Here is a 288,358-nt window from a genome sequence, read left to right on the forward strand (position 1 = left end):
GACCTCCCAAAATATGACATTATTCAAGGTCAGGGGTCTTCAACCTTTTCTTGCCCAGGGACCCCCCTTCCAGGAAAACCGGTAACTAAACATACTGAAATATCCGCGCTTATAAACCCAGGGTCGTTACAATACCTTAGCAAAAATGTTTTCCACATGCCTTATCTTATCATCAGGTGAATGATAATCGCAAGAAGTAATCAACATTTTAAAATTAATAGATTTGGTAGATCGTTTTTCCATTACCTCCCCACACTATAATTGGAAGAAGTGTAAACTATAACATAGACTATTAGCTAGAAAGGTAACTCTAAACACATTGTCGATAACAGCAGCTGTTTAAAGTTGACATCATTAGAAATAACATATTATCCTATTTTGTACAGTAGGTATGTAATTCAAATTGCGTGTATTGTTTTTGCTAGCGATGTTTATAAAAACAACTACTTATTTCAGGGGGGGTTGGCGATACTGTATATTTTTTTGCGGACAAAATAAACATAGCTATATGGATAATATTGAATGAATACTGAACAATATTTGCTATATGTTTAACTTTTTATAAAATAAGAAAAATCTCCTTTTGCCGTGCGGTGATGTTGAACTGAAAGGGGCGTGGTTAGGCCGGTGTTGTAGATCAGTGGGACCGCTGAGCTTCAGCTCCGGTGTGTTTTCGGGCTGGCTGTTCTTTGTCCTCCATTACAGCTCGGATTCCCAGGCCCATCGTACGGCGCAGGCCCGAAGTAGCGCAGCCGCTCTGAGGTTAGTGCCCTACCGCGCAATCTCCAGCTATTTCAGCCCCGGCGCAGCCGCACCAACAAACCCGGCAGCATAGGGGCGAAAAGATGCAGATTGTTTTAGATACCGATGAGAAAACAAAAAAAACGAGTATTTGGCATTTTTGACGACAATACACTTTGCGCACACTGAGAATAAGTCGAGATAATGCAGCAATAGCGTTGGTGTAGGCCGCTAGGCCTGTTATGTATTGTGTTACAGTTGTAGCTCGAGATGGCGGGTTCGCTGCTACAGTAGTCGCGTTATTTTAGCTTACCAGTACACAGCACATGTAATCGCATGCGATGCTTGGTTAGCATGCAATATTTTGGATTCTGATTCCAATAATTGTTCTAGTTTTTACACAATTGTCCAGTATGTCGCTAAATACAGCTGCTTGGCCAGCTAATTCTCTAGCGAAATGTGTTTTGGACATTTGCTAGCCAACTGCGTTTTTATGGTTGACTTGCTAGCTAACGTTAATAAGAGGTTTATTTAGGTTCTTGTCATATTTAAAAGCATAATCGGAGCTAACTAACAGTAACTTAGCTAACTATATGGCTAGTAAAATAACCATAACATTTGATCAGAAATGCTGTTAAACAGTGTTAGCGAAACACATTTGCTAACTTAACTTAGCCACTAACCAGCTAACTTGTTGTGGTCTATCCACCGCCATTGAATGGCAGGTTGGGTAGCGTTAGCTAGCTAGTAGCTATGGTCTGTTATCAATATAGCTCGCATACGTATCATCTTTCGGGAGTATTTAATAGCAGAGACAGAGAATGCTTATCAGTGCAACCTCATTTTGAGTTACTGTTACCTAGACAATCTCGATGTCAATTGATAATTTGTCAAGACTAACTGGTTGGCTAGCCAGCCCATTCCTGCCCCTGTCTGTCTCACCATCTATGTACAGCCTCTCCCCCTCACATAATTCACAGTAGGGCTATATAACAGTTTATAAAGATGCATCATGCAAGCCATTCGACATTCAATCTTTGCATTTCCTGTCTCCCCCCACCCCCAAATCTATTCTGAAATATCATTAATTGGTCACCCAGGGCAATACTCAATTATCCTTTTGAGTAGTAAAGTAATACATGCCTTTTGAATGAATATAATCAACCTCAGCCATTATACATGCTATTTACATTTATTGAACATAAGTACAGAGGCACTGCATCAATGTGTCTACACTGACAATATTACTACTGGAAGATCCATATGCATCATCATTAGCTATGTCATGTATCACAAATGTAGCTAGTACACATGTTCATATATAGCCCCTAGACATAACAAGCTTTATTTCATTAAGCCCTGTTAACATACTTCTGGGATAGTATCACAGTAGAAGTGGGCGGGGGCCTATACACACCCCTGAATGACGTGTGTGTGTCCAGGTTGCTTGCATCAATATCCCATGTACTAACTATTGCTGTAAAGCACATAAACCCCAACTCTGCTCCAGGAGGCAGGAGCACTTCTCTATGGCTGTCCCAGCCTGTTACATACTGAGACAGCAAAAATATGAATTATTCCATGCAAATAGAATAAGTTATTTTCAATTCTCTTCAGTTAGTGTTTGAGGCTAGCACCACGCCATGGAGGACCACAACGTTCACCAGACCGAGCACATGACCACCATCGAGGAGCACGCCGTGCAGCAGGTACATGTGGCCACGTACACAGATCACAGCATGCTGAGCGCCGACGAGGACTCGCCCTCATCCCCTGACGACGACGCCTATGATGACTCAGACATCCTTCACTCGGCCGGCAATGACGAGATGACCGCGCACCTGGCAGCCGCAGGTGAGCCCCGGCCAATGAGAGGAGGGGGTCTTTGGCATGATGGCGGACAGTCTATTATTCATAGTAGCAGAGTGAAATGAGCGCTTTGGTCTCTGTCTTGAAGAGGTTACTGTATTCAGGATCTGCTCTGCCAAAGCTAGGTCATGGGACCCTTGTATCAGGGTCACGCATTAGGAAAATGACAGAATGCTGTGTTTAACAGAAAGACATGGTTGTCTGTCATGTAGAGTAGGCGATCATAACCAGCTCTGTACATAACATGTCTATCTACACCAGGGGTACTCAACTCTGACCCGATGAGGTCCGGGGCCTGCTGGTTTTCTCTTCTACCTGATCATTAATTGCACACACACCTGGTATCCCAGGTCTAAATCAGTCCCTGATTAGAGGGGAATTACACACCTGGTCTAAATCAGTCCCTGATTAGAGGGGAACAGTGAAAGAAAATGCAGTGGGACCTGGAATCCAGAGTTGAGTTTGACGGATCTACACTCTTATGAATCTTTTCCCCAACTACTTATTTCAGACATGACATTGACAAGTCTTTGAACTGATCCCCTCACCTAAAAGAGTCATTGTCGTTCCTATCCATAGATGTTTTTTCATATGCATGTTGTAATGTACATAACTGACCAGCAGATGGTGCTGTCAGACCACTAATGCGAACTGCTCCATTTCAACTGTTTTGTTTCTATTCACAGGCCCAGTAGGCATGGCTGCAGCTGCTGCCGTAGCAACGGGCAAGAAACGCAAGAGGCCCCACATCTTCGAGTCCAACCCGTCCATCCGCAAGAGACAGCAGACACGCCTGCTGAGGTGAACGTCCCAAAACTGTCTATGACCCCAAAATCTTCTAGAACTCACCTAGGAAACTGTTTTCCTGCTCTTTTTCTCTTGTCATTCTGAACAGAATCCTACTTTATTTAGTTTTATTTGTAATTAGTTTTTTCTGAAAGGGGGTATTTTATTTTAATTGAAGTATGGAATGACAGTCATTTGTCACGGCTATTTGTTTTTATCGTCCCCGTGACTAGGAAGAGCACGTTTGAGTGATTTTCGTGGTGTTTGTGTCTGTAGGAAACTGCGAGCCACCCTGGATGAGTACACCACCAGAGTTGGCCAACAGGCCATAGTTCTGTGCATCTCTCCCTCCAAGCCCAACGCTTTGTTCAAGGTGTTTGGTGCTGCGCCGCTGGAGAATGTGGTGAGTGCAAGCATGTCTGCCACACGTCAGCCACACAGACGGATGATGTGTTGCCGCCTCATAATGTGTGGCTGAATCTGTAACACAGAAGAAAAAGGAGTTAGTGTTTCATATAAGGAGTGTGTTCACTGTTCCTGCCTTACATTGGGGTTAAAACAATGGCCCAGTTCAACTTTTCTCAGTGCATCCGCTCTTCTGTCCTTCATTGGTTGAAGTAAACGCTGATCTGTGATTGGTGAAAGCAGTAGACTGAAACATCGTCTTCGCTCGACGAGGGCTTTTCCTTTCCTTACCTCAAGGAAAAGACGGATGCATTTTGAAAATATCAGTGTCGACAAATAGTTACCCTAAACGTTTTTCCTTCCTAGTGGTTAAGGTTACTATTTAAGGGGTTGTATTCTGATCTGAGATTTGTGCCTAAAGTCTTTTATCCAGAACATCCATTGCATTGGCCATTCAAGTCGCAGTGTCAACATCCTACCAACAGTAGTCTCAATGCATACTGACTCTATGCCCTGCAGTAGGGCTGGGCGATAGGACGATCTATATCGTGTGACGATAGAAAAACGTCTATCGTTTCATATTATGCTCTTATAGTTTATTTCTTTGTGTCGCAAATCACACTCTTTACGTCAATATTTTTCATCAATTGGACGATGCTATGCGGAAGGAAATTTGCAACACAAACAAACATGGAGGAGCGTGAACGTGACCCAGAGCACAGAGACAAGGAGCTCGTACCTAAAAGAGGGGCTGCTTCTGTCAGATGGACGTGGTTTGGGTATGAAAAGTCTGACACGGACCAGAAAACTGGCCTCTGCAAAATATGCCGCAGGCCGGTCCCAACAACAGGCTCAAACACCACTAACCTCTTTTACCACCTACGCAAAAATCATGTAAAACAGTACGGAGAGAGTCTACGGATGAGACCCCAGAAAGTACAGTCGGGTGCTCAAAACAAACCCCCGACTCAGACGTTGCAAGAGGCTTTTGCCCGCGGCACCATATGGCAAAGAATCACGAAGATGGAAGGAGAGAACAGCTGCCGTTACAACTTCCATCTGCAAAGACATGGCCCCAATTTACACGGTCAAGAAACAGGGGTTTCGTGAGTTTGTGCTAAAATTCGACCCAAGGCACCAAATTTTTATTTTATTTTGTACCTTTTATTTAACTAGGCAAGTCAGTCAAGAACAAATTCTTATTTTCAATGACGGCCTACTGGGGAACAGTGGATTAACTGCCTTGTTCAGGGGCAGAACGACAGATCTTTGCCTTGTCAGCTCGGGGATTTGATCTTGCAACCTTTCGGTTACTAGTCCAACGCTCTGGCCACTAGGCTACCTGCCACCCCATATGTGACACGTATTGGGGGGGCTGCACAGGCAAGCCCCCACCCACCCCCACCAAAAATATATATTTTCGGCCTATTTTTATTTAGTTTGCAACTATAGTTGAGGTGTTTTCTATTTACCTTTTTTAGATTTTATACATTCATATTTTATATTTTGTTACATGCTTAATAGAAAATTTGCACAAAGGTTCTAAATAAAATAAAAAATAATCAAATATGAGTAAGTACCTTTTTTGAGTAGAATTCAAAATGTATTAAGTAATAGGCCTTTACATGTGGTCATTTTATATAAACTATTTATTCATTGAATTGACAGAAAATGTGCTATATCGTGATAGGTCATTTCATATCACGATAATGATACATATGTCAGGATATGAGGTTTTGGCCATATCTACCCAGCCCTAGCCTGCAGAGTACCTCACTATGTCACAATGTTTGGTTCTCAGACTGCTTTTACAAGGTTAGGGATAACCTTCCCTTGACCTTTGCCCCCTACTCTGGGTCGTCCACTAACCCATGCTTTTCCTACCCCTCCTCCTTCTCCCTGCAGGTGAGGAAGTACAAGGGCATGATCCTGGAGGACCTGGAGAATGCCCTGGCCGAGCACGCCCCCCCCGGGGGGGAACTAACTTCCGAGCTGCCCCCCCTCACCATTGACGGCATCCCCGTCTCTGTGGACAAGATGACACAGGTGAGATGATACACTGACACACAGCTATATTTATTCATGTTTATGGGTGAGATGATACACTGACACACACAGCTATATTTATTCATGTTTATGGGTGAGATGATACACTGACACACACAGCTATATTTATTCATGTTTATGGGTGAGATGATACACTGACACACACAGCTATATTTATTCATGTTTATGGGTGAGATGATACACTGACACACACAGCTATATTTATTCATGTTTATGGGTGAGATGAGAACCCTCGTCTGGCCAGCAGATGGCGCCAGTTGGTTATAAATCCCTCACTGCTCAGACCATGGTTTCATGCGTTGGCTACGCTAGAAAATGACATGCTTCAAGGTCAAATGCCCCTTTTTAGGTCAATTTGTCAAGGTTGTCACCTGTTCTCATGATGATAGTTGCCACTAGTTTCTCCAGCATGAGTTGCTCGTTAGAACTATAGATCCTATTGGATTCTAGTTTGTAATCTAATATCTTCATGAGACAGATTTGGAATCCATAATGAGCCAGGCTTTCCGATATGCCCGTATCGTTTTAAGAGGCAGATATCCTTCATTTGGCTGTCAGGGTGTGGTGCCAGTCAGTATGAGAGGAAGAGAAAGTAGTGAACGCTGTGCCCTGGTCCACACTAGAGTCCTGTTCTGTAGGCATGAAGCGGACTGAAACGGGGAGGAGCTATCTGAACTTATCCAAAAAGTAAGAGGCACTCATTTTTGTTTTTCCATTCCAAAGTGTTTTGCTTCGCTGTGCCCTAATGAACACAGCCCAGAGATGGCTCACAGAGTAGTCTTCATCCCAAGTGGCGCTAGCTTGTTTACTTCACTGCTGACACAGTCATTGGATCGTCATCATCAGAGACTTGGTACCATGGCTCGCCCTCAGAGACACTACCCCAGGGAGAGGGGACAGAGGCAGCCAATCACTGAGCCCACAGGGATAGAAACAGTCAATCACAGGGAGAGGAGCGGCCAATCCTGTCTCTGGGGCAGGCGTGATAGAACCAGGAAGAATCTCGACGGTTATATATTTTTTTATATGAGTTGAGAGGACGATCTGTTGCCTTACTTCACTCTGCCAAAGCTGGTTGGCAATGGGGTGACGGAAGGTGTTTTTATTTTACCTTTATTTGACCAGGTAGGCCAGTTGAGAACACGTTATCATTTACAACTGCGACCTGGCCAAGATAAAGCAAAGCAGTGCGACACAAACAACACAGAGTTTCACATGGAATAAACAAACGTACAGTCAATAACACAATAGAGAAAAGGGGGGGGGGGAGAGAAAGTATACTGCTCAAAAAAATAAAGGGAACACTTAAACAACACATCCTAGATCTGAATGAAATAAATAATCTTATTAAATACTTTTTTCTTTACATAGTTGAATGTGCTGACAACAAAATCACACAAAAATAATCAATGGAAATCCAATTTATCAACCCATGGAGGTCTGGAATTGGAGTCACACTCAAAATTAAAGTGGAAAACCACACTACAGGCTGATCCAACTTTGATGTAATGTCCTTAAAACAAGTCAAAATGAGGCTCAGTAGTGTGTGTGGCCTCCACGTGCCTGTATAACCTCCCTACAACGCCTGGGCATGCTCCTGATGAGGTGGCGGATGGTCTCCTGAGGGATCTCCTCACAGACCTGGACTAAAGCATCCGCCAACTCCTGGACAGTCTGTGGTGCAACGTGGCATTGGTGGATGGAGCGAGACATGATGTCCCAGATTTGCTCAATTGGATTCAGGTCTGGGGAACAAGCGGGCCAGTCCATAGCATCAATGCCTTCCTCTTGCAGGAACTGCTGACACACTCCAGCCACATGAGGTCTAGCATTGTCTTGCATTAGGAGGAACCCAGGGCCAACCCCACCAGCATATGGTCTCACAAGGGGTCTGAGGATCTCATCTCGGTACCTAATGGCAGTCAGGCTACCTCTGGCGAGCACATGGAGGGCTGTGCGGCCCCCCAAAGAAATGCCACCCCACACCATGACTGACCCACCGCCAAACCGGTCATGCTGGAGGATGTTGCAGGCAGCAGAACGTTCTCCACGGCGTCTCCAGACTCTGTCACATGCTCAGTGTGAACCTGCTTTCATCTGTGACGAGCACAGGGCGCCAGTGGCGAATTTGCCAATCTTGGTGTTCTCTGGCAAATGCCAAACGTCCTGCACGGTGTTGGGCTGTAAGCACAACCCCCACCTGTGGACGTCGGGCCCTCATACCACCCTCATGGAGTCTGTTTCTGACCGTTTGAGCAGACACATGCACATTTGTGGCCTGCTGGAGGTCATTTTGCAGGGCTCTGGCAGTGCTTCTCCTGCTCCTCCTTGCACAAAGGCGGAGGTAGCGGTCCTGCTGCTGGGTTGTTGCCCTCCTACGGCCTCCTCCACATCTCCTGATGTACTGGCTTGTCTCCTGGTAGCGCCTCCATGCTCTGGACACTACGCTGACAGACACAGCAAACCTTCTTGCCACAGCCCGCATTTGATGTGCCATCCTGGATGAGCTGCACTACCTGAGCCACTTGTGTGGGTTGTAGACTCCGTCTCATGCTACCACTAGAGTGAAAGCACCGCCAGCATTCAAAAGTGACCAAAACATCAGCCAGGAAGCATAGGAACTGAGAAGTGGTCTGTGGTCCCCACCTGCAGAACCACTCCTTTATTGGGGGTGTCTTGCTAATTGCCTATAATTTCCACATGTTGTCTATTCCATTTGCACAACAGCATGTGAAATTTATTGTCAATCAGTGTTGCTTCCTAAGTGGACAGTTTGATTTCACAGAAGTGTGATTGACTTGGAGTTACATTGTGTTGTTTAAGTGTTCCCTTTATTTTTTTGAGCAGTGTATATACAGTGTGTGCAAATGGCGTGAGGAGGTAAGGCAATAAATAGGCCATAGTAGCGAAGTAATTACAATTTAGCAAATTAACACGAGTGATAGATGTGCAGATGATGATGTGCAAGTAGAAATACTGGTGTGCAAAAGAGCAGAAAAATAAATAAAAACAATATGGGGATGAGGTAGGTAGATTGCATGGGCTATGTACAGCTGCAGCGATTGGTTAGCTGATGTTTAAAGTTAGTGAGGGAAATATCAGTCTCCAATTTTTTTGATTCGTTCCAGTCATTGGCAGCAGAGAACTGGAAGGAAAGGTCGGCCAAAGAAGGAGTTGGCTTTGGGGATGACCAGTGAGATATACCTGCTGGAACGCGTGCTACGAGTGGGTGTTGTTATCGTGACCAGTGAGCTGAGATAAGGCGGAGCTTTACCTAGCAAAGGCCTATAGATGACCTGGAGCAAGTGGGTCTGTCGACTACTATGTAGCGAGGGCCAGCCGACGAGAGCGTACAGGTCGCAGTGGTGGGTGGTATATGGGGCTTTGGTGACAAAACAGATGGCACTGTGATAGACTGCATCCAGTTTGCTGAGTAGAGTGTTGGAGGCTATTTTGTAAATGACATCGCCAAAGTCAAGGATCGGTAGGATAGTCAGATTTACGAGGGTATGTTTGGGGGGCGTGAGTGAAGGAGGCTTTGTTGTGAAATAGAAAGCCGATTCTAGATTTAATTTTGGATTGGCGATGTTTAATGAGTCTGGGAGGAAAGTTTACAGTCTAACCAGACACCTAGGAATTTGTAGAGTTCCACATATTCTAAGTCCGAACCGTCCAGAGTAGTGATGCTAGTCGGGCGGGTGGGTGCGGGCAGCGAACGGTTGAAAAGCATGCATTTAGTTTTACTAGCGTTTAAGAGCAGTTGGAGGCCACAGAAGGAGTGTTGTATGGCATTGAAGCTCGTCTGGAGGTTTGTTAACAGTGTCCAAAGAAGGGCCAGATTTTTCAGAATGGTGTTGTCTGCGTAGAGGTGGATCAGGGAATCACCCGCAGCAAGAGCGACATAATTGATATATACAGAGAAAAGAGTCGGCCTGAGAATTGAACCCTGTGGTACCCCCATAGCGACTGCCAGGCGAGGCATTCATTTGAGAAACCAAGGCTGTTGAGTCTACCGATAAGAATACGGTGATTGACAGAGTCGAAAGCCTTGGCCAGGTCGATGAAGACGGCTGCACAGTACTGTCTTTTATCGATGGTGGATATGATATCGTTTAGTACCTTGGAAACCAGATTGCACAGCGGAGAAGGTACGGTGGGATTCGAAATGGTCAGTGATCTGTTTAACTTGGCTTTTGAAGACTTCAGAAAGGCAGGGCAGGATAGATATAGGTCTATAACAGTTTGGGTCTAGAGTGTCACCCCCTTTGAGGAGGGGGATGACCGCTGCAGCTTTCCAATCTTTAGGGATCTCAGATGATATGAAAGAGAGGTTGAACAGACTGGTAATAGGGGTTGCAACAATGGCGGCGGATAATTTTAGAAAGAGAGGGTCCAGATTATCTAGCCCAGCTGATTTGTATGTGTCCAGGTTTTGCAACGAGGGGGGGTGGTTCTGGAGAGCCAGGTCAACGCAGTATCCCAGGACACTCACCTGGCTGGGGCCAGAGTGACGGGAGAGTATGGGCTTTGTGGAGATGTAATCTCTCGACTGCTACTATGCTGAATAGGTGTCTCTTTCAAAAGAGATGCTCTCAATGAGACAAACCTGTATACATATAAAGGTTAAATATAGTAGTGGATTGGAAGACATGGTTGTGCCAGGAGAAAGGCTCAAATAAGAGGTTGTAAGATGGATAGGGATTGAGTGACAACCAGGGGAGGGGAGTCAGTCTGACTATCCCTGGAGATGCTCATCTGGCTGGGTTTGGGGAGTTCACGAGAGGGCCCTGGTGGCTGGTGGTATGGAGAGCCTAGGAGCAGCAGGTGAGTCAAGAGACCAGCCAGGGTGAGCCAGCCCATAATTACAGCTCTTTGGGTTTGGAGTGGCTGGCTGCTGATTGGCTGATAGCCTGCCGGATTAGACCAAAGGGAGGGGGGTTAACGCCACACACAGTCACTGTAATTAGGCCATCTGTCCCCCAATCCCCCCCTCACCAGCTACAGGTGGAGAAACAGAGGCACTGAGGAGCTTACTATAGCTGTTGCTACCTGCTACATTAGTAAACTAGTCTTTGTCGGTCACCATTTTATAAACTCTGACAAATGTGTGTTTCTGTTGTTTTTGAGAGGGTTTCTCCAAACGCTAATTCACTGGCTGCAACTACAGCAGGACTGAGACGAAGACGGGTCAGAATGGCTTTCTCAAACAATTTCTAGTATGATATGTTATTATCAGAGGTTACCCATCCATGTTTCAGACTGTCCAGAGCCAGTCAAGGCACCGCCATTTTGTCTACTCTCTCAGAACACAGAGCAAACTGGATAGCTTTGTGGCGTTTCTATTTCTAGCCAAATTTACTCAGTGATGTCAATGTGGGTAGATGCTGCAGTGGCCCCATCCCTACCCCGGCCCCAGTATTACCAGGGACACTGAGGACAGCTGGGGCCGGGGACACTGAGGACAGCTGGGGCCGGGGACACTGAGGAGACACACACACACACAGGGCTACACGCACGGGGGACTGGTCGGCACGGCGGGGGACTGGTCGGCGCGGCGGGTGACTGGTAAGGCGCGCCGGGGGACTGGTAAGGCGCGCCGGGGGACTGGTAAGGCGCGCGGAGGTGTGTGTGTTCCACCCCCTTCGTCTCCCAGGAAGAGGGGGCAAATCAGAATAAATAAATGAGGCCTCTTATGCAATAGGTTGGATGAGTCCAAGCAATCAGGCTTCATTGTGGTTAGTCGTCAATCCTAACTGTTCAGAGTACAGTTCACAGAGTACAGCACACCACTTAAACAGTAGGGAGAATGAATGAAACATCATCCACCTACTACTGGTTTAAAACTACTACTGAATCTCCTCTGGTCACTACAGCAGTCTGTTAACATGTTATTGAACTGTGGTTAATCTCACTGAATCCCCTCTGGTCACTACAGCAGTCTGTTAACATGTTATTGAACTGTAGTGAATCTCCTCTGGTCACTACAGCAGTCTGTTAACATGTTATTGAACTGTAGTGAATCTCCTCTGGTCACTACAGCAGTCTGTTAACATGTTATTGAACTGTAGTGAATCTCCTCTGGTCACTACAGCAGTCTGTTAACATGTTATTGAACTGTAGTGAATCTCCTCTGGTCACTACAGCAGTCTGTTAACATGTTATTGAACTGTGGTTAATCTGGCCAGTGAAAATGGGTGTGTTTATCTGGATGTAGTTGTTTGTTACAGTACAACTGATGGAGACTAGAGTGTCAGCTATTGAGGCGGTTCAGGTTTTCTGCCCAGAACAGGGTTTTGTTCATTTGGGCAGGCAACAGTGAAAAGTTGTAAAATGTTTTTCAGCGGAAAAGGAAAGAGCGCAGTCCAGGTAGTCCCTCTAGGTTTCAGTCTGTTTTCTTCCATTCAGTGCCACCCAAGTTCAGAGCCATTAGGCCAAGATTGTGTTAGTTCATCAGTCAGGGAGGCAGACTGGAGCCTCAGTCATAGACTGGCCTGTAGATAGACCTCAGTGCAGTGTGGTCTCCTTTTTAGAAATCCTATTTCTGGGCCCAGTCCACCTCAGCAAGCTGCAGGTAAGTACCTTAATTTCCGGACTATTAAGCGCACCTGAATATAAGCCGCACCCACTGAATTAAAAAATATATATATTATTTTGAACATAAATATGCCGCACATGTCTATAAGCCGCAGGTGCCTACCGGTACATTGAAACAAATTAACTTTACACAGGCTTTAACGAAACACGGCTTGTAACAAAAATAAATAGGCTTTAACGAAACACGGCTTGTAAAAAAAAAAAAAAAGAGCAGTAAGCTTTAGTTGTCTTTTTGCAGAGTCAATTCCTCACGCTGCTGTTTCCAACGTCTTATCATCGACTCATTAAGACCAAGCTCCCGTGCAGCAGCTCTATTTCCTTTTCCAACAGCCAGATCAATCGCCTTCAACTTGAAAGCTGCATCATATGCATTTCTCCGTGTCTTTGCCATGATGAGGGTGACAAAATGACTACCGTAATCAGAATGATGGGAAGTTTGAGAGCGCTCGATTTTTTATTTTTATTATTTTTTATTTTTGTAATTTTTTGTTGTTTTTTTTTCACCTTTATTTAACCAGGTAGGCAAGTTGAGAACAAGTTCTCATTTACAATTGCGACCTGGCCAAGATAAAGCAAAGCAGTTCGACAACATACAAAAACACAGAGTTACACATGGAGTAAAACATCATACAATCAATGATGCAGTAGAAAAAAATAAAAAATAAGACTATATACAATGTGAGCAAATGATGTGAGATAAGGGAGGTAAAGGCAAAAAAATGCCATGGTGGCAAAGTAAATAAAGTATAGCAAGAAAAACACTGGAATGGTAGATTTGTAGTTTGAAGAAAGTTCAAAGATAAAATATAAATAATATGGTGCAAAGGAGCAAAATAAATAAATACAGTAGGGGAAGAGGTAGTAGTTTGGGCTAAATTATAGATGGGCTATGTACAGGTGCAGTGATCTGTGAGCTGCTCTGACAGCTGGTGCTTAAAGCTAGTGAGGGAGATAAGTGTTTCCAGTTTCAGAGATTTTTGTAGTTCGTTCCAGTCATTGGCAGCAGAGAACTGGAAGGAGAGACGACCAAAGGAGGAGTTGGCTTTAGGGATGACCAGAGAGATATACCTGCTGGAGCGCGTGCTACAGGTGGGTGCTGCTATGGTGACCAGTGAGCGGAGATAAGGGGGGACTTTACCTAGCAGAGTCTTGTAGATGACCTGGAGCCAATGTGTTTGGCGACGATTATGAAGCGAAGGCCAGCCAACGAGAGCGTACAGGTCGCAGTGGTGGGTAGTAAATGGGGCTTTGGTGACAAAACGGATGGCACTGTGATAGACTGCATCCAGCTTGTTGAGTAGGGTATTGGAAGCTATTTTGTAAATGACATCGCCGAAGTCGAGGATTGGTAGGATGGTCAGTTTTACGAGGGTATGTTTGGCAGCATGAGTGAAGGATGCTTTGTTGCGAAATAGGAAGCCAATTCGAGATTTCACTTTGGATTGGAGATGATTGATGTGAGTCTGGAAGGAGAGTTTACAGTCTAACCAGACACCTAGGTATTTGTAGTTGTCCACAAATTCTAAGTTAGAACCGTCCAGAGAAGTGATGCTGGACAGGCGGGCAGGTGCAGGCAGCGATCGGTTGAAGAGCATGCATTTAGTTTTACTTGTGTTTAGGAGCAGTTGGAGACCACGGAAGGAGAGTTGAATGGCATTGAAGCTCGTCTGGAGGGTTGTTAACAGTGTCCAAAGAAGGGCCAGAAGTGTACAGAATGGTGTCGTCTGCGTAGAGGTGGATCAGAGATTCACCAGCAGCAAGAGCGACATCATTTATGTATACAGAGAAAAGAGTTGGCCCAAGAATTGAACCCTGTGGTACCCCCATAGAGACTGCCAGAGGTCCAGACAGTAGGCCCTCCGATTTGACACACTGAACTCTGTCAGAGAAGTAGTTGGTGAACCAGGCGACGCAATCGTTTGAGAAACCAAGGCTACTGAGTCTGCCGATGAGGATGTGGTGATTAACCTCTCTAGGCTAGGCGGGACGAATTCGTCCCACCTACGTAACAGCCACTGCCAGGCTGTGGCGCGATTTTCAAAACCTTAAAAATCCAATTACTTCAATTTCTCAAACATATGACTATTTTACAGCCATTTAAAGACAAGACTCTCGTTAATCTAACCACACTGTCCGATTTCAAAAAGGCTTTACAACGAAAGCAAAACATTAGATTATGTCAGCAGAGTACCAAGCCAGAAATAATCAGACACCCATTTTTCAAGCCAGCATATAATGTCACCAAAACCCAGAAGACAGCTAAATGCAGCACTCACCTTTGATGATCTTCATCAGATGACAACCCTAGGACATTATGTTATACAATACATGCATGTTTTGTTCAATCAAGTTCATATTTATATCAAAAACCAGCTTTTTACATTAGCATGTGACGTTCAGAACTAGCATACCCCCGCAAACTTCCGGGGAATTCGCTAACATTTTACTAAATTACTCACGATAAACGTTCACAAAAAGCATAACAATTATTTTAAGAATTATAGATACAGACCTCCTCTATGCACTCGATATGTCCGATTTTAAAATAGCTTTTGGTGAAAGCACATTTTGCAATATTCTAAGTACATAGCCCAGGCATCACGGGCTCGCTATTTAGACAGCCGGCAAGTTTAGCACTCACCATAATCATATTTACTATTATAAAAGTTTGATTACCTTTTGTTGTCTTCGTCAGAATACACACCCAGGACTGCTACTTCAATAACAAATGTTGGTTTGGTCCAAAATAATCCATCGTTATATCCGAATAGCGCCGTTTTGTTCGTGCGTTCCAGACACTATCCGAAATAGTAAAGAAGTGTCACGCGCATGGCGCAATTCGTGACAATAAAATTCTAAGTATTCCATTACCGTACTTCGAAGCATGTCAACCGCTGTTTAAAATCAATTTTTACGACATTTTTCTCGTAGAAAAGCGATAATATTCCGACAGGGAATCTCCTTTTCGGCAAACAGAGGAAAAAATCCCAAAGGCGGGGGCGGTCGGGGTCACGAGCATAAGGCCAGTGTCCCTTGATCGGCCACTTGAGAAAGGCGATAATGTGTTTCAGCCTGGGGCTGGAATGACGACATTCTGTTTTTTCCCGGGCTCTGAGCGCCTATGGACGACGTGGGAAGTGTCACGTTAGAGCAGAGATCCTTAGTAAATGATAGAGATGGAAAAGAAGTTCAAGAAATGGTCAGACAGGCCACTTCCTGTAAAGGAATCTCTCAGGTTTTGACCTGCCATTTGAGTTCTGTTATACTCACAGACACCATTCAAACAGTTTTAGAAAATTTAGGGTGTTTTCTATCCATATGTAATAAGTATATGCATATTCTAGTTACTGGGTAGGAGTGGTAACCAGATTAAATCGGGTATGTTTTTTATCCAGCCGTGTCAATACTGCCCCCTATCCTAAACAGGTTAACAGAGTCAAAAGCTTTGGCCAGGTCAATGAATACGGCAGCACAGTATTGTTTCTTATCGATGGCGGTTACGATGTCGTTTAGGACCTTGAGCGTGGCTGAGGTGCACCCATGACCAGCTCTGAAACCAGATTGCATAGCGGAGAGGGTGCGGTGGGATTCGAAATGGTCGGTAATCTGTTTGTTGACTTGGCTTTCGAAGACCTTAGAAAGGCAGGGTAGGATGGATATAGGTCTGTAGCAATTAGGGTCAAGAGTGTCACCTCCTTTGAAGAGGGGGATGACAGCAGCTGCTTTCCAATCTATGGGAATCTCAGACGACACGAGAGGTTGAACAGGCTAGTAATAGGGGTTGCAATAATTTCGGCAGATAATTTTAGAAAGAAAGGGTCCAGATTGTCAAGCCCAGCTGATTTGTAGGGGTCCAGATTTTGCAGCTCTTTCAGAACATCAGCTGAATGGATTTGGGAGAAGGAGAAATGGGGGAGGCTTGGGCGAGTAGCTGTGGGGGTGCAGTGCTGTTGAATGCAGTAGGGGTAGTTAGGTGGAAAGCATGGCCAGCCGTAGAAAAATGCTTATTGAAATTCTCAATTATAGTGGGCTTATCGGTGGTGACAGAGTTTCCTATCCTCAGTGCAGTGGGCAGTTGGGAGGAGGTGTTCTTATTCTCCATGGACTTTACAATGTCCCAGAACTTTTTAGAGTTGGAGTTGCACGAAGCGAATTTCTGTTTGAAAAAGCTAGCCTTGGCGTTTCTAACTGCCTGTGTGTATTGGTTTCTAACTTCCCTAAAAAGTTGCATATCGCGGGGGCAGTTCGATGCTAATGCAGAACGCCACAGGATATTTTTGTGTTGGTTAAGGGCAGTCAGGTCTGGGGAGAACCAAGGGCTATATCTGTTCCTGGTTCTAAATTTCTTGAAAGGGGCATGCTTATTTAAGATGGAGAGGAAGGCATTTTAAAAAAAATAACCAGGCATCCTCTACTGACGGGATGAGGTCAATATCCTTCCAGGATACCAGGGCCAGGTCGATTAGAAAGGCTTGCTCGTTGAAATGTTTCAGGGAGCGTTTGACAGTGATGAGTGGAGGTCGTTTGACCGCTGACCCATTACGGGTGCAGGCAATGAGGCAGTGATCGCTGAGATCTTGGTTGAAAACAGCAGAGGTGTATTTAGAGGGCACGTTGGTTAGGATGATATCTATGAGGGTGCCAATGTTTGCGGCTTTGGGGTTGTACCTGGTGGGTTCATTAATAATTTGTGTGAGATTGAGGGCATCAAGCTTGGATTGTAGGATGGCTGGGGTGTTAAGCATGTCCCAGTTTAGGTCACCTAGTAGCACGAGCTCTGAAGATAGATGGGGGGCAATCAGTTCACATATGGTGTCCAGAGCACAACTAGGGGCCGAGGGGGGTCTATAGCAGGCGGCAACGGTGAGAGACTTGTTTTTGGAGAGGTGGATTTTTAAAAGTAGAAGTTCAAATTGTTTGGGTACAGACCTGGATAGCAGGACAGAACTCTGCAGGCTATCTCTGCAATAGATTGCAACACCGCCCCCTTTGGTCGTCCTATCTTGTCTGAAAACGTTGTAGTTAGGGATGAAGATTTCAGAGTTTTTGGTGGACTTCCTAAGCCAAGATTCAGACACAGCTAGGACATCCGGGTTGGCGGAGTGTGCTAAAGCAGTGAATAAAACAAACTTAGGGAGGAGGCTTCTAATGTTAACATGCATAAAACCAAGGTTATTACGGTTACAGAAGTCATCAAAAGAGAGCGCCTGGGGAGTAGGAGTGGAGCCAGGCATTGCAGGGCCTGGATTCACCTCTACATCCCCAGAGGAGCAGAGAAGAATAAGTATGAGGGTACGGCTAAAAGCTATAAGAATTGGTCGTCTGTGACGTCCAGAATAGAGAGAAAAAGGAGCAGGTTTCTGGGGGCGATAAAATAGCTTCAAGGTATAATGTACAGACAAAGGTATGGTGGGATGTGAGTACAGAGGAGGTAAACCTAGGCATTTAGTGATAGTGAGAGAGAGATTGGCTCTAGAAACATAATTGAAACCAGAAGATGTCATAGCATGTGTGGGTGGAGGAACTGAGAGGTTGGATAAGGTATAATGAGCAGGGCTAGAGGCTCTACAGTGAAATAAGCCAATAAACACTAACCAGAACAGCAATGGAGAAGGCATATTGACATTAAGGAGAGGCATGCTTAGCCGAGTGATCAAAGGGTCCAGTGAGATTCAGACAGCTAGCCGGGCCATAGGTAGCAAGCTGGTGGAAGATGGGAGGGAGGTCTGTTTTTAGCCAGCTCGTGCGTTTCCGTCTGTGGGTTAGTGGGGTTCCGTGTGGAAGGGGGGACCAGTCCAAGTTGGCAAAATAGTTAGTTATAGTGGCCCAAGAAAAGTGTCCGATAGACCTATTCAGATCGCAGCCGAAAAGACAGCTAACGATTAGCGGGCCGCAGATGGGCGATCAGGTTACATCGCGACGGAGGGGCCAGTTGGATAACTCCCTCGGGCAGATAACGTCGGTGGTCCAGTCGTGAAGACCTGATGGGGCTCCGGATCGGCAGTAAAACGGGTCAGGATAGGTGAGTTGTAGCCCAGGAGACACTTCAGCTGGCTAGCTCAGGAATAGCCCAGGAGTGGCTGACGGAACTCTTCAGCTGGCTAGCTGGCTAGCTCCGTAATAATGTGTGTTAATTCCGTGACCGACGTTGCCAATAGTCACTCAGGTAGCAGCTAGTTAGCTGCAAGATCCAGGTGTAAATGTCCAGAGCCTGCGGTAGAAATCGGGGAAAGGAGAGAGAATAGGTCCGGTATGCTCTGGTCTGAGTCGCGCTGTACAAAAACTGGCGATAGCTTTTCGAGCTAATGGATAGCTGAGGACAGCTAACCGTGGCTAGCTGAACTTCAACGTTAGCCAGTGAAAATGGCTAACCTCTTGCTAGCTTCTGTTGTGGAATTCAGATGAGGTAAATAATACTTTCTTTTTTTAAATTGGTGAGGTGGGTTGCAGGAGAGTGCTTTGAGGTTGAGTTTTTAGAATTAAAAAAGAATATATATATATATATATAAATTTAATTTAATAAAGATTTAATCTAAACAGTAAACAAAAAAGTTGTTTGACCTTAACCCGTTCGGCAATTTCATTGGTCTAATGAAAGCTTCATGCCGCCAAAACACTGAGCACGTCACAGAATGTGTTTTTTTGGGGGGGGGGGAATTGAAAGCGGGAAAAATCCATATATTAGCCGCGTCATTGTTTAAGCCGCGATGTTCAAAGCGTGGGAAAAAAGTTGCGGCTTATAGTCCGGAATTTACGGTAATACCGCTCCCCCCCCCCCCAGTCAAGGGTGTGCGCGTGTGTGTGTGTGTGTGTGTGTGTGTGTGTGTGTACACCACTCATCCCCTTGTATCTTGTTTCCTCTGGTCAGGCCCAGCTGCGAGCGTTCATCCCAGAGATGCTGAAGTATTCGACGGGCAGGGGCAAGCCTGGCTGGGGCAAGGAGAGCTGCAAGCCCATCTGGTGGCCAGAGGACATCCCCTGGGCCAACGTGCGCAGTGACGTGCGCACTGAGGAACAGAAACAGAGGGTGAGGATGAAAACAAACTTTCCCTGTGAATTGCCTCCCTGGTATCATTACAATGTTGAATATGGTAGAGAGGTAAGACGTTGTGGAGGTCAAAGGGTCTTTGAGTGGAGACGGTTAGAGAATAATAACCTGGTGGGATAGAGTTCTACCAGGGACAATCCAACACTAATAACCTGGTGGGATAGAGTTCTACCAGGGACAATCTAACACTAATAACTTGGTGGGATAGAGTTCTACCAGGGACAATCCAACACTAATAACCTGGTGGGATAGAGTTCTACCAGGGACAATCCAACACTAATAACTTGGTGGGATAGAGTTCTACCAGGGACAATCCAACACCAATAACTTGGTGGGACAGAGTTCTACCAGGGACAATCCAACACTAATAACTTGGTGGGACAGAGTTCTACCAGGGACAATCCAACACCAATAACTTGGTGGGACAGAGTTCTACCAGGGACAATCCAACACCAATAACTTGGTGGGACAGAGTTCTTTACTGTTTAAAATATGTTTAGTTATGAAGCATAGGTATCAATGAATACAAATGTACATTTTGTTTCGTGAGTTACTTTTTTACATAAAAGACAATATACAAAAAACCGTGTACCATCAGAATATCATTGCAATGAAATGACTTATTCAAATGACTTCTGTATTGCAACTAAAGCCCAGACTTAATTCAGCTCCGTTTCACTCCACTATATCAATTAGTAAAGTTAAACTACAGTGAAACGTAGAGTAATTCTGTCTGTTTGTGTTGTTTCCTGTATAACATCTCCTCTTGCTGTGGCGCCCCTTGCTAGGTGTCGTGGACGCAGGCGCTGCGGACCATCGTGAAGAACTGCTACAAGCAGCATGGGCGCGAGGACCTGCTGTACGCCTTTGAGGACCAGGTGCCACAGCACACGGCCATGACCACGGCCACCCACAGCATCACCCACCTGGTGCCCTCACAGACCGTGGTGCAGACCATCAGCAACCCCGACGGCACCGTCTCCCTCATACAGGTCAGGTGTCCCATAGGTACAGATCTAGGATCTCCCTTAACCAATATTTGGTCAAGCTCCGGGGTAAAGTTTCCCCTAGGAACAGATCTAAGATCAGCTTATTTTTTTAGTGGGGTAATGCTAAACGGACCCAAGATCAGCATCTAGGGGCAACTTAACCCTACTCCACAGATCAGAGGTCACCTAAACGCAGAGTCAAGATTAGGGTCCCAACATTCCGGGAACGTTCGCAAAGTTCCCAGGTTTTTCAGAAATCCCGATTGGAAAATTCCCGGAATCAGAAGGGAATAAGCTGGGAGGGACTTATCAAACTGGGATTTTGGAAAGACCTGGGAACTTGGTGTTTTTCTGTAATTTTGCAACCCTACTAAGGATCCAGATGGCGCAGGCCTCCCCCTCTCTAGGCGGCCGGCAGGCCTCCCCCTCTCTAGGTGGTGATTAAAAGATGCCCTGGATGATGATTTGGAGGGATATAATCCATGGGAAGGATTTGGCTGTTTTGTACTCAAGCCAGGCTGCCCATTGTAATCTCTCTTTCTCTCTCTTTCTTTCCCTCTCTCTCTTTCTTTCCCTCTCTCTCTGCCCCTCAGGTGGGCACAGGGCAGACGGTGGCCACTCTGGCCGATGCCTCGGAGCTGCCAGGCACAGTGACCGTGGCCCAGGTCAACTACACTGTGAACGACGGAGAGGTACAGACACCACACACATCAGTCTCTCAGAACACACACACACTTCCAAATACACACACTTGTAGAGACATCTGATGACTGTAAGCGGTTGTAATGACAGTCCCTCCTGTGTGTAAGGTGTGTTACTACTATTCTGTGAGGAGTGTTAATGTTACTGTTAAGTCTCCAGAGTAGTGAACATAGCGTGTAGCTGAAATGTTTTTCTGACTGGCTCCATTACACACTTTTAGGCAATATGCCCCTTTACACCTTATCACTTATAATAAATAAATACAAAACGATTTTGATGGCGTTTTAAGCCTGAAGATCGTTTTTCTGCAGTGTGCGGACAGCGTTTCCTCTTTTTGAGATGCTAATGTTAACCATCTCCTGATTCCTAATTGGCTTATATCATTCCTCACCTCTCCTCGGCAATAGTTGATGTGTGGTGAGCTTTCTGGCGCAAAGGGGCAGTCCAGACCACACCCAGGTGGGTTCTACACATTGGTCATGGATGAGGTGATTTCCCCCTTACTATTTAAAGCGCTGACAGGGATTTTTCTGCCATTGAAATCCTTGGGCGGGCCGCCTAAACGGTTTATCGGGTTACCTAAGTCCACACAGTGAGGGAGAAACGTTTTTATTTTTGATAGATTTTCGGGATGGAAAAACACTTTTCAGTGTAAACTTAAACGACAGATATAACGGATGTAGAAAAGACAATATATATATATATATATATATATATATATATATATATATATATATATATATATACTGCTCAAAAAAATAAAGGGAACACTAAAATAACACATCCTAGATCTGAATGAATGAAATAATCTTATTAACTACTTTTTTCTTTACATAGTTGAATGTGCTGACAACAAAATCACACAAAAATAATCAATGGAAATCCAATTTATCAACCCATGGAGGTCTGGATTTGGAGTCCCACTCAAAATTAAAGTGGAAAACCACACTACAGGCTGATCCAACTTTGATGTAATGTCCTTAAAACAAGTCAAAATGAGGCTCAGTAGTGTGTGTGGCCTCCACGTGCCTGTATGACCTCCCTACAACGCCTGGGCATGCTCCTGATGAGGTGGCGGATGGTCTCCTGAGGGATCTCCTCACAGACCTGGACTAAAGCATCCGCCAACTCCTGGACAGTCTGTGGTGCAACGTGGCGTTGGTGGATGGAGCGAGACATGATGTCCCAGATGTGCTCAATTGGATTCAGGTCTGGGGAACAAGCGGGCCAGTCCATAGCATCAATGCCTTCCTCTTGCAGGAACTGCTGACACACTCCAGCCACATGAGGTCTAGCATTGTCTTGCATTAGGAGGAACCCAGGGCCAACCGCACCAGCATATGGTCTCACAAGGGCTCTGAGGATCTCATCTCGGTACCTAATAGCAGTCAGGCTACCTCTGGCGAGCACATGGAGGGCTGTGCGGCCCCCCCAAAGAAATGCCACCCCACACCATGACTGACCCACCGCCAAACCGGTCATGCTGGAGGATGTTGCAGGCAGCAGAACGTTCTCCACGGCGTCTCAAGACTCTGTCACGTCTGTCACATGTGCTCAGTGTGAACCTGCTTTCATCTGTGAAGAGCACAGGGCGCCAGTGGCGAATTTGCCAATCTTGGTGTTCTCTGGCAAATGCCAAACGTCCTGCACGGTGTTGGGCTGTAAGCACAACCCCCACCTGTGGACGTCGGGCCCTCATCCCACCCTCATGGAGTCTGTTTCTGACCGTTTGAGCAGACACATGCACATTTGTGGCCTGCTGGAGGTCATTTTGCAGGGCTCTGGCAGTGCTCCTCCTGCTCCTCCTTGCACAAAGGCGGAGGTAGCGGTCCTGCTGCTGGGTTGTTGCCCTCCTACGGCCTCCTCCACGTCTCCTGATGTACTGGCCTGTCTCCTGGTAGCGCCTCCATGCTCTGGACACTACGCTGACAGACACAGCAAACCTTCTTGCCACAGCTCGCATTTGATGTGCCATCCTGGATGAGCTGCACTACCTGAGCCACTTGTGTGGGTTGTAGACTCCGTCTCATGCTACCACTAGAGTGAAAGCACCGCCAGCATTCAAAAGTGACCAAAACATCAGCCAGGAAGCATAGGAACTGAGAAGTGGTCTGTGGTCACCACCTGCGGAACCACTCCTTTATTGGGGGTGTCTTGCTAATTGCCTATAATTTCCACCTGTTGTCTATTCCATTTGCACAACAGCATGTGAAATTTATTGTCAATCAGTGTTGCTTCCTAAGTGGACAGTTTGATTTCACAGAAGTGCGATTGACTTGGAGTTACATTGCGTTGTTTAAGTGTTCCTTTTATTTTTTTGAGCAGTGTATTAGAATATGATCTTTGAGAACTAACAATCACCAAAGTAAAAACAATACATTTAGCAGTATTGATTTTGTTATTATGCTTGAGCAAAATATCTCCGCATTAGCCATGGCAGAACTGCAGGAAATTTGCTTTAAAACTGCAATATCTTCTCTCAGCTCCATGGAGAAATATGTAGAACTGCAGAAAATTTGCTTTTAAAACCCCCCGAAAAAATGATCTCTGCTCCATGGAGAAATGTGAGCCCTGCAGGAAATGAACTTTAAAACCTCCTGAAAATGATCTCCGCTCCATGGAGAAATGTGTAGAACTGAGGGAAATTGGCTTAAAATGCAAATAATCCTGTACACCATCAAGATGAGGGCCTCTTAAATTCATCTGCGCCTACGGGCTGACTGCGCCCGTTGCCATGCCTACCAACTAAGCCCTTTTTTGATCCAGAAAAAACCCTGCGCTGATATAAAAAGCGCCATAGAAATCAGTCTTGTTTTTGTTTCATTATGTTAAGTGTTGTAGAACATGCAGCACTGTAGTGTACCTTACATTCTGGGATCCAGCGATACTGCTAGTGTGGTGTACCTTACATTCTGGGATCCAGCGATACTGCTAGTGTGGTGTACCTTACATTCTGGGATCCAGCGATACTGCTAGTGTGGTGTACCTTACATTCTGGGATCCAGCGATACTGCTAGTGTGGTGTACCTTACACTCTGGGATCCGGCGATACTGCTCGTGTGGTGTACCTTACACTCTGGGATCCGGCAATACTGCTAGTGTGGTGTACCTTACACTCTGGGATCCGGCAATACTGCTAGTGTGGTGTACCTTACACTCTGGGATCCGGCGATACTGCTCGTGTGGTGTACCTTACACTCTGGGATCCGGCGATACTGCTCGTGTGGTGTACCTTACACTCTGGGATCCGGCGATACTGCTCGTGTGGTGTACCTTACACTCTGGGATCCGGCGATACTGCTCGTGTGGTGTACCTTACACTCTGGGATCCGGCGATACTGCTAGTGTGGTGTACCTTACACTCTGGGATCCGGCGATACTGCTAGTGTGGTGTACCTTACACTCTGGGATCCGGCGATACTGCTCGTGTGGTGTACCTTACACTCTGGGATCCGGCGATACTGCTAGTGTGGTGTACCTTACACTCTGGGATCCGGCGATACTGCTAGTGTGGTGTACCTTACACTCTGGGATCCGGCGATACTGCTAGTGTGGTGTACCTTACACTCTGGGATCCGGCGATACTGCTAGTGTGGTGTACCTTACACTCTGGGATCCGGCGATACTGCTAGTGTGGTGTACCTTACACTCTGGGAACCCGGCGATACTGCTCGTGTGGTGTACCTTACATTCTGGGAACCCGGCGATACTGCTCGTGTGGTGTACCTTACACTCTGGGATCCGGCGATACTGCTAGTGTGGTGTACCTTACATTCTGGGATCCGGCGATACTGCTCGTGTGGTGTACCTTACACTCTGGGATCCGGCGATACTGCTCGTGTGGTGTACCTTACACTCTGGGATCCGGCGATACTGCTAGTGTGGTGTACCTTACACTCTGGGATCCGGCGATACTGCTAGTGTGGTGTACCTTACACTCTGGGATCCGGCGATACTGCTAGTGTGGTGTACCTTACACTCTGGGATCCGGCGATACTGCTAGTGTGGTGTACCTTACACTCTGGGATCCGGCGATACTGCTAGTGTGGTGTACCTTACATTCTGGGAACCCGGCGATACTGCTCGTGTGGTGTACCTTACATTCTGGGAACCCGGCGATACTGCTCGTGTGGTGTACCTTACACTCTGGGATCCGGCGATACTGCTCGTGTGGTGTACCTTACATTCTGGGATCCGGCGATACTGCTAGTGTGGTGTACCTTACATTCTGGGATCCGGCGATACTGCTCGTGTGGTGTACCTTACATTCTGGGATCCGGCGATACTGCTCGTGTGGTGTACCTTACATTCTGGGATCCGGCGATACTGCTCGTGTGGTGTACCTTACATTCTGGGATCCGGCGATACTGCTAGTGTGGTGTACCTTACACTCTGGGATCCGGCGATACTGCTAGCCAAAGATGTGCATGCATGGATAAATAATCCTGTTGGTTTATAGTCCTATTTCATTTTCAAGAGATGATCAATACAAGGCTTTGGTTTTAAACAGAATTTTATATTACTCAAAACTTTAATGTGTTCCGGCCTCCCGAGTGCACAGCGGTCTAAAACACTGCATCTCAGTGCTAGAGGCGTCCCTACAGACCCGGGTTCGTACCCGGGCTGTGTCGCAGCCGGCCGCGACCAGGAGACCCATGAGGCGGCGCACAATTGGCCCAGCGTTGTCCGGGTTAAGGGAGGGTTTGGCCGGCCGGGATGTCCTTGTCCCATAGCGCACTAGCGAGTCCTTGTGGCGGGCCGGGCGCATGCGTGCTGACTTCGGTCGCCAACTGTACGGCGTTTCCTCCGACACATTTGGTGCTTCTGGGTTAAGCGAGCAATGTGTCAAGTAGCAGTGCGGCTTGGCGGGGTCGTGTTTCGGAGGACGCATGGCTCTCGACCTTCGCCTCTCCCGGGTCCATAGGGGAGTTGCAGCGATGGGACAAGATTAACTACCAATTGGATATCATGAAATTGGGGAGGAAAAAATGCATTTAATCAACAACAACAAAAGCTTTTATGCGTTGTCTGAATATGTTAGCCAACAAAACATTTTTATTGTAATTTGCATGATATGGTATTTGTAGGATTGTCATAAATCACTATGGCTTCATCTCTTGTTGAGGAACATGTCATTTACTGTTCTGTAACCCTGCAATGCAACTTCATACTCTGTTTCAATATCATTGCTGAATACCAAGTTCTCTACTCTTCACCAGAATATGTCGGTGTGTCGCACGTTACCGATGGAGGTGTCGCCACAGTTTATTGTAAGCGGCAGATCTACGTCACATTTTATGTTAATTGACTACAACAAATGTTTGTCGAAGGATCACAATCATACTCGTTTTTGTTTGTCGTAGTGTAGAAACACCCTAACTCTGCCTCTCTCTGTCACTTTCCCCCTCTCTTACTCTCTCCCTCTCTCTTACGACTTCCTCTCTCCATCTCTCACCTCCCCCTCCTCTCCACCTCTTACCATCTTTTTTCTCTCCCTCTCTTACCCTCTTCCTTCTATCCTATTTCCCCCCCCCTCAATCCCTCCCTCACCCCTCCCTCCTTCCTCCATCCCTCTCTCCCCCTCCCCCCTCCATCCCTCCTTACTGGCCAGGTTGAGCAGAACTGGGCGACTCTACAGGGTGGGGAGATGACCATACAGACCACACAGGCGTCCGAGGCCAATCAGGCGGTCGCGTCCCTCGCCGAGGCTGCTGTCGCCGCCTCCCAGGAGATGCAGCAGGGAGCCACCGTCACCATGGCACTTAACGGGTAGGGCGTGTTCATTAGGGCACACCGTCACCATGGCACTTAACGGGTAGGGCGTGTTCATTAGGGCACACCGTCACCATGGCACTTAACGGGTAGGGCGTGTTCATTAGGGCACACCGTCACCATGGCACTTAACGGGTAGGGCGTGTTCATTAGGGCACACCATCACCATGGCACTTAACGGGTAGGGCGTGTTCATTAGGGCACACCGTCACCATGGCACTTAATTGGGTAGGGCGTGTTCATTAGGGCACACCGTCACCATGGCACTTAACGGGTAGGGCGTGTTCAGGGGGGTTGGGGGGGGTTGGTGTGAAGGGACAAGCAGGGTCGTCCAGCCAGGCGAAGAAAATGTACAACTCAACAGCATTGTGGACAATCAGGCCATATGCTCTATCTGCACTGACTCTGGGAGTAGGTGACTATTGAGAGTATTTAGTCTGGGGGACCAGTCTTCATAATGACAACACACAGATACCACAGCCATTGGATGACCCATCCATGTTTACTTAAAGGCCTAGTGCAGTCAAATGTGACCAACCGGGCCTGGCTGCATGACGTAATGCACAACCTCATACGGACCTTCTGATAGGACGAGGCAGAGCTCTGTTGGTCAGGTGACCTGCGGGCTGTGCCTCTGGCGCTTTTATAAACCATCCCAATTCCCCCAGGCTCCACAGCGGACTGCTATTGGTTCGACTACTGTAGGCTAGTTGGTGAGTGATGACCTGTGGACCCATTAGCAGAATACTGAGAGTAAAGATACTCACTGGCAAGGACTGCAGGACAGCGGCCTTCCTTTGTCAATACATGTGTTTTACCCAAGATTTACACCCAGTCATCAGTGTATCTTTTTAGCTACTGACAGTCATCAGTGACTGCTGCCATCTCTAACAGGTTTCTCTTGTGAAATAGATTTGATGTCAGTGAGACTAAACTGTATATTTAAATGTTAAATCAAATAAAAACTGTAACCATGGTATAATGTTGTTACAGAATGTCATTACGTAACACACCGTGTCAATCTAAAAACATCCAAACTGAATGAAACCTGCAGAAACATTTTGAGATTGGGAGAAATCTAATTCTGTAAACAACGTGCACAATGCACACATCTCCTGCTGCGCTGCTTGGGGGTGGGGCTCTCTGTGGGCTTAATGCAGGATGCTGGTACAAGGGTGTGGAGTCAGAATCCTGCTGTCCCACAATGCCGCAGTGGGATTGAGGTATGGTCACCGCCCAGATGCTCTCTCCTCTCTGTTTATAATGGAGTAGGATGAAGTTGCCCATAGACGCTGATTTTGGGTCAGTTTAGCATGTCCCCCACTGATGGTTAAAGGCCCAGCCCAGTGCAGTCAAATGGGTGATTTTCCAGTGTTTTATGTATTTCCACACTGAGGTTGGAATAATACTGTGAAATTGTGAAAATGATGATAATGCCATTTTAGTGTTAGAGCTGTTTGAAAAGACCGGCTGATTTCACCATGCAGTAAATTAGTTAATAGACCAATAAGAAAGAGGTTTCCAAACATCTGCCAAAAACAGCTGAAGTAACATTTTCCCCTCCCCACTCAGACCACTCTGACAGTTCTTGTTTGAGAAATTGTCCTTAATTAAGAAGCTATTTTAGTTGAAACCGTTTTAATTGAAAACAATCATGTAAGGTCCTTAATTGTTACCTAGAAATGATTTGATATTGAGATAAAAACAGCTGCATTGGGCCTTTAAGGACAGTGCTTGCATTGGCAATGGGGCATCTTATAGCGTGAACAAAGTGCATCTAGGTGTATTCATATCAGCAAGTGCTGACACGAGACCCTGGGGTCTGAGCCGTAACAAGGGAGGGGCAGGCAACTAGGCTGAATAGTGTTATTCTCATAGTCTCTAATTGCATAGGTAGTTCTATAACACCTGTGATGTCAGAAAGCGGGGACGGTTGGAGCAGGAAACTAAGGGTCCCATAGGGACATGGGGTCAGCTGCTTTTTCCTCCCGTTTCAGTGTTTAATTTTAGTTAATTAATTAGCCATTACCTTTGTACTCAACTGCCTCGCCTGGTTTCTGGGGTGTTAAGTGGTTGCTAACCAACCAATCAGCCGCTACATTTATTCCTCACAAAACCACTGCTGAATGAGTTTGCGCTTTTCACAAAAGTGTGGTAACGGGTGTTTGAACTAAACAGTAAAACTGCTAAAACTGGTTTAAAGTCATTTGCTTTTTTGGAACCTATTGTGTGTACTAAGTGTAAAGATGCTGGCGGTGCACTTGTTAACACTACGGTAGATGCTGGCGGTGCACTCGTCGACACTACGGTAGTTTGGAGTCATTTCCTCCAGTGTCTTGGAGTTCCCATTGGGGCTTGTTACAGGAGTCCTCTTCCCTCCTGGTTACCTCATGTGAGCAGCGCGGCACTCTGCACTTTGCCAGAACCTTCCGTCCCTGTTTCCCAACCCCCAGTGCCCACTGAGGAGGGAAAATGCTTTTTTTCTCTCTCTCTCAAAAAGAGCTTATTTTTACCCTAGTGGATGTTCTCATTATGACAGAATGGTTGAAAATGGGATATGTCAATTCTTGTCAGTGTGATCTTTAGTTTGTTCTATAAATGTGAGCTGTAAACAGTCATTCTATGAATCGTTGTGGATGAAACTCTTGGGTGTTGATTATATTTCCTATGTCGTTTGGCTGGAAGAGGAGAACTAGGAGTTAGTATCCCTGTTGAGGAATATGTGTCAGATTCCCAAAGTAAGGTGATTTACCCAATAAATTACTGGGAGTTTATATATGGAGTGTTTGACTCTTTATTTTTATAGTTTATTCGCCGTTAGTCAGCACCTCCACACAATCTTTTTTCTGGGTGTGTGCCAGCTCATGTCTTTTAGATTCCCAAAGTTGACCATGGCAGAAAAGATGCTTTATAATGACCCCCGTGTTCTAATGACCCCATCCCCCGTGTTCTAATGACCCCATCCCCCGTGTTCTAATGACCCCATCCCCCCGTGTTCTAATGACCCCATCCCCCCCGTGTTCTAATGACCCCATCCCCCCCGTGTTCTAATGACCCCATCCCCCCGTGTTCTAATGACCCCATCTCCCCCCGTGTTCTAATGACCCCATCTCCCCCGTGTTCTAATGACCCCATCTCCCCCGTGTTCTAATGACCCCATCTCCCCCGTGTTCTAATGACCCCATCTCCCCCGTGTTCTAATGACCCCATCTCCCCCCGTGTTCTAATGACCCCATCTCCCCCCGTGTTCTAATGACCCCATCTCCCCCGTGTTCTAATGACCCCATCTCCCCCCGTGTTCTAATGACCCCATCTCCCCCGTGTTCTAATGACCCCATCTCCCCCCGTGTTCTAATGACCCCATCTCCCCCCGTGTTCTAATGACCCCATCTCCCCCCGTGTTCTAATGACCCCATCTCCCCCCGTGTTCTAATGACCCCATCTCCCCCCGTTTTCTAATGACCCCATCTCCCCCGTGTTCTAATGACCCCATCCCCCCGTGTTCTAATGACCCCATCTCCCCCGTGTTCTAATGACCCCATCTCCCCCGTGTTCTAATGACCCCATCCCCCCGTGTTCTAATGACCCCATCCCCCCCGTGTTCTAATGACCCCATCCCCCCGTGTTCTAATGACCCCATCCCCCCGTGTTCTAATGACCCCATCCCCCCCCGTGTTCTAATGACCCCATCCCCCCCGTGTTCTAATGACCCCCGTGTTCTAATGACCCCCGTGTTCTAATGACCCCATCTCCCCCCGTGTTCTAATGACCCCGTGTTCTAATGACCCCCGTGTTCTAATGACCCCGTGTTCTAATGACCCCATCCCCCCGTGTTCTAATGACCCCATCCCCCCGTGTTCTAATGACCCCATCCCCCCGTGTTCTAATGACCCCATCTCCCCCCGTGTTCTAATGACCCCATCTCCCCCGTGTTCTAATGACCCCATCTCCCCCCGTGTTCTAATGACCCCATCTCCCCCGTGTTCTAATGACCCCATCTCCCCCCGTGTTCTAATGACCCCATCTCCCCCGTGTTCTAATGACCCCATCTCCCCCGTGTTCTAATGACCCCATCTCCCCCCGTGTTCTAATGACCCCATCCCCCCGTGTTCTAATGACCCCCGTGTTCTAATGACCCCCGTGTTCTAATGACCCCATCTCCCCCCGTGTTCTAATGACCCCATCTCCCCCGTGTTCTAATGACCCCATCTCCCCCCGTGTTCTAATGACCCCATCTCCCCCGTGTTCTAATGACCCCATCTCCCCCGTGTTCTAATGACCCCATCTCCCCCGTGTTCTAATGACCCCATCTCCCCCCGTGTTCTAATGACCCCATCCCCCCCGTGTTCTAATGACCCCATCTCCCCCCGTGTTCTAATGACCCCATCTCCCCCCGTGTTCTAATGACCCCATTCCTTGTCAGCAGTCCAGGGGCACTGGGGTCAGTTTGGGGGTGGTGGGAGGATGGGTGTATTGTTTTAAAGAGTGTCCCAATGCAGAGCCAAATATGTGCAATGGTGCGCTGCCTACTCACCTTCAGATGTGGGGAGTTGAAGTGGGTGTTTGGGTGAGAGTGTTGGGCCTCTGGCACCACCATACTGTCAGGGTTGGGGCTTGGGTTGTTGTCCCCTCTCCTTATAATTGTGAATGTCCACCAGTCTGTCAACGTTGTTTGGATGCGTAGGGTGGACAAATAGCCACACATCACCTCCTTTCCATCTCTAAGCTGTGTGTGATTGTGTTGCAGTGAGGCTGCGGCCCATGCAGTGGCGACGCTGGCTGAGGCCACCCTACAGGGAGGAGGTCAAATCGTTCTGGCCGGGGAAACGGCGGCTGCTGTAGGAGCACTGACTGGAGTGCAAGATGGCAGCGGTACGTACCACACAACCTCTCAACAACTATTGTCAGGTAATTGACTCACCTGTATAAATCAATGTGAAATAGTCCACTGACACTCCTCATACCATTACAACACCCCCCCTACAACATTACAACACCCCCCCTACCATTACAACACCCCCCCTCTAACATTACAACACCCCCCCTCTAACATTACAACACCCCCCCTACCATTACAACACCCCCCCTACCATTACAACACCCCCCCTCTAACATTACAACACCCCCCCTCTAACATTACAACACCCCCCCTCTAACATTACAACACCCCCCTAACATTACAACACCCCCCCCAACATAAAATAATAATAATGCCTTTTGTGAACTAACACTGGCACCCCCCCTTTCTAGCTCTGACTTTGCTGATAGCTACTTCATTGATGGAAAATGTACTTACTGTGATATGTGGTTGTCTCACCTAGCTAACAGTAAGTTGCACTGGATAAGAGTCTGCTAAAATGTCAATTCAAACAACAGCCCTAGCGTTTGAACCCACGCAGCCCTAGCGTTTGAACCCACGCAGCCCTAGCGTTTGAACCCACGCAGCCCTAGCGTTTGAACCCACACGTTGTTTCATATACACCATGCATACAAAACGACTAAATCACTCAGTTGAACATAATCCTCCCATATCATGATGACCTGTCTGGGGTGTCAGCTACAGGTAACACAGCACATACAAACCTGTCCCCTGCTCTCGCTAGGATAACCCAGGTTCCCCAGCTGTGCTGTTTGTGTGTGTGTGTGTGGCTCATACTAGATACTCTGTACAGACCAACAAAAGGGCTTAACAAGAAAAACTTCCAAAAGGACTAATTGGGGGGAGAATGATTTTACTGTAGCGCAGAGGCCTGCCTGAACTTGACTCTGCCCATGTGTTTCATTAAGTGACCACAACTGTCCAGTTTCCTTGTTTGAATGTTAACTGAATGTTAATGATACTCAGTTTACACTAGATGTATATCATTCATTACATTCAGAGCAAGTCAAGCTCCTTTCATATTCAACTCATTCAAATTGTCTGGAACGGTGGCAAATGAAAATCACTAAAAGGCGGGAGGTTTTGAACAAGGGGCGGGAGGTTTTGAACAAGGGGCGGGAGGTTTTGAACAAGGGGCGGGAGGTGTTTTGAACAAGGCGGTTTCAATGTGCATTTAACAAGGGAGTTGGTATGACTGGATATATATTTGGTCCTGTACTTTAGTTGTGGAGTTTGTTGTGTACTTTCTGATTTTACCCCAGAAGGTGAGGTCCACATAAAAGGACTGTTGATGAGTATGGTTCTTGGGTGGTAGCAACACCGGGACACATTAGTGAAGCTGGTTTTCCTCCATTGAGTCTAGTCTTCCCAGTTACACAGTAGTGTCTGTATCACAGCTGGGTTCCAGTACTATTTACTGTATTTGAATTACTTTCAAATACATTTCAAAACAAGAAAATAAGTATTTCAAATACTTAAATAGACATGTATTTAAACCCAGGTCTGGTCAGTATGTGAGGGAATAGGACAGGATATGCCAGGTCTGGTCAGTGTGTGAGGGAATAGGACAGGAACAGCCAGGTCTGGACAGTGTGTGAGGGAATAGGACAGGACCTGCCAGGTCTGGTCAGTATGTGAGGGAATAGGACAGGATATGCCAGGTCTGGTCAGTGTGTGAGGGAATAGGACAGGAACAGCCAGGTCTGGACAGTGTGTGAGGGAATAGGACAGGACCTGCCAGGTCTGGTCAGTATGTGAGGGAATAGGACAGGACCTGCCAGGTCTGGTCAGTATGTGAGGGAATAGGACAGGATATTGCCAGGTCTGGTCAGTATGTGAGGGAATAGGACAGGAGCTGCCAGGTCTGGTCAGTATGTGAGGGAATAGGACAGGAGATGCCAGGTCTGGTCAGTATGTGAGGGAATAGGACAGGAGCTGCCAGGTCTGGTCAGTATGTGAGGGAATAGGACAGGAGAGGCCAGGTCGTATGATACCAGCTCTCATCAGCTGATGGTTACATCATGATCTCAGTAGCAGCTTTTATCCACGTAACACTCCACCACCATCATTCCAGAAACTCCATACTCTCTGCCTTCAGGGCTAGTTTCCTGTCTCTTCACGTCACACCCCTGTCCTACAATGGGCCATGCCCCTGCTGGTGACCCTTCCCCCTCAGGCACGGGGGCGTTGTCATCTCCCTGAAGTGCTCTTGCTAAAGAGGCTTTGATCCACTCCATTATCAGTCTATAGTCTAATCACTGGGCCAGCTGTCAGCGCCCTGGGACCGGACAGCAACCGGCCTCATGGTGACTCACACTGTCCCCTCCTCTACCACTGCCCACAGGCTGCAGTAGGAAGAAGGCCACTAGCAAAGGTGTGTCTTTAAACACCCAAAGCTGATTAGCAAGCACTACAACTACATTTAAAGAAATGGACATCAGGAAGCCTTCTTTCCCCCCCACAATGTGCCTGCCCATCATTTTACAGTCGCTGCATTGCATTGCAGTGAGAATCTAATGCTTTTCTCCTAAGTGAAGTTAAAGCTGTCCCTATTGGGTGTGGTATGTTTCACAGGAGTGACAGACGGTATGACCGACGAAAAACATGTTCCGATTTGGACATGAATCATACGGTCATTTGCAAAATAGCTACCCTTTTTAAGACGCCCATCTGTTGGGTCGTCACTAGTTAACACAGCCACAACGTCATAATTATGGCTAAACCCCACCCCTTTCTACAATTTATCTTCTTAAAATCTGATTTTAAACCTAACTTTAACCACACTACTAACCCTAACTTTAAGACCAAAAAGACCATTTTGACTTTGTGGCTGTGTTATCTAGTGAAAACCCATCTGTTGTGGCTTTTTGTGAGCCGTCAAAAACTCAGCCACTCTGTTTAGTGAATGGACAGGGAGGGAGGCAGCAGAACCGAGGAGCCTGAGGCTAGGAAAAGGCATTGTGGGATAGCTGGAGCCCCTTCCGTGCCCCATCATTCTACAAGGGGGTTATTTTAGCCAGTTGGTAGAAGCCACAGCGCTAAACCTCCCTCCCTTGTAGCTTCTGCTGTTAGGCTGCATCCCAAATGGCACCCTATCCCCTATATAGTTCACTACTTTTGTCCAAAGCAGTCACAAGTAGTGCACTGTATAGGGAATAGAATGCCATTTGGAACACATCCTTAGTATGTTAGCTAGCAGCAGGCCCCACTCAGCTAACAACCAGCCCTTCACCTGTTGGCCCAGTGCTGCTCCTCTCCTGAGCCTGTTGACCTTTACCTAATCACCGTAATGGAGGAGTGGAGGGGCCACTGTTTGAAGTGCTGCCTGATTGGCTAGCTTTGTCCCTAGCACACATACATACACACACACTCATCGACCATGGCCCTCAATGTCATAGTAAGTGAAGGTGAGCGGCTTGGCCTGGTACTTGACTCAGTAAGCACCGGTCTCTCTCTCTCTCTCTCTCTCTCTCTCTCTCTCTCTCTCTCTCTCTCTCTCTCTCTCTCTCTCTCTCTCTCTCTCTCTCTCTCTCTCTCTCTCTCTGTCTCTGTGTGTGTGTGAATGCCAGGCTAAAACTATATTTAGTCTCCAAATGTTTATTGAAAACATATTTGCACAATGAGCGCTTGTCTCTCAAATACATTGTTACAGTTGTTGGTCAGCTAGCTAGCAAATTGTGCCATATTAGCATTGACTTGAAATCAGTCAAGACATGGTGAACTTACTATGCCAGACTGACCCCCCCCCCACCGTATTGTAAGCCCTGCTACTATACAATCATCACAGCCAGTCAATCAACACAACTTGATTCTGTCACGTAGCTGGACCAAGTGGACTTATTAGACTACTACAGAGGGGGACCTGGGGCCTCATTTAGAGAAGGCATGTACGCGCAGATTGACCATACGAGTCGACCAAATGGATTTACTTGGCATTACATTTAGTGATTTTATAATTGAGACTTTATTAACGTCTGTAGACAGACATTGTTTAAATTGAATTTCTCACGTTACATTTTAACACTAAAATGTGGTGTTTAAACTAATCACATTTTCTAAAGGAGGGGTCTGGATCCTTTACCTAGTGGATAAGGTAAAGAGGTGTGGGTTATCATATTGTTGATCACATTTATGCATCATTTTCAAAATGCCCGCATTAGTTATCATTATGCCAGTGTATCACTGAAATGTGGAATGACCACGAGCATCTGCCCGCCACCATGCCCAGCTATGACCTCCTTCCCCTAGCCTATGACACTGTGACAGCTTGTGGGGCTGGACAGAGACCCACGTGACTGCAGTAGTAATCCCCAGGCAGAGTCTCTCTCTCTCTCTCTCTCACACACACACACACACACACACAGCTGGGCAGGGAGGAGAGGCAGTCCGGTTCAATTGGACCATTGTTCTGCAATGTAGCCTCTCTAAAATGGCTGCCTAAAGCGGTTTGACTCAAGCATGGCTCTCTCTCAGGCCCTAACCCCACCTTAAAGACCCTCATGGACCAAGGCACTATACAGCAGAACTAAAATGGCCAATTGTCATTTGTCCATTTCATCAGTCCCTTTGTCAATACTGCATTGTATGTGTTGCCAAAATATAGAATAGCATAGAAAAATGGATTGTCCTCTCATTCTGGGAAAATAATATTTCACTTCACAATTATGGAATATAAATGTTTATTAGGATCCCCATTAGCTGACGCCATGATGTCAGCTAGTCTTCCTGGGGTCTGACACATAACTAAAAATAAATGTTCAAACAATTACAATTAACGACATTAAACATTGTAGAGGTGCTGGGCTAGTATGGTTACTACACGTGGTCTGCACTTGTGAGGCTGGTTGAGCGTACTGCATTAAATAACCTCTCTTTCGTATCGTCTGAGATCCCTAAAGATTGGGAAGCTGCCGCGGTCATCCCCCTCTTCAAAGGGGGAGACACTCTAGACCCAAACTGCTACAGACCTATATCTATCCTACCCTGTCTTTCTAAAGTCTTCGAAAGCCAAGTTAACAAACAGATCACCGACCACTTCGGATCCCACCGTACATTCTCCGCTGTGCAATCTGGTTTCTGAGCTGGTCATGGGTGCACCTCAGCTACGCTCAAGGTCCTAAACAATATCATAACCGCCATCGATGAGAGACACTACTGTGCAGCCATCTTCATCGACCTGGCCAAGGCATTCGACTCTGTCAATCACCACATTCTTATCGGCAGACTCAACAGCCTTGGTTTCTCAAATGATTGCCTCGCCTGGTTCACCAACTACTTCTCTGATAGAGTTCAGTGTGTCAAATCGGAGGGCCTGTTGTCCGGACCTCTGGCAGTCTCTATGGGGGTGCCACAGGGTTCAATTCTTGGGCCGACTCTCTTCTCTGTATACATCAATGATGTCGCTCTTGCTGCTGGTGATTCTCTGATCCACCTCCAGACAACACCATTCTGTATACTTCTGGCCCTTCTTTGGACACTGTTAACTAACCTCCAGGCGAGCTTCAATGCCATACAACACTCCTTCCATGGCCTCCAACTGCTCTTAAATACAAGTAAAACTAAATGCATGCTCTTCAACCGATCGCTGCCCGCACCCGCCTACCCGTCTAGCATCACTACTCTGGACGGTTCTGACTTAGAATACATGGACAACTACAAATACCTAGGTGTCTGGTTAGACTGTAAACTCTCCTTCCAGACTCATATTAAGCATCTCCAATCCAAAATTAGATCTAGAATCGGCTTCCTATTTCGCAACAAAGCATCCTTCACTTATGCTGCCAAACATACCCTTGTAAAACTGACCATCCTACCGATCCTCGACTTCGGCGATGTTATTTACAAAATGGCCTTCAACACTCTACTCAGCAAACTGGATGCAGTCTATCACAGTGCCATCCATTTTGTCACCAAAGCCCCATATACTACCCACCACTGACCTGTATGCTCTCGTTGGCTGGCCCTCGTTTCATATTTGTCACCAAACCCACTGGCTCCAGGTCATCTAAGTCTTTGCTAGGTAAAGCCCCGCCTTATCTCAGCTCACTGGTCACCATAGCAGCACCCACCCGTAGCACGCGCTCCAGCAGGTATATTTCACTGGTCATCCCTAAAGCCAACTCCTACTTTGGCCACCTTTCCTTCCAGTTCTCTGCTGCCAATGACTGGAACGAACTGCAAAAATCACTGATGCTGAAGACACATATCTCCCTCACTAGCTTTAATCACCAGCTGTCAGAGCAGCTCACAGATCACTGCACCTGTACATAGCCCATCTGTAAATAGCCCACCCAACTACCTCATTCCCATATTGTCATTTATCTTTTGCTCCTTTGCACCCCAGTATCTCTACTTGCACATTCATCTTCTGCACATCTATCACTCCAGTGGTTAATTGCTAAATTGTAATTATTTTGCCGATATGGCCTATTTATTGCCTTACCTCCCTAATCTTACTACATTTGCACACACTGTATATAGACTTTTCTGTAGTCTTATTTACTGTATGTTTGTTTATCCCATGTGTAACTCTGTGTTTGTGTCGCACTGCTTTGCTTTATCTTGGCCAGGTCACAGTTGTAAATGAGAACATGTTCTCAACTGGCCTACCTGGTTAAATAAAGGTGAAATAAATAAAATAAAAAGACATTTAGGTCGATGGAGAACAGAAGAAAAGGCTACTTTATACTATTTAAACATGTCTAAGCCTGTATCCCCCCCCCCCTCTGTCTCTCTCCAGGCCTGGTGCAGATCCCAGTCAGCATGTACCAGACGGTGGTTACCAGCCTAGCCCAGGGGAACCGGCCCGTACAAGTGGCCATGGCGCCCGTGGCCACACGCATCGACAACACGGTCACACTGGACGGCCAGGCGGTAGAGGTAGTGACTCTGGAGCAGTGACAATGAATCCTCCCATGGCAGGTGTGTTCCACTGGAACAAAGTCCCAAAATGGCCGCCGCCGGGAGCTGAGGGAGGGATAGTCCGTTTTCACCATAGAGATAGATGGAGGGCTCATCTTTGTATCAGTGCCATTGAGGCCATCTCCATTTTGAATTAGTCAATTTTTCTCTTCACGATTGACTGATCCCTCCTGATAACCTGGTTTGACATTACTCAGTCAGTGGAGGATCAGCCAATGAAGTTGGAAGTCCCCCCCAGTTGACTACATTAAAATGGTGGAAGCCCTAAATGGCGCTGCCCATGCTAATACAGCCTTTTGGCCAGTAGAGGCCTCTATCATTCTCTATGGTTTCCACATGCTGCGCTCTGTACAATGTAAAAAAATATATTTTTTATGTACATCTGCAGGGGAATAAAGAAGTGACGGATTTATCAATGCATTGTTTACTGTGTGTGTGTGTGTGTGTGTGTGTGTGTGTGTGTGTGTGTGTGTGTGTGTGTGTGTGTGTGTGTGTGTGTGTGTATATATAGTAGAAGATTTTTGTTTGAATGTCCTTTTTTAGCTTTGATGTTGAGCATTGTGTGACATGGGTTAGAGAGTATTTAGTATTTATTTCTGCACACCTTAACATTTACTTAAAGAATAACCAAAAAGCCAAGGGGGACGCCACCACCACCAATTCACCTTTCATTCTGAACCTATATCACAGTCCCATTAATGACGTTTTGGTACTATGTCTATGTGAGTGTTATTCCATGTTTGTTATAGAATGCGGTTACTAAATCACAATCACTCTCTGCTCTGTTGTCATGGACTTCATATGCAATCAGGTTGTGCCGAAACCCAGGAACCTTTCCACTAATTCCACCCCCTGCTATATTAGTCAATGTTCCTCTTGTACCCTGGATGTCTATGAAGCATCCCAATTATCAACTGTAAGACACTTCACTGCCTAGAATGATTCCAATGAAACATTATTTCTGAAATATGTTACCTGTTGTTGTGTGGTTTATTGTACTGTAGTCCACTCCACACACATGCTGGGATTTGTGAAGACTCAGGATTTATTAGTAAGGTATTTTTATTGTGCTGGATATTTGACGACCTGGCTAGGCAGCCATTTTGACTCCAGAGAATATCACAATTGATTTCTCAAATGCATGAGTAGCTGTCCCTTTTTGAGTATTTCAAAAAAAACAAGACGCTCCTTTTGATGTCAGTGGTAGGAACTTATTCTAAATCATTTTATACATTGAGGGAGGCCGTACTGTGTACTACAGAGCATTCAATGACTTTTGTATTTGTACAGAATACGTGTGCATTCTTTGGATTGATATGACGGTATGAATAAATTCAGCTCACTACAGAGAATCCTTCGTAGAATGAATGATTTAGGAAATACATTAGGTGACTGAATTACACCAAGCATGCAGTCCATGTGATCGCCCAATAAAGTGACTACTGTTCACCGGTCACACTAGCCAGTGTCATCATTGAACTCTGAAGGTGAAATACTTCCTTTCCAAAACCCTACTATTATTCTTCACATCATACCAGGTCGTTGTTGGACTTGTTGGTCCATGCCCCTCTTTTTCTACATGGTATACCGCATATCGATGAAGTTACCCTGCCATGAAAACTCCATGACCTCTATACACTCCACTGTCATCCCCCTACCCGCCACACACACTCAGAGCCTGTCGTGACGGACGGTCAGAGTCCTGGTTACATCATAAGCTGTATTGCACTGTGCAGCCCTCCCTGTGGTTAAAGCCTGGGATTTGCTAGCTGGGTCCTTCTGTTGCGGAGTGGAAGAGAGACGTTGGTTCGGGCCCTAATCCGTCAGGCGTCAACACACACCCCATTCTGCCTCCCAGATTACAGCACAGGAAGCAGGTTACAACCTCATGGATGGAAAGATACACCAAGTCCTGTTGTTTCCTGCTTTGCTATCTTCTCTGTATTGAAGCGCTTGTTTATGAGACATTTTAAGGAGACAATTTTGAGAGGATGTCTAAATGGTGTGTGTGTTGATGTGGTAGGGGGATGTTGGGGGTTAGAGAGCAGCTGGCCACTGGGGGGGTAGGAGCGTGACACGTGTGCATCACCCTGTAGCACCAGAGTAAAAAAGCCTTATTAGAATGCTTTCTGGGAAACAGGCCTTGCCTTCTCTCTCGAAAATATCCACCTATACAGGGAATTTAAAGCCACATTCGTTCTTACCTCGTCTCTCATGACAGACTGCTAAATAAATGAATGGACTCTAATGGAGTAGCCGGCCAGCGCAGACACCAGATTTGGTTCTGTGTGTCGAGATTGATTCTTACCATCCCTGTCTGTTGTTTTGTCCATCCAAACATATTCTTGGGATTTATAGAATGAAGTATCCACTACAAAATAGGAATTAACAAAGTAGCAGGAAGTAACCACTAAGTGCACATCGTACCTCAACATGAGCAGCGGTGTACGCGCTCTGACATACACCTAACACCTCTCAGCACCCTGCGTCCCAAACAGCACCTTATTCCCTATAGTGGATGTGCCCTGGTCAAAAGTAATGCACTATAATAGGGAGCCATTTAGGACGCAGACTTCATGTTAACTGTTTCATCTCCAGTGTCTGATGAAGGCAGGCTCACTGATGAAAGGTGCTGTGGTAAGCCGGTCAGTCAGTGAGGTGGGTGGTGGTGATGTAATCAGCTAATGGTGGCAGCAGATGGATCTATGCGGATGCCTGTTGGGGGGCTCGGTGATGCGGTGAGGTGTGTGACCTGACCTGTAAAGGATGAAGACCAGGGGGCATCTGGTGACAAATCACCTGTCCACCAATCCTGACTGCTCTACATGCCCCCGGAAACCAAGGTATTTTTCATAAGGACACACCGTAATAAAGTGATTTGCAACGGAAAGCAAAAACTTGTATTTCTTATTGGATTCAGATAGTACCTCCCTGTTTTACTCTGTTTCTGACTGTTTCTTTGCCTTTTCGTGACAACTGAACACGACCCAGTTATGTTTCAGCACTAAGCTACTCTGTCCAAGGGAATACCACTCAGGACAATACACTGCAGTCAAGCCTCGTAATATCAATAGCATATCATTTTATTACATATGACATCAATGGCTGTGTGTGCTGGTACTCAGTTGTACACAGTACCTACACAGTACCTCCACACACAGTAGTAGGAGGCGTATTGATATTGATTCTCTCTGGCTGAGCCAGCTCCATTCTTGTTGCCTGGAGTCGTGCAGACTCTGGGGCAGGCCTTTAATCTCCACTAATCGTTTCTTAATACTCCAGCACAAGGGATAATCTCCACTCCCTCCCCTCGTCCCAGCACCAGCCTTAGGAGATGAGGGGGTGGGGCTGATAGGGGAGGGGGAAGAAGGGGTGGGGCTGATAGGAGATAGGGGAGAAGGGGTGGGGCTGATAGGAGATGGGGGAGAAGGGGTGGGGCTGATAGGAGAGGGGGAGAGGGGTGGGGCTGATAGGAGATGGGGGAGAAGGGGTGGGGCTGATAGGAGATGGGGGAGAAGGGGTGGGGCTGATAGGAGAGGGGGAGAGGGGTGGGGCTGATAGGAGATGGGGGAGAAGGGGTGGGGCTGATAGGGGAGGGGGAGAAGGGGTGGGGCTGATAGGAGATGGGGGAGAAGGGGTGGGGCTGATAGGAGAGGGGGAGAAGGGGTGGCGCTGATAGGAGATGGGGGAGAAGGGGTGGGGCTGATAGGAGAGGGGGAGAAGGGGTGGCGCTGATAGGAGATGGGGGAGAAGGGGTGGGGCTGATAGGAGAGGGGGAGAAGGGGTGGGGCTGATAGGAGATGGGGGAGAAGGGGTGGGGCTGATAGGAGATGGGGGAGAAGGGGTGGGGCTGAATGGAGAGGGGGAGAGGGGTGGGGCTGATAGGAGATGGGGGAGAAGGGGTGGGGCTGATAGGAGATGGGGGAGAAGGGGTGGGGCTGATAGGAGAGGGGGAGAGGGGGTGGGGCTCATAGGAGATGGGGGAGAGGGGGTGGGGCTGATAGGAGAGGGGGAGAGGGGTGGGGCTGATAGGGGAGGGGGAGAGGGGGTGGGGCTGATAGGAGATGGGGTAGAAGGGGTGGGGCTGATAGGAGAGGGGGAGAGGGGTGGGGCTGATAGGAGAGGGGGAGAGGGGTGGGGCTGATAGGAGATGGGGTAGAAGGGGTGGGGCTGATAGGGGAGGGGGAAGAAGGGGTGGGGCTGATAGGGGAGGGGGAAGAAAGGGTGGGGCTGATAGGAGAGGGGGAGAGGGGGTGGGGCTGACAGGGGAGGGAGAGAGGGGTGAGGCTGATAGGAGAGGGGGAGAGAGGGTGGGGCTGATAGGAGAGGGAGAGAGGGGTGGGGCTGATTGGAGATGGGGGAGAAGGGGTGGGGCTGATAGGAGAGAGGGGGTGGGGCTGATAGGAGAGGGGGAGAAGGGGTGAGGCTGATAGGAGAGGGGGAGAGAGGGTGGGGCTGATAGGAGAGGGAGAGAGGGGTGGGGCTGATTGGAGATGGGGGAGAAGGGGTGGGGCTGATAGGAGAGAGGGGTGGGGCTGATAGGAGAGGGGGAGAGGGGGTGGGGCTGATAGGAGATGGGGGAGAAGGGGTGGGGCTGATAGGAGATGGTGGGAGAAGGGGAGGGGCTGAACAAGACTCCACTGTCCACACTTCTACACACACACAATGTGTTGGCTGAACCAGGGGATAATTCTGAATTATAGCAACATTTACTATCAGTATACTAAGTGCTCTACTCTGTCACACAGTGGGTTATAACTAATAATGGCCTCCACACCTTCCCCAGCAACACTACTAACGAACATCACCTCTGTTACCCTCCCTCCGGCCCAGACAGACACTGGCGTAAGAACGATGGGTCCTAATCTCATTTCACTAATGCCCCTGGGTGCATTAGAGGAGTACAGGCACGGCTGTCTCTGCCCTCAGCCCAACTCTCCCAACCTAACCCTGAGCACCACTCATCACGCCTCTGAGGGAGAGAGACAGAGAAATAGAGCAACAGAGCGAGAGAGACACAGAGAGAGAGACAGACAGAGAGAGACACAGAGACAGACAGACAGACAGATAGAGAGAGAGAGAGAGAGAGAGAGAGAGAGAGAGAGAGAGAGAGAGAGAGAGAGAGAGAGAAAGACAGAGAAACAGAGAGAGAGAGAGTGAGAGAGAAGGGGGGCTGAAAATGTGGTGTAACCTGAGAGGTGCAGCCCATCTGGAGAAGGCCCCTGCATTGACGATGGCTTTCCCACAATGCACTATACTACAGCAGAGAAGATCGTTACAGGAGTCTGAGACAATGGGCTAGTCTTTTGAATAAGTTTATTATTTGCATGAGAGAGACTGTGATTTTCTATGGAGGAAAAATGTAAAAGCTAGAATGTCAACAGGTGCACTTACATTACAAAGTCAGGACTGGGTTTCACAAGTCACATAATCATCACATTATCAAGAGATAAAAATGCATTTTCCTTAATAATGTACATGTCGCCCATGCATGTTAAGTTTGGCAATGTGGGACTAGAATAGAGTCAAGTGAATCTGAATCTGTTTGTCAAGCAGAAAACAGGTTACACCACTCACCAGAGATGTGTCTATCGAGGCATACTGGCTGTCTATCGAGGCATACTGGCTGTCTATCGAGGCATACTGGCTGTCTATCGAGGCATACTGGCTGTCTATCAAGGCTTACTGGCTGTCTATCAAGGCATACTGGCTGTCTATCAAGGCTTACTGGCTGTCTATCAAGGCTTACTGGCTGTCTATCGAGGCATACTGGCTGTCTATCAAGGCTTACTGGCTGTCTATCAAGGTTTACTGGCTGTCTATCGAGGCTTACTGGCTGTCTATCGAAGCATACTGGCTGTCTATCGAGGCTTACTGGCTGTCTATCGAGGCTTACTGGCTGTCTATCGAAGCATACTGGCTGTCTATCGAGGCTTATCAACTGTCTATCGAGGCGTACTGGCTGTCTATCGAAGCATTCTGGCTGTATATTAAGGCGTACTGGCTGTATTGAAGCATACTGGCTGTCTACCGAGGCATACTGGCTGTCTATCGAGGCATACTGGCTGTCTATCGAGGCATACTGGCTGTCTATTGAGGCATACTGGCTGTCTATCGAGGCGTACTGGCTGTCTATCGAAGCATTCTGGCTGTATATTAAGGCATACTGGCTGTATTGAAGCATACTGGCTGTCTACCGAGGCATACTGGCTGTCTATCGAGGCATACTGGCTGTCTATCGAGGCATACTGGCTGTCTATTGAGGCATACTGGCTGTCTATCGAGGCGTACTGGCTGTCTATCGAGGCATACTGGCTGTCTATCGAGGCATACTGGCTGTCTATTGAGGCATACTGGCTGTCTATCGAGGCTTACTGGCTGTCTATCGAGGCTTACTGGCTGTCTATCGAAGCATACTGGCTGTCTATCGAGGCTTACTGGCTGTCTATCGAGGCATACTGGCTGTCTATCGAAGCATACTGGCTGTCTATCGAGGCTTACTGGCTGTCTATCGAGGCTTACTGGCTGTCTATCGAAGCATACTGGCTGTCTATCGAGGCTTATCAACTGTCTATCGAGGCGTACTGGCTGTCTATCGAAGTATTCTGGCTGTATATTAAGGCGTACTGGCTGTATTGAAGCATACTGGCTGTCTACCGAGGCATACTGGCTGTCTATCGAGGCATACTGGCTGTCTATCGAGGCATACTGGCTGTCTATTGAGGCATACTGGCTGTCTATCGAGGCGTACTGGCTGTCTATCGAAGCATTCTGGCTGTATATTAAGGCATACTGGCTGTATTGAAGCATACTGGCTGTCTACCGAGGCATACTGGCTGTCTATCGAGGCATACTGGCTGTCTATTGAGGCATACTGGCTGTCTATCGAGGCGTACTGGCTGTCTATCGAAGCATTCTGGCTGTATATTAAGGCATACTGGCTGTATTGAAGCATACTGGCTGTCTATCGAGGCATACTGGCTGTCTATCGAGGCATACTGGCTGTCTATCGAGGCATACTGGCTGTCTACCGAGGCATACTGGCTGTCTATCGAGGCATACTGGCTGTCTATCGAGGCATACTGGCTGTCTATTGAGGCATACTGGCTGTCTATCGAGGCTTACTGGCTGTCTATTGAGGCATACTGGCTGTCTATCGAGGCTTACTGGCTGTCTATCGAGGCTTACTGGCTGTCTATCGAGGCTTACTGGCTGTCTATCGAGGCTTACTGGCTGTCTACCGAGGCTTACTGGTTGTCTACCGAGGCATACTGGCTGTCTATCAAGGCTTACTGGCTGTCTATCGAGGCATACTGGCTGTCTATCGAGGCATACTGGCTGTCTATCGAGGCATACTGGCTGTCTATCGAGGCTTACTGGCTGTCTATCGAGGCTTACTGGCTGTCTATCGAGGCATACTGGCTGTCTATCGAGGCATACTGGCTGTCTATCGAGGCATACTCGCTGTCTATCGAGGAATACTGGTTGTCTATCGAGGCATACTGGCTGTCTATCGAGGCATACTGGCTGTCTATCGAGGCATACTGGCTGTCTATCGAGGAATACTGGTTGTCTATCGAGGCATACTGGCTATCTATCGAGGCATACTGGCTGTCTATCGAGTCATACTGGCTGTCTATCGAGGAATACTGGTTGTCTATTGAGGCATACTGGCTGTCTATCGAGGCATACTGGCTGTCTATCGAGGAATACTGGTTGTCTATCGAGGCATACTGGCTGTCTATCGAGGCTTACTGGCTGTCTATCGAGGCATACTGGCTGTCTATCGAGGAATACTGGTTGTCCATCGAGGCATACTGGCTGTCTATCGAGGCTTACTGGCTGTCTATCGAGGAATACTGGCTGTCTATCGAGGAATACTGGCTGTCTATCGAGGCTTACTGGCTGTCTATCGAGGAATACTGGTTGTCTATCGAGGAATACTGGCTGTCTATCGAGGCTTACTGGCTGTCTATCGAGGAATACTGGCTGTCTATCGAGGCTTACTGGCTGTCTATCGAGGAATACTGGCTGTCTATCGAGGCTTACTGGCTGTCTATCGAGGCATACTGGCTGTCTATCGAGGAATACTGGCTGTCTATCGAGGCTTACTGGCTGTCTATCGAGGAATACTGGCTGTCTATCGAGGCTTACTGGCTGTCTATCGAGGCTTACTGGCTATCTATCAAGGCTTACTGGCTGTCTATCAAGGCTTACTGGCTGTCTCTCGACCACAATCTTACCACTTCCCTTCTTTTTAAATTTGAATGGCTTTCCAACACAAAAGCTAAAAGCACCGCTGTGCAGGTCAAATGACAGCGTGCGCACAGAACAGACATAGCCCCCGGCTGAATGAGTGACGATACAAATCATATAAGCCGACGCTGAAGCGTATAGCAAGGATTTATGCAAAAGCAGATGAAGGGTTTTAACCCCCCCTCCAATCCCCCTGTCACCTACACTAGCAGATACCCTGACCCTGATCTACTGAGCAGAGCACTGCAGTAGCTTCCTGGCTACGGGCTTCTCTAACAACCAAAGTCATTCTCTCTCTGAAAATACAGACTCCTACTCTGTCACTCTTTTCTCAAGCAGGCTGGGACGGGAGGGAAAAAGAGGTGCATTGAAAGAGGAGGGTAAGACGACACCACACAGTTTGCTAATTCTGTCTGGGACTCCAGAGAGGGAGGCATGGCCCCCTGTTGGCTGGCCATGGGCAGAACAGACAGGGGGCTCATTATACAGACTTGGGAACTGGACTCCAATTCTATTCAACTCTGATGGAGCTATAGCCTGGCACTAGATCTGTTTGTGCTGTCTTGCCGTCTTATGGTTGTTTGGCATGACAAGGGCCATTAGGGTTGGCAAAACAGCACAAGCTGATATGGGACCAGGCTAGTGAAGAAAGGTTGAATGCAACAGCAAGAAAACAGTACTTGCTCATTCTAAACACACAGCGATATACAAATACACAGACTTCACAGTGAAATACCAGCAGGCATGACAAATAACATTCAAAAGCTATGTTTTACTAGCATAACTTCTCAAGAAAAGTCTGGGTATATTACATATACAGTCAGGTCCAATGGAAGAGAGACCAGATCTTGTCACATTTCCTGACTGATATTCCTGTAGTTGGAACACAAACCCTCTTTTCCTCTGAGACTGTTGCCTGTATGGTTGGTTCAATGGAGCTCTGAGACTGTCGCCTGTAAGGTTGGTTCAATGGAGCTCTGAGACTGTTGTCTGTATGGTTGGTTCAATGGAGCTCTGAGACTGTTGCCTGTATGGTTGGTTCAATGGAGCTCTGAGACTGTTGCCTGTATGGTTGGTTCAATGGAGCTCTGAGACTGTTGCCTGTATGGTTGGTTCAATGGAGCTCTGAGACTGTTGTCTGTATGGTTGGTTCAATGGAGCTCTGAGACTGTTGCCTGTACGGTTGGTTCAATGGAGCTCTGAGACTGTTACCTGTATGGTTGGTTCAATGGAACTCTGAAACTGTTGCCTGCATGGTTGGTTCAATGGAGCTCTGAGACTGTTGTCTGTAGGGTTGTTTCAATGGAGCTCTGAGACTGTTACCTGTACGGTTGGTTCAATGGAGCTCTGAGACTGTCGCCTGTATGGTTGGTTCAATGGAGCTCTGAGACTGTCGCCTGTAAGGTTGGTTCAATGGAGCTCTGAGACTGTCGCCTGTAAGGTTGGTTCAATGGAGCTCTGAGACTGTTGTCTGTATGGTTGGTTCAATGGAGCTCTGAGACTTGCCTGTAAGGTTGGTTCAATGGAGCTGTGAGACTGGGGTGTGGAGGGGAGGAATACAGAAGACTCACCCCACCCTTCACCACCAACAGCCACTCACTCAGGGAGGAAGCTATCCCTATCCTAGCCATCCAGAAGGTGTCTTCATTTGGAGAATGTTGAGATACGTTATAGGAACATTGAAGAGTTACACTGTAGAGAGTGCCTTGATGTCTTCACTGGTCTCGATGGGCTGAGCTAAAGCTCTGGAGCAGTAGTTGGCAAGTCTAGAACCACCGGATCCAGCTACCTCACCAGTGTGAGTTCTACCATTGCCAAACACCGCCAGAGAGCTGCCTGGCTGATCCAGGCCTGTCCGTCTGAATAGCGAACCAGTACCTCTGATGGATGGGACATGGATGGTTTAAGGTTGCGTCTAGCATTGTCTCTAAAACCACGGCTATGACAGGGGGAAGAAGGTACAGGCAATGAATCAATCTGCTCCTATCTGCTTTCATGCAACATTCCACTCTGCTATTATATTCAATACATCTTTCTGAGTTTAGGCAATAAAAACCCTTGACTTTCATCTTCATCATTGTCAATGCTAAAAGGAATGGTTTCAGAGGGGATGGCATGCGAGACTCCCACACACTTGCAGTCAGCAGAATATATTTTAAAAGTGGTCCATTGGTCTATTGAATTTTCTGTTGATCCATTCAGATAATGAGGCTCAGATTCCATTGTACTGAGAATAGAAAATGATCTACACAGGACTGGAGAGCAAGAAGACAGAGGATCAATCAAGTCAAAGTCCTACAACTGTCAATGCAGGAGACAAGACAAGGTAGTATTAGTACACAATGAATGTTGAATTCCCCCCAAAAAACGACGTCAATCTATCTTGTCCTATATTGGCACTACACATGATTGCTCAAAGCATATATACAGAAGCAAAAATGTGCTAGTGCCAAAATGGGCGAAGAAGAAAAGCAGAGGCGGAGACGTCCTAATGCAAGTCGATGCGGTTGTCGTGAGGGACACACCAAAGCTCGATCGACCCACAAAGATCCCAAAGGCCCAAAGGTACCCGATCAAAGATCCATAGCATTACTCATACCACCCGAAACAGAGACATCACATTCACCCCAAGCAGAAGAAGACAAGGGAGGGTTTAGTTAGCTCTAGGAATGGACGGGCGTCATCCAGTGGTTCTTTCTCTGCTCTGTTTATGGCCCTATGGTAATTCACTGATAGTGTGCTTTCACAGTGAATTCTACCAGTGCCATACACAGAACAGGAGTCATCATCACCCCAACACGTATAAGAGAACCAGCCAGACAGTCAGCCAGTCAGTCAGCCAGACAGTCAGCCAGACAGTCAGCCCTGTAAAGCCAAACTCTGCAAGAAACGAGAGACCACAGGAGAGGGAGAGAGGGAAGAAGAAGAACACTGAAGAGAGACAGAGAAAATGTGAGGAGGGAGGGAGGGAGACAGGTGAGAGTAGACTGTAGAAAGAGAGATGTAAACAGAGTGAGAGAAAGGTGGCAACATTCCAAAACTCTCTGTTTTCCCACCTGAATGGAGTGACGCAGCTTAGCCAAAGAGGCACTGCTGCAGTGGATGGAATGGCGTTCGAGGAAATAAATCGATGGTCAGCATGCCTTGGAGATGTGAGACTGACCGTAAGTCCACTTCCTCGGATAGTAGACCGCCACGACTAATTCCTCCCCGCTAATCGCCCTGAGCTGCCATCTTTGGATTTCTGGGAAAGGCTGTGTAATATTGGTAATTGTGGCAATTGTGTGCAAGCAATAGAGCAATTGATCACACAGGGCAGTGAAGAGGTAAATGTGTAATAATGTGTAATCCATTCATAACATAAATCTCACTGTTTCCAAGATGTTACTGCACACTTCATTCACTTGAGTTGTAAGTTTGAAAACAGGGCATTTCTTGTGCCAATCATTTGTTACAAAACCGGCATCTTTAGTTTGAATATTTTCAATTTAGCTGGAAGATATGCAGTACTTTTACACAACGTATGAAGAGGACTACGAGATTACCCCAACCCTTTGGTTGAGATGCCAGATGGTCCTTGGCCAAAGCTAGTCATCTTGTAAATGTTGTAAAAGGCTGTTCAACATCAGTATTCACCCATCTTTATTAGATGTCTGGGATTTGTTTTGGGATCTTAATATCCTTAGCATTAAAAAAATGTAAATAAATATTACGCTGTTATAACACATTGATATAACAAGGCCTCATTATACAACCACCGGATACAGAAACACAAAACCCACTGGGCAAAAACTGGTTGAATCAACATTGTTTCCACGTCATTTCAACCACAAAATGTAATGTGATGAAGTTGAATCAACATGGAAAACTGATTGGTCTTCAAAGTAAGGGAATTTGGTCATTTTTTAACCCAACTTTTAACCTAAATCCAATGACATGGTAAATGTTTATGTTGACTTCACGTTGAATTCACGTTAGTTGACATCTCAACCAAATGTAAATCAAAACTAGACACTGAACTGATGACATCTGTGCCCAGTGGGAACGACCTTCAGAATTGCTTATTTCACCATCTTCACCTAATAACACCTCAAATGAAAAAGATGGCACAACATAAAACTATTAATAAGGACACAGAATATGCCAGTCATCCTCTCACACTAACCACCATTCTAACCTTCCAAAGGGTGTCAATGGCCCAGCATTCGGTTATCCAAATAGCATTGCAGTAGCACCAAACCCTGAAGTAACCTGAAGTCTTCCGCCCGGATCTAGACGATTACCGTCTGCATGGAGACTCGTTGAGAAAGAGCCCGTCTTAGAAGCATCCAACATTTACCCATAAGCCTTTTTTCCTCAAGTTTAAGGGTGGGTCATGCTCATTAAGCACAAAATGGTAGAAAATGTACTGAAAAAGGGAGGGACTACCTAGCACCACGTGCCCTAATGAACACGACCCTGGTTGTGATAGCAGTGGTCCTGAGGACCCTTGGTTGCTAGGTGATCTCTTTACACCTACCTCTGTTCCCCTACTCTCTTCTGTCAGAGAAATGCTGATATTGTCCAGTATGACGCCCTCGAATTGACATCATAATTGGCTATACTGGCCTGGCAAACTGATTACCCATTGATACATTGGGGTCTTTGCACAGGCAGACCAGAGAGAAGGCAAATGTACCATCCATAGAGGCTTACAGGCCTCTTTTAGGAACTGACTGTTCTGCCCAGCAGCTAAAATATTTCCATCATTTAATCTTCACAGATTAAACCAAAATTCAAAATAGAACAATATTGTGGATGACATCCACGGGAGCTATTGTGCCCTGCCAAATTGCAACTGTTTTCATCAAGGTTGTTGTTGCACCAGCTTTTACACTAGAGACACGACTGCAATGGAAAGATCCAGAAAACAGACGTTGTCCCTGACTCCCTAACATCCTGCGTTGCTGGATCGAATCCCCGAGCTGACAAGGTAGAAATCTGTCGTTCTGCCCCTGAACAAGGCAGTTAACCCATTGTTCCCCGGGCGCCGAAGACGTGGATGTCGATTATGGCAGCCCCCCGCACCTCTCTGATTCAGAGGGGTTGGGTTAAATGCAGAAGACACATTTCAGTTGAATGCATTCAGTTGTACAACTGACTAGGTATCCCCCTTTCCCTTTCCATTGTGCCAAAGAGGCCCTTATTTCTAAATAGCCTACTGTTCTATGATACCAGCACACTTAACACATTTCCCTTGACTATAAAGCACAGACAAACAACATACATATTGCAGCGGTAATCTATTTATAAAGAGAAAACCTCCAGCATAATGTTATCATGCATAGATTCCTTTATGAGTCAATGAGCATAGTCCTTTATGGTGAGTGTGCCGCCAAGCTCAGGATGCTGCAGTGCCCTCTGTCCACAACAGAGACAATGGTCTGTGTGTGTTGACAGCCAGTCAATGGGTCTCACGGTCACCCATGGGTTTCTGGGCTATGCAACACAGTCCCTGTTCGAAACAGAAAATGGCCGCCAGCCTGCCTTTGCACTAGGCGTTGCAGGGAAAGTGCAGCAGTTTGACATCATAACTGCAGTGTCCTCTATCCAATCCAAAGGCTATAGGCTATACACTCTTAGAAAAAACGGTTCCAAACAGGTTCTTCAGCTGCCCCCATAGGAGAACCTTTTTGGTTCCAAGTAGAACCCATGCATAAAATAACCCCCATCAAACAAACCTATATTCCTCCATAGGACATAAACCAAGTTCTCCCTTACGAGTCATCTAGCCTGTCTATTTCTCGTTTACAGCTTAATATTTCCCTACATCTGTCTGTGAATGTGATGTTCCATCCTAAACTCTGCCCTGCTCTGCTTTGCTCCACCCCGATGGGCCCCACACTCAGCCATTAGCTCCCTCACCCTGGGCCCTGCAGTGGAGAGCCCACATTGATTCCCGCTCTCAACCCATGTTCTAAGTGATTTCTCAGACACCCAAATGGCTCCCAGAGCAGGACTCCTGTTGCCATTTCCTGGAGAAATCAATAGCACTAAAAAGCCCAAGTTGAAAAAGCCCTGCATCCAGTCAGATTGACCTGTCTTCAGTTTTTTCATCTGATTAAAGAGCCTAATTTCTGTGTACATATGGTATTTCTTCCCTCCCCTATTGCTTATCTAAAAGCCGTTTGAAATTCTATATTCATCCAATGGATGAAAATAATTAAAAAACGAATATAAAATGCAGAAGATTCTATGAAAAAACAGAGATTTGAAATGAAATATAGTATGGTAAACAAGTCATTCACAAAGTGTTTTATGTGAATGAAGATGAGGTTTCAAACACTTTAATAAGATTAGTTCAAATTTTGACACAGAAAATAAATGACATTTTGGTTAGAGATTGAGTTTTCATTGATTTGAGAGATTTTTAAACAATTAACAATTGAATGAGTAAACTGATCCACATGTATTATGTAGCCTAGGCCTATCTATGAATGAAGCTATTTTGAGTACAGAGACAAAACAATCCTTAGCCTACTCAGTACTCAATGCCAACTAAAGGTGCTGTGTATTGCGTGCCCGTCTCTACCATGGTGTATTCTGGACACCCATCGTTCATTTAACCCCAATGACAGTTGCAAAGCCTTTTCGTCTAATCGCATTTGTCTGATTACGGAGTCTGCAAGTCCTCCAACTTCGGTTATTTTAGGAGAGATTTGGCGCGATGTTGATATGGTCTCTCTCTGAGGGCACGATAGGGTTGACGAATTAGTTGACAAGTGTGATTACCAGTTGATGAAAAAACAAGACTGTAAAAATGGGAAATAAAATCTGAATTAATAATATATATAGAAATGTGCAGCATTATATGGCACATAAATAAAACAAACGAAAATGTAAATAATTTAATTTTAAGATCATCATATTGTAGCCTAGGCTATATGGGGGATTTCGTTAAATTTTTCCATATACAAATGATTGTAGCCGAAATACAATTCCAGAAATATTCCACACTACAGTTAGACTAAATGAAATACAGACATATGAAACTAGTTGTTGCAGTTAAGGTCCATACCATATACAAAACGTGTAAACTACCCTATAAACAGGTGTAATGGCTCAAAATACACTAATTAGCCTACACCTGCTCTAATTTCACCCCCAGCATGTGGCAGGATGCAAATCATTTCCCTAAGACATTTTAATGAACGATATTGCTCATTACGATGTAATAGCTAGGCCACAACCTTCCAGGAAAATATTGTTCGAAATGTTTTATTGTAACTAAATAAGAAAATTAAATGTTAGGCTACACATGGTTTATATATTTTACTGAATGTATTTTCTAGTCTAGCCTAATTTATAGGCTAATAATTGTTCTAGTTTGCTGAAGCATGTCCGAATTGCTTTATCTTGGAATAGGCTAACGGATCACAGAAATGTAATGTTGCCAGATGAAATGTCTCTCCAACAAAATAAAGACATTTTTAAGGTTTTTGAGGACCGATGGTCTACCAAATCGAATTATTATCCTATATAAAACTATTCTCAAAAAAGAATCAGCCTACCTGTTCTCGATGCGCGACGAAATGTGCATTAGCAAATCGAATAAAACATTTACCTAACCTAAGACTAGACTTATTCTGAAAGCTGGGGGGAAAAATAAACACTTAATTCAGGTCCCCTTTACTTTTTTTCAGAGCTCACCACTTTTAGCAGAACATATTCAAATCAACATTTGACTAGCCAACGCTTTTTAAAACATGAAGCTATTTTCGACAAAATAAAACGTCGTTCGAAGCTCCCTAGACCTCAGCAAAACTGTAGAATTACAATGAAACAAAGAAATCCAAGCGGCGTCGTTAACTTCCTGAGTATCAAATGTCAATTCCAAGCCCGTTCCCCCCATTCGATTCGCCTGTTTTTCCCAACCTTTCTTTACCTGCGAGAGAGGCTCAACCCGCGGCGTTTTGTCGACTCCAGGTGCGCGATTCTCCTGTTGCCTCGTTTCCTGCCTTCTATCCTGCCTTCTATCCTGCCCCATGCTGCAAAGGCTCTACTTCTGCCCACAAGCCGTTGCTCCTTGTTTGGGCTGTGAGAGCAAGGATTTGCCAATGGAAAAGATAATTAGTTTGTAAGCATCTTACTATCGTACCAAAGGAATAATCCAAACCCGCCTCTGTCTCTCGTATTCTGCGATGTCACTGGCTCAAGTGCTTTTTTTTCTTTTAAGGTGGAGCTCGCGGGAGGCAAGGCAACATTAAAAGTGCTTCGATTTTGGCTGGAGGACTATTGCAGTCTGAGCAGATGAGGATTGGTTGCTCCCTGGATTAAATTATTTAATGGAGAATAATTTGGTCCAGCCCCTCTTTAGGCTATTGCTTGATTTAACAAGAGGCTCTCTATGATTCTGTATCTATGGTGCTCTGATGGTTTTGGGACTACATTGGAGAGAGACCTACGTTTTAACCATTAGGAATAATACTTTTCTATTTTAATGCCTTTTAATTGCTATTTCTAGCAAGTCTTTTGACCTCATATACACATATTACAATTTAAATAGAAGTTATCAGAAATTCGTTCAGCAAAATCCTGCTGTGGGTCATTTGACCATTGTTTTATGGAGGACAATGATACAACATGATACATGTTATATAACATCTAAACATAATAGTAAGTTATTTTTGCAACGGACATGTACGCAAGACAGTCCTGGTTGTGTCTGTCTGGATAAAGTTAGACAGGTGTTTACCTGCGGTGCCCAGCAGACAAAAGAGGCTCTGTCTAGGGTGGAAAGGAAAGGGAGAGGGGGAGGGAGGGAGTATAACGGATCGACGGACTGTACTGTATTGTATTTATTTTTTTAACATTTAGAAAGGGCTGTTTGATATTACCTCTGATGATTATAATTAGTTATTTATGGATGTAGGGCAGTCAAAGCCTATCCAATTGCCATTGCGCATTTCACGCAGCCTTTTTTATCTGTTTTACCGACAATCTCTACATATGGTACAATACATAAACTAAATTAATATAAATAGTTAGTGCACTACTTTTTAGCTACCCACAACATCAGGCATTGCATATTAGAGTTTTTATTTTAATTGAATCATATGATTTTTCTAACTGTAGAATCGGTCTAGCTATGCTGCATTTTCTGATATTAAGCCATAGGCCTGTGATACAGAGAAAATGGCTGCATCTTCCCAGCCCCCACTCAAGGATTAGGTTTAGTCGGCTGGAATACTGTTGAGCCTGCAGTTCTTGGGTTAAATTGATGTAGGAGGATCAAATGACCGCGTCCAGATGGCCAATAATTATCAAGAAGAACTAAAAAGCAGCATTTCATATGAACAAGCTGTCACAATGCGGTATACGTCTGTCCCTATTACCCATCATGTTAAGGATGACAGTAGGTTTACACTACTTCAGTCTACCAATATGTGTATTGTAATTTACCAAACAGTTGAGATAATTGCCAAATAAATCATCATGTGCTTGTTGGATGCATGTAAGACTAAAGTGAATGAAATGTTGCCAATTGTCTGCCGACGACATCCCCTTTCTGCTATACTATTATTTCAGCACAATCATGATCTTATACAACCTGAAGAGTGAGGACCATGACGTGCAGAGAGTCCAAGCAGTTGACAGTCAACTCTCCGGCGAAGACGTCGCTCGATTCGTTCATAACGCATCGTCCATAACGCACAAACCGGTGAACCGACAGCGAGGCGGTGCGGTTTTACGCAGCTGAGCGCCTCACCACTAGGCCAAGGTCGCTCTACTAGGCTAAACTAGGTTTGGCATTCTTGAGCTTTGGATGTCTAATATATGCAGGTGAATTCTACCCATACTCCTCTCTGAGAGCTAACCAGAGTCCATTTACCTGCTGTTGATAATTGGACAGATATCGCAGTGGGAAAAAACGACCTAATATTTTGAAGTAATCCAAACGGCTTCAGTAGCACTATATGGGCGATCTGGTTACCTCCCTTTCAAAAAGAATAGCGACAGTGAAATCTATCCTTGGTTACACATTGTCGTAGTAGTCAGCGGTGAACCTGAGCGCGGCCTAAACCTCTCCAAGTCGCATACTTGGTTTCCACCTGGAAAAGTGGAAATTCGAGCTGCGAATCATCTGTGCACGAAGCACAGTATAGAAGAAAGAGTAGCGCAATAAATATTTAAAATTCTAATTTCGCTCTGCCCCACTGTGCCATGCCATTCCAGATTACGTTTTGGGTTCAGCCTACTCTCCCACCTGCCAGGAAAGGTATCGGATGTACCGCCGCTCGTGTGGCATGGCGTCTCCTTTTCAGGGTTTAGGCTATGCGATAGCGGCCAACTGAATAAATAATGCGGGCCCTCAACATGTACACTTGTTAATGATGGACATCAGTTTTTTGATGATCATTCGAGATCTGAAGTTGATTCCTCGAGCAAATTGGTGTTACAGTCTGCACTTTGTTCATCTCCCATTCACCTTTAGGGACAAGTGATGTGAAATATGCATACATTTTCGATCACATATTCTCCTTGATAGACCTTCAGTAATAAGAATAATCAAATAAATAACATTAACTTGTAGAATATTAGGCTTAAAGGAATTTTGCAAAGTCAAGGCAACCCACTGGGCACAGACTTCAATTCAAAGTCTATTCCACTGGCCCAACGTTGTAACCACTAGGCTACCTGCCGCCTATAAGCCTAGGATGCCACTTTTCCAACAAGTAATTTAGTCAAATTTCTGCCCTGCTAGAATTTCCCCGTCAACTGTAAGTGTTGTTATTGTGAAGTGGAAAGTCTAGGAGCATTATTGGCTCAGCCACAAAGTGGTAGGCTACACAAGTTCACAGAACAGGACCTCGGTGTGCTGAAGCGTGTAGCGTGTAAAACTAGTCTGTCCTCGGTTGCAACACTCACTAGTGAGTTCCAAACTGCCTCTGGAAGCAACATCAGCACAACTGTTCATCGGGAGCTTCATGAAATGGGTTTCCATGGCCGAGCAGCCACACACAAGCCTAAGATCACCGTGTGCAATGCCAAGCATCAACTGGAGTGGTGAAAAGGTCGTCACCATTGGACTCTGGAGCAGTGGAAACGTGTTCTCTGGAGGGATGAATCATGCTTCACCATCTGGAAGTATGATAGACAAATCTGTGTTTGGCGATGCCAGGAGAACGCTACCTGCCTGAATGCATAGTGCCAACTGTAAAGTTTGGTGGAGGATAAATAATGGTCTTGGGCTGTTTTTCATGGTTTGGGCTAGGCCCCTTAGTTCCAGTGAAGGGAAATCTTAATGTGACAGCATACAATGACATTCTATATGATTCTGTGCTTTGTGGCAACAGTTTGGGAAAGGCCCAAAGCAAGGTCCATACAGAAATGGTTTGTCGAGATCGGTGTGGAAGAACTTGACTGGCCTGCACAGAGCCCTGACCTCAACCCCATCGAAAATGTTTGAGATGAATTGGAACGCTGACTGAGAGCCAGGTCTTATCGCCCAACATCAGTGCCCAACCTTACTAATGCTCTTGTGGCTGAATGGAAATGTCCCCGCAGCAATATTCCTACATCTAGTGGAATGCTTTTAGTCATGTAGTGTACGTGAAATTGCACATTGATAGAAATATCACTATCCTAGATGATAAAAATAAATTGTCAGATTTATTATGTTGTTCCTCTACATTCTGATTCGCTATCATTTAATTTGTTTTATCTGATCACACTATTCATTGAATTTTCCCGAGCCTATCATACAACATTGATATAGCCTATAGACTAAAGGCATAATATCATGCGCAGTATGACGCATAATCATTTGGAAAATCCAATGAATTTGTTAGGGGTAGGATACATATTTTCTTTATCTCACAGTGCATATTTTGTTTCATATTGATATGATACAATGCCAGAATGTGTGCATAAATACATGGCCAGAATATTTGAATACTTTTCTTAAATGAAAACGTATACATCCTCGACCTGAATTATATATTCTTAACAAATGTAAGAATATGCTTATTGGATAAAATATGTTTGTTCCAAAAAATTCATTTGCTAGATATTTCTGCCTGATTTCGAACGCAAATCTGGTGCTGCTAATCCACCCTTGTGTAGCGGATTACGACGCATTAATCTTTCTGGGATGGAAAGGACACCACACAACACCATTTACCCTAGAAATATCAGCCAGTAGGCAAAGATGTCCATACATTGGTTTTAGGTTAGATAGTCTATAATATATTGATATGTTTAGAAGGCTGGATATTTGGTGCAGGCTATGGCTACATGCAATTGTTAATAAATACAATGAAATAGGCTACACCAAATTCATTACATTATATACAATTTAAATATTCATTTAAAATGATAGCCCGTATTTAATATGATAGGCTACTCTTTAGGGTCCATTTCTCACACGATGCAATTATTGAAATAATATCAGATTAGAAGAACGGAGTCTCCATATACAACTACGGGGGAATCATTGTCAATATACATTTTGAATATATATAGGCAATATATATACATATTAGCAACATATATATAGATATATTTTCCAATGTAAAGGACGTCACGCTGCTTGCTTACAGAGTACCACTTCCTTCTGACCATACTAGTGGGTATAATGTTTTGTATTTTTTGCCTGAATCGAAAATGATGGTGATGATGCAATGTTGCTGCAGAATATTGCACTACCATTGGGCATCAGCGGCATTGTTATCCATAAACGCTCCCTCTTGAGAGTCTCTGATCATTTGAATAACATACAGCACACTTGAAGGAAAACTCGACATCAAAGCATGAGGACTTCAACACCAATAGTGTTTTAGATATTATTTCAATTTTCCATCCAAGTAGTATTTAGTAAAAAAAACAATATATAGCTTGAGGTTGTAAGTTGTGTGTGTGTGTGTGTGTGTGTGTGTGTGTGTGTATACCTGTATATGTGGACTGGGAGGCCTTTTTAATCAGTAGGTCATCCATTAATAAAGACCTGGGATCAATGTTCAGTAGGCCCCCACTGTGCCCCTGAAACTGAGCTGGAAACCTGAGAGAGTCTGCTGCCTGCCTGCCTGCCACCCAGCCCCAGCCAGAGAAACCCTGCCATTTTGCATGGTGTTACATTCACCCATGGGGATGTCATTTAATCCACCTGGGACCAGCACCCAGTCTCCTGACTGGCAGGCTCAGATGAGAGAGGGAAAAGCCGTCTTGTAGTTGTACTTTCATCGCTAGTAGGCCTCGGCTTAGAGTTAACTCGTTTCTAGCCTCAATAGCCTGGGGAAGAGGTTCTACTTAAACATACATGTATTTGAAGCCAGGTCTGGTATGAAATGCTGTTTGGGTAAATACCATTTCAATTATATGAAATGGAAATGGACATCGAGGGAGTAGCGTGAACTGAACTGTTGTTTTCAATTAAAATCGTCAAAAAGGAACAAAAATAGCTTCTTAGTAAATAGCAATTTCTCAAGCAAGAATTTTGCTAGGACTGTCTGGAAGTGGTCTGAGTTGGGAGCAGAAAATCTAAATTTAGCTGTTATTGGCAGATGTTTGGAACTCTCTTTCTTATTGGTCTATTAACTAATTTACCGCATGGTGATGTCACCATGGAAGGCCAAAATTCCATCCCATCAAAACTGGCTGAAATTTCAAGTAGTCTTTTCAAACAGCTCTAACACTAAAATGGCATTATCATCATTTTCACAATTTCACAGTATTATTCCAACCTCAGTGTGGAAATACATAAAACACTGGAAAATCACCCATTTGACTGCACTGGGCTGGGCCTTTAACCATCAGTGGGGGACATGCTAAACTGACCCAAAATCAGCGTCTATGGGCAACTTCATCCTACTCCATTATAAACAGAGAGGAGAGAGCATCTGGGCGGTGACCATACCTCAATCCCACTGCGGCATTGTGGGACAGCAGGATTCTGACTCCACACCCTTGTACCAGCATCCTGCATTAAGCCCACAGAGAGCCCCACCCCCAAGCAGCGCAGCAGGAGATGTGTGCATTGTGCACGTTGTTTACAGAATTAGATTTCTCCCAATCTCAAAATGTTTCTGCAGGTTTCATTCAGTTTGGATGTTTTTAGATTGACACAGTGTGTTACGTAATGACATTCTGTAACAACATTATACCATGGTTACAGTTTTTATTTGATTTAACATTTAAATATACAGTTTAGTCTCACTGACATCAAATCTATTTCACAAGAGAAACCTGTTAGAGATGGCAGCAGTCACTGATGACTGTCAGTAGCTAAAAAGATACACTGATGACTGGGTGTAAATCTTGGGTAAAACACATGTATTGACAAAGGAAGGCCGCTGTCCTGCAGTCCTTGCCAGTGAGTATCTTTACTCTCAGTATTCTGCTAATGGGTCCACAGGTCATCACTCACCAACTAGCCTACAGTAGTCGAACCAATAGCAGTCCGCTGTGGAGCCTGGGGGAATTGGGATGGTTTATAAAAGCGCCAGAGGCACAGCCCGCAGGTCACCTGACCAACAGAGCTCTGCCTCGTCCTATCAGAAGGTCAGTATGAGGTTGTGCATTACGTCATGCAGCCAGGCCCGGGTGGCGCAGCTCTTTTGACCAACGCACTGCGGATAAAGCAGCAGCTCTAAATATTTCATTGAGGAGCTCGGGTTTCTGGACTCTTGGAGGTCAGGCCTGTGGAAAAAAGCCTCTTCCTCCGCCCATCCTCCATGGCTACAGGGAGAAGGCAGGAGGGTGGGGTGGAGTGGTGTGGAGGCTGGTGTTCTTCCTCTCTGTGTAGGCTGTGGCCCGGTACTGCGTGTTTCAAATCCCACCTCTGAAGACCAAAGTGCTTGTGACTTTGAGCGACGACCAGAGGCATATCATGCTCATTTGTCTTTTTAAAAAGTTCCTCCTCAAGAATATTAGGTTCACGGCTCCCGTTTGCAACAATTAAATCAACCGACAACTGATGTCGACAGTATAAGTGGTGGTCCTGTATAACTCATGTCTGTGTTGGGGCCTATTGGCAGTAACATGTCCATCACTGACATTCCTACCAGTGTTCATGTCCCTTTAGGGGAGAGCCCTGGACAGGCTGGGGCTTGTCCCTTTAGGGGAGAGCCCTGGACAGGCTGGGGCTTGTCCCTTTAGGGGAGAGCCCTGGACAGGCTGGGGCTTGTCCCTTTAGGGGAGAGCTCTGGACAGGCTGGGGCTTGTCCCTTTAGGGGAGAGCTCTGGACAGGCTGGGGCTTGTCCCTTTAGGGGAGAGCTCTGGACAGGCTGGGGCTTGTCCCTTTAGGGGAGAGCCCTGGACAGGCTGGGGCTTGTCCCTTTAGGGGAGAGCCCTGGACAGGCTGGGGCTTGTCCCTTTAGGGGAGAGCCCTGGACAGGCTGGGGCTTGTCCCTTTAGGGGGAGAGCTCTGGACAGGCTGGGGCTTGTCCCTTTAGGGGAGAGCTCTGGACAGGCTGGGGCTTGTCCCTTTAGGGGAGAGCTCTGGACAGGCTGGGGCTTGTCCCTTTAGGGGAGAGCCCTGGACAGGCTGGGGCTTGTCCCTTTAGGGGAGAGCCCTGGACAGGCTGGGGCTTGTCCCTTTAGGGGAGAGCCCTGGACAGGCTGGGGCTTGTCCCTTTAGGGGAGAGCTCTGGACAGGCTGGGGCTTGTCCCTTTAGGGGAGAGCCCTGGACAGGCTGGGGCTTGTCCCTTTAGGGGAGAGCTCTGGACAGGCTGGGGCTTGTCCCTTTAGGGGAGAGCTCTGGATAGGCTGGGGCTTGTCCCTTTAGGGGAGAGCCCTGGACAGGCTGGGGCTTGTCCCTTTAGGGGAGAGCCCTGGACAGGCTGGGGCTTGTCCCTTTAGGGGAGAGCTCTGGACAGGCTGGGGCTTGTCCCTTTGTGGGAGAGCTCTGGACAGGCTGGGGCTTGTCCCTTTAGGGGAGAGCCCTGGACAGGCAATGGGCTTGTGGGCTAGGAAAGACTGGGGCTTGTGGGCTACGACAGACTGTGGCTTGTGGGCTACGACAGGCTGGGGCTTGTGGGCTACGACAGGCTGGGGCTTGTGGGCTACGACAGGCTGGGGCTTGTGGGCTACGACAGGCTGGGGCTTGTGGGCTAGGACAGGCTGGGGTTGTGGGCTAGGACAGGGGGCATGTTCACAGAGGGAGAACAATGGCGGGGGGTGAGGGAATTAGAGGTTTAGAGAGGGAGGCAACAATAGAGAAGAGAGAAAAATAGGGGGAGAGAGAGTGAGGGAGTGAAACTGAGGTAGAGAGAGAGAGGGAGTGAAACAGCGAGGTATAGAGAGAGTCAGTGAGTGAAACGGAGGTAGCGAGAGAGCGAAACAGCAAGGTAGAGAGAGAGTGAAACAGGGAGGTAGCGAGAGGGGTAGAGCAAGTGAGGGAGTAAAACAGCAAGTTAGCGAGAGAGTTTTGTTTTCCCTGTTGTACTTTAACTACTTGCACATCATTACAACACTGCATATAGACATATGAACCTTTGTAAGTGTAATGTTTACTGTTCATTTGTTATTGTTAATTTCACTTTCGTTTATGTTTCACTTGCTTTGGCAATGTAAACATACATTTCCCATGCCAATAAAGCCCTTAAATTGAATTGAAATTGAATTGAGAGAGAGGGACGGAGTGAAGGAGGAAGTGAAGGAGACACAGAGAGAAAGATAGGGAGATCTACTTTCAGGTCCCTGTGAGTTCTAGGGGCTCCATCCTCCCTAAAAAAAAAAAACTAAACAGTGAGACGGAAACGACATATGACACATTTTAATTCTGCTCCTCAGGATTCCCGTGTTCACATGAAAGCAGACAGAGATAGAAATCTGTAATCTATGTGAGTTTATATTTTTGGGTGGAGGAGATTAATAATGCTTTATAACGTAGAGTGTAGGTACAGCAGTGATAAGGAAAGCAAATGAGTGTAGCAGCGCCATCATCTGGGCTAATGTGGAACTGCAGAAGCTTTGGGGCTCAAGTGGCATCATGGCAGCTACAAACTACCCATCCCTTCACAGTAATGTACCTACCCTAACCATAGTGTGGTGGCTCAGATAGTCATTTTCACAACGGTGGCTGTGTAACCAGTTCACCACAGTACAGCTTGGCTCAGTACTGGTATATCAAGGTTCACCCAACTCCCATGCCCAGCATGAACTCTTTGTTAGCCCCTAGCAGAGACACTATGCGATGGTTGCTTGATCGTTCTGAAAGGATCTAGTTTCTGTAAGCACTAAAAGGCTGAAACTCCCTAGCCCTCATGAGAGTTTCTGCCATGTTGCTTACACTGATCCAGTTCTTTCATATCCATCTTCGAAGGTCCACCAATAGCTGTCTGGTTATCCACACTCCAAGCTGGTACATATTCAATAATGATAAGCTTAAGCTTTCTGCTCATTTATTCAACTTGTGAAATACAAATATATTTGGTTGCAGTCATTAACAGGTTTCAGCCACCTAGACCTGGCATACTAGCCTGAATCTCAGGATTCGCTGCACCCTGGCTGTTCATGTGGAAGTTAGAACAGTGGTCCACATTGTTCGGAGAGTTTGACACAAGTGCGTAGTGAGAGAGTGGACTGTAGTGAGAGAGTGGACTGTAGTGAGAGAGTGGACTGTAGTGAGAGAGTGGACTGTAGTGAGAGAGTGGACTGTAGTGATTGAGTGGACTGTAGTGAGAGGCTGCCATCTAGCGGTAGTAAACAGTATGACAACCATTAAAGGTGTAAGGCAGGGCTCTAACTCTGGTTCATTACAGTTATCTAAAAACTGTACTTTGAGTCAAGGCAGATCAACTCAATAACCGTTCTTAAAGGACTAATAATTCTCTAAATTGAACTTTAAGCTGAAACCAACTGGTGTAGATAGGGTTAATGTGCATACATGTACACAGTTCACTACACCATGAGGGGGGAAAACTACTACTATACCCAAAAACATGTACTCTGGGAAGTGTTATAAATACTGGGCTAGATGAGGAAAATCCCCAAACTGAAAGACACTGACAGTTTATACACAGTTAATGTTTTATTAAAAAAAAGAACTTACAGTTTATTTATACACAACTATTTATGAGGTTATAATCCTGTAGACAGAGAGCAGTGGAGGCTGCCGGGAGGAGATATAGGAGGATGGGCTCATTGTAATGGCTGGAATGTTAGAAATGGAACAGAGTTGTGGTTTCCATGTTTTCGATACCGTTCCATTGATTCCATTCCAGCCATTACAATGAGCCCATCCTCCTATAGCTCCTCCCAGCAGCCTCCTCTGATAGAGAGCGTCTGTCTTGTGACAAGCATGCCCACTTCACAATGCAGAGTAAACGGAGAGGAGAAAATGTAGAAGAGAGAGAGGGGATGAGGGACGAGGGAAGAGGACTGAAATTCACGTAAGACCAAGGACAGATAAAAATAAAACACCCCTGACTTAAGTAGTAGACAGGTACCAAATAGAGTTCCTATAATGTTTTTTTGTTAAGCAATTTTCCATGTCGTGTGCCCAATGTCCCCTGTAGTGAAAGCAGTAGGACTGTGTGAGTGTGGTGCGTTCCACTCTGGAGAAGCACAAAGACAGAACGTGAGGTGCACATGATGAGTCGAGCCCCTCCACACCAGATGCATGCAAGACAAGTGCATGGGAGAGGTACTGTACAGTCAATACAGGGGTCAGGGGTGACGTCACGAAACAGGACTGGGGGGGGGGGATGGTGCAGATGGAAGCCAGGCCTCTACTTTCCCCTCTAATGTAATAGTCTGGACAGAAGCCACCAGCTGAGTCCCTCAGTACTGACTTCACTATGCACAAAGTGTGGTTGGGTGTGGGTGTGTGTGTGTGTGTAAGAGATTGGGTGTGTGTGCGTGGGGCTATGTACCACTATCTCTTAGTAACACTAACCTTTACTACAGTAATTGGTTTGGCCCCCTCCCACCTCGATATTACTTGGAACAGGTTGACTTGGGTCAGTGTTGATAGTGTGTTGGGGGAAATTAGATCTCACATTGGTACACCTATGGTCTAATGTATTTAAGAGAGCGAGGGGCTAAAAATCTAGTAGTGAAACTTTTTCACAATCTTTTCAAAAATAATTTCAAATCAAAGTTGCAACAGAAGCACACATGTTTATTGGAGATTTTTGGATTGTAAGAGTCATTGAGTCCTCGACTTGGGAATTAAAAACAAACAGAAAAACAAAGGTTAGAAATAGTCCTCTCATCATTGAATTAGTTTGGGGGGAATAAAAAGGAGTGAAAGAAAACAAAATGTTTACCATAGCAACAGACCACAGCTGAGTACATGTCGTCTTTGGATCGCCCCGTTTGTGGGAACATCGACACTTCTGCTTGAAAACCAAAACCATAGTTATAACAAGGACAACACAAGAGCACTCTCTTTAAAAATACCGAAATATCACATTTGCTCCCCTATGCAAGTGTCCAAAACACAAAATGGCCTCCATTGCCTTTCTCCACTTATTCTGATGGGACTTATTTTTCTTTCTTTTTCACTTTGGTACAATACTGCATAAATGTGAAAAAGGGAGAAAAAAACATCATTAAATCCAAACTGAATACTTAAAATAGAAAGAAAATTCAAGTTCTAATTCTCTTCAGCATGACACAATTTGGCTGAAGCCTAAGTACATACACCTTTGTTTTAACAGCGGTGCCCGTAAATGATTTGATTAAAAACGAGAAAGAAAAGCGAAGGTTTCAATATAGAGTGAATAAATATAGGCAGCTCAGGAAACGGCAGAAGCCAATTGCAAGGTACTCTGCTGCGTATCCTTGTGACATCATTCAGTTTTTGCAGGCTCCATTTGGCCTGTTAGGAAACATGGGAACCCCAAACCCACTTTCCTGTCTTATACCAGGCAATAGATTGGAACCCAATCCATATTTGACCATCTTTATCCAGGAGCCTTGAACAGTCAAGCTTTTAGGGAACACTGAAATTAAAAACAAAGAAAAACGTGGTCTCCCATCCAAACTCTATCCCAATGTGGCCTTGATCACACTGCGCAGTGTCTGATACTTTCAACAGGCCCAATGCTTTTGTTTTGCACAGACTATCATACATTCAGTCTAGTTTCTCCACCAGTCAATTCATTGCAATTGTCTGGAATCACTCTCACGTTGATCTGTACATCTCTGAAGGGGACCAGCAGGTATAGATCCATGGAATATCTGATGTAAACCCTACAATGGACATTACCTTCAAACTTAAAAATCAGCTATTGTTGTTTTACTTATCAGACAATTGCCTGAAACAAGCTAACTCTGAAATATACCCATATCTTTAGTTGAAGACACCGCCCAGTAAACTAACAATCGCTACATCAAGTCAAAAACACATATCATAGTTTAGCGCGAGCAATAGGCAAAGTTGGTCATTTCAACAATGTTAGCAAAAAAAGACCTGCAGATATCCCCCCTGCATTTTCCCCCATCTAAGAGTGAAGGGTAACCCAGGTAAATCACTAAGCCTTGTACACAACGCAACTCAATACTTCAGACAGTAGCCACACAAGCAGTACTACTTTAGTTGAGCCCTACACTAGCCTAGCGCAATACAGACCAACACAACGTCACTTCTGGATCATGCCCAAACTGTACAGAATGATGTCCCCCCCACCCAAAAAAATCCTGTCTTTGCCACCAAAATAAACAAGGTCCAAATCATCTAGGAGGGAGGAGTTTGTAGGAAATAAAACCTTGTGCTTTTCTTTTTTTACAAAAATGCTTCTTGCAATTTTTTTCTACACTCCTGTAACTTTTTTACAAAAACAGAGCGGAGGAGAATTTGTTAGGTGTCTGTGCTGTGGCCGGTGAGGTAAGGTCGGCCACTTCTACCTCACTTTCCAACACATCAGCGTTTAATCCCTCATTCTGGGCATTATTCACCCCTAACAAACTTCAGTGGATACACAATACCTATGGCGTTCCAGGAAGTGATGTACTTTTCTAAAGGGGTACAGGTAGTCTGACAGCCACACCAGCTCGGACAGGCTCAGAGAGATGTAAGCGCTTTGATTGACGCGCTGGCTCGGTTCATAAGGCTCTAATGAGAAAGGTGAAGTATCACTGTACAAGCTAGGTGCTGCACACACACACACACACACAATAGGCAGCTCCTAACCCCAGCCAAATGAAAAGCACAAATGAACACTAGAAAAACAACATTGGTGAAAGAAAATAGATATTGAAGCTGCAATTCCCCTCTTTCATATTACTTTAAAATACCCAATCACCTGTCTAGCAGGACAAGTCGACAGCCAACGCCGGCAGGGTGATGTATCCAATTCAAATCCAACTTTACCATTCAAACAAAAATCAAATCCAGACAGGTACGAATTCGGCTGAAGACCTGGACCATAATTGCCATGACGATGAATATGAGCTAACTCTCTAGTTCCTCTTCAACACATTCATGAGATAAAGAGAAGGGAAATCCCCTGGTGCCCACCTCCCACTCAGCCCAGCCTATAGAGCTAGTCTCCATTTTGTCCGGTAGTTGGTGCAGTGAGGGTAAGGCCGAAGGTCACCGGGTCAAAGGGGACATTCCAACTACCGGTGGAATGTGGGGACTGCTACCGCTAAGTCCAACGCACCTTTACAGGGATTGAAGGAGGAGAAAGCGACTGGGACATGGCAAAAACACAAAGCGGGTGGTGTGTGATATACGCCGAGGCTTGATATCCACAAAAATCCTTGTTTTAGCAATAATAATAATAATAATAATACAATTTAAAAAAATCAACTTATATGAATATGATGTCTGCTTTCTCATGGTTAGGAAATCATACAGTCTGTGGTTTTAAAGGGGAGTTGTCTCCCATCACTACAACTCCATATCCTGGGCTTCGTCTTCAGAGAAATCCGACATGGAGCTTTCCGATGAGGAGTCGCCCTGGCCCTCCTCCTGCTCCTTGAGAGCCTCCTCTGTTGCATATTTCTGGATGTACTCTGTGGAGAGCAAGGCAGCAGGGTCAGTAAGACTCAAACTCGTTGGCTAAGAGCTCCGAGCCAGGGAGCAAACAGGCGTTTTAAACAGGGAACAAAGCATCAGCCAGGAGTGACAGACAAGACACACTTTACTATATCAAATCTGAACAAAAGGGTAGACTATGGCTTAAGGCAGGGGTATCTACTTCACATGATCAAATAGTAATAATAAAAATAATGCACAAACATAACAAAAATGTAGCTGCTGTATGTCAAAGTATATTATTGACCAACAGTATTAATTTCATTAGTGAGCCTCCTGATTCTACATGGACCCATTACGCGACGTTTGAAATGAACATCTGCACTTTGAATTCCCTTGAGACAGACAACACTGAGAAAGCAAGGCGTAGGGAGAGAAGCGTACCTTTGATTTTCTGTTTGTACTCCTCTGGTCGGTGGAGGTACATGGCGGCTGCGTCTCCGTTCAGCGGGTCGATGGGGTTGGGGTATGCCAGCAGCTGAGGCAGGAACGACTCAAAGATATTGGTGAGATCTGTGGGAGTGGACGAGAGAGGCAGTGAGAGACAGAACAGAATGTTATCGATAAAACAGGGCACAATGAACATACATATGACTTGCTAAATACAATTAAAGCATTCTTTAAAAAAATAATTTCTGACATAACTGGATAGGTGATGGTTATGTAATAGAACCCTTGCTTACACCTACCCAATCATTTTAGCATTGGGCTTCTATGTAGAAATAAAATAAAAATCATCCTGCCAGAGGAAGGACCTTCCACTAGACATGCAGAGACAAAGCAAGGCCTGCAACTGTAAGAAAATTAGCACTCAACGGAAAATGGGCAATGCTGCAGATGTCTACTGGGTGCAATGATTTATATATACACACTAGATGACCCTTAGGGGGTACTGTTTCGAAGCCGCCACACCTCCATCTTGGAACTCCCCCACCATTGGAAGATATAGAAATGCATTTATTAATGTCTACATTTGTTTTTACCACATTTACTCTATTACAGACTTAATTATATTATGTGAGCTAAACATAATAAAAATATATATTTTTTCCTTTAAAGCATATATATTTTTTTGACTATTAATATTATTGTCCCCACGACAACAACAAAATACATGTAATCTTGTCCTTGAAACATTTAATATAAATACTGTAGAATTCCACTCATTCTTACGGAGGACTGCTCCTACTGGGGAGTGCCAATATGGCTGACCGGTGGCTTCAAAGCCTCTCAATGGCCAATACACAGCATCAGCAATCCAGGGTTTATATACATTGACTGGGTGTAAAAGTACAAATATAACGAGAAAATACATTACTGGGTAAAACTGTAGACTGACTGTAACCCAGTGTATGTTCCCTACCCACAATCAGGACCTAGGCCTAGAGTAGACAACGCTTCATTGATTGGCTTGTTTTTGTCCCAAGCCCTCCACTACAGTTCTGGAAATCTAATTTGTTAGAGCTCTCAAAGTCCATTACACTGCTGGAAGTCCACACAAAGCCCACAATAGCCAAATCAAACATATTAGCTCATCAACTTGAGTGACTCATCTCGAACAACAAAGCCGCGGTCCAAAACACACAGAACGAACCCTGCGTGGAATGAACCAGGAGGCTTCAGAACTTCAATAATCTTCTGATAACAAATCCATTCCATATTGATTAGTCTCTAAAAACCTTCAGTTTCTATTTATTTATTTATTTTATTTCACCTTTATTTAACCAGGTAGGCAAGTTGAGAACAAGTTCTCATTTACAATTGCGACCTGGCCAAGATAAAGCAAAGCAGTTTGACACATACAACAACACAGAGTTACACATGGAGTAAAACAAACATGCAGTCAACAATACAGTAGAAAAATAAGTCTATATACAATGTGAGCAAATGAGGTGAGATAAGGGAGGTAAAGGCAAAAAAGGCCATGGTGGCAAAGTAAATACAATATAGCAAGTAAAACACTGGAATGGTAGATTTGTTATTTGAAGAAAGTTCAAATTTAAAATATAAATAATATGGTGCAAAGGAGCAAAATAAATAAATAAAATAAATAAATACAGTAGGGGGAAGAGGTAGTAGTTTGGGCTAAATTATAGATGGGCTATGTACAGGTGCAGTAATCTGTGAGCTGCTCTGACAGCTGGTGCTTAAAGCTAGTGAGGGAGATAAGTGTTTCCAGTTTCAGAGATTTTTGTAGTTCGTTCCAGTCATTGGCAGCAGAGAACTGGAAGGAGAGACGACCAAAGGAGGAGTTGGCTTTAGGGGTGACCAGCAGTGTCGGCTGGTTTTTGGTTTCTCCTTTCAGTTAAGACCTAGACAACCAGGTGAGGGGAGTTCCTTACTAATTAGTGACCTTAAATCATCAATCAAGTACAAAGATGGGGTGAAAAAACCTGCAGACTGAGAAACTGGTCATTATTACTGAGGAATTCATTGCGATATGAAGGGGGGACAGACAGACAACCAGTGCGGTTTTGTTCTCTCAGCTGAAGAGTTGTTTATTATTAGTGTCAGGAGAAGCAGCTAGGCTGTCTGTTTTCTGACTTTGCTGGCTCAGGGTATTACCTTGTTAGCCTTCTAGCACCAGTAAGAGGATTACAGGAGAACTGACCGCGTGCGCTCCTACATGAAGCCACAACCAACACTTTTTACACTTGTTTCTCCAGTGACGCCAGCGGTCATGGTTTTGTTTTGTTTTACACTGGACAGGGGAGCCGTGGCCCATGTGCCCGTGTCTCACATACGCATAGACAAACACACACACACACCTCCAAAACATCCAAGCTCTGAGCCACCCCACTCACCGTAAAGGGCTGTCCACGTCTGGTTGATGACATCTAAACACACTGTTCCTGACCTGGAGATGAGAGGAGAAGAGAGGGGGTTAAGGAGGAGGCTCTCTTAGACACTTCCTCTCTACACAACATGAGGAGCGCCCCAAAGTGACGTTGGTGGCAGAGGGGAATACATTCCTTAAAAATGACCCACTGAAATGCTCGAGGCAGTGTTTTCATCATGACTGTTTTGATGTTTTGTATTCACGTCAGATTATTATGGTCAGTTAACGTAGAGGATCAGACTGTTGTTCTGTGCTTTAGATCCTCCAATGACCCCTCTCACCATTTGGGAGACAAGCCAAACAACCCACTGATGTCCTTGAATGGAAATTCAATGAAATTGAATTATATTACGCTACAGGTCCTTAGAGATGGGTATGCAGGTGGGGTCATCACTAGACGCTTGCGCAAGCTCATTAGCTATTCATCCTTATTTACGGGTTAGGGTCAAAAGGTCAGGGCCAGGGTTAAGGTCAGAGTTAAGGTCAGGGCCAGGGTTAAGGTCAGGGCCAGGGTTAAGGTCAGGGCCAGGGTTAAGGTCAGGGCCAGGGTTAAGGTCAGGGCCAGGGTTAAGGTCAGGGCCAGGGTTAAGGTCAGAGCTGGTGGTTTAAGATGGATGTGGTTAGAAAAGCTCCCTGCTGCCATTGGTTCCAGCAACACAAGACAAGGTGATGAGTCTCATGAGAGAGCACCCTCTACTATTTCAGTGTTCCTTTGAAATCAGAAGTCGTGATCAACTTACGCTTCATCGATGTTGGGATGGAAGATTTTATTCATGAATCCTGCAAGCGAAAGAGAAAAACAATACGTAAGTCAAGTATAGATGTTACGGGTTACTTCTAGTAAGAGGGAGCCGTACTACAATGGCTGACCCTGTAAAACTGCACCTATCCCGTGTTTGTGACAATAACAACACATATCTATATATTTTTTGTGTGTGTGTCAACTGAGAAATGAACCCCCACCGGCTCAATGCCTTCCCCCTACCTATTGATGGGGATTTGAAAGGGTATTTGTCCGGTAGATCTACTCGCACCTTCCATACGCCCCCCTCATACGCTGCTGGATGGGAGGAGACACAGAGAGAGAAGGGAGATAACAGACATGCTACAAGAAAAGATCACATATGCACATCCAGTGTCTTTGAGCAGCTACTGGACATCAAAACGGTAAAAAGTAGAATTAGAGACTCCGCAGGTCGCAATCTAGACCTACGAGACTCCGCAGGTCGCAATCTAGACCTACGAGACTCCGCAGGTCGCAATCTAGACCTACGAGACTCCGCAGGTCGCAATCTAGACCTACGAGACTCCGCAGGTCGCAATCTAGACCTACGAGACTCCGCAGGTCGCAATCTAGACCTACGAGACTCCGCAGGTCGCAATCTAGACCTACGAGACTCCGCAGGTCGCAATCTAGACCTACGAGACTCCGCAGGTCGCAATCTAGACCTACGAGACTCCGCAGGTCGCAATCTAGACCTACGAGACTCCGCAGGTCGCAATCTAGACCTACGAGACTCTGCAGGTCGCAATCTAGACCTACGAGACTCTATGCTGCCATGTGGTTGATTGGTGACCAACATTTTCACCAATAAACCACATTAGGAACATAGATTGCGATGTGCGGTGCCTTTTCTCCATGCATGTACATAGACATGTAGGATTCAGTCCTAGGTTCACAGTATCTGGTATTTAAATTTTTTTTTTTTTAAACTTGGTGTATTTGAGTATTTTCAAATGCACAGCCCAAAACAAGTACTTTTGAGTATTTGAATGGTTATTTGTAAAAAACAAACATAGTTGACAGCATTTTCAAATACATGTGAGTGTATTTGAGTATATCAACTACTTTCCAAGTGTATTTCCAAATACATTAAAATATTCAACAACAATAAGATATGTGAATACTTTGAATGCATGTGAAAGTAAGATCTGAAATAGTACCTCAACCCAGGTTTGGTAGGCTTATATACTAATGACATCACTGAGGGAGATACTTAATATGAGTACAGGGATTACAGCAGAGAGACTGAACCATAGAAACCCTATGGACTTGACACTGCAAGGCTGTAGCCCTTCACAATGGTCAGAGGAGCAGTCTTCTCTCTCCACACCACTGACGACAACAGTCTTCTCTCTCCACACCACTGACGACAACAGTCTTCTCTCTCCACACCACTGACAACAGTCTTCTCTCTCCACACCACTGACAACAGTCTTCTCTCTCCACACCACTGACAACAGTCTTCTCTCTCCACACCACTGACAACAGTCTTCTCTCTCCACACCACTGACAACAGTCTTCTCTCTCCACACCACTGACATCAACAGTCAGAGGAACAGTCTTCTCCACACCACTGACATAAACAGGCAGCGTGGAGGTAAAATGAGCGAGCGTTGATTTTCCTTTGAGTCTACACAGTAATGTATTTTAGCCATAGGCAGCGAAGAGCTCTTTACTTCCAGATCAATCTCCATAATATAAAGATATCCCATGACTGGGTCCCAATGGAGAGGGCTTGTGTGTGTGTCATGAACTACCAGAATACCTGGTGGGGAACCAGAGGGTCGTGCCGAACTGGAACGGGACAGCACATGCATACACACACAGAAAACACACTAGTGTACACACCCCAAAGAGTCATTTCCCAGATTGCTGTTGTCTGCATCATAACCACACACACAAACTTCCTCTATTGCTGTGCAATCAGGGGAGGGTTTGGTGCTACAGACGTTGTGAAAAACATGGTGAGAAGCATCTCCACCTACACCTTCTGTACAGGCCACGTTCCAATCCATTTTACACACTGCCCTCGAACTTCACTCAGCATTCAGACCAGGAGGCGGACATTCCTGTGGTAGCTGACCTGAGGGCTTCAGTCCAACAGGACCATCATAACTGAATCTCTGTTGTGGTACTCTTATGAGTAAACTTCAGACATGATAGTGATTCATGACATGAACAAATACTTGAAACCTGTGATAGTTAGTGGTTTTTCACTTCAAAGTCAACGTTTGTCAGACGCTTTCAGACCACAAAGTGGTTAAAGTCCGCGATTAATGTTAATGAACTAGGCGATCACTTTAACGATGGAGAATGTCTGAAGTTATTTGATTAGGGGCGGGACTTCAAAATGGCATCTTGACCAAAAGGCAGTTAATAGGTAAATAGGACAGAAACATTTCCATAATATAAGACACTTACTTCCTTGTTGTCCATAAAACTTCACTACAAATTCATTGAGTCCGCTGAGGATCGTGACTTCGTGCTTGCTCTCAATGCTGTGTTGGAGGAGGTTAAGGATAAATGGACACTGGATTTGAATGACAAAACAACCTGAAATGCTAGCGGAGGTGGCTGCAGCTAAATAAATAATACAATCTGTCATTTCTCTTTGTTTTGGGTCACACAAATGTTCCAACTCATTAATATGATAATGCACCTGCTGATGGGGAAACGCCTTCTCTGTGGAATGTCACCACAAGCTTCCTCACAAGGGAGTTGAGGAGAAAACACTATAAACGGGTTGGTCGTTTAGCAACAAAACTGACACGTGCACAACTATGGGCCAAAACTGACACGTGCGCAACTATGGGCCAAAACTGACACGTGCGCAACTATGGGCCAAAACTGAGGGGTTGCTGACAACATATTTGGGGCGGCAGGTAGCCTAGTGGTTAGAGCGTTGGACTAGTAACCGAAAGGTTGCTGGATCGAATCCCTGAGCTGACAAGGTAAACATCTGTCGTTCTGCCCCTGAACAAGGCAGTTAACCCACTGTTCCCCGGTAGGCCGTCATCGTAAATAAGAATTTGTTCTTAACTGACTTGCATGGTTAAATAAAATAAATATTTAGTCTCCATTGTTTATTGAAAACAAATACATCTGCAAAATGAGCACTTTTTGTCTCTCCAACACTTTGTTACAGTTGGTTTGCTAACTAGAGAATTTTAGCCATATTAGCGTAAAGGTGACATACAAGACATGATATCAAGAACAACATGGAACGAGCTGAAACGAGCCACCTACGATTCTCTGCTCAGCAATTTCTTGTCATTGTAGCTAGCTATTTGACCATCCAAAACCATACCACAGCCCCCCCCCCCATTTAAGCGTGTGCATCATTGTCAGCTAACCAGACCTCTCTCTCCTCCGTCTCTCCCGCCTTTCCTCGACTACCCTCTGATCTGTCAGTACGTCTATGAAATCAACGTCAACAATTAGCTGGATTATTACGCTTCCTTCATATCCACACACGTGCGTGCCATGCCACCCACACACCTCTGCTGATCCAGACGTGTTGCCCATCCACTCAAACAGATAATAGCACCCCCACCCCCTCTTATTATCTCTAGTGTCACCATTCTCCAGGAAAGGGAGCCCAAACACCAGGGCCATCAGATCAGACTCCAGTTTTCAAAACACACACACCCCCTCACTAGTCAACATGATACAGTACAGACAGGAAAAGACAGTAAGACCCAGAGACAACTGGTTTTACCACACTGCTACTGTTGTCAACCTGGCCTTTTACCACACTGCTACTGTTGTCAACCTGGCCTTTTACCACACTGCTACTGTTGTCAACCTGGCCTTTTACCACACTGCTACTGTTGTCAACCTGGCCTTTTACCACACTGCTACTGTTGTCAACCTGGCCTTTTACCACACTGCTACTGTTGTCAACCTGGCCTTTTACCACACTGCTACTGTTGTCAACCTGGCCTTTTACCACACTGCTACTGTTGTCAACCTGGCCTTTTACCACACTGCTACTGTTGTCAACCTGGCCTTTTACCACACTGCTACTGTTGTCAACCTGGCCTTTTACCACACTGCTACTGTTGTCAACCTGGCCTTTTACCACACTGCTACTGTTGTCAACCTGGCCTTTTACCACACTGCTACTGTTGTCAACCTGGCCTTTTACCACACTGCTACTGTTGTCAACCTGGCCTTTTACCACACTGCTACTGTTGTCAACCTTGCCTTTTACCACACTGCTACTGTTGTCAACCTGGCCTTTTACCACACTGCTACTGTTGTCAACCTGGCCTTTTACCACACTGCTACTGTTGTCAACCTGGCCTTTTACCACACTGCTACTGTTGTCAACCTGGCCTTTTACCACACTGCTACTGTTGTCAACCTGGCCTTTTACCACACTGCTACTGTTGTCAACCTGGCCTTTTACCACACTGCTACTGTTGTCAACCTGGCCTTTTACCACACTGCTACTGTTGTCAACCTGGCCTTTTACCACACTGCTACTGTTCTCATCTGGGGGCTGGGAGCAGTATACAGCACACACACACTTTTTTAAAACCTTTATTTAACTAGGCAAGTCAGTTAAGAACAAATTGTTATTGACAATGACAGCCTAGGAACAGAACGACAGATTTTTACCTTGTCAGCTCAGGGATTCGATCTAGCAACCTTTCGTTTACTGGCCCAACACTAACCACTAGGCTGCATGCCGCCCCATAAGTCAAGCTCTGCAGATCTACAACACGTTTCAATAGAGTGAGAATCAAATGCTTTCAACAATTGGTGTTCTGTTGCTTTGTGTGGCGTTGTCTTTTACCTGTTATGTAAAGGGGTTGTGAGATTGGCCAATCTCTAGCCTGGTCCATAATCTGTATCTTTAGCCAACAGTCCTGGTGCTATTGTTGTCCTGCCATACATGACATGTTGAACAACACTCCTGGTGCTATTGTTGTCCTGCCATACATGACATGTTGAACAACACTCCTGGTGCTATTGTTGTCCTGCCATACATGACATGTTGAACAACACTCCTGGTGCTATTGTTGTCCTGCCATACATGACATGTTGAACAACAGTCCTGGTGCTATTGTTGTCCTGCCATACATGACATGTTGAACAACAGTCCTGGTGCTATTGTTGTCCTGCCATACATGACATGTTGAACAACAGTCCTGGTGCTATTGTTGTCCTGCCATACATGACATGTTGAACAACAGTCCTGGTGCTATTGTTGTCCTGCCATACATGACATGTTGAACAACACTCCTGGTGCTATTGTTGTCCTGCCATACATGACATGTTGAACAACAGTCCTGGTGCTATTGTTGTCCTGCCATACATGACATGTTGAACAACAGTCCTGGTGCTATTGTTGTCCTGCCATACATGACATGTTGAACAACAGTCCTGGTGCTATTGTTGCCCTGCCATACATGACATGTTGAACAACAGTCCTGGTGCTATTGTTGTCCTGCCATACATGACATGTTGAACAACAGTCCTGGTGCTATTGTTGTCCTGCCATACATGACATGTTGAACAACAGTCAGAGCCGGTGGCTGAATCAAGAGTGGCACATACAGATCTGGGACTAGGTTTGTGTTTCTCATGTGTTTGACTCCCTCATCTGGAGTGTGACGCCCATTTAAATCCTATACCAAAGAGACGTTGGATAATCTGCCAGTCTTCAGGTGGATCTCTCCTCTTCTGGCCATTTAATGCCCACGACTCCAGATACACCAAGTTAATTACAGTAATCACTGAGGATTTCATCCCAAATGGCACCCTATTCCATATATAGTGCACCACTTGGTCAAAAGTAGTGTATTACTTGGTCAAAAGTAGTGTACTACTTGGTCAAAAGTAGTGTACTACTTGGTCAAAAGTAGTGTACCATGTAGGGGATATGGTTCCCCCTACCCCTTAGCACAACCGGTTAAGAAAAGGATATCCCCCATCTCAGGTTACCACTCAGTACAGCATGGGGTCATGTTATCCCCCATCTCCCGTTACCACTCAGTACAGCATGGGGTCATGTTATCCCCCATCTCTCGTTACCACTCAGTACAGCATGGGGTCATGTTATCCCCCATCTCCCGTTACCACTCAGTACAGCATGGGGTCATGTTATCCCCCCATCTCCCGTTACCACTCAGTACAGCATGGGGTCATGTTATCCCCCCATCTCCCGTTACCACTCAGTACAGCATGGGGTCATGTTATCCCCCCATCTCTCGTTACCACTCAGTACAGCATGGGGTCATGTTATCCCCCCATCTCTCGTTACCACTCAGTACAGCATGGGGTCATGTTATCCCCCCCATCTCCCGTTACCACTCAGTACAGCATGGGGTCATGTTATCCCCCATCTCCCGTTACCACTCAGTACAGCATGGGGTCATGTTATCCCCCCATCTCCCGTTACCACTCAGTACAGCATGGGGTCATGTTATCCCCCCATCTCTCGTTACCACTCAGTACAGCATGGGGTCATGTTATCCCCCATCTCTCGTTACCACTCAGTACAGCATGGGGTCATGTTATCCCCCCATCTCCCGTTACCACTCAGTACAGCATGGGGTCATGTTATCCCCCCATCTCCCGTTACCACTCAGTACAGCATGGGGTCATGTTATCCCCATCTCCCGTTACCACTCAGTACAGCATGGGGTCATGTTATCCCCCCCCATCTCCCGTTACCACTCAGTACAGCATGGGGTCATGTTATCCTCCCCCCCCATCTCCCGTTACCACTCAGTACAGCATGGGGTCATGTTATCCCCCCATCTCCCGTTACCACTCAGTACAGCATGGGGTCATGTTATCCCCCATCTCTCGTTACCACTCAGTACAGCATGGGGTCATGTTATCCCCCATCTCCCGTTACCACTCAGTACAGCATGGGGTCATGTTATCCCCCATCTCCCGTTACCACTCAGTACAGCATGGGGTCATGTTATCCCCCATCTCTCGTTACCACTCAGTACAGCATGGGGTCATGTTATCCCCCCATCTCCCGTTACCACTCAGTACAGCATGGGGTCATGTTATCCCCCCCATCTCCCGTTACCACTCAGTACAGCATGGGGTCATGTTATCCCCCATCTCTCGTTACCACTCAGTACAGCATGGGGTCATGTTATCCCCCCCATCTCCCGTTACCACTCAGTACAGCATGGGGTCATGTTATCCCCCCATCTCCCGTTACCACTCAGTACAGCATGGGGTCATGTTATCCCCCATCTCCCGTTACCACTCAGTACAGCATGGGGTCATGTTATCCCCCCCCATCTCCCGTTACCACTCAGTACAGCATGGGGTCATGTTATCCCCCCATCTCCCGTTACCACTCAGTACAGCATGGGGTCATGGTATCCCCCATCTCCCGTTACCACTCAGTACAGCATGGGGTCATGTTATCCCCCCATCTCTCGTTACCACTCAGTACAGCATGGGGTCATGTTATCCCCCCATCTCTCGTTACCACTCAGTACAGCATGGGGTCATGTTATCCCCCCCATCTCCCGTTACCACTCAGTACAGCATGGGGTCATGTTATCCTCCCCCCCCCCATCTCCCGTTACCACTCAGTACAGCATGGGGTCATGTTATCCCCCATCTCTCGTTACCACTCAGTACAGCATGGGGTCATGTTATCCCCCCATCTCCCGTTACCACTCAGTACAGCATGGGGTCATGTTATCCCCCATCTCCCGTTACCACTCAGTACAGCATGGGGTCATGTTATCCCCCATCTCCCGTTACCACTCAGTACAGCATGGGGTCATGTTATCCCCCCCATCTCCCGTTACCACTCAGTACAGCATGGGGTCATGTTATCCCCCCCCATCTCCCGTTACCACTCAGTACAGCATGGGGTCATGTTATCCTCCCCCCCCCCATCTCTCGTTACCACTCAGTACAGCATGGGGTCATGTTATCCTCCCCCCCCCATCTCTCGTTACCACTCAGTACAGCATGGGGTCATGGTATCCTCCCCCCCCCATCTCTCGTTACCACTCAGTACAGCATGGGGTCATGTTATCCCCCATCTCTCGTTACCACTCAGTACAGCATGGGGTCATGTTATCCCCCCCCATCTCCCGTTACCACTCAGTACAGCATGGGGTCATGTTATCCCCCCCCCCCCCATCTCCCGTTACCACTCAGTACAGCATGGGGTCATGTTATCCCCCATCTCCCGTTACCACTCAGTACAGCATGGGGTCATGTTATCCCCCCCATCTCCCGTTACCACTCAGTACAGCATGGGGTCATGTTATCCCCCATCTCCCGTTACCACTCAGTACAGCATGGGGTCATGTTATCCCCCATCTCCCGTTACCACTCAGTACAGCATGGGGTCATGTTATCCCCCCATCTCCCGTTACCACTCAGTACAGCATGGGGTCATGTTATCCCCCATCTCCCGTTACCACTCAGTACAGCATGGGGTCATGTTATCCCCCCCCATCTCCCGTTACCACTCAGTACAGCATGGGGTCATGTTATCCCCCCCATCTCCCGTTACCACTCAGTACAGCATGGGGTCATGTTATCCCCCATCTCCCGTTACCACTCAGTACAGCATGGGGTCATGTTATCCCCCCATCTCCCGTTACCACTCAGTACAGCATGGGGTCATGTTATCCCCCATCTCCCGTTACCACTCAGTACAGCATGGGGTCATGTTATCCCCCCCATCTCCCGTTACCACTCAGTACAGCATGGGGTCATGTTATCCCCCATCTCCCGTTACCACTCAGTACAGCATGGGGTCATGTTATCCCCCATCTCCCGTTACCACTCAGTACAGCATGGGGTCATGTTATCCCCCCCCCCCATCTCCCGTTACCACTCAGTACAGCATGGGGTCATGTTATCCCCCCCCCATCTCCTGTTAACACTCAGTACAGCATGGGGTCATGTTATCCCCCCATCTCCCGTTACCACTCAGTACAGCATGGGGTCATGTTATCCTCCCCCCCCATCTCCCGTTACCACTCAGTACAGCATGGGGTCATGTTATCCCCCATCTCCCGTTACCACTCAGTACAGCATGGGGTCATGTTATCCCCCATCTCTCGTTACCACTCAGTACAGCATGGGGTCATGTTATCCCCCCCCCCATCTCCCGTTACCACTCAGTACAGCATGGGGTCATGTTATCCCCCATCTCCCGTTACCACTCAGTACAGCATGGGGTCATGTTATCCCCCATCTCCCGTTACCACTCAGTACAGCATGGGGTCATGTTATCCCCCATCTCCCGTTACCACTCAGTACAGCATGGGGTCATGTTATCCCCCCCATCTCCCGTTACCACTCAGTACAGCATGGGGTCATGTTATCCTCCCCCCCCCATCTCTCGTTACCACTCAGTACAGCATGGGGTCATGTTATCCCCCATCTCCCGTTACCACTCAGTACAGCATGGGGTCATGTTATCCCCCCCCATCTCCCGTTACCACTCAGTACAGCATGGGGTCATGTTATCCCCCATCTCCCGTTACCACTCAGTACAGCATGGGGTCATGTTATCCCCCCATCTCCCGTTACCACTCAGTACAGCATGGGGTCATGTTATCCCCCATCTCCCGTTACCACTCAGTACAGCATGGGGTCATGTTATCCCCCATCTCCCGTTACCACTCAGTACAGCATGGGGTCATGTTATCCCCCCCCATCTCCCGTTAACACTCAGTACAGCATGGGGTCATGTTATCCCCCATCTCCCGTTACCACTCAGTACAGCATGGGGTCATGTTATCCTCCCCCCCCCCCCATCTCCCGTTAACACTCAGTACAGCATGGGGTCATGGTATCCCCCATCTCTCGTTACCACTCAGTACAGCATGGGGTCATGTTATCCCCCCCCATCTCCCGTTACCACTCAGTACAGCATGGGGTCATGTTATCCCCCATCTCTCGTTACCACTCAGTACAGCATGGGGTCATGTTATCCCATCTCACATCATCCAGAGATTTTAGTCTACATCCCACTCTAGTACATTAGAGCTAGATTCATCACAGAGAGATTACCCACTGCTGGCTGAGGGGGGGAGAATGCTAGAGAAGTGAGAGCGAGGGGGCTAGAGAAGTGAGAGCGAGGGGGCTAGAGTAGTGAGAGCGAGGGGGCTAGAGTAGTGAGAGCGAGGGGGCTAGAGTAGTGAGAGCGAGGGGGCTAGAGAAGTGAGAGCGAGGGGGCTAGAGAAGTGAGAGCGAGGGGGCTAGAGAAGTGAGAGCGAGGGGGCTAGAGAAGTGAGAGCGAGGGGGCTAGAGAAGTGAGAGCGGGGGCTAGAGAAGAGAAAAGCAGCAAAAGAGAAAGGAAGAGGGAGAAAAAGAGAGAGAGTGATTCAAACAGAGAGAGCCATCATGTTCTGACACACAGCAGCAGCTGGCTGTGGATCCTGACAGAGTAGGCTGGGATCCCATTAGTGGAGTAGTGACCCACCCCCAAAGGGTTAAAGCAAACTCAAGGTTATTTTAAGCTCTGCAGAACATGCAAGGGCAGATTGAGTGAGTCCCCAGCATATCACAAGAAGTGTTGCTCTCAGAAAGGAAGTATTGTGTTGGGTAGCAACCGATAGCCATTTTGGATCACAATTTCAAAACAAGGCTTTGACAGAGTCTAATACAACACAGACATCAGTTGATTTGATGAAGTTAAAGGAAACCGCAGCCAGTCAGCAGACCACGTCGCTCACGTCACAAAATACATCTACACATACATGTTACTCAATCATTGCAGCCACACTGCTCATGCGTGTCTGCGTAGCCAGGCGCTAAAATAGAACTTGCTTTTGTTTGTCCCGCCTCTCCCATCTCCTCGTAGTTTTTTTGAGCAGCATATACCCACGTGCCATCTCATTGGTTTTTAGGAGCACATACCCACGTGGGTGTTTGAAAGAATTAGAAGAAATATCTAAATATATATTTATTTTACCCCTTTATCTCCCCAATTTCGTGGTATCAGTCTAGTTACAGTCTTGTCTCATCAACTCCCGTACGGACACGGGAGAGGTGAAGGTCTAGAGCCGTGCGTCCTCCGAAACACAACACAACCAAGCTGCACTGCTTCTTGACACAATGCCCACTTAACCCGGAAGCCAGCCTCTCTAATGGCACAGCTAGCACTGTGATGCAGTGCCTTAGACCACTGCACCACTCGAGAGGCTGGGTGATTGAAAGATGAGCTGAAGTTCATACTCCAGTCGGTAGTGGTAATGCACCTTAAAGTTGGTTGCCAACAGTCATATAAAGTCCAAAGAAGAAGCTTGAAGGACGAGAGATTACTAGAAAGGACTCGGTTGACCCTTTTATCTGTGACTTAATTGTCAGAGTAGAGGACCTTTTCAGGTAAAATAACAGCCCAATGTTTATATCCCAGGACAAATTAGCTAGCAACAGCAAGCTAGCTAGCTAGCTAAATTACTATACATTTTTAATGCTTTTGGACTTGTCCCCAAATTAATATCGTTGATTCAGAGTTTTTGATATGTCAACATGCGTGTCCTGATCGCGTGTGGTGTGGGTGGACAAAATCAACATGTGAGCGATGGTGCATGTGCGGTCTGAACAGCATGTCAGCCTAGTACTTATCCCTTAACGAGGACACAATGTACACACTTATGAGTACACACTATTGACAAAACAAACCCTTCATGTGCTGTACCTGTCTATAGGAGTCTGTCTGAACACAGTTCAAGACAAGGGATCAAAATGGTTGTTTTATCAAAAAGCTTGGGCCTACTCTTTGGCTTTATCTCTATGTTTATCCAGCCTTCATGTCAGGGGAATCTATCAGTAGGGAATTACTAGTGTGTTTACTAGGAGAGGATGGGAAAGGGATGTGTTGGAGGGTAGGGAGGAGAAGGGGAGTCAGCAGTAGGGAATTACTAGTGTGTTTACTAGGAGAGGATGGGAAAGGGATGTGTTGGAGGGTAGGGAGGAGAAGGGGAGTCAGCAGTAGGGAATTACTAGTGTGTTTACTAGGAGAGGATGGGAAAGGGATGTGTTGGAGGGTAGGGAGGAGAAGGGGAGTCAGCAGTAGGGAATTACTAGTGTGTTTACTAGGAGAGGATGGGAAAGGGATGTGTTGGAGGGTAGGGAGGAGAAGGGGAGTCAGCAGTAGTGACCAGCAGTCACCTCACAGACTAACTGACACTGGGCATATTGAGCACTGCCACTAAACAGGTGATAGAGCTACATCTCCTACAGAGCAGAGCCAGCCTGCCATCACTAGCCCTGCCATCACTAGACCTGCCATCACTAGACCTGCCATCACTAGCCCTGCCTGGCCCAATGACACGTGGCAGAGAACCTACTGTCCTTGTCACACACACACACACACACACACACACACACACACACATGACAGCAAGACATGAACACAAAACACACACACGAAACCAGCATGCACACAAACAAAAAAATACATTCACACAGCAAGAAACACACACTCTCTCTCTGCCTCCATACCCGGTGGCCTGTGAACGAACCCGTCCGCCGATGGATTCATGTCAATGGTCTCACCGTCCATCATGATTTAGTGACAGTTTTACGATCATATCCCACTGTTTTTTTTTTATTGAGACAGCCCAGGAAGCTGTGTAGCAGTTTATTCCTTCTTCCTGCCCAGAAAATAAAACCATGTCATTGTCAACTCCACACACAGTGATGTGAGGGCAGCTCAGGTGTTATGAGGGTGTTGGGCTACTAACCTGCCTAAACTCCAGCTGTTACACTGACTGACGGACGATGTGAGAAGATGCAGCAGAAGACAGTTGGCTGTCCAGCCTGACAGCTACTAAAACAGAGGGAGATGGGATAAGCAGGTTTACCTTGCCTCTCAAACCCTACCGCAATGTGCTAACAATTCCATACCAACTTCCACTAACTCCAGTTTGACATATGTCATTATGATGACACAGGAGAAGCAGTCGCTAACTCACCCTCTCCTTCCTTTCATCCCTCCTGTTTCCTCCCATCTCGTCACTAAGCACCCCTCCATCCCCCCACCTGGGATATGTATAGATTTAGTCATAATCTGTGGAGGGTCATTAGTCAATATCCCGTTACGCAAACACATAATCTAATACCTCAGGGGCCCAATCAATCGGCTTCCCTGTGAGACAACAGACATGTTTTTTAATGGATTCTGTTTGGACACTCACCAACACTGGTTTGGTTTGGTCTGGTCTAGACATCACGTCTTGCCTAAGGGCCTAGCCCCTCAGGCCATTCTGACCAATACTACCGTCCCTCTCTGACCCACCCAGAGTAAAAATATCCCCGGAGTAAAAAGACTGAAAACAAACACGATAATTATCATAAATGGCTATGTGCTGTAACGTGGTGTAACCACTCAAACGTTTCCCACTTTAGAAAGAAAAGTAATGGGGAAGTTATTCAGAGACCTGACACGACATTGGCTGAACACTGAGGTGAAGTCAGCTCTCGTCAAGAGGAATGCAGACCAGACAAGAACATCTCCTGATCCAACTCCCACCAACATAAACAGACAACAGAAAGATGGCTGTCCCATTCTGTTTCTATCTGTGGAGCATATCAGGCCCACTTCCAAATTCTTGCTGCCAAGATATTTAAAAGAGAGAGAGAGATGGCGCGCTCAGCCTGGTGAATGCTGACCTAGCCTCACGGCAGATCTGGTGATCATAACAAATCCAAATGACATCACAGCACACTGCAGGGCCGATGGCTACAGTGATGTCACTGTGTGTGAGTGAGAAGAGGATGATGAACCATAAAGGTGCTGAGAGAGCAGAGGCCAAGGGCTGGCAGGCAGCATACTCCTCCATCCATTAATGCCAGGGCTCCAAAGGGCTCTGGTGAAAGGTAGCACACTATGTAGGGAATAGGGCTCCAAAGGGCTCTGGTGAAAGGTAGCACACTATGTAGGGAATAGGGCTCCAGTAGAGCTCTGGTGAAAAGTAGTGCACTATGTAGGGAATAGGGCTCCAGTAGAGCTCTGGTGAAAAGTAGTGCACTATGTAGGGAATAGGGCTCCAGTAGAGCTCTGGTGAAAAGTAGTGCACTATGTAGGGAATAGGGTGCCATTTGGAACACGGAACCACTTTACACCGGCCTTATGCGGCAGGACAAATATTTACCAACTACCCATGCCATGGTCAGCTCATTAATTACCCCCTGATTACCTGCCTACATGGATTACCTACATTCTTTGTGCTTGATTCAGCTTGTCTGGCTTAAAGGACCAAGAGAATAGACCCAAAACAGAAAAACCTTCCCATCTTGCACTCCAGGCAGGATAGAGCAAATGACTATTTGAAAGGGTGAACTCAGATGCCCTTCTCAGATGTGCACCGCCACCTTTCACCAACGTTCACTGGTGAATAGTGCTTCTGAACACAGGCACGTACACACCCACTCTCTCTCTGGGCCCCATGTGCAATCAAAGGCCTTGAAAGGCAGGAAAAAAAGTAGTTAAGGGTGAGGAGGAAGACAGAGAGAAAGAACTAGAGAAAAACGCAAGATCAAAAAAGCACCGCCACTATAAGGACAGAGTGCTGAACTCCACAAAAATAAGCCAACAACAATGCTGTCCTTTCTCACATGACGGGTCCACTCTCTGACATAGGGCATTATAGAGAGAGCGAGACAGACAGAGAAAGTTTTGCCATGTGCCAATGCCAAGCAGGATTACTGTGAGTGACCTCACTACACTGAGTCTAGGAACACAAAACAGGCTGCCAGAGTAGCATGGCAACAGTCCTCGACCGAGGCCACGGCAACATGAGGAAAAGTAGGGCCGCTCCGAGCGTGATTAAATCTGCTCGCCGCCAAACTAAAACTCCCCATAGTACACTGCCAGGAAACTCCAGTGACCTGCTCCTCTCTCTCCCCCCACCCTTATCTATCACTTCATCCCCCTTATTGCTCATTAACTCCTTATGAAAGCACGGACACGACTGCAGCTGTTAACCAGAGAGTTAGCCAAGCATTAGCCTGCACTGACAGAGCTGGGTTCACAGAGCTAGCAGCCTCTGGAGTATATAGCATATAGCTAGCAGCCTTTGGGGTATATAGCATATAGCTAGCAGCCTCTGGGGTATATAGCATATAGCTAGCAGCCTCTGGGGTATATAGCATATAGCTAGCAGCCTCTGGGGTATATAGCATATAGCTAGCAGCCTCTGGGGTATATAGCATATAGCTAGCAGCCTCTGGGGTATATAGCATATAGCTAGCAGCCTCTGGGGTATATAGCATATAGCTAGCAGCCTCTGGAGTATATAGCATATAGCTAGCAGCCTCTGGAGTATATAGCATATAGCTAGCAGCCTCTGGAGTATATAGGCCTTGTGCCTTCACAGGCTTCAAGGGTGGTAGCATAGCCAAACTCCTGAGGAGCCACCAAGTCAGCCATTTTACTTTCATCAACACTTAGAGACCCACTGGCTCCAGGTTATCTACAAGTCTCTGCTAGATAAAGCCCCACCTTAGCTCACTGATCACCATAGCCACACCCACCCGTAGCACGCGCTCCAGCAGGAATATCTCACTGGTCATCCCCAAAGCCAATTCTTCCTTTGGCCGCCTTTCCTTCCAGTTTTCTGCTGTCAATGACTGGAATGAACTGCAAAAATCACTTAAGCTGGAGACTCATATCTCCCTCACTAGCTTTAAGCACCAGCTGTCAGAGCAGCTCACAGATCACTGCACCTGTGCATAGCCCATCCAACCACCTCATCCCCATACTGTATTTTTTTAACCATCTTGCTACTTTGCACCACAGTATCTCTACTTGCACATTCATCTTCTGCACTACTTGCACATTCATCTTCTGCACATCTACCATTCCAGTGTTCAATTGCTATATTGTAATTACTTCGCCACCATGGCCTATGTATTGCCTTAACTCCCTTATCCTACCTCATTTGCACATACTGTATATACTTTTCTACTGTATTATTGACTATAAGTTTGTTTATTCCATGTGTAACTCTGTTGTTGTTGTTGTTGTTGTATGTGTTGAACTGCTTTGCTTTATCTTGGCCAGGTCGTAGTTACAAGTGAGAACTTGTTCAACTAGCCTACCTGGTTAAATAAAGGTGGAATAAAAGAAAAGGACAGGATGTCTTGAATGAATCACAAAAAACATGAAAGTTAAAGACCAGTTATTGAGACTTTTGCTTTAAGAACAGCAAAGTAATTAGCCTAAGCAATGTCAATGTAGCAAACTTGGAAATCAGGCTGTGAAAAGGCCATATCATTGAAGTGCTAGGTGTTGTCGTCGTCCTCCCTCCTCCACTCCCTGGTCTACAGTGATAAGTGAATGCAGGTGGGGTGCCACGGTAGGAGGGAGTGGGACTGCTGCAGCCTTCCACCAGCTGTTCCCACTTCCCTTTCCGGCCCTCGCCTCAGGGAACGGTTTCGTGTCGACTTTTACTCACTGTCCCAACACTCCTCCAATACTGCTCTGGGGCTTCTCAACAGGAGCCCTGTTGTACAGGACAACGCCAGTCTCTTAGCCTAGGGCTGCATCCCATGGGGCTCGTGTTACAAGTAGTGCACTATGTAGGGAATACAGTGAGATTTGGGACACAGCCTAGGGCTTCCCACCACCCATTCAGTAACCCCAAGCCTAAATTGGAACTTGGATGATCGTATAGCTTTTGGCCCAGAATAAACCAAGTTGCCACTTAGTTGTTCTCCATTTCCTCCTAATTCAGTATTGAAAAGGAGCAGCAACATCTAATCCAAAAGAAAACCGTCTAAAACCAACACCGGAGTCAAATAAAATGGGAAAGACTGAGGAGAAACATGTCTATTCATCTGAAGGACAGGGTATGACAGCATCTCTCCACAGATACTATTTTCTACAGTACAGGGGGTTTTACATGACCAGATGGTCAGGCACACTTTGATTTCTCTTGTACAAATCCCAAATAGACACTACTGTTCAAAAGTTTGGGGTCATTTAGAAATGTCCTTGTTTTTGAAAAGCAAATGTTTTGTCCATTAAAATCACATCAAATTGATCAGAAATACAATATAGACATTGTTAATGGTGTAAATGACTATTGTAGCTGGAAACGGCTGACTTTTTTATGGAATATCTACATAGGCGTACAGAGGACCATTATCAGCAACCATCACTCCTGTGTTCCAATGGCACGTTGTGTTAGCTAATCCAAGTTTATCATTTTTAAAGGCTAATTGAACATTAGAAAACATAATTGCAAAAGGGTTAGCACAGCTGAAAACTGTTGTTCTGATTAAAGAAGAAATAATACTGGCCATCTTCAGACTAGTTGAGTATCTGGAGCTTCAGCATTTGTGGGTTCAATTACAGGCTCAAAATGGCCAGAAACAAAGAACTTTCTTCTGAAACTCGTCAGTCTATTCTTGTTTTGGGAAATGAAGGCTATTCCATGCAAGAAATTGCCAAGAAACGGAAGATCTGGTACAACGCTGTGTACTACTCCCTTCACAGAGCAGCGCAAACTGTCTCTAACCAGAATAGAAAGGACTGGGAGGCCCCGGTGCACAACTGAGAAAGAGAACAAGTACATTTAGTGTCTCGTTTGAGAAACAGGCACCTCACAAGTCCTCAACTGGCAGCTTCATTAAATAGTACCCGCAAAACACCAGCCTCAACGTCAAGAGTGAAGAGGCGACTCCGGGATGCGCTGTTCTGTGAAGGGAGTAGTACACAGCATTGTACGATATCTTCAGTTTTAACAACATTACCAATGTCTACACTGTATTTCTGATCAATTTGATGTTATTTTAAATGGACAAAAAAAATTGCTTTTCTTTCAAGAACAATGACATTTCTAAGTGACCCAACTTTTGAACGCTAGTGTATACCTGGATACGTTTTCATCCAAGGCTGGCAGTGAACTTCCTTAGTTTTGATGTGAATTGAATATGGCGACCTACAGTAACGTATAGGCCCATTCATCTTTCTCTAGCAACAGCGACCTATAGAAGTCAACAAGTTAAGCTCAACAACATTTAAGGGACTGATTTCCCTACTTCCACTGGTCCTTGCATCTCACAGAGCTCATCTTCAAAACACTGGGACAGAGACACATAATATGGTCTATTTAATTCTGTGCCCTGAGACTAACTGTACAATACACAGCAATCTTACTAACTTGTCATCTAGCCTCAGGCATTCCAATTCTATTTAAATCTCATCTATAACCAACTGCATTTCCCCACTGAGGCATGGGGAGTGAGGGAGTACAAGCAGTAGAATGCTGCTATGGTACGTGCTGGAGATGTACTGGTCACAGACTCTACTATGGTACGTGCTGGAGATGTACTGGTCACAGACTCTACTATGGTACGTGCTGGAGATGTACTGGTCACAGACTCTACTATGGTACGTGCTGGAGATGTACTGGTCACAGACTCTACTATGGTACGTGCTGGAGATGTACTGGTCACAGACTCTACTATGGTACGTGCTGGAGATGTACTGGTCACAGACTCTACTATGGTACGTGCTGGAGATGTACTGGTCACAGACTACTATGGTACGTGCTGGAGATGTACTGGTCAGACTCTACTATGCTACATGGTCACAGACTGTACTTTGGACGGGTCACACGTCTGGATATGGTTAAAAACAACATGGAGTAATTAAGGAGAAGTGGACCCCCCTACTTTTGCTCCAGAGGCCCAATTGGCAACATGTTTTCAGCAATATACATACATTTGTAATCAAATATCTCATGGTTCTCTCTTGAACCTCTGCAGCAGACACAGCCTACTATGGTAAGCAATGTGTTTGGAACATCAAATCACTAAATTGCAGTATTGAATCGTAATATAGAATCGTGATACATCACATTTTATTGGATGAAATTACATAGCGTATATGATTTGAGACTGCTAGACCAATTGTACCAGCCTTTCCCAGGTGCTCTCTAGCAGCCAGGCCTAGAAAGACACACCCAGCCTGGTGATAGAGGCCTTGTTAGTACCTCCCTGTCCCTGGTGCCACCATCTACCCCTTGGGGTGGGGCTGCCTGTGACAGAACTACATTACAAAACCACTAAAGGCTAAACCTGTGAGACCCAGAAACAACACTGACTAACAGAAACAGAACAGTCCTGGGGCACGCACAGCGTTGTGGAACATTCAGATAGAAATATGTTACGTAGAACAAACAAGCCACTTTGACATGTAGAATAAGCAATCATGTCAGCTCTATCTGCAATAATCTACTAGTCTTCTTTCTTTGGATTACCTGCCATTTAGGGAGCTACCTTCTGCAACAACGTAACATGTTTACCACAGCACAGGGTCATGTCTTGGAACAGAGAGAGCTAGCTAGATCAGTGAGCTACACTACGGTACAGGCACTTTCCAGGGCCTAGCTCTCTCTCTTTGTCTCCTCTCTGGTGTGAAATCCCCCCCACTGCAGTAATAATGACTCCCTCCCTGAGTGAGCACTCCATGCCTCTCTCCTCCTCACTAGATCAACTATCTATTTACAGAGCATTGTGCCACGTACGATCAAACAACCAAACCAGGCATCCATCCATAAGCAGGCAGGCTTGTGATTGCATTACTTTGAATGGAGAGGGCTTAGAAAACAAAACGCTAGGCGATTGCTTAAAGAGTGCTGCTCACTGTAGCTAAGAATAAAGGAGATGTGGACAGAGAGAAGACGTCTTTGGCAGCTTGTTGTGGGGTGGATACGGCTGTAGCTAGCAGCAGCCTTTGTCGGGAGACTGGAAAGGGAGTGAAATTAATCATGGCACAAAAACACACGACAGGGGCTGCTTTTAGTAAGCTGATCCAGGGAGAGCCACAGAGAGAGATCCCCATCACCAGATACAGTCCAGGGAAGTGGAGTGTTGATAGGACTGATTACTGTACACATTTACTTCACTCTCATTCCACTTCTATTTAACCAGCTGATGGGCTATGAAGCGGGCTGTAATAAGGTAACATTACTATTCCAGAGAATGATTAACATGTAACCTAGTGTTTCAAACCGTTGGACAGGACAAGCCATGTACACGCAGCAGCAGCAGCAACAGCATCAGCAGCAAATGTTGGGAGACAAAGACAGGAACTTGAGTCCATCTGTTCTTCTGAGACGACTCAGCCATGCGTGCAGGAAGCCTTTACAGTTAGCACTGTGGGATTACAGAGGGCCTCAAATCTCCCACTGTCACAGACGCCCTGATCCAAGACCCTGGAAAACACAGCCCGTCACTCAAGTCTGGGCCCCTGCTATAGAACCCTGAAACAGATTTACGAATCGTAACGAAGACCGTTACAAATATTGACCAATGCGAAAACAAGACGGTAGGCTGTGTGGGTCTAGTGTTTGAAAGTGTAAAACAGCTTCACAAATGTAATAATACAGCAGGGTAAATATGACTTACTATTATACCCAATAGGCCTTTCTCATTGTCCCCACTGATTCAACAGGAGCCTTTTCTCCTTGTCTCAGTCACCACACAAAACCACTGGCTCCTTCCCTACAGTGTGCCAGCAATCTAGTTAGTGCAGGCCTGTAACAAAGGGGCCGTGCAGTGAAGGACCTGTTCAATGTGGCATCACATAGACTGACACAGCAGCAGAGGGTAGGACGGGGGGTCACACAGTTCCTGTAAGGGCAGACAAAGGGGGCACAGACGAGGGGGCACAACTGGGCCAAACCCGGGACAGCTAAAGCCCAGGACTGGTATTCCACTCAGTGACTGCCTGATTGACTCATTGCTTGGGATGTGTGTGTGTGGTGGGACACACACACAGTCTAACAAGAAGGGAAGCGTTCCTGCCAGCCCAACCCTTCGCTCCCTCACTTCTGGGGTCACTTCAGCAAAGACACAATGTAACACATGCACACCTCACCCAATGGACCCCTTCCCCCACGCACAAAAAGATGCTGAGTGACGGACCTTGAGGCAGGCGACTCCAGGAATGATGACGGATAACTCAGCCCAGCGAAGCATGTGAAAACACAGCCCCCAGGCTCCCATAGCACAGCCTCCCTGAAGATTCACTGGCTGTCCGACATGCTTCAGAGAACCACTATCCAAACACTTATTATGGGCTTTCAGTGGGGATTCAGGCCCTATCCAGCCCAGCCTGAGAGAGGTTTAACCTTACACAACAATGTCTGCTTAAGAATATCCATAATAATAAAATCCATATCCTGATTAACTCTCAAGTAAGGAAAATGTGTCACTGACTCAGTACAACAAGATGCGCAACATCAGAAAAAATGACATAAGGAAGAAGCTGACTACATTGAAGTTCCCTACATGTTTAAGGGCACCTTCAGAAAAGTTATCTTCCCTTGTAGCGACTGCGAGTACAACTTCAAATCAAAGTTTGTCACGTGCGCCGAATACAACCTTACAGAGAAATGCTTACTTAAAGGCTCTACCCATTAGTGCAAAAAAGGTGATAGGCAAGTAAAGAAATAAAACAACAGTAAAAAGACAGGCTATATACAGTAGCGAGGCTACATACAGACACCGGTTAGTCAGGCTGATTGAGGTAGCATGTACATGTAGATATGGTTAAAGTGACTATGCATATATGATGAACAGAGAGGGTTGGTGGGAGGAAGGACACAATGCAGATAGCCCGGTTAGCCAATGTGCGGGAGCACTGGTTGGCCCAAATGAGGTAGTATGTACATGAACGTATAGTTAAAGTGACTATGATAAACAGAGTAGCAGCAGCGTAAAAAGAGGGGTGGTACACAATGCAAATAGTCCGGGTAGCCATTTGATTACCTGTTCAGGAGTCTTATGGCTTGGGGGTAAAAACTGTTGAGAAGCCTTTTTGTCCTAGACTTGGCACTCCGGTACCGCTTGCCATGCGGTAGTAGAGAGAACAGTCTATGACTGAGGTCTTTGAAAATGTTTAGGGCTTTCCTCTGACACCGCCTGGTGTAGAGGTCCTGGATGGCAGGCAGCTTAGCCCCAGTGATGTACTGGGCCGTACGCACTACCCTCTGTAGTGCCTTGCGGTCAGAGGCCGAGCAATTGCCGTACCAGGCAGTGATGCAACCAGTCAGGATGCTCTCGATGTTGCAGCTGTAGAACCTTTTGAGGATCTCAGGACCCATGCCAAATCTTTTTAGTTTCCTGAGTGGGAATAGGCTTTGTCGTGCCCTCTTCACAACTGTCTTGGTGTGTCTGGACCATTCTAGTTTGTTGTTGATGTGGACACCATGGAACTTGAAGCTCTCAACCTGCTCCACTACAGCCCCATCGACGAGAATGGGGGCGTGCTCGATTCTCCTTTTCCTGTAGTCCACAATCATCGCCTTAGTCTTGGTTACGTTGAGGGACAGGTTGTTATTCTGGCACCACCCGGCCAGGTCTCTGACCTCCTCCCTATAGGCTGTCTCGTCGTTGTCGGTGATCAGGCACTGTTGTGTCGTCTGCAAATTTAACGATGGCGTTGGAGTTGTGCCTGGCTTTGCAGTCGTGGGTGAACAGGGAGTGCAGGAGGGGACTGAGCACGCACCCCTGTGGAGCTCCAGTGTTGAGGATCAGTGTGGCAGATGTGTTGCTACCTACCCTTACCACCTGGAGGCGGCCCGTCAGGAAGTCCAGGAACCAGTTGCAGAGGGAGGTGTTTAGTCCCAGGATCCTTAGCTTAGTGATGAGCTTTGAGGGTACTATGGTGTTGAACACTGAGCTGTAGTCAATGAATAGCATTCTCATATAAGTGTTCCTTTTGTCCAGGTGGGAAAGGGCAGTGTGGAGTGCAATAGAGATTGCGTTATCTGTGGATCTGTTTGGGCAGTATGCAAATTGGAGTGGGTCTAGGGTTTCTGGGATAATGGTGTTGATGTGAGCCATTACCAACCTTTCAAAGCACTTCATGGCTACGGACGTGAGTGCTACAGGTCTGTAGTCATTTAGGCAGGTTGCCTTTGTGTTCTTGGGCACATGGACTATGGTGGTCTGCTTGAAACATGTTGGTATTACAGACTCAATCAGGGACATGTTGAAAATGTCAGTGAAGACACCTGCCAGTTGGTCAGCACATGCCCGGAGCACACATCCTGGTAATCCGTCTGGCCCCACAGCCTTCTGTATGTTGACCTGTTTAAAGGTCTTACTCATGTCGGCTACGGAGAGCGCGATCAAAGTCGTCCGGAACAGCTGATGCTATCATGCATGCCTCAGTGTTGCTTGCCTCGAAGCGAGCATAGAAGTGATTTAGCTCGTCTGGAAGGCCCGTGTCACTGGGCAGCTCGCGGCTGTGCTTCCCTTTGTAGTCTAATAGTTTGCAAGCCCTGTCACATAAGTCGAGCGTCGGAGACGGTGTAGTACGATTCAATCTTAGCCCTGTATTGACGCGTTGCCTGTTTGATGGTTCATCGCAGGGCATAGCAGGATTTCTTGTAAGCTTCCGGGTTAGAGTCCCGCACCTTGAAAGCGGCAGCTCTACACTTTCAGTGCTTAGGGTTAAGCCTACTGTACCTTTGGAATACTAGGCTAAGCGTAGCCTACACCTATTCTCAATACTAAGTGTCTACCTTCAAATATAAAAATGTTCCTTCTAACAGCTGAAATAGCCAACAATGGCTCACATTTTTGGCCATGTGTTTAAGAACTCTCTCCAAGTCTTTTAAACCATAGTTTGTAGTCATTCCATATAGCGACAGTGATAAAGATAATAGCCCATTGTACTCAGTTGGTTGTGAAGTCCTGGGGGCTTCCAGTTCAACAGCCAAGGTAAATTACAGAATAATGAGACTCTCAGATCCTCACAAGCACCACTTCTTACACAAGTGCACCTTCACAGATCAATGCAAAGCCTACATGTTGTTGAAAAGATGCCTATCCAGTGAAGTACTGCCCAGGCAGGTGAAAGAGGAGTGAGGACACAGGGTTAGGCTTATTCCCACTAGACGAGATGCTGAGAATGAAAAATACCGGTCAACCAGTACAGTATGTCACCATTTACCTGGAAATATTCAGGCAGTCAGTGTAAGTTAGCTATAGCAGTCCTATATAACAGTAGATAGAAGTGGATTTACGTAGTAGATTATAGGTATTTCACGTTGCGGGGATTACTGATGCAAGATCCATTGCCACTCAGACAGCAAGCTTTTGATGTGGTGTGAGTGATCAAGAGGGAGACATAAAGAGCAAAAGGAGAGAAACAGAAGAGGGGGAGACAGAAGAGAGAAACAGAAGAGATGGAGACAGAAGAGGGAGTGCGCCTACAGCAGCATGAAGTGTAACAAGACATTCCATACCTCTACTGGGACTATTTCATTCAATCTGAAGGACAGACCTGACCTATTCCATGTTATGGAGGTAGGTGCCAACATCACAGGCAGATCCACATTTTGTTTTCTGACTTAGGAAGAGTTTCAAACCCTATGCTACATGGCCAGGTCATTCTGACATGAAGTCCCTATTAAGCCTGCTCTAGATTTTTAAGCTCTCTTGTTGCCGCAGCAAATTAAGCGTGTGGTTCGTTCTCAGCGTCAGACAGCCCCATAAGAAGTCCCTCTCCAAAGCTGGTGTGAGTTTCGGGTTTTGATTACATGGGGGAGGCTGTGGTGATGTGGAGCACAGAGAGAGGACTGTGCTGTGCTACCTACTGCAGGGACACGCTCCACACAAAACAGCTGCGCAGTTTCCCTGACCCCAACCCCGCTAATACACAAACAAGGACAACTCAAGCTTAGATGGAGGTCTGTACAAGCGTGCCACGCATGCACACAAATAGCATTATGTCTTGAACATATACCCCACACACAGGTCCTTGTATGCGATTGTGCAGGTGGCTTCCAGTAAGAGTAAACCTGCTCTGACCCGTCACAGAGAGATCTTCAGAGGACAGTGGGGGTTCACTTCACAGCACTACACTCGTGCGTGCTCGCAATACACTGTCATGGCTTTCATGCAGGCTACAGACAAGAGCCGAAAACTAGCTGAAACAAATGCGGTTGCTAGTAAGGAGCACTTATACAAATGCCTTAGGGAGGACGGCACAATAACTAAGCCAGTGAGTAGCAGGCAGGCAGAATTCAGCATGACTCAAAACTATGGAACTCAATGAGGATTTAGTTTGAAAACGGCAAAGTAGGCCTAACGATAGAAGTGACCACTAACCACATTTAACTCCTGCAACCACACACAAGGATAAAATAAAAAGGCACAAGTAGGCTAAAAGCTTAACTAGAGCTACAAAAGGTTCAGCAGCAAGCATTGACTAGAAGCATTTTCACCCTACTCAAAACAGGGGGAAAAACTGCCTTTGTTCAACAACTTTTTCCCTGCAGTACTTGCTTTTGTGACTCTCAGCGGAGGAAGGGCTTAGTCTTGTTTGTGGTTTTCTCCAACCCCCTCCTCCTACCCCATATTTGAACAAGAACTGAGGTCACTCAATCAGCTGTTCCTAGTCCCACCCGCTACTGGTTTCCGGGTAGTAACAGACCTACCCAATGATTAAACTCGCTTCCACTGCAGGGCACACTGGGGACAAAAACAAAACTTGTTCTCCCCCCCACTCCTCCTGAATCTGGCAAGGAACTTCAATAGGCCTAGAATATTATTCAATAACTTTGCACTGCACTTTGGCAAATATAAAGAAAATTAACTTTTAAAAAAAAGCAGTTTTGTAAATGGGAGTCCTGTTGCCTTTGTTCTTTTCTTAGTATATGTATTAAAGGCAGAAAAGGATCTATAACGAAATGGGAACTCTCGAGCTGTTGTTGAATGCAAAAGTAAAGAATTAAACAGCGCACAGCAGGTCCATGAAGCCCCACAAACCTAGATGGTTAAGCCGTAATTCTCTTAACTAACTTGCCTAGTTAAATAAAGGTAAAATAAAAAAAATTGCCAATGGTTCTTTAGTGGTTATCGAATATGAGAATAACCTTCTCTGCAAACTATTCTATTCCGCAATGCAGGCATGTTATGATAGATACAAATCCAATATTTCTGGCTACCTAGCTAAGCATACTTAACGGCTAATCAAATAAACACATTGGTATTTTCGTGATTGACAAAGCTGTTAATATTTTAATGGAAATGACAAAAGAGCTAGCTATACTTCGAAGAGCTATAGTCGAAATAAAGCAGTTTTCATGTCGTAGCGTTATGTAAACAAGCGTGATAAGTCAACCTGAAAATGGGATAAAAAGTACTTTAGCAAATAGCCTAAGTGACCGCAAGCTAGGACTTGAGTCTTACTCAATGTTCGTCATTTCGGTTCATAATATATAAAAAAACGTGAACTTGAAATGGCATTTTCCACTAGGTAAGTTAAGGTAGCTAGCTAGGTCAACTCGAGCAAAACAACAGGATGTCCGTTTGTATAACGATAGCTAGCTAGCTGGCCAACATTTTTTTTATATGGGCTTGTTAGCTACTGTATCCACGTCAAAAATACTGAGCTTTGTTTATACACCTAGCTGGTTTGAAAAACAAACAAATTAACGTTATACTCCTTGTTCACAACATTTTAAATGGTTTTAAAACAAGCTAACTAGCAGGTAATTAACAACAAACTTGGCAACAGCACATTCTATCAGTCTCTGTGCCTGGTCTGGTTAATTAGCTAACGTTAGCTAGGCATCATAGCTAACTGTGGCATGCAATTCATCAAGGTAACGTTAGCTAGCTACCTAAGCCAAGTTATCTACTATAACGTTAACTATGTCTATTAAAATGTGTATTTCTAATGCTAGCTAACGTTATTGGCATTAAACGTGAGCAATAATCAATACTATTAATTTATTATACAAACTATGCATTTCAAACAGCTGTCATTACTAGCCATCTGTAGCAAGATGGAAAAAAATATCGCTAGCTAACTAGTGTAAAACGTTAGCAGCTAGCTAGAATTATTCTGTTGTTTATGTTCTGAAAGGATACAGTTTCACCACGTCAGTATCCATTCGCCTTTTACCCGGACTTGGAGACGACATTTTTATATTCCACTGTAGAACACCAAGTTGTAAAGTGATGGCAGCTCAAACGTCTAGCTGTATTATCCCAAAGTTGACATTTGCTTTCGTCGCAAATGCGTATAACGAAATCTTTCCACGTCTCCTACTCTATCTGCAGCAAAGTATAGCCCTTCTCTCTCGCTGCCGAGCTCTCACTATCCTGAAGCTTCTGCTATTCCTCCGCCGATTGCGTCATATACAGGAGACAAAAAACGTCAACATAAATGGCAAAATTGTGTTAGTAGTCTTTACAGATTTATCAACGTAAAAATGTTTGATGGACAAGCTGCCACATAGCTAAGCTATTATTTTGACTATAGACTGAGATTTTAATATGAAAATAAGGTGTTTGCTTTAATACAAAAAAAATTAACAAGTGGTAATGGCACTCCCTGTGAATTGTCTCTCTCCCCCTGCCAGAACACCCCCCTCCCTCCTCCTTCTAATTTCCTTAATTTTGTGGCTAGAGTCAAATACTTTCTGTGGTACACATCAGAGTCAAATACTTTCTATAGAACAAACTTAATGTCAGGATAGGCAACCGAAATTAATAATGAATGTATGTGTGTTATATTAAACATAGAGGGAGTAAAATGTTGGCAAGCAATAAACATTTCAGAACCTCTATGGCTGAATTATTATCCTTACACCTTCAAAAATATTAGTCGAATAAGACATGGGAGAGATGACGAATTGTGTCAAAGAGATTAATTTATAGACTAATACAAATCAGTAGCGGATTTAGGTACGGGCAACATCTTGCCAGAAGCGGCACAGGGCGTCCCCGGTGCGGGCGCTGAAGGGGGTTCGCCCAGGGCGCCATACAAGCTAGAACCGCCACATACGCTTGAAACAAATATCCAAACCGAAAACTGCAGACAAAAATGCTTTCTGCTACTAAGATCAGTGAAATGTAGGCTAAACTGACAACGGAGTGAAGAGCATAAATCTCAACTAGCAAGCAAGTCGAGCAATGAAGAACTCGAAGGGGGGTAGAATTCTGGCAGGGGTGAGATTTTCGGCACAACACCGTCCTCACAAGGAGTATTCCATTAAGTACCGTCGGACAGCAGGATATCTTTCCCCACAGCCCAGTGCAAACTGCACATCGTGTAGTCCACCCGCAACCCCAATCCAGCCCCCCACACACACAGAGCCTACTCATCAATCGCAAGGTCAAAGGCGCTGCAGAGGCAAAAGAAAATACCAAAATAGACCAGAGGGCCTCATTAATCACTGTGCTTCTCCAGTTCAGTGTGTGTGAGGGGGAGCAACCAGAGAGTTGCTGGCATCAAATCCTATCCGTTGTGCCCTTGAGGAAGGCACTTAACCCCCCACAACAGGCCACCTCTCCAAAACCTGTATATGTACAGTACCAGTCAAAAGTTTGGCCACACCTACTCATTCAAGGGTTTTTCTTAATTTTTACTATTTTCTACATTGTAGAATAATAGTGAATACATCCAAATGACATATATGAAATCATGTAGTAACCAAAAAAATTGTTAAACAAATCAAAATATGTTTTATATTTCAGATTCTAAAAAAGTAACCACCTTTTGCATGGATGACAGCTTTGCACACATTCTCTCAACCAGCTTCATGAGGTAGTCACCTGGAATGCATTTCAATTAACAGGTGTGCCTTGTTAAAAGTTAATTTGTGGAATTTCTTTCCTTCTTAATGCGTTTGAGCCAATCAGTTGTGTTGTGACAAGGCAGGGGTGGTATACAGAAGATAGCCCTATTTGCTAAAAGGCCAGGTCCATATTATGGCAAGAACAGCTCAAATAAGCAAAGAGAAATGACAGTCCAACATTATTTTAAGACATGAAGGTCAGTCAATCCAGAACATTAAGAAATTTGAACGTTTCTTCAAGTGCAGTTGCAAAACCCATCAAGCGCTATGAAACTGGCTCTCATGAGGACCGCCACAAGAAGACCCAGAGTTACTACCGCTGCAGAGGATAAGTTCATTAGTTACCAGCCTCAGAAATCGGCAATTAACTGCACCACCGATTGCAGCCCAAATAAATGCTTCACAGAGTTCAAGTAACAGACACATCAACTGTTAAGAGGAGACTGTGTCAGAATCAGTCCTTCATGGTCAAATGGCTGCAAAGAAACAACTATTAAAAAGACACCAATAAGAAGACTTGCTTGGGCCAAAAAACACAAGCAATGAACATTCGACCAGTGGAAATTTGAGTCCAAATTTGAGATTTTTGGTTCCAACCACCGTGTTCTTGTGAGACGCAGAGTAGGTGAACGGATGATCTCCACATGTGTGGTTCCCACTATGAAGCATGTACAGTAGGTGGTGTGATGGTACTTGCTGGTGACACTGTCTGTGATTTATTTAGAATTCAAGGCACTTAACCAGCAATACACCATCCCATCTGGTTTGCGCTTAGTGGGACAATAATTTGTTTTTCAACAGGACAATGACCCCAAACACACCACCAGGCTGTGTAAGGGCTATTTGACCAATAAGGAGAGTGATGGAGTGCTGCATCAGATGACCTGGCCTCCACAATCACCCGATCTCAACCCAATTGAGATGGTTTGGGATGAGTTGGACTGCAGAGTGAAGGAAAAGCAGCCAACAAGTGCTCAGCATGTGGGAACTGCTTCAAGACCGTTGGAAAAGCATTCCATGTGACTACCTCATGAAGCTGGTTGAGAGAATGCCAAGAGTGTACAAAGCTGTCAAGGCAAAGAGTGGCTACTTTGAAGAATCTCAAAATATATTTTGATTTAGCACTTTTTAGTTACTACATTATTCCATATGTGTTATTTCATAGTTTGTCTTCACTATTATTCTACAATGTAGAAAAAGGTAAAAATAAATAAAAACCCTTGAATGAGTAGGTGTGTCCAAACTTTTGCCTGGTACTGTATGTCTTTCGGAGGGGTTGGGTTAAAAGTGGAAATCAAATTTCAGTAAGTCCTTGTGTGTAATTGACCAATTAAGTGATCTTAATTAAATGTGTTTGAGTATAAAAGCTTGCATTGATCGTTGATGCAATAAAAAGCTAAAAGGCATGCTTGTCAGATTCCTCATCCAACAAAACTTGAATATCTTAAGTTATGTATTTTGGTTCCGAGTTCAGGAATATATTATTTTCATGGACACGTCCTTCTCTGTGGGATTGCTTCCAGTTCAGACAGATTCACCCCCATCATGTGGCATATTTGTTTTGACTCCCCTTCTCTCCCCCAGCAGTGAATGCACAGATGTTGGGTGGCAACTGGCAAGGCAGACCCCAGATAGCTAACATTGACAGTCCATAGGACACAGCCTCTCTCTTCTAAATAAAATGACCAGAATGGACATCCCCATTCAAGTCAACATTCCTTGATGGGATCATTCTATTTCTATGGCCTCTCTTCCCCCATAGCAACACTAGAAGGGGAAGCCAGGCCACAAAACAGTGTCGCCAACAGGTTTGTTTTAGCTGCACACTTAGTACCTTTCCAGGATCCCTTAATATAATACATGTTAAGGATTTCTACCATCTTTCCCACAGTTGAATTGCCTCTTAGAAACAGAAACAGTAGAGTATAGCTTGAAACTTGTGCAACAACATAGGATACAGATGGGACCTAACCAAGGGAGTTATTTCTGAGCAAGACCAAGGCTATAAATGCTATGATGTATCAAGGACAAGCTCACAGTTAGCTGCTGCTCTCATAACAGCCATGTTTTTCTTCTCTAACTGCTTTCTCTAATATATTACCATTGGTTGTATAAGTCAGACTAATAGGCTACATATTATGCCTCAACCTGAGTAGCATTACTAGTACTAAGCTTGGCTGATTCTGAGATGTGAAGGAAAACACTGCACATGTTCTCTGGTTTTAAATGAGAGCAGACAAAATGGCCACCAGGGAGGACCCTGCAATGCAACTCTTCACTGCCACTGTAATGGATAATGGGCTGACCTTGAGTACCTCAGTGTGGAACCACAGGACAGCCCGGGAAGAGTTAAGGCTATTGTGTAGGTCATAGACGCTGCTGTGAGAAGACTAAGGGCCACTCAAAACCAGGGCCTGTATCCACAAAGCATATCAGAGTAGGAGTGCTGGTCTAGGATCAGTTTAGCTTTTTAGATCATAATTGACAAGATTATACGGGCAGATCCTAGATCAGCACTCAGATGCTATGTGGATACAGGCCCAGATCCAAGCTTTGAACTCCAAACTACTTATTGGAACAGTGCCGTCGACATGTTCCCTTTTGAAGCTGCATTTGAATTTGTCATTAGTTTATCCTTCCAAAACAAATTGGATATGCCGTGGGAACACATGAAAATAAAATGCAGAGTATAAATAAACATGCAGAAAGAGGAACATTTTATTAAATCCTCTTAGGAGAGTAAAAGCACATGCACAGTAAAAGGGACTGCATTGGCTAAGAAAACCACAAAGGCAAATGGAATGAAAGACTAAATCAATGTTATCCCCAAACATCCTCTGATTTCTATGGCAAATGATTTGTTCTACCTGGTTTAACATCTACAATTAAAAGATTTACCCTGCTCCCTCCCTTTAGCACTTTAGACTTGCAAACAAACAAAACCAAAAAGCTTTTTCAAAGTTTCTAAAAATATTTATGTAACAAAATTGCTTTGCAACAAAATTTAGTATGCGTAAAGTTTAGAAATCCTATATCTACGTCTTTATACTCTCTGGAAAAAACAGCACTGAAAAAAAAATGACTTCCTCACAGCTTTTAGGGTAAAAATGTAAATAAATGTTTACACTTCTACATGACGGAGTATACCCTTTGAAGATAATACATATGACTTTTTTTCCAGTGTAAGCCAGATGGCTCTTTCTCATGGGGTAGATTTCAGAATCCTTGTCCCTCATATATTCCATAGACACACGACAGGACAAGAGCACATGCGGTCTTCATAGGAGGTAAAACAAACGAGGCAAGGCGCTGGTCTGAGACCAGGCAGTGTCCGTGTGCCGTTGCATTCTGTGGTTCTAAGTTTAGTGTAAAGTCAACCCACTTTTAAAAAACTGCATTCAGAACAGAATTTCCTTGGTGGGCAATGTCCGTGAAGAACTCATCGCTTTCGAACCATACAGCTGGGCAACATTCCAAAGTTCATTGGCAAAACCATCCTCATCGGTACTTCAATTCATACCAACCCCATTCCCCCCCCATGATTGTAAACCAGACTTAACGGATGGGAGAAATACACAGATATGAAACCACTGTCAGTGAAACTAGTACAGTACAGCATACCACAGGGAAGAATATGAATGGAGAATGTCACGATGATCCTGTCTCTGGGGTGGAGAGGAAGACCTTACTGAGATGGGGAAGATACCTGCCACTGACGGAATATAGCAAACACTCTTTTAGACTTGTCATGTGGACCCTGGAGGAAAGAGGGAACAGAAGTGTTAGAAATGAAAGCTTGCTCATATAGAAGAATTATGACCAAATGCTGAAACTGTAACAAGCAATATACATTGCTCCATTGTAGAACATAGCCATGTCAACCCTTCATATTGTCATAATAGTATGCCGTTTTTGCAGACGCTTTTATCCAGAGTGACTTACATCATTGAGAGCATACATTTTCGTATGGGTGGTCCCAGCAGGAATCAAACCCACAATGCTGGAATTGTTAAAGCCATGCTCAACCAAGTGAGACACAGGACCACCATTTTACCACATCCAAGTTCTGATTCTCACCTGTAGGGGACTGGCTGCCTTGTTTGGGCTGAAGCACTTCTTCATGGGGAGGAGGAGAGTGAGCGCGGCCCTCCAGCCCTGCTGGTGCTCTCCCTCTTGGCCCAGCAGGGGTACACCACCAGTGGGCTGGGTGTTCTCCTTGCCTACATTCACCCAGGGGCACCAGTCTCTGTGCTGGGCTAGTGGGTCAAACACACTCCTATGCAGGGGGCCCTCCTGAAAACAAGAGAATGGAGAAAGTCAATAGGTTGTGGCATAAGTTGTGGCACGCACCGGAGTAGGGTGAAGATAGATGCTGCTCATGGGTCAGTTTAGTAGTTTAACTTCACCTTGAAGTGCATTCCCCTCCCACATGCACCCAGTGGCCAAGATCAGTTAGAACAAGGCAGACATTTATAGGTAAGGGTGGTGTTAAAATAGATGGATTTGTCTGTATTATATCTGCTACAGAGTACACACACACACACACACACACACACACACACACACACACACACACACACACACACACACACACACACACACACACACACACACACACACACACACATCCCAGGTCTGGACAATCCCGACACACCTGGTGTGAACACGGAGAGTAAAGGCTTACAGGGCTACTGGCTGAGGAGAGGCACATGCGTTTGGGGTTGCGTTGGGGGCTGGAGCCCCCCGAAGCAGTCCCCTCGCTCCCTGTCCCCTCCCCCTGGCCTCGGCCCCCGGTCATGGGCCTCTTCCCCCTGGGCAGAGGGCCGGGCTGCTCCTCGCTGGGGCTGGGAGAGTCCCTGCTGCGGGTGCGGACCACCATGGGGGACAGACTGCCCACAGGCTGCCAAGACACAATCAACAGAGAACTTTAACAAACAGATCCATGACTAGAGGTATGAGAGTCCATGTTACAACATTCTGAAAGCTACAAAGAACCGAGAAATTGGAGAAACGGGTTTGCTAGAACTTCCAACTCATCCAAGTGCCACCTTAACCTATTCGTCCAGTTCAAGTGGCCTGCCTTGCCTGAAACCTACCTGCTCTGAGCCTCTGGTCTTGTCCTGGCTCCGCAGCCCCCTGCGGTAGGGAGTAGGAGAAGGTGAGGGCGAGGTGGGGGTCTTCCTGTCCCCCTGAGCCTCGGGTGCAGGCAGGGGTGTAGATGACGTCGGGGTGGTGGGGGACTTTGGGACGTCTCCCTCTACCTCTTTTCCTGTTCCCTCCATCTGGTGGAAGTTCCACAGACCCACTTTGCGCATGCAGAAGGAGCAGGTGAGGAGGGGTAGGCGCATGGCCTGCAGAGCTGGGCTGCAAAAACAGCAAGAGGAGAAGGTGGAAACAAACCTATTAATAGAACATGACTACAGAGGGGGAAAAAACGAGTTGAGTTAATATGCTAAGCTGCTTTTTGCTTTCCAAAATTAAAAGTTAAGACAAGCAAATGTTTTTAACTTTCCTACATGGAGATGCCAATTCAATAAAGGCTTTTAAGTGCCACAATCTGGTAAGAGTGACCTGGTATTTTTCTAATGTTACAATGTTTTGCCTCTTAATTTTTTTGTCAATAAAAATGAGATTAGATATGCGAACATGTCTCCCAACCTTCCAGTCCAGCCACAGAGGGCCACGATGCAGGCAGCCACCTGAACAGCCAGGACCTCAGAGGTGGACTTCAGAGGGGACCTGCCCTGCTTCTTCTGTTCATCCTCAATCAACTGCAGTAGAACGCCAATCACATCCTCCGTCAAAGACTGCAGGGAAACAAAGTGGTGAGATGGGAGGGATTCTCTTTGTGCAAAGGATAATGGATCGTAGTGCAAGAAGCCATGTGGGGAAAAAGCTAAACTGCATTCCCAAACCAAGGGTTCATAGACAGACCTCCATAAGGGGAAGGGGCTAGCAGAAGAGGCTAGTATCTGGACAGAGCCTGTCTTTCTATAGGTGATTCATTGTTGTGTAGGAACATGGCTCGCCTCCCTCACCATGGTTTTAAGCTGTTCTGGCTTCATGGCAGGTAGCTGCTGCTCCAGGAGACAGGTGGTGTGAAAGCGCTCCAGGAAAGCACTGAGCAGCACTGATGGCTCGTTCGCCGGTACAAGCCAGAACCGGTCTAAAACGGCAATACAACATCATAGTCATGTTCAATAAGGCACACAACAGAAATAAAAAAATGACTGTTTCTTATTGGACAAGTCCAGGTAGTCCCTCCCTGTTTCAGTACATCCATACAATTCCTTCCTTTTGTTGCCTAATGAACACAGACAAATGTACCCACCTCCATTCAACGAGAGGATTAAAGTTTTGCATTACCTGGGCATGGAAAGTCTGGCCATGGACAAAACTTCTCATGCTGTGTCTGTAGTTGTCTAGTTATCTCTGCTATCCGGGAATCATCTATGGAGAGGAAAGAAGCAGGGGCAAACATTATTCCAACCGCTAAATGTATTTAGGCACAAAATTAATGACAACATTCTGTGTTTCTAACAATAAAAAAAACAAAGGCTTTTGCAATAATGGTTGGAAGTTCAGCAGACGTGTCAAACTGGTTGCTCTGCTCACATTTCTGGAAGTCCAAGGTTGGCTGTAGTGATGCACAGAGGAAAGCCTGGCAACTTGAACATTTCAACATGTCACATCCCACGTTGATCCAGCCATAGCTGGCACACTTCAGGGGGGAGAGAGTCCGGGGCTTTCCTGCCCATCTCAGACAGTGCTCCCGCTAAGGACTTTTACAAAGTTTACACAGCACACTAGAAATTATCAAAATGAGCATTATGATTAAATAAATGTGAAAAGTTATTTTCTTGATGAAAAATGTGAAACGGGGAATGTAGGCAATGTTATTAGTGTGTAAAAAGCAATGCAAAGGGTGTGCTGTACAACTACAGTACTACTCAAAAGGTTATTCACACAACACTTTGGCAGTATAACATGTCATGTCGTGGCTTGGATGCAGAAAGGATATAGAGTAGGACTCCACTCTTGTGAAAAAGGCTTCTTTGTTAGACGCTTCACAAGGAACTTGACGGTTGCCGTTTGGTGCCACCTTATCCAGCTCTCCCTGAACACTGAAATTCACAAGAAGAAAAAACATTTCACAGAAGGAATTTGCATTAGCTATAGGGCTAAACAAACATTCATCAAATACAACAATTCGTATAGGGTACTTTAAACATGTTATGTATGATATTCTGTGTCGCGCACGCTCACAAGTCAGCAACATCTCATGTACACAGTGTAACAACCATAGAATTAGGAATTAGAATACTAGAATGGTCATGGACCTTCTTATGATGGATAAAGGTTAGCCATTTTGGTCAGGGAGTTGGTCAACCATGGTTTGCCAGTGCTGTCATAACATAGCGTAAATTATAACCTGGGTGGTTCGAGCCCTAATGCTGATTGGCTGAAAGCCATGGTATACCATGGGAATGACAAAACATTTCTTTTCACTGCTCTAATTATGTTGGTAAACAGTTCATCAATAGCAATAAGGCACCTCAGGGGGTTGTGATATGGCCAATATACCACGGCTAAGACCTGTGTCCAAGCACTCCGCGTATCGTCGTATGTAGCCGTGGTATATTGGCCATATAAACGCAACAAAAAAAGAAATGTCCCTTTTTCAGGAACCCGTCTTTCAAAGATAATTCATAAATATCCAAATAACTTCTCAGATCTTCATTATAAAAGGTTTAAACACTGTTTCCCATGCTTGTTCAATGAACCATAAACAATTAATGAACATGCACCTGTGGAACGGAACATGCACCTGTGGAACAGCTTACAGACGGTAGGCAATTAAGGTCACAGTTATGAAAAGTTAGGACACAAAAGAGGCCTTTCTACTGACTCTGAAAAACACCAAAAGAAAGATGCCCAGGGTGCCTGATCATCTGCGTGAACATGCCTTAGGCATGCTGCAAGGAGGCATGAGGACTGCAGATGTGGCCAGGGCAATACATTGCAATGTCCGTACTGCGAGACGCCTAAGACAGCGCTACAGAGAGACAGGACGGACAGCTGATCGTCCTCGCAGTGGCAGACCACGTGTAACAACACCTGCACAGGATCGGTACATCCGAACATCACACCTGGTACAGGATGGCAACAACTGCCCGAGTTACACCAGGAACGCACAATCCCTCCATCAGTGCTCAGACTGTCCGCAATAGGCTGAGAGAGGCTGGACTGAGGGCTTGTAGGGCTGTTGTAAGGCAGGTCCTCACCAGACATCACAGGCAACAACGTTGCAGGACCAGACAGGACTGGAAAAAAGTGCTCTTCACTGACGAGTCGCGTTTTTGTCTCACCAGGGGTGATGGTCAGATTCGTGTTTATCGTCGAAGGAATGAGCGTTACACCGAGGCCTGTACCCTGGAGCAGGATCGATTTGGAGGTGGAGGGTCCGTCATGGTCTGGGGCGGTGTGTCACAGCATCATCAGACTGAGCTTGTTGTCATTGCAGGCAATCTCAACGCTGTGCGTTACAGGGAAGACATCCTCCTCCCTCATGTGGTACCCTTCCTGCAGGCTCATCCTGACATGACCCTCCAGCATGACAATGCCACCAACCATACTGCTCGTTCTGTGCGTGATTTCCTGCAAGACAGGAATGTCAGTGTTCTACCATGGCCAGTGAAAAGCCTGGATCTCATTCCCATTGAGCACGTCTGGGACCTGTTGGATCGGAGGGTGAGGGCCATTGCCCCCAGAAATGTCTGGGCACTTGCAGGTGCCTTGGTGGAAGAGTGGGGTAACATCTCACAGCAAGAACTGGCAAATCTGGTGCAGTCCATAAGGAGGAGATGCACTGCAGTACTTAATGCAGCTGGTGGCCACACCAGATACTGACTGTTACTTTTCATTTTGACCCCCCCCCTTTGTTCAGGGACACATTATTCAATTTCTGTTAGTCACATGTCTGTGGAACTTGTCCAGTTTGTCTGTTGTTGAATCTTATGTTTATACAAATATTTACACATGTTAAGTTTGCTGAAAATGAACTCAGTTGACAGTGAGAGGATGTTCCTTTTTTTGCTGAGTTTACCATACCCCCTCGGGCCTTATTGCTTAATTATACCACGGTATCGTTGAAAACTTGTTTCTGATTGGCTTGAAGGGCATTCCAGAGCGTGCATTATTTCCCTATAATGCACAGTATATTTGTATGGTAGAATTCAATGGCCATAGTTCATGTTTACATGTTTTGTTTGAGCTGCTTTTGAAAGCAAAAGTCAAATTGAAAACAGTATTGGTATTGCTGAATTTGATTTTCATAATAGCAAGCTAGGACTGATGGTTTGGTTAGCTAAACTAGCAAGTCTGTTTGTTTGGTGTCGTGGAAATTCTAACCAATAAGGAGAGTGTTATTTCTTCAAACATTTATACTTTAATATCGATTAATTTTTGCAATAATGGAGCTGGTCAATGACCACCCAGAAGTGATCGTTGAGAGTCTGAATAATACAGAAACGCAAGGGGTTTATATAGAAACCCCAAAACTGCTTAGTCCTTGGTTGGTTCCACCCATCCCCAGCAGCCCGGGGCATCATAAGCTACCTTGTTATCTTCTTGTGCCTATGTGTATTGGTTGTGTGAGATCATAGCGCACAAACAAGTGATAACAGCAGTTCCGTTTCTCCTTTCAGTTCAAGCTAGCCTCTGTTCTCTTCATATCTCCACACAGCTGTGCCCTTGGAAGATAGTGAAAGAAAAGGATAGACAAAAGTGACCACAGTTCTTGAGTCTAAAGCTGTGCGACCAAGTTACTCAGAAGCAAAGCTAACAGGTTATTCTGTCCCTCAAGTTCTCTCTATCCCGTAGTCACTAAGAAAGTCCTTGACTACAGGCCTAGACCAGCTGAGGGGAGTGAATGTGTAAGAGGAGCCAACCCTTTTCAGAAACACAGCATCAGTAGTCATGAATATCTCTCACTGTTTGCTAAGCATATAGTTGTTAACTATTAATATTAAACAAATCAGGTAAATACTTCATTTCTCTCACATTGGTTACCACGGCAACTACTGTAGCTATCTAGTAAACTTGCAAGGCACTTCAGTGGAAGTTTAACACATTTCTAGTGGCAAATGTGTTAAATTATAGCCATGGTTTAAAAGGGATAATCAACTCGGGGCTGTATGTGTTCTCTGGAAAATAACGCCACTCCGCTAGCACATCGTTAAACACACCTTCCACATCCTTTATTATCTTCAATAGAACATATAGCCCCTTGTTGATCATCCCTTTCATAATGCATTTATCTACACTGTGCGTTTGTTAGCTAGCTAGCCAGATCGTTTTAGAGGTACGATACCATTAATTGTTTTAATATACTGCCAACATTCCATTCAAACAACCCAGTCAATCCACAGCCAGACACTGATGATAGGTCTTAGACAGGTTGTAAATGCAACAAGTACTGATATTGTAATATATAATAGCACTCACATCTTTCCAAGAAAACAAACATTTAGATATGATGGTCTGTTTACATATATTTTAGAGGATATTTATACAGAACATTGGTATAAAACCTGTATAAACTATTTAAATGTGACAATATTTTAGGTTGAGAACAATTACACAATTTCTGATACCTTACTTGTATTTTCCTGCTTAAGTAAAATTAGGACTATGCCTCTACTGCCGTTCATTCCAATTACACTGGTTTGGATTTCTCCCTGACCAATATGGATGCCATTCTCACCTCATGCTGGGACTTCGAGGGTTATAACATAGCCACTCCAGTAATTTGATAGTTACAAACCCTAATTTATGTACACACGTGGATCCATGTGAGCAATCAAATATGGTTTAAAAAAAATTAAAAAAAATAAATAAATGGACACTCGAAGACATTGCATGTTACTACAGTGGTGCATGCAGCAGCTACTATGAAAACAATGCTGCAATTAAATGTCTTGATCATTTGTGATTATTATTTACATTGCATATATGATTGACCGTTTACGTAACATAGCCAGCTATAACGGCTAGACAGCATTGTAAATAACAAAACAGACAAACACAAATTAGCTGTCGAGTAAGAAAGGCATCAAGAAAAAAAAACCTGTCTCGATAAAGTGTGCAACTTGCTTGCTAATGTAATGCAACATGTGGAAACTAGATCCGTAACTGGGCACCTAGTTAGCTAGATGGCGAGCCAGCCACAGTAAGCTAGCTAGCTAACTAGTTAACGTTAGGTCCCTAAAAAAATGCATTCGTTAATTCTCCAAAAACTTACCCAGTTGATCTGTTTTCATCCGACAACACACCTGCGTTGAGAAGTTCACGGACTTTCTCTGGAGATGCTAAAACAGATTTTAATTGTCTGTTAGGAGAATTATCAAGACGATTTCCACGACTGCCAAGTGCCGCCATGATCGGTCGGTGCTAGACGCTAAATCTTCCCCCCTGAAAGAGGAACGCTATCTGTTCCGCTTGGGATAATGCCCTGCTTAGATTTCAACTCAAGTGGCCAATGTTTACAAGTCCATATAAAATCTATTATATTCTTCTAAATGTACCTTTGCTGTATCCTACTGTCAAAGTCCATACACTGTAATCGTTATACTGTTACAGTGCTATATTATAAAATATATTTTTTAACTATTTCCTTGTGAAATCTTTTGCCTTGGTGGTTAAATTATGAAATTCTTAAAGGGAGAATCCACAAAAAAATGTATCTTTCAGTATTATTTTTTTCACTAGTCCACTGTTGATACAGTTCCAAAATGTTTTGCATGTCAGCAGTCAAGTTTTCAAGATATTGGACTTGAGGGAAAATGTTGTTGTCTGAAGAGATTTTTACATTTTACCTTTATTTAACTAGGCAAGTCAGTTAAGAACAAATTCTTATTTTCAGTGACAGCCTAGGAACAGTGGGTTAACTGCCTTGTTCAGGGGCAGAACGACAGATTTTTACCACTTCAATGAATTGTACACATCCCTCCAGGTGACTGTGACCTCCTCTTCAGACCAATTGGCAGTACGCCCAGAACATTGTTTTGGGAACAAAAATCAGTATCTCAGTTTGAAGGTTCCAGCTTTGAGAGAAGAAGACTCATGAGGTGTCAGTCAGTCACGTGCAGCAAACAACATTAAAGATAAATAATGAATAATGTAAATCATGCTTATATGACTTGTTTGTGTAGCAGTATAAGAGGACTGAAATGGAACACCCTCTTCAGAGTTTTCATCAAGCTTGGATTGAGTTTGTGAACCTCTCTGGCCATTATAATAAAGATTGATTCATTTACATTGAGTTTGAGTCCTTAGTGGTGAATTTCCACAACAATCCTGGCATCATGAACAGGATGTTTGATCTTCTCGACGTGATCCTTCAGTGAAGGTCTGAGAGGGAACACCGGTGGCACATTCTTGGGAAGGTGTAAAGGGAAATTGCCCACTCACTAAAGAGGGTGAGGACCCACCCGTAACAGACCTCCACTGTGGGACGCATCTGGGAGGAAACACAACATCTATGAAAACCTAGAAGGACAACTCAACTGATTTCAGTAAGTCAATTTAAATGAATGTGTAGAATAATTTTTTTACAACAATAAAACCAATAAAACTAAACATAAAAATGAAGAAAGGTACCATAGTCTTTTTATGTTTAACCTTTATTTAACTAGGCAAGTCAGTTAAGAACACATTCTTATTTACAATGATAGCCTACCCCAGCCAAACCTTAACCCAGACAAGGCTGGGCCAATTGTGCATTGCCCTATGGGACTCCCAATCACGGCCGGTTGAGATACAGCCTGGAATCGAACCAGGATCTGTGGTGACGCCTCTAGTACTGAGATGCAGTGCCTTAGACCGCTGTGCCACTCGGGAGCCCGAAAGTCTTAAGAGAACGCTATAACTACACATAGGAGAAGGCTAGAGTGAGGGAAGGAAAAGCCCCACTGACAATTGTCTTTAGGCATTTATGAGAAGTGTCTACGTGGTCTGAGAATCAATGATAATAGCACAAGGTGTTATTGAGCACGAGGTGCTATTTTATATGTATAGGAAGTAGCGGCAAGAGAACTGTTGAAGATACATATGTATGCATAGGAAGTAACAACAAGATAATTGTTGAAGATGCATCAGGACTAATAAGGGAGATTACTGAATGTGTTTGGGAATAGTACTGAGTGAATGTGGATGTGAGTATTGTGTGATTGACTAATTAACTGAACAAGGGCTTAGCCCCGGTGTGAGAGTTGTGTGAGTGTGGGATGACGTGACAAACTGGATGTTTTTTCTAAAGAGTTCAACAAAGGATTTAATATGGGAAAGGGAAATAGTAAGAGTAGGATGGAGGATCCATGCTGGGAACCAAAAGGGCCGTGTAGTGTAATGGATAAAACATTTGTTAGGGGGGTACTGACCTGTTGTATTCAGCACACGTGACAAATAAAGTTTGATTTGATTTGATTGGAACCAAACATAAGACTGGACCAGGTGGACAGATGGAGATTTCTGTGAGAGGCCAACTTGAAGAGAAAGAAGGAGATGAAGCTTGGCTGGCCTTTCTCCAAGGGCAACCGTATCATGGGGCCCCCCTTGTATCCGCCACTACCAAATCCTCCACCAGCAGACGGAGATGGTGGCCTCCCACCCCCTCATAACCCACTTGAGGGTGGGTCTGTGCCAGGCGGAGGAGCCGTTGGATTAGGAGCTGATGGAGGGAGAGACTGGAGCTGCTACAACTGTGGGAAGTTAGGACATTTCTCAAGACACTGTCCTGGACGAGGGGCTCCTGCTGACGGAGGGAGAGACTGGAGCTGCTACAACTGTGGGAAGTTAGGACATTTCTCAAGACACTGTCCTGGACGAGGGGCTCCTGCTGACGGAGGGAGAGACTGGAGCTGCTACAACTGTGGGAAGTTAGGACATTTCTCAAGACACTGTCCTGGACGAGGGGCTCCTGCTGACGGAGGGAGAGACTGGAGCTGCTACAACTGTGGGAAGTTAGGGCTTTTCTCAAGACACTGTCTTGGAGTAGGAGAAGGCCAAGGAGAGTGGCCGTCACCACCTGTCGTCGTGCAGGTGGACAAATCATTTGGAAGAGGAGGTGGATGAGGGGCTAGCAACCATGGGATGAGGCCGAAACAGAATAATAAATTAATGAAGAAAACAATGATGAAGAACCAGAAGAGACCTGTCAACTGCTAAAATTGACCAATTTTGTCCACCCAAACTCATGGGTCATGAGTCATGACATTTCTTCTGATGGTCGCTCCCTCTCCAAAGATAGATATTTGGTCATGAGTCATGACATTACTTCTGATGGTCGCTCCCTCTCCAAAGATAGATATTTGGTCATGAGTCATGACATTACTTCTCAAGGTCGCGCCCTCTCCAAAGATAGATATTTGGTCATGAGTCATGACATTACTTCTCAAGGTCGCTCCCTCTCCAAAGATAGATATTTGGTCATGAGTCATGACATTACTTCTGAGGGTCGCTCCCTCTCCAAAGATAGATATTTGGGTCATGAGTCATGACATTACTTCTGAGGGTCGCGCCCTCTCCAAAGATTGAAGTCAAGGTCACTTACACAGTGACCATCAACAGCCTGGATGAGAGCAATGGTTCCATATTGAAGTCTTCCCTTCTATGTCTGCCAGGACCAAAATTGTGACCAGGGATATCTCTGGCATCGTCCATCCATAGATTTGTGGAGAAACTTTATCAGAGAATGAACCCATACATTTCCCTTGCATTAAAGAATATGACATCACAGTTTTTTTAACCCTTATTTTACCAGTTAAGCTGACTGAAAACACATTCTAATCTACAGCAACAACCTGGAGAATAGTTACAAGGGAGAGGAAGGGGGACGAATGAGCCAATTGGAAGCAGTTCAGTTGTGTGCAGAAAAACAAACTATTTTGGCAAGAGCTGGAGTTCAATTCAAAGTTTGTCTGGTACCATCTGATGGACATAAGCAGGTTATCTACAACAGTGGCCTCATCAGGATCCATCTTCCACCTCACTGTCCGAAGACACACACTTTCAGCTGACATCATGACAGAGCGAAAGGAGACAGAGAAAATAAGACATAACACCAGCCCCAAGGACCATTGGGGTATGTTGTAGAATGCTGGCTGGTGAGTTATATGTACAATATGAGTATTGTCTTCTCTGTTTGCAGTCTGTTGTAGCAAGTGGTTGATTTAGGTATAGGCGACATGGGCAGCCGCCCAAGGCGGCATCTTGTTGGGGGCGGCACGGGGCGGCGCAAAAATTTGGATTGGTGACATTTACACAATCGGTTTTCTATTGCTCATTTGAACGTTACGTCAATGATATCATGTCACCGTGTGGGACTGTGGGTCAATTAACCTTGTCGGAGTGGGCGCCCTGATTCAAGTTTGTGAGCTAGGCAGGCTACTGCCTGGGAAGGTCTCCCACTCAGAAGTACGAGATGGGGAGGGGGAGCGGGGGTTGGTTGACCTCAGGTCTCCCCACTGGAAGACAGAGGTAGGGGGACGGGGGTATGTCGACCTCAGGTCTCCCCACTGGAAGACAGAGGTAGGGGGGACGGGGGTATGTCGACCTCAGGTCTCCCCACTGGAAGACAGAGGTAGGGGGACGGGGGTATGTCGACCTCAGGTCTCCCCACTGGAAGACAGAGGTAGGGGGGACGGGGGTATGTTGACCTCAGGTCTCCCCACTGGAAGACAGAGGTAGGGGGACGGGGGTATGTTGACCTCAGGTCTCCCCACTGGAAGACAGAGGTAAGGGGACGGGGTTATGTTGACCTCAGGTCTCCCCACTGGAAGAAAGAGGTAGGGGGGCATGTTGACCTCAGGTCTCCCCACTGGACGACAGAGGTAGGGGGACGGGGGTATGTTGACCTCAGGTCTCCCCACTGGAAGACAGAGGTAGGGGGACGGGGTTATGTTGACCTCAGGTCTCCCCACTGGAAGACAGAGGTAGGGGGACGGGGGCATGTTGACCTCAGGTCTCCCCACTGGAAGACAGAGGTAGGGGGACGGGGGTATGTTGACCTCAGGTCTCCCCACTGGAAGACAGAGGTAGGGGGACGGGGTTATGTTGACCTCAGGTCTCCCCACTGGAAGACAGAGGTAGGGGGGCATGTTGACCTCAGGTCTCCCCACTGGAAGACAGAGGTAGGGGGACGGGGGTATGTTGACCTCAGGTCTCCCCACTGGAAGACAGAGGTAGGGGGACGGGGGCATGTTGACCTCAGGTCTCCCCACTGGAAGACAGAGGTAGGGGGACGGGGGTATGTTGACCTCAGGTCTCCCCACTGGAAGCCCAAGGTAAGGGGAGCAGTGGAATCTATTAAATAGTGCACCTCTAACTTTGTACAGTATTAATTCAATTAGTAAAATCAGTCACACTACGAAATGTTACCAAATAAACCACAATTCATTCATCATTCTGTGAATATATAGTTTCACAGACATATTGTTGTTCCCCTCAGAGAGCCATATAAGCTAGAACCACAACTGGTTGTGGCTGTAACTCTGGCAATAAGCACAGCCATCCAGGACAGGGAGGGTAAGGAAGTCATTGCCATCCATTCAGTTCAGTTACCCTGAGAAAGTGAACTGACAGATGAATTTTGTCTTCATATAATTTCATATTGTGGAATTTAAATGATCAACAGGCCAATGTTTAAAACGTAAATGCTTCTTTCAATAAATAAAATGTATTTCCCTCTTGGTTATTTTCAGCTCAATGTTGTCCGGAAATCCAAGAGGGAAGTCCAACACTTCTTCTAGGATTTTATGACTACTGTCAGTGATGTGCTTTTGCTTCATGAATTAATGGTGTCAATAAAGTGTTTTCGTTACTGATTAATATTTTCAACCTCCTCAACAATTTCATGTGGCCTAGGTATGAATAAATACATTTTCATTTGACTTTAAGCCTTTTTCTATTAACCAAGTCACAGTGACACAGTATTAGTAATTGGTAATTCATGCTTAATCCATCATTATGCAACATTTGCCAAAAATGTTGCATTAAATCCAAGTAATTTATGGACAATTATAAAAATAGGACGATCTATGAACTATGCAAAGCGCTCAATTACGCACCCTGGCTTGAAAATAAATTATTTTCAACATAGTATGTACCTCGCCCCGCCCATAATTTGGTCGTCACTAGTTATTACAGCTACAAAGTCATAAACCCCGCCCATTACTTAAATGTATCTTCTCAAAATATGATTTTAACCCTAACCACACTGCCAACGTTATGTCTAACCTTAGCCTTAAATTAAGACCAAAAAGCAAATGTTTGTTTTCATGAATATTTACGATGGCTGTGGTAACTAGTGGAAACCCAATAACTTTCCTGCGCGATGCACATCAATAACAGGCTCTCTGATTGGTCAGGGACACATGAACGATGCATTTGTAAATGGCTTTCCTTGGGAATAATGTAATGTTTTATTTGTTGTAATGTATTATCAGCACCTTAAAGCATTTTGTCGCAATTTTGAGTAACATTTTGTTGATCGTCTTGGATCTGGAAAACGATGTCGGCCGCAGAAGGCGATCGCAGTTCGGAACAACTGAATAAATTCGAGAAACTGACAGTGAGGCCTCCAGTCAGAGTAGCAGGTCAGTCAAAAACAACATACTACTGTAGCATATCCAGCTAGCTAACGTTAGCCATATTACTAGAGACCTGTCCGCTGGTAACGTTACTGTTATGAAACCAATTCAATGAATATTATTGACAAAGTCCGCTAATCTTGATTGCAGAGGTTAACTGGGTTTTTGTGCTATTGACATTGAAAGGCAAGATGTTTAATCAAATGTAACAATAGCGGCGACCTAGGTAGCTAACTAGTTAGCCTCTCTGAACCACTAACTAGCTAACGTTACCTAGGTAGGTAATTGGCTATCTATGTTTATTTTGGTTTGCTCAGAGAGCAATAAACCATGGAAACACCGTTTAAGAATAAAATATGAAAGTAAACAATCTCATATTAGCCTTATCTAGCAACGTTATTAGCTGGATTGCAAATGTTTTAGCTGACTAACGTTAATTCTATCTAACGTTATTTCACAGATGTCAGTTATTTGCGCTTCATTTTGTTGGCTGAACCAGAATCAGTCTTTACAGTAGACGTTCATTAATAAGGTCAGATTCTGGTTCAGTTGTTGGCTATACAAATGTTTGATGCATAACCTTCGCTAGACTGACATCATTCTGATTATGGAAAGATGGTTGGTGGTCGACTCATCTGCAGAAATGCTCAACTCCAGGGGATCCTCCATCCTTGCAAAAAAAATCTGCTTAGTTGAACCTGATTCATACATTTAACTTAAGCTATTGACCACGGTATTGATTGATTTACAGTATGCGAATGACCTCGACACTGACTCCAAACCAACAAGATGAGAAATGGATCATATTTCATTATACACATCATCACATTATTTTGGTCCTCAGGCATTAGGCCTGCTATTGTTGGCAATACACAGGAATATCATCTAATGCTGTTTAATAATCACATATATACTGATGCCAGATGGATTTGTGTTTGTTACATCAAGGACTGCATCCGGAGCCCCAGGTACTGTGGTCCATAGTCCCAACAGTTGTTAGCCAGCTGGCAGCAGCCCTTGTTCATAGTAACATAGAGCTCACCACCTTGTAGTCCTAAATACCGGAAATCAGTTACATCTGGTTCGTTCAGCAATTCCTATGGTGGGAAAGAATGAGGTTTTGGAATAAACTCTGAAAATAGTTAACACAGGCTTAGGAGATCTTATGTTGTTTTTCTTCTATGAGATATCAGTCAATTAACAGGACCTTTATGAATTATGAAGACTATGTGCTTGTTTTGATGAAATAAATGCTTAAAGTGACATTAGCTAATGAAAATTATCACATAACGTATAAGATCTCCTAAGCCTATGTTTACCACAGACCTTATTTTCTGTGTTTATCAATATAAATTCCCCATAGGCTTTGGCCAATGAGCCATGGCGTAGTTAGTGCCTACAAAAAGACGGCATTACTATTGCTCTCTGTAGGTATAGTTGTGTGTGGCCTACTATTTAGCTACTGTGCAATATCTAGGCAATGCCTTGCTTCTTCTAAAATTATGTTGAGTGTGTGCACGAAGGTCATGTGCTAATGAGAATGCATGCTGCAGAAAGAGGATAGGCTACATGCTGCGGAAAGAGGATAGGCTACATGCTGCGGAAAGAGGATAGGCTACATGCTGCGGAAAGAGGATAGGCTACATGCTGCGGAAAGAGGATAGGCTACATGCTGCGGAAAGAGGATAGGCTACATGCTGCGGAAAGAGGATAGGCTACATGCTGTGGAAAGAGGATAGGCTACATGCTGTGGAAAGAGGATAGGCTACATGCTGTGGAAAGAGGATAGGCTACATGCTGTGGAAAGAGGATAGGCTACATGCTGTGGAAAGAGGATAGGCTACATGCTGTGGAAAGAGGATAGGCTACATGCTGTGGAAAGAGGATAGGCTACATGCTGTGGAAAGAGGATAGGCTACATGCTGTGGAAAGAGGCTAGGCTACATGCTGTGGAAAGAGGCTAGGGGACATGAGTGCCTGGGCAATATAAAGCCAGGCTGTCAGACCAGCTCAAAAAGTTGAATGCATCGGGATGTTTAGGGCCTGGGAGAACAGAATGCATGGGGATGTTTAGGGCCTGGGAGAACAGAATGCATTAGGATATTTAGGGCCTGGGAGAACAGAATGCATGGGGATGTTTAGGGCCTGGGAGAACAGAATGCATGGGGATGTTTAGGGCCTGGGAGAACAGAATGCATGGGGATGTTTAGGGCCTGGGAGAACAGAATGCATGGGGATGTTTAGGGCCTGGGAGAACAGAATGCATGGGGATGTTTAGGGCCTGGGAGAACAGAATGCATGGGGATGTTTAGGGCCTGGGAGAACAGAATGCATGGGGATGTTTAGGGCCTGGGAGAACAGAATGCATGGGGATGTTTAGAGCCTGGGAGAACAGAATGCATGGGGATGTTTAGGGCCTGGGAGAACAGAATGCATGGGGATGTTTAGGGCCTGGGAGAACAGAATGCATGGGGATGTTTAGGGCCTGGGAGAACAGAATGTATGGGGGATGTTTAGGGCCTGGGAGAACAGAATGCATGAGGATGTTTAGGGCCTGGGAGAACAGAATGCATGGGGATGTTTAGGGCCTGGGAGAACAGAATGCATGGGGATGTTTAGGGCCTGGGAGAACAGAATGCATGGGGATGTTTAGGGCCTGGGAGAACAGAATGCATGGGGATGTTTAGGGCCTGGGAGAACAGAATGCATGGGGATGTTTAGGGCCTGGGAGAACAGAATGCATGGGGGATGTTTAGGGCCTGGGAGAACAGAATGCATGGGGATGTTTAGGGCCTGGGAGAACAGAATGCATGAGGATGTTTAGGGCCTGGGAGAACAGAATGCATGGGGATGTTTAGGGCCTGGGAGAACAGAATGCATGGGGATGTTTAGGGCCTGGGAGAACAGAATGCATTAGGATATTTAGGGCCTGGGAGAACAGAATGCATGGGGATGTTTAGGGCCTGGGAGAACAGAATGCATGGGGATGTTTAGGGCCTGGGAGAACAGAATGCATGGGGATGTTTAGGGCCTGGGAGAACAGAATGCATGGGGATGTTTAGGGCCTGGGAGAACAGAATGCATGAGGATGTTTAGGGCCTGGGAGAACAGAATGCATGGGGATGTTTAGGGCCTGGGAGAACAGAATGCATGGGGATGTTTAGGGCCTGGGAGAACAGAATGCATGGGGATGTTTAGGGCCTGGGAGAACAGAATGCATGGGGATGTTTAGGGCCTGGGAGAACAGAATGCATGGGGATGTTTAGGGCCTGGGAGAACAGAATGCATGGGGATGTTTAGGGCCTGGGAGAACAGAATGCATGGGGATGTTTAGGGCCTGGGAGAACAGAATGCATGAGGATGTTTAGGGCCTGGGAGAACAGAATGCATGGGGATGTTTAGGGCCTGGGAGAACAGAATGCATGGGGATGTTTAGGGCCTGGGAGAACAGAATGCATTAGGATATTTAGGGCCTGGGAGAACAGAATGCATGGGGATGTTTAGGGCCTGGGAGAACAGAATGCATGGGGATGTTTAGGGCCTGGGAGAACAGAATGCATGGGGATGTTTAGGGCCTGGGAGAACAGAATGCATGGGGATGTTTAGGGCCTGGGAGAACAGAATGCATGGGGATGTTTAGGGCCTGGGAGAACAGAATGCATGGGGATGTTTAGGGCCTGGGAGAACAGAATGCATGGGGATGTTTAGGGCCTGGGAGAACAGAATGCATGGGGATGTTTAGGGCCTGGGAGAACAGAATGCATGGGGATGTTTAGGGCCTGGGAGAACAGAATGCATGGGGATGTTTAGGGCCTGGGAGAACAGAATGCATGGGGATGTTTAGGGCCTGGGAGAACAGAATGCATGGGGATGTTTAGGGCCTGGGAGAACAGAATGCATGGGGATGTTTAGGGCCTGGGAGAACAGAATGCATGGGGATGTTTAGGGCCTGGGAGAACAGAATGCATGGGGATGTTTAGGGCCTGGGAGAACAGAATGCATGGGGATGTTTAGGGCCTGGGAGAACAGAATGCATGGGGATGTTTAGGGCCTGGGAGAACAGAATGCATGGGGATGTTTAGAGCCTGGGAGAACAGAATGCATGGGGATGTTTAGGGCCTGGGAGAACAGAATGCATGGGGATGTTTAGGGCCTGGGAGAACAGAATGCATGGGGGGATGTTTAGGGCCTGGGAGAACAGAATGCATGAGGATGTTTAGGGCCTGGGAGAACAGAATGCATGGGGATGTTTAGGGCCTGGGAGAACAGAATGCATGGGGATGTTTAGGGCCTGGGAGAACAGAATGCACGGGGATGTTTAGGGCCTGGGAGAACAGAATGCACGGGGATGTTTAGGGCCTGGGAGAACAGAATGCACGGGGATGTTTAGGGCCTGGGAGAACAGAATGCACGGGGATGTTTAGGGCCTGGGAGAACAGAATGCACGGGGATGTTTAGGGCCTGGGAGAACAGAATGCACGGGGATGTTTAGGGCCTGGGAGAACAGAATGCACGGGGATGTTTAGGGCCTGGGAGAACAGAATGCACGGGGATGTTTAGGGCCTGGGAGAACAGAATGCACGGGGATGTTTAGGGCCTGGGAGAACAGAATGCACGGGGATGTTTAGGGCCTGGGAGAACAGAATGCACGGGGATGTTTAGGGCCTGGGAGAACAGAATGCATGGGGGTGTTTAGGGCCTGGGAGAACAGAATGCATGGGGATGTTTAGGGCCTGGGAGAACAGAATGCATGGGGATGTTTAGGGCCTGGGAGAACAGAATGCATGGGGATGTTTAGGGCCTGGGAGAACAGAATGCATGGGGATGTTTAGGGCCTGGGAGAACAGAATGCATGGGGATGTTTAGGGCCTGGGAGAACAGAATGCATGGGGATGTTTAGGGCCTGGGAGAACAGAATGCATGGGGATGTTTAGGGCCTGGGATAACAACAGTGTGACAGGAACTGGGCTAATGGACAGTGACAGTGGGATTTGGTAGCAGAGCTTGGGTGTGAGCCAGCCTCTTGAGCTTGGCACTGTCTGTTTGCTGATGGACAAAACACAAAACACATGCCTGGTCCGTTATACTGCATTATACAACGGCATCACCATCCCCACTCGGTTCGTGCTATGTGAAAGTGGCATTGAAGGGTGGAATTTTCTCAAACCTAGAATAGATGTGTTGGTTTAAATGCGGAATACACATTTCGGTTGAATGCATTCAGTTGTGTAACTGTCTAGGTATCCCCTTTCCCTTGACCTAAGGTAGCCTAGGTCCTGTACTTCATTAAAGTATAGCATTTTTGGCTTCTAGTGGATTTGATTATGCCTGCCCTACATTGAGACTGAAGATGAAGAATGACCTCTGCTCAACCCATTTCTTATCTCGTCTTTTAGCTTGTTGAGTGTCGTTTTGGTGTGGTAAAGCTTTATCTCAGTCTCAAGCCTGGCGCTGAGAGTATCAGTGTTTCACATATGGTGTGAATGGACGGGTACCTGACAAAATAATAAACCAAACACTTGAGTCAATGAGGGATATAAAGTATATTGAAAGCAGGTGATTCCACACAGGTGGGGTTCCAGAGTTAATTAAGGAATTAACATCCCATCATGCATAGGGTCATGTATAGAAATTCCCATTATTTTGGCTACCATGCGTGGCTAGAAGAAGAGATCTCAGTAACTTTGAAGGAGGGGTCTCAAAGGAGCATAGGGGGTTTAAAGGGTGGTGTGTGTGTCTGTCAGATCTCAACCCAATTGAACACTTATGGGAGATTCTGGAGCGGTGCTTAAGATGGCATTTTCCACCACCATCAACAAAACACAAAATTAGGGAATTTCTTGTGGAAGAATGGTGTCGCATCCCTCCAATAGAGTTCCAGACACTTGTAGGATCTATGCTAAAGCTCATTGAAGCTGTTGTGGTGGCCCAACACCCTGTTATAAAGAAACCAGTAACATTCTAGGTCTCTGGAATGAGCGTTTCTTTCTCTTGTACACAGTATGCTGCAGAAATGGGTTATTCTGTTTAGCACGGACTCTCGCTATGCTGTTGGACATGGGAAACATGTTTTTGGATAGCTTGCCCTCTGTAGTTCACACTGCAACCCACGGTTTCTGAAAAATGACTACCCTGTAAACAATGTCCTGGGTTCTGTAAGCCTATCCTAGGATCTGCATCTAATCACAACATCATCATGGTGCTATGTTAGAAGAGGCCATTTTGACCCCCTTCTCGCTCTGCTGCTGATGTTTAAGAAACCAGTGGTTGATGTGTGTTACTGACCGCCTGACGACTCTGATTGTGGTGACAGGCCCTAAGAAAATGAGTAGGGCCTCTAGGTTGGGTGTGAGTGTGTCTGGGCGAGTTTGTTTTGCATGGCCCGGTGCCCCGGATGGGCAGACCAGACCATTGGTCCTTCCATTTTAGACCATTTCATTGATCATTAAGTAAACTCTCCACCCACCCGGGTCACCGGGCCATGAAAAACAAACTCGCCTTATGTTAGTGTCTTTTGTCACCTTGCAGCACCCACCCATTTTGTTGATTCTCTCTGACTGTCAGCTCAGTCTGTAGAACATGGCGCTTGCAACGCCAGGGTTGTGGGTTCGATTCCCACAGGGGACCAGTTCTTACAAATATAGGAAAATGTATCCACTCACTACTGTAAATGTCTCTGGATAAGAGCGTCTGGTAAATGATTAGAATGTAAGAATCAGCGTGTTCTCTACGTGCCAGCTGCCAGTCTAATAGCTGACTACTCATCCTAATCCTTATGTGGCTGGCTACTTAATTGATGCATCCAAATGAGAATGTAACTTTTTTCATTATGTTGGCTACTTTAGATTTTTGGGAACACACTGGTATCAGCTGCAGTGTTGCAGGTTATGGACCAAATGCCCAGCCTAGGAATTAGGCTATTGGTGGTGAGCTCTGTGTTTTTACTGCAGAGAGGAAAGTCATGCAGCTGAAAGGTGAAGGTGGCAGGGCTCTTGTGATCTCTCTTGGTGGACAGTCACTGTGGAAAAGAGCACCCCATCGGTGGGACCTTTTGAAAGTTGTGTTCCTAAGTCTGAACCGTTTTGTTTTCAGTTAATCTACACACACACACTTTGTTTTTCTATCCCTGTTGGGACCAAACATTTATTCCCATCAAAAATACTATTTTCCTAACCCTTAAGCTAAGCCTAAAATAGCCTTTGCCTTATTGGGGACTTGGGAAATGTCCCCACAAGGGAACATTTTCCTTGTTTTTCTATCGTTGTGGGGACTTGCGCTACCACAAGGATAGTAATACACACACTCCATTATATCTCAGTCTGCTTTGCTGTGTGTACCACCCTCACCCTGTGATTTAAAACAGTACCATGATGCCAGCAAGACGCACCAACTTGCTTTATTAGTTTGACCAGGTATATGATACTGTAGTTGCTGTGCTTCTTCATCACAAATGTTCCACACAACTTCACCAGCTTAGTGCTTACACAATAGAAACCTCCGGAATCCCAGATTGCAGCATGGAAGGACTTTGCTCAGACAGCATAGGCTAGTCCTCAACTTGTGGGTTTTCAAAATTCCAGATATCCTGCTTCTTCCATTCTGATTCCGGTAGTCTTCCAACTAATATTTTTTGGTAAGTTTACCGGAATCTTGCAGCTCTATCAACTAGTCAACCGGTCCTGTTTACATCTTCTAGTTAGAAGAGTTAATTTTTTTTGATCCACTTTTATTATCATGGCAGCATGATGTGGACCCATGAAGATGTTAACCCAGGACTGATGAAGGATGGCCAACTAGGTTATGTGTGATTCCTGTAGTTGTAGCCCGCTGTAGCTTAACATCTCTCTCCGCCTTGTCCCTTACTGTCATCCTCCTCCTAATACCTCTACCACTCTGTACCACCCCACAGGTCTCCATATGCCCCCAGCTCGGAGCGGGCATCGCTGCGTGGCAGACAACACCAACCTGTACGTGTTCGGGGGGTACAACCCGGACTATGATGAGTCGGGCGGCCAGGAGAACGAGGACTACCCGCTGTTCAGGGAGCTGTGGAGGTACCACTTTTCCACGGGCACCTGGCAGCAGATCCGTACAGAGGGCTACATGCCCACCGAGCTGGCCTCCATGTCAGGTAAGGGAACCAGTAGGATTGTTTTTTTTCAGGTATGGAATTTAAAGGGACACTACAGTGAAAATGATCTTTTAGCCTATGGTGTCCCTTGATGTATTATCTTCAGGTACCGAAGGGTATTATGTTCAGGGGTACTGAAGGGTATTATGTTCAGGGGTACTGAAGGGTATTATGTTCAGGGGTACTGAAGGGTATTATGTTCAGGGGTACTGAAGGGTATTATCTTCAGGGGTACTGAAGGGTATTATCTTCAGGGGTACTGAAGGGTATTATCTTCAGGGGTACTGAAGGGTATTATGTTCAGGGGTACTGAAGGGTATTATGTTCAGGGGTACTGAAGGGTATTATGTTCATGGGTACTGAAGGGTATTATGTTCATGGGTACTGAAGGGTATTATGTTCAGGGGTACCGAAGGGTATTATGTTCAGGAGTACTGAAGGAATTATGTTCAGGGGTACTGAAGGGTATTATGTTTAGGGGTACTGAAGGGTATTATCTTCAGGGGTACTGAAGGGTATTATGTTCAGGAGTACTGAAGGGTATTATGTTCAGGAGTACTGAAGGGTATTATGTTCAGGAGTACTGAAGGGTATTATGTTCAGGAGTACTGAAGGAATTATGTTCAGGAGTACTGAAGGGTATTATGTTCAGGGGTACTGAAGGGTATTATGTTCAGGGGTACTGAAGGGTATTATGTTCAGGGGTACTGAAGGGTATTATGTTCAGGGGTACTGAAGGAATTATGTTCAGGGGTACTGAAGGGTATTATGTTTAGGAGTACTGAAGGGTATTATGTTCAGGGGTACTGAAGGGTATTATGTTTAGGAGTCCCCTGCGGCTCAGTTGGTGTTGTGTAGTGGCTTTGCTGGCATGCATCTAAAAACTTTTATTTATTTATTTGCACCACCAAGATTTACATGCTAAAATCACCACTGATCTTCAGTATAAATGTAGCTCATTGAGCAGACAAAGCACAGATTTGACAGTCATTCAGTACAACTGAAATACCAGGGCCCATCTACTGTAGTAATTTACCCTGGACATTTAGGAATGGAAAACTCAGGTTGCAGTAGTTACTTATTTACTTTTTCATTTCCAATGCATGTAATCCATCAATAACAACTTAAAACAGTATGGTCACTTCTTATCAAGAGGGTAAAATAAAATATCATAGAATTCTCCACATCTAAACTGTTTAATTAAATCAAGCCAATTGTGATTGTATGAAAGAATGCTTGAATGAACAAGCACTGCCATATAGATGCTGGTGGGGGTCAAACTGATTTAGAACCCAGTCACTTGTGACGAGTTTTGGTTAGTAAAATATTATTTAGCTAACTCATTGATGTATTAAATCACGAAAGAGCATTTCTACACCTCATTAACATCAAATGGACTGTTTGATAAATAATTGGTTTGTGGATGATTTTTCGGTTTTACCTCGTCATACAAGAATCTCTAAAACTGGAAACACTTATCTCCCTCACTAGCTTTAAGCACCAGCTGTCAGAGCAGCTCACAGATCACTGCACCTGTACATAGCCCATCTATAATTTAGCCCAAACAACTACCTCTTCCCCCTACTGTATTTATTTATTTTATTTATTTTGCTCCTTTGCACCCCATTATTTATTTCTACTTTGCACTTTCCTCTACTACAAATCTACCATTCCAGTGTTTTACTTGCTATATTGTATTTACTTTGCCACCATGGCCTTTTTTGCCTTTACCTCCCTTATCTCACCTCATTTGCTCACATTGTATATAGACTTATTTTTCTACTGTATTATTGACTGTATGTTTGTTTTACTCCATGTGTAACTCTGTGTTGTTGTATGTTGTCGAACTGCTTTGCTTTATCTTGGCCAGGTCGCAATTGTAAATGAGAACTTGTTCTCAACTTGCCTACCTGGTTAAATAAAGGTGAAATAAAATAAATAAATAAAAATTCCCATGATATTATGACCTCAGAAGACAATGGATTATCAAGTTCAGTGATTTGGTGAAAAGCCTCCACATGGACAATCCCACCTGCTGTCAGACCGCTAGGCATAGTGTCCAGTAGGCATGACAATGGGAGGGACTTCAAATCAAATTTTATTGGTTGAAAACACATATTTAGCTAATGTTATTTTGGGTGTAGCAAAATGCTTGTAAAATAAGTCCAATAAGAAACACTTTGTTTTCCGTTGCAAAATGTCTTAAGGTTTTGCTACTGTGTGCCCTAATGAACACGACCCAGCTTAAACCCTCAGTATTGTGTCCCTCAGCTGTTTTACATGGAAACAATCTGTTGGTGTTCGGTGGCACTGGGATTCCCTTTGGGGAAAACAACGGAAATGACGTCCACGTCTGCAACGTCAAGTACAAGCGGTGGTCGCTGCTCAACTGCCGAGGGAAGAAGCCCAACCGAATCTACGGACAGGTAGGCCAATCAATCTGGCATTACTGGCTCATCTCTGATTATCTTCTCTACTGGTTCTGTCTGCCACTGCCTCCTTGGCTTGCTCTGGACTCTTGAGGTTTAGGCCTACACTCCGTTTCCTGTTAAAGGGCACTGCCGCCACTTTTCAACCTCATTCATTATCTCCAGTACCATATCAGTGTATACATACAGTGCCTTCGGAAAGTATTCAGACACCTTGACTTTTTCCACATTTTGTTAGGTTACAGCCTTATTCTAAAATTGATGAAAAAAATATTTTACCCTCATCAATCTACACACAATACCCAATAATGACAAAGAAAAAAAATAAATAAAAGTTTGCTAAAAAAATAAATTAAATATCACATTTACGTAAGTATTCAGACCCTTTACTCAGTACTTTGTTGAAGCACCTTTGGTAGCGATTATAGCCTCGAGTCTTCTTGGTTATGACGCTACAAGCTTGGCAAACCTGTATTTGGGGAGTTTCTGCCATTCTTCTCTGCAGATCCTCTCAAACTCGGTCAGGTTAGATGGGGAGTGTCGCTGCACAGCTATTTTCAGGTCTCCAGAGATGTTCGATCGGGTTCAAGTCCGAGCTCTGGCTGGGCCACTCAAGGACATTCAGAGACTTGTCCTGAAGCCACTCCTGCATTGTGTTGGCTGTGTGCTTAGGGTTGTTGTCCTGTTGGAAGGTGAATCTTTGCCCCAGTCTGAGGTCCTGAGCGCTCTGGTGCAGGTTTTCATCAAGGATCTCTCTCTACTTTGCTCCGTTCATCTTTGCCTCCATCCTGACTAGTCCCTGCCGCTGAAAAACATCTTCACAGTATGATTCTGCCACCACCATGCTTCACCGTAGGGATGGTGCCAGGTTTCCTCTAGACGTGACGCTTGGCATTCAGGCCAAACAGTTCAATCTTGGTTTCATCAGACCAGGGAATCTTGTTTCTCATGGTCTGAGAGTCTTTGGGTGCCTTTTGGCAAACTCCAAGCGGCTGTCATGTGCCTTTTTACTCAGGAGTGGCTTCCGTCTGGCCACTTTACCATAAAGGCCTAATTGGTGGAGTGCTGCAGAGATGGTTGGCCTTCTGGAAGTTTCTCCCATCTCCTCAGAGGAACTCTAGAGCTCTGTCAGAGTGACCAAGACCCTTCTCCCCCAATTGCTCAGTTTGGCTGGGTGGTTCCAAACTTCTTCCATTAAAGAATGATGGAGGCCACTGTGTTCTTGGGGACCTTGAATGCTGGAGAAATGTTTTGGTACCCTTTCCCAGATCTGTGCTTTAACACAATCCTGTCTCGGAGCTCTACGGACAATTCCTTCGACCTCATGGCTTGATATTTGCTCTGACATGCACGGTCAACTGTGGGGCCTTATATAGACAGGTGTGTGCCTTTCCAAATCATGTCCAATCAATTGAATTGACCCCAGGTGGACTCCAATCAAGTTGTAGAAACATCTCAAGGATGATCAATGGAAACAGGATGCACCTGAGCTCAATTTGGAGTCTAATACAAAGGGTCTGAATACTTATGTAAATAAGGTATTTCTGTTTTTAATAAATTAGCAAAAATGTCTAAAAACCTGTTTTCACTTTGTCATTATGGGGTATTGTGTGTAGATTGCTGAGGAAATTGTTTTATTTAATACATTTTATAATAAGGCTGTAACATAACAAAATGTGGAAAAGTTCAAGTTTTTGTGATCTGTAGTTAAAAACACAAGAACAGTCCTGGGAAAAAATGCTTCTCTGTGACATCACAGGGTAGGATTAAAAGTGAAAAAAGGGATTTTCAAAGCCTGCAACCGTTTCTAGCCAGAGGGGGGGTATTTTCTTGCTGCCCACGTCACCGTGAATCTCATAGTGTTTGAAAATCACCGTTTTTCAAAATGTTTTAACTTTTGATGATGTCATTGGATAGAATTTTTTTACGTCATATTTAGTTATACAAAATTTAGAAATGCACTGTTTTCACTTGTAGACACTGGTATTGAGTTGGAGGTAATGAACATTAGATTAGAAAGCTCTTAAGCGCTTTGACATGCATTTGTAAAATTTGAATAAAATCTGATTGACTTAACTAGAATTCATGGTAGACAAATGTCCAAAGGGATAGGTAGAGGCATTAAAGGATCTCAGGGGAGCATATTATATAGCAAAAGTAGATATAGGCAATCCTTGCAAATAAAAATATTTATTGTTGTTGATTTCCATTGAAGTTTGATTTGGTAGCCATTTTGTTTCTCTCTCCCCCAAGGCGATGGCCATCATTAACAGCTTCCTGTATGTGTTTGGGGGAACGACGGGCTACATCTACAGCACAGACCTGCACAGACTGGACCTGAACACCAGAGAGTGGATCCACCTCAAACCCAACAACCCACCAGACGACCTGCCTGAGGAACGGTGAGCATCACGCCTTAATCGGTCCCACCTGATCATGTCATTGTCCCTCCCTGTTTCAATCCAATTTCTTCTGTTTGGTGTCTAGTGAATACACCCCAGTCACTGGGTAGCATGAGTGATGACCTGACTTATTCCTTTCAGCTCCTAGAGGAGCAGAGGGCCTCATAAGTAATGAGTCATGTCTGTTTGTGTCACAGGTACAGACATGAAATAGCACACGACCGTCAGAGGATATACATCCTGGGAGGAGGGACCTCCTGGACCTCCTATCCTCTGGACAAGGTAGTACACCAACCTGTCAACATAAACCTGTGGTAGTTTGTGGCCCTGTTCCAATCACTTTCACCTATCCATCCAATTCAGATCTGATAACTTCAAGGAAAGTCAGAAGAATGATCGTAAACCTGTGATGGTAGTGAGTCTGACTAGGCAAACAGACAGCTAATCTGGGTAATTTGGTCACTTGGTGGTTTTCAGGCTATTTTTAGTGCTGTAAAGCCATAAAGATCGAGGAAGCGGCAACTTCTGTCACTGAGTGTGGCCGGGTTATGAGGCCGGGTTATGTGGCCGGGTTATGTTTGTGTGTGTTTGAGGTGAACTAATTTCCTTTTTTTCCCCTACCAGATACATGCGTACAACCTGGAGACAAATTCCTGGGAGGAGATCTCAACCAAGCCTCATGATAAAATAGGTTTGTGTATGATGTTTTCATAGAAAACCAATGCGCTGTCTATGGGTCTTTTTATTCACATATTACTACTCATCCAATTGCTTTGGGTTTTGACAGGGTACCCTGCTCCCAGGAGATGTCACAGCTGTGTGCAGATACGGAACGGTGAGATTCTTATCATTTATTCATTCTATAGCAGAAGTATTACAATGTTTGTACAGGAGGTGTAGTGGTATCATTGCCCACTCCAGACCACTTATCCCTCTAACGGTGGTGGTTTTATCACAGCCACTTTCACAAGTCTTCATTAGTCTGCTTCTGTCTGTCTCCGCATCTCATTCAATGAAGTCCCAAAGAGGGTTTGACATTTTGTTGTTGTCATCCCATCAATATATTGTAACTGGTCTCAGTCTAACCCATGATGTTGTGTGTCAGATGTGTTTCTATGTGGAGGTTACAACGGTGAAGTCATAGTGGCTGATCTGTGGAAGATCAACCTGCAGACGTTCCAGTGGACCAAGCTCCCAGCGGTGATGCCTGAGCCAGCCTATTTCCACTGTGCTGCCGTGACCCCGGTCAGTAGGGCACTACACTAGAGGAAACCTCAGCTGTTTATTATGTAGTAGTTGATGTAGAACTGTTAGTGTCCCATTCACAGTTTATCCGCATTTCGCTGGTTCCAAGATCTAGCATAGTAGACTTAAAAGGAAACGCCACTCAAAAACGACCAATGTTGATACAGTCCCAAAATGTTTTGCATGTTAGCAGTCAAACTTCAAAGATATTGGACTTTCAAGAAGCAAAGTGTTACATGATGATGTTCCTTTAAGGTGCTGTCTCCTTCCCCCTCTCTACTACCTCATTTCAGAACTCATTTGTAAGTCTCTTCATCTCTCTGGCCTAAGCCCATTTCTGTTTCCAATCCAACTAGCTTTATTGGCACGATTAGTCAGTATATTCTTACTGTCAAAACAAGAACACAGGATCATCCTAAATCAATAACCACAATTCAATATCCCGCTCATATTTCACTCTCTCTCTCTGTGCGACTGACTGTTGCATGGCGATAAAGGTTTCTGATTGTGATCTTCTCTCCGGTCAGGCTGGCTGCATGTACATCCACGGTGGTGTGGTGAACATCCACGAGAACAAGCGGACTGGCTCCCTGTTTAAGATCTGGCTGGTGGTGCCCAGCCTGCTGGAGCTGTGCTGGGAGCGTCTGCTCAAGGCCCACCCCCAGCTGGCTCAGTTGCCCACCATGCAGCTTCTCCACCTGGGCCTCACACAGGAACTCATCGAGCGCTTGAAATAAAGGAGGAAGGATGGATGGAATGATAGATGGACGGATGGGAGATGTCGGACGGAGAACAGGATGGTCGCCTTGAAGGAGTTGATGGTCCCTCTGTCTACGTAGCCCCGCCTTAAAACCAAAAACAATGGGATGCCTTTTTTCTTTTTGCATTTGGACATCTGATGATTTTAAAAGGAATCCCCATCTCGCCCCATTCCCCCATCTCGCCCCATTCCCCCATCTCGCCCCCGCCCCATTCCCCCATCTCGCCCCATTCCCCCATCTCGCCCCATTCCCCCATCTCGCCCCATTCCCCCATCTCGCCCCATTCCCCCATCTCGCCCGCCCCATTCCCCCATCTCGCCCCATTCCCCCATCTCGCCCCGCCCCATTCCCCCATCTCGCCCCATTCCCCCATCTCGCCCCATTCCCCCATCTCGCCCCGCCCCATTCCCCCATCTCGCCCCGCCCCATTCCCCCATCTCGCCCCATTCCCCCATCTCGCCCCGCCCCATTCCCCCATCTCGCCCCATTCCCCCATCTCGCTTCCGCCCCATTCCCCCATCTCGCCCCCATTCCCCCATCTCGCCCCGCCCCATTCCCCCATCTCGCCCCATTCCCCCATCTCGCCCCCGCCCCATTCCCCCATCTCGCCCCATTCCCCCATCTCGCCCCGCCCCATTCCCCCATCTCGCCCCATTCCCCCATCTCGCTCCCGCCCCATTCCCCCCATCTCGCCCCATTCCCCCATCTCGCCCCATTCCCCCATCTCGCCCCGCCCCATTCCCCCATCTCGCCCCCATTCCCCCGTCTTGCCTTTGTGTTAAGCAAGGTCGCCGCCCCCCTCACCACACACACGCCTCTAGCCTCTCAATCTGCCTGCTTACAGACCCAGAAATAATTTTCTCCACAGCTTTCAGATTCACGACGACCCTCATTACTTTCTCATTTTATATAGGCCTTCATGACTTTAATAAGAATGGCATTTCTCTCACGTTATTTTCTCTCTACGTGCAATTAGGAAAGTTAGACTCGGACCCAGATGAAAAGTTACACCAGACAGTTGACATGTTTTTGTGTTACAAGGGGAAGGTAGTATTGGTGCTAGACTTAGACGCAGGTTGTCGTCAGCACTTTTCCCTATTCAAGGCTTATTATTAAGAGATAGTGTCTGATTTTAATAGTTATGTGTGAAGAGCAGACTGATGCTACTGTAGTTAGGTCTCTAATAGACCACTTCCCTTTCACCTAATATCACACCACACTCCTAATACCCATTTAACATGCATTCAGGTATCTCGGATATACACACAGGTATTTGAAACAATTATCTCTGGTAATTATCTGTATCAGTATCCCAAATTGCACCCTATTCTCTATATAGTGCACTACTTTTGACCAAGGGACTTAGCCCTTATATCCACCATAGTAGAAACATAGTATCAATGGAAGATGGGTAAGAGTCAAAACACCTGGTCTCCATTCATTCTGAACTGTATCAGTCACTTTAGTTCTTCAGTATGCTTGTGGTAGTCCATTTGTAAACTAAATCATCCCATCACTGTGAACATGGTGCTCCTTAAATGACTTTAAAATGTTTTTATTTAAATAAAATATTCAATTTCTGTTCCAACTTTTACTCCATCTTTGCTAATCGAACAAATATAAACAGATTTTTGGGGATCTGTTTTAGAATACTAACATTGATCTGATTCATTCAGTGCCTTTCCCAAAGTTTCAATGATATTGAAGTACTACAACCTAGAAAGGAGAAGGAAACACGAGTAATGGTTTAGCTTGATCCAAACATACTGACCATTTGGGATCGTTTCCCCTCACATTAAAGATAACATATGCACCACTTGTCAGATCAGTCAACAATGCATTGATGAATCTTTTAATTCTGTGCCCTTTCCAAACACATTGAACTGCTCCATTGTCAAGCAATTAGTTAAAGCAGCAATAATGTGTGAATATGTATTTATGCTGCTGTATTTATGGATGACTTAGAGTTCATGTATGTTGTACTTTGGGGCTGAATCTGAACAGTATTCTGCTGTTAAGTCTCAATGTGTGCAGACAGAGTGCCAGATAATCAACACAGTTCAGATTATATGCTGAGCTGGGGACGTGGTTTAACGCCAAATATTATGGCACCTTGAATTCAATGCCATTACAATCTGCCTTGTGGAACAAAATAGTATTTATTGATCATTGCCAAGGGGGTAGTTTAAAATGTCAATGAATACCCATGATTCCCTGCTCCCCATCAAGGAAATGTCTAAATCTGTGCCTGTCCTCATTCTATTACACCTCTTCTCTGCATGATGTCATTAGTCACCTTTTAAGTTGGAAAAGTAATCTCCCCTGGACTTGAATCCTTGCTGTGCAGCAAATGGTTTTAAAGGCGATCGCTGAATTGATAAATTGTATTTGTGAATGTTTTGTTTCGATTGTTGACAAGTCAATAAACATGTACTGTAAATAGATTTGTATCACCTTCGTTTGCTTAGCCTGGTCACAGATCTGTTTGTGCGGTCTTGCCAACACCCATGGTCATTGTCACGAGTTGAAGCAAGACAGCACAAACCGGTCTGGGAATGGTTTGCCTGCTTCAACAGTAATGGTACCTGGCGTGGAATGACCCCTTTTAGAGCCGTCATCCTTGCATGAACCCTTGTAGTGCACAATTTACCAAGTACTATCTAGGTTTGCCTAATAGTCAAGATTTATTTAACCACCATATCCTCTATGGAACAAGCACATTGAAATTGGCATGCCCTTGCTTATGACTAAATACCATTCCTTTACAAAGAGCTGTGTGGAAGTTTGTTTACCTGCCTGCTCAGGTGCAAGACCTTGTGTTGAAATAGACCTGGCTGCACCTTATCCAATGCAATACTTTGCAACAAAGAAAATCACAAGAATAGAAAAACTGAAATGTCAAGAAAGTGCCAGTAAATTTGTACTTTTCCCCCATACAAATCCTAGCATTACACCATGTGTAGATTTCTTGGTCCATATGAACCCAGCTTAATACCCAAACCCAAATGAATGTGAAGCACAATTGTGACGACTTTATAAATTCAATATTATACATACTGCTTTAACATATGCATTTTAATCTACCAAAATCCTACTGAAAACACAAAGTCTTCTACATATAGTTTACATACACGCCAGGATGTGCAGTGCTTAAATAGAAGGAATGTTAATTTAGAAATCATAATGCAAATAATTCCAAAGGTAAAGGGCCATTGATGCCCAGAACTGGGTCATGTTCATTAGGCACAAATGGAAGGAAACAGATTGCAACAGGGAGGGACTACCTGGACTTCCCGCTGTGAGCCCTTATGAATACGACTGAAAGACAGACTAACTCGACATGTCATCAAAATAGTTAACACAAACAAGGCAGCTCCTGTAAATAGTGACTGAAAGGACTCTAGGAGTTGAAGTTTGTTCTTTGCGGAGCAGCTCAACAGGCGCGGGGCGATGGGGCGAAAAAGTACAACGCCAGTAGAATGAGGTAAACCACCACCAAAGCAGTCCCTGAAAAGGAAACAGAGGTTGGAATTCAGTCTAATCCGTGATATCCGGCATAGCAATGCGAACCAAGCACAACAACTTACCCTGAAAGTAGTCAGACTTGCCATCCATGAAAATGTAGTTGACCACAATCACACTAAAGATGCTGGCCCAAAGATGCAAGTCACTGAACAGGAGCACAAATCCCACATCCTGGAAAAGAGATGGAGTCCTGTTTGATGGGATCTTCTCACTGACCACTACAGTCTATGATCAAAACCGGAGGCTTTATGTACAGAAACAAGTGAGATACTGACAATTATATTGATAGTGCACATCTGATACAATTAATCACAATGCAGATAAAGATTTAAAAACGACTTACATAAAAAGTGTTGAACAAGATGAGTAAGGGAATCTGAATCATGCAGACTTGCACTGCTATGCAGTTTCCCACCTCCAAGCTGCAGACAAATCAAAGTCAGGTTACAGTTCTCGGAAACCCCAGGCCTAGGGGGGCAACAGCACTTGCTCTGGGAATCATGTCAGATTTTCATGGCCAATTCAATAAGGGGGAATCTTCAGACAGACAACTCTCTCAACAAACGACGACTCTTGGTAGGTGGGGCTTAAAAACAATCCCCTCGGAAACATGACAGAGGCGGACACACAACGCGGACGCGGACAGCTAGGCTAATTTTAGCCACAGCCAGTCAGTGGTTGTTGTAAGCTTTGGAGTGTAAAATTATCTTTTGCAAGCTCCATCAAGCTAGCTACCACAAATGTTTACGGCAGGGTTCTAGATGGATTTCCCAGTGCTCAACTCCACCCTTTCCTCTCTGCCGAACTGACGTTGGTTTATGTTTTATTTAACTAGGCAAGTCAGTTAAGAACAAATTCTTATTTATAATGACGGCCTCTGCCTTGTTCAGGAGCAGAACAACGGATTTTTACCTTGTCAGCTCGGGCATTTGATCTAGCAACCTTTCGATTACTGGTCCAATGCTCTAACCACTAGGGTACCTGCTGCACCGATGTACAGTGTATGCTTGAACATTGGTACATTGTGGAAGGCAACCGGTCTGTCTAGAGATACTAGGTTATGCATGACGAGACAAGATCCATCAGGAGAGTGAAAACGCAGTGTCAGAGCTTGAAGTGGCTTACCTGAGACTGATGTTATTCTGCAGGGCAAACTGGATTCCGTTGAAGATCTCAGGAATTTCTGGCACCATCGCCAACACGGTCACACCGATGAAATACTGCAGAAATGACAGACAGTGACACATTGCACTAGCCTTTACATAGTCAGGACATAACACATTTTAAAAGTTGTTTGGCTATCCTTATGCTTATCCTGAACAGCAGGTCGCATCATGCGTGTAAAATTCTGTTTTATAAAATGACAGGAGCTTTAAATAATGAGCTTTCCAGAGACATTTTCTACCCAATTACACAAATCGTATCATATTCCCCTGGGTATGGTCTCGGTTGGTCAATGGGCATGAAAAGGAAGGAAGAGGTTCAGAATGGAGTGAAAAGGGGATGTACTATCTGAACCTATCCAATAACAAACGTAAGTGTTTATTTTCTGTCGCACAACATTTTTCTACGCTGTGGCCTAATGAACATGGCTCAGGTGTGGGCGTACCTGGGAGATGGCGGAGTGGTCGAGGATGGGTTTGATGTGCTCCGTGGTGAGGTCGGCACAGGCAGCCATTAACAGCGTGGCCATGATCAGCACAGACAGAGCCCTCAACCTGGACCAGTGGACGACCGTGCCGTGACCACCTACACACACAAACAAACATTAGAAACCAATACAATGAAGTATCACACATTCCAGTTCCTGTCTACTATATAACCACAACACCACAAAAGTACTAGAACTTATGGGAAAAGCTTGAAATAATAAAGTGTTTGTGGTTGGTGGGCTCACCGCTGGCGCCCTCCGGTGGGCACTGACCCTGGTGGTGGTCGTGCCCGTCACTGACTTGGATGTCGTAGATGTGGGAGTGGGTCTTCAGGGTGAAGATGAGGCCGATCAGGTAGGCGGAGGGCAGCAACACGGAGATGGTGTATACCAGAGGCCTGGAAAACAAGCCATACAGCAAGTAACTACAGCGTAGCAGGCCTACTGACTGGAAAACAAGCCATACAGCAAGTAACTACAGAGTAGCAGGCCTACTGACTGGAAAACAAGCCATACAGCAAGTAACTACAGAGTAGCAGGCCTACTGACTGGAAAACAAGCCATACAGCAAGTAACTACAGCGTAGCAGGCCTACTGACTGGTAACACCAACAAACCATGGGACAGAATGGGTATTTTATTGGAACTTACTCAATGTGTCTGAGATATAAGGGTTCGTAACTTCCACTCTGTTGAGAAACATAATATGGCTTTAGTTTAATACATGCTTAAGCATTTGAGGCTACCCACAAACACCCCTCACAACATACTTCCGCAGTAGTCACTACACTACAGACATGGCTTCAAATCATACTTGTTTTCAATCAAATACTTGAATGAAGCCTGTCTGGAATACCAGATGGATGGGTTAGGGTTAACCCTTTTGGCCACTGGGTCGTTGGTTCCATTGCTCCAGGTAAGCTCAATCAAGTGCAGATCAAGTATTATTTGACCCTGAGACGCAGCACAGCCAATGTAATAGTTCATAATGATGATGCAGCAGGGGAACAGGAGACGTAGGTACTAACCATGTCATAGTGGCAGTCCATACAGGCAAAGGGCCCGCTGGTGTTGGCTGGAGAGCTGGAGCAGCCCGCACACACCAGGCTACCGTAGGCCTTGGAGAACAGGGTTGGAGCAAATACACCTGCGGGACAGAAAGTGTGTGAACTTTGTAGATGTGCGTGTGTTTTAAGACTTCAAATCAAATTTTATTGGTCACATACACGTGTTTAGCAGATGTTATTGCGGGTGTAGCGAAATGCTTGTGTTCCTAGCTCCGATAGTGCAGTAATATCTAACAGTTTCACAACATTTACCCAAAATACACATAAATCTAAGTAAGGAATGGATTAAGAATGTATACATATATATATGTCAGAGCAGCATTGGACTAAGATACAGTGGCATAGTATAGAATACAGTATATTTATATGAGATGGGTGATGCAATATTTACACAATTAAAGTGACTAAGATACCGTAGAATAGTATAGAGTACAGTTTACACATATGAGATGAGTAATGCAAGACACTGAGACATTATTAAAGTGGCTAGTGTTTCATTTCCTTAAAGTGGCCAGTGATTCCTAATCTATATCTATAGGCAACAGCCTCTGATGTGCTGGAGATGGCTGTTAAACAGCCAGTTGTGTAGTATAGAATACAATACAGTATATTCATGAGATGGGTGATGCAATATGTAAACACAATTTAAAAGTGACTAAGATACCGTAGAATAGTGTGGAGCGCAGTTGATACAGTTGTGGCCAAAAGTTGAGAATAACACAAATATTAATTTCCACAAAGTTCGCTGCTTCAGTGTGTTCAGATATTTTTGTCAGATGTTACTATGGAATACTGAAGTATAATTACAAGAGTCAATATTTGCAGTGTTGACACAGGACCGATGGTAGCGCTCACCTGGTCTTCTCCGGACAAGCTTTTTTTCCGGATGCCCCAAACAATCGGAAAGGGGATTCAGAGAAAATGACTTTACCCCAGTCCTCAGCAGTCCAATCCCTGTACCTTCTGCAGAGTATCAGTCTGTCCCTGATGTTTTTCCTGGAGAGAAGCGGCTTCTTTGCTGCCCTTCTTGACACCAGGCCATCCTCCAAAAGTCTTCGCCTCACTGTGCGTGCAGATGCACTCACACCTGCCTGCTGCCATTCCTGAGCAAGCTCTGTACTGGTGGTGCCCCAATCCCGCAGCTGAATCAACTTTAGGAAATGGTCCTGGCGCTTGCTGGACTTTCTTGGGCACCCTGAAGCCTTCTTCACAACAATTAAACCGCTCTCCTTGAAGTTCTTGATGATCCGATTAATGGTCGATTTAGGTGCAATTTTACTAGCAGCAATATCCTTGCCTGTGAAGCCCTTTTTGTGCAAAGCAATGATGACGGCACATGTGTCCTTGCAGGTAACCATGGTTGAAAAAGGAAGAACAATGATTCCAAGCACCACGCTCCTTTTGAAGCTTCCAGTCTGTTATTCGAACTCAATCAGCATGACAGAGTGATCTCCAGCCTTGTCCTCGTCAACACTCACACCTGTGTTAATGAGAGAATCACTGACATGATGTCAGCTGGTCCTTTTTGGCAGGGCTGAAATGCAGCGGAAATTTGTTTTTGGGGATTCAGTTCATTTGCATGGCAAAGAGGGACTTTGCAATTAATCTGATCACTCTTCATAACATTCTGGAGTATATGCAAATTGCCATCATACAAACTGAGGCAGCAGACTTTGAAAATTAATATATTTGTGTCATTCTCAACTTTTGGCCACGACTGTACATATGAGATGAGTATAATGCTAGATACGGAAACATTATTAAAGTGGCTAGTGATCGATTTATAAAAATGGCCAGTGATCCCTAATCTATGTCTACAGGCAGTCGCCTCTGATGTGCTAGTGATGGCTGTTTAGCAGCCTGATGGCCTTGAGATTGAAAAACAGTTTGTCTCCCAGGCCCAGCTTTGATGCACCTGTACTGACCTCACCTTCTGGATGATAGCGGGGTGAACAGACAGTGACTCGGGTGGTTAATGTCCTTGATAATCTTTTTGGCATTCCTATGGCATTGGGTGCTGTACGTGTCCAGGAGGGCAGGAAGTTTGCCCCCGGTAATGCGTTGGGCAGACCGCACCACCATCTGGAGAGCTTTGCGGTTGTAGGCGGTGCAGTTGCCGTACCAGGCGGTGATACAGCCCGACAGGATGCTCTCGATTGTGCATTTGTAAAAGTTTGTGAGGGTTTTAGGTGTTCAGCCAAATTTCTTTAGCCTCCTGAGGTTGAAGAGGCACTGTTGCGCCTTCTTCACCACACCAACATTGTGGGTGGACCATTTCAGTTTGTCAGTGACGCCGAGGAACTTGAAGCTTTCCACCTTCTTCACTGCGGTCCCATCGATGTGGATAGCGGGGTGCTCCCTCTGCTGTTTCCTGAAGTCCACAATCTCCTTGTTGACATTGAGTGAGAGGTTATTTTCCTGGCACCACACTCCCAGAGCCCTCACCCCCCTGTAGGCTGTCTCATCGTTGCTGGTAATCAAGCCTACTACTGTTGTGTCGTCTGCAAACTTGATGATTGAGTTGGAGGCGTGCATGGCCACGCAGTCATGGGTGAACAGGGAGTACAGGAGGGGGCTGAGCATGCACCCTTGTGCGGCGACCTGTCAGGAAGTCCAGGACCCAGTTGCACAGGGCGAGGCTCAGACCCAGGGCCTCAAGCTTGATGATGAGTTTGAAGGGTACTATGGGGTTGAATGCTGAGCTATAGTCAATGAACCGCATTCTTACATAGGTATGCCTCTTGTCCAGATTGGACAGGGCAGTGTGGTGGCGATTGCGTCGTCTGTGGACCTATTGGGGCGGTAAGCAAGTTGTAGTGGGTCTAGGGTGGCAGGTAAGGTAGAGGTGATATGATCCTTGACTAGTCTCTCAAAGCACTTCATGATAACGGATAGTCATTTAGTTCAATTACCTTTTCTTTCTTAGGTACAGGGACAATGGTGGCCATCTTGAAGCATATGGGGACAACAGACTGGGATAGGAAGAGATCGAATATATCTGTAAACACACCAGCCAGCTGGTCTGCACATGCTCTGAGGACGCAGCTAGAGAAACCATCTGGGCCGGCAACCTTGCGAGGCATAACACGCTTAAATGTCTTACACATGTCAGCCACAGAAAAGGAGAGCCCACAGTCCTTGATAGCGGGCCGCGTCGGCGGCACTGTATTATCCTCAAAGCAAGCCAAGGTGTTCAACCTGTCCGGAAGCAAGACAATGGTGTTCGCGATTAAGTACGGTGGTTCACGCTTTCAGTTTTGCGCGAATGCTCCTCTCTATCCAGTTTCTGGTTGGGGTAGGTTTTAATAGTCACAGTGGGTACAACATCTCCTATGCACTTCCTGATAAACTCATTCACCGTATCGGTATATGTGTCGATATTCTTTTCTGAAGCTACTCTGAACATATCCCAGTCCGCGTGATCAAAACAATCTTGAAGCGTAGATTTCGATTGGTCAGACCAGCATTGAATAGTTGTTACCACGGGTGCTCCCTGTTTGAGTTTCTACCTATAGGAGGGGAGGAGCAAGATGGAATCGTGGTCTGATTTGCCGAATGGAGGGCCTTATATGCATTTTGGAAGGTAGTATAACAATGGTTGAGAGTTTTAGCAGCGCGAGTACAACAATCAATATGTTGATCGAATTTCGGGAGCATTTTCCTCAAATTTGCTTTATTAAAATCACCAGCTACAATAAATTCAGCCTCAGGATATGTGGTTTCCAGTTTGCATAAAGTCCAGTGAAGTTCTTCGAGGGCCGTTTTGGTATCGGCTTGAGGGGGGATGTAGACCGCTGTGGCTATTATTGACGAAAACTATTTTGGGAGAGAACATTTGATTGTGAGATATTCTAGGTTGGGTGAACAGAAGGACTTGAGTTCCTGTATGTTACACCATAAGTCGTTAATCATAAAACATATACCTCCACCCGGAGAGTACATCTCGGCGCGATGTACTGAGAACCCAACTGGCTTTACAGAGTCAGACAGTATATCTCGAGAGACTTGCCTGTGTGCACACACACACACACCACGTGTTTCTTTGTGTGTGCTTACGCATCTGTGCATGCGTGTTCACGCTCTTACCTCCTACTGATATGAAGAGCAGGGCTGAGCTGACCCCTGCAGAGCGGCTGTTGAACCTCTGCTCCCTGTGTTTAAAGCCCCCGATGATCATGCTGATACCCTGGGTAGACAGGAGACATGATGTAGTCCAGTCACTAAACCTCCAGTCACAAGTCCCCTGTGCTCAAGGCCAAGTAAAATTCAGAGTCTCTTATGGCTGAAATCCCAGACCCCGTGTTCGAGTTCTGGTCCAAGTGCTGGGTCCACATTAAGTCAAAATAAAGTTATTTAACCAGTCAGATAGTGTAGCGGCAAGAGGGATTTACTCAAATTGTTTGCTATCCGTTTTCCTTTCTGTGCCACCAAATGTTTGCATATAGGCTACTGGTAATGTTACCAGGGCCACATTCAGTTGAAAACATTGCAGATAAAAAAATAACATGAATAGAGCCGACGTTATCCCTTATGTCAGAGAGGCATGTTTGTTCTACATAGCATATTTCTACCTGAACGTTCCAAAACGTTGCATCCTGCTGAACGTGCCCCAGGTGGTTGGCTATAGCTAGCTAATGAGGTAACATGACTGAACAAGGTGTAGCCTAAACAATTGGTTAACAGTCCGGTCTGCAAGTAGCCTAGTTTTAGAACGGCCCGCGATATGATTTATAAATGTAAAATGCGTAGCGACTGTATTAGGGGTCATATCTTTTTAACGGTAAGGGCTAAAATCAAACCATTTTCTCTGAGGAAAATAAGGAGAAGTGGCTAGTATGTTGGCTACAGAACCGGGCTATGAAATGCAGTGGGGAAAGTGTGAGGGGTTGAGCGAGTCTACAAATTCAAAAATAATTCTATACTGAAGGGAGAGAAAAACATAGCTAGACTGTTGTTCTACTATTCAACTTAAAGCTGCTACTGTTTTTACATTTCATGAAGCATGTTGTGTTTTTTTTAACCAGACAAAGGGTATCTATGTAATTAGAAGGCTGGTGGTGACTGGTTAGCTACAGGGAAGAAAGAGAGTCGCCTGCGTGATGTGTATAAGCGGAGGCGGAGCTGCGCCTATCTGGCCACACACATCGCTTGCTCCCCCGCAGCTCACCAGTTGGATGTAGGCTAGGTTGTGTGTGGCGCATCTGTTCCACTGCAGAATAGAACATTTTCCTTAGTTCTAGTTTTCTGGGTCTATTTAGTCAGTTATAGTGTCATCAATTGCCACTGAAAAGTAGGTGTTTGAGTAATATTTTAGTCACTATTATTGTTGAGGAAGTAAACACTGGTGGTTGTGTGTCAGTCTTCGAGGGTAATGTTTTTGTGTATATCAGTGAGATGCCTGTGTGTGTCTAGGTGCCACTCACTGGGATAAAGAGAATACAGCCCAGCAGGGTTCCAGTGAGAGCGGCCTTGACGATCTCCTCATAGCACTTGGTGCCGGCCTTGTGACCCCTCAGCAGGGCAGTGATGTAGAAGGTCATCTCTGTGATGGAGCCAAACGTGGCGTTCACCACTGCTCCCACCGCAAAGTTACTCTGGGCTGAGATACTGCAGAGAGACAGACAGCGTGTGACTCTGGGCTGAGATACTGCAGAGAGACAGACAGCGTGTTACTCTGGGCTGAGATACTGCAGAGAGACAGACAGCGTGTTACTCTGGGCTGAGATACTGCAGAGAGACAGACAGCGTGTTACTCTGGGCTGAGATACTGCAGAGAGACAGACAGCGTGTTACTCTGGGCTGAGATACTACAGAGAGACAGACAGCGAGTTACTCTGGGCTGAGATACTACAGAGAGACAGACAGCGAGTTACTCTGGGCTGAGATACTGCAGAGAGACAGACAGCGAGTTACTCTGGGCTGAGATACTGCAGAGAGACAGACAGCGAGTTACTCTGGGCTGAGATAGTGCAGAGAGATGCACCATTTTAACTACTAATACCGAATTTTACCACCACCAAATTTAACAACTATCAACCAGCCTCACGGGTGATTCTATTCAGAGGTCCTTGTCGGAGCACAAGCACGTCATTACATCCACAAACATTCTGACTCATCAACCACTGTCACTTTTGGTTCACTATCATTACACAACCGTACAAAAAAGTGAATCATATAAACTCTGCATGTGGATTTAACATCTGTTCAAAACAATGAGAACAATTTGACTCCAAGCTAGCCTCTTACTGTGGTTCTGGTATTTTGTCCATGTTGGCAGAGCAGACTGGGGGGGGGGTCTTACCTGGCGATGCCCATGCCAATGTAATAGGACAGTGGGATGATGGAGCTGACGGCAGCTGCGAACTTGGCCTCCGAGCTGACAAACTGGTTCTCTGTGTCCACGTAACCGACCACCAGGGTTGTGATGACCAGGGGCAGCAGGTCTGGGTGGGCACATTGCTTTAAGGATCACCAGTGGGTCAACTGGAATGGAAAGTCTACATCGCTGTGTTGGATATCAACTACATTGCAGAATCACAGATCTATAAATAACTTTGCATCCTAACTAACTACTTATTGTGTGAACCAAATTAACAATTTTATACCTCTTTTTGCTTAAACTGATTCCCTCAAACCTGATGATTGTCTACTTTAAACAAACTGGTGATGCACTGTAAAGAACCGCTAAGCAGAAATGCTCACCCCTGCTGGACAGGGTAAAAGGTGCAACTTGCAGGACATTCCATTAGGTCCTTGGTGGTGTTCCAGGTCATCTTTTTTTGTAGTCACGCTGCCCAACTCATAATATCTCTATAGCAAATGAATGTGGTTCCTAGGACACTAAACACTTCTCCAGGTCTGATCATCTAAGCCGTGTGACTGCATAAAGACGACCTGGAACGCCACCACCAGTTCACTGACATGAGTCAGGTGACAGATAATCACAGCCATAATGGTCTGTTAAAGGATACTGACAGCGAACACATTGATTCCGTCCAAGGTGTATTTGTAGTAGTACCAGTTGAAGGCGTGGTAGCAACAGAGAAGCACTTGGCTCTCACACCCTTGCGGCTGCAAGAGACAGAAAAACATAGCAAAGCAATCGTCAAATTATACATCTCCAAATCTAGGAAAAGGATTCCTCTAAAAAACACGGTGGCATTATTTGAAATCCACAGGGCCAAGTTAATGGGTTGGATTAAAGTGGTAGCTAGTTCAGAGGCTGTGATAACGTCAACACGACATAGAAGGGGAAGATCTTGACGAGCGCGTCCACCTTTTTCAGCCGGTGGATGTGGACGTCCTCGGGGGGCATGAGGAGGATGATGGCCAGGGTGCGGGCGTTCATCTTGGCCACGGGGATGGTGAAGACCAGGATCCAGGAGAGGAAGCAGGCCAGGCCGTGGATCAGCCCCAGGAGAGGGTAGCCTAGCAACAACCACACATAGGTACTGACACGACACTGCACCCAGCAGGGCACAGCACAGGAGACCAGGCAGGCACAGACACACATGCAAACACAAACAAAAGCACGTAGACACACATAGCGGGGACAGATGTGAAAAAGTACTGGTTATGAAATGGTCTTGGCAAAAGCTTGAAAACAGAGCAGCCAATCAGGCACTCCGATTGAGTTTAGAGATTGGTTTAGTTTGTTCAGACTAACAAGTCATCAAACACATTCCATCGCAAACCACATAAGGAAAACAACATACGCTTATGAGGATATAACTTTTGACAAATATTATTTGAGAAGACATTAGCCCACACAGGGGTTGAGGCAGTAGGCGAGGGGACAAGACTCACCCAGTAACGCGTCCGTTGTGGGGGGACCTCGATGGGGATAGAAGGGGGCATGAGCAGGGGTGTAGACTCCTTCCCCTCCTTTGAGTCAGATTCCTCTGGGATGGCCTCGCAGTGAGGGAACTTCACACAGCATCGCCTGACCAGGCTTCTGGGCTAAACATCCAGGTGAAAGAAGGAGACGGGAGGGAGGGAGGGAGCGAAGGAGAGAGCGGAACGGGTGGAGGGATCGAAGGAAAGAGCGGGATGGATGAGGGAGCAAAGGAGAGAGCGGAACGGGTGGAGGGAGCGAAGGAGAGAGCGGAACGGGTGGAGGGAGCGAAGGAGAGAGCGGAACGGGTGGAGGGAGCGAAGGAGAGAGCGGAACGGGTGGAGGGAGCGAAGGAGAGAGCGGAACGGGTGGAGGGAGCGAAGGAGAGAGCGGAACGGGTGGAGGGAGCGAAGGAGAGAGCGGAACGGGTGGAGGGAGCGAAGGAGAGAGCGGAACGGGTGGAGGGAGCGAAGGAGAGAGCGGAACGGGTGGAGGGAGCGAAGGAGAGAGCGGAACGGGTGGAGGGAGCGAAGGAGAGAGCGGAACGGGTGGAGGGAGCGAAGGAGAGAGCGGAACGGGTGGAGGGATCGAAGGAAAGAGCGGGATGGATGAGGGAGCAAAGGAGAGAGCAGGATGGGTGGAGGGAGCGAAGGAGAGAATGTGTGAGAGCAAGAGAGCGATGGAAGTAAAAACAACATCTGTATTGTCTGATTATACCTAACGTCAATAAGAGCCTTAATAATACATTATTAAACCTTATTGATAAACTCCAACCAACACTAAGCAATAGTATCAGGACCATCAGTTTGACTACAACACCATTAAAATGGGGCCCAGAGAGTGACAGTATTGAGGTGACAATTGCACACACTTCTAACAAGACCATGAATATAGCTGGGTGTTCAAGTCTTTAGTTATATTTTTCGAGTTGTTGGACCTAGTTGTTGTAACGGTATATGAGGAGCAAGGAGAATGATGAACACAGCGATCAAGCTGGTTCCTCCAGGCTAAATGTCACCTTGACCAGGCAATAATCAATGGAGAACGAGCCAAGACAATAGCATAATCAACCACTGTCATAACTGTTACCTTTAGTATGGACTTCCCAAATGGCCACAGAAAGTAGCATGATAACTTCCAACACAGCTTCCCTGAAATAAGATTCGAGACCCCAAAATATTAGAATTGAAATTCAGATTCATGTCATCCCAATGTAAAGTAATACAGATTTTATTTTAAAGAACATTAAAATAATGTGTGTATTACATGAAAGGGGTTCTTACCATAAGGAACTCCAATGATGGTCAGAAACATTAGGACAGAGACCAAGAGGTAGGCTAAAGAGATCCACCATCCAAATAAAATCAAGTATGCCATGTTTCCACAAGTGATCAATGAACCTGAAATCAAAGAGATAAAAAAAATGACATTGTGTATTCTATTCATCAACATATAGTGTCTACTCTATAGCTATAGAACACTACAATCTTGAGTATTTTTCCCTCAAACATTTCGAAAATGATTCACATCAAGCCATGGTCGTGTTCATTAGGGCACATGGTAGCAAAAAAATTTTTAAAGTTGCCACGGAAAACAAAAAACAACATTTCTTATTGGACATGTTCAGATAGTATCTCCCCGTTTCGGGGGCAGTTATCTCCGTTTGGTGACTACTGAACACAACCCGCACCTTTTCTAATGATCGTCATATTAGAGGTTCCGCAGGGGGCAAGTGAATTAGGAGCAGGAGGACAGACACTAACCTTGGGGTCTGACAAAGTTTAGCTCCGAGTAGAGCTCCCTCACAATGTCCGACCTGTCCTCGATGGGCCTCTCAGTCACGTGACTCTTCCACTTTCTGAAGCCAAACTGAACATGTGCACACACAACCAGACACACCATCACTTCCAAGTTGAAGGGATATTTTGTAAATCATTCAAATTACAACTGTTTTACATGGAAGACAAAAACTGCCAGGCTTTTTTTTCTCCGATGTGTCCAACACCCCACCCACCCTGTAGTTGTTGGCCAGTTTGTTTGCCTCTACTTCATTCTCCGCTCGGATGGTGGTCCTCAAGCTCGAGCCATCCTGCCAAACCTCTTCCCCATAGTGACAAGGAGTACTGCCTCCTGAGGGAACAGACATCAAGTTACCAAACAAATGGATGAAATGGTCCGGCCAAGACGAGGAAAAAATAAGACAAGAAAAATGGATGAGAGGTCTTCCATGAAATATCACACACTAACATATGGACATTTAAAAATGATTTGATATAGCAGAATTTCATGAATCTTGTTTCTCCCAAAGGTGTAGAGCTTAGCCAGCCCAAAAAACTAAATTACACCAATACTATCGGTTGTACAGAGCATCATGGGTACTTTAGCAAACAGTCAGTGTTGGTTGTGACTATGTGCTGCCAGGACAGGCTGTACCCTCACCTTTGTGTGCAGACAAGCATTTGGGGGTGTATTGGTGGGAGACATCTGGGGAGGGGGTCTCGGCCACATGGCTGCCAATGTCCACACACAGTCTGTCACACTGGGATGTACGGCGGTAGACCCTGGGGTCATGGTCCCATTGGGCGTCTGAGGGGACAAACGAGAGAGAGGACAAACAAACATTGATATGAAACATAACCTACCCTTCAATGTCTCCATTATTATAAGTGTTTATTCATCAACATAACTTGTGTAAGGTAACAAATGACATCAGAAGATGCTGGTAAACTTGCATAAAACATTCAGAATAAAATGACATTTATTAGTAGAGGTAGGTATCCCCCAGAGAACTAAACTCAACATTGTTAGACAAACAGAATCCATATGGCATAACTAGGGCCAGGAGTTTTTCCTCATCAGGAACAACTCTGGATCCCAGTTGGTTAGGTCATGTGAGATCTGTGTGGACCGATGCACTAAACCCGTCAAGTCAGGGCGTGACTAACGGAAAGCTCCTGACAGTCACATGCAGCGACACCCAATTCTTCAGTGCAGGGATACTGGTGAGACTGATGACATTACCTATGGATTTCAAACCTTAGTGGATTTAACAAGCACTATGACGATGCACAGAAATGTTCCCTCTTCAGTGCCTCTGTGGAGGTTTACCACTTTGACAAGAAAACAAGATAACTTTACAACTTCATGTCTTTTAAAAAGGACGAGCAGCGTTTTCTAAGATCAATTCAGAGAATTGGAAATGGTCATACATGGAAAATCCAGAGAGAAACAAATACTTGTAAATCCAACGCTCTCTCCTGACCTGACATACCCTAAACTGAATCTCCACAGGATTTAAGATGAGCATCACTGTCCCAAGACTCCTAACTGAACAAAGGGAAGGGATTCTTTATCAACATGTGACATCGTCTTCATGCAACTTCAATTATGAGACGGGCCAGTCAATCAATAGACTCACAGTTCTCATAATCTGAGAGAAAGCAGATTGATAATATTTTCAATGAAATACAAATTTAGTGAAAGCATTCATCCTCATGTTGACATGTCTAAAATTGAGCTTTCCTCATGTTGTCGTAATCTTACCACTACTGTAGCATAAGTCAGGGTTTCCCAAACTCGGTCCTGGGGCTCCCCCTGGGTGCACGTTTTGGTTTTTGCCATAGCACTACACAGCTGATTCAAATGATCAAAGCTTACTGATGAGTTGAATATTTGAATCAGCAGTGTAGTGCTATGGCAAACACCAAAACGTGCACCCAGGGGGGCCCCAGGACCGAGTTTGGTTTAGGTAATAGTCCAGTGTAGCCTACAATCTCTCTGGTAATAAGAGTCCATAAACTATTTTCAGAATCTGGTTCCAATATCTGTGAACAGAAATGCATATTGGGGGTCTGAGCAAATTATCAAGCCGTTTTCAGATGTACGTCACAGGAACTGAATAGTTTCTCACCTATTAGTAAACAGGTTTGTGAGGCCTGGTTATCCTAGCTACATTAAGTATACAACATTATTTAGGGGCTCCTTCGCACAAATTAAATATTGTGGAAATAGAAGGAAAGTAGCCTACCCATACACAACACTGGTGAGTTTAATCATAGTTGACTATTGAACACTAACTGACAAGGCACAAATATAGGCTTTTCAAAATGTCGAACCTTCTATGAAATTTACAAAACAAATGCCAAAGTTTACCTTGAGAGCTGTGTCTATGTACGATACAACATTTGTTGCAAACGCACGATTATCGCGTGCTAAACAAACCGCGGAGATTGATAGAAGGAACGTTTACGATTTGTTCTTACCTGAACTTTCAGCCGTAGACCTCCGCCTACGCCTCTCCGTATCAACAATAGGCGCTTTAATGTGGGACATTATTATTGATTATAAATCAAGTCAATCCCCTTCCTCAGCGGTTCTCTGTGCGCTTCCTAACCCTTGATGACATGCATGCATGTCTCCAAACAACTCGTGGGAATTGTAGATCATCCTAATATCTTGTCCTTCTCCATCGACTGCATTCTGGGATGTGTAGTGACTGTGTCATGTCCTGTGCCCATTCTAATATAAAACAACTTTGTTTGAAAATCCAATTCATAACTTACGCTGTTTATGATGAAATATGTTCTATTGAATAATATGTGTTTTCTGTCATGCTGTGTAGACCTATTTCAGGGATGGCCAAGTTTTTAATATAATGTCTGAGAGACTGACTAACACAATCAATGGGGCCCCTGTTGGTAATTTGACTATGAACCAAGTTGGGTCAGCTGGACGCTAAACTAATTTCGCAGTCTAAAAAATGTTAGCTGACATGGTGGGCTAATTGACTGACTATCCGTGACTGTACTAACAAGAGAAACTGTTGATGCCCAACCAAATTTCGAAATTGCACCTTTTGTATTTTACTATTCTAACTTGCAGCAGTAAATTGAGACCCGAGCGAGTTTTTTTTTTAATTGTATTTTTGGGGGGAAATTGATCCGAGGACTTTGAAAAGTGGCCAGTTGCTTATCCCTGGCCTATTTACTTTACCAAGGAAAATAATATTTCATACTGAGTGGAGACCTAAAAACTATATGTGAAAGGAAACATTATTCCAACAAGTGTAGGACAACAGAACTAAGGACCATCAACACTAGAAATATGTTTTATACACAAATCTCAATAAAAAAAACAACACCAGCATTCTAGGTTTCCTTTTATTTACATAATAATACAAAAATACAGCTTCATGATCAAAGTAATACAATTCTGTGTTCAAGATATGAGTGTGGAGAGAAACAGCAGTAAGCTACATAGACAATAGGGAAATGGATTTAGCCAATATAAAGAACCCACAAAGAGATGGACTGTATTTAACTATCTTTGACAGCAAAAGAAAACTCTGAGAATGCTCACAATACTTCAAAAAGTATAGCAGGGTTAATTTCCCCTGGAATAAACTGGCTGGTCAGTATCCAACATGAGAAATATTACAGTTGATGTCATATACACTTGACAGATTCCTTATGTCTTTTCACAAAACATATTTTTTAACAGAAATTACATTCGTTTGCACTGATGGTGCAAGAAATGTCCAAATGTATTAAACAAATGTTACAGTGTTATTTTCATTGCAGCGCTTTACAGCTTGCTTAATTTATCTTCCAGACATGGACATTTTATAAATAATCTCTGATGCACATTAGCTAATAGGACTATCATAACATTGACACTACAGATGTAGGATCTTAATTTGAGCCAGTTTGCTACAGCAGAAACATAATCCTGCAGCAACAGGAAATGTGAGTTATTATGTGGATTATAATTAATGGCCATTTTTGTAGCGGTTGATCCATTTTTCGTAAGCGAAGATCAAGTCAAAGTGGAAATTACAAACTTCAGAAACCGTTTTAAACCTCAAATGCAGTACACGTTTAAAATTTCTCCTGATACAGGTTGGTCAAATTAAGATTCTACATCTGTAGTTCGGCACCATCTTTATTCTGTTGTGAGTGTGACGCAAAGACACTAATACTAAAATACTTTGGTTACAGCATCGGTACAACTACATCACGAGCTTCAGTGACTTTTCCCTTTTGCTGAGCAAATCTGTATGTACCTCAGCACAGAAAACCAACCAACCAACCAACCATACAGTATAACAACTTAAGAGTTGTACAAGTATGCTGCATCCTTGCACAGGAGGTTGGTGGCACCTTAATTGGGAAGGACAGGCTTGTGGTAATGGCTGGAGCGGAATTAGTGGAACGGTATTAAATGTGTTTGATGCCATTTCATTTGCTCCGTTCCAGCCATTATTATGAGCCGTCCTCCCCTCAGCAGCCTCCACTGCGTCCTCGGTCCCATTAAATGAACAGGTGCACTACACATAGAGAGATGCACAGGACGTGTGCATTTACAAATTGTAGCAGATAATTACAAGCAAAGAGAATAAAGGTGTTTTGCTCAACTCTAGGACAACATGACACAATATATAGCACTGTCCTATACAATAAAAACACAGAAAACTCAACAAAGTATATCCAAGTTTGTCTATACGTATGCTTAACTTGGGCAGGAGCTCACCGGAGCTGAGTACCGGCAACTCACATTTTCTACTGCTTGTGCTCCTGTTCTTCTTCTAGAATATTAGCTGAAAAGTATTGTGGAGCTCCTGCACATAAATATAAACAGTACCAGCATGTAAAATGAGTACCGGCACCTACTGTATTTCAGTCCAAGTCAAGCACTGCTGTACAATAGAGTAAACAATCATGTGGAAATACTACATACTACAGTAAAAAAATAACCCTTTTTAATACAATTGTACAGGAAAAAAAAACGTAACAATTTAACTGATGTAGCTAACATGTGCAAGAACACTTTCAAGAAATGAAGTGACTGATTCCCACTCAGTTGTGTATTTAATTTCCACTGATGTAAAAACCTAATCAATTCTCTTTCTCCTCAGGTGAAAAAAGCTCACTTTTGTGTGATTGCACCAGGCAATATAAAAACGGTTCTATATTTTTGTGACAAAAGTACAGACTACAAGTTGACGATGATATAGAAAGACATGGAACTTCCAGAGCCTGATGGTTTCTGCATCAGATGAGGCTGCATGTCAATCATCTGAAGTGGCTTCCTCTCCATCGTTACAGATCTAGTAATATTCTGTTATTAACACAGGCTAGTTGAAAGCAATATGGAGAACGCCTACATGGAATTCGTTTTCACAGGTCCAGCTTTCTAAAGTCAGCGACGACGTAGACAAGAGACAAGGAAAGGAAGCCACTTTACACTACTTACATGAACCCTATGATGCATGAACTGACTCAGTGAACGATAAGATCCCTGGAAGAGTCTTGGAAGTCATATAATGAATGAATGGCTATGAGACTGAAATCAACAAGAGTGATATCTGATCCAAGACAAAGTAACCCGGGATCATGTCAGTGATGGTGACCCTCATCCAATTCGTTCAGAGTTGAGCTGCCTCTTCTGCTGCCATCATTCAATGAAATGTTTCTGACAACAGAAGTTAATTGTTGCAACATGGCTGGTCATGTCCGTTTTCTGACCAATGCCACAAGTGGAATTATTTTCGGTAAATCACACAACATTAACTAGTCTGGGATGCGTTTCCCAAAAGCTTTGTAGCTAACGAGGTACTTTATTTCTCTCCACAACTATAGATCCAGACCACTTGTAGAACAGAAAAGTGCTTTATTCAATTAACTTTGCTTATTTAGACAGGCAGGCCAATTCTGATCTTTTTTTTCACTAATTGCTCTTTTTACCAATCAGATCAGCTCTGAAAAAGATGTGATGTGAAAAGATTTGATGTGATTGGTCAAAAGACCAATTAGTGGTAAAAATATCAGAATTAGGCTGCCTGTCTAAACGCAGGTATAGATTTTTAAACACATTTTTATGAAACTGTAGCTACTGTGATTTGTTAAGAGAAATTCAGAGCCACCCCACTGGGCACAGAAGTCAGTTCAACGTCTAGTTCTGATTTACATTAGGTTGAGTTGTCAACTAACGTGAATTCAATGTGAAATCAACAACAAATGTCACCATTTCATTGGATTTAGCTTAAAGGTTGGATGAAAAAAATACGAAATGCCCTTACGTTGATGACTTTTTTCAAATACAATCAGTTTTCCACATTGATTCAACATCATCACATAGATTTTGGTGGGTTGAAATGACGTGGAAACAACGTTGATTCAACCAGTTCGTGCCCAGTGGGACATAAGCCAAGAAGCTTTCATGAAACTCACCCTTGGCCTGATCAGTTCTCCTTGAGCCCTTCCCTTTAAATGAGACAGATCTGACCAATTAACTTGGCTTGAGTCCTGTTTCATCTTGACTGTTGGGCAGTGACAAGGGAGCACCATAACTGTGTAAGTATCCAGCACTTTTCTCTCAGTCTGTAAAAAAAACTGAAAACCCCACAGCACACATGGTCGCTCTCAGAAGTCAGAGTCAGCATCCATAAGCTCCGCCTCCATCAGGTTGGTTCTAGAGTGGATCTGCCCCCACTCCGCCCTCCTTTGACCCCCCTGCGACCTCCCCACGTGGTCTGTCCTCCCAGACACCCCTGCCATAGGCGCCACCTCCCCGGAGTAGTGGAACGCTCCATTGGGCTGCCAGAAGGAGGGGGGTGGTTGTTGGGGGCGGCAGCGAGGCCCCAGGCCGAGGTCCTCTGGCAGGTCACTGAGGGAGAGGGGGTTGAGGTCAGGGTACCTGCTCCTCTGGCTAGAGGAGGCCCCCAGGGCTCCTCCGTACCTCTCTTGGTCAGGCAGCGGATGAGAGGGCCTAAACTCAGGGTAAGAGCCTGGAAGGACGTCCTCAGCCTCCTCCTGGTGCTGCCTCAGATTGGCCACCAGGCTCCTGTGGCCGGGCAGCTTGGGTAGCCGTGGCACCGAGCTGGTGCCAAACTCTCGCCGACGGTAGCCCTGGTGTTCGGCCAGCTCCTCCAGAGGACGTGCCTCCTTCTTCCTCTTCTTCCTCTTCTTCTTCCTCTTCATCATCATCTCAGGGGAGATCTCCGCCTCCACCATCCACAGCTTGTTCCTCTCTTCTGGGGGTGGAACTGGGTGAAAGAGCAGGGTGAGATTCAGACTCATAGTGGTAACATGGTAGCAAGATTAAATCAGACTGGTGGCTGAACTGACAATTCTGTAGCCTGGTTATATAATACTGAATACCGCCATTGTGAGTGCAGCATTCAGTCTGGCTTAAGCAGGCTAGTAACATAGGCCCTGTTTGAATCTGTACATGACTGGATAAGTGAAAGAAAAGGCCTTATACCATTGCTTTAACCAATTCAACTGTCTACGATCTGTTATCGTTTCAAGACAGAATGCAATGAACTCAAGGAAGAGTACAGATGTCAGACAATGTCAATAAGCAGGTGGCAGCTCTCACCAGGTGTCCCTGTAGGGGTGACAGAGATGTCCTGCGGCAGAATGGCGCCCCTCCTGGCCACCATCTTGGTCACATGCTGGGCCCAGGCTGAAGACATCTCGTTGGATGGCTCCCCGTTCAGGTCAAAGTTGATGCCAGCTACAAATGAGAAAGAAGACAAGACAGCTCAACCATTACTATCCATTATACAGTAGAAGAGCTCAACCATTACTATCCATTATACAGTAGAAGAGCTCAACCATTACAATCCATTATACAGTAGAAGAGCTCAACCATTACTATTCATTATACAGTAGAGCTCAACCATTACTATCCATTATACAGTAGAAGGGCTCAACCATTACTATCCATTACACAGTAGAGCTCAACCATTACTATCCATTATACAGTAGAAGGGCTCAACCATTACTATCCATTATACAGTAGAAGAGCTCAACCATTACTATCCATTATACAGTAGAAGAGCTCAACCATTGCTATCCATTATACAGTAGAAGAGCTCAACCATTACTATCCATTATACAGTAGAAGAGCTCAACCATTACTATCTATTATACAGTAGAAGAGCTCAACCATTACCAGCCATTATACAGTAGAAGAGCTCAACCATTACTATCCTTTATACAGTAGAAGAGCTCAACCATTACTATCCATTATACAGTAGAAGAGCTCAACCATTACTATCCATTATACAGTAGAAGTGCTCAACCATTACTATCCATTATACAGTAGAAGAGCTCAACCATTACTATCCATTATACAGTAGAGCTCAACCATTACTATCCATTATATAGTAGAAGAGCTCCACCATTACTATCCATTATATAGTAGAAGAGCTCCACCATTACTATCCATTATACAGTAGAAGAGCTCAACCATTACTATCCATTATATAGTAGAAGAGCTCAACCATTACTATCCATTATACAGTAGAAGAGCTCAACCATTACTATCCATTATACAGTAGAAGAGCTCAACCATTACTATCCATTATACAGTAGAAGAGCTCAACCATTACTATCCATTATACAGTAGAAGAGCTCCACCATTACTATCCATTATTTAGTAGAAGAGCTCCACCATTACTATCCATTATACAGTAGAAGAGCTCCACCATTACTATCCATTCAGTAAAAACCCCAAAGAGGTTATTTATATAGTAGAAGGCTCCCTGGAGTCCCCTGCAGTGTTCCAATAACTAACAGTTCATACAGTCCCTCCAACATAAGCAAGCATGCTGGCCACAGCCGCCTCAGTGCTTACATTATCTGATGACTCAGTCATTCACTGCTAGTGTCAGACAGACTTCTCAATGACATTCACTGCTAGTGTCAGACAGACTTCTCAATGACATTCACTGCTTGTGTCAGACAGACTTCTCAATGACATTCACTGCTAGTGTCAGACAGACTTCTCAATGACATTCACTGCTAGTGTCAGACAGACTTCTCAATGACATTCACTTCCAGTGTCAGACAGACTTCTCAATGACATTCACTTCTAGTGTCAGACAGACTTCTCAATGACATTCACTGCTTGTGTCAGACAGACTTCTCAATAACATTCACTGCTAGTGTCAGACAGACTTCTCAATGACATTCACTGCTAGTGTCAGACAGACTTCTCAATGACATTCACTTGACATTCACTTCAATTGGAGACTTACCTACTGGCCCATCATGGGAGACAGTGTGCATGCTGAAGGACAGCTCCTTCTCCAGGTCTTTGGGGACTTACCTACTGGCCCATCATGGGAGACAGTGTGCATGCTGAAGGACAGCTCCTTCTCCAGGTCTTTGGGGACTTACCTACTGGCCCGTCATGAGAGACAGTGTGCATGCTGAAGGACAGCTCCTTCTCCAGGTCTTTGGAGACTTACCTACTGGCCCATCATGGGAGACAGTGTGCATGCTGAAGGACAGCTCCTTCTCCAGGTCTTTGGGGACTTACCTACTGGCCCATCATGGGAGACAGTGTGCATGCTGAAGGACAGCTCCTTCTCCAGGTCTTTGGGGACTTACCTACTGGCCCATCATGGGAGACAGTGTGCATGCTGAAGGACAGCTCCTTCTCCAGGTCTTTGGGGACTTACCTACTGGCCCGTCATGAGAGACAGTGTGCATGCTGAAGGACAGCTCCTTCTCCAGGTCTTTGGAGACTTACCTACTGGCCCATCATGGGAGACAGTGTGCATGCTGAAGGACAGCTCCTTCTCCAGGTCTTTGGAGACTTACCTACTGGCCCATCATGGGAGACCGTGTGCATGCTGAAGGACAGCTCCTTCTCTGGGTCTTTGTGGAGCTCCTTGCGCTTGGAGAAGGCCTTGGCTATCATCTTGCTCTTCTTTATCCTCTTGGGCTCATCGTCGCTACGGCCGATAACCCTATGACAGGAACAACAGGTAGATAAATGACAATGTGACAGACAATGTTGACGTATCCCTTGACGTGGCAAAAGCTGAAATCCGTACTTGGTGAAACTACCACGTCCGTTTGAGATACTACAACAACCAAAAGTTCCATCAAACAACGAACACTATTTTTTCGCTCAGACATCATTGCAGGTGCGATAGAACAGCATAGTATGTACTGAAGAAAACAAAATGTCTGTGATGCTGGTACTCCTCTCCTCCGTTTCATCAACAAAACAAAAATAATAACAAATGCGCCGGGGGCGAACAGTGGCGCTCTTTCACCTTATGCGGATTTAAATTTTAATACACAGATAATGCTGTGTGAAAGCCTCAGAGAGATAATACAATGTGTAACTCCATACTTGGAATATTGTTGTTAAAGTTCATGTACTATTTTCTTGTAGCCTATTTTCTTACCTTTTATCTACAAGACAACAACTTTTTGCTGCAAAGGGACTGCCGCCCAGTCTAATTTTCTGTGTGTGTTTTAAAGGAAATGGCTGCTTACTTGCACCAGGTGCGTTTCCAGATGAGGATAGTGGCCTTGGTCCACACCCAGGTGCTCATGGCGATGCCCGTGCCGAACATGGAGAACAGATTAATCTTTTCCACCAGTAGACTGGGACGGTTCTTGATAGTACATTCTGGGATCGGCTTGTTGGTCTGATGAGCGATCGTCACATTGGCCTCACACCTGTTCAAAACCAGCGCAGCGTTCATCAATCAATCCTCAGAGCTCTTTTTACACAGGCAGTTGCATTTGCTGTACTCGACATACCCACACCCACTGTAAAGCCATATAAATGGGGCATATTCACATACTGAGCTGTTGACATGAACCAGTTGTTTACTTGTTGAGACAAGAATAAAAAATGTACATTTGAGGTGAAATTCATACCAGTCCACTCAAAGTCAACAGAGTGGAGAAATACGGCTGCATTCACAGCACAACAAACCGGTAGGGCTGTGGTTACCACCAGTCTCAACAGCATAATCTGCTGGGAATCTCCCACTACAACATACAACTGAGGCCATGTTCCAATACTCTTAAATATCCCACTACACCATACAACTGGGGCCATGTTCCAATACGCTTAAATCTCCCACTACACCATACAACTGGGGCCATGTTCCAATACTCTTAAATCTCCCACTACACCATACAACTGGGGCCATGTACCAATACTATTCAATTTCCCACTACACCATACAACTGGGGCCATGTACCAATACTATTAAATCTCCTACTACATCATACAACTGGGGCCATGTTCCAATACTCTTAAATGCATATTTCTTTCCTCCCTTGAAGTAATCCCTCGTCTGTCATATTGGATTGATGTAAGGAAACTTTCCAAGGCAAAGCTTTTCCCAATTATGTTATGTCCTATATTGGTGATTACTCCCATGTTCTGAGAAAATAAGGATTTTTTTTTTTTTGTATTCCAAAAGGGCCCAGAAGTCCTTAGGTCCTCAACACCTGTTTTGAAGTTGCAGTGTTGAATATAGTTCCGGGTTACTGTAGGCTACATGAGGAGAAAAGGAACTCACAACACATATTCTCTGAAGCTCTTCTCCCACTCAGCCTGGTTGAAGAAGTCGTAGAAGTGGCAGCCAAACGTGATTAAGACAAAGCCAAACGCCAGGAACCCAAATATACCTGATGAAGAGGAATTACACAAATGATTAGGGATATTTGAAATTCCAGAAACCTCCGGAGTCAGGACACAATATACTTTATGAAGATAAAAAGTGTTATATAACATATATCGTGCAACAGAATCTACAGTCAATCTATGATGAGGCAATTTAAGTGGCTTTATCAAAGGTTTATTCTAGCATGCTACTGTAGCATTTCTGGAGGGGGGGGGGGGGGGGGGCAGTGCTAGGACTAACTAGGATTGCCTGACCCAAAGACAGTGGGTCTAACCACTGCTCCAAGAAAGCTAGCTCCCTTGGGGAAGCGGTTATCTGTCTTTTCAACACTAGCTAGGTTTGTTACACTGTTATGCCAGTGGTTTGGCTCTGGATATCTGGTGATTTACAGCTAAGGGGTCATACCAAGTCTTAGCATTGTTTCGTTGATTTTGCTCGCTGCCTTCTCACTCAGAAGACCCGGGTGGTTACTCTTGATGGAGAACAACGTCATGACTCCTGCAGAAACAAACAGAGGAAATCACTTTGGGAACGTCTGTTTATTTGGTAGCGTTTAAATTCTGAAATATGAAAATGTCTCGTTTTTGGGTTTGAGAGAAGTCACCTCGTATGAGGAAATAGCCACCAATGACAAGCACAACTCCAATGGGAGCCAACACAAAGCCAGCACGGTAGTGGTAGTTCTTATAGCCCACGAAACAGATCCCACTGACAGAGTCTCCGTCCACCTATGTCAAACAACAGAGACCAGAAACACATACATGTGTTTGAATGGCATAACGGCATAAAAGATCAATCATTTGGAAAACAAGAAATTCTGAGTCATTGTCTTTCCATCATGAAAAGGGAATAAATAAACGTGTCTCTAAACTGTAGACACTGTTTGGGATTACCCTATTGCAAAATAACCCAGTAACACTTAACTTAAAGCCTGCTGGTATAAAGAATTAAGATTCAGTTACAGCGCATTGTGAGACTTGTCATAAGCATGTATAATGTGTTATTATCATAAGTATTATAAATCGCAAATCACAGAAATGACTATTTTCAAAGGCTAAAACTAATGGTAGGTGTTCCATACCTCAGCGGTGGCTAGAATAGCCACAGTGAGGATGAAGGGGACGGACCATGTGACCATGTGGAAGTATGAGGTCTTGCCCGACAGGGGCTGGTGGGTGGTGCCCAGGGCCTTGAAGGACGTGTGCCAGGCGTAGGTCAGCATGACGAACCAGATCACCCCAGACATCAGGGAGTAGTAGACGAGGCTGAAGATGATGACACACGACAGAGTCTCGGTAGACCTGGATGGAGAGAGAGAGAGAGAGAGAGAGAGAGAGAGAGAAGGAAGTTAATGACTCAATTATTTTTAAGTGTACACTGCCATTGCATTGACTGTATGTGTGTTATTAATTGTCTGAAAATGTAAATCAATCAGCCAACCAATCAACCAATCAAGTTTGAGAAACAAAGCGAACTTGTGAAAACGAACCTCCTGACTCTGTACTAGCTAAATACAAGACCTACAAACCTCACCAGAAGATTCTAGAAATACTCCTTCAAATTGTATTTTCACATCTTATCTCATAATTGTCCCACTTTCTTTCAACCCCTTCAATGTGTGTGTCTCAGGGGGTTGGGTCGTAAGCAAAAACCACAATTGATTGACAATAAAATATTAAGTGTTCTTCTTCTTCACTTACGAGGGCTCCCCTAAACGCATGGTGTTGTCACTCTTACACACGATCTCTTTGCGAGCTCCATCCATGAACTGAGCCAGCCAGCCGATACTGCCCATGAAGAAACAGGTATTGATGTAGAAGAGGATGACGGCAGGGTAACGGTTTGAATTCTTCCAGTCCGCCAGAAAGGTGGCCTGTGAAAGGAGAGGGAGGAAAGAGAGAGAAAATATGAATAGAAATGGAAAACACTTTTTGCTGTCCTTAAAAAGGCCAACTCACTGAAACACATAGTACTCCACAAATTACTAACAATATCAGATAATAAAAAGCATTGTTTTGACAACTTCTGTGAAAAGCAGTATGAACCCATTATCTGAACAAGAATGGTATGTGTTACAATACCAGTATCTTCATTTTATTTGTAACCTCAAACTTAAAAGATAAAAGTCAAGTCAAAAAAGCGGTTGCTTGGAATTATGGGTAATGTTGTCCACAACACTGCTGTGTGAAGCTCACCAGAGTGAAAAAGGTGCAGAGCAGGGTGACGGTGCCGAACACAGCGATGTAGGCGTGCATGTCCGAGTGCTCCTCGTCGGTGAACAGAGGGTTGTTGCACTGGATGCCGCAGCCCTCCACATCTTTGTACCAGCTGGCCTGAACGTCTGTCTTCACCAGGGGGGCTTCGCACTGTCCCGACGTGTTGAACTTCAGCTTCTGCACCTCGTTCTGTCTCACCATGGACGGAAGGCACAGTGAGCTCATAATGTCACTCTGTTTGGTCTATTTTCATATGAGGCATACGCCTCAATATTATATAGTATTTTATAAACTGGGTGGTTCGAGCCCTGAATGCTGATTGGCTGACAGCTGTGGTATATCAGACCGTATACCACGCGTACGACAAAACATTTATTTTAACTGCTCTAATTACGTTGGGTAATCAGTTTATAATAACAATAAGGCACCTCAGGGGTAACAAAATGTGGAAAAAGTCAAGAGGTCAGAATATTTTCTGAATGCACTGTATATAATATATTATAGTATTATATAGTATAATATCGACAGCCATTTTAGACTGAAAAACAATGACACTAGCCTGTTGACTAGATGGGTGGCTCCATGGAGGGGCCACCCACTGGGCACAGACTTCAATCCAACGTCTACTCCACGTTGGTTCAATGTCATTCCATTGAAATGACGTGGAAACAACGTTGATTCAACCAGTGTGTGCCCAGTGGGTTGACAGTGCTGAAGCCCCCTCAATAATTGGCCTAGCACCCCATCTGGACACATGCATAGTGAGAGCATCTACCATACCGTGCAGCCCATGGGGTACTTGTCCGTCTCCTCACACTTGAGGAAGTTGGGCCAGCCCCTCTCCTGGTCCACGATGCTGCAGGGGCGACGTGTAGCCTGGCACAGATGCTGGCTGGGAAGCTCCACCTGCCCGTTGTCACACTTGGGCATGTAGACTGCACACAGCAGGGGCTGGATGACCGCCCAGCAGCGAGGGGCGTTCCTCAGACCTGCATGGGTGAGAAGGGAGGTGAGGGACAATAATGTAGCTTGGGTTGACTTCAGTAGACACCAAACGGATGAGAACGCTCCAAAACTGAGAGAAATTGCCAGGTAGGTACCATAAGAAACGCTCATTTTTGTTTTTCTGTTGTGAAACGTTTTGCTACGGTGTGCCCTAACGAACACGAACCTGGTGCTCCAGCCTGTTTGTGCCTTATCAAACTCCTCTCTGGGTTTGTTTGTTCATTGTCATACCAAATATCTAAGTATGGTATGATATGACAACTATAGTAGTGTTGGCTACAGCATATAGAGTATGAGACCAGTCTGGATATTAAATAATGCACATTCATCACTTCAGTGTGGTGAGGATGATGATGGTGATCACTAGGGCCAGGAGATAAATAGGACCTGGATGTTGATGATGGTAATCACTAGGGTCAGGAGATAAATAGGACCTGGATGTTGATGATGGTGATCACTAGGGTCAGGAGATAAATAGGACCTGGATGTTGATGATGGTGATCACTAGGGTCAGGAGATAAATAGGACCTGGATGTTGATGATGGTGATCACTAGGGTCAGGAGATAAATAGGACCTGGATGTTGATGATGGTGATCACTAGGGTCAGGAGATAATTAGGACCTGGATGTTGATGATGGTGATCACTAGGGTCAGGAGATAAATAGGACCTGGATGTTGATGATGGTGATCACTAGGGTCAGGAGATAAATAGGACCTGGATGTTGATGATGGTAATCACTAGGGTCAGGAGATAAATAGGACCTGGATGTTGATGATGGTGATCACTAGGGTCAGGAGATAAATAGGACCTGGATGTTGATGATGGTGATCACTAGGGCCAGGAGATAAATAGGACCTGGATGTTGATGATGGTGATCACTAGGGTCAGGAGATAAATAGGACCTGGATGTTGATGATGGTGATCACTAGGGTCAGGAGATAAATAGAACCTGGATGTTGATGATGGTGATCACTAGGGTCAGGAGATAAATAGAACCTGGATGTTGATGATGGTGATCACTAGGGTCAGGAGATAAATAGGACCTGGATGTTGATGATGGTAATCACTAGGGTCAGGAGATAAATAGGACCTGGATGTTGATGATGGTGATCACTAGGGTCAGGAGATAAATAGAACCTGGATGTTGATGATGGTGATCACTAGGGTCAGGAGATAAATAGGACCTGGATGTTGATGATGGTGATCATTAGGGTCAGGAGATAAATAGGACCTGGATGTTGATGATGGTGATCACTAGGGTCAGGAGATAAATAGGACCTGGATGTTGATGATGGTAATCACTAGGGTCAGGAGATAAATAGGACCTGGATGTTGATGATGGTGATCACTAGGGCCAGGAGATAAATAGGACCTGGATGTTGATGATGGTGATCACTAGGGTCAGGAGATAAATAGGACCTGGATGTTGATGATGGTGATCACTAGGGTCAGGAGATAAATAGGACCTGGATGTTGATGATGGTAATCACTAGGGTCAGGAGATAAATAGGACCTGGATGTTGATGATGGTGATCACTAGGGTCAGGAGATAAATAGGACCTGGATGTTGATGATGGTGATCACTAGGGTCAGGAGATAAATAGGACCTGGATGTTGATGATGGTGATCACTAGGGTCAGGAGATAAATAGGACCTGGATGTTGATGATCACTAGGGTCAGGAGATAAATAGGACCTGGATGTTGATGATGGTGATCACTAGGGTCAGGAGATAAATAGGACCTGGATGTTGATGATGGTAATCACTAGGGTCAGGAGATAAATAGGACCTGGATGTTGATGATGGTGATCACTAGGGCCAGGAGATAAATAGGACCTGGATGTTGATGATGGTGATCACTAGGGTCAGGAGATAAATAGGACCTGGATGTTGATGATGGTGATCACTAGGGTCAGGAGATAAATAGGACCTGGATGTTGATGATGGTGATCACTAGGGTCAGGAGATAAATAGGACCTGGATGTTGATGATGGTGATCACTAGGGTCAGGAGATAAATAGGACCTGGATGTTGATGATCACTAGGGTCAGGAGATAAATAGGACCTGGATGTTGATGATGGTGATCACTAGGGTCAGGAGATAAATAGGACCTGGATGTTGATGATGGTGATCACTAGGGTCAGGAGATAATTAGGACCTGGATGTTGATGATGGTGATCACTAGGGTCAGGAGATAAATAGGACCTGGATGTTGATGATGGTGATCACTAGGGTCAGGAGATAAATAGGACCTGGATGTTGATGATGGTGATCACTAGGGCCAGGAGATAATTAGGACCTGGATGTTGATGATGGTGATCACTAGGGTCAGGAGATAAATAGGACCTGGATGTTGATGATGGTGATCACTAGGGTCAGGAGATAAATAGGACCTGGATGTTGATGATGGTAATCACTAGGGTCAGGAGATAAATAGGACCTGGATGTTGATGGTCACTAGGGCCAGGAGATAATTAGGACCTGGATGTTGATGGTCACTAGGGTCAGGAGATAAATAGGACCTGGATGTTGATGATGGTGATCACTAGGGTCAGGAGATAAATAGGACCTGGATGTTGATGATGGTAATCACTAGGGTCAGGAGATAAATAGGACCTGGATGTTGATGGTCACTAGGGTCAGGAGGTAAATAGGACCTGGATGTTGATGGTCACTAGGGCCAGGAGATAATTAGGACCTGGATGTTAACCCTGACTGGGATTGGTAGCTGGGTCCAGTGCCTATCAACTCAACACCTCAGCTGTTACGCCAAGAGCTCCAAACCTCTTGATGAGGCAGCTAGCGTTACAATATCATGCACTTGGAAGGTCACTAGTTGTGTGGTCTGTTGTTTTTCCCATGGTGGGGGTGGGGAGTGGGGAGGGAACCACTCTACAGATCAGCTGAGGATTAGTGGAAGGAACCGCAGGTTGATGGCTCACTAATGACTGTTTATGCATGTGCAGGAATATAATTTTCCTTTCTTTATTTGCTCTTAACCCCAATTTCCTGTACAAGTCCTATTCCCATGTATTTGGTAATTACAAAAACTATCCATTTGGAGGGGCCCTCAACATTTCATGACCTAGTTAACAGGCTATACTATACCAATTAACCTACTGACCTCGCATGTGACTATAACCAAATCTACCTTAATGTTTAATAGCACAATGTAATACATCTTATTACATAAATATTATATAGTGATACTGTTTTTACTTATAATAGAATATTCTGTTTATGTCAAAACGCAAGGTTAAGACTAAATAATCACAAGCGAAAGTTCAATGAATAATCACTAGTGAAAATTCAACGTATAAAATACATTGATTTTATTTTACGTTTCCTTTTGCAAATGACAATATGACCATCTAGATTGCATCTGATGCTAATAGAGGGAGTGGGGTCTGCACTTAATAACACAACACAAATGTATAATACGTTTATCAATTTATTTCATTTCAATTACAGTAAATGAACAACATGCCCCCTTTGTACCTATGCGTATTAACCAAATACAGGCTTACCAGACCACATGGCCAACTTCTCAAATGCTTCGTCTTGGGTACTTGAGTCTTCAGCCAAGACAAGAGACGTGTGCGTGTACGGTAGTGGTGACCCAAGACATGTATTATATTTAAGCACTTCACATGTTGTAGTTTTCTTGCAGAAATCATTGAAAATTGTTTCGTTTCTCTGGACCGTTACCGCATGAGTAACCAGAAAGGAGGCAGCCCAAACGCAAAGCATCCCGAACCCACCAACAATGGAACTCCAGCCATGGGAAGACATCTTGGAGATTTAACGGGGCAACTTTGTTTCCAGGGGAAAAAATGATACTTTGTATTCCAGTAATCTAAAAAGTAACCGTTAATAAAAATAGCACGAAGAGCTCTTGTTCATTTGATGCCGAATGTAACATTATGATACAATGAAACGAAACGTTTTACCAGTTTTCACGCAGTCCCGAACTTTTTCATTTAGCATTTGTCGTATAATCCTTGATTTATCACTGGAATTCCCTACACACAATCCGATCGCCACCAAAAAACGAAAAGAAGCATGCATGATATTCAATTAAAATCAAGTGGAACTATTCCTTCCGCTGTTTTTGTTGGATATGCCTATTAAAAAGAAATCAAAGTAACAGATTCACCCTCCCCCACAACTTGCCATGAAAAGTCTGAAACTGTAACATGATCTCTAGTCTACGCGGTCCATCCCCCTCGCGCTCCCACTTTCCCCTCTTTTGCTGAAAAAACTATTTTAATTTCATCTATGTAGACTATCCCAAAAAATGGCAGCTTTGGGGGATTCCTATAGAATTCTGATGTGTCTGATAGAGTTTGGACTTTGTTTTTCTCGCTTGCAGTCGTGTCTGCTATTTTGTTCTGCCTCTGGTATGCACATGGTGGGGGAGAGCCAAAGTAACAAACCCCTCTCATCCCATCCCCCTCTCCATGGGTAAGACTATGCCTTATAGGAATACCAAAACAATCTCTCTCCTGCCAGGACAGACGGCAGTAGAAAAGCCACCTGTGTACCTTTATTTCGTATGCTTGTTTGTTTAATCGTCCGTTCATTTAGAGCCTTTATTTCTGACATAACACATTCGTCAAATCAATCACAATCAAATGTTATTGTCACATGCTTCGTAAACAGGTGTAGACTAACAGTGAAACGCTGACTTATGGGCCCTTACCAACAATACAGAATACAATAAATAAATAAACAAAACAAGTAATAATAACAATAACATTTAAAATATAGTAACACAAGGAATAAATACATAATGAGCAATGATAGCGTGGCTATATAACTGGAGTACCAGTATGATGCTCACTTTGCTCATTTCCAAAAACAAGTATTTGAAAGATCTCCAAAGACGTACCTCCTACATTTGCACTTGTTGCTATTAACAATGAATAGATTTGCAATCATAGACTGATCAGTTATGTTAGTGTGAACAAGCATTTCAGTAGTCTCTTCAATAGTGCTTCAAATCTGTGAATAAACTAGAGCCTCACTTTGCCATACAATCTGAATGTTAGTGATTATGCGAGCACGGTAGGCTCTATTTCTTTGTCAGCCCACTCCAAAGACTGTTCATTCACCGCCACAAAAATGGTAACTGCAAGTTTATCCGCCAGTGGCATGCCAGTAGCCACTCAGGGAAAGTTTGTTGTCGTGGACATAAACAAGTAAATGATCCACTCCTTAGGCTACTTTGATTCTAAAAGATGAGACAAGATTGTCATTTTCTCTGCTTAAATTGCACAGTTTCTAAATGAGAATGCAGCCTACTGTATGGGTGTTGGTTGGGGAATGGGATGGCCTGGTGGAATTATAAAAAATGAACAACTTCATGGCATTTTGGATGGTTAAAAAAAGTTTGTCTTGTTTATTTCCTTCCAGTCCATATTAAATCCGTTTCCTAGGAGACCCTCATAATGGAAATGTGGATACTCTCTCCCAGTTAAGGTAGCACTGCTCTTCACCCGAATGAGACCTCAAACTGACCGAGAAAGGTTTCAGAGATTGATTATAAGTTAACTGTAAATGAAGCCATAAGTGACTGACATTGGTCAGATTTAAGTATCTGTCTTTATCAACCAATGGGACAGCCACACTGTAGATTTAATGAATGTTTCATCATTCACATAGAACACCATAGTCTCAAACAATCCTCTTCATGCTTGTGATGTGATCAAAGCCTCTCTCTAACCTGACCATTATAGGGCAGTGCATTAGATGTAATGCTTCAACAGCCTACCTCCTGCTGGTTGAAATGACAATGGATGTTTTGTTTTTGGCCTGTGCTGTATGAATGAGGGGAGCTCCATGTTCCCCCATCGTTCTCTCTGAGTGAAGCATTGGGCCTCCTTAAAACCCACAGCAACATGGCTGTCTGAGAATGAGTCTGGGAGAGACCAGGACCACACACAGAGCACGTGGGCCCCTCACTGGAGCGCCCGGCCAAATCTCTCTCGCTTTCTCTGCGCACACACCCACACACCAGAAGAGAGAGACAGACTCATCTACAGGTCAGTTATTACACCAGAGAGAAAAGTGCCAATGTGACTTGTCATTTCATAATGGTCTGTGTAACAGAATGTCCCCTGGAATACATATTAGTAGTAGGGACTGTGCCTAAGTCCTGTGTGTTAATGAACCTGAGACTTCCTACAGAACATACTGTCGCTGATGTCTCAACGCCTGCCTCTGAATAACTTTCCCCATAACACTGACATTATGAACACCTGGCCTGTAGGCCTATAATGTTCAAGTTCATGCAATTAGTTAAAACAACTGCAGGGCCATGTGCACAAAGCCAAAAGGTGTATGGAGAAGAAGTGCTTCACATGCAGGATTGTGTGTGCTCCCAAGCCCAGGCACATCAGATTTCAGGCCAGGAATGCATCTAAGCTCAGGTTTTCATTCGCCAAACAGGGTTGAGAGGAACCATTTTAATGTTTTACATCTGACTGTTCACAGCTATATTAGACTTTCAGCCCCAACTAGCCTGGAATGAACTTGAGTGTTTGCAACCAAATCATGAACATTTTAAAATAAAAATACACTCATACTACACTTTTGTTAAGTATTGCAACACTGGCTGGTACAATCTGTGAAACTGCAGAATAGACAAAACAAAATACATTTGTTAAACTGATTGACTATAGAACACACATTTAGTCTTTGTGTATAGCGTACACAGCCATGCTTTCACTTGATACTACTTTCTGCAGTAATAGAACATGGAGCTGTGTAACCTGTTGTCACAATGGTCCTATTGGAGCTTATAGACACATTTGAAGAGGTTGGAGCTCAGTAGCCATTTATGCCTAAATCCATTTGTGTCATTTTCTCTCACGCTACCTCCACCCCTATGTCCTCATCACCCACCCACTGACAGGTCACAACAAGCCATCTGGGAGTACAATACAGGGAAAGAATGTCATGAGACTCTTAAATAAACAGTAACACTTCATTTTAGACCACCGTTTCCACTGGTATTTACCTGGTGTTTATTAGGACAATTAGAAACGGTGTCATTGGGTAGTTTATGGCACTTAATTACATGAATTCAACACAATTGGTAACCAACTAGCTGATACATGGATTGGAGTGCTTGTTGTGATGATTCCCAAAGAAACAAATATAGAATTCATAAGCTATTGTCTTTACATAAGAGAGTAATTACCATTTTACCACGTACATTCAAAGTAAATACTCTCTGTACCTAAGGGGAATTGGGAAAATAATTTTGACATGTAAAAATGTATTTTTTAATGTTAATTCTTAGGATTTTACATGGGTCAGTTCCACTAGCGGTTCTGGGGGGGGGGGGGGGGGTTATGATTATGAACATGGTATGCAGTGAAGAAAACGATATGATAACAATCATGTCTAATGTAACTGGCCCCTCTAACAGTACAACTGGCCCCAGCTTGGCCCACCCAGTTGAAATGGTCTAGAACTGCCACTGGTCAGTTTCTAGAATGAATTCCACACCCGTCTGTACCGTAAAATAAAGTGCTAACCAGTAGTCTTGAACAGTAACAGTATGTTGACCCACATTTTCAGAAAAAAAAATGGTATTCCCAGTGGACCTAGCTTGGTCGTGTTCATTAGGAACAAAACGGACTAAAACAGGACTTGTCCCATAAGAAGCGCTCAATTTCATTTTCCGTTGCGTGCTTTAATGAACACAACCCCGGTGAGGGGAAATGCCAACAGGGCTAGCCGACGGCACAACATGGTTATGTTACGGAGAGTAACAGCATTAGTGTAAACTCCAGTGTTGCAGCGCTTGCCAATCTAAACACCAGTGCTTGTGTAAAAGGCGTTACGGAAAATAAGATTGTTTATTATAAAATCAGGCCTTTCTGTTGTGCTTTCAAATGGGGAAATCCCCTAGTAGCTCAGTGAGTAATAAACTGCAATTACATTATTGGTCTGTATGGACACCCACAATGCTTCATATAAAAAATATATGCTTTATTGAAAGGAATGTATTTACAGTCCATTTAGCTTGAAATATACACTTAGTGGCCAGATTATTAGGTAAACCACTTCGTTCACGGAAATGGGTCCTCCTACAGTGAGTTACTTGTCAATGGCTTGCTATATAAAGCATGCAGATAGGCATCGGTCATTCCGTTATTGTCGATTGAAAGTTAGAATGGACAAAACGAGTCACCTGAGTGACTTTGAGCGTGGTATGATCGTCGATGCCAGGTACGCCTGTTCCAGTATCTCAGAAACGGACGGTCTCCTGGAGTTGTCAAGGGTTTATGGAGAATGGTGCGAATAACAAAAATCGTGCAAGCTAACAGGCACGCTCTCGAAACGTACAACTCGTCGGTCCTTGTCACGGATAGGCTGTTGCAGCAGGCGACCACACCTGGTTCCACTCCTATCAGCTAAAAACCAGAAGAAGCGGCTCCAGTGGGCACGCCATCACCAACACTGGACAATTGAGGAGTGGAAAAACATCGCCTGGTCCAACGAGTCAGGATTTGGCGTAAACACCATGAGTCCATGGCCCCACCTTGCCTAGTGTCAACGATACATGCTGGTGGCGGTGGTGTAATGGTGTGAGGAATGTTTTCCTGGCACACGTTAAGTCCCTCGATACCAATTGAGCAACGTTTGAACGCCACACGTTGTAGAATCCATGCACTGAAGAATTAAGGCTGTTCTGGAGGCAAAGGGGGGACAACAATTTACACTGTGTGAATGGATTTGATGTAAAACTAAATTGGAATATCCCTTAAAATGTGTAGAAACTGGGTAACACTTTACAGTAAAGGCTGTAGGTACAATGATTTATTTAAGCAATAAGGCCCGAGGGGGTGTGGTATATGGCCAATATACCACAGCTAAGGGCTGTTCTTAGGCAAGACGCAACGTGGAGTGCCTGGACACAGCCCTTAGCTGTGGTATATTGGCCACATACCACAAACCCCCGAGGTGCCTTATTGCTATTACAAACTGGTTACCAACATACTTGGCGCAGTAAAAATAAAGATTTTGTCATACACGTGGTTTACGGTCTGAAATACCACAGCTCTCAGCCAATCAGCATTCAGGGATCAAACAACCCAGTTTATAAAACTTGTTATAGCATGCATGGCAAACTACAGTCGGGAGCTTTAACATACACACCATTAGCTAATGAGCTTTATTACATTACTTGGGTTTGCTCTTCCATATTTGAGAAGGGTCGACAGAATTCTCTTGTTCTCCTCAACCCTTATGAGAGTATTAGGGGATAACTGGATGGATATCAATAACAGATCAATGTCATAAACCTCATTGACAAAAAAGTAACTGGACAGAGTCTACATTATTTTTGCAGGGTTTGGACTCCGTTTGCTGGGTTTTCTCCATTTTCAATAAATTACAGATCGTGCCATATTTGAGATCAGTCAAATGACGAATAGGTGTGAATGGAGGAGTTCTCCATTGGCTGTCTGGCTGGAGTACTTCCTGATTAGATGCGTTCCTTTTAGCTCCCCTGGGGCACAGGGTGGGCAGAGTTTCAACATTGACCATTCCATTGGTCATAAAGTGAAAACTCTACCCATCCGGGGTACTGAGTGAGCTAAAACGAACTTTTCGGAACCTTGATTTCTCAGCCATTTCACATGGGTCTGGTCCCTCAGCTACATCAACCCATTCAGGAAATAAACCATTGGTTCTGGTAGCTCAGTTGGTTAGAATATATATTGAACAAAAATAGACACGCAAGAGAATCAAGAACGCAGAAAGAAAGCAGACCACTTCGACGTCTCGACTCTTGTCAAATGGTGGATCATCCAACCAGAATCTTTGGCCTCAAAGCCAGTCCTTGCACCATTGAAATGATCAAGCAGCCTTGAAAATGAACACCATCTACATGAAAGCTTGAGCCCCATCCAGCAGAAGGGGGTAGAATTCCAGACTCCCACACCCCCTGGGTGACCCCAGAGTTGATGACTTAGTCCTGGTCCAGTCTGATTGGGTAGGACCTGATCATGACCAGGTTACTGCCAAGGGTCCGTACGGTGCTGCAGGTTGTAGTTCTGAAGCTCAATCTGGTCCTTTATCTGGTTGATCAGAATCTGAGACAAGAGGATCCCCACCAGCTAACGACAGAGAGAGAGAACACAGGAAAACAATAGAGGCTGGGTGAGCAGAGAAGTAACTTAATGTGGTTCCTGACCTTCTCTACACTTCTAGATGACATGCCCATAGAGTTAGAATGTGAATCTAAATAGACCAGGGCTGGGGTCAAAATAAATTGAAGTCAGTCAATTCAAGAAGTAAACTGAAATTCCAATTTAACAATTGAAATAACAAAATCTACTTTCAATGACTTCTTAATAACCTGAAAAGGAGAAGCTATGTATTTCTAATGTTTGATTTGAAGGAATTGAGTGACATCAATTCAAATGGACCCCAACCCTGAAATAGACTATACAAGTGTGTGTGATGTCTACCTGTGGGATGGCCAGACCCAGGGCGATGCCCCCTAGCATGAACAAGTTGCTGTGGATCCAGTTGACCAGCTTGTCGATGCAGCCATTGGTGTGGATGAAGGCACCAGCCTGCAGGAATGGCAGCCCCTGCATCCCCTGACCACACATTGTGTTAATGACCGCCTGCACACAGACGACACAGACACAGAGACAGAGACAGACAGACAGAGAGAGGGGCAGATTTGAATTACAATGCACGTGCACAAGAATGCACAAGCACGTGCATGCACATTGTGCTCTGTTGAAACTAAACCACACTTGACAATAAAGTGGAACATAAAAATAGCACACTTAACTGTAGCATGTCATGATTTAACCACTGTAACAAGTTGCTGGCCAGATGATTGTAATACCCCAAGGCCCCGATCTTTAACCCCTGACCTCATCTTTAGACAGCAGGCAGCAGGAGAAGGGAACAGAGCAGCGCTCTCGGCTGCGGTTGTCTGTGGTGCAGTTGAAGTACATGTTCTGAGACCAGTCGGTGTAGGTGACACCTCCACAACAGCTGAACTGAGGAGACGAGGACAAACAAGTCATTGGTAATGGATTGTATAGCCTGTGTAGTCAACAGCTGTCAGTCTGTATCTGTGTGAAACTTGTCAGTGTGGTGTGTAGATGTTGTCTTTTAACTCAAGAGCTTGTGAGACACATTTCTGATTAAGACCTATACAATGAACTGAACTGTTGTTTTCAGTTGAGGACGATAGAGGAACCAAAAAGGGTCATCTCAAAACCTTGGCCAAATCGGACAGAGACCCTTCAATACTGAATAAACAGTAGTGAAACTACCGTCGCTGTACAGTACCTCGAGTTCAACGTGTATTATTTGGGAACAAGTATTACAGTGAGAAAGTGTTGTTTTCCAGGTATACGTGGTCCACTCACCTCTTTCTGACCAAAATCGATGAGGTTCTGTAGGTCAATGTCATCCCTATAATGAACGATGGCATTGTTGATAATCTCACTCACTTTATTCCGTGCCTTAAGAAAATACAGAAAAAAAAGATGACATTTGCTTTAAATAATTTGTTTAGTCAATCAACTAATACACTCAATTGTACCCTGAGCAAGACAAGATTGTTCCCACAAGCAGGGGCCATTGAATTACACACAATTATTTATCCTGAGTAAATCCTGGTAATATAATACCCCCATAGTTAGAAAACAGACCTGCCTTCCTTTAAACTGCGTTCTATGTCTTTACACACATGCACACACACGCAAGCAAGCACGCACAGTGGCACGCGCACACTCAAAGTTTACACGTGGTACATTCCTCTGAAAACCAACAGCCTGTTGCTGGGTGAATTAAATCGACTGGTGAAGTGCAGTTGAAGGCAACTAGCAGCAGAGGGCTCTCTGGCCACAAGTCACTGACAAACAGCCTAAAAAAAATTACTTCCTCTTCTAAATATTCATTAGCATTTTTGTCGTCATTATCATATTTATGACCCTTATCTTACGGTAATTACTTAAATGAACTGATATGAGCACTAACTGAACCGATAGAACATTAGAAAACCTACCATATTCAACACTCACAATGTATGAAAGTCTAATCCAAAAGCATGGCTTTCGTTGGCTGCTCTTGTAAATATTGTGAATTCACGGCAAATCTTTCTCCTTTAATGATTTCTAGTTTCCTCTTGTTGTATATGCTGTGTGTACGTTTCAATTACGCAGATTTTATTCTGCACAAGAACTGCCCTTTGGGGACAGTAACAATCTATTGAATTGACCTCAAAGAGAGATGCTGCACTTCTTTAACAAGAACTGGAAAAGGACAGAATATTGGGACCTGGTCAAGGTATTATGATCTAGCTAGAGGCAGGGGTGGAGGAGACGGGACGCGTGGGAGTTCCCAGAGTCAATTCTTAGGGGGAACCGACGTGTCCAGTTTATTATGGGTAATAAAATGCTGCATGATACAACCAATAGAAATAATTCCCCATAGTGATACCCCCGTAATGATACCCCCATAATTCTGTCCTTTTCTAGTGGAGATACAGTACCTTATCTGAGAAGACGAAGCCCAGGACACCTGCAGCTAGCTGCAGCAGAAAGATGATAGTCAGGAAGATGCAGAACTGGAGGAAAGAAGGAAGGAAGGAAGGAAGGCAGAAAGGAAAGAAAGAAAGAAAGGAAAAAGAGAGTGAGAAAGAAAGAAAGAGAGAGCGAGAGAGGAAGAGTTAATCATTTGTTCAGTCTGAGGGCATGTCACTCAAGCCTTATGGATAAGAATGTATTAGCCTGGTAATCTTTCAGGGGTCAAAACCCCCCATCAGCAGATACTTTAGTCCTCCTCAGGTTATCTCATACTAGGCTATTCAAATGATAGAGCACAACACAGATGATAACTGGCAGTATTTTAGAATGCATCCTTCCTTCCAGCCTGCCTTCCTTGAGGTAGAGATCACTGATTCATACATTTGGCTATGTGAAAGCACAATTTCTATCTTATTGCTTTCACCCACCAATCCTTAACAGATCACTGATTTCTTCAAGGAAGGTAGGTAGGCATGAAGGTTCTATTTATCAAATCTGCATTGTGGGGAATAGGTTCCTAAGTAAGCATTTCACGGTGAAGTCTACACCTGTTGTATTCTGTGAATGGGACCAATAACATTTGATTTTGATTTGAGGATGCTCTTTTAAAAAGAGTTAGAAGTGGGCTAGACCACTGACTGTGTGTAGGAGGCAGATGTTCTCTCTGAGGGAGCCCACACAGCCACAGAAGGTGATGAAGAACATGAGCACCCCCACGATCAGCAGCAGGATGGCAGGGTCCACCGCTAGATAGGCCATGGCTGCCTCTGGGAGAGGGACAAAGAGGGAGAGAAGGGACAGAGAGCAAGTGAAAGAATCATGTACCAGAGAGAGTGGAAAGAGAGAGTATACGTGGCGCCAAAGAGAGAGAGAGAGAGAGAGAGAGAGAGAGAGAGAGAGAGAGAGAGAGTGTATGTGGCGCCAGAGTGAGAGAGAGCGCTTGATTTGTTTACAATGACTGAAGTTGGTTCTTATCTGAGAAGGAATTACAAACATAGTGGGGATATTCATCAAACCTTAGAAGAAGTTGTGAGCCGTTTGCATTTTTGACATTCTTCCTAACAGAGGGACCTTTGGAACCACAAACAAAATGACATACTCTATAAACGTCCTGTACTGCCTTGGCATTTCTGCCTTGGTGTTGCGACCAGGGTCGTGTTCATAAAGGCACAAAACAGGAGAAATGGAGTGAAACAGGATGGGATGAGACTACCTGGTCCAATAAGAAACTAACATTTTCGTTTTCCATTTAAAACGTTTAGCTACAGTATGGTGTATGACCTAGGCCTATTGAACTCAGTACGAAAGCACCACTAGAATGCCATACAAACAGCTCTGGAAATTCACACTGAATGTATGCATCGATTGAGTCAATGGAGGATCACTTACCGGAATGTTTCATCATCCTCGCGTAAATGCCAATAGACATCAACACCAATGAGATCATCTGATAAAATGAAAAGAAAAAAAGTCAATGTTATTTTTGTTGCTGTAAATAGGCATATGGAGTAGAACGATATGAGAGTAGACTGAATATGAACCTGGACATAGTGTCTTTATGAAAGTATGACACAGGAGAAAGACACTCAGTCTCAAAGGAGGAGAACAGGAGGGATTTAAACTGTCCAATGCAGATGTTTTTATCTCAATATCAAATAATTAATTACCTTACTGTGATTTTTTGTTTTTGACCATTTTAATTGAAAACAAAAACACCTTCTTGGAAAAGAGCAATTTCTCAATCAAAAATGTTTCTAGGATTGTCTGGGAGTGGTCTGAGTGGGAAGGGGAAAACTGAAAACTAGCTGTTATTGGCAGAGAGGTTTGGAATAATTTTTTTATTGGTCTATTAGCAAATGTACTACCTGGTGATGTCACCAGGCAGGCCAAAAGTACATTTTCAAACAGCTCTTACAGTAAAAGGGCATTATCATATTCACAATATTATTCCAACCTCAGTGTGGAAATGTATATAAAACACAGTAAGGAGGTATGTGAGAAAAAGCTCACTCTGAAAATGGAACTCTTCTCCTTTAAGAGCAGACCATAGTTATAACTCTATGGAGCAGATCCACACACTCAGCCAGGCAGGAGCTAGGGGATGTCACTACGCTGAAGTGACACTTAACATTCGACTACAGAAACTTTAAGCTGCTTTTCAGAATCAGAATTTTCCCCCTGGAGACCGCTGAATTGTATAAAACATGTCATTTTTTTGTTTCCGTCTGATTCTGAGGAGAGAGAAAATACCCATCCACACAGCAGAGAGTGGAGAGAGAGGTTACTGTAGCAGGTGAGGAGAAGTCATCTTCCTGCTACACACGTCCTGCTATTAATCCTTTCTGGTTAAAGTTGGATTTTATCTTTAAACTACAGTCGTGGCCAAAAGTTTTGAAAATGACACAAATATTAATTTTCACAAAGTTTGCTGCTTCAGTGTCTTTAGATATTTTTGTCAGATGTTACTATGCAATACTGAAGTATAATTACAAGAATTTCATAAGTGTCAAAGGCTTTTATTGACAATTACATGAAGTTGATGCAAATAGTCAATATTTTCAGTGTTGACCCTTCTTTTTCAAGACCTCTGCAATCCGCCCTGGCATGCTGTAAATTAACTTCTGGGCCACATCCTGACTGATGGCAGCCCATTCTTGCATAATCAATGCTTGGAGTTTGTCAGAATTTGTGGGGTTTTGTTTGTCCACCCGCATCTTGAAGATTGACCACAAGTTCTCAATGGGATTAAGGTCTGGGGAGTATCCTGGCCATGGACCCAAAATATCGATGTTTTGTTCCCTGAGCCACTTAGTTCCATCATGCTGGAAAAGGCATTGTTCATCACCAAACTGTTCCTGAATGGTTGGGAGAAGTTTCTCTCTGAGGATGTGTTGGTACCATTCTTTATTCCTGGCTGTGTTCTTAGGCAAAATTGTGAGTGAGCCCACTCCCTTGGCTGAGAAGCAACCCCACACATGAATGGTCTCAGGATGCTTTACTGTTGGCATGACACAGGACTGATGGTAGTGCTCACCTTGTCTTCTCCGGACAAGCTTTTTTTCCAGATGCCCCAAACAATCGTAAAGGGGATTCATCAGAGAAAATGACTTTACCCCAGTCCTCAGCAGTCCAATCCCTGTACCTTTTGCAGAATATCAGTCTGTCCCTGATGCTTTTCCTGGAGAGAAGCGGCTTCTTCGCTGCCCTTCTTAACACCAGGCCATCCTCCAAAAGTCTTCGCCTCACTGTGCGTGCAGATGCACTCACACCTGCCTGCTGCCATTCCTGAGCAAGCTCTGTACTGGTGATGCCCCGATCCCGCAGCTGAATCAACTTTAGGAAACGGTCCTGGCGCTTGCTGGATTTTCTTGGGCGCCCTGAAGCCTTCTTCACAACAATTGAACCGCTCTCCTTGAAGTTCGTGATGATCTGATAAATGGTTGATTTAGGTGCAATCTTACTGGCAGCAATATCCTTGCCTGTGAAGCGCTTTTTGTGCAAAGCAATGATGACGGCACGTGTTTCCTTGCAGGTAACCATGTTCGACAGAGGAAGAACAATGATTCCAAGCACCACCCTCCTTTTGAAGCTTCCAGTCTGTTATTCGAACTCAATCAGCATGACAGAGTGATCTCCAGCCTTGTCCTCGTCAACACTCACACCTGTGTTAATGAGAGAATCACTGACGATGTCAACTGGTCCTTTTGTGGCAGGGCAAAAATGCAGTGAAAATGTTTTTTGGGGATTCAGTTCATTTGCATGGCAAAGAGGGATTTTGCAATTAATTGCACTTCATCTGATCACTCTTCATAACATTCTGGAGTATATGCAAATTGCATCATACAAACTGAGGCAGCAGACTTTGTGAAAATTTATATTTGTGTCATTCTCAAAACTTTTGGCCACGACTGTACATTAAAAATGGTTAAAATAAGCCCTGATAAGTAGCTCTACAGTGAAATTCAGTAAAAGTATGATGTCTTTAGAATGAAGAACTGATTTATTCAAATTAAGATTAGCTCTTATCTTCCTTGACTCATCCAGGAAGTCAGTTCATGGCTATATTTTATTGTGTTCCAGAAATGGTGTCCCTCAGTAGTCTGCTGTCTGAAGAGCAGTTCCTGTGTTCCTGTCTGGATGTGTTCACTGACCCTGTCACCACTTCATGTGGACACACCTTCTGCATGGCCTATATCAGTGGATACTGGAATACCACTGACCTGTGCCAGTGTCCAATGTATAAGCAGAAGGTTTACACCGGACCAGAGCTTTGCGTCAATACTTTCATCGCTGAGATGGCTGTTCAGTTTAGAAAGTCTGTTCAAGGGAAAGTTCCCAGCTGCCCAGGCCAGCAGCCTGCCGAGCCGGGAGAAGTGTCCGCTGACGTCTGCACTGGGAAAAAGCTCAAGGCACTAAAGTCCTGCTTGGAGTGTCTGACCTCCTACTGTGAGACTCACCTGCAGCCTCATCAGATTCATCAGCACTGAAGAGACACAAACTGATCAACCCTGTGGAGAACCTGGAAGACATGATGTGAAAGAAGCACAACACACTCATGGAGCTGTTCTGTAGGACTGACCAGATGTGTGTGTGTGTCAGTTCTGCACAGAGACTGACCACACCGTCCCTCTCGAGGAAGAGTTTGGGGAGAGGAAGGCTCAGCTGGGGAAGACGGAGTCACAAGTGCAGCAAATGATCCGGGAGCGACTGCAGAAAATCAATGATATCAAAACGCTCAGTGGAGGTCAGCAAGAAAGACGCAAATCGAGAAATAGCAGATGTGCAGTTCTTCACTGCTCTGGTGGAGTTCATTGAAAGAAGTTCATTGGGGTGATTGAGAAGAAGCAGAAAGCAGCAGAGAGGCGGGCGGAAGGGCTCATTAAAGAGCTGGAGCAGGAAATCACTGAGTTGAAGAGGAGAAGCACTGAGCTAGAGCAGATTTCACACACTGAGGACCACCTTCATCTAGTCCAGAGCTTCCCATCCCTGTGCACCCCATGAACACCAGGGACTGGACTAAGATCAGTGTTTACTGTGATCTGTGTGTGGGGAACTTAAGGAGAGCTGTGTCTCAGCTGGAGGATACCGTAACCAAGGAGATGGAGAAGTTGTGTGATGCTGAGATGAAGAGGGTCCAGCAATGGGCAGTGGATGTGACTCTAGACCCTGATACAAGACATCGATATCTTGTTCTGTCTGAGGATGGGGAAAAAAAGTGAGAGATGGGTACAGGCAACATACTCTCTAATATGACCTAGAAAGGCATTGGAATATTCCCAGTGTCATGGGAAAGGAGGGCTTCTCCTCAGGAAGATTCTACTACGAGGTGCAGGTTGAGGGAAAAACGACTAGGTTTTGGGAGTAATTAAAGAGTCCACAAACAGAGCCCTCTTGTTACGGTACCCTGAAAATGGATTCTGGAATGCACGACTCCTAGGTGATTGGGTCTGTCCTATTGGTTGCACCCCAGTCTGCCTTAAGAAGAAGCTCAGGAGAGTGGGGGTGTTTGTGGATTTTGAGGAGGGTCAGGTCTCCTTTTATGATGTGGAGAACAAGTTTCATATCTTCTCTTTCATTGGCAACACCTTCACTTAGAAACTATATCCATACTTCAACCCTGGTTGTTATGGTGGTGACAACTCAGCCCCATTGGTCATCTCTCCTGTCAATCACCCAGATTGACAATGAAATGGGAAAATATTGATTATCAGTTAACACCCTGCAGAGGTGCTGTAGGCCTACGAGTCCTGAACTTTTCATGATTCTTAACTCAACCATTGTGGTGACTTGAACTCAGTCTTGATCAATAGTAACTTAAGCCTTCTTCACATTGCAGGCCTTAAATGCTCAAATCAGTTTTATTTTCCAAATCCATTTAGGAATACTGACTGTCCAAACAGCAAGTTACAAGTGACCAAATCAGATGTGTGTGTGTTAAGACTGCAGTCATTTGCTGACAAGGCTATGCTAGTTGTTATAGTAACGATGGGTGTGTGCACAGTGGCATAGGCTGATTGGTGGTGTGGTGCTCGTGCTTCCTAGCACTCAGAAGTTATGTAGCAGGCTAAGGTGACGACTCCTGCCATGGACGTTTCCCAGTTGCTTTGAATGTTCAAAATCATAGTGCAAGGACACTTTTAAAGCCTCAAAAGGATAAGATGATCCAACTTTCAAAAGGAGTCCTTTTTGGCCACAGCAGTCAACTAGCTAGCTGGGTAGCTTTCAAACATGCACTAGTTTGTTTGTAAACAATTAACTAGCTAATTGGCTACCACATGATCTTGTCAAACTGTCAAAAGAGTAGCTAGCAAGCAACAAGAGATGCCAAATAACAGTCTAAAAACCACTTGATAATTCAGATTTGACCGTTCAGACATAAATCTGATTCCTGGCCATGTGACATATCAGACTTCAAACAACCGATGAATGTGGTTTGAAATGTGGCTTGAAATATCCTATTCCATGTGCTTTTTGGATGTTCAGACTGAAGGAAAAATAACAGATTACAATGGGATATGCAACAACAAAAAAAGGATTTGAGTCACTTCAAACTGCCAATGTGAACCAGGCTTTAGTTGTTCATTAAAGTTTCTCTCCTTTGCATAATTCAACATGCTATCTACAACTCTTTTATTACCTAACAAGCCTCACTAATATACACTGAACAAAAATATAAAACCCAACATGTAAAGTGTTGGTCCCATGTTTTATGAGCTGAAATAAAAGATCCCAGAAATGTTCCATACGCACAAAAAGCTTTTCTTTCAAATTCAATGCAGAAATTTCTTTACATCCCTGTTAGAGAGCATTTCTCCTTTGCCAAGATAATCCATCCACCTGCCAGGTGTTGCATATCAATAAGATGATCATAGAGCATGATCATTACACAGGTGCACCTTGTGTTGGGGACAATAATGTGCAGTTGTGTCACACAGGGAACATGCAATTGGTATGCCGACTACAGGAAAGTCCACCAGAGCTGTTAACAGAGAATTTAATGTTAATTTCTCTACCATAAGCCGCCTCCGTTGTTTTAGAGAATTTGGCAGTACATCCAACCTGCCTCACAACCGTAGACCACGTGTATGGCGTAGTGTGGGCGAGCGGTTTGCTAATGTCAATGTTATGAACAAAGTGCCCCATGGTGGCGGTGGGGTTATGGTATGGGCAGGCATAAGCTATGGACAATGAGAACAATTTCATTGTATCAATGGCAATTTGAATGCACAGAGTTACATTGACGAGATCCTAAGGCCCAGTTTATATTTTTGTTCAGTATCCTAAGCTAGCTATTTTTCTTTATGCTGTGAACTGTAGCTTGAAAGATTGTCAGAGCACAAGTTTTAGCATAAGCAAGGGACTTGTGACTCAACTCTAACGATAGGCCTTGGGACTCTAGTGGGACTTGAGGTTTAGTCACTTGACTACATCACTAGCAATGTGTACGTAACTTAAAACATAAACAAAACAAATTCAGTGCATGTCAGAACAGAACAGAACCATTGGAAAGTGGGTGTGCTGTAGTATTTACACTAGTTTTAGTCAGTGAGTAAAAGTGGCATACAATGTAAAACTAAATAGATTCTCAAATATACAGTTTAGCACACTGAGAATCATATAACGGAACCGACGAACAACATTCAACTAGTGACTTTATCCATAATAGGCTGATGGGTCAATGTTCAGAACTAGTGAGTTGGGATATGTTCTGTTCTATAGAGTTCGTTCTCGTTTGACTAAATAAACAACTTGGCAGCGATCAGCGATAATGGCCCTTTCACTTTTTTTTCCAACCTGCAGCTTCACCAACATAACAGGGAGTGCACAGCAACCCCTCTCCCACTCCAGTATCCAGTTACCACACCTTGCACTTTGGAGGGAAAAGCCTAGTCTGTCCTCCGAGTAAGGACTAGTCTTCCTCTGCACAAAGGAAGCTAAATGGATAGTTTACAAAAAACACTGTTGTCATGTGTGCAAAGATAGAGAATAAACTCTTGAGCCATCTATCCAGTCATTAGTTTGAGTTGAGCGATTCATTGGTTGTGGTGTAAATTTTGCCCTCTAAGTTATTTAGGGAAAATGGAAACAGAAAATGAGCGGCCTTCCTACAGCTCTGTACCTCAAATGGAATTGCCATGTGGTCACTAGAGACAGATATCTTCCTTGGTGGTTTGTTCAGATAACCTCTCACACCATAGTTCACATTTGTAGCAATACTGATGACTCCCTCGCTTTTAACAGTCTACGCAGGGTGTTAGATGTGTCCTTCCAGACACATTCTCCAGCTAGCCAGAGGGGGTGAAAAACTATGTCAAAAATGCATTCCTCACAGCCAGAGATGCAAGTTTTTACAAGATCTTATCCTGCTTGCACAAGGCCAAAGAGTAGCTCTGACTTGTGCTTGTGGTACGTTGTGAGGGACTGGACCGTAACAATCAGGAGTTTGTTTTTAGGACGTCCATGTTCAAACTTGTAAATCAATGTAGAAGTGGCCAGGGGTGAAGATGGGGGGGAAACCTGGTTCCGTCCACGTTCTGGGAGTGAAATCTTTTTGACATGTAAAAAATAGTTTATGGTGAATGAAATTAGTTTACATTAGTGTGTTCCTGAGTTACTCTTTTTCCATGTCCACTTCTGCAGGTGACCCATGTGGTAAATTTAGCAGATGTAATGATACCATTATTGTACATAATGAAGAATCAAACCTGAAAGTATTTTGAGGACACATCCAGGTGTGGACACACTGACACTGTAGCCTACATGTTGTTTTGCACATAGCTAACCTCAAGCCTGTCATTTCCTGTCTATGAATCTGCCTTTATCTGCTATGCATAGGAAGGACTAGCTCTGGTCTCGTTGCACAACCAGAAAGAGTTGCCTCTGATAGTTAATTAACTCCTCTCTGTTAGTAGAGGAACGCCTACTAAACACCCTGGACCAGAGCTAAGGTGTTAGTAGAGGAACGCCTACTAAACACCCTGGACCAGAGCTAAGGTGTTAGTAAAGGAATGTGTACTAAACACCCTGGACCAGAGCTAAGGTGTTAGTAGAGGAACGACTACTAAACAACCTGGACCAGAGCTAAGGTGTTAGTAGAGGAACGCCTACTAAACAACCTGGACCAGAGCTAAGGTGTTAGTAGAGGAACGCCTACTAAACAACCTGGACCAGAGCTAAGGTGTTAGTAAAGGAACGCCTACTAAACAACCTGGACCAGAGCTAAGGTGTTAGTAGAGGAACGCCTACTAAACAACCTGGACCAGAGCTAAGGTGTTAGTAAAGGAACGCCTACTAAACAACCTGGACCAGAGCTAAGGTGTTAGTAGAGGAACGCCTACTAAACAACCTGGACCAGAGCTAAGGTGTTAGTAGAGGAACGCCTACTAAACACCCTGGACCAGAGCTAAGGTGTTAGTAGAGAAACGCCTACTAAACAACCTGGACCAGAGCTAAGGTGTTAGTAAAGGAACGCCTACTAAACAACCTGGACCAGAGCTAAGGTGTTAGTAGAGAAACGCTTACTAAACACCCTGGACCAGAGCTAAGGTGTTAGTAGAGGAACGCCTACTAAACAACCTGGACCAGAGCTAAGGTGTTAGTAGAGGAACGCCTACTAAACACCCTGGACCAGAGCTAAGGTGTTAGTAGAGGAACGCCTACTAAACAACCTGGACCAGAGCTAAGGTGTTAGTAGAGGAACGCCTACTAAACAACCTGGACCAGAGCTAAGGTGTTAGTAAAGGAATGTGTACTAACACCCTGGAGCAGAGCTAAGGTGTTAGTAAAGGAATGTGTACTAACACCCTGGAGCAGAGCTAAGGTGTTAGTAAAGGAATGTGTACTAAACACTCTGGACCAGAGCTAAGGTGTTAGTAAAGGAATGTGTACTAACACCCTGGACCAGAGCTAAGGTGTTAGTAGAGGAACGCCTACTAAACAACCTGGACAAGAGCTAAGGTGTTAGTAAAGGAATGTGTACTAACACCCTGGAGCAGAGCTAAGGTGTTAGTAAAGGAATGTGTACTAACACCCTGGACCAGAGCTAAGGTGTTAGTAAAGGAATGTGTACTAACACCCTGGACCAGAGCTAAGGTGTTAGTAGAGGAATACGTACTAACACCCTGGAGCAGAGCTAAGGTAGGCTAACGTTTATGCTAGGTTTCCGCTAGTTATGGAATGTAAACACAGCAGAACTGGACATAAATCCACGTCAAAACCTATTAACACTGCAAAGCAGTACAGACTAAAACCCAACACTGGAAATCCCAGTCTGCAATAACAAGGCTGCTTGTTCTTGCGTCTTAGTCTGAAATCCCCTTAGTGTTGAACAGTGAGTGAAAGTTATGGTTCCCCCAAGCACCTGACAGTAGGCTGACACATCTGTACTATCAATTTGCGTATTTTGCAAACTTCTGCTTCCAGAGTTGTTCATGGCTGGCTGCCTTTTTATAGTTGTTAAAGATATTCTGTACTCAAGGACAACGTTTGGGGAAGTAGCTAAATCAGTTGGCATGCTGACAATCATAAACAAAGCAGATGTCATGAGATCAGGAGCATTCAGAGTGGCACATTTTTCCCCAGATGTTTTTCTATTGAACAGATCATGAGAGATGATAGCAGTGGGGAGAGAGAGAGAGTGGTTGTGTCAAAGGGCACTAGGCCAGATTCTAGCCTTTGCCGACACTATAGACATGTGTGCCTACACTGACAGCCAAGGCATGGGATGATTGCCTATGCTGTGTGATGTTAAAGCAGGGCCCATATCAAAGGTATGAACTCAATACAGAACACCAAGCCTGGATATTTCAAAGAGCTCCTATCTCCTAATGTGTCATAGGTTGCTCAGAACAGCGCCGACACTACCATCACCATCAAAGGCACATCAGTGCTTGGTGACACAGTGATTGGGGGGGGGGAAGAGGATGGGGTCCTTCTCACATATTTTGATACAAACTGGGACAAGGAAAGCTCATTCAAAAGGAAAAGAAAATGGGGCCAAGATTAGTTTCTGATAGTCAAACATGCCAAATGCAGCTGTAACAAGCATTTGATGAGGTCTAGCAACAACAAACAAGAAAAGAGCAAACAGCCCTCTCACAGATAACTCTTTCAACAGCTTTCTAGGATGTGATTGAAGTATGTAAGAGGCATATTTGATACGCTCATTTGACTGTTAAACAGATTTGGAGAGGAGAGTGCATGGGCCCCCTTTTCACAGAACCCCATGTTGCACCATCAGCATATGAATAAATGAAACTTTGCGTTGCTTGGCAACAGCTTGGTTAAAAAAGGAGTTGTGACAGTGGACTGGCATATAAAGAGCAGTGTATAATGGAGTTTTGTTTACTGCTCCTATTGGTTTTCACATTATTATTGAAATGAGAGTCTGGATCCCCTCTATATAAAGACTATTCATTTAGGTCTAAACGTATTCTAGCAGCCAACGTCTATCAAGACTAGATCCATTATTAATGGAGTAAAATTGGTTATTTAAACACAAATGACAGTTCCAAAACAAGGTGACACTTTGACCAATGAGAGAGCTGCAGGGTATGTGCAGGCATTCCTTAGCTTGCCTGTAGCTCCATTCCTCACCACTATCACAGCTGTGATGTTGTAGCTGCTGTTTAAACATGTTCATCAGCAATAAGCACTGCTTCAGTATGACACTAGTCATTGGAGTCAAACATGAAGCAGAATACAACCTCTACTTCTCGATCATGTACTCCTTTGAATAGGCAATATTGGTTATTTTCCACGGTTAAGGATTGATTATGATTGTTTTGTAGCATAGAAGCAAAGGCATAAAAACATTGCTAAACGTTTCATCCTATTGAATATGTTGCCGAAGGCCAATGGTTAGAAAAACCAGCCCAGTGAATGATCATTGGGGGGGGGGGGTTCTCATGCATTCACACAATAATAAACTAACAGCCTAAATCAATGATTAACCAGTCCTCACAGCAATGTAGCCTAAATTACTGGAACTTGCTCACGTCCAATGAAAACTATAGCCTAACAGCAAATGGATATTTACAATTTGTACAATGAAAATGTGTGCGTAAACTTAAATTAGGCAGAGTGAGGTGCACAGATTACGCAAAATCAGCAGACAAAACCAGCAAAAATTTAAACATTAAATACTTACCCAAAATATTAAGTTAAAAAGGAAAAGTAGATATTTGACAACTGGGCTGACAAAGCTGAACTCTTTATCGTAAGTCGCCAGCGCGGCTCTTTTCCCCATGGTTAAAAATCAGAATTCCCAATCCGTGCGTAAATGTAGGCTATCACCTTCCTTGGTCTTTCCGCAATAGTCCAAGTATATCAACACATTCATACGTGCGTTTATAGCTACTTTTTTATTTACGGTTTTTATTTACGGAGTAAAGTACAGTAGCCTAAGTTGTAGGGCGAGTCACTACTCACACTCGGTGGTGCTGGATTCCTATTACATTTCCTTATTCAGACAAGTCTAGAGAAAATAGGCTACATACACAACAGAGACACGAGCAAAAGCCTACAGCCGCAGCGCAACCTTGGGTTTGTAAAGAGGGCGTCTTTCTCAGTATTGTGCGAAGTGGGTCACCTGTTTCAAAGTTGCTAGTGCTACTGTGATTAATGATTGACGGATGTAGCCGAATGCGTAACTTTGAATTTGTTTGGTATCTGCAATGTAATCAATTACAAAACAATACAAAATAAAAACTATTAATTTGCTTTATATAATTAAAACATGATTAACAAACCAATTTTCTGCTTGAGGTTTGAGGCTATAGGTGCATTTGACGACAGAAGATCAAACTGGTACACAAACTACACAATAAATACACACTTGCTAAATTTTACATGATTTAGCCTAACACAGTGTCAAATGTTATAATGTAAAGGGTTTGTCAGTTTGGCATTAAAGGCCCAATTAGCCGTTTTTATATCAATATCAAATAATTTATGGGTAACAGTTAGCTAAGTACATTAATGTAATAGATTTCCATAAAAAATGGCAAAAAACTATTTCTCAAGCAAGAATTTTGCTAGGACTTTCTGTGAGTGGTCTGAGTTGGGAGGTGAAAACTGAAAACTAGCTGTTATTGGCAGAATAAGGAATTAGAATACTAGACTAGACTTGACACTTCTTATGATGGTCTAAAGGTCAGTTATTTCGATCAGATATTGTGTAAAATAATACATTTTAAGAATTTAAAATGTAGCACTCACAGCTTTCCAAAAAAAACAAAATTTTGACATTTAGGATCATGTATTTTAGAGGCTATTTATACAGAAAATGTATATAAAACCTGTAAAAAAAACCCTGTATTTATAATTATCTGACAATATTTTAATGCACAATTTCGGGTATATCACATGCCTTACATGTATTTTTCTGCATAAATACAATCTGGATTATGCCTCAACGGCCATTCATAGACTAGTTTGGATTTGTCCCTGACCAATTTGGCTGCCATTTTCACTCCATTCTGGAACTTTGAGGGTTTATAACATAGACCCCCTCTAGTAATTTAATAGGATCTCTATGTTTGGAACTCTCTTTGTTAATGGTGTATTAACCAAATTACCGCCTGGTGACGTCACCTGGCAAGCCGAAACTCCCGCCCATGCAAACCTGCTGATTAGAAGGTCCTATGTAGATTGGATTTTCAAGCAGCAACTATCAGGATTTTTTTAACGCTTTTACAGTGTTAGTTAATCAGCTGTTGTACAATTGCTACAAAACATAGGAAAACTGAACTTTGACTGCAATGGGCCTTTAAATAATCTGACAAAGTGTGAGTGACTCAACATGACAGTATTGCTTAGGTCATGGCTTTGTCTGGACATGCAGAATTGAGACAGGCAGTTCCTTTGAGATTGATGTTCTCATATGATTACAAAGTAAAACAGATGCACAAAAAGAGAACAGTGAATAGTATTCATGCCTTGAATTGTGAGGAAATTCAGATTACCATGTGCCTTCATCTGAGATCACCATTCTTTTTTAAAAAAGTGATATAAAATAAAAAGGACCAAATAATTTTACCTTATGGCCTGTAATGAATGCTGTGATGTGTAAAGGGAGAATGCTGTTATGCCAGGGTATCACACTACACAGACCCTGTCCAGAAGGCTTTTGAGGCCTGGGACTCTCTTAGTCACTGGCAGCCTTCCAGGTAGCCCTCCTCTGGGGTCGCCCTTGAGTGCCAGCTGGCTGCCTGCTAGCACCAGACAAGTTGGGTCTGGTCGTCTTATTTCTGTAAAGAGGCTATGGATTAAAGGGTCCTCTGTTCAGTAGGACATGCTCATAGCCTATAGAGTAGAGTGGAGAAAATACATGAATGTAGCCAACCTAACTTGTTATTTTTTGCCTGATAAGTAGTAGTAGTAGCAATGAAAGTAGTGGTGGTGAAATTGGTACACCCAATTGGCCATTTAAGATTGACTTTGAAGGGTTGAAGTTGTCAAGTTTACTCACAGCCAACATTTAGATCCATGACCATTTCCTAACCATATGTTTGAATGCAGGACCCACCTGCCACTTTATAAAGTACAGTTTTTAGGCAGTATAGGTGACCTAAGCCTTTGACCAAGTAGCTATAATTTAATGCCAGCAATATAATGTCAAAAAGCAGAACTGAGACATGTAGTGATTAGTGACGTACCCTGCTAAAAAACAAGCAGAACCGAGACACGAGCTTGTAAAAAGCATACAATGGCGCCACCTGTCGGAATATTATTTGAGCACGTTAATAATATTTCATGAATACATTTATTTGACACAAGAAGACCACTCGAGAGCGCCTTTGTATCTGTATGGGGTCCGTAGCCCGTTGAAGTTGACATTTAAAATGGTTAAGGTAAGGGTTAAGGTTCAACACACTCTCACAGCTTATTGTGAAATAGACACAAATGACTTATTCGAAATTCGTCAGAGGCACGATTTTCATCACAACGCATTTCCTGTCTATTACACTGTTTTCTTGACGCATTCGTGTACATTTCAAGAATTCCTATTTGCCGTGGCTAACGTTAGCATGGTTAGGGGTTAAGGTGGTGGTTAATATGCTAGCTAAGTAGTTAAAGGGTTAGGTTTTGGAGTTGGGTTAAGGTTAGGGGAAGGGTTAGCTAACATGCAAAGTAGTTGCAAAGTAGCGAAAATGCAAAAGTTATCCATGAAGAGATTCGAACACACAACCTTTGGTTTGCTAGAGTTTCGCGTTATACGCCCCTGCCTTTCTTTTCTGTATTAAGTAACCTACTGTCTTTATCAGTGATTGAAATGCACTGTATACAAAATCGTGTACTGCACACGAAAACATGTACTTTTTCGTGTGTCTGTCACACATTTCCAATAGGCAATTCGTGTCTATTTCACAATCTGTGAGACTGGGTTGTTAGACTGGGTTGTTAGGGTTTAGGGTAGGAACGTCCCAAGGACACTGGATAGCAATGACCATCAATAGGGCCAGGCCGACCAGACTACCATTCCATGGGAGAATGAGAGCGATCTTCTGTCTTTTTGTAAATGTATCTGCAAGGCAATTGTCAGTGTTTATAACATTCACGGAATTATGTAGTATGATAAACTGAAACAAAACCAATGTATCATTTTTCTTTCTAATTTAGATGAGTATTTTGGAAATGTAGATGCATATACTTCGGAAAAACACCAACCAAAGAACTATAATACGTATATAGATAGCACCAATAACGATAATAAGAAAAGGGGAATACATTTCTATCATCATCCAACTACTGTAGGAAAGAAAATACAAGTCCCATGAGCACTGGTTTAGTGACGTCAGAGTTTACGTGAGTCCCACTCCATCAAGTGATCTTCCTCCGGTCGAGTGTCGACAGTTGTTAAACTGCATTCCCGGTGTTAAACTGTAACCGGAGCCTAGATGCGCGGTCAGTTTCTAAAATTGAATTCGGTCAATCGCGTCAGAGTGAGGTCGGGAAGGTAAGAAATGGTCCTTCATTCGCATCTGTCATGTCCGCTTTTCATTCTGTAGATAGCCATCACTTTTCCGCTACACATTCCTCTGTAACCTGCAATTCAGGTTAAAACATGTGGCTAACGTTAGTTAGCTACCTTTTATTTTGAGGATGTGGTTGTGTTTTGTCAGTGATGACACAAGTCGCTAGGCAGCTAACAAAATCAAGAGGAACAGCCAGTTACTATACACATGTTGTGATAACTTCACGTCTTTATTGTCAGGGTTCCAGAAGTTCAGTTTAACATATTTAATCTCATGTTTAATTTTTGTTTAAATATTCTGATTTTACAGTAAGTAGTCAGTCATAGCCTATACCTTTACGTGAATGCCTATACAGGAGGTTAGCTCTCCAGGAACAACAGTTGGAGAGCCCTGCTTTAGACATTGTTCTGATTTAAGAGTAATGTGATCATGTTTACCATTGCCGCAGAAGTCTATAAAGTATATGATAAGAATATGGATGTCTATTTTTAGTAAGGCTGCTGGAGACCTTTCCTCTAAGTAGCTTCCAACCTGAAAGGTCAATATCCTCTGGTTTGCCATGTTGTGTAGGCCAGGCTACTACAGTCAGCCTGAAGTGTAGTTTGGACTGTTTAGCCCAAATAATAGGCACCTTCCTCTGCATTGATTTTGGAGTGGAAACTTTCTTATGTAGAACACACATGGGGTGTATTCATTAGTGCCAACTGTAGTACAACTATTTGCAACAGAACGTTTTGCCACGAAAACAAGTTTCTTAATGGACAAGTTCAGGAGTTCACTTTCTGTTTCTTCCCCTTCGGTTCCTAGTGAATAAACCCCTGTTTTTCTTTTTCCACATGGAGCAGAAAGTTAATATTAGGTCACAATTTTGCGATATCAGTTCAAAAATATTTGCTTGAAAAGATAGCCCAGATAGCCCCCCTCCCCCCAAAAATTCAGAAACGCATTGTAATCTCCATAAATAGGGCTACTCTATTAATGAAAACTACCAGCCGCATGGTGCTCAACCCTGCTGGAGTTTGGTCAAAATAACGCTTTGCTTCAAAAACATTTGGTCTAAACAGTTACTGACTGTTTTGTCTTCCTCCCTCAGCAGAGCAGCGGGAGGAAGCAGGACGTGTGGAAAAGGAGACAGCGAACCACACACAGAGAGAGAGAAAGAGCCTACTTAAGCTAGGAGCCGCCCCCTTTCTCTGACATGCCCAGTGTCCTGTCTGTGTTATGGAACAACATGTAACGCCCTGCGAGGATGCGCCCCCACCGCTGATGTACCGTGTGGAACGGCCTGTGTTCGATGAGGCCTACCTCCACACACAGCTCCTGCACCCGAGAGAGAGGAGCCCCAAGACCATCAGGCAGAGACTGGCACAGCAGCTCCAGTAAGCATCTACATCGAGTTAGTGTCCACAGACCTGGGTTGTGTTTAATAGTACACACTGTAGCAAAACGTTTTGCAACAGAAAATGGAAAACATTTGTGGTTCTTATTGGACAGGTCCTAAAGAACACGACCCTGTTACAGATCTGAACAGACTGTAGTGTTGTGTTCTTCAATCCTGGTTATTGGGACCCACAGTGTTGTTCCAGCCCAGTAGACATACCTATCAGTGTTTTGATGACCGGGATTGAAGAACATTGCTGAGTGTGTGACTGGGATGTGGAATTATGCAATACCTTGTTTCAGGAAATTTGTTGCGACTAAAAGCTTATGTGAAGTTATGATTATTATTTTTTTTTATCTGACAATGTTTGTCTAGTATTACACTAGTAGAAGTACACACCCATTTACTTGCTGCTAGGAAGCTTCACTAATAGATAAGCTGATTAAGCACACATACACACACACACCTACTCACTCACTCTCTCTCTTCCCAGCTGCTCATCAGAAAGGGCCAAAGCTATTGCTCTGAGCTTCCTGCCCATTTTAACATGGCTGCCGTCCTACCCTGTCAAGGAGTACCTGTTTGGGGACCTGGTCTCAGGCCTCAGCACGGGGGTCATGCAGCTACCTCAAGGTCAGTGGGGTTGGAGTCAGGGGTATACTGCTGCACTTCTCAGAATGGGTTTAGAGTCAGGGGCGGCACTTCTCAGAATGGTGCTCGTTTTAATAAAGTTATATCGAAGCTAAATCATTGTTGATTGTGCTCAATGTTTGTGTTTTTTCCCTTTTTAAAGCGACTAAAACTCAACAACACGTGCCAATAAATAGCCTACCAGTTTGTGCTTTGATTGAAATCAAATACAGGTATGGCTTGTTGTTAACATGTGCTTTAAAATTCACTCACGAAACAGTAGTTACACATCATTCAAGAAGACTCCATATTCCCATGAAATGGATTAACAACGCAGAGATCAAATGTCTGGTTTGGCAGATGCAGCTTGGAATGTCACCTGTAAAACATGACAAATTGTCATTCACGATAGGCTATTACCATCACTGACAATTTTGACGTTAGGAGGATCTAATTTAGTGCTTGAGGGTAATAAAAAAAAAAATACATGTATTTGAGCCAACGTGTAGGTATACACATGTTGCATTTGGAGGATGTATTTTCTTCATATTCTAAAATGATTTTATTCAATGATACATCTGTCAGTACAAACCTATAAAGAAAAGCGCCACACCACTGGTGAGACCAGCCATGAGCTGAGCCAACAACAAGGCTGCTAGGCCACCATCTTCTGCTTGGAGATAAGGGACGACTGTTGAAGTGGTAATGCCAGATGCTGCCTTTCTGACGAGATTGTTTTATACTAAACAAAAATATAAACACGACATGTAAAGTGTTGGTTCCATGAGCTGAAATAAAAGATCCCAACAATTTTCCATACACACAAAAAGCTTATTTCTCTCAAATGTTGTGCACAAATTTGTTTACATCCCAGTTAGTGAGCATTTTTCCTTTGCCTAGATAATCCATCCAACTGACAGGTGAGGCATATTAAGAAGTTGATTAAACAGCATGATCGTTACACAGATGCACCTTGTGCTGGGGACAAAAGGCCACTATAAAATGTGCAGTTTTGTCACACAACACAATGCCACAGATACCTCAAGTTTTGAGGGAGCGTGCAATTGGCATGCTGACTGCAGGAATGTCCACGAGCTGTTGCCAGATCATTTAACCTCTCTAGGGTAGGGGTCAGTATTTGCACGGCCGGATAAAAAAACGTACCCGATTTAATCTGGTTATTACTACTGCCCAGAAACTAGAATATGCATATAATTGTTTGATTTGGATAGAAAACACCCTAAAGTTTCTAAAACTGTTTGAATGGTGTCTGTGAGTTTAACAGAACTCATATGGCAGGCAAAAACCTGAGAAGATTCCTTACAGGAAGTGCCCTCTCTGACCATTTCTTGGCCTTCTACACTCTCTTTATTGAAAACTGAGGATCTCTGCTGTAACGTGACACTTCCTACGGCTCCCATAGGCTCTCAGAAGGCGGCAGAACGGTGAATGATGACTCTGCAGGCCATGGCTGAAAAACAGTAGCGCATTTGGATAGTGGTCGATCAGAGAACAATGAGACTGGGGGCGCGTGCACGAGCCGACACCATATTTTTATTTTTTCGTCTTTGAACGAAAACAGGGTTTCCCGGTCGGAATATTATCGCTTTTTTACGAGAAAAATCGCATAAAAATTGATTTTAAACAGCGGTTGACATGCTTCGAAGTACGGTAATGGAATATTTAGATTTTTTTGTCACAAAACGCGTCGGGCGTGTAACCCTTCCGTCACCCTTCGGATAGTGTCTTGAACGCACGAACAAAACAGAGGATATTTGAACATAACTATGGATTATTTTGAACCAAACCAACATTTGTTATTGAAGTAAAAGTCCTGGGAGTGCATTCTGACGAAGAACAGCAAAGGTAATCCAATTTTTCTTATAGTAAATCGGAGTTTGGTGAGGGCCAAACTTGGTGGGTGTCAAAATAGCTAGCCCGTGATGGCGAGCTATCTACTCAGAATATTGCAAAATGTGCTTTTGCCGAAAAACTATTTTAAAATCGGACATAGCGATTGCATAAAGGAGTTCTGTATCTATAATTCTTAAAATAATTGTTATGTTTTTTGTGAACGTTTATCGTGAGTAATTTAGTAAATTCACCGGAAGTTTGCGGTGGGTATGTTAGTTCTGAACGTCACATGCTAATGTAAAAAGCTGGTTTTTGATATAAATATGAACTTGATTGAACAAAACATGCATGTATTGTATAACATAATGTCCTAGGAGTGTCATCTGATGAAGATCATCAAAGGTTAGTGCTGCATTTAGCTGTGGTTTGGGTTTATGTGACATTATATGCTAGCTTGAAAAATGGGTGTCTGATTATTTCTGGCTGGGTACTCTGCTGACATAATCTAATGTTTTGCTTTCGTTGTAAAGCCTTTTTGAAATCGGACAGTGTGGTTAGATTAACGAGAGTCTTGTCTTTAAAATGGTGTAAAATAGTCATATGTTTGAGAAATTGAAGTAATAGCATTTCTAAGGTATTTGAATATCGCGCCACGGGATTCCACTTGCTGTTGAGTAGGTGGGACGATTTCGTCCCACATACCCTAGAGAGGTTAATGTTATTATTTTTACCATAACCCACTTTCAACGTCATTTTAGAGAATTTGGCAATAAGTCCAACCGGCCTCACAACCGCAGACCAGCCCAGGACCTTCACATCCGGATTCTTCTGAGGAGTATTTCTGTCTGGAACAAAGCCCTTTTTGTGGGGAAAAACTCATTTTGATTGACTGGGCCTGGCTCCCCAGTGGGTGGACTGCGCCCTTGCCCAGTCATATGAAATCCATAGATTAGGGCCTAATATATTTATTTCAATTGACTGATTTCTTTATATATGAACTGTAACTCAGCAACATCTTTGAAATTGTTGCATGTTGCGTTTATATTTTCGTTCAGCATATACAGTACCAGTCAAGTTTGGACACACCTACTCATTCTAGGGTTTTTCTTTATTTTTACTATTGTAGAATAATAGTGAAGACATCAAAACTATGAAATAACACAGAATCATGTCGTAACCAAAAAAGTGTTAAACAAATCCAAATATATTTTATATTTGAGATCCTTCAAACTAGCCACCCTTTGCCTTGATGACAGCGTTGCACACTCTTGGCATTCTCTCAACCAGCTTCACCTGGATGCCAAGAGTGTGTCTTCACTATTCTACAATGTAGAAAATAGTAAAAATAAAGCAAAATCCTGGAATTAATAAGTGTCCTAACTTTTGACTGGTACTGTATTTATTATGGATCCCCATTAGTTCCTGCCAAGGCAGCAGCTACTCTTCCTGGGGTCCATCAAAATTAAGGAAGTTGTACAATTTTAAAAACATTTCACAACAAGTCCCTCTTTGTGGCACCTGACCACACGACTGTACAGTAGTCCAGGTGCGACAAAACTAGAACCTGTAGGACCTGCGTTGCTGTTAAGAAGGTAGAGCAGTGCTTTATTATGGACAGACTTCTCCCCATCTTAGCTACTGACGTATCAATGTGTGTATGCACTGGGTAGTAGAACATGATTCCATCTCTTCCCCCTGTCCTCTCTCCCCAGGTCTTGCCTATGCCATGCTGGCTGCCGTGCCTCCTGTGTATGGCCTGTACTCCTCCTTCTACCCCGTCCTGCTCTACACCTTCTTTGGGACCTCTAGACACATATCGATAGGTGAGCAATCCTGACGACGGAGCTCCAACTAGTGCAGAGGAAGTCACTTTACACTCTTGAGCTGTATAATGTGGCTAACCAGGAGCGGAGTCGTGTTCACTGTTATAAACTGGGTGGTTCGAGCCCTGAATGCTGATTGGCTGACAGTCGTGGTATATCAGACCGTATACCACAGGTTTGACGAAACATTTATTTTTACTGCTCTAATTACGTTGGTAACCAGTTTATGATAGCAATGAGGCACCTCTGGGGTTTGTGATATATGGCCAATATACCAGGGCTACGGGCTGTATACAGGCTGTATACTCCGCGTTGAGTCGTGCCTAAGAACAGCCCTTTACCCGTGGTATATTGACCATATACCACACCCCCTCGGGCCTTATTGCTTAAGTAAATGTTTTGAAACGTGGAGGTACAGATACTACCCGAACGTCTCTAATAAGAACATTGGTTTTTGTTTTCCCTTGCAAACCGGTTTGTTACTTTGTGCTCTACTGAACACTACCCCTGCAGCTTCCCTGTGGTGATGGATGTTACTCCTACTGGGATTTCCAATGAAGTAGTCCTGGTTGTATTCACATAGTTTTCCTGTAGGTCTCTACCCCTGGACAGCCGTGACCTTTTCACTTCTTGGCCAGAGTTTTGTATTCCGGTGGCTGTGCCAAGTACAGACTGACCATTCCAAACCACATCAACAACAGGTGAATTCCAAATAGCACCCTATTTCCTATTTAGTGCTCTACTGTTGGTCAGAGCCCTATGGGGCCCGGGTCAACAGTAGTGCACTATGAAGGTAATATGGTGCTATAGGGGACTCAGCCTTCTCATCCACCCAGGGAGCCCAGTCAATCAAGAGTCTGGGTTACCTCTGAGAGATTGATCTGTTCAAGAGTAACAGATAAAGTGGCCAGAATAATAGCTGAACTATTTTTTCATGACACTTCAGGAAATGAGCCAAGTTTTGAAATGGTTTACTTTGGGAATTGATCGGTGTCCTTGTTAAGTTTGGGTGAGGTCAGGTCTCTTGGCATATAGTGACTCCATCTGTTGCACATAGACAGGCTAGATTTATGGGAACATTCAAGGCATTCATTGGCCTTGTCTCCAATTTCAGCCGTCACGTTTGTCTCCTTTTGACAACTCGGTGAGTCAGTGAATCACATAAAACACTTCAACAAGAAAAGAAGAACTAAAACCGTCTTGGAAATAGTTAGCGGCAGCAGTTGTAACAAAATGGCCTCCGCCCAAATTGTGGCCTTAAGGAGGGCAGTTGCTGTAGTAACTTGCGACTGCCTTCTCACTCTGAGGCAGGGATGAAGGAATATTTTGGCACCCGTTCAAGTCTTGGGCAAAAGCCCGTGTCAACATCTCTAGTTGCAAACGTAACGAGCTAACACAAGCAAACCTGACCTGGAAATGAGAACACCTTTTTAACATTCATTTTTACATGGCTTCATACCTCTTTTACCAGACACAGAGACTTGCAGAGGCGCCTGGACTGGGTTCACAGCTGTTTGCACTGGTGTGGCACTGATGTCTCCCCTCTCTATTAAACCATTACTGATAAAGAACCTGGCACCTTGGAGACTGACTGATAACCTCGAGGGGAATGGGGAGTGCTGTGATAATTATTTGACCTAGGGGGAGTGCCAAAGCTACCAAGTCAAACTGTTGTATGAGTCAATGTCATGAAATAATAATATATGCCATTTAACAGACGCTTTTTATCCAACGCGACTTACAGTCGTGTGTGTGGCCCCGGGAATCGAACCCACAATTTTGGCGGTGCATGCTCTACCAATTGAGCCATACAGGATGAGGCAATGGTCAGTCAGACTCAACCCGCTGAAGAGAGAGTAGATCATAGTTCATTTCATTCAATTCATTTATACTTCTATTATTCTGTTTTATTTCAGAGTGATGTCATCATATTCAGTATCAATAATAAGCTGCCAGGTGTTAAGCCCTTTGTCTGTGTCCCTGAACCCTATAACTCCTAAACCCTGTCCCTTAAAAGCCCATACCCCTAAACCATTAACCCCCAGGGGGCCGAGTGTCGGTTGCTTTTCGCTCCTCTCCTGTTCTTCATTGGTCAGTTAAGGTCACTAATTAGTAAGGAACTCCCTGGCTGTCTACTTCTTAATTGGACACATTCTGCATTTACATTTGAGTCATTTAGCAGGCGCGCTTAATTAGGGTTAAGTGCCTTGCTCAAGAGCACATTGACAGACTTTTCACCTAGTCGGCTCTGTGATTTTGTACCAGCGACATTTTGGTTAGTGTCATAATGCTCTGAACCATTAGGCAGCCTGCTACCACAAATTGAAAGGAAATAGCAAAAACAGCTAACATTCAGCCCTCCAGGAGTTGAGTTTGACACCCCTAATTTTAAGGCTGTGGCTGTGCTCTCTGCAGGCACGTTTGCGGTGATCAGCCTGATGATTGGAGGAGTGGTGGTGAGGGAGGCCCCTGACTCCATGTTCACCATCCAGGCCCTGAATGGTACCTCCACCAACACCACCGTCTTCATTGACACAGAGGCCCGTGATGCCAGGAGGGTCCACGTAGCCGTAGTCCTCACCACCCTGGTGGGAGTCATACAGGTGGGTTACACTCCCCTCTTCCACCTCCCCTCAAATAACCCAGCATCCTCTCTGCTGGCATGAGACCACTGATTATTCCATGTTGCCACTAGCTTCCCCACCACTAGTCAGTCTCTCAATAAGAGGTCAAAGTTTTCATGCTGAAGATAAGGATCATCCCATAACCTTGGGGTTTTTGGTTTCAACAGGTTGCTCAGCGCTCACTGTTTACTCAGCCATAGTGGGATCCACAGGACCGCAACTTAGTTGACCTAATGTCAACATACTTTATCTATGTTGACATTTATTATGCAAGTAAATCGTCATCATCTACTCTCCCCTTGTTTGTCTTTCTCTCTCGCTCTCTCTCTCTCTGTCTCTTTCTTTCCTTTCCCCCCAGCTGGTCCTGGGGTTGTTGCGGTTTGGCTTTGTGGCCATCTACCTCACGGAGCCCCTGGTACGCGGATTCACCACGGCCGCGGCCGTCCACGTCTTCATCTCTCAGCTTAAATACCTGCTGGGCATCCAGACCCCGCGCTTCAGTGGGCCCCTGTCCGCTCTTAATGTGAGTCACTGACGGGGCTTCTCAGGGGCCTCTGCCGCTGGATGGGGGCCCCTGCATGAGGAATGGAGTGGTTCATTTTTAAATGGCAGCAGACAGGAAAGTCATCCACATTATAGGAGTCCGTGGATGTACTCTGCTGTAATAAATGGGTATTAGGCCTAGTTTACAAGCCTGCATGATTTAGTTATAAATCGACAAATGATTAATTCTTGATAAATATAGATTGTGAGTTTTATGCAATGCTCTCGGGGACACGGACACACTCCCAGGTCTCTCACACCCCCTCTCTCCTCCCAGAGTGTTACAGCCGTGTTCAGTGACATCACCAGCACCAACGTGACCACGTTGATTGTGGGCGTGGTCTGCATGGTGGTCCTCTACTGCGTGAAGGACCTCAACGAGCGCTTCAAGAAGAAGCTGCCTGTGCCCATCCCTGGAGAGATCATTGTGGTCATGGTCTCAACGGGGATCTCCTATGGTCTCAGTCTGTCAGAGAACTACCAAGTGGACGTGGTCAGGACAATTCCATCCGGGTAAGAGAAGGACTTTTCATACTACTGGGCCGATCCAAACCAAGCTGTACTGAACTGGCCTTCGACCCAGCCAAACCAAACGGGTTACTGTATGCATCCTACATGGTTACTAGAACCTGAAAAGCACATTGTGAGAACCCAATATCCAAGCCAGTACGGTTCAGGTCAGCTCTATAGTGGGAAAAGGTATCGGTGGCATATTATGGTCCAAAAAGTGTTTAGTGAGTCAAAATGCACAAGTAACAGCATCAGAAGACATGTACTGTACAAACAGTAGTTACTATTCAGTCAACTTTTCAGACAATATTTATTTGTTTCCAGGCTGCTTCCACCTGCAATCCCAGACTTCTCTCTGTTGCCCAACTTGGTAACGGATTCTATCGCCATAGCGGTGGTGGGCTTCTCCATGGGAATCTCTCTGGCCAAGATCTTTGCTCTGAAACACGGCTACAGTGTGGATGGTAACCAGGTCAGTTTCTCCACAGTACTGTAGCCATTATAGCCTTGGAGAGTGGAGATGTCAAAGAACGTCATAGCATTTCCCCCACTAATGGTTAAGGTTAGGATTGGGGGGGGAAGCTGATCCCAGATCTGTACCTATGGGATACTTTACCCCAGGGTCTAACCCGTTGGCTCTGTGTTTCCCTGTAGGGGCTGATCCTAGATCTGTACCTATGGGATACTTTACCCCAGAGTCTAACCCGTTGGCTCTGTGTTGCCCTGTAGGAGCTGATCCTAGATCTGTACCTATGGGATACTTTACCCCAGAGTGTAACCCGTTGGCTCTGTGTTGCCCTGTAGGAGCTGATTGCCCTGGGTCTGTGTAACTTTGTCAGCTCCTTCTTCCACACCTTCGCCATCACCTGTTCCATGTCCCGCAGTCTGGTGCAGGAGAGCACTGGGGGCAATACGCAGGTAACACACACATACATAGATGCATGGTCACTTTAATAACTCTACCTACATGTACATATTACCTTGACTAACCGGTGCCCCCGCACATTGACTCTGTACCGTTACCCCTGTATATAGCCTCGCTATTGTTATTTTACTGCTGCTCTTTAATTGTTACTTTTAAGGGCTTGTAAGTAAGCATTTCTCTGTAAAGTCTACACCTACTGTATTCGGCACATGTGACAAATAAAATTAGATTTGATACAGTGACACACACACCCATCCTGTTTGCTGGGCCCACACTGAGTGTATGGCCATTAACATGACACAGTTGTCCTTTCATTACATGTGTCACCTCATAACGGGAGCTAAATTGGCGCCGTGAAGCCATAAAGATTAGATCAACCACAGACGCTTCTGTGCAGACTCAAGGAAGGCTAAATGATAGGTGTGTTAACGTACCTTATCTCTCTGTGTGTGTCTTTGCAGATTGCGGGTCTGTTGGCGTCTATGGTGGTGTTGCTGGTGGTGGTGGCCATTGGTTTTGTCTTCCAGCCTCTGCCACAGGTGGGTGTCACTGTTACCGACCAACTCCACCCACAGCAGGTGTTCTATGAGACGGCTAAGGAAGAATGAGGAAGGGAAACAGTCCTGTCAGAGGCACTAGCTTTATTTAATATATCCCTTGCAAAATGTCAACCAATTAAAAAGTCACATTGATGTTGGAATTTGAATCGCTATTACAGTAGCCTATATAATAAATATTTGCATTGAAATGTCCAATCTTATTGTTTTGAATGGTAATTCACCCCAACTCAACCCTGGTTTACCCCCCCCCTGTCCTTTCAGACCGCGCTGGCTGCCATCATCATGGTTAACCTGCTGGGGATGTTTAAACAATTCAGGGACATCCCTGCCCTGTGGAGGACCAGCAAGATCGAGTTGGTGAGTCTGGACTGCAACACAACTCCTTCTGATTACATCTGACCCAGGGTCATTTCAGGAAGTACACTGAAATTCCAATTATCTTAAATGCTTTTCGATGTAGAAAACTTGGAATTTGGTTTACTTTCTGAATTGACTAAAATGTAAACAATTTAAATGATCTGACCGCACCATGACCACATCGCACCAGAATCGGACAGATTCCTCCAGTACATGTCATGTCATGCTATGGTAGCCTGGTCCCAGATCAGTTTGCTATGGTAGCCTGGTCCCAGATCAGTTTGCTATGGTAGCCTGGTCCCAGATCAGTTTGCTATGGTAGCCTGGTCCCAGATCAGTTTGCTATGGTAGCCTGGTCCCAGATCAGTTTGCTATGGTAGCCTGGTCCCAGATCAGTTTGCGCTGTCTTACCAAATGATCATATATGGTCATTGCATGACAGTGACTGTAGGAGTTGGATACACAGCACAAAGAGATCTGGAACGAGGCTTATACTGTGGATCTGTAACCATTGTTGCTTTGGTCTGTATGTCTTCCAGGCTATCTGGCTGGTAGCCTTTGTGGCCTCTGTGCTGTTGGGCCTTGATCTTGGACTTCTGGTGGCCTTAGGATTTGCCATCCTGAGTGTCATCTACAGAACACAGAGGTACTAAACCATCCTACTACTTCTGAAATATATTCAAGTTTAGTATTTAATATCCCCTTCACGATCACTGGTAACCATTTCATATCATTTGGAAAAAAGTTAGATTTTTGGGTTGAGTCATTTCAGTTTTAATCTGTTCAATGGAAATGTATGAAATAACGGTCATAAAACGTTTCAATATCTCTTGCCCCCTTCTTCTCCACAGCCCAAAGAGTGTGATCCTGGGACAGGTCCTGGACACAGGCCTGTACTGTGACGTGGATGAATATGAAAAAGTAATATTGTGTCATTTTGTGATAATGAGCAACTCTATATGGTCTTAGTTGCAGGCACTAAAAAGCTAGGTCTCATTAAAGTATTAAACAATTGCCTAGCGATAGTTTGGCACAACAAAATTGTAATGGTGGACAAGGTTTTTATAAATGAACTTTTTAGTGCCTGTAACTACCCTTGGATAGAATGAGAAAGTACATGGTGTTGGATGAGGAGTGAGACCTGTGATTCTGCCTCTGTTCCAGGCAGCTGAATGCACAGGGATTAAGATTTTCCACTCAAACTCTTCAATCTACTTTGCAAACAGTGACCTTTATTTGAACGCCCTCAAAGAGAAGGTAATCTCAGCTGCCGTGTGTGTTTCTGTGTGTGGAATATGCAGAGTTGCATAAGTTTTAATTTTTGTCCGACTATGTTACGGGTTAAGCACTTTAGGCCTAGCAAACTAGTCCATCTCTCCTGTAGACTGTAGCTACACTACAGTTCAGTGAGGGATCCTTGCATTGGAAAAAACCAGCTTGGCCCATCCTGTCTCGTCATATTTAAACATGTGTACAGACAGGAGTGGACCCCGTACATCTCCAGGCTATACGGAAAGCCCGAAAAAGAAAACTCAAGAAGGAGAGCGCAGAGAGGGAGAGCCAAAACCACAAGTCACCACGAAAAATGAGTGCTGTCGTCAAACTGGTGAGCCCATTCAATATGGGATTTTTCTACTCTGTCACTCACAATATCGCTTTGGTTTACTTCCCCTGCTTCTTGTTGAAACACGCCACATATTGACACTGTAACCAGAACACCAGACAGACGGGCAGAATTGAAGGCCTTCATGTAGTCATTTTCTAAGAGGATTTTGCTGTTAGCGTTGTTGTGGTTGGTTTGAAGCCAAAAGAGGTGTGATTGCCTGGTACAATTTTGGTCTCCTTCATTCTACTGTGTGATTGGCTAACACTATTGGTCTCCTTCATTCTACTGTGTGATTGGCTAACACTATTGGTCTCGTTCATTCTACTGTGTGATTGGCAGACAAGATATTGGTTTCCTTCATTCTCCTTTATGATTGGCTGATACAATTTCGGTCGTCTTGTGATTGGGCCAGGATGTGGAGCTGGGCGTCACTCACAAAGTGGTGGCAGGGGGCAGCTCCCAGAACCACTTGGAGGTGCAGGGGAACGGGCAGGTGGCCGAGAGCCACACAGAGTCAGACTCTGAGGAGACCCGGTTCCTAGAGCCCCTCTGTCCTATCCACACCCTCATTCTGGACTGGACCCCCGTCAACTTCATCGATTCTGTGGGAGCCAAAGCAATCAAGTTGGTAAGGGACCTTATCTCGACTCGCAGAACACTGGGGTCTGTTCAGAAGTGTAACATTACAGAACAGATATGCCTTTCTGTCATGTAGAATTGGGTGTAATGTCAGCTTTGTTCATGACATTTCTATTGTAATGTTGGGCCCTTCTGAACAGGACTCTGGTGTTACTGCTGATCGCCTCTTAAGTTTCCAACTTCCTCATTTTGTGATGTTCTCATGAGTTTTTCTCTCTGCAGGTGATCAAGGAGTATGCAGCTGTGGATGTGTGTGTCTTCATCGCCGGCTGCAGCAGTGAGTTATAACATACTGGTCTAGATTACTATTAAATAACCTGAGGGTAGCTGAACTAGAGGTTGTTTAAGACACTAGCCTGAGCAACCATAACACTAGTCAGTCAGATGCAGGCCTACCTGCCAGCTGTGTGTTGTTTCCTAACAGGAACTCTGCTGGCTGAACTCCGCACCCTGCAGTTTTTCACCGGGGTCGCGACCCCAGAAATGGTCTTCCCCACCATCCATGACGCCGTATTGCACTGTCGGCGCCGGACTGCCCCGCCCACCATCCCTGCCATCCAATGACATTGTCCGACGGGGGACATCAAGGGGGAGGGGCCACATGCATCTAAGGCTGCTCTAAAGCTGTGTTCACATTGGCAGTTTGAAGTGACTCAAATCCTTTATTTTCGTAATATATATAATAATATATATAAATCAAATCTGTTCTTTTTTTCCCTGCAGTCTGAACAGCAAATGGATTAGGATATTTCTAGCCACATTTCAAACCATCTTCATAGGTGGTTTGAAGTCAGATACAAATCTGATTCCTGGCCATCTGACGTGTTTGAACGGTGAAATCTGATTTATTTGCCCTGAAGGTGTTTTTAGACTGTTATTTGGCATCTCTTGATGCTTGCTAGCTACTCTGACAAGAACGTGGTAGCTAACTAGCTTGTTAATTGTTTAAAATTACTTTGATTTTGAACTTTCAAAGCAACTGGGAAACGTCCATGGCAGGAGTCGTCACCTTAGCCTGCTACATAACTTCTGAGTGATGGAAAGCACAAACACCACCACCAATCAGCCTACACCACTGCACACACACCTGTTGTTACTATGACAACTAGCACAGCCATGTCAGCAAATGACTGCTGTCTGAACACAAACTAATCTGATTTGGTAACTTGATGTTTGGACAGTCAGTATTCCAAAATGGATTTAAAAAACCCTGATTTGAGCATTAAGGCCTGCAGTGTGTACAAGGCTTAGGTGACCCAGGGGAGTTGGGGCTGGAGACAGTCCGAACGCCCATCTCCAACTTTTTGTTTTAAGCAGAGATAAATATTTTTAATAAAGATGGGTTTGGTTTTATTGTTAACATTTCTACGGGCTGCTGCGTGCAGTACTCTTGGTGTTTTATGGTAAGAGCAAGCAATTTATGAATTTACTGTCTTGGAAATGGTTTCAAGCACTTGTGTTCTTCACAGCATTGTCTCTGTGTAGAAGAGAAATAGCAACATTCAGGTTTTTAGGTCACATTTTGTTGAGTGCCGAGGGTCTTTTCAGAGCATCCCCATTAGTGGTTACATTTGAGATCCAGGAGAGCAACACTGAATAGGCCCACCACTGTAGCTCTGGCATGTTGAATACATGTTACTTTTACTGTAATGTTTTTCTCAAAGATTGGCCTCTTGTTACCCCTTTCCTGCTGAATATCTAAGAAATGCATCTTTACACAAATCTACAACAAACTAATCAGGTAGGCTGTCAGGATGGCCACTTCACAGCTGTTACTAATACTATTCTTTCAAGTGTCTTTCAATCAGTGATATGCAGTTGAATTTACTATATGAATAACCAGTCACTACAGCGGCTGAACACTGCGTTTGGTCCGATCCAAGTCACTCATCTAGTGCTGTATGTTGTGTTGGTACAAAGCTATGAATTTGTACATTTGAAGTTAAATATTTTTGTGATAGCAATATACCATTCAAATAGATGGTTTAAATGTATTGTACATATCTTACAGCTTGACTTTTACATCAATAAACAATGCAGTTTTATAGTACAGGTCAATGTGTGATTGAATGAAAGCTCTGTAACGTCCAAACTGGAATAAACTTTAATTGTGTAGGTAATGTTGAAGGACAGAAAATGAGCATGGACTCCCAGCCTCTTGGGAAACAAGCCCAGATGCAGACGGTGCTGTTTAGTTGTAGGTCATGTATCTCGGGGTGGCGCTGAACTTGGCGTAGGACTTGATGACCTTGTTGACCGCCTCCAGGAAGTCCTTCTCAGTGGCGATCTTCCGGCGGGCGCGGATGGCAAACATACCCGCCTCCGTGCACACGCTGCGAATCTCGGCACCTGATGGGACAAAACAAACGGTGTGATTGTTTCAGATTGACTACCTTGCTTCCCAAATATGGCTTTACATGGTTGGAGCCCGTCATTGGGCTGCAGTAGAGAGTGCTGGGTAGAGAATTCCAACGCAACCTTTTTACATGTCAATTACTAAAAATAGTGGCGCCCCCTTGTGTTGCATCACCGGAACAACATGGTGTCGGGTCCTCTTACCTGTGCTGTTGGGACAGAGACGAGCCAGCAGCTCGAAGCGAATGTCTCTCTCCACGCTCATGGAGCGGGCATGGATCTTGAAGATGTGAGTACGACCCTGAAACAACACCTCATTCTTTACCACACTGCCAGCGCCACTCTACATTCAAACTGAGGAGTAAATCTCAACCCAATCACATCTTCACTATTCATCCAGTTGGAATAATTGTTGGCAGCTAACTTCATTCACTTCTCATTCGTCTTCATGCATTTTTTATTACCACCTTTGTAATGATGTAATCTATTCCTCTGCATATTCACCGAGTCAGAGGCTACGTTCTAAATGGCACTCTGTTCCCTCATATAGTGCACTACTTTTGACCAGCCAAATGGCACCCTGTTCCCTAATGTAGTGCACTACTTTTGACCAGCCAAATGGCACACTATTCCCTAATATAGTGCACTACTTTAGACCAGGATCCAAAGGAATAGGGTGCCATTAGGGACTGGAGTCAGAGGTCAGAGTTACTCCCGTTCTAATCAGACATGGTATTCACCTCCAGGTCAGGCAGGCTGAACTCAATCTTCCGGTCCAGTCGCCCGGGCCTCATGAGGGCCGGGTCTAGGGTGTCGGGCCGGTTGGTGGCCATCAGGACCTTGATGTTCCCCCTGGGGTCGAAGCCGTCCAGCTGGTTGATGAGCTCCAGCATGGTCCTCTGGACCTCATTGTCCCCACCGGCTCCGTCGTCAAAACGGGCCCCTACAAGACAAGACACAACCCACATGTAAGTCGAGGCACAACAGACAGGGCTACTATTTCTGGTGACAAGACGAGCACCCTGTGCACGTCAAGCTGCCTCCTGCCCTATGGGCTGTTCTGGCTCAGATAAGGCTACTTACTACCACTTCTTGTGAAATGCATAAATGTGTTCTTTTACAGAGCTGTCTTGCATTTAAATCAGTACACAAGTTTTTTTTTTAAGCGCTGACCTCCAATAGCGTCAATTTCGTCGAAGAAGATGAGGCATGCCTTCTTGGTTCTGGCCATCTCGAAAAGCTCCCGCACCATTCTGGCACCCTGAGGAAGAGAAACAAGCACAGAGAACAAGGTAAGCTCACACTGATTCAGGACCACATTCTTGAGTTAATTCTCCATTATCCTGAGTTCTCAAATCAATTCAATACAACTTGATTGTGACTCGCTCAGGGTTGAAGTTTCCCCTATATACAGATCTAGGATCAGCTTCCCATCCTCCAATCCTAACATTAACCATTACTGGGGGAAATTCTAAACTGACCCAAGATCAGTGTCTGGGGGCAACTTCACCCTCCACCATTGTGACTCACCTCTCCCACGTATTTCTGGACCAGCTCTGAGCCGATGACCCTGATGAAGCAGGCATCGGTGCGGTTGGCTACGGCTCTGGCACACAGGGTTTTACCTGTCCCGGGTGGGCCGAACAGCAGAACCCCCTTCGGGGGCTCAATTCCCAGGTTGACAAACCTCTCGGGCTGAAAGCAGAACGGACAACGAGAGGAGACATCAGCAGAGGTACAAAGGATCCAATATGTTTTAAGTGTACGAGATGTCTAATAACCCTGCCACAAATGCAGGAAATCTGAGGGCACTCACCCATGTTTTTATTGCCTTATTTATTGATACCTTCTCATTTAAATGTCACGAATGTATAGTTTATACCTTATTGTGATATTCGGTAGAGTGATTATAAATGACAAATTGAGACTATAGGAACACTTACATGGAGCAGTGGAGTCTCCACCACCTCCCTGAGCTTCTCAATCTGCTCTTTACATCCACCCACGTCACTGTAGGTCACATCAGGCTTCTCTTCCACCTAGTGGACAGTAACAGAGACAGGGGGAGACGTTGCTGTTAGTTCAGGTAGCTACAATACGTTGACAAGTATCCTTATTTCAGGCCATGGTCGTAAACATTAGGCACCAAGCAAAAAAACTGACTATTAGGGAGGCACTACTTGAGGTGTATTCACTAGGAACCAAACTGAACCAAAGGGGGAGGGACCTACCTGAATTTGTCCAATAGAAACTCTGTTGCAAATAATTTTCCGTTTGCAGTAAACAGTTTCAGTAGCAAAAACATTTTGGGCTAATGATTACAGCCCAGAACTTGAACAAGAAACATTTCTTTTTTTCTGTTGCAAAAAGTTTTGCTACTGTCTGCCCTAATGAATAAAACCCTTTTCTCAAAACAGATGTTGGCCTTCTTTGCAATGATCTGAAAGTGCTGACCGGGTGAAAGCCAACCTAAGGATGAGTTTCCACCATATTGTTTTCACCCGTCAAGTACTTTTCCAATCGGTGCAGATGAAGGTGAGGAAACGGATCTTGAATTCAGATCAAGTGGTTGTGTCACGTCTTACCTGCATCATAGTGACAGTGGGGTCAATCTTGGGAGGCAGAGGAATGTGGATCTGGTACTTGTTTCTATCCACACTAAAAGATAAACACAGGAGACTTAAGTATCTAACAATAATACTGTACCAATGCAATATTGGACATCGGCACACATGATTCTTATTGGAGCAAGAGATATCACCCTTCATCCTTACCCGACTCTCATACCCTCCTCTATGTCAGTGGGGGCCACCTGGTCACTCAGGTCCACCACAAACTTGGCAAACTGCTTCACATTGATGATGTACTTTGGGTCTTCAGAGTCAGCGTTGATGATCTTTGTGCATCTGCCACAACAAAATACAACAAGCATGTGGGTGTTTAGCTCAAACTAGAAAAGAAAACCTAATAAAAAATATCCATTGTTTTTAAAGACAGTTCAATCTATTAAATGATGCTGGTGAGATACAGTAAATTGATAAAGGTGCCATACCTTGCTACCTGCAGAGGCTGCTCGCTCTGCAGAGTCTGTTTGTCTGCAGCCAGATCCCATAGAGCAGGGGGAGCCAGGCCAGTGTCCGATTCCTTAATGCCTGCATTGTTAGATAGCTGAGGTTAGTGCACGTACGCTATCTGTCAGACTTGAAAGCAACAAATAACAGATGTTCTGCTATCACTAAGGAAAAGCAAGCCACATTCTAAATATTTTCAAGCATCATGGGAGGGTAGAATACTCAAGGTAATCCCTATTCAATATACACTACATGTTTAATGAGTGATAATACACATGGATGTTACGTATAATCACAGTGCTGCCTACCGGTCAGTTCATTGATCTTCTTGAGCAGGTTTTGGATGTCATCTTCCACTTGCTTAATCTGTCTGGAGTAGGTGCTCTGGCCCTGTACACAACCAGCAATACAAAGATGTCAGTCAAAGAATGTAGGCTATGTAGTTATTGTAGCAGATAATGATCATTTCAATCAGTGATAATCAACCTTTAATCAATAGGTAATAACTGGAAAATGAATTGGTCTGCCCTACACCATTAGACATCACAGGGGTCATTATGATTGTAGCTAGGCCTACAAGATGTAAAATAGCAATCAATTAATGTACAGGTATAGACTAGCTCATACTCACATAAGTTTTCAATAAGGCAATGTCTCCTTCATCCAAAGCTGGAGGGCAAAAACACATTACAATTTACATAACATTCACGAACAACCAATTCATAGCTATTAAATAGGCACATATCATTATTGTAATAGCTTGTCTTTACATCCAGGCATAATTGATAATTTAAAAACCCACTGTGACATCGATGTCCAAAACAAAAATGGCAGTGTTCATTAGCCAGGGCTAGCTAACATTAGCCCTGGCTAGATAACTAGCTAGCTAACTAACTGATATTAAGCCATACTAGTAAAGATCACGTAACACCGTGGCTTGTTTGATTTTTGTTAAGTACCCATCGAGCTCATATTGCTATTAACTAGCTATCTTTGTTAAACTATTCACAGTGCATGACAATGTATTGCATGACTTAAATTTGCCATCATAGCTAACTGTCGTACTGACAAAGCTAGCTAACGTTAGCTAATAAACAGTGGTTCTCAAAAATATCATCACATACATCTGATAGGTTTATCCTCCTCTTCTTTGACATCTTTGATTTTCCTTTGATCGCCTCCCAAATAATCTGGCATTGCTAATGTTATTCTGTGTATAAAGTTTTACTAGAAGATTTTGTGCTTCAGCACAACAAGGATTACACAGCAGGTTTGTTACTTCCGCTATGCACAATTGACCGGAAATGGGGGTCGGACCTTTATTTGACGACCCATTGTCATAATGTTCCAAAGTTTTTTAAATGTATTTTATACAACCAATATCTGTTCAAATGTATGAATGTTCTTATACTAGTTTTAAGTGTGTCGCTTAAAAATGTAAACAGTCGTTTGTGAGAAGATCGTCTGTGAAATGATAAAACTATTATTTAGGAACTTAACATAAGGTATCCTATGTGTGATATCGGAATTATAAGAGTGTAAGCCAGGTCTACCCAGTAAGGCACTTGTTAAAGCAGGCCCATGTGGTGCACTGAAAAACCGGGCGACATACTAGCACTTTAGAAAACATTTAACTGAATACATTTCACAGCTGAATGTTATAGCAGACCTTTCCAGTATGCTGATAGAAGCATTAGAAGGGGATGTTACAGTCGTCTACTGTAATGCCATTTCTGGTAAGCATTGAGTGAAAGTGAAAATACTGCTGATACTGACACAATTCGCTATCATGCAGCTAGCTAGCTAGCAAGCAACTCTGCTAGTTAACTACCGGTATATCAGATAACAACTAACGTTAGCTAGTTATCGCATACTAGTATGGAGTGTTATTTAATTCATATTGTTAATATTATCATTGTAGCTTACTAGCTAGCTAACGTTACTGTCTATGAAAATCGTTAAGCTAACTAGCTAAATTACTAAGGAGCGAGACAGCATTGATGTTGTGCATGTGTTTGCTGTTGCTGAATCTTAGTTTTGAATAAAGGCACCTGCTGCACAGATTTGTTCATATACTGTAGCCCCACATAGCTAGCTATAACACTTAACATGGTCATTTTTTTTGTTAATTTGTGGACATTTGGTGATCATTTGTTAAAAATAAAATAGTACAACATTCAACTTATTAAAGGATATTTGACAGTTCTAGTTCACACTTACTCATACAATTGTTTGAGTAAGTGTGAGTTGTTTGATACAACAGTTGTTTGATAGGTTGCAGAATGTTATTCTCCGTTTAGAGAATGCAGCCAGATGGGGATAATGGAGGGGGATAATGGTTGCCCTCCTCTCAGCCTCAGTGCAGATCGAGGTGGAACCTGTTGGTCGGTGGTTCGAGGCCTTTCTGAAGAGGAGGAACAGGAATGTATCGGCCTCCTTCCAGGAGCTTGAGGAAGAGGAAGAGCTGTCTGAGGAATCTGAGGATGAAGAGCTGCAGCTGGAGGATTTCCCCTTGCTGAGAACACTGGACCCCAAAGACTGGAAGGTAGTCAGGTGTATTCATTCCGCCGATTCTATTGAAAATCATTTCTTAATCTGAAACAAACGAAACGGGGATGAACATACCTGAATTTGTCCAATCGAAACACTCGTTTGCAACTGTTGGACTAATGATTACAGCCTAGATCAGTTAGATGCATGCAAGAAGTGTGCAAGGCGGTATTAAATGTGTCACTCTGCATTACTCTAAACCTATTGACGTTATATTGAGCTGGGTGAATGGAATATGAATGGCACTCATCCAATATGCTGTAATAGAAATCGTCCTCCCTCATCTTAAACGGCACCGACTGCCACTGAGTTAGACGTTATATCAGTGGGACCTCACTTCAGAACCGTTAGGAACACTGTATTGAATTCTACCTTAGGGAGTACGTAGTAAAGGATGTCTTCCCCCTTGGCATTTCTCTTTTCAGAATCAAGATCACTATGCTGTCCTTGGACTGGCTCATATGAGGTACAAGGCGACACAGAAACAAATCAAAGCTGCCCGTGAGTATTTCCATTTGTGCTGTTGTCTTCTGAACCACATATTTGTTGACCATAAGGTTTCTCTGGCATTACTTCCAAGAGTTCATTAGAATAGCAGATTGTTTTACTGCAGTATATTAAGTCTGTTTTTCAACAGACAAGGCAATGGTGTTGAAGCATCACCCTGACAAAAGGAAAGCTGCGGGAGAGCAGATTGTAGAAGGAGACGGTGACTACTTCACCTGCATAACTAAAGGTAAGGACATTGAAAAACGTTGTCAGCAATGCCACGGTCATGGTTTGTTCAAATCTCGCAGGGATCACATGCACATCCTAAAAAAGGAAGTCCCTTTGGATAATTGTCTTATATAGGTGTTATACCTCACAGTACGCCCTCTGTATACAAATACAATGATTATAGTATGAAATATAGTATTGTTTTACCAGAGGGTTGCTGGCATCAATATTTTAGGTGCCACCTACTGCCAATGTTCCCTTGAGCAACAAACGTAACCCCCTAACTGCTCATTGGGCACTGCAGCTGCCCTCTGCTGTAACCAAATGTGTGTTTGTGTGTATATCGGGAGGGGTGGTGTTGGATAAAAGCAGAAGACAGATGTCTATCTGGTGGACTAATAAAGTAGATGTTATCTATTATCATATGAGGCTAAACATTCTGTTTCAGCTCCTATTAACAATAATATTTTGTTTTTATCTCATACCAGCTATAGAAATTCTGTCAGATCCTGTGAAGCGAAGAGCATTTGACAGTGTAGATCCTACCTTTGACAACGCTGTGCCCTCAAAGGGCGAAGGCAAAGATAACTTCTTTGAGGCGTATGCTCCCGTTTTTGAGAGAAATGCCCGGTGGTCTTCCAAAAAACACGTGCCCAAACTTGGCACTATGGATTCCTCTTTTGAGGATGTGGATAATTTTTATTCTGTTTGGTAAGTAAGACCGTCACTGGCCATCAGCATTGGCCATTGTGCGGAAAATGCCTTTTAACTTTGAACTACTGCCCTTCTCATCCATCCTTTCAGCCAAACAAATTCAGAATTTGGAACTTTTAGACATGAGGTGTATAGTAACTTCTCACAATGATTTGCTATTTCTTGTTCATTTATTTGAATTGTGAATTTGTTTCCCATTCATAATCTCAATCAAGGTACAACTTTGACTCATGGAGAGAGTTTTCTTATTTGGATGAAGAGGAAAAGGACAAGGCAGAATGGTAAGTAATATCAGAATATGGTGGGTAATATCAAAACAATCCATGTGGAATGCACTGTGTTATATTTATGTATTGTAGATGTTTTATTGTCACCAGGTACAGTAGAATGTGTTGCTTTACAGGGTTAGCCATAGTACGGTGCCCCCCTGGGGCAAATTAGGGTTAAGTGCCTTGCTCAAGTGCACATCAACCTATTTAATAAAAAAAAAGTTAAATACATTTTTTTTTTTCTCACATAGTCAGCTCAGGGATTCGAACCAGGGACCTTTCGGTTACTGGCCCAGAGCTCTAACCGCTAGGCTGCCTGTGTCTTCCATTCTCAGTAGTGTCTGATTTGTGTGCTTTCATCTGTTGAATTCAGTCGTGATGAGAGGAGATGGATTGAAAAGCAGAATCGTGCAGCCAGAGCCACCAGGAAGAAGGAAGAGATGAATAGACTACGGACACTTGTTGGTAAGGCCCACTAGACATGTATACCTGTTCTTACATGAACAATAGAAAATGACTAACTCCAAACTGAAATACCTGGCAGATGGGTTCATGGAATGACACTGTTTGGGTGCGTTTCTGTTGAAAGACACGGCCTACAGCCTTGATCCCAGGATAAAGAAATTCAAAGATGATGAGAAGGCCAGAAAGGAGAATGAGAAGAAGGCCAAAGCAGACGCCAAGAGGAAAGAGCAGGAGGAGAAGGAGCGGGTCAGTCCAGCACATTAGAACATCCATTTTGTTTTAATCTTGCCTCCCTTGTGTCCAGATTGTTTCTGCATAGACTTCAATGCGTTTCTGACTGTTGGTATCAGGCTCGGCAGGCAGAGCTGGATGCTGCACGGCTGGTCAAAGAGAAGGAGGAAGAGGAGGCCAAACTGGTTGCCCAGCAGGCCAAGAAGGAGAAGGAGATCCAAAAGAAGGCCATCAAGAAAGAGAGGCAGAAACTGAGGACAACTTGCAAGGTGCTGCCTGAATGGGATGGCCTCTCTCCAGGGAATGAATTAACATTTGCTGATTAGTGGGCAAGATTGTAATGCTGTTTAAGGTACCCAACTCATCTTAGTATTTGTCTGTCCTCTTTTGTTTTCCCCTGAAGAACTGGAATTACTTTGGTGACAATGAATCTGATAGTGTGAAAATGATGGAAGATGTGGAGAAACTTTGTGACCGTTTGGAGCTTGTGAGGTAAAGGATATTAATTGAAATTGCCTTATTGGTAATACTTTATTCAAATCTGGAGTTGAACTCAATACAGTGGGAATCACTTTCTATCTCCAGTCTGCAATCCCTGAATGAAGGATTGGCATCGGGTTCAAAGGAGGAGGGCAAGGTAGCGGTGGAGAAGCAGGTAGAGAGACCACAACACATTGGCATGATGACTGGGTGTAAATGTGGTACACAGCTTCCATCTGTACCACTGACATTGTTTTTTGTGTGTATGTACAGGTGCAGGAGGTGAATGCCCAGCTGCAAAAGGAGAAGGATGCGGAGGTGCAGGCCAGGCAAGCTGTCCGCACTGCCGTACAGGCCAGCGGAGGAGGCGGGGGCGGAGGAAAAGGCTGGAATGAAGAAGAGCTCCCGCTGCTCATCAAAGCAGTCAACCTGTTCCCTGCTGGAACCAATGCCAGGTACCCTCCCAGGGCTGCGTTCAACAGGGCACAATGTTGAAGTAGAACAAACAAGGCTAAAAATACATATAACAAACTTTCCTCTCGCATGTAGAAAAAGGAATCCACTCTATTCATGACATTTCTGTATTGACACTGCTCATGGGAAACAGACACTTTTTCATTTGAACAATGGTACAAGTTCAATATTCATGACATTTTTGCCTAATGAACTTGGCTGTGTTCTGTTCATGAAGCTGAACATTCCACTGCTGGTGTAGATTTCATGCTTTTACTTTAAGTGATTCGTCTTTTGTTGTTTCTATCCTGTAGATGGGAAGTCATTGCCAACTACATGAACTTGCACTCCACCAGTGGCATCAAAAGGACAGCCAAAGATGTCATCAACAAAGCCAAGAACTTACAAAAGCTTGGTGAGCAACTGTCATGTCACCAGTTGTTGGAGTCTGTCAGTGTGATTCTCTGCAAAACACTTTTGAGACTTTAGTGCCACTTTTTCAGAACCCGGGCAGAAAGATGAGATTAACAAGAAGGCCTTTGAGAAGTTTAACAAAGAGCATGCAGCCGTGCCCCAGACAGTGGACAATGCAGTGCCCTCTGAGAGATTTGATGGTGAGTGGTCATTTAGTTCATTTTTGCTTGCACAAAAGCCCATTGGATTTATACCTATGACTGAAAGTACCTTGTCACTGACCTCATACTTTCTACACTTGAGGATCTGATTAAGCAATATGGGGGGGTGTAGTAGTGACTACGGGTTCTTTCTGGATGTTTCCTAGTCTTAGCCATTCACTGTCCTCTTTAATTCTCACTGCTTCAGGTGCTGAAGCCAACACTGCATCCTGGACCACTGAGGAGCAGAAGCTGCTAGAGCAGGCCTTGAAGACTTACCCCGTCAGCACCCCAGAGAGGTGGGAGAAGATCGCTGCAGCTGTGCCTGGACGTACCAAGAAGGACTGTATGAAGAGATATAAGGTAAGCTGGGCCTTATCATTGATCCTTCTGTGTGTGGTTTCAATCCCTGTTTGTATGTACAATTTAGATGGCAGCATTCTAAGGCTGGGATACAATCTGATCGCGTTTAGTCCACCTTTTAAAAAGCAATGTTCCCATGTTTGCGGAGCCTGAATTCACAGTAAACGCGTCGACTCAATGGGAAGTGACCTTTAAAAGGGATCTACCGCTGATCAGATTGAATGCCTGCCTAAAGCTAGTTCTCTCCTCTACAGGAACTGGTGGAGATGGTCAAAGCCAAGAAGGCCGCCCAGGAACAAGTTGGCAGTAAAAGCAAAAAATGACAAGACAAGCAGCCCTATGTTCTTAACGTTATTGTGTTGGTCTTTATTTTATAATAAAATTAAAAGAAACCACAACTTACTCTGTTTGTAAAAGTTGATGTTTATATACTGTACAGTTGGCTGCTCGCTGTTATTAACTCTAAGTATCTAAAGAGAGCGCCAATTCTCAGGTTCTCATCCAGTACATCCCACTGCGAATTCGGTTGTAGTCTGGGAGCTGCTCAATTGGTCCTGAAACAAGAGGGAAATGTACTGAATGCTCTTTATACCACACCACTTTTGTAAGTAGTCAACCTTCAACAGTTCAATTCCACTGTTCTGACCTAGCAGCACAGCAGACTAGGTAAGGTCTTGACTGAGTGCAATATTGTATGTATTGTTTTGGCAACAAATTAAGTGTATATTTGTAGCTGAAATTGCATAACTTTGTTTGACGACCCCTAATGACCTTAAAATTAGGAAGGGGGGGAAATGCCAGTACACAGAATGAATTAGAATCTGTTCTCGATGTCAATAAGAATAGAAATCACAACGTACCGACTGCTGCGATGGCAGGTGATTTGTCATAGATGTATTTTGTACACACGTCCTTGATGGTCTTTGCATCTATGGCCTTCGAGGGACATAAAATATTTCAAATAAAGACACTGCAATTTCCCAATACAGTCCAAGTGTCTCTGCTATGTTAATCACAGCTGACGTTTGGCGTGAAATATTCATTTACTCACATCGATTCTGGCCTCCAGTTCATGCAGAGGGATCCTACGGCTGTAACAAAGCATCTGTCTGCCGATGTCCTCACAGATGGGGGTGGATCCTAGAAAAAAGGTCCATTTGATTTTACACAAGGGAATTTATTATGATCATTGGCAGGGTTTGAATTAAAGGGGGGCTGGCTAAATACCTCCATAAGAATTGAAATATCAATGTGCCCGCAGATATCGAAAGTCCATTGTTAATTCAATCCCTGATCACGTGGCCTTACCGTCAAGATGCAAAAGCATGTTTGTCTTGAGGAGGTTCTTGGCTCTTGCAACTTCGCTCTCAGTAACGCTAGTGCAGAGTGACATCCTGAGGTAAACAAAAGTAAACGTCAGTCAAATTTACTGGACAGAAGTCAGTGTGAACTGAGCGGCAACCCCCTTTCACACTACCCAAACTATGCTGGGCCAGATTTTTTTTCACATTGTCCTTTTCAGCCCTGTTCCAGCATAACCAGGCCAGCTTGGTTTGACTGCCCACTCAGGTGACAGCTGGGCTCAGTCAGTGCTCACCATTCCAGCTGGGCGAAGTGCATCATCTCGTTGATGGTGCCAGGCTCACACACCATGTAGAGTCCCCACAGGCCTGTGTCGGTGTAACAGGTGTTGAAAGACTGGAAGCTGTGGCACAGGTTGCCCTGGCACGCCATCTGCGCCAGCTTGCTGGAGAGATTCTGGCAAAGGTCAATACACAGATGGTAAGAGGAGGAATCGACCTGGAAGGAGTCCCGGTGCCTGGGAACATGAATGAGAACTTACCACACCCCCACCAAAGGAGCGGTCCCAGTTGCCGATGAGTGTGTTTGCCACCATAAGGGGAATGGTATCGGGGTGCGACCAGCCCACTGCTTCCACAGCAATGGCAATGTGTGCCAGGGGCATCTTGTCATCACGAACTCGGATCTAACCAACAACAATGAAATCAATTGTCCAATATGCTAACAATGTAATCAAATTGGCCAATACACAAGGGGAAATTCCACAGTAAGTGACTCATTTCACATCAAACAAAAAACAATATTGGAAAGTTAAACAAACCATACAACTTTATGCACAAGGACTACTTTGAACATTTTACAAAAACACTTACCAAACTTTGCATCTGCACTGTTCAAGTAAATGTGTTTTTGTAAACATTTCTTTGATATACATTTTAAAGTGAAATCTGAGTCACTTACCATGGAATTGCCCATGGGGAGCAAGTTTGCACTTTGCCTCTGTTGGAGATAAACATTAAGGGCCTTCAATCTCACCTCACTTCCAGTAAAGTCACATTGTGGGAAAGTTGGCGCCTCTCCCTTGTATCTGGCAGGAAGATTCCCAAAGTGGTACTTGGCCAAATCTATCAATTCATTGTGTGAAACCCCTGTTCAAAAGACAATTTTAGCACAAAATATCTTCCATGGATTCTATTTCTCAATGACTGTACATTGTATGATTTTGACCAATTGCGTAGGCATTGCCTACTAATTGGTTGTCATTGGAAACACATCTTTATTACTACAAAACATAAGCACGCCATTTTCAAATGTTGGGATGGTGCTGGAACATTTTTAAGATGTCCCTTTAAGATGAGAAAACCTACCTCCAGCAGCAGCCAACACTATTCTCGGTCCTTTGTAGTGAGTAGTGATGTATTCAACAAGGTCTCCTCTGTTTATTGTTCTATAAACACAGACAGCAGAAATGGCACTGCATATCCCCTGTGGTTTCTATGAAGCAAACTGATCTGAGATGACCGTTAACTAGTTGACAGGAATAACCAAGTCTAGGGGTGTATTATTCAGTAGTGAGTAATTCACAACATTGCAGATTTAAAGGTAATGAATACAGTTAACCGGATGCCCTGTTCAGTATGACAGGCAATCATACCTGTTCTGCACAGTACATTTCTATGTTAACATTCTGTAACATTGTTCTCTCGTGAGCTGGGTTATGTTCATTAGGCACAAAACGGAAGAAAACAGACAATCCGAGTGGGACTAAGCTTCCTGGCTAATAAGGAATGCATATTTTTTTGTGTTTGGTTGCAAAACATTTCCCATTCTGTGCTGTAATGAACCCAGGCCCAGAGTCCTACTTGATATTCTCTGTAGGGCCCAGGATGGTTCTGCCCAGCGCTGTGGCTTGATAAGCTGTGGCGTGGAGGTAATCAAACACCACTTCCTGCAGGTTTGTCTCTACTTCCTGCATCTCTCGGAGGATGACCCCTCGCTCTCGCTCGATCTCTGCTCCCCCCAATGTGCTGTTCTGGATGATGTCTGCCAGGATCTCTACCGCTGGAGGACAAGGGAAGGGGAGCATTATAAACAGTTTCCGCCACACCGAAGATTCTTCATTTCTTATAGAAAAATGTCCACTATCCATCTGTGGCCACACACAGTTCAGCGACAAGACAGTGGAGCAAATCTCTATACAGTCAGTGGTCATACCTCTGGGAAGGTCCTTTGTGAATGCTTTGGCGTAATACACAGTCTGCTCCCTCGAGGTGTAAGCATTCAGATGGGCCCCCATATTTTCAATCTCCAGCTCCAGGTCAAGCTGGGAGCGCTTCCTTGTACCCTGCCAGACGCACAACACAGATGAACAGACATGTCAAACGGTATCAAAGTTGGTAATGGAACATTGGTTGGGATTTGCAGTAGATGTAGCACTTGTCATCTAACCTTGAAGGCCATGTGTTCCAAGAAATGAGCAGTGCCATTGTTCCTCTCATTCTCATAACGACTCCCTGCGTCTATCCAGAGACCAACCTGCAAGGCACCAATTGATCACATCCGACTTCAGCACACTACTCTTTAGTAGACAGATTGTACTTAAACAGTGGGAGGGTCTCTGTTACTCACTGTGCAAGTCGAAAGACCGGAATCCTCAGATGCAACACGTAGTCCATTTTCTAAGGTGGTAACCTTGGTTTCAGGGACATTTAACATCACTTGGTTGGCGGCCTGTGTAGCCAATAGTCTGTGTGATCCAACTATGGACTGCAATGAGAAGGGTGAGTACTATTAGCGACTACCGGTATTAGCTAGCTACGGAGAACGTTGATAGCATTTGCAAGTTTTACTTGGTTGGGCATTACAGTTTATTCTAGTCTAGACTGTGAAAAGAAAATATCTAGGTAATGCTACTGGTTTGAAGTAAGTTGTATGATCATTTCACACGCAGAGTCAATTATCACTAGAAGGAATTATTCTACTTCATCCAAGCTTCAGGACCTGCAGAACACAGGCAATGCTGCCTGGATATCCCTCTTATTTAGCTTCTATAGTTAGCTAAGTATCTGTTATTGATAATTCTACCAAAGGTTTACTGGCTAAAATTGTCGCCCTTCTTGATATCGAGACTTACCCTGGTTAAGACATTAGTCTTCAATAAATTCCGTTTTACAATATATCTCCCAGCTGATGTAAGGCGCTGTAAGGACGTCGCCATGTTGATTATTTGTGACATGGCTATTGCGCAAGTGCGATTATTTAGTGAGCTGCTGTAATGCGCATATAACACAGCCCACCAGCATTTGCCATGTCATTATGATTAGTAAAATGTCATTTTCATAAATATACATTTACAAATGTAGCTATAATTGTAAATGTATAAATAGAAAACAATTGTTTATCATCTTTAAGAATGAAATTGTACAATACTTGAAAACCATGTCCTCCTCTAGTAATAAAAAAGCTGTGAAGACCGTGAATGTATGTAACTTTTTCAAAGTTTTTGGTTTGAATGTACTTTATTATCATGTTTTACTATTCTCTCCCCTTGTAGTTATGTTCAACATTTTTCATATACTCTTTGTTTATTTAGTCTGTCTATTTCCTGTGTGCTTGAAATTGATTCATAAAAAATAATTTCAAATAATATAGCTGTAAGCAGCAATGAACGGGGTTCACAGGATGACAGTCAGGACACACTATCAGTTAGATAACAAAGCAAGCACTCTATCATGTAGAAATCTTCCTTTATGTGCAATCAATTAAAGAATGAAGCACCAGTGACTCAGTCTATGAAAAAAGTGGTCAGATGAAGCAGATGCTAAACTACAGGACTGTTTTGCTAGCACAGACTGGAATATGTTCAAGGATTCTTACGATGGCATTGAGGAGTACACATCAGTCACTGGCTTCATCAATAAGTGCATCGATGACGTCGTCCCCACAGTGACTGTGCGTACATACCCAACCAGAAGCCATGGATTACAGAGTGGGACTCTAACCCGGAAGCTTATAAGAAATCTCGCTATGCCCTCCATCAAACAGGCAAAGCGTCAATACAGGACTAAGACTGAATTGTACTACACTGGCTCCGACGCACGTTGGATGTGGCAGGGCTTGCAAACTATTACAGACTACAAAGGGAAGCACAGCTGAGAGCTGCCCAGTGACACAAGCCTACCAGACGAGCTAAATAACTTCTATGCTTGCTTTGAGGCAAGTAACACTGAAACATGCATGAGAGAACCAGCTTTTCCGGGCGACTGTATGATCACACTCTCCACAGCCGATGTGGGTAAGACCTTTAAACAGATCAACATTCACAAGGCCGCAGGGCCAGACGGATTACCAGGATGTGTACTCCAAGCATGCACTTACCAACTGGCAAGTGTCTTCACTGACATTTTCAACCTCTCCCTGTCTTAGTCTGTAATACCAACATGTTTCAAGCAGACCACTATAGTCCCTGTGTCCAAGAACACTAAGATAACCTGCCTAAATGACAACCGACCCATAGCACTCATGTCTGTAGTCATGAAATGCTTTGAAAGGCTGGTCATGGCTCACATCAACACCATTATCCCAGAAACCCACTCCTAGACCCACTCCAATTTGCATACCGCCCCAACAGATCCACAGATGATGCAATCTTTATTGCACTCCACACTGCCCTTTCACACATGGACAGAAGGAACACCTATGTGAGAATGCTATTCATTGACTACAGCTCAGCGTTCAACACCATAGTGCCCTCAAAGCTCATCACTAAGCTAAGGACCCTGGGACTAAACATCTCCCTCTGCAACTGGATCCTGGACTTCCTGACTGGCCGCCCCCCAGGTGGTAAGGGTAGGTAACAACACATCTGCCACGCTGATCCTCAACACGGGGGCCCCTCAGGGGTGCGTGCTCAGTCCCCTCCTGTACTCCCTGTTCACTCATGACTGCACGGCCAGGCATGACTCCAACACCATCATTATGTTTGCCGATGACAGAACAGTGGTAGGCCTGATCACCGACAACAATGAGACAGCGTATAGGGAGGAGGTCAGAGACCTGACCGTGTGGTGAAAGGACAACAACCTCTCCCTCAACATGATCAAGACAAAGGAGATGATTGTGGACTACATGAAAAGGAGGACTGAGCACGCCCCCATTCTCATCGACAGGGCTGTAGTGGAGCAGGTTGAGAGCTTTAAGTTCCTTGGTGTCCACATTACCAACAAACTAACATGGTCCAAGCACACCAAGACAGTCGTGAAGCGGGCACGACAAAACCTATTCCCCCTCAGGAGACTGAAAAGATTTGGCATGGGTCCTCAGATCCTCAAAAGGTTTTACAGCTGCACCATCGAGAGCTTCCTGACGGGTTGCATCACCGCCTGGTATGGCAACTGCTCAGCCTCTGACTGCAAGGCACTACAGAAGGTAGTGAGTACGGCCCAGTACATCACCTGGCTAAGCTTTCTGCCATCCAGGCCCTCTACACCAGGCGATGTCAGAGGAAGGCCCTTAAAATTGTCAAAGACTCCAGCCACCCTAGTCATAGACTGTTCTCTCTGCTACCACACAGCAAGTGGTACCGGAGCGTCAAGTCTGGGTCCAAGAGGCTTCTAAACATAAGACTCCTGAACATCTAATCAAATGGCCACCCAGACTATTTGCATCACCCCCCACCCTTCTACACTGCTGCAACTCTCTGTTATTATCTATACATAGTCACTTTAATAACTCTACCTACATATACATATAACCTCAATTACCTCAACACCGGTGCCCCCGCACATTGACTCTGTACCGGTACCCTGTATATAGCCCCGCTATTGTTATTTACTGCTGCTCTTTAATTATTTGTTATCTATTACTTTCATTAGGTATTTTCTTAAAACTGCATTGTTGCTTAAGGGCTTGTAAGTAAACATTTCACTGTACAGCTGTTGTATTCGGCACATTTGACAAATACAATTTAATTTGATTTGATCAATTTGGTATTTTATTAGGATCCCCATTAGCTGTTGCAAAAGCAGCAGCTACTCTTCCTGGGGTCCACACAAAACATGAAACATAATACAGAATGACATAATAGAGAACATCAATAGACAAGAACAGCTCAAGGACAAAACTGCATATAGTTTTTAAAAAGGCACATGTAGCCTACATATCAATACATAAACACAAACTATCTAGGTCAATTAGGGGAGAGGAGTTGTTCCACGAGGTGTTGCTTTCTCTGTTTTAGTTAAATAATGACCATGTTTATCTCTCAATACCACAAGGATGATGCAAGTGAAGTTTAGTCTAGTGCTGTAGCTTGGTTATCTTTGAATGCAGGTAATCATTCTTAAAGTCATTACTTAATGTATTGAGTTTATATATAGTGTACCTATGCTGGGGTTAAGATTTGTAAAATATTTCAGCGTTAGTCTATTGGTATATTGCAGTGATCTTATTTTGTTAAATTCGTATCAAATATGGTTTGAATATGATTTGTGGTTTTCTAATTGTTCTTTTAACTGCTTTGCTATTGACTCCTTGTGCATCCCTTTGAGCGTGTTCATCAAGTAGTTACTTGTGTTATGGTGTGAATTTGGTAAGGTTTAGGAATTGTATTGATTGTAATGTGCAAACTGAAATACACTACAGTTAAGTCCTTACACCATTAGTTAAGGCAATTCATTAGAATATATATATACAAAATCTGAAGTCAATCTGATTTATGGTTCATGAGAAGATTTTATAAAGTATTTTAAGCATTAGCATATATGGTACAATATGTACAGTTGAAGTCGGAAGTTTACATACACTTAGGTTGGAGTCATTAAAACTAGTTTTTCAACCACTCCACAAATTTCTTGTTGACAAACTATAGTTTTGGCAAGTCGGTTAGGACATCTACTTTGTGCATGACACAAGTAATTTTTCCAACAATTGTTTACAGACAGATTATTTCACTTATAATTCACTGTATCACAATTCCAGTGGGTCAGAAGTTTACATACACTAAGTTGCCTGTGCCTTTAAACAGCTTGGAAAAATCCAGAAAATGATGTCATGGCTTTAGAAGCTTCTGATAGGCTAATTGACATCATTTGAGTCAATTGGATGTGTACCTGTGGATGTATTTCAAGGCCTACCTTCAAACTCAGTGCCACTTTGCTTGACATCATGGGAAAATCTAAAGAAATCAGTCAAGACCTCAGAAAAAAAACTGTTTCATCTTTGGGAGCAATTTCCAAACGCCTGAAGGTACCACGTTCATCTGTACAAACAATAGTACGCAAGTATAAACACCATGGGGACCACGCAGCCATCATCCCGCTCAGGAAGGAGACACGTTCTGTCTCCATGAGATGAGCGTACTTTGGTGCGACATAACCTGAAAGGCCGCTCAGCAAGGAAGAAGCCACTGCTCCAAAACCGCCATTAAAAAAAGCCAGACTACGGTTTGCAACTGCACATGGTGACAAAAATTGTACTTTTGGGCAAAATGTCCTCTGGTCTGATAAAACAAAAATAGAACTGTTTGGCCGTAATGACCATCGTTATGTTTGGAGGAAAAAGGGGGAGGCTTGCAAGCTGAAGAACACCATCTCAAGCATGGAGGTGCCAGCATCATGTTGTGGGGGTGCTTGTAATGTCAAAAAGCGTGTGCAAGCAAGGAGGTCTACAAACCTGACTCAGTTACACCAGCTCTGTCAGGAGGAATGGGCCAAAATTCACCCAACTTATTGTGGGAAGCTTGTGGAAGGCTACCTGAAATGCTTGACCTAAGTTAAACAAATTAAAGGCAATGCTACCAAATACTAACTGAGTGAATGTAAACTTCTGACCCACTGAGAATGTGATGAAAGCAATAAAAGCTGAAATAAATCGTTCTATCTACTATTATTCTGACATTTCACATTCTTAAAATAAAGCGGTGATCCTAACTGACCTGAGACAGGGAATGTTTACTAGGATTAAATGTCAGGAATTGTGAAACTGAATTGAAATGTATTTGGCTAAGGTGTATGTAAACCTCTGACTTCAGCTGTACATCGTGTTAATGTCTTTGATGACCCTTAAAGATTTCATGTTGATAGGTCATTGTGTAGTGGATTTAAATGGACACAATCTGATTTCCTGATTTATCAATAACTCAGCCATCTCTTAACCAATCCCTTAGCTTAAACTAAGTCAAGGTGTACCATGGGCCTACATGCCACATTTGGTGTTATTTGTACTTATGGGTCATGAGAATGTTTTTTTCCCCCAAAGATTTTCCCAACATTCCAACATGGAGGAAAATCTATCCTGACGAACCTTATGGGCCCTTGAGGCGAATTTGTTCAGCGTGAGGAAAGACGCCAACATTCCAAGTTTCTAAGTATCTAGTCAAACGGGGCGATGGATATGAGGGTTTAAGTGAGACTGCTTATAAGGGTGCCATTCTTTTTTGAACAACGTAGTCATGGCCTTTAGTTTTTGTGTGCCAAATTAGAAGAAAGGTTACCAATCTATGCTTAAGTTTTTTGGCCATGTCAACAATAACACAATTTAGAGAATAACAATAGGCTTCCAGGTAAAAAAAAATCTCATTTAGCAGGTGCTCTTCTCCAGGGATCTAGTGCAGGGCGGCAGATAGCCTAGTGGTTAGCGCATTGGGCCAGTAACCAAAAGGTTGGTGGATCAAATCCCTGAGCTGACAAGGTGCAGTTAACCCACTGTTTCTAGGCTGTCATTGTAACTAAGAATTTGTACTCATTGCCTAGTTAAATAAAGGTAAAAAATATATATATATATAAAATATATAGGACCAGCTAGGTTTAAGTACCTTGCTCAAGGGGACATTGACATACTTTTCACCTAGTTGGCTCAGGGATTTGAACCAGCAACCTTTTGGTTACTGGCCCAATACCCTTAACTGCTAGGCTTCCTGCTGCTATGAACCCCTAAAAAAAAAGTTTATTTGCCCACACTTTTAAGCTAATGCAACAGCTGGGAAACCCAAACCCCCGCGTAAAAGCGCACATATTCTAAACATTTATGTCTAGAATTTAGAGCAGGCTCGTGCCAAGTGCCTTTCTGTGGCGTATCCTGAACTTACTACTGATGTCCAGTAGGTGGCAGCCTGATCAAACTCCAGCACCTTTGCAGATTTGTAATAGCACGATGGAGTTGTTTGTGTCTTATATACTGCTCAAAAAAATAAAGGGAACACTTAAACAACACATCCTAGATCTGAATGATATAAATAATCTTATTAAATACTTTTTTCTTTACATAGTTGAATGTGCTGACAACAAAATCACACAAATAATCAATGGAAATCCAATTTATCAACCCATGGAGGTCTGGATTTGGAGTCACACTCAAAATTAAAGTGGAAAACCACACTACAGGCTGATCCAACTTTGATGTAATGTCCTTAAAACAAGTCAAAATGAGGCTCAGTAGTGTGTGTGGCCTCCACGTGCCTGTATGACCTCCCTACAACGCCTGGGCATGCTCCTGATGAGGTGGCGGATGGTCTCCTGAGGGATCTCCTCCCAGACCTGGACTAAAGCATCCACCAACTCCTGGACAGTCTGTGGTGCAACGTGGCGTTGGTGGATGGAGTGAGACATGATGTCCCAGATGTGCTCAATTGGATTCAGGTCTGGGGAACGGGCGGGCCAGTCCATAGCATCAATGCCTTCCTCTTGCAGGAACTGCTGACACACTCCAGCCACATGAGGTCTAGCATTGTCTTGCATTAGGAGGAACCCAGGGCCAACCGCACCAGTAAATGGTCTCACAAGGGGTCTGAGGATCTCATCTCGGTACCTAATGGCAGTCAGGCTACCTCTGGCGAGCACATGGAGGGCTGTGTGGCCCCCCAAAGAAATGCCACCCCACACCATAACTGACCCACTGCCAAACCGGTCATGCTGGAGGATGTTGCAGGCAGCAGAACGTTCTCCACGGCGTCTCCAGACTCTGTCACGTCTGTCACGTGCTCAGTGTGAACCTGCTTTCATCTGTGAAGAGCACAGGGCGCCAGTGGCGAATTTGCCAATCTTGGTGTTCTCTGGCAAATGCCAAACGTCCTGCACGGTGTTGGGCTGTAAGCACAACCCCCACCTGCGGACGTCGGGGCCCTCATACCACCCTCATGGAGTCTGTTTCTGACCGTTTGAGCAGACACATGCACATTTGTGGCCTGCTGGAGGTCATTTTGCGGGGCTCTGGCAGTGCTTCTCCTGCTCCTCCTTGCACAAAGGCGGAGGTAGCGGTCCTGCTGCTGGGTTGTTGCCCTCCTACGGCCTCCTCCACGTCTCCTGATGTACTGGCCTGTCTCCTGGTAGCGCCTCCATGCTCTGGACACTACGCTGACAGACACAGCAAACCTTCTTGCCACAGCTGGCATTGATGTGCCATCCTGGATGAGCTGCACTACCTGAGCCACTTGTGTGGGTTGTAGACTCCGTCTCATGCTACCACTAGAGTGAAAGCACTGCCAGCATTCAAAATTGACCAAAACATCAGCCAGGAAGCATAGAAACTGAGAAGTGGTCTGTACTTACCACCTGCAGAACCACTCCTTTATTGGGGGTGTCTTGCTAATTGCCTATAATTTCCACCTGTTGTCTATTCCATTTGCACAACAGCATGTGAAATTTATTGTCAATCAGTGTTGCTTCCTAAGTGGACAGTTTGATTTCACAGAAGTGTGATTGACTTGGAGTTACATTGTGTTGTTTAAGTGTTCCCTTTATTTTTTTGAGCAGTGTATATTGCTTCATGAGGTTGTGTTGAGCGTGTATATTAACCCCTTCTGACCAACAGGAGATATGTTGAATAATGCGACAATTGTAATACTATGGACATAAAGGACAAAGTTGTGTGTCAAATGTGTCCCATTTTCTGATTTACAGCAATAAACAGCAACAACAGTATTGAATTAGACTAGTTCTACCGAAGAAAAAGCGGGCCACACTTTAGCCTACCTTGAACTACAAGGGGGACATAAGACTAGGATTCAATCAGATCCGCAATAACCCAGGTTAGTCTACTTTTTCTCAATTTATTTTTTATTGGATAACAATAATAGGCTACATTTCAAAACAGGGACATCAGTTGATGAAAATACCACCAAAAAAATGTATTAACTATAAATGGGCAGAGTCAGGATATGCAAGGCATTAAATTCAGGACAACACAGATCCTTGTTACAGTTTTGAGATTTTATCCACTACATACAGATAAATCAAACAGTGAAACCACCATTTCATGTACTGTTTGCCTCTCAAATGGGTGTTTTACTAAAGCAAAACTGAAAGGATGATTCTTTGTAAAGTAACATTCCCTGCTAAAAGATTGTATCTAATTAAGGTATTTTAAGTCTTGTGTTGAGTTCAGCTGCTTCAGGCTAGAATAAAAGGCATTTGTCAACACTGTATCGTCTTGGAAATGATCATTATCTTGGTACATGGCTCACCCATGAAAGTGGCTGCTTTCAGTCAGACGGCAACGTTTGATATTCCCACCAGTAATGGCTGTGTCCATATTTGCTGAGGGATGTTTCTCTTATAATGAGCCGCCTCTGCTTCCATAACTGCAGCAATTAGACAAATATAGGTAAAATACATTTGATCTGTTTTTCTGCACCTATGAACACTTCCATGCTTTTGCTATAATGATACTGTATCTTAATATAATGACTTGAAAATGTACTTTTGAATTCATATGTGAGTGTAGTAGAATAGCAATCCTGAGTTATTTTTATAGGCTATTTCCAATCAACATTGGTATATGGATGATACTGAGGAAGTTTTGAGGTGAGAGAAATTCTGTCTTGTCTTAGTCTCAGGATGACTCTGGTCTCAGGACCTCTGTGTCTGTCACCTGGCAACAATCTTGTTGCTTGGATACAACATGCTGTGCCTTATTTTCATGAGCTCAAATAGGCTGGAGTTGAAAGACTTGTAGGCTAGAACAGGAGACAGTGTTGTATTGCATATGATGTGAATGTTTTGAGGTGATCATACAGTCCTTTGTCCTTTGTGATGCATGGTCCATCCTGTGATTAGAACCTCCAGCATCACTTGGGTTAGAAGTAGAGGGAGCGGGGTGGTGGGGTTTGAGGTAGGTGGGGTTTGAGGTAAGGTTAGGTTAGGGTTAACTTCTTTGGCATAATGGTTATTGTTCGGAATTTCGGATGACTGACGTGCCCAAAGTAAACTGTCTGTTACTCAGGCCCAGAAGCTTGGATATGCATATAATTGGTAGCATTTGATAGAAAACCCTCTGAAGTTTCTAAAACTGTTAAAATAATGTCTGTGAGTGTAACAGAACTGATATGGCAAGCGACAACCCGAGGACAATCCATCCGTAATTTCTTTTTTTTGAGGTCACAGGCCATTTCAATGCTAGTTTATGGCATATACAAATAGATAGGAACTGCAATCTGGGTCCTATGGCTTCCACTAGCTGTCAACAGCCTTTAGAAAGGGTTACAGGCTTGTTTTTTTAAAATGAGCTAGTAGTTATAGTTTTTCCCAAGGTGTCTCTCATTAGAAAAGTAGTCTTGTTGGCACATGAATGAGGTGCACGCTCTTCATTATTTATCTTCCCTATTGAACATACTATTCTCCGTCTTAAATGATATTGTTTATTTAGATATTAGAGTACCTGAGGATTAATTAGAAATATTGTTTGACTTGTTTTGACGAACTTTACCGGTAACCTTTTGGATTCGTTTGTATGCATGTTGAACAAGTGGATTACTGAGATCATTGGCGCCAACTAAACTGACTTTTTTGGATATAAATAAGGACTTTATCGAACAAAACGACCATTCATTGTGTAGCTGGGACCCATGGGATTGCAAACAGAGGACGATCTTCAAAGGTAAGTGATTTATTTAATCGATATTTGTGATTTTGTGATGCCTGTGCTGGTTGAAAAAGTATTTTGATGTGGGGCACTGTCCTCAGGTAATTGCATGGTATGCTTTCACCATAAAGTATTTTTGAAATCTGACAACGCGGTTGGATTAACAAGAAGTTAAGCTTTTAAATGATCTATGATGCTTGTATTTTCATGAATGTTTAATATTACGATGTTTGTATTTTGAATTTTGTGCTATGCAATTTCACCGGATGTTGTCGTAGGTGTCCCGCTAGCGGTTCATGCGCCCAAACAGGTTTTAAGGTTGTGGTTGTGGTTGAGGCTAGGGTTAGGGTTGAGCCGGAGTGTGGAAATGAAGGTACAGTAGGGTTAGGATTGTGGTTGTGGGGTTAGGGTTGAGCCGGAGTGTGGACATGAAGCTAGGGTTAGGGTTGTGGTTGAGGTTAAGGGTTGGGCCAGTGTGTGGAGATGAAGCTATGGTTAGGGTCAGGGTAACAGAGAGCATAGCCACGGGAAGTAGTGATGCTGAAGATGCTGCAATTTCGACACAAAATTGCAGCACCCCAAAACATCTTCCCATGGCCATGACAGAGAGCAGTCTGTCATACGGCGAATTTAGCAAACAAGGCATTTGTGGTGAGTGCATAGATGCTGTCATCTTTAAGCATGTCTGCCATTGACCAATATGGACCATGTAAAAATGTTATGGTATTGCTTTGCTTAATAAATAAATAAAAAAACATTTTTAATATATAAATATATATATATTTTTATTTTTATTTTTTTTATTCTAAAAGTCAAAGGGGAGTTTTTGGAAAACCTGGGGATTTTGGGAAAGTTACTGGAATTTTACAACCCTGAGAAACCCTATGCTTAAGTATGGGCAGTCTAGGGTCCTGATAAACCCTGTGCTTAGGTATGGGCAGTCTAGGGTCCTGATAAACCCTGTGCTTAGGTATGGGCAGTCTAGGGTCCTGATAAACCCTGTGCTTAGGTATGGGCAGTCTAGGGTCCTGATAAACCCTGTGCTTAGGTATGGGCAGTCTAGGGTCCTGATAAACCCTGTGCTTAGGTATGGGCAGTCTAGGGTCCTGATAAACCCTGTGCTTATGTATGGGCAGTCTAGGGTCCTGATAAACCCTGTGCTTAAGTATGGGCAGTCTAGGGTCCTGATAAACCCTGTGCTTAGGTATGGGCAGTCTAGGGTCCTGATAAACCCTGTGCTTAGGTATGGGCAGTCTAGGGTCCTGATAAACCCTGTGCTTAGGTATGGGCAGTCTAGGGTCCTGATAAACCCTGTGCTTAGGTATGGGCAGTCTAGGGTCCTGATAAACCCTGTGCTTAAGTATGGGCAGTCTAGGGTTCTGATAAAATAATTACGGGGAAGATGCCCAACAGGAATAAGTCAGGGAAGATGGCCAACAGGAATGAGAACACTTAATCACATCACATGAACCATGTTGAAATGATTCCTTGCTAGTTTTTAGAAAAATAAATCACAGTCTGGCCCCATTTTCATTAAATAGCCTGCTATTTTAAGGTTGGCTTCGCTTGCATGGGGTTTCCTGTATTTTCTTATCAGTCCTACCCAGATATACATTAGTTTTTGCCCATAGGTCTCTCAATACTGACATCACAGGCTTCCCGAGGCTCTGAGGGATATTGGCATCTCTCATGAGGTCCTATCCCAAATTATAGGTGACATATATTCCCATTTGGCCATATTGTCATCAGGCTGAACGCAGTGTGTCCTTAGGCATACACTAAATTTGAATGAGTAGGAGGATTGTGGAAAAATACTAAGCCAACAGAGGGACAGAGTAATTGAAGGAAAAATTACATTTACAGCTATTTATAATTAATGCATTCGTCTTAAAATAGCTAGGTGAGACAACACATCAGTTATAGCATGTTCATTTCCCCTCAACTAAGTACTTACGTTATTTAAGATAGAGGTAGCGTTTCAGACATTTTCGAAAGATGGGCAGGGACTCCGCTGGGGGTAGCTTGTTCCACCATTGGGGTGCCAGGACAGAGAAGAGCTTTGACATGGCTGAGTGGGAGCAGGGGTGGGAGGGCCAAGAGACCAGAGGCGGTGGAACAAAGTGCTCGTGTTGGGATGTAGGGTTTGAGCATAGCCTGAAGGTAAGGAGGTGCAGTTCCCCTTGTTGCTCCGTAGGCAAACACCAGGGTCTTGGAAATGATGTGAGCTTCGACTGGAAGCCAGTGGAGTGTGCAAAGGAGCGGGGTGACATGGGAGAACTTCAGAAGGTTGAACAACAGATGGGCAGCAGCATTCTGGATAAATTGATAGCACAAGCAGGGAGCCCAGCCTACAGAGAGTTGCAGTAGTCTAGACAGAAGATACAGTTGAAGTCGGAAGTTTGCATACACCTTAGCCAAATATATTTAAACTCAGTTTTTCACAATTCCTGACATTTAATCCTAGGAAAAATTCTCTGTTTTAGGTCAGGTAGGATCACCACTTTATTTTAAGAATGTGAAATGTCAATAATAGTAGAGAGAATGATTTATTTCAGCTTTTATTTCTTTCATCACATTCCCAGTGGGTCAGAAGTTTACAAACACTCAGTTAGTATTTGGTAGCATTGCCTTTAAATGGTTTATATTGGGTAGCCTTCCACAAGCTTCCCACAATAAGTTGGGTGAATTTTGGCCCATTCCTCCTGACAGAGCTGGTGTAACTGAATCAGGTTTGTAGGCCTCCTTGCTTGCACACGCTTTTTCAGTTCTGCCCACACATTTTCTATAGGACTGAGGTCAGGGCTTTGTGATGGCCACTCCAATACCTTGACTTTGTTGTCCTTAAGCCATTTTGCCACAACTTTGGAAGTATGCTTGGGGTCATTGTCCATTTGGAAGACCCATTTGTGACCAAGCGTTAACTTCCTGACTGATGTCTTTAGATGTTAGTTCAATATATCCACATAATTTTCCTACCTCATGATGCCATCTATTTTGTGAAGTGCACCAGTCCCTCCCGCAGCAAAGCACCCCCACAACATGATGCTTGCTTCACAGTTGGGATGATATTCTTCAGCTTGCAAGCCTCCCCCTTTTTCCTCCAAACATAACGATGGCCATTTGGCCAAACAATTCTATTTTTGTTTCATCAGACCAGAGGACATGTCTCCAAAAGGTACGATCTTTGTCCGCATGTGTGTAACGATCGTCAAAAGGAGTAGACCAAGGTGCAGCGTGGTACGTGTTCATCTTGAATTTATTTTAACTCAGAACACTTCAACAAAAGAATAAACAAACGACCGTCGCGTCTTGCAGGCTATAACGAGCAGTACAAAAATAAGATCCCACAACTACAGGTTGGGAAAGGCTGCCTAAGTATGATTCCTAATCAGAGACAACGATAGACAGGTGCCTCTGATTAGGAACCATACTCGGCTCAACACAAAGAAATAGACACCATAGAATGCCCACCCCACACCCTAACCTAACCACATAGAGAAACAAACCGTCTCTCTCAGGTCAGGGCGTGACAATGTGCAAACTGTAGTCTGGCTTTTTTATGCCGGTTTTGGAGCAGTGGCTTCTTCCTTGCTGAGCGGCCTTTCAGGTTATGTCGTTATAGGACTTGTTTTACTGTGGATATAGATACTTTTGTACCTGTTTCCTCCAGCACCTTCACAAGGTCCTTTGCTGTTGTTCTGGGATTGATTTGCACTTTTCGCACCAAAGTACGTTCATCTCATGGAGACAGAACGTGTCTCCTTCCTGAGCGGAATGACGGCTGCGTTGTCCCATTGTGTTTATACTTGCGTACTATTGTTTGTACAGATGAACGTGGTACCTTCAGGCGTTTGGAAATTGCTCGCAAGGATGAACCAGACTTGTGGAGGTCTCCAATTTTTTTCTGAGGTCGTGGCTGATTTCTTTGGATGATGATGTCAAGCAAAGTGGCACTGAGTTTGAAGGTAGGCATTGAAATACATCCACAGGTACACCTTAATGACGCCAACGTACAGTGAGGGAAAAAAGTATTTGATCCCCTGCTGATTTTGCTCATTTGCCCACTGACAAAGTAATGATCAGTCTATAATTTTAATGGTAGGTTTATTTGAACAGTGAGAGACAGAATAACAACAAAAAAATCCAGAAAAACGCATGTGAAAAATGTTATAAAATGATTTGCATTTTAATGAGGGAAATAAATATTTGACCCCTCTGCAAAACATGACTTAGTACTTGGTGGCAAAACCCTTGTTGGCAATCACAGAGGTCAGATGTTTCTTGTAGTTGGCCACCAGGTTTGCACACATCTCAGGAGGGATTTTGTCCCACTCCTCTTTGCAGATCTTCTCCAAGTCATTAAGGTTTCGAGGCTGACGTTTGGCAACTCGAACCTTCAGCTCCCTCCACAGATTTTCTATGGGATTAAGGTCTGGAGACTGGCTAGGCCACTCCAGGACCTTAATGTGCTTCTTCTTGAGCCACTCCTTTGTTGCCTTGGCCGTGTGTTTTGGGTCATTGTCATGCTGGAATACCCATCCACGACCCATTTTCAATGCCCTGGCTGAGGGAAGGAGGTTCTCACCCAAGATTTGACGGTACATGGACCCGTCCATCGTCCCTTTGATGCGGTGAAGTTGTCCTGTCCCCTTAGCAGAAAAACACCCCCAAAGCATTATGTTTCCACCTCCATGTTTGACGGTGGGGATGGTGTTCTTGGGGTCATAGGCAGCATTCCTCCTCCTCTATACACGGCGAGTTGAGTTGATGCCAAAGAGATCCATTTCGGTCTCATCTGACGACAACATTTTCACACAGTTGTCCTCTGAATCATTCAGATGTTCATTGGCAAACTTCAGACGAGCATGAGATTGACAGTTCTTTTGTGTTTCTTCCATTTGCGAATAATCGCAGCAACTGTTGTCACCTTCTCACCAAGCTGCTTGGCGATGGTCCTGTAGCCCATTCCAGCCTTGTGTAGGTCTACAATCTTGTCCCTGACATCCTTGGAGAGCTCTTTGGTCTTGGCCATGGTGGAGAGTTTGGAATCTGATTGATTGATTGCTTCTGTGGACAGGTGTCTTTTATACAGGTAACAAGCTGAGATTAGGAGCACTCCCTTTAAGAGTGTGCTCCTATTCTCAGCTCGTTACCTGTATAAAAGACACCTGGGAGCCAGAAATCTTTCTGATTGAGAGGGGGTCAAATACTTATTTCCCTCATTAAAATGCAAATCAATTTAAAACATTTTTGACATACATTTTTCTGGATTTTGTTGTTGTTATTCTGTCTCTCACTGTTCAAATAAACCTACTATTAAAATTATAGACTGATCATTTCTTTGTCAGTGGGCAAACATACAAAATCAGCAGGAGATCAAATACTTTTTTCCCTCACTGTAAGTGTATGTAAACTTTTGACTTCAAATGTAAGTGCCTTGATGAGGACCTTCGCCGCTTCTTGTGAGGTAGGGTTCTACTCTACGGATGTTGTAGAGCATTAACCTGCAGGAGCGAGTCACTGCTTTGATGTTTTGCAGAAAACAACAGGGTGTTGTCCAGGGTCACGCCCAGGTTCTTTGCACTCTGGGAGGAGGACACTGGAGTTGACAACTGTGATGGAGAGGTTTTGACTTTATCATGCTCAATCATTCGTTTGTGGTTGTAATGAGTGTTGACATTAGATGACATTGATACCTGGTGAATAAGGAGATGGAAAAAATATGGATAATTCATGACACTAATTGTGAAGTATCTCACTTGTATCCTCTGCTCAGTCGTGAGGTGGCATGCGTGTCACAGCTCCATGTCACTCCAGCATCACCTATAGGACAACAAGAGGACAGACTCATGGTTGCTATGGCAAAATGTAAACGACATGAGTGTGTTTGTCATGCTTCAATGACAAACACATGGTTCGAGGAAGAGACAAGTGACAGATTAATTCACACCGACTATACATAGGAAAAATAGAGAGATTTGCTTTGGAATTCAACAGAAGCCAAATCCTTGGTTAATGATGTACCAAAGCATACATAAGCCCTGACAACTATTGAGTACAGCTTCATTGAAATGCAGTGAAATACACTACAAACTGACATACAACATTAGATTCGTATATATAGGTATGTGGGACCGATGCACCAAGTCTGGAACCAACAGGACCCTGAATAGCTTCTACGCCCAAGCCATAAGACTGCTAAATGGTTAATTAAATAGTTAACCAATAGCTACCCGGACAATCGAGGCAAGCAACACTGGACCATGCATGAGAGCACCAACTTTCCCAGACGACTGTATGATCACGCTCTCCTTAGCCGACGTGAGTCTTTAGACCCTTAAACAGGTCACCATTCCCAAGGCCGCAGGGCCAGTCAGATTACCAGAATGTGTACTTAGAGCATGCACTGACCAGCTGGCAAGTGTCTTCACTGACATTATCAACCTCTCCCTGACCAAGTCTGTAATACCCACATGTTTCAAGTAGACCACCATAGTCCCCGTGCCCAAGAATGCCAAGGTAACCTGTCTAAATGACCTGTAGCACACACATCTGTAGCCATGAAATGCTTTGAAAGGCTGGTCATGTCTCACATTAACACCATCATCCCAGACACCCTGGACCCACTCCAATTCACATACCGCCCCAACAGATCCACAGATGATGCAATCTCTATTGCGCTCCACACTGCCTCTCCCACCAGGACTAAAGGAACACCTATGTGAGAATGCTGGTCATTGACTGTAGCTGAGCGCTCAACACCATAGTGCCCTCCAAGCTAATCACTAAGCTAAGGACCCTGGGATTAAACACCTCCAATTGGATACTGGACTTTTTGACGGCTGCCCCAAGGTAGTGAGGGTAGGCAACAACACATCCGCCACACTGACCCTCAACACGGGAGCCCCTCAGGGGTGCATGATTAGCCCCGTCCTGTATTACCTGTTCACCCACGACTGTGTGGCTGTACATGACTCCAACACCATCATTACGTTTTCTGATGACACGATAGAGTAGGCCTGATCACCAACTGCGATGAGATAGCCTACAGGGTGGAGGTCAGAGACCTGGTAGTGTGGTGCCAGGACAACAACCTCTCCCTTAACGTCAGCAAGACAAAGAAGCTGATCGTGGACCACAGGAAATTCCCCCATTCACATTGACTAGGCTGTAGTGGAGACGGTTGAGAGCTTCAAATTCCTCGGTGTCCACATCACCAAGGACCTATCATGGTCTAAACACAACAACACAGTTGTGAAGAGGGCTCGACAACGCCTCTTCCCACTCAGGAGGCTGAAAAGATTTGGCACGGGCCCTCAGATCCTCAAAAAGTTATACAGTTGCATCATTGAGATCATCTTGACTGACTGCATCACCACCTGGTATGTCAACTGCTTGGCATCTTAACGTAAGCCGCTACAGAGGGTAATGAGTACGGGGGCCAAGCTCCCTGCCATCCAGGACCTTTATAACAGGCGGTGTCAGAGGAAGGCCCTAACAATTGTGAAAAACTCCAACCACCCAAATCACTCCTCTCTCTGCTACCACACGGCAAGCGGTACTGTAGTGCCAAGTCTGGGACCAAAAGGCTCCTGAACAGCTTCAGCAAAGTACAGACAGATCCTTGATGAAAACCTGCTCCAGAGTGCTCAGGACTTTAGACTGGTGTGAAGGTTTACCTTCCAACAGGACAACGATCCTAAGCACAGAGCCAAGACAACGCAGGAGTGGCTTCGGAACATGTCTCTGAATGTCTTTGAGTGGACAAGCCAGAGTCCGGACATGAACCCGATTGAACATCTCTGGAGAGACCTGAATATAGCTGTGCAGCAACGCTCCCCATCCAACCTGACAAAGCTTGAGAGGATCTGCAGAGAAAAATGGGAGAAACTCCCCAAATAAAGGTCTACCAAGCTTGTAGCATCATACCCAAGCGGACTCAAGTCTGTAATCACTGCCAAAGGTGCTTCAACAAAGTACTGAGGAAAGGGTCTGAATACTTATGTAAATGTAATATTTCCGGGGGTGTTTTATACATTTGCAAAAAATTCTAAAAACCTGTTTTGCTTTGTCATTATGGGGTATTGTGTGTAGATTGATGAGGGAATAAACAAGTTGATCAATTTTAGAATAATGCTGTCACGTAAGAAAATGTGGAAAAAGTCAAGGGGTCTGAATACTTTCCGAATGCACTGTACGAACAGGAAATTCAGTTAAAGACCCAGTTAATACAATTGGCTATTGACCTTCACTTGAGTAGACTGCAAAAGCAACGCCCCCTGACATCATTCTGTGTTGTAGAGTATATTCTCTGTGCCTAACATATATCCATCCTTTAAAAAATATATATATATATTTCACCTTTATTTAACCAGGTAGGCTAGTTGAGAACAAGTTCTCATTTACAACTGCGACCTGGCCAAGATAAAGCAAAGCAGTTTGACACATACACCAACACAGAGTTACACATGGAATAAACAAACATACAGTCAATAATACAGTAGAAAAAGTCTATATACAGTGTGTGAAAATGAGGTAGGATAAGGGAGGTAAGGCAATAAATAGGCCATGGTGGCGAAGTAATTACAATATACCAATTAAACATTGGAGTGATAGATGTGCAGAAGATGAATGTGCAAGTAGAGATACTGGGGTGCAAAGGAGCAAGATACATAAATAAATACAGTATGGGGACGAGGTGGTTGGATGGGCTATTTACAGATGGGCTATGTACAGGTGCAGTGATCTGTGAGCTGCTCTGACAGCTGGTGATTAAAGCTAGTGAGGGAGATATGTGTCTTCAGCGTCAGTGATTTTTGCAGTTCGTTCCAGTCATTGGCAGCAGAGAACTGGAAGGAAAGGCGGCCAAAGGAGGAATTGGCTTTGGGGGTGACCAGTGAGATACACCTGCTGGAGCGCGTGCTACGTGTGGGTGCTGCTATGGTGGCCAGTGAGCTGAGATAAGGCGGGGCTTTACCTAGCAAAGACTTGTAGATGACCTGGAGCCAGTGGGTTTGGCGATGAGTATGAAGCGAGGGCCAGCCGACGAGAGCGTACAGATCACAGTGGTGGGTAGTATATGGGACTTTAGTGACAAAACGGATGGCACTGTGATAGACTGCATCCAATTTGTTGAGTAGAGTGTTGGAGGCTATTTTGTAAATGACATCGCCGAAGTCGAGGATCGGTAGGATGGTCAGTTTTACGAGGGTATGTTTGGCAGCATGAGTGAAGGATGCTTTGTTGCGAGATGCTTAATGTGAGTCTGGAAGGAGAGTTTACAGTCTAACCAGACACCTAGGTATTTGTAGTTGTCCACATATCCTAAGTCAGAACCGTCCAGAGTAGTGATGCTGGATGGGCGGGCAGGTGTGGGCAGCGATCGGTTGAAGAGCATGGATTTAGTTTTACTTGCATTTAAGAGCAGTTGGAGGCAACGAAAGGAGAGTTGTATGGCATTGATGCTTGTCTGGAGGTTAGTTAACACAGTGTCCAAAGAGGTGCCAGAAGTATACAGAATGGTATCATCTGCATAGAGGTGGATTAGAGAATCACCAGCAGCAAGAGCAACATCATTGATGTATAAAGAGAAGAGAGTCAGCCTGAGAATTGAACCCTGTGGCAACCTTGAGACTGCCAGAGGTCCGGACAACAGGCCCTCTGATTTGACACACTGAACTCTATCAGAGAAGTAGTTAGTGAACCAGGCGAGGCAGTCATTTGAGAAACCAAGGCTGTTGAGTCTGCCGATAAGAATGTGGTGATTGACAGAGTCGAATGCCTTGGCCAGGTCGATGAAGATGGCTGCACAGTAGTGTCTCTCATCGATGGCGGTTATGATATTGTTTAGGACCTTGAGCGTAGCTGAGGTGCACCCATGACCAGCTCTGAAACCAGATTGCCTATGTGACCGACGTGAAATGGCTAGCTAGTTTGCGGTGGTGCGCGCTAATAGCGTTTCAGTCGGTGACGTCACTCGCTCTGAGACCTTGAAGTAGTTGTTCCCCTTGCTCTGCAAGGGCCGTGGCTTTTGTGGAGTGATGGGTAACGGTGCTTCGAGGGTGGCTGTTGTCGATGTGTGCAGAGGGTCCCTGGTTCGAGCCCAGGTAGGGGCGAGGAGAGGGACAGAAGCTAAACTGTTACATTGATGCTGTTGACCTGGATCACTGGTTGCTGCGGAAAAGGAGGAGGTCAAAAGGGGGGTGAGTGTAACCGATGTGAAAAGGCTAGCTAGTTAGCAGTGGTGCGCGCTAATAGCGTTTCAATTGGTGACGTCACTCGCTCTGAGACCTTGAAGTAGTTGTTCCCCTTGCTCTGCAAGGGCCGCGGCTTTTGTGGCGCGATGGGTAACGATGCTTCGAGGGTGGCTGTTGTCGATGTGTGCAGAGGGTCCCTGGTTTGAGCCCAGGTAGGGACAAGGAGAGGGACGGAAGCTATACTTTTACACATAGTGGAGAAGGTACAGTGGGATTCGAAATGGTCAGTAATCTGTTTGTTAACTTGGCTTTCAAAGACCTTAGAAAGGCAGGGTAGGATAGATATAGGTCTGTAGCAGTTTGGGTCTAGAATGTCTCCCCTTTGAAGAGGGGGATGATCACGGCAGCTTTCCAATCTTTGGGAATCTCAGACGATACGAAAGAGAGGTTGAACAGGCTAGTAATAGGGGTTGCAACAATTTTGGCAGATCATTTTAGAAAGAGAGGGTCCAGATTGTCTAGCCCGGCTAATTTGTAGGGGTTCAGGTTCTGCAGGTCTTTCAGAACATCAGCTATCTGGATTTGGGTGAAGGAAAAATGGGGGAGGTTTTGGCGAGTTGCTGTGGGTGGTGCAGGGCAGTTGATCGGGCTAGGGGTAACCAGGTGGAAAGCATGGCCAGCCGTAGAAAAATGCTTATTGAAATTCTCACTTATAGTGGATTTATCGGTGGTGACAGTGTTTCCTAGCCTCCTAGCTCTTATTCTCCATGGCCTTTACAGTGTCCCAGAACTTTTTGGAGTTTTTGCTACAGGATGCAAATTTCTGTTTGAAAAAGCTTTCCTAACTGCCTGTGTATATTGGTTCCTAACTTCCCTGAAAGTTGCATATCACGGGGGCTACTCGATGCTAATGCAGTATGCCACAGGATGTTTTTGTGCTGGTCAAGGGCAGTCAGGTCTGGAGTGAACCAAGGGCTATATCTGTTCCTGGTTAAAAACAATTGAATGGGGCATGCTTATTTAAGATGGCGAGGAAGGCACTTTTAAAGAATAAACAGGCATCCTCTACTGATGGGATGAGGTCAAAATCCTTCCAGGATACCTGGGCCAGGTCGATTAGAAAGGCCTGCTCGCTGAAGTGTTTTAGGGAGAGTTTGACAGTGATGAGGGTTGGTCGTTTGACCGCAGACCCATTACGGATGCAGGCAATGAGGCAGTGATCGCTGAGATCTTGGTTGAAAACAGCAGACGTGTATTTGGATGCCAAGTTGGTTAGGATGATGTCTGAGGGTGCCCGTGTTTATGGATTTGGGGTAGTACCTGGTAGGTTCATTGATCATTTGTGTGAGATTGAGGGCATCAAGCTTAGATTGTAGGATGACTGGGGTGTTAAACATGTCCCAGTTTAGGCCACCTAGCAGCACGAGCTCTGAAGATAGATGTGGGTGGGGCAATCAATTCACATATGATGTCCAGGGCACAGCTGGGGGCAGAGGGTGGTCTATAGCAAGCAGCAATGGTGAGAGACTTGTTTCTGGAAAGATGGATTTTTAAAAGTAGAAGCTCGAATTGTTTGGGTACAGACCTGGATAGTAAGACAGAACTCTGCAGGCTATCTCTGCAGTAGATTGCAACACCGCCCCCTTTGGCAGTTCTATCTTTTCAGAAAATGTTATAATTAGGGATGGAAATTTCAGGGTTTTTGGTGGTCTTCCTAAGCCAGGTTTCAGACACGGCTAGGACATCCGGGTTGGCAGAGTGTGCTAAAGCAATGACTAAAACAAACTTAGGGAGGAGGCTACTAATGTTAACATGCATGAAACCTATGCTTTTACAGTTACGGAAGTCAACAAATGAGAGCATCTGGGGAATAGGAGTGGAGCTAGGCACTGCAGAGCCTGGATTAATCTCTACATCACCAGAGGAACAGAGGAGGAGTAGGATAAGGATACAGCTAAAGGCTATAAGAACTGGTCGTCTAGTACGTTCGGAAAAGAGAGTAAAAGGAGCAGGTTTCTGGGCGCGATAGAATAGATTCAAGGCATAATGTACAGACAAAGGTAAAGTAAGATGTGAATACATTGGAGGTAAACCTAGGCATTGAGTGATGATGAGGGTGATATTGTCTCTAGAAACATTTAAACCAGCTGATGTCACCGCATGTGTGGGAGGTGGAACTAAAGGGTTGGCTGAGGCATATTGAGCAGGGCTAGAGGCTCTACAGTGAAATAGGACAATAATCACTAACCAGAACAGCAATTGACAAGGCATATTGACATTAGGGAGAGGCATGCGTAGCCGAGTGATCATTGGGGTCCAGTGAGTAGTTAGGCTGGCTGGAGACACGGCAATTCAGACAGCTAGCAGGCTGGGGCTAGCAAGCTAGCAGAAGGGCCTTGGAGGGACGTCGCGACGGAGGAAGTCTGTTATAGCCTCCTCGTGCGGAGCCTCCTCATGCGGTTAAGTCGATAGACCAGTTGTGATGGATTAGTAGGGTTCCGTGTAGCAAAGGGGTCCAGTCCAATTGGCAAAATGGGTATAGTGGCCCAAGAAATTGGCCGATGGATCTCTTCAGCTAACAGTCCAATATGCTCTAGACAGCTAGCGGGCCACGGCTAGCAGGCTAGCAGATGGGCATTCAGGGGACATCGCGACGGAGGGGCCTGTTGGAAAAAAAACCCTCGGGCAGATTACGTCGGTAGTCCAGTCGTGATGGATAATAAGGGCTTTGTGTAGTAAAAGGGGTCCCGGCCAATTGGCAAAATATGTATAGTGGCCAAAGAAATTGACCGATGGACCTATTCAGCTAACAGTCCGATATGCTCTAGACAGCTAGCGGGCCGCGGTTAGCAGGCTAGCAGATGGGCATTCAGGGGAGCCAGTTGAATAAGCAGATGGACAGATTACATCGGTAGTCTGGTCTTGAAGGAGCTCCATACCGGCAGTAAAAGGGGTCCGGGCCAATTGGCAAAATAGGTATTGTAGCCCCAGAGTAGCTGATGGACCTCTTCAGCTAACCGGGAGATGGGCCTAGCAAGGGCTAGCTCCAGGCTAATTGGTGCTTGCTTCGGGACAGAGATGTTAGCGAGGAGTAGCCACTCGGATTGCAGCTAGCTAGCTGCGATGATCCAGGTGAAAAGGTTCAGAGCTTGCGATAGGAATCCGGGGATATGGAGAGAAAATAGGTCCGGTATACTCTGGTTTGAATCGTGTTGTGCATACTGGCGAGAGTTTTCCAAGCTAAAGGTTAGCTGATGACCGCTAGCAGTGGTTAGCTGACTACTAACTAGTAGCTAGTTAGCTGGCTGCTTCTGTTGGGGGATTCCGGTTCAGAAGTAAAGAAAAATACTTTAGAAAAATGCAGATCCAGACCACATTGGGTGAGGCGGGTTGCAGGAGAGTATTTTGAAGTTGAGGTTTAGAAAAATATTTTTAAAAGATATATACATGGGACACTACAAGACGAGGACAAAGACGTCTGACTGCTACGCCATCTTGGAATCCTTCCAAATTCAAAGTTGTATTAAACAAAGTATTGGTAACACTATTCGGAAAGTCCCAGGTAAATTACATTTCAACTATCTACTAACCATAAACTTAACCCTTATCCTAAGCCTTTTTCTAACCCTAACAGTAACCTTAACAAACATTTGCTTATCAACAGTTTGTTGACAGTATGACCATCTGTAGATCATCTATATGGGACTATCCAAATAAAGTGTGACCGAAGTATTTCCATATGTCAAAGATATATTATTCTATGTGCTGTTGCCATGTTGTTGCCAAGTCTACATAGCCACAGATGGGTTTTTGTTCTGTTGTTATTGTTTCTATGATGTCATTGCTGCACATTCCACACCAAAATAAGAGTAGAACATCACGAATGCATGTATGCGTCTGTTTTTTACTCTTAACAGACAAGCACAGTTTGCGAGGTAAAATTCTGGAGAGGTGCCAAGGAAGAATAACATGGGGAGGACTGTAAAATTCTGCCATTTTATAAGATTACTGACTATTGAATGAGGGCAAGGGCCATCTAAGAAAACAGATCTCATCAGGAATATGGTGGTAACACTTTACTGTATGTCCGATTGCATTCATAAAACCTTTATAACAGCTACACTACCGTTCAAAAGTTTGGGGTAACTTAGAAATGTCCTTGTTTTTGAAAGAAAAGCACATTTTTTGTTCATTTAAAATTTGAGAAGGCAAGCATCCCGGAGTCGCCTCTTCACTGTTGACGTTGAGACTGGTGTTTTGCAGGTACTATTTAATGAAGCTGCCAGTTGAGGACTTGTGAGGTGTCTGTTTCTCAAAACTAGACACTCTAATGTACTTGTCTTCTTGCTCAGTTAAGCACCGGGGCCTCCCACTCCTCTTTCTATTCTGGTTAGAGCCAGTTTGTGCTGTTCTGTGAAGGGAGTAGTACACAGCGTTGTATGAGATCTTCAGTTTCTTCGCAATTTCTCGTATTGAATAGCCTTCATTTCTCAGAACAAGAAAAGACTGATGAGTTTCAGGAGAAAGTGTTTTGTTTCTAGCCATTTTGAGCCTGTAATCGAACCCACAAATGCTGATGCTCCAGATACTCAACTAGTCTAAAGAAGGCCAGTTTTATTGCTTCTTTAATCAGAACAAACGTTTTCAGCTATGCTAACATAATTGCAAAAGGGTTTTCTAATGATCAATTAGCCTTTTCAAATGATAAACTTGGATTAGCTAACACAACGTGCCATTGGAACACAGGAGTGATGTGGTTGCTGATAACGGGCCGCTGTAAGCCTGTGTGGATATTCCATAAAATATCAGCTGTTTCCAGCTACAATAGTCATTTACAACATTAATAACAATGTCTCACTATATTTCTTATCAATTTCATGTTATTTTAATGGACAACAAATGTGCTTTTCTTTAAAAAACAAGGACATTTCTAAGTGACCCCAAACTTTTGAACTGTAGTGTATATAACACATTATAATATTTGCTATAAGCTGTCATAAAATGTTTGAAATAGTTCCCGGCATAAGATGTTCTAAAACTATTTATGATGGGTGTCATAAATGACTATTCATCCTGTCATATACTCACACCATTGCTTGAAACACTACAATGCCGTGATAATGTTTTGCTTCCAATAGAATGGTCTAAATACCTGAAAGAATGGGAAAGATTATTTACTCCATTTCCTGTACTTTTGTTTTAGGACATTTTCATCTCTTTTTTGTTGCGTAGAACTTGCCGTTTTCACATATGTGAATATGAAGTGGAGATAATGTATGATATTAAGAAGCGGGGGATTTCCCTCACCACTGGAAGTTAAAAGTATATCCAGGGGCGTGTTAATTAAAAGCCATCTGTGGCAGGAGTGAAGCTTTGGGATATTTGGCTCCATTCAATAATTAAATAATGTGTATTCACCAAAATGTGAGAAAAAACACCCACTCAAAAACGAAAATACTATAACACCTCATTGTACAGTAACTGTTAGAAATGTTATTTTGTATGTCTGCTAAATAATGTATTTATGCTTCCACCTTTGTGGGTGATAAGATATAAAAAAGGAAATCAAGTCTATCTATCCCTTTTAATATGCACTGTATCATGCCACTTGGATGACTGATGCCTTGGAAACCCTTGTTGTTGTGTGTCAATACAGCCCACTGAAAATACCCTGGCAGTTACCAAGACCTGGGATGTTACTGTACAATTATAATAGAACAGCATTGACATAATGACCACAAAATTATTACTATCCAGAACAGCTTCTAACTTCCAACCATTTTACAGAGCAAGCTGTGATTACATTAGTATATATCTGTAATTATGGTGGTGAAAAACACCTGCTGCTAGAGAAGGAGGACCGTCTTGAAGCCCTCTCTCCCTTTGTAAACGCCAGGACTGCGTCCAAATAATATATCCTTTCTCCTGAAGTACACTGTTCCCACAAATCTAAGAGCATTGGATTGGTGGAGGCAAGGTCTAGTGGGAGATTCCACCATATTTCTTGTAGGCCTACTAGTCATTTACTTGTGTAAACAAGTGTACACTTATGTGGAAGGAGAGATAATTGGAACATATCCCACAACTCTCCTTGATGGGTTTTCAAACAGCACTAATGGGAAACGGACTATTAAGAAGCAGATGGACAGCCGTTGCATGGAAAGGAAATGATAGTTTGTGTTATTTATTTAAACACTGATTAAAGGTCTGCTAAGGCATTGAAGTTCACTTTATAAAGAAACACATCCATGTATACTTGTTTTGCTCGCAAAGTCATAACATTTTTAGGAGAACGAATAGAAATGTAAAGGGAAATACATGAATAAATATGTAACGTCTGAGTTGTGAAACATAAACGACGTGTGCAAGAAGCAACGTAACTGTTTTCTGAACGAGGCTACGCAAAGACTTCTATCGTTGATTGTTTTGGAAGTGAAATAAAATACGTCTCATAATGAAAGCTTAACCGCTTGAGTGCTTTTATCAAGCGTTTCGTCCGACAATTCTTGTTACTGTACACTTCACAGATGGCTTGAGTAACTCTGCGTTTAACGCCCAGTGGATATTAAAGTATTCAGGGTAAATGAATAGACACTGCAATATAACACAACCTGGGGCTGCTGTAGAACTATGGTTCTTATCTAGCCAGTAGACAAGAAGCCTGTTGGACAGCCATGTTTTGACCTGACGATCCATGAGGGAATTTGAGGGAACGACAGAATTTCATCAATATTATGCTCATATGCATTGACAGAGTTACAGTACTTGCTTCCGGTCCAAGTGAACTGTACTAGGTTGAGTAAAAATAAACTTGAGGGGAAAAATTTGGCTACAGTTTTCTTGAATCCAAGAGAAGCTCACGAGAGACGGTTACCATTTGACTAGGATAAATATTATGCTCCTGTATGTTCAATATGCATTGAGCAGACATAGTTAGGACTTGTTTTCTTGTTTTCCGGTCCATGACAACAGTTTACTATGCTGATGAAATGCACATATCTGATCAATCAAATTACGACAAGGAGAAACGTGTATTAAGTATTGGGATGATGTGCAGTACTGTACACCACAACTAGATATTTGCATTATACGCTGAGTATACCAAACATTAAGAACACCTTCCTAATATTGAGTTGCACCCCCTTTTGCCCTCAAAACTACTTCAATTCATCAGAGCATGGACTCTACAAGGTGTCAAAAGCATTCCACAGGGATGCTGGCCCATGCTGACTCCAATGCTTCCTACAGTTGTGTCAAGTTGGCTGGATGTCCTTTGGGTTGATGGCCCGTTCTTGATAAACACGAGAAACTGTTGAGCTTGAAAAACCCAGCAGCGCTGCAGTTCTTGACACAAACCGGTGTGCCTGGCTCCTTTGTCTTGCCCATTCACCCTCTGAATGGCACAAATATACAATCCATGTCTCAAGGCTTAAAAATATCCTTCTTTAACCTGTCCCCTCCCCTTCATTTACATTGATTGAAGTGGATTTCATAAGTGACATCAATAAGGGATCATAGCTTTCACCTGAATTCACCTGGTCTGTGTAATGGAAAGAGCAAGTGTTCTTAATGTTTTGTATACTCAGTGTATACACGTGTGTAATACATTTTGAGGGACGTGTCAAGATTATTACCAAAATGGCCCTATACTTGGGCTACATCCCAATGACTCCTAGGGCTCTGGTCAAAAGTAATGCACTATGTAGGGTGCCAGTTGGGTGCCTTTATCACCATAGGCACCCACTGTAGCCAACGTCAAATATGGTATTTGGGGGTATTTTCATATCTAAAATTTAAAAAATTCAACTTTTAGTTTTGATTTACGTTTGGTTGAGTTGTTAACTAATGTGATTAGAATGTGAAATCAAAAAACAACGTCACCATGTCATTGGACTTAGGTTAAAAGTTGGGTGAAAAAAAGATACAATGCCCTTAGGTCGATGACTTTTTGCAAATCCAATCAGTTATTTAATCTTCATCGCATGACATTTATTTTGTTGAATTAACGTTTGAAACATTGTTGATTCAAGCGGTTTTTTCCCAGTTGGAAGCCTTCAAAATGCAGGGCCCTGGTCCTGAGGATCTGACTGGAAAATCCAAAGTGACTGGAATTATGTAAAGCAATACACTGGCAGCTTCTTATAGCAGTGACTGACTCCCTGTCGGCATGGAAACCAACTGCCATAATTGGCCCTGACTTGTGATGGTGTGAAATAATGCATTCATCCATTCAGCATTTTGTTGTGGTGAAAGGGTTTGGAGGGGGTTCACACAAGCACTTGCATGCAGGCACACACACACACACACACACACACACACACACACACACACACACACACACACACACACACACACACACACACACACCTCACATTAAGACTCCCTGATCGATGTTAACATAAAACAACTGTTGGCTAACAGCCATGCGACATAGAACCAATGTCACTGAAAAGAACAGGTGGTATATTGTCAAACTGTAATTAGGCCTACATGTTTAGCTACTGTAATTCAACAATGTTGGATTTCAATTATCATATTAGAGGGAAACAGAACAGCTGATCACAAATGGCAGGTCACGTCGTACAAAGATTGATACATTTCAATATATACTGAACAAAAATATAAACACAACATGCAACAATTTCACTGAGTTACTACAATTCATATAAGGAAATCTGTCAATTGAAACCAATTAATTAGGCCCACCTACTTGAGAGCCAGGCCCACCCACTGGGGAGCCAGACCCAGCCAATCAGAATGAGTTTTCCCCACAAAGGGCTTTTACAGACAGAAATAGTCCTCAGTTTCATCAGCTGCCCGGGTGGCTGGTGTCAAAGGATCCTGCAGGTGAAGAAACCGGATGTGGAGGTCCTGGGCTGGCCTGGTTACACGAGCTTTGTGTTTGTGAGGCCGGTTGGAAGTACTGCCAAATTCTCTAAAATGACTTTGGAAGCGACTCATGGTAGAGAAGTGAACATTCAATTATCTGGCAACAGCTCTGGTGGACATTCCTGCAGTCAGCATGCCAATTGCACGCTCCCTCAAAACTTGAGACATCTGTGACATTGTGTTGTGTGACAAAACTGCACATTTTAGTGGCTTTTCTTGTTCCCAGCATAATGTGCACCTGTGTAATGATCATGCTGTTTAATCAGCTTCTTGATATGCCACACCTGTCAGGTGGATGGATTATCTTGGCAAAGGAGAAATGCTCACTAACAAGGATGTAAACAAATTTGTGCACACAATTTGAGAAAATCTTTTTTTTGTGAGTATGGAACATTTCTGGGATCTTTTATTTCAGCTCATGAAACATGGGACCAACTCTTTACATGTTGCGTTTATATATTTGTTCAGTTTGTTTGACTAGAATTCCACAAGATTAATATCCTATATTGCCCCTCTCTTTACCAACTTTTTTACCACAAAACATTTGTGGTCACATTTTATATTTGAGTAATATAGCTCTTATCCAGAGCGACTTACAGTAGTGAGTGCATTCATTTTCATACTGTTCCCTGTGGTAAACGAACCCTAAAACCCTGGCATTGCAAGCGCCATGCTATACCAACTGAGCTACACAGGGTGAAAACCGCTCATGCCTGAGTAGTAGGCCACCCCCGACAGGCGTAGGCAGCAGTCCCCTGTCCTCCAGCCTCATGTTCTCTGGGCTCCCTCAAACAGTGTGCTACTACTCCACACACTGAGGTCTATCGTATGTCCCTGGCACACAGGACAGGACCACTGACAGGAGGGCTCTGACCTGGATGAAACACATGGAGGAGACACAAGACATTCTGATCCACACACACACACACGCTGACGGATGAACACACACTCACAGACGAACACACACACGCTGACGGACGAACGGATGAACACACACTCACATGCTGACGGATGAATGGACGAACACACACTCACAGACGAACAAACACACACACACACACACACATACATACATACATACATACATACATACATACATACACCGTCTGTCATGATTTTCTGTTGTCATACAGTTACAGTAGCGTTGGTGTCCCATGTTAAGGGAACTTAGTATTGCCTGAATGACCTGACTGGGACTATTTCCTGATCAGGTCACGTGATGAGGAAAAACCCAAGACCCTAGTTGTTATTGGGTGTATATAAAGTCAATGTTTTGCATATTGAGGAGATTTCCACCTTGTTTCCTGACTGGACCTGGCTGGACTAAAATTCAACTCAAATTGTATTTGTTTATGGGTTAACATACCGATGTAGGATCTTCATTTGGTAACTCTTTTGTTCCTGCACAGCAGGAAATGGAAACTTGTAGTGCATTCTAGGTTTAAAAAGGATTCTGAAGTTTGTAATTTCCATTTTAAAATGTCAGACTTTATTTGCCCTAACGAAAAATGTATCAACCACTACAAAAAATGTACATTAATTATAATCCACATTTCCTGTTGCTGCAGGATTATTTTTAAGGGTGTAGCAAATTGGCTCAAATTAAGATCCTACCTCTGTATATAGTGGTGGAACTTGCTGATGGCTTCCTGCAATCATAATGAACACTCAAATGTTAGTCACACTCCTGGGGATTAATATATTGTCTTACCTTCTGAAAGAAAAACATTTAATCAATTCACATCTCAGTAGTTTGTTCAGTAGCCAAGCACTCCTAATAGTGGGAGTCATTTTGAGGTTAGGGGAGACAGGGGAGTCATTTTGAGGTTAGGGGAGACAGGGGAGTCATTTTGAGGTTAGGGGAGACAGGGGAGTCATTTTGAGGTTAGGGGAGTCGGGGGAGTCATTTTGAGGTTAGGGGGAGACGGGGAGTCATTTTGAGGTTAGGGGAGACGGGGGAGTCATTTTGAGGTTAGGGGAGACGGGGAGTCATTTTGAGGTTAGGGGAGACGGGGAGTCATTTTGAGGTTAGGGGAGACGGGGGGAGTCATTTTGAGGTTAGGGGGAGACAAGGGGAGTCATTTTGAGGTTAGGGGAGACGGGGGAGTCATTTTGAGGTTAGGGGAGACGGGGGAGTCATTTTGAGGTTAGGGGAGACGGGGGGAGTCATTTTGAGGTTAGGGGAGACGGGGAGTCATTTTGAGGTTAGGGGGAGACAAGGGGAGTCATTTTGAGGTTAGGGGAGACGGGGGAGTCATTTTGAGGTTAGGGGAGACGGGGGAGTCATTTTGAGGTTAGGGGAGACGGGGGAGTCATTTTGAGGTTAGGGGAGACGGGGGAGTCATTTTGAGGTTAGGGAGACGGGGGAGTCATTTTGAGGTTAGGGGAGACGGGGGAGTCATTTTGAGGTTAGGGGAGACGGGGGAGTCATTTTGAGGTTAGGGGAGACAGGGGAGTCATTTTGAGGTTAGGGGAGACAGGAGAGTCATTTTGAGGTTAGGGGAGACGGGGGAGTCATTTTGAGGTTAGGGGAGACGGGGGAGTCATTTTGAGGTTAGGGGAGACGGGGGAGTCATTTTGAGGTTAGGGGAGACGGGGGAGTCATTTTGAGGTTAGGGGAGACAGGAGAGTCACAGTCGACGTGCTTGCTGTGAATCATTTGGGAGAGACATCAAAGACCCTGCTGACAGCCCACTCAGTGTACCCTGATGATTTAGAGAGCAGTGTGTGTGTGTGTGTGTGTGTGTGTGTGTGTGTGTGTGTGTGTGTGTGTGTGTGTGTGTGTACCTTATTACTTAGACCTACTGGAGTTGTCACTCTCTATTTTTATACAGCTACCAGCCACACAAGATTACACACTATCAATATTACTCCTTTACATCCTCTGCCAATTTCTAGTGAGGATTTACACAGTCCTATCTATGCATATCCTTCTACGCTTTTCTCCCCATTTACAGGTGTAGGATCTTGATTTGACAATTTTCTCACAGCAGGAAAATAAGCAAGCAGCAAAAGGAAATGTGAATTATTGTAAGGATTATAACTAATGGACATTTTTGTAGGGGTTGATACATTTGTTGTTAGGGCAAATCTAGAATGAAATGTTAAAATGTAAATTACAAATTTTAGAAGCCTTTTTATTCCTTGAATACACAACAAGTTTGAATTTCCTGATGTGCAGGACATTTTCTACAACAACAGGGTGATCTGATTTATATCTTACATCTGTACCCTGTGGGAAACGTTTGGAGCATATGAAATATTTGCATATGCCTTCAACACATCACAATAACCTAGAAATTACATACATAAAGGGGATACAAAACGATATGAGAAACTCTTACGATGTGCTTGAATTCAGTTCATAACGTGTTGATCTCTTCTAGAGCTGCAGAGTTATAGGGACATGTAATACAGAGTTATAGGGACATGTAATACAATACACTCACACATTATCGTATGTAATACTGTACTTTCCTTTATGAGAAGTAACTCTGACCCTGTCTCCGTTGGGCTCATTTCCAATTAATTGTGGTTATTAAACGTGAGCCATATTCCCACGTCACAGATGCTGCAGGGAAATCTGCACAATAACACAAGCAACAGTTGAACACACACCTTAACAAAATAACACAAATTCCCCACAATGGAGAATGTATAGAACAGACTTCCCCATTCAGGTCAATTATGTCATAATGGGTGGACTGGCGGATATTTTGAGTGTCTCAATGACATTACCTGTCAAATTAACAAGTCCTTTCTACTCATTCTATTTCTATGGGTCAATCAATCCATATCAAAGATGGTGGATCAATTAAGATAGTTCACTCAGGCTGTTAACCATTGAAAAAATAATAATACAGTTATGGTCTGCTTAACGGGGTGGTTCTCCCATAGACACCAATGCAATAGCAGCTGGGTCTGCTTAGTTCATTGATTGTAATACAAACAGAAAAAAATTGGGAGTGGGGTGTCTCGCCTACTCTTCCGTCTCTGTCCATATGTCCCAACCTTGAAACCTTTAACCTTCTATGACCTCTTTCATATTTTCAACTACCCAACCAGTTATCTTGTTATTAACATACTGTCAAACCCCCTCTGAATGAATTACATAATTAACTTGCTGACTGAAGTGTAATGCAAATTACTTGGTCACATGTTAAAGAATTACAATAGCCCATAGCAATTTAAATGACAGATATACTATCTGTAATGTGTCATATCTGTCTGGTTTCACACTCATTTGAGAGTTGTAATATGTTTTAAGGTGTTTTAAAACTCCCTTATGAAATGGAAACAGAAACATGCTTATTCAGTAGGGCAGACAACATGCAATATACTTGTAGGGTTGAATAAAAGTGTCTGGAGCCACACTGAACCAAGGACAGAACCACTGGACCAAGGACAGAGCCACTGGACCAAGGACAGAGCCACTGGACCAAGGACAGAGCCACTGGACAAAGGACAGAGCCACTAGACCAAGGACAGAGCCACTGGACCAAGGACAGAGCCACACTGGACCAAGGACAGAGCCACACTGGACCAAGGACAGAGCCACTGGACCAAGGACAGAACCACTGGACCAAGGACAGAGCCACTGGACCAAGGACAGAGCCACTAGACCAAGGACAGAGCCACACTGGACCAAGGACAGAGCCACACTGGACCAAGGACAGAGCCACACTGGACCAAGGACAGAGCCACACTGGACCAAGGACAGAGCCACACTGGACCAAGGACAGAGCCACTAGACCAAGGACAGAGCCACACTGGACCAAGGACAGAGCCACACTGGACCAAGGACAGAGCCACACTGGACCAAGGACAGAGCCACAAGACCAAGGACAGAGCCACACTGGACCAAGGACAGAGCCACACTGGACCAAGGACAGAGCCACACTGGACCAAGGACAGAGCCACACTGGACCAAGGACAGAGCCACACTGGACCAAGGACAGAGCCACCTGGACCAAGGACAGAGCCACTGGACCAAGGACAGAGCCACTGGACCAAGGACAGTGCCACACTAGACCAAGGACAGAGCCACACTGGACCAAGGACAGAGCCACTGGACCAAGGACAGAGCCACTAGACCAAGGACAGAGCCACACTAGACCAAGGACAGTGCCACACTAGACCAAGGACAGAGCCACACTAGACCAAGGACAGAGCCACACTGGACCAAGGACAGAGCCACACTGGACCAAGGACAGAGCCACACGGACCAAGGACAGAGCCACACTGGACCAAGGACAGAGCCACACTGGACCAAGGACAGAGCCACTGGACCAAGGACAGAGCCACACTGGACCAAGGACAGAGCCACACTGGACCAAGGACAGAGCCACACTGGACCAAGGACAGAGCCACACTGGACCAAGGACAGAGCCACACTGGACCAAGGACAGAGCCACACTGGACCAAGGACAGAGCCACACTGGACCAAGGACAGAGCCACTGGACCAAGGACAGAGCCACTAGACCAAGGACAGAGCCACTGGACCAAGGACAGAGCCACTGGACCAAGGACAGAGCCACACTGGACCAAGGACAGAGCCACCTGGACCAAGGACAGAGCCACTGGACCAAGGACAGAGCCACTGGACCAAGGACAGAGCCACACTGGACCAAGGACAGAGCCACACTGGACCAAGGACAGAGCCACCTGGACCAAGGACAGAGCCACACTGGACCAAGGACAGAGCCACACTGGACCAAGGACAGAGCCACACTGGACCAAGGACAGAGCCACTGGACCAAGGACAGAGCCACAAGACCAAGGACAGAGCCACACTGGACCAAGGACAGAGCCACACTGGACCAAGGACAGAGCCACACTGGACCAAGGACAGAGCCACTAGACCAAGGACAGTGCCACACTAGACCAAGGACAGAGCCACTGGACCAAGGACAGAGCCACTAGACCAAGGACAGAGCCACACTGGACCAAGGACAGAGCCACACTGGACCAAGGACAGAGCCACACTGGACCAAGGACAGAGCCACACTGGACCAAGGACAGAACCACTGGACCAAGGACAGAGCCACTAGACCAAGGACAGAGCCACTCTGGACCAAGGACAGAGCCACTAGACCAAGGACCGAGCCACTAGACCAAGGACAGAGCCACTAGACCAAGGACAGAGCCACTAGACCAAGGACAGATCCACACTAGACCAAGGACAGAGCCACACTGGACCAAGGACAGAGCCACACTGGACCAAGGACAGAGCCACTGGACCAAGGACAGAGCCACTGGACCAAGGACAGAGCCACACTGGACCAAGGGCACCGCACAATAAACAGTTATTCATACAATGTTATGTTTTACCTCCTGAAAATGTGGAGAGGTGTTAATTGAACATTGGTTAGTGGAATCGGGAATCAATGTCAGTTTCACATGATAACATCACCTGCAACACACCAGGGTTGTGTTCATTAGGGACGCAAAAGAAAATGTCTTAAAAAGAATGTATGACGGAAAATGAAAATTTGTATTTCTTATTGGACAATCAGAATCACCTTTATTCGCCAAATACATTTGCATGTAGAGGAATTTGACTTGGTGAAATGGTGTTGCCACAATAGACAGAATACACAGACAGACAATACATAAACAAGATATTTAAGATATTTAAACACAGAATTGACACAACCCACATACAGTATGTACACTATAAACACCAAGCTAAAAACTACAGACTACATTAGAAGCATGATAAGCTACATTATGAATTCTGCATGTATAAAGAAAGCAATTTACAATAGGGGAAATATATACAGTGCATTCGGAAAGTATTCAGACCCTTTGACTTTCCACATTTTGTTACATTACAGCCTATTCTAAAATGGATTAAATACCTTTTTTTCCTCATCAATCAACACACAATACCCCATAATGACAAAGTGAAAACATGTTTTTAGCAATTTTTGCAAACGTATTAAAAATAAAAAACAAAAATGGTTTATATAAGTATTCAGACCCTTTACTATGAGACTCGAAATTGAGCTCAGGTGCACCCTGTTTCCATTGATCATCTTTGAGATGTTTCTCCAACTTGATTGGAGTTCACTTGTGGTAAATTCAATTGATTGGACATGATTTGGAAAGGCTCACAACAAGATTCTTCTGATGAAACCAAGATCGAACTCATTAGCCAGGATACCAAGCGTCACATCTGGAGGAAACCTGGCACCATCCCTACGGTGAAGTATGGTGGTGGCAGCATCATGCTGTGGGGATGTTTTTCAGCGGCAGGGACTGGGAGAGAATGTCAGGATCGAGAGAAAGATGAACAGGGCAAAGTACAGACAGAACCTTGATGAAAACCTGCTCCAGAGTGCTCAGGACCTCAGACTGGGGCAAAGGTTCACCTTCCAACAGGACAACGACCCTAAGCAGACAGCCAAGACAAAGCAAGAGTGGCTTTGGGACAAGTCCTTGAGTGGCCCAGCCAGAGCCCGGACTTGAACCCGATCAAACATCTCTGGAGAGACCTGAAAATAACTGTGCAGCAACGCTCCTTATCCAACCTGACAGAGCTTGAGAGGATCTGCAGAGAAGAATGTGAGAAACTCCCCAAATGCAGGTGTGTCAAGCTTATAACGTCATACCCAAGAAGGTTTAAATCACTGCCAAAGGTGCTTCAACAAAGTACAGAGTAAAGGGTCTGAATACTTATTTAAATATAATATTTCCATATTTTTTTTGCTTTGTCATTATGGGGTATTGTGTGTCGATTGAAGAGGAAAAAAACGATTTAATACATTTTAGAATAAGGCTGTAACGTAACAAAATGTGGAAAAAGTAAAGAGGTCTGAATACTTTCTGAATGCACTGTATGTAAGGGTCAGTCTGTGGCAGAGAGCAAAAGGCAGGTGTAGGATATGCAGAGAGTGCAAGTGGGTAATGAGAAGTTATATGAAAGTGCAGGGTGCATAGTCCCTGGATGAATATTATGCATAGTCCTGGATGAATACTAAACATAGTCCCTGGACGAATATTATACATAGTCCCTGGATGAATATTATACATAGTCCCTGGATGAATATTAAACATAGTCCCTGGATGAATATTATACATAGTCCCTGGATGAATATTAAACATAGTCCCTGGATGAATATTAAACATAGTCCCTGGATGAATATTAAACATAGTCCCTGGATGAATATTAAACATAGTCCCTGGATGAATATTAAACATAGTCCCTGGATGAATATTATACATAGTCCCTGGATGAATATTATACATAGTCCCTGGATGAATATTTTACATAGTCCTGGATGAATATTAGACATAGTCCCTGGATGAATATTATACATAGTCCTGGATGAATATTAAACATAGTCCCTGGATGAATATTATACATAGTCCCTGGATGAATATTATACATAGTCCCTGGATGAATATTTTACATAGTCCTGGATGAATATTAGACATAGTCACTGGATGAATATTATACATAGTCCTGGATGAATATTAAACATAGTCCCTGGATGAATATTATACATAGTCCCTGGATGAATATTAAACATAGTCCCTGGATGAATATTAAACATAGTCCCTGGATGAATATTAAACATAGTCCTGGATGAATATTAAACATAGTCCCTGGATGAACATTAAACATAGTCCCTGGATGAACATTAAACATAGTCCCTGGATGAACATTAAACATAGTCCTGGATGAATATTAAACATAGTCCTGGATGAGGAGATCATCGCAGACCAACTGGCCTGTTGGTAAGGGCCACAGTGCAGGGGAAGAAGCTGTTTAGATGACATGTCCAGAAATTCCTTCCACGTTGCTGGCCGTTTTATTCTGATTGGTGCCTAAGGAACACAACCCACAGGATCCGATGACTCAGAGGAATGAATGCATGAGGTATGGAGCTTCTCTGCTAAATAGAAATTAACAACATTAATGCCTCGCTAAGAGTTGAAGAAGAAGAGATCGAGATAAGATCTATCTAAACTATTCTCCTTCACAGTGTTACCTCTTCAATTCAGACAGCTATCCAATGTCACAAGATAACCTCTACCTCCATAGAGATCAGAGAGGCATGGTGATGTACCTGTGAGTCACAAGATAACCTCTACCTCCATAGAGATCAGAGAGAGGCATGGTGATGTACCTGTGGGTCACAAGATAACCTGTACCCCCATAGAGATCAGAGAGAGGCATGGTGATGTACCTGTGAGTCACAAGATAACCTCTACCTCCATAGAGATCAGAGAGGGCATGGTGATGTACCTGTGAGTCACAAGATAACCTCTACCTCCATAGAGATCAGAGAGAGGCATGGTGATGTACCTGTGAGTCACAAGATACCTCTCTACCTCCATAGAGATCAGAGAGAGGCATGGTGTTGTGCCTGTGGGTCACAAGATAACCTCTACCTCCATAGAGATCAGAGAGGCATGGTGATGTACCTGTGAGTCACAAGATAACCTCTACCTCCATAGAGATCAGAGAGAGGCATGGTGATGTACCTGTGAGTCACAAGATAACCTCTACCTCCATAGAGATCAGAGAGGCATGGTGATGTACCTGTGAGTCACAAGATAACCTCTACCTCCATAGAGATCAGAGAGGGCATGGTGATGTACCTGTGAGTCACAAGATAACCTGTACCCCCATAGAGATCAGAGAGAGCATGGTGATGTACCTGTGAGTCACAAGATAACCTGTACCTCCATAGAGATCAGAGAGAGGCATGGTGATGTACCTGTGGGTCACAAGATAACCTCTACCTCCATAGAGATCAGAGAGAGGCATGGTGATGTACCTGTGAGTCACAAGATAACCTCTACCTCCATAGAGATCAGAGAGAGGCATGGTGATGTACCTGTGGGTCACAAGATAACCTCTACCTCCATAGAGATCAGAGAGGCATGGTGATGTACCTGTGAGTCACAAGATAACCTCTACCTCCATAGAGATCAGAGAGTTATGGTGATGTACCTGTGGGTCACAAGATAACCTCTACCTCCATAGAGATCAGAGAGGCATGGTGATGTACCTGTGAGCTCTAGACAAGCTAATAAATAACTCTAGCTCTGTGTTCTAAATGGAACCATATTTCCTAATGTTTATAGTGCACTACTCTTTGTGGGCCCTGGTCAAAGATAGTGCACCAGATAGAGATTAGGGTGTAATTTAGAATGCAAACCCTGGTATCAAATATCTGACATTTTTGGAATGCTGGAATAGCCAAAGCTGGTTTACAATTCAACAGGACAATGTTAGGCTAGAGAGCCTTTATGGAAAGAGCTAGCAGCATATGGAGGGACTGTGCCGTCGTGGGTATTGCGTATGTATTGAATTTAACTGGGAGATTGTTCAGCGAAGTCTATCTCGTAGACTGGAGGCTTGGAGCTCAAATACTATTCAGCTTTTGATTAAATTCACTTAAATCCCCCAAAAGCTACAGCACTATATGTGACACATCACAACTCAAATCTGGTCCTCTTAGTCTTCTGCTGCTCCCATCAGTCGGCCCAAACATGTTTAGACCCCACTGATTTGTTTGTCATGAAAGCTGTGATGTCATTATGAAATTAGAAATATGAAACGTATCCACTGGAACGAAGTGCTTAGTAAATGTTGTGAGGCGAGCTATTAGGGGTAATAATGATATATTGACGTTTAACCTCACACGGAGCCTCTGGGTAATGAAGGAAAAGAGATTTAGCCTCAGTCCCAAATAGTACCATATTTCCAATATAGTCCCTATGGGCCCTGGTTAGAAGTAGTGTACTATATAGTGAATAGGGTGCCATTTGGGACGCAGTACTTCAGAAGACTTCCTGTTTTGGAAGACATGTCCTAATGAAAGAACATTGAGTAATAAAACAAAGGTGTGTGTGTGTGTGTGTGTGTGTGTGTGTGTGTGTGTGTGTGTGTGTGTGTGTGTGTGTGTGTGTTCTAGCGTGTGTAGGGGAAGATTGTACAGGCCTGCCTTTTGAGAAATAGCAGCCAGCTCAATTGCAGCAATAACAAATCACATCCAGATGGCTGTGGACCAGACACGTTAAGACAGAGTACAGTGGAGGATACTCAGAGGAGGAAGGAGAGGACAATCCTCCTCAGGGAATATCACTAAATAAAAAGTGTGTCCCTTTTCAGAAAACTGTTCAACTATAATAAATATATTCACGTCACCAAATAATTGATTAGAACATACTGTTTTGCAATGAAGTTCTTCAGTAGCCTCAACAGCACTCTGTAGGGTAGCACAACGGTGTAGCCGGAGGACAGCTAGTTTCTGTCCTCCTGTGGCTACATTGACTTCAATACAAACCTAGGAGGCTTGTGTTATCACCCCCTTCCATAGACTTACACACTAATCATGACAACTTCCGAAGGACGTCCTCCAACCTATCAGAGTGCTCGAAGCATGAACTGACATGTTGTCCACCCAAGCTACAGCTAGCTAGCACTGCAGTGAATAAAATGTGGTGAGTAGTTGACTCAAAGAGAGAGAAAGACAATAGTAGAACAGTTTTGAACAAATTAATTTCTTCAAAAATTAAGGAGAAGCAAGAGAGAGAGAGAGAGAGTGTGTCACGTGGCAGAGGGATGTTTGTTTTGTATGGTGGGGGTTTTGTGTGTGTTGTAGAGGGGTGTTTGATTTATGTGTTCCTGGGTTTTGGGTGTATGTTCTAGGTTAGTATGTTCTAGGTTGTATTTCTGCATTCTGTCTAGTTTAGGTTTTCTATGTTTAGGTTTGGATGCTGGACTTTCAATTGGAGGCAGGTGTTTCCCGTTGCCTCTGATTGAGAGTCCTATATATGGGTAATTGTTTGGTGTAGTGTTTGTGGGAGATTGTTTCTTGTTTTGCGTGTGTTAGCATGACAAGACTGTTTTGTTGTTCGTGAGTTCTTCTTTTGTTATTTTGGTGTTTCTTGGTTTAAAATAAATACAAGATGAGCATCCACATTCCTGCTGCGTTTTGGTCCTCCATTCCAGACGACAACCGTTACAGAGAGCGAGTAAGTGAGAGAGCTAGCTATATATTTTTTTTTCACTTCACTTACTTAGCTAGCAAATGCATCTAGCTAGCTAATTTAGCCTACTCAAACACCTGTCTCAAATGTAGAGGGATGCTGTGTTACCTAGCTGGCTATGGCTATCCAACACTGGAACTCTTCCAAGTCAATGTAAGCTTTTGGTTTTATTAATTTATTGCCACCGGGTCCTGCTAAACTGCTTACTAACTGCACACTGTACTGCATGCTTGTAGAGGGTTTACTAATGTGTTAGTTCTAGTAGCTATGTCGTTGACTTGATGTTAGCTAATATGGTGGCTGTGTGTAGTGGTTAGCATTTATCATATGAAGGTTTGGCTAGGAAAGGTTTTTTCACCGGGTCACAGACAGCTGATGTGTTGTGCATTGGTCCACAAGCGAAGGGCAAAGGTGAGAGGAGGAGAGCGAGTAGACGCGAGAAGGAATTATACAACGATCTGGATGCTATGAAAGTGAAATGCTTTTGTGTGTGTGATCAGGGGTGTATTCATTCTGACCGATTCTGTTAAACAGTTCTTAAATGGAAGAAAATGAAGCGCCTGTAAACATACCTGAATTTGTCCAATAGAAACTCTCGTTTGCAACTGTTGGAATAATGATTACACCCTAGGTCAGCTAGATGCAGGCAAGAAGTGTGCAAGGCGGTATTAAATGTGTAAATGTCTGTCACCTTGATTACTCAAATTTCTCTCGACCTGTGCACCTACGTTGTAAACTTTCATTCATAGGCTGGGTTGTAGCAACCTCATGTTGGGTATAGGGAAAATTTGACTATCATGTAGTAAGTAGCCTAAACCTATCCATGTTACATTGAGCTGGGTGAATGGAATATGAATGACAGTCATCCAATATGCAGTAATAGAAATAAGGCCATGCTAATAAAAAATAAAAGGTCCTCCCACATCTTAAAAGGCACCACCTGCCACTGACAGAGTGTGATAGGAGCTGAGCCTCAGAGGCAGCAACCTTATTGTTAGGACACTGAGAGTCAGAGAGATACGTGCTATGTGAATAAACTAGCTCAAACCCCCTACCGGCCCCCAGAGCCTAGCCATCTGCTGGAATCGGCCTCCTCTTAAAGGGAATCGAATGCGGTGATTGCTAACTTTGAGGGGTGATTTGGTGAGACTGGCATCTGGGTCTTTGGGAAAATTGAAGACATTTTTTTTTAATGGGCCATGTACCGTCAAATCTTGGGTGAGAACCTCCTTCCCTCAGCCAGGGCATTGAAAAGGGGTCGTGGATGGGTATTCCAGCATGACAATGACCCAAAACACACGGCCAAGGCAACAAAGGAGTGGCTCAAGAAGAAGCACATTAAGGTCCTGGAGTGGCCTAGCCAGTCTCCAGACCTTAATCCCATAGAAAATCTGGAGGGAGCTGAAGGTTCGAGTTGCCAAACGTCAGCCTCGAAACCTTAATGACTTGGAGAAGATCTGCAAAGAGGAGTGGGACAAAATCCCTTCTGAGATGTGTGCAAACCTGGTGGCCAACTACAAGAAACGTCTAACCTCTGTGATTGCCAACAAGGGTTTTGCCACCAAGTACAAAGTCATGTTTTTCAGAGGGGTCAAATACTTATTTCCCTCATTAAAATGCAAATCATTTTATAACATTTTTCACATGTGTTTTTCTGGATTTCTTTTGTTGTTATTCTGTCTCTCTGTTCAAATAGACCTACCATTAAAATTATAGACTGATCATTTCTTTGTCAGTGGGTAAACGTACAAAATCAGCACTGTATATCCGCTCTGATTTACTCCTCCCTGTATACCCTCTGCTTTACTCCTCTGATTTCTTCCTCTCCCAGTATCCCCTCCGATTAACTCCTCTTCCCTGTATAACCTCGATTTACTCATATTCCCTGTATAACCTCTGATTTACTCCTCTTCCCTGGATCCCCTCAGATTTACTCCTCTTCCCTGTATGCCCTCTGATTTACTGCTCTTTCCTGCATCCTCTCTAAATTACTCCTCTAATTTCCTCCCTCCCTGTATCCCCTCTGATTTACCCCTCTTTCATGTAGACTCTCTGATGTACCCCTCCCCCTGTATCCCCTCTGACTCCTCTTCCCTGTAATCCCCTCGGATTTACCCCTCTGATTTATTCCTCCGCCCTCTATCCCCTCTGATTTACTCTTCTTTCCTGTACCCCCCCGATTTACTCATATTCCCTGTATAACCTCTGATTTACTCTAATTTACTCCTCTTTTCTGTAGCCCATCAGATTTACTCCTCTGATTTACTCTTCCTCCCTGTATCCCCTCTGATTTACTCCTCTAATTTCCTCCCTCCCTGTATCCCCTCTGATTTACCCCTCTTTCATGTATCCTATCTGATGTACCCCTCCCCCTGTATCCCCTCTGATTTACTCCTCTTTCATGTATCCCCTCTGATTTACTCCTCTTTCATGTATCCCCTCTGATTTACTCCTCTTCCCTGTATCCCCTCTGATTTAGTCCTCTACCCTTTATCCTCTGTGATTTAGTCCTCTACCCTTTATCCTCTGTGATTTAGTCCTCTACCCTTTATCCTCTCTGATTTAGTCCTCTACCCTTTATCCTCTGTGATTTAGTCCTCTACCCTTTATCCTCTGTGATTTAGTCCTCTACCCTTTATCCTCTCTGATTTAGTCCTCTACCCTGTATCCCCTCTGATTTACAACCTTTCTCAATCAGTGTCAAATACCCTAAATCAATATATTTAACAAAATTACACACACACCTCCATGAGCGCACTTCAGTTAGTGCTCCGGATGTGAGCTGTCAACCCACAGAGCACCAATGTGCTTGCAGGGCCATTATCGTCAGGAAACACTCCCCTCCTCATCCCAAAGGTAAAGTTTTCTCCACTGCTAATAGCAGAAATGAATCCGGTGTTATGGGCAACAGGACAAACAGTTGACCCCACTCTACCCTTGTTATTCAGCTACCCTGTGTTTGACTCACCCTGGTTACGGTCAATGAGCAGAGTTGCGAGCACATTACCGTATACAATGTATTTGATGTGCCTGGTGGAGGAGTACCACAGGAGGCTGCTGAGGGGAGGACGGCTCATAATAATGTCTGGAACGGAGCAAATGGAATGGCATCAAACACATGGAAACCGTATTTTATGTATTTGATACCATTCCACCTATTCCACTCCAGCCATTACCACGAGCCTGTCCTCCCAATTAAGGTGCCACCAACCTATGATGAGTACTGTTGAGATTAATTGGTAGTGCATAGCGTCATAGTAAAAACACATTACCGTAAATAATGTACATGATGTGCCTGCTGATAGATGATGTAATTCCCCAATCATCATTTACTGAAATAGATTGGTACATGCTCACTGAGTGAGGACAACGGAGTGCTCGGGTTGGGGTGTAGGGTTTGAACATAGCCTGAAAGTAGGAAGGGGCAGTTCCCCTACACGCTTGATGGAGGGAACAGGGAAGTACTTAACATTTGACATACCGTACATGAGCAGTGACACCTTTCGGTGCTTTCAGAATACCGTACAACAGAGTACGCTGCATACAAAGTAGGAGCCCTTGACCTTAATCACACCGTAATCAGCTACATACTCTGGATGTTTCCCATCATACCCTATGCTGCTCTACTATTCACCAGAGCTGGGAATATTTTTAGACACACACATGTTCTGTGAAGCTCGGTGAGTTGTACTGCCGCTGTGTTTGTCAGTTTCCCTGTCTTCTTATTTTCTACAGACACTACAAGCCCCTTCAGTCTGTCACTGTACTGTCTTTCGCAGGCTTGGAGGGAAACCATCCTGTTTGTTTTATTACTAACTGTTCTCTGCAGCACTGGGACGCAGTCTGCATCTATGTAGCATTGTTTGAAAATTATTTTGGGACTTGTTATAAAACTTGTTCAGATATAAAGATATTCTGAAAAAAAAACAACATAAGTTGCACAACACATTTCATGGTCACCGACGCGCTGAGGAATTCATTTGTCCTTGTTGCCATGGTAATTTTTTTTAAGGAGTGTATGTTGTAGGTTTACTTGTTTGAAGGGCATTTGTGAATTGGTTGGAGAAGAGTTCCGAATGATACGGGATCAGTACCATTTGAAATATACTGTATGGTCCATTGTAGATAGAACATGATTGAATAAAAAAAAAAAACTGTTTTACACAGATTGCACAGATTTGGTTATTGATTGCCCTTTATATTGTAGTTCAGTAAGTTTCACAAAAACGTCAGGGATATATTGAACATGCACGCACGCACGCACGTACACACACACACACACACAGACAAAATACAGAAGCAGTACGATAACCCTTCTCAAGAAGACAAATGGCCGTGGCCTACAGGATAGATACATCAGTGTGGAGAAAAGGAGGCCACAGGTTTGGGGAGCTAGAGACGCCAGCAGTCACAGCGTCCTCTCTTCAGCCAGTAGCACAGCAATCCACATGCACAGGTCGGCTACCTAAAGCACTTCCAGCAGTGTTTCCTCGTTCTGGTCCTGACTCCTGGGGAACCAAAGGGGTGCTCATTGTAGTCTTTGCCTTGGCTCTTAACACGCTTTATTCATCTAATCAACTCATCAAGCCTTTAGTTGAATCGGGTGTTATTGTCAGGGCAATAATGATAATGTGTACCCCCCTGGGTCCCTAGGACCAAGATTGGGAAACAGGCCTAAAGCATTGAGCGAGAGAAGTCTCCATATTCTGACCAGCTGCTACAGAATGTGAAACAAAGCTGTTTAACCATGTTTAAGAAAAACAAACGAAATATGGTCAACGAAAACTGTCTTTAATGTTTGATTAAGTATGGTGTGTGTGTGTGTGTGCTTAAGCTGGACAGGTGTGTGTGTGTGTGTGTGTGTGCGCTCGATTGAATAAACAGTGTTTACTCACCAGTAAACCTGTTGAGCGTTCCACGTGTTGGTGAGTCATAAAGGCCTATTTAATAACCTAGGGTGCATCATTGATTAGAATCAGGTCATTAAGAGCTTACCTTTATGAATGACCTCTGTATGCTACTGTAATGGATTGTTTAGGCAAACCCCACGTATATTACAAGCATGGGTACCCATCTATGTAATGGGTAATTCTTGTATAAAGGCAATACTAGAATAGAATGTGCAGCATGCATGAAATATCTACTGTGGACTGATTTTTGTGCAGGAAAACTGTTGTATCACAAAATGTTGTGTCCAATATGTTGCATATTAGTTGTTGAAATGGGAATATTTAAGATGAATAAAGTTCATGTTCAGTTAATAAGAGGACTGAGCACACACAGATTTTATGTATTGATAACATTATGAACATGGGGTGATTCTGTAGCAGCTGGCCAAGTCACTGCCTGATTGGGATATGAAGGGTTTGTCTCCAAGAAGCTGGTGTTTACAGAACATTTGGTGCTGTCTGATTAGGATATAAAGGGTCTGTCTCCAAGAAGCTGGTGTTTACAGAACATTTGGTGCTGTCTGATTAGGATAGAAAGGGTCTGTCTCCAAGACGCTGGTGTTTACAGAACATGTGGTGCTGTCTGATTAGGATAGAAAGGGCCTGTCTCCAAGAGGCTGGTGTTTACAGAACATGTGGTGCTGTCTGATTAGGATAGAAAGGGTCTGTCTCCAAGAGGCTGGTGTTTACAGAACATGTGGTGCTGTCTGATTAGGATAGAAAGGGTCTGTCTCCAAGAAGCTGGTGTTTACAGAACATTTGGTGCTGTCTGATTATGATATAAAGGGTCTGTCTCCAAGAGGCCCATTATACATTTTCTCCGCTTCTACCCTGGAGGTGTTCTCCCTGAATTGTTGTAGTAAACTGGATTGATTTTTGATGGATATTATCAAGAACTGCACTCCTTTTTGTTCTCCTGGAAATCCCCTTTACAGCTATAGAACCTGAGTGTTTACCAGGCCATTGGGACAATGTGTCTTCCCAACAATTGCAAGGCAGATGAAGCTGGATATCACAGTAGATCTATGTGAGTGCTGTGATGTCTTTTAGATTAACGTCATCATGCCTTGTCCATTGCTGTTTTGGTTTGTAACTATTGTTTTATTTCACTGTAGAGCCTCTAGCACTGCTCAAAACGCCTCGGCAAACAATTTAGTTCCACCTCCCACACACGCAGTGACATCACCTGGTTTAAATGCTATTTCTAGAGACAATATCTCTTTCATTATCACTATATGCACAGGTTTACCTCCACTGTATTCACATCCTACTATACCTTTGTCTGTACATTATGCCTTGAATATATTCTACCGTGCCCAGAAATCTGCTCCTTTTATTCTCTGTTCTGAACGTGCTAGACGTCCAGTTCTGTTAGCCTTTAGCCGTATCCTTATCCTACTCCTCCTCTGTTCCTCTGGTGATGGAGAGGTTAATCCAGGCCCTGCAGTGTCTAGCTCCACTCCCATCCCCCAGGCTCTCTCATTTGTTGACTTCTGCAACCGTAAAAGCCTTGGTTTCATGCATGTTAACGTTAGAAGCCTCCTCCCTAAGTTTGTTTTATTCACTGCCCTAGCACACTCCACCAATCAGGATGTCCTAGCCGTGTCTGAATCCTGGCTTAGGAAGACCACCAAAAACCTTGACATTTCCATCCCTAACGATAACATTTTCCGACAAGATAGCCTGCAGAGTTCTGTCTTACTATCCAGGTCTTTACCCAAACAATTCGAGCTTCTACTTTTAAAAATTAACCTTTCCAGAAACAAGTCTCTCACTGTTGCCGTTTGCGATAGACCACCCTCTGCCCCCAGCTGTGCCCTCGACACCATATGTGATTTGATTGCCCCCCATCTATCTTCTGAGCTCGTGCTGCTAGGTGACCTAAACTGGGACATGCTTAACACCCCAGCCATCCTACAATCTAAGCTTGATGCCCTCAACCTCACACAACTTATCAATGAACCTACCAGATATAACCCCAAATCCGTAAACACGGGCACCCTCATAGATATCATCCTAACTAACTCTCCCTCCAAATACACCTCTGCTGTTTTCAATCAAGATCTCAGCGATCATTGCCTGCATCCGTAATGGGTCTGCGATCAAACGACCACCCCTAATCACTGTCAAACGCTCCCTAAAACACTTCTGCGAGCAGGCCTTTCTAATCGACCTGGCCGGGGTATCCTGGAATGACATCAACCTCATCCCGACAGTAGAGGATGCCTGGTTGTTCTTTAAAAGTGCCTTCCTCACCATCTTAAATAAGCATGCCCCATTCAAAAAATGTAGAACCAGGAATAGATATAGCTCTTGGTTCACTCCAGACCTGTCTGCCCTTGACCAGCACAAAAACATCCTGTGGCATTCTGCATTAGCATCGAATAGCCCCCGTGATATGCAACTTTTCAGGGAAGTTAGGAACCAATATACACAGGCAGTTAGGAAAGCTGAGGCTAGCTTTTTTAAACAGAAATTTGCATCCTGCAGTACAAACTCAAAAAAGTTCTGGGACACTGTAAAGTCCATGGAGGACAAGAGCACCTCCTCCCAGCTACCCACTGGCCTGAGGCTAGGAAACACTGTTACAACCGATAAATCCACTATAATTGAGAATTTCAATAAGCATTTCTCTACGGCTGGCCATGCTTTCCACCTGGCTACCCCTACCCCGGTCAACTGCCCGGCACCCTCCACAGCAACCCGCCCAAACCCCCACCATTTCTCCTTCACCCATATCCAGATAGCTGATGTTCTGAAAGGGCTGCAAAACCTGGACCCCTACAAATCAGCCAGGCTAGACAATCTGGACCCTCTCTTTCTAAAATGATCTGCCAAAATTGTTGCAACCCCTATTACTAGCCTGTTCAACATCTCTTTTGTATCGTCTGAGATTCCCAAAGATTGGAATGCTGCCGCGGTCTTCCCCCTCTTCAAAGGGGGAGACACTCTAGACCCAAACTGCTACAGACCTATATCTATCCTACCCTGCATCTCTAAGGTCTTCGAAAGCCAAGTTAACAAACAGATTACTGACCATTTTGAATCACACCGTACCTTCTCCGCTATGCAATCTGGTTTCAGAGCCGGTCATGGGTGCACCTCAGCCACGCTCAAGGTCCTTAACGATATCATAACCGCCATCGATAAGAGACATTACTGTGCAGCTGTATTTATCGACCTGGCCAAGGCTTTCGACTCTGTCAATCACCACATTCTTATCGGCAGACTCAACAGCCTTGGTTTCTCAAATGATTGCCTCGCCTGGTTCACCAACTACTTCTCTGATAGAGTTCAGTGTGTCAAATCGGAGGGCCTGTTGTCCGGACCTCTGGCAGTCTCTATGGGGGTGCCACAGGGTTCAATTCTTGGGCCGACTCTCTTCTCTGTATACATCAATGATGTCGCTCTTGCTGCTGGTGATTCTCTGATCCACCTCTATGCAGACGACACCATTCTGTATACTTCTGGCCCTTCTTTGGACACTGTGTTAACTAACCTCCAGACGAGCTTCAATGCCATACAACTCTCCTTCCGTGGCCTCCAACTGCCCTTAAACGCAAATAAAACTAAATGCATGCTATTCAACCGATCATTGCTTGCACCTGCCCGCCCATCCAGCATTACTACTCAGGACGGCTCTGACTTAGAATACGTGGATAACTACAAATACCTGGGTGTCTGGCTAGACTGTAAACTCTCCTTCCAGACTCATATTAAGCATCTCCAATCCAAAATTAAATCTAGAATCGGCTTCCTATTTCGCAACAAAGCATCCTTCACTCATGCTGCCAAACATACCCTCGTAAAACTGACCATACTACCGATCCTCGACTTCGGCGATGTCATCTATAAAATAGCCTCCAACACTCTACTCAACAAACTGGATGCAGTCTATCACAGTGCCATCCGTTTTGTCACCAAAGCCCCATACACTACCCACCATTGCGACCTATACGCTCTCGTTGGCTGGCCCTCACTTCATACTCGTCGCCAAACCCACTAGCTACAGGTTATCTACAAGTCTCTGCTAGGTAAAGCCCCGCCTTATCTCAGCTCGCTGGTCACCATAGCAGCACCCACTCGTAGCACGTGCTCCAGCAGGTACATCTCACTGGTCACCCTCAAAGCCAATTCCTCCTTTGGTCGCCTTTCCTTCCAGTTCTCTGCTGCCAATGACTGGAACGAACTGCAAAAATCTCTGAAGCTGGAGATTCCCATCTCCCTCACTAGCTTTAAGCACCAGCTGTCAGAGCAGCTCACAGATCACTGCACCTGTTCATAGCCCATCTGTATACAGCCCATCTATCAACCTCATCCCCATACTGTATTTATTTATTTATTCTGCTCCTTTTGCACCCCAGTATCTCTACTTGCACATCCATCTTTTGCACATCTACCATCCAGTGTTTAATTGCCATATTGTAATTACTTTGCCACCATGGCTATTTATTAGCTTAATTCCCTTATTTGACCTAATTTGCACTCACTGTATATAGACTTTTTTGTTTTCTTTTTTTCTACTGTATTATTGACTATGTTTTGTTCATTCCATGTGTAACTGTGTTGTATGTGTCTAACTGCTATGCTTTATCTTGGCCAGGTTGCAGTTGCAAATGTGAACTTGTTCTCAACTAGCCTACCTGGTTAAATAAAGGTGAAATAAACATAAATACAAATAAAAGATTATGAATCTGTCGTCTATGGAATCCAGGTTTATATCATATGAAGAGGTTAATGATGTGTTTGATCTGAAAACATGTGAACCTAGGGCAATTGTTTGTGGTGGCTAGGACAGGTGGATTCCTCTGCAGAGGCACTTCTGTCCACACTTTTCCCTCACTATAAAAAGAACATGCACCATAAATGAGAGGCGTTCCCAGCAAACACTATGGCAGATGGCATCGTCCGGCAGCATAGCTTCCCCATATGGCAATCAATAAAGGTTGCACACTCAATCATGTGCATTGCCCTCTACTGTCCTCTGTGAATTAAGGGGATGTTCAGAGGCAAACACTGCACAAAGCAAATACTGTGCCACCTCAAAGGGACTGTTATCCACAATGTTCAATATGGCTGCCAGATCCCATTGCTACCTTTCATTGCTGTTGTATTGTGATTGGAGCAGCAACAGCCAGAAACACCAGCAGGAAACAAACATTTTGGAATGGGGCCACGCATCTCCCATGGATCCATAGTTTTGTAAAGAGCTAGGCCTATATTAACCTGTGCTATTTTTAACATGCAATGTGTTTGCCAACTTGGACTCAAAGCCAATGCAGCAGGGATGTTGGATAGCTAATAACTACAAATGTGCACTATACCTCAGAGACTTCATGAAATGGAAAACATTTACTTCTAAAGGAGATGGAAAACATTAATTATAAACAGGGTGGTTCGAGCCCTGAATGCTGATTGGCTGAAAGCCGTGTTATATCAGACCGTATACCAGGGGTATGACAAAACATGTATTTTTGCTTCTCTAATTACATTGGTAACCAGTTTATAATAGCAATAAGGCACCTCTGGGTTTGTGGGATACTGCCAATATACCAGGGCTAGGGCTGTATCTAGGCACTCCATGGTGCGTCGTGCTTAAGAACAGCCCTTAGCCGTGGTATATTGGTAATAATACCTCACCCCCTCGGGCCTTATTGCTTAAATATACCATTGCTAAGATACTTGTGTTCATTAGTTGATTGATAAGTATAGACTTTAAGAAATACTTTTGATATTGCAATGCACACAACATTTTGGTTGGGAACCCGATTAGGAAAAAATACACTTTTCACACTACTATATCAACCTGAACCGTAGCGTTGTCTGTGATAACCCACTGGGCACAACGTCTAGTTTTGATTTACATTTGGCTGAACTAATGTGAATTCAACGTAAAATCAACAAAAAATACAAAATTCTTTTACTTTAACTTTTTGCAAGACGTTGATTCAATGTTGTCAAACTAAAACTTTATGTTGAAATGATGTGGAAACAACGTTGATTCAATCAGTTTTTGCCCAGTGGGATGTTCTTGTCACATTGTCCTTTCTGGCACAGCCTTAGGAACTATGTTTGATGGGGAACCAGGCCAGCATAGTGCACCTCTGACTGACTAGGCTCAGTAGGGTCAAATAGTCAAAGATGAGAGTGTCAGTGGGAATGATGAACAATCCTCCATACACCATTATATTTTAGTGTCAGTGGGAATGATGAACAATCCTCCATACACCATTATAGTGTCAGTGGGAATGATGAACAATCCTCCATACACCATTATAGTTTAGAGTGAGAAGCACTAACAGAGGGTGTCATCCTTTCTCTTTAACCTAATTGGCCGGTTGAGGTCAACTGTATGAACATCATATTCATCATTCTACATGAGAGACGAGGACAGCCTTTCCCCCTTTTCTTAAGACATATCCCAATAACCCTTGAGTGGCGTCAGACCACATTGCCCAGTGGCCTTTCTTTTCTTTCACAGAACAGTCTTGAAAATGACAGATTTGTGTACCGCATATCTGCAAGAGCAGTCTGTAAAGGAAAATGTGAAGGACTTGACTTTCACTTTGCAGTTTAGTTCAACAAAGGAATGGCCGTCATTTAGCATGGTTGTGTGGAGTTGCAGTAGGTTTCAAGGACTTGTGATAAGTCATTCTGCCTCTGGAACACATCTTGACCCTGAGCAGATGCAGGATCTTAATTTGAGCCAGTTTGCTACAGCAGGAAATGGGAATTACTACACTTTGTGGATTATAATTAATGGACATTTTTGAAGGGGTTAATACATTTTTCATAAGGGAAAATCAAATCTGACATTTCAAAGTGGAAATTACAAACTTCAGAAGCCTGTTAAATCCTCAAATACACAAGTTTTACATTTCCTGCATAGCAAAGTTCGCATGCAACAGGGTGATCAAATTAAGATCCTACATCTGTAAAAGTCAACAACTCAAATACAGCCTGTTGGTTTCCCATTGGACGTCATGTACTGTAACACAACACCTTTCTTTAGGGGAGAGGGAACCGGCTCACTTGTTACACATTTGACTTGCAGTTTCCATCTCACCAATACATAGTATGATGTAGTACATGACAAAGTTTGATCTTAGAAAAATACTTGTTCTGCTAAGATGTATGTTTCCTGCCCCCATCTCTGTAGTTTTACTTCACCTGGGTCAGTGAAGTGAGTGAGTCCCAAATGGCACCATATTAGCTTTGTAGTGCACTACATTGACCAGGGCCCATAGGGTAATGCACTATATAGGGAATAGGGTGCCATTTTAGGACTCACTGAGTGTGTACATCCCTTTGTGATATTGCTATTCCCCGCCTCTTATTTTCACACCCAGGGAGTCCGTTGAGTCATCGTCTGAGACGGCTGCTCCGTACAGCTCTCTGCCAGGCCCGTGTGCTTCTGTCTTTACTCCCTCTGTCCGGATGACGGATGTAGCGCTGGGCTCCAGTCCCATGTAAATACTTCAGAAGACGTCTGCTCGAGAATTCTGCCGGAAAGGATGAACACATACCCACGGTCTTGAGAAGTGCAGTCACTGAGCATGTGTGTCTCACTCTGGTTTTCCCTTTCACCCTCTCTAACTCACTCTTTATCTCTCCTCTCTGCGCCTCAGAGATCTAAACCATTTAGACCCCATCCCCCCAAGAGCGAAGACCGCCAGATAACCCACATGCCTTCAGTACTTCCATTTGATAAAGAATGAAACCTCGTAAAATGCAAAGAGGGTGATGGTTTATTTTGATGGACATTGCATTGGTCTTCAAAAGACCATCGCACAGTGATCAGAAAATGATATATTATGGATGATGTTAGAGGGCTTGTGTTGAATGGGGCTTTGTCATGTTGAGATGAGCAGATTCTTAAGGCTGGCAGAGTGCTGAAGGAAGGGAACTGTCCGAAAGAATCCATTTAAATCTAATTACAAGTACAGAACTATTTCGCCCCCCGGTATCAACCAGAAAAAAGTGCATTGGAAATTGCCCAGGCTTTCAGCTATTTGAGCAGGAAGCCTTTGTCATTGCCAATTGAGGAATCAAACTTGATAGTTGAAGAAATTAAATATTCTTCTTGCTTTTTCGGAGTGTGTCTATTCATTTTGAGGTTTTGTATGAACAATTGATGACGATATCACAACTGAAACAAATTGGTCAAGGGAATGCTCTGCAGTACTGCACCAATGTTTAATATTAGAATGTGTTGGACCAAGGTGGTATGGCTGATATTTCACTTCCTCTCAATCAGGGGTGGACTGGGACTCAAATACAAATAGATTTTCTTCTAGGCCCACACACTGGCCCATTTTTCCTAAAGGCCCCCGTTATTAGTCAAATAATTATAATTTTGAGCCCCCTGGGCTAAAGACAGACCAGCCCATCTGGCATTTGCCAGAATTGCTTGATGGCCCGTTTGTCCCTGCTCTTGATTCTCTCTGAAATACAGCCATCACAAGGTGTAAGAATTAGGTAAATAATAAAGTGAATTAAATGGATCCTGATATATGATCAGTACCAATTCAGCCAACTCCAAAGCAATCATTACCATCATTGGGGGTGTAATAATAGTTGTAGTGGTGGTAATAGTAGTAATAGCAGTCTAGTGGGTGACAAAGCAATCATTTGCCCCAGTCCCTAATCACACACTTGACCCTACACGCTAACCCGCCATTTTAACCCACTGTGGAACAATAAACTCACTCTTCAACGCATTGAACGTGATGGGCCTCTTTACCATTGTGAGAAAAGCTTCCACTTTCAAGGAGTGGGACTCCAACCCAGAAGCTTATAAGAAATCCCGCTATGCCCTCCAACGAACCGTCAAACAGGCAAAGCGTCAATACAGGACTAAGATCGAGTCGTGCTACACCTGCTCTGACGCTCGTCGGATGTGGCAGAGCTTGCAAACCATTACAGACTACAAAGGGAAACACAGCCGAGAGCTGTCCAGTAACACAAGCCCACCAGATGAGCTGAACTACTTCTATGCTCGCTTTGAGACAAATAACACTGAAACATGCATGAGAGCACCAGCTGTACCGGAAGACTGTGTGATCACGCTCTCCGCAGCCGATGTAAGACCTTTAGACAGGTCAACATTCACAAGGCCGCAGGACCAGACAAATTACCAGGATGTGTACTGCGAGCATGCACTGACCAACTAGCAAGTGTCTTCACTGACATTTTCAACCTCTCCCTGTCCGAATCTGTAATACCAACATGTTTTAAGCAGACCACCATAGTGCCTGTGCCCAAGAACACTAAGGTAACCTGCCTAGATGACTACCGACCCATAGCACTCAAGTCTGTAGCCATGAAGTGCTTTGAAAGGCTGGTCATGGCTCACATCAACACCATTATCCCAGAAACCCTAGACCCACTCCAATTTGCATACCGCCCCAACAGATCCACAGATGATGCAATCTCTATTGCACTCCACACTGCCCTTTCCCACCTGGACAAAAGGAACACCTATGTGAGAATGCTATTCATTGACTACAGCTCAGCGTTCAACACCATAATGCCCTCAAAGCTCATCAATAAGCTAAGGACCCTGGGACTAAACACCTCCCTCTGCAACTGGATCCTGGACTTCCTGACGGGACGCCCCCAGGTGGTGAGGGTAGGTAACAACACATCCGCCACGCTGATGCTCAACACAGGGCCTCTCAGGGGTGCATGCTCAGACCCCTCCTGTACTCCCTGTTCACTCATGACTGCACGGCCAGGCACGACTCGAACACCATCATTAAATTTGCCGATGACAGAACAGTGTTAGGCCTGATCACCGACAACAAAGAGACAGCCTATAGGGAGGAGGTCAGAGACCTGGCCGTGTGGTGCCAGGACAACAACCTCTCCCTCAACGTGATCAAGACAAAGGAGATGACTGTGGACTACAGGAAAAAGAGGACCGAGCACACCCCATTCTCATCGACAGGGCTGCAGTTGAGCTTCAAGTTCCTTGGTCCACATCACCAACAAACTAACATGGTCCAAGCACACCAAGACAGTCGTGAAGCGGGCACGACAAAACCTATTCCCCCTCAGGAGACTGAAAATATTTGGCATGGGTCCTCAGATCCTCAAAAGGTTCTACAGCTGCACCATCGAGAGCATCCTGACTGGTTGCATCACCGCCTGGTATGGAAACTGCCCAGCCTCTGACCGCAAGGCATTACAGAGGGTCGTGCAAACGGCCTAGTACATCACTGGGGCCAAGCTTCCTGCCATCCAGGACCTCTATACCAGGCGGTGTCAGAGGAAGGCCCTTAAAATTGTCAAAGACTCCAGCCACCCTAGTCATAGACTGTTGTCTCTGCTAGACTGTTCTGTCTGCAAGCGGTACCGGAGCACCAAGTCTAGGTCTAAGAGGCTTCTAAACAGTTTCTACCCCCAAGCCATAAGACTCCTGAACATCTAGTCAAATGGCTACCCAGACTATTTGCATTGCCCACCCCTCCCCTCTCCACACTACTGCCACTCTCTGTTGTCATCTATGCATAGTCACTCTAATAACTCTACCTACATGTACATACTACCTCAACTAACCGGTGCCCCCGCACATTGATTCTGTACTGGCACCCCCCTGTATATATTGTTACTTTTTACTGCTGCTCTTTAAATACTTGTTACTTTTATCTCTTATTCTTATGCGTATTTTTTTTAAACTACACTGTTGATTAGGGGCTCGTAAGTAAACATTTCACTGTAAGGTCCAAACCTGTTGTATTCGGCGCATGTGACTAATCAAATTTGATTTGACTTGACTAAGAGCGCTATGGCGAGGCCTTTACTCTTGTTCATTTAGTCTCGCGTGTCTCTTGGATGGTAGCCTGTGTTTTCTCACCTCAGGGAGGTCTCAGGAGAAGTGTTATTGAATGTGCTATTCATGTTCTGTTTCAAAAATACAGTAGAATGGACCGTTTGTAATAAAAAAAGATGGATATACAGTATGCTAATGGCTAACGTCTCACCTGCTGCCTTGTAGCATTAGTTTTATGGTGTATCTCTGCTGTTGTTGTTCTGCCAAGAATAAACACCCGGGTTATCTCTGTAATCCAGAACTAAAATATTGCGTAATTGCGTAAGATCACAATTAGGTTTTGGGGAGAGATTTATGAGATAAGATACTAACCAGATTCGAGAAGTCTCCACCCCCCTAAACAGAAACCCTCATCCAAAGCCCCCTCCCCTTCTGAAAAACAAAACACCTGAACTACTGTTCCTCGTTAGTCTTCCCATACCACAGTCTGTTGACAGATGCTACGACACCATTTATGTCACATAATCTGTTCACAAGACAATAGATGACTTGGTCTTATTATTTAGTCTGAAGTATCGCTCCCTGATGGCCTTTTAACATCCAGAAAGCATTAAGGCTCCCAAGATGCTCAGAGACAAAGTAGACCTAGAGCTCTACGGGCAACCAGGGAGCTGCTCTAGGCGTGTGTGTGTGTGTGTGTGTGTGTGTGTGTGTGTGTGTGTGTGTGTGTGTGTGTGTGTGGGTCTGGGGAGCTGTTTTTTCTGAGTCACAATTTTTTTAATCGTTCCACTCACATCCAGATGGACGTTTTCAGGTCAAAGCGGTGCCAGAGATACTCAGCACTCAGATGCTAATAATCAAATGCACTAATGAATCAAGGAGACTTTCGGGGAGCCTGGGGAGAGCATCGGCTGTACTGTGATAAGAGCACAAATCTGCCACAGCTTTCACAATCAGGCCCTGCATGATCGCAGGCCCAGGGGATGGGGAAATGGAATGGACCAATAGCCTTGGTGGAAAAACAAGAAGAAAAAAGCTTTTTAGGAGGGATCTGAAAAAACAAAACCAATGTGGTGCAGGCTACTCTACATAAAGTGCACACACATGATATGGAGAATGCCACATCCACGAGATGCTGAGCAAGCTGATCAAGCCGGGAATAGTCCATCTGCAATGCCTCATTATGCTTACTGCAATTCTTGTTAGGCCAATTATCACTGGGAAAGGACATGACGGCTAACAACCTTTCTTCAGGAGAATGTATAAATACCACAAGCCTCCATGGTAGATAGCATAAATATCACAAGCCTCCATGGTACGTGTCCTTCAGGAGATCGTATAAATACCACAAGCATCCATGGTACGTGTCCTTCAGGAGATAGTATAAATACCACAAGCCTCTATGGTACAGTTGAAGTCGGAAGTTTACATACACTTAGGTTGGAGTCATTAAAACTCATTTTTCAACCACTCCACAAATTTCTTGTTAACTATAGTTTTGGCAAGTCGGTTAGGACATCTAGTTTATGCATGACACAAGTAATTTTTCCAACAATTGTTTACAGACAGAATATTTCACTTATAACTCACTCTATCACAATTCCAGTGGGTCAGAAATGTACAAACACTAAGTTGACTGTGCCTTTAAACAGCTTGGAAAATTCCAGAAAATGATGTCATGGCTTTAGAAGCTTCTGATAGACTAATTGACATCATTTGAGTCAATTGGATGTGTACCTGTGGATGTATTTCAAGGCCGACCTTCAAACTCAGTGCCACTTTGCTTGACATCATGGGAAAATCGAAAGAAATCTGCCAAGACCTCAGAAAATGTTTTGTAGACTTCCACAAGTCTGTTTCATCCTTGGGAGCAATTACCAAATGCCTGACGGTACCACGTTCTTCTGTACAAACAATAGTACGCAAGTATAAACACCATGGGACCACGCAGCCGCCATAACGCTCAGGAAGGAGACGCGTTCTGTCTCCATGAGATGAACGTACTTTGGTGCGAAAAGTGCAAATCAATCCCAGAACAAAAGCAAAGGACCTTGTGAAGATGCTGGAGGAAACAGGTACAAAAGTATCTATATCCACAGTAAAACGAGTCCTATATCGACATAACCTGAAAGGCCGCTCAGCAAGGAAGAAGTCACTGCTCCAAAACCTCCATTAAAAAAGCCAGACTACGGTTTGCAACTGCACATGGGGACAAAGATCGTACTTTTTTGGAGAAATTTCCTCTGGTCTGATGAAACAAAAATAGAACTGTTTGTCCATAATGACCATCGTTATGTTTGGAGGAAAAAGGGGGAGGCTTGCAAGCCAAAGAACACCATCTCAACCATGAAGCATGGAGGTGCCAGCATCATGTTGTGGGGGTGCTTTGCTGTAGGAGGGACTGGTGCACTTCACAAAATAGATGGCATCATGAGGTAGGAAAATTATGTGGATATTTTGAAGCTACAGCTCCAGACATCAGTCAGGATGTTAAAGCTTGGTCACAAATGGGTCTTCCAAATGGACAATGACCCCAAACATACTTCCAAAGTTGTGGCAAAATGGCTTAAGGACAACAAAGTCAAGGTATTGGAGTGGCCATCACAAGCCCTGACCTCAATCCTATAGAAAATGTGTGGGCAGAACTGAAAAAGCGTGTGCGAGCAAGGAGGCCTACAAACCTGACTCAGTTACACCAGCTCTGTCAGGAGGAATGGGCCAAAATTCACCCAAATTATTAACCAAGGAAAAAGAACCCAGGCGGCCATCTCAGTGCGGCCAAGCAAGAACACATCAATGGGATGATTGGAACTCTCTTGCTTCAGGCTCCCATTGAAAGCGAATGACTCTCTTGCAATGGGGTGAAAACCAGAGTCTTGCAATGGGGTGAAAACCAGAGCCTTGCAATGGGGTGAAAACATTAGAACAATGACAAAAAGACAAAGTCAAATGAAGGGCATGAGCTCCTGAAATGCTCAAACACAATGGAGGTGATTGTGTGTGTGTGTGTGTGTGTGTGTGTGTGTGTGTGTGTGTGTGTGTGTGTGTGTGTGTGAGAGAGAGTGTGAGCCCAGAAGTGAAAGAAACTTAACTGCTTGCCCAATACTGCTATCAGAAAACAACATTCTCCAAGCTTCATGACACGCTTTTTTGATTACGGACCCCAGGTGGCAAATCCGGTAAGAGCTTTGGAGTTTAAATCTCAGCAAAATGTTAGGAGTCTCAGAGGTAACAGGATTCATTTCACCATTACCGGATGGGAACTGCATAATGTGTTGGGACTGCAGGTGCTCGCATCGCCTCCAATCATGTCTACATGCTACAGCTTTAGAGTTGCATCCGAAATGACACTCTATTCCCTACATAGTGCACTACTTCTGACCAGGGCCCAAAGTAGTGCACTATATAGGGAAACGGGTTCCATTTGAGACACAACCCAGAAGGACCCAAGGAAACACAGATTGTAACTAATTAATCATCCAAAGACTGTGTGTTTATATCAAACCCTCTACAGAGCTGTTCCAAAGTATTCCCAGATGAAGAGGGCTGAATCAATGGCGAGTGAAGACTACTTGTCTGGGCGGAGGATACAGGAGAAGTCATACCAGAACGCGTTAAGAGTCAAGTAGCCTTTTTTACATGATCATGCTGACTCAAACCGTACTGCGCTGGCTATGATGTTTTTCTTTCAGAGCAAGGGACCAGAAACTGTGGTGGATCCTAGCACCGTACAGCTCGGCTTGGCTTGGCTAAGTTCAGTTCAGAAAAGAAACACCACCTTGAAATATGTTTAACCATTCATTAAAGAATGAATAATGCAAGACTTGGTGATATAGGCTCTGCTCCTTCAGGGTAGCACACTGCCCAAGCAAAGAATCAATATATACAATTACCTACAAGCAGTGAGTGCGGTAAGCTACACTAATCCCCCAGCAGGAAAACAGAATCTAACAGGTGGATGCTGGGCAGGTGGTGGGAGCAAAATCAAACGCATACTAGCAGTAGCAGCAAACGGCAGCAGGATGTGAGAGCAGAACCAGTCACCTTAAATAGACTGCGAAATAAGGTAGCGTGATTGCCCCAATTAGATGCTAGTAACAATCTCAGCTGAAGCGTCAGCTGAGGCGGGCACTTTGGTTCCCTTTCTGAACTGGCTTTGCTTTATTAGTGTGAAAAAGGGTTAAGAGCAGGGGTTGGAATCTAAGTTAGTTCTGAACAGAACCACACTTTTTTTGTTCTGTTCCGACCAGCTCCAGAAATTATGAACCATGTCGAGAAAAAAAAGGTTCTGGTTTATATTGTTCCTTTCTGTTCCTTTTTTAACCTGTGAAATCATTTTTTTAAAACATTTATCTCATTAAATTACTTCACCAAACTTTAAATGTCCTTTGAGCTAGCTAGTGAACAAGCTTTAGCTAGCTAGCGAACAAGCTTGAGCTAGCTAGCTAGCTAACAAGTTTGTGTTTTCAGAGCGGCACCAGAATTTAAAAAACACGTCTTACCTTTTAATAAATTCAACGTGAAATGTGATAACTAGGCCTATAGTATCCTTAACTAGCATTGAAAAAGGTAATCCATTCTTCTCTATTACAAATATCTCTCCCTATCTTCTGATTCACACTTGTAACGTGAGTACAGTAGCCTATGGTTCGGAGGAGGTAGGGGCAGGTAGCCTAAACACACACAGGTAAAGATTTTCAGCTTGCAGGCAGACAATGGAATACGTTTCTGAGTGACAGAGTGAGGGCTTTGCATTGGCGCTGAGTTTCTTTGTAGAACTAGAATAAAATGACTGTAATGTAAAATAACGTTATTAACCGGTTCCCATGCTTTTAGAATAACTGTTCTGTTCCGGAACGGTATGGATCACTTTCGTTCCGGATTCCGTTTCTGTTCCTTGAAAAATGTCCTTATTTTCCGGTTTTCGGTTCTGTTCGCTGAACCAGTTCCAACCCCTGGTTAAGAGTACTACATCTTCCTATTGGAGGTCTTTCTCCTCAGATCTCTCCATACTGGAGAAATTACTCTCTTATTTGTATGGTAGAGCACATCTCCCTGTGGCAGTCTAGACATACACTTTTACCAGCAAACAAGTTATCCTCTACACAATGCTCATGGTTAAATGGTAGTTTAGCAACTTGGCATATCTCCAGGCTCTCTGAAGTGACAAGGCCAAGAGGGCCTCTGGGGTCGTTTGAGGTGAATTTCACCGGGAACGTCACACGGATAACAGGAGAGGTGACATTCCCTTGTTGGGCCCTTGAGGTGTCCCGTGCTTAATTACACATGGATTAATAAACTGATACGGCTAATGAATCTTGACTATGGAAGCAGGTGAGGGGGATTATGGAAGTAATTACCTAGCCGGATTTGTCTGATAGAGGGCAAACTGTTGTCCGTGCAGACTAGAAAACCCAGCTGAATTAACAAAGTTGTCATTGTCATTTGGCGAAACTCGGAGACATTAGCGACAACACACCAGAAGTGGTTTACGAGGCAAGTGAATAGGGACTAAGCGGTTTGACATTGAGAACAATCAAAGGGAAGCGAGAGGAAATTAGCATGTTTAATTGGAATGTATGCATAGTTTCAGTGGCGGTTCTAGACCATTTCAACTGGGGGGGCCAAGCTGGGGCCAGTTGTACTGTTAGAGGGGCCAGTTACATTAGACGTTATTGTTGTCATATCGTTTTGCATGTGGTACGATACTGTTGTGTTCCGCCTAAAGCCGTCCCTCTAGAAAATGTGTGGGTTAAATTAGTGTTCCGCGTTGCTATTGTCTAATAACGGATGTAAAAGAAGAACGATAACAAATTTTTGCTATGTAAAAATGATTTCATACTCCACATTTAGGGGGGGCCACAAGGGGGTCCAAAATTGTTGTTACAGGGGCACTGCCCCCCCCCCCCCCCCTCCCCCCAGAACCGCTAGTGCATAGTTTGTAATGCGGACCTTCATATTTTTCCAAGTGTAACTCTATTCTAAGGCCCTGTGTGGCAGATCTGTCAATGACAAACATGCTTAAATAAACAACAGTTGATTATTTGACCCTTACAAGTGTCATGGACACTCACCTCAGATCAATTGCATTTCAATGTGACTTTACAGGCAATCTCTGTAATTGGATGGTGGCTGATTAACTCTCGATGGTCAGATAAGGAGCGTTAGAGCTTCAGTACCATAGAAATTGAATGAATAGAACAGACTTGGCACCTCTGACCATGGAAATTTGACCGGCAAACTCATGGGGAAGCTTAAAATTGCAAATCAAATTAATTCTAATTCTACGTTCAGTAAAGCCTGTATCTAGAAACAGTCTTAGCATCCAGTCAAAAAACTATTATTCAAGGTTGTTACATGCATTGAGTTACTGCTTATAGGCTTCAGCTCTGCTTTTTCCAATATGCCCCCCAATATACATTCAGATTACAGATAACCTTTGTGAACATTAGCAGTGCCAGCCAATGAATATCTATGACAGAGGTAATGATATAAATCAGATTAGATTATTTTTAATAAATGTTTTTACAGTAAGAGGCAACTCCTATAGTGCAACGCAACATTGGACTGCACTGTGACAGGTCACTCCAGACATTACCAATGGTTTACCCATGACTTCTGCAAAAACGTGCCCTGGACACATTTTCATTTGGAGGTTGGGTTGCAATATTTTGTTCCTTCAGCAATGAGATCAACAAATGCTGCTTGATGAATTACAGTAGGCCTACTTCTCTCAACTCAGTGGAGGCTGCTGAGGGGAGGATGGCTCATAATAATGACTGGAATGGAGTCAACAGAATGGTATCAAACACATCAAAGATGTGGTTTCCATGTGGTTGATACCATTCCATTGACTCCATTCCAGACATTATTATGAGCCGTCCTCCCCTCAGCTGCCTCCACTGCTCTCAGCGCCCTCCAACACTAACTTCATTGCCCTGCCCGCTATCTTCTCCAAGCAGTGGAATTATTAACTGACTATTTTACAGTTCACACAGTTACAGAAGGCTTCGGCATGAATATGGCATCAAAGGAACACTGAGGCCCTGGCTCTAACGAACTTCATTAGCTATGTAACCCAACGCCTGCTCACCTATAAAACAAAACCTGATGGAGCGCTCCCCTAACGGCGGGAAAATGTTATGGATGGCAAATCAAATGTCAACATCGGGGGAAATTAACGGGAGCAGTGTCGAATAAACGTGTGGCTTTATTGTCTTGTGGCGGCAACACTTCAAAAGCTCTTCTTACTTGACTGCCTTAACAGCCTAACACAGACACACCAGCCTGGAGATTTGGGAATTAAACAAGAAAAGATGGTTTACTACAACATGGAGAGTTACTGAGCAAGGATTATGGTGTTGTGAACATCACAGGGAGTCACAGAGCGGGAAATCAGGAGAATTAGGACATGACAAGGACAGGGGTCGTTGTAACGAACGGAACACTACAACATACCCAGCTAGCACATAATGTTTTGAGAACCATATGTTTCTTAGAGCTTGGTGAGAGTGTGGTTGTCCTATGGTTGTTTGCATTCAACCTTCCCACAACATTCTGCGAATGGTGAAGGATAGTTGCTTGGCTTTGGAAAATTCTCAGCGCATTTAAGGAACTTAAACTAACTTTATTTTCTTGGTATTTTATTACTTTAACAGAACGTTTCCAAAAAGTTCAAACATGGTTAGATTTAATTACATTTTTTGTCATTTTCTAGGAACGTTCTACAGCTGGTTTGACATTAGGAATGTTCTCAAATAGTTCAGAGAACGTTAAGAAACAACATTCTTCTGTGGGAATTTCAACACATCAGCAAAACATTTCCAACAGGTTTCTTCCTGGTTCTATTTAAAGTACTGTTCTTAAATTGTTCCGAGAACGTTAAGAAACAACATTTGTCTGAGAATTTCAGTACTTCAGCTTAACGTTTTCTACAGATTTTCTCATGGTTCTATTTGAAGTCTCTCAGAACATCTCTCAGAACATTCAGAGAACATTAAGGATCCTCTTAAGAATCTGCCCCTTTTTTCAATTTCTGTCTAAAATGACATACCCAAATCTAACTGCCTGTAGCTCAGGCCCAGAAGAAAGGATATGTATATTCTTGGTACCATTTAAAAGGAAACACTTTGAAGTTTGTGGAAATGTGAAAGGAATGTAGGAGAATATAACACAATAGATCTGGTAAAGATCATACAAAGAAAATACCAACCGTTCTTTTGTATTTTTTTTACCCATCCTCTTTGAAATGCAAGAGAAAGGCCAAAATGTATTATTCCAGCCCAGGTGCAATTTAGATTTTGGCCACTAGATGGCAGCAGTGTATGTGCAATGTTTTAGACTGATCCAATGAACCATTCTATTTCTGTTTAAAATGTTGTATCAAGACTGCCCAAATGTGCCTAATTTGTTTATTAACCTGTCTGGGCTAGGGGGCAGTATTTTCACGGCCGGATGATAAACGTACCCAATTTAAACAGGTTACTACTCTGGCCCAGAAACTAGAATATGCATATTATTAGTAGATTTGGATAGAAAA

At 44.4% G+C, this 288,358-nt stretch overlaps 11 protein-coding genes across 29 annotated transcripts; 4 read left to right on the top strand and 7 right to left on the bottom strand.

Moving 5' to 3' along the window:
- The first annotated feature begins 610 nt into the window (after window positions 1–610).
- On the top strand, window positions 611–40,227 carry LOC106609771 (nuclear respiratory factor 1). Of its 10 annotated transcripts, none has more exons than XM_045722279.1 (13): window positions 611–762; window positions 2,359–2,595; window positions 3,297–3,411; window positions 3,673–3,799; window positions 5,707–5,847; window positions 19,331–19,489; window positions 20,299–20,502; window positions 21,093–21,191; window positions 21,609–21,689; window positions 26,421–26,471; window positions 26,813–26,970; window positions 31,721–31,881; window positions 38,592–40,227. In XM_045722279.1, the coding sequence occupies exons 2-13, from the start codon at window positions 2,385–2,387 to the stop codon at window positions 38,750–38,752; spliced, it is 1,668 nt and encodes a 555-aa protein (XP_045578235.1). In that variant the 5' UTR covers window positions 611–762; window positions 2,359–2,384; the 3' UTR covers window positions 38,753–40,227. The 10 variants fall into 10 exon arrangements, with proteins under 10 accessions (XP_045578235.1, XP_045578239.1, XP_045578238.1 ...); XM_045722283.1 differs by having other exon boundaries at window positions 31,721–31,845; XM_045722282.1 differs by having other exon boundaries at window positions 26,822–26,970.
- A 25,885-nt stretch (window positions 40,228–66,112) lies between these two features.
- ube2h (ubiquitin-conjugating enzyme E2H (UBC8 homolog, yeast)) lies at window positions 66,113–99,764 on the bottom strand. Of its 4 annotated transcripts, none has more exons than XM_045721362.1 (7): window positions 99,487–99,764; window positions 75,043–75,119; window positions 72,823–72,894; window positions 72,578–72,617; window positions 71,803–71,855; window positions 69,383–69,511; window positions 66,113–68,976 (listed from the first exon to the last, which is right to left on the bottom strand). In XM_045721362.1, the coding sequence occupies exons 1-7, from the start codon at window positions 99,537–99,539 to the stop codon at window positions 68,852–68,854; spliced, it is 549 nt and encodes a 182-aa protein (XP_045577318.1). In that variant the 5' UTR covers window positions 99,540–99,764; the 3' UTR covers window positions 66,113–68,851.
- A 4,134-nt stretch (window positions 99,765–103,898) lies between these two features.
- zc3hc1 (zinc finger, C3HC-type containing 1) lies at window positions 103,899–112,676 on the bottom strand. Of its 3 annotated transcripts, none has more exons than XM_045722289.1 (10): window positions 112,501–112,676; window positions 108,220–108,322; window positions 107,814–107,964; window positions 107,565–107,648; window positions 107,237–107,364; window positions 106,857–107,005; window positions 106,295–106,562; window positions 105,853–106,098; window positions 105,276–105,491; window positions 103,899–104,955 (listed from the first exon to the last, which is right to left on the bottom strand). In XM_045722289.1, the coding sequence occupies exons 1-10, from the start codon at window positions 112,635–112,637 to the stop codon at window positions 104,884–104,886; spliced, it is 1,554 nt and encodes a 517-aa protein (XP_045578245.1). In that variant the 5' UTR covers window positions 112,638–112,676; the 3' UTR covers window positions 103,899–104,883. The 3 variants fall into 3 exon arrangements, with proteins under 3 accessions (XP_045578245.1, XP_045578246.1, XP_045578247.1); XM_045722290.1 differs by having other exon boundaries at window positions 105,883–106,098; window positions 112,501–112,675; XM_045722291.1 differs by lacking the exon at window positions 112,501–112,676 and adding an exon at window positions 110,817–110,936.
- Window positions 112,677–118,493: 5,817 nt separating this feature from the next.
- Window positions 118,494–134,039, top strand: LOC106609781 (kelch domain-containing protein 10-like). Its single transcript, XM_045722292.1, has 9 exons — window positions 118,494–118,852; window positions 126,756–126,977; window positions 129,249–129,403; window positions 131,660–131,808; window positions 132,006–132,090; window positions 132,433–132,499; window positions 132,596–132,643; window positions 132,914–133,053; window positions 133,581–134,039. Exons 1-9 carry the CDS (start codon window positions 118,768–118,770, stop codon window positions 133,788–133,790), a joined length of 1,161 nt encoding a protein of 386 aa, XP_045578248.1. The 5' UTR covers window positions 118,494–118,767; the 3' UTR covers window positions 133,791–134,039.
- Window positions 134,040–136,820: 2,781 nt separating this feature from the next.
- Window positions 136,821–152,429, bottom strand: LOC106609758 (low affinity vacuolar monovalent cation/H(+) antiporter). 2 transcript variants are annotated; one of them, XM_045722294.1, is made up of 20 exons: window positions 152,153–152,429; window positions 150,330–150,476; window positions 149,905–150,017; window positions 149,654–149,759; window positions 149,174–149,290; window positions 148,980–149,041; window positions 147,863–148,015; window positions 147,333–147,518; window positions 147,028–147,127; window positions 146,358–146,499; window positions 145,480–145,663; window positions 144,143–144,242; window positions 140,018–140,136; window positions 139,641–139,678; window positions 139,237–139,388; window positions 138,949–139,088; window positions 138,465–138,559; window positions 137,683–137,761; window positions 137,402–137,510; window positions 136,821–137,321 (listed from the first exon to the last, which is right to left on the bottom strand). In XM_045722294.1, the coding sequence occupies exons 1-20, from the start codon at window positions 152,220–152,222 to the stop codon at window positions 137,248–137,250; spliced, it is 2,286 nt and encodes a 761-aa protein (XP_045578250.1). In that variant the 5' UTR covers window positions 152,223–152,429; the 3' UTR covers window positions 136,821–137,247. The 2 variants fall into 2 exon arrangements, with proteins under 2 accessions (XP_045578250.1, XP_045578249.1); XM_045722293.1 differs by having other exon boundaries at window positions 149,905–150,020.
- Window positions 152,430–153,035: 606 nt separating this feature from the next.
- Window positions 153,036–168,978, bottom strand: LOC106609776 (smoothened homolog). The gene is made up of 12 exons (XM_045722295.1): window positions 168,089–168,978; window positions 164,334–164,542; window positions 163,533–163,742; window positions 163,038–163,210; window positions 162,419–162,638; window positions 161,942–162,065; window positions 161,743–161,835; window positions 161,233–161,341; window positions 160,190–160,375; window positions 159,503–159,651; window positions 157,269–157,406; window positions 153,036–156,933 (listed from the first exon to the last, which is right to left on the bottom strand). Exons 1-12 carry the CDS (start codon window positions 168,351–168,353, stop codon window positions 156,311–156,313), a joined length of 2,499 nt encoding a protein of 832 aa, XP_045578251.1. The 5' UTR covers window positions 168,354–168,978; the 3' UTR covers window positions 153,036–156,310.
- Window positions 168,979–171,565: 2,587 nt separating this feature from the next.
- Window positions 171,566–189,694, bottom strand: tspan33a (tetraspanin 33a). Its single transcript, XM_014208791.2, has 8 exons — window positions 189,282–189,694; window positions 178,523–178,580; window positions 177,773–177,900; window positions 177,100–177,174; window positions 175,973–176,068; window positions 175,469–175,597; window positions 175,049–175,210; window positions 171,566–174,694 (listed from the first exon to the last, which is right to left on the bottom strand). The coding sequence occupies exons 1-8, from the start codon at window positions 189,378–189,380 to the stop codon at window positions 174,593–174,595; spliced, it is 849 nt and encodes a 282-aa protein (XP_014064266.2). The 5' UTR covers window positions 189,381–189,694; the 3' UTR covers window positions 171,566–174,592.
- A 2,169-nt stretch (window positions 189,695–191,863) lies between these two features.
- Window positions 191,864–208,612, top strand: slc26a5 (solute carrier family 26 member 5). 4 transcript variants are annotated; one of them, XM_014208786.2, is made up of 18 exons: window positions 191,864–191,985; window positions 194,204–194,489; window positions 194,985–195,124; window positions 198,688–198,798; window positions 201,214–201,401; window positions 201,781–201,945; window positions 202,243–202,478; window positions 202,800–202,947; window positions 203,280–203,393; window positions 203,862–203,939; window positions 204,222–204,317; window positions 204,857–204,963; window positions 205,169–205,238; window positions 205,482–205,574; window positions 205,795–205,923; window positions 206,336–206,551; window positions 206,785–206,839; window positions 206,987–208,612. In XM_014208786.2, the coding sequence occupies exons 2-18, from the start codon at window positions 194,332–194,334 to the stop codon at window positions 207,124–207,126; spliced, it is 2,244 nt and encodes a 747-aa protein (XP_014064261.2). In that variant the 5' UTR covers window positions 191,864–191,985; window positions 194,204–194,331; the 3' UTR covers window positions 207,127–208,612. The 4 variants fall into 4 exon arrangements, with proteins under 4 accessions (XP_014064261.2, XP_014064263.2, XP_014064259.2 ...); XM_014208788.2 differs by having other exon boundaries at window positions 191,897–191,985; window positions 194,207–194,489; XM_014208784.2 differs by lacking the exon at window positions 191,864–191,985 and adding an exon at window positions 192,817–193,091.
- Window positions 208,613–208,648: 36 nt separating this feature from the next.
- On the bottom strand, window positions 208,649–213,302 carry LOC106609683 (26S proteasome regulatory subunit 7). Its single transcript, XM_014208655.2, has 12 exons — window positions 213,113–213,302; window positions 212,620–212,657; window positions 212,297–212,378; window positions 211,970–212,069; window positions 211,692–211,823; window positions 211,503–211,575; window positions 210,861–210,956; window positions 210,448–210,612; window positions 210,091–210,178; window positions 209,658–209,860; window positions 209,122–209,218; window positions 208,649–208,911 (listed from the first exon to the last, which is right to left on the bottom strand). Exons 1-12 carry the CDS (start codon window positions 213,183–213,185, stop codon window positions 208,754–208,756), a joined length of 1,305 nt encoding a protein of 434 aa, XP_014064130.1. The 5' UTR covers window positions 213,186–213,302; the 3' UTR covers window positions 208,649–208,753.
- A 209-nt stretch (window positions 213,303–213,511) lies between these two features.
- On the top strand, window positions 213,512–219,246 carry LOC106597165 (dnaJ homolog subfamily C member 2). Its single transcript, XM_045722296.1, has 16 exons — window positions 213,512–213,724; window positions 214,343–214,533; window positions 214,964–215,039; window positions 215,176–215,274; window positions 215,744–215,966; window positions 216,185–216,250; window positions 216,612–216,703; window positions 216,828–216,949; window positions 217,054–217,203; window positions 217,338–217,426; window positions 217,520–217,589; window positions 217,688–217,869; window positions 218,182–218,282; window positions 218,371–218,481; window positions 218,690–218,844; window positions 219,099–219,246. The coding sequence occupies exons 1-16, from the start codon at window positions 213,667–213,669 to the stop codon at window positions 219,165–219,167; spliced, it is 1,854 nt and encodes a 617-aa protein (XP_045578252.1). The 5' UTR covers window positions 213,512–213,666; the 3' UTR covers window positions 219,168–219,246.
- LOC106609773 (peptidase, mitochondrial processing subunit beta) lies at window positions 219,183–223,407 on the bottom strand. Its single transcript, XM_014208782.2, has 13 exons — window positions 223,280–223,407; window positions 222,775–222,912; window positions 222,595–222,681; window positions 222,361–222,490; window positions 222,009–222,207; window positions 221,514–221,593; window positions 221,182–221,294; window positions 220,688–220,831; window positions 220,442–220,602; window positions 220,153–220,238; window positions 219,896–219,984; window positions 219,705–219,780; window positions 219,183–219,398 (listed from the first exon to the last, which is right to left on the bottom strand). The coding sequence occupies exons 1-13, from the start codon at window positions 223,379–223,381 to the stop codon at window positions 219,334–219,336; spliced, it is 1,470 nt and encodes a 489-aa protein (XP_014064257.1). The 5' UTR covers window positions 223,382–223,407; the 3' UTR covers window positions 219,183–219,333.
- Window positions 223,408–288,358: the final 64,951 nt, after the last annotated feature.

Source organism: Salmo salar, chromosome ssa07 (genome assembly GCF_905237065.1).
Source record: "Salmo salar chromosome ssa07, Ssal_v3.1, whole genome shotgun sequence".
In the NCBI taxonomy this organism is placed as follows: Eukaryota; Metazoa; Chordata; class Actinopteri; order Salmoniformes; family Salmonidae; genus Salmo; species Salmo salar.

What these genes read in the sequence shown, in the direction of transcription:
- LOC106609771 (XM_045722279.1), top strand. Translation starts at nt 2,385, where the DNA reads ATGGAGGACCACAACGTTCACCAGACCGAGCACATGACCACCATCGAG. An exon ending in CAGCAGACACGCCTGCTGAG is followed by an intron (nt 3,412 to 3,672) that starts GTGAACGTCCCA and finishes TTGTGTCTGTAG; the next exon opens with GAAACTGCGAGCCACCCTGG. An exon ending in CTGCGCCGCTGGAGAATGTG is followed by an intron (nt 3,800 to 5,706) that starts GTGAGTGCAAGC and finishes TTCTCCCTGCAG; the next exon opens with GTGAGGAAGTACAAGGGCAT.
- ube2h (XM_045721362.1), bottom strand. Translation starts at nt 99,539, where the DNA reads ATGTCGTCTCCAAGTCCGGGTAAAAGGCGAATGGATACTGACGTGGTG. An exon ending in GTTTTATGGACAACAAGGAA is followed by an intron (nt 72,895 to 75,042) that starts GTAAGTGTCTTA and finishes CCCATCCAGCAG; the next exon opens with CGTATGAGGGGGGCGTATGG. An exon ending in GTACAAACAGAAAATCAAAG is followed by an intron (nt 68,977 to 69,382) that starts GTACGCTTCTCT and finishes TGCTCTCCACAG; the next exon opens with AGTACATCCAGAAATATGCA.
- zc3hc1 (XM_045722289.1), bottom strand. Translation starts at nt 112,637, where the DNA reads ATGGCGGCACTTGGCAGTCGTGGAAATCGTCTTGATAATTCTCCTAAC. An exon ending in GCCAGACTTTCCATGCCCAG is followed by an intron (nt 107,365 to 107,564) that starts GTAATGCAAAAC and finishes TTGCCGTTTTAG; the next exon opens with ACCGGTTCTGGCTTGTACCG. An exon ending in ACTCTCCGTGTTCACACCAG is followed by an intron (nt 105,492 to 105,852) that starts GTGTGTCGGGAT and finishes TCTTGTTTTCAG; the next exon opens with GAGGGCCCCCTGCATAGGAG.
- LOC106609781 (XM_045722292.1), top strand. Translation starts at nt 118,768, where the DNA reads ATGTCGGCCGCAGAAGGCGATCGCAGTTCGGAACAACTGAATAAATTC. An exon ending in CGAGCTGGCCTCCATGTCAG is followed by an intron (nt 126,978 to 129,248) that starts GTAAGGGAACCA and finishes TGTGTCCCTCAG; the next exon opens with CTGTTTTACATGGAAACAAT. An exon ending in CCTCCTATCCTCTGGACAAG is followed by an intron (nt 132,091 to 132,432) that starts GTAGTACACCAA and finishes TTCCCCTACCAG; the next exon opens with ATACATGCGTACAACCTGGA.
- LOC106609758 (XM_045722293.1), bottom strand. Translation starts at nt 152,222, where the DNA reads ATGTCCCACATTAAAGCGCCTATTGTTGATACGGAGAGGCGTAGGCGG. An exon ending in CCCACCGGAGGGCGCCAGCG is followed by an intron (nt 139,089 to 139,236) that starts GTGAGCCCACCA and finishes TTGTGTGTGTAG; the next exon opens with GTGGTCACGGCACGGTCGTC. An exon ending in CAGAATAACATCAGTCTCAG is followed by an intron (nt 137,762 to 138,464) that starts GTAAGCCACTTC and finishes ATTTGTCTGCAG; the next exon opens with CTTGGAGGTGGGAAACTGCA.
- LOC106609776 (XM_045722295.1), bottom strand. Translation starts at nt 168,353, where the DNA reads ATGTCTTCCCATGGCTGGAGTTCCATTGTTGGTGGGTTCGGGATGCTT. An exon ending in ATGCGTTTAGGGGAGCCCTC is followed by an intron (nt 162,639 to 163,037) that starts GTAAGTGAAGAA and finishes CTCTCCATCCAG; the next exon opens with GTCTACCGAGACTCTGTCGT. An exon ending in CTATTCTAGCCACCGCTGAG is followed by an intron (nt 162,066 to 162,418) that starts GTATGGAACACC and finishes TGTTTGACATAG; the next exon opens with GTGGACGGAGACTCTGTCAG.
- tspan33a (XM_014208791.2), bottom strand. Translation starts at nt 189,380, where the DNA reads ATGGGGAAAAGAGCCGCGCTGGCGACTTACGATAAAGAGTTCAGCTTT. An exon ending in GAGGATGATGAAACATTCCG is followed by an intron (nt 177,901 to 178,522) that starts GTAAGTGATCCT and finishes TCCCTCTCCCAG; the next exon opens with AGGCAGCCATGGCCTATCTA. An exon ending in GCTTCGTCTTCTCAGATAAG is followed by an intron (nt 176,069 to 177,099) that starts GTACTGTATCTC and finishes TATTTTCTTAAG; the next exon opens with GCACGGAATAAAGTGAGTGA.
- slc26a5 (XM_014208786.2), top strand. Translation starts at nt 194,332, where the DNA reads ATGGAACAACATGTAACGCCCTGCGAGGATGCGCCCCCACCGCTGATG. An exon ending in AGACTGGCACAGCAGCTCCA is followed by an intron (nt 194,490 to 194,984) that starts GTAAGCATCTAC and finishes CTCTCTTCCCAG; the next exon opens with CTGCTCATCAGAAAGGGCCA. An exon ending in GTCAGGACAATTCCATCCGG is followed by an intron (nt 202,479 to 202,799) that starts GTAAGAGAAGGA and finishes ATTTGTTTCCAG; the next exon opens with GCTGCTTCCACCTGCAATCC.
- LOC106609683 (XM_014208655.2), bottom strand. Translation starts at nt 213,185, where the DNA reads ATGCCAGATTATTTGGGAGGCGATCAAAGGAAAATCAAAGATGTCAAA. An exon ending in TGGAGACTCCACTGCTCCAT is followed by an intron (nt 210,613 to 210,860) that starts GTAAGTGTTCCT and finishes TTCTGCTTTCAG; the next exon opens with CCCGAGAGGTTTGTCAACCT. An exon ending in TCCAGAAATACGTGGGAGAG is followed by an intron (nt 210,179 to 210,447) that starts GTGAGTCACAAT and finishes TCTCTTCCTCAG; the next exon opens with GGTGCCAGAATGGTGCGGGA.
- LOC106597165 (XM_045722296.1), top strand. Translation starts at nt 213,667, where the DNA reads ATGCTGATAGAAGCATTAGAAGGGGATGTTACAGTCGTCTACTGTAAT. An exon ending in TGGACCCCAAAGACTGGAAG is followed by an intron (nt 214,534 to 214,963) that starts GTAGTCAGGTGT and finishes TTCTCTTTTCAG; the next exon opens with AATCAAGATCACTATGCTGT. An exon ending in GCCCTCTGAGAGATTTGATG is followed by an intron (nt 218,482 to 218,689) that starts GTGAGTGGTCAT and finishes TCACTGCTTCAG; the next exon opens with GTGCTGAAGCCAACACTGCA.
- LOC106609773 (XM_014208782.2), bottom strand. Translation starts at nt 223,381, where the DNA reads ATGTCACAAATAATCAACATGGCGACGTCCTTACAGCGCCTTACATCA. An exon ending in AGTGTTGGCTGCTGCTGGAG is followed by an intron (nt 221,295 to 221,513) that starts GTAGGTTTTCTC and finishes TCTTTTGAACAG; the next exon opens with GGGTTTCACACAATGAATTG. An exon ending in GTGACTTTACTGGAAGTGAG is followed by an intron (nt 220,832 to 221,181) that starts GTGAGATTGAAG and finishes GTTGTTGGTTAG; the next exon opens with ATCCGAGTTCGTGATGACAA.